Source organism: Aquarana catesbeiana, linkage group LG03, assembly GCF_042186555.1.
Source record: "Aquarana catesbeiana isolate 2022-GZ linkage group LG03, ASM4218655v1, whole genome shotgun sequence".
Classification (NCBI taxonomy): domain Eukaryota; kingdom Metazoa; phylum Chordata; class Amphibia; order Anura; family Ranidae; genus Aquarana; species Aquarana catesbeiana.
The window spans coordinates 555,177,625-555,387,978 of NC_133326.1; the positions used below are offsets into that span (position 1 = coordinate 555,177,625).

Sequence of the window (210,354 nt, forward strand, 5' to 3'; positions counted from 1 at the left end):
TTCAGAAATTATAAAAGACAAGGGATCAGAACGACAGTCAATCGTTTTCAGGAGGGAGAGGTCAGCAATAGCAGCCTAAAATTTTCATCTCTAACAGGTGTTTTTTTTCTGGAGCTCCTAGTGTGCCATATTATACAGCTGGCCCTGCTTTCATTGTGCTGTTCCTTTTGTCTTACTGCAATGATGCAAAACACACAGTGTGCCTGGAGACCAGGTAATTGAGCTTTATTGTAGTAAAAACATTTTTCTTTTTTTTAATAAAATAATATGAGCTATGAATGATCAAAGTTACATAAGAAATGTAGTCAATGTGCTCACCATAGACATTACTTTGTATCCTCAGTCACACATGTGAAATTCCATCAAAGCTGAACTCCATGGAAGGCAAATATTAAACAAAAGAGGCATGTGTATTTTTTCCAGATCATTGCAGTATTCCAGTCTGAAACTGTGCTTATATGCAGAGGCTTCTGTAATAGGGACTGGTCACTGCTGCTCACTCTACTTTTGCAGGGTGACTGGTCTCATCTCCGCCTTCTCCTGTCGTTTTCTACCTACCACAGGCTAAAAACAATAAAAAGAGCGATTATGGGACTTTAAATGAGGTGTATGTCTCTGCAAGTATGGAATGTCAACTTATTGGTAGTAACCAATCCCCAAAGGGTAGTCCCTGTCATGAACAAAATAATATTTCTTGTGTACAATATAGGCACGATATAAACATATTCAATGCACAATAGTCACATATTTAATGTTTATACATAAAAGGACATGATTGGTACAAACAACAATAATGAAGAATTAATGTACAAAATTGATAATAATAAATATTTATAAACAACATAGTAAGATAATTCATAGTATTCAAGCGCTGGGTTGGTGGGATTGCACTGGGCTGGGTATCCCCGCCTCAACCCCGGGGGAGACAAACATACCCAGGCTTTGTTCATCTTAACACAGTAGCAATGGGTATACACCCATTGGATACGCTTCAGGTTAGTACCATCATTACATCTCCTTTCTAACTAGTGAGCCTAACCTAACATATAGATTTCTGACGTAGGCAAATTTATTTAATTTATTTATTTACTTTCCATTTTTACTTATCTTTTAGCATCCTACTCCTGATGATTGGCTTTAAACGCCATGAAACGCGTTGAGTCCATACTCAAGGGTGCCAGGTTTACAGCGTGCTTGAATACTATGAATTATCTTACTATGTTGTTTATAAATATTTATTATTATCAATTTTGTACATTAATTCTTCATTATTGTTGTTTGTACCAATCATGTCCTTTTATGTATAAACATTAAATATGTGACTATTGTGCATTGAATATGTTTATATTGTGCCTATATTGTACACAAGAAATATTATTTTGTTCATGACAGGGACTACCCTTTGGGGATTGGTTACTACCAATAAGTTGACATTCCATACTTGCAGAGACATACACCTCATTTAAAGTCCCATAATCGCTCTTTTTATTGTTTTTATAATGTCCTAGGGATGGAGGTGAGTCTCTACTTCTTTATGTTTGGGCGGATGTGGGTCACATTTCGGTTTCTTTTATTCTTATTTTACCTACCACAGGCTGTTTTCTGCTGACAGCCTGTGGTGGGTGTGGCCTGCTGCTGCAACTTTTATATGTCAAAATCTGGGTTTGCTTCACACAAAGTGGATTTATAGCCTTTGTGGCAAGTGTTCAAACACAGGGTTGGCTGGTGTAAGATTTCAAATAATACAATCTGACTGTAGACTATACAAAAAATATTACCACACAAAGATTCTGATTGTGCAATCCCACACTTTTGTACAACTGCATCAAAAAACAAAGATAGGACCAAATTTGGTCTTTCATGAATTCGGTTCAATTACTACTACATTTAAAGCCCTTTAATGACAAACAGAGGGTGCGTTTTTTTTTTGTTTTTTTTTTCTAAACCCCCCCCCCCCCCCCCCAAAAGAAAAACGACTTTCCTAGACCCTGGCCTCTGATGCTCCAGGGAGACATAAGTGACATCACCAGGCCACCAGGGTTCGAAATCCTGCAAGACTGCATTCCAGCCCATTGCAAAAAGAGCACTCTCTTGGGAATGTACAAGCCTAGACTGAATGTAGAATACAACTAGTAGAATCAATCAATCAGAAAGTGGTAGAATCAGTTCACCCCACTGGGTAATCTCCAACTACCACTTGCGCTTGTACAAACATTCTATGGACTCCTAAACCCTTAAAATGCATTGGCTGTTTTTATTCTAACAAGATTTCATTAAAATCCTTACTGGACCTAATGAACATTAGCGTGGTGCTTTCACTGCTTTTATTAAATTTTTGGAATTCCTCCAAGCCCCCCATACTCCAATTTGGGTTCGCTGTGCCACATGGGAGCATCCTCATCGTAACTAGTCCACTCCACTTATCAGTTCACTTGCAATACTGGATATTAAAAGCAAGAGATCTAATCCTCTTACACAAGTACTCAGAGTTCAGCAATAAAAATCTGACAGGGGTTTCATACGCTACCCAAAAATGGAAAATAAACGTTCGGACTATAAATACAATGTGCCCATAGCATATGGCCAGCATTAGGTATAATTCCTTAAAGCAGTCGTAAACTCATTTAATCAAGGTTATGTTAAATTAATCATTGCAAGCTATTGTACCTGCTTGCTTTTTGTGTAATCCTTTGTTTTGTTTGTAATGACATCACTGGCTCATGCGCTGTTAGTCCTATTTTTCAAGCAAGCTCTTTGTGCCAGAAAAATGGTGTGTACATGCCGGGGCTGCGTCACTTCCTTAGGTAACCGTCAGCCCCAAAATTCTGCGATATTCCTTCACCATTCTGAGGCTAAGCCTTGATTATGGAGTAATGCAGCAGCAGGATCGGCTCCTTATTCGCTATACAAGGTTGCTATGGTAAAAGCAGAATGAAAACGAGGCTTGGCTTCGGGAACGCATGCGCGGGATATTGGCCACAGAGTGAGGGCAAAAAGAAAATGCTGTTTAGACGTGGAAGACAAGAGTTATAATGGCAGCGGCTGCATACAAAGCAGGAGCTTTCAGAAAAAGTTTCTTCTTTCAAGTAAGAACGTTCTATTTGCCTTCGGTATGCGGTGCATAGCTTCTAAACAGCAACAAGCAATTCCATATTTGTTATTTTGGGTAAAATTATCTGAGTTTACTACCACTTAAAAAGGATGATATTGGGCACTTGTGACCATCAGATGTGTTTGCTATACCACAGGGATTTCCCACGCATCAAACGGAAATGTAATGGAAATCAAAATTGCAATCCTAAAAATTGTGCACACACCATAAGAGACATTTCTTATTCTTGATGAATAGAGAAGCTGTATTCTCAGTCATCTGTCTATCGAATGGTTGAATCTACTGTAATAAACTACCAAACAAATTTCTGCATAAATATTGACACATGTAATGTGCAGCCAACAGATTGTATAACTGCTACAAACACACTCTTCTTTATTGAAAGACAATGATGTAAAAGACGGGCGATCAATGTTACACTGGTAGTTAAAAGCAGGGCTTTAAAGCTAAACTTCATTATCAGTCATTCGTGAATCTTCTCCTCAGGGGCGGGGTCCATAGCACACATCAATGCTTTTCTGTAGACTCCAAGTGCATGGTAGCCAGGGAGCACATGAAGGGAATGAGTAAAAGTGCAGAGGTCAACTGGACCAGAGTCCTAGCTCAAACCCCTTAAAAAACAATAATTTACACAGTTCTTCAGTCATTTCATAAGAGGGTCTGCCATCTGCCAAAAAAAAAGAAAAAGGAAGCTGACCAACAAAAGAAAAGCACACTCTTCCAGAAATCGGTGTGAATGCTTGTCGATGGGCTTCGCTGTAGCAGCCTTCAAATAAACTTTTACAAGTCGCTCCCCAGTGTGATGGCATTTACAAAATGTAGTAGTGCAAACGTCCCAGAGTCACTTGCAGCTTCACAGTTCATTGCTGAGAACCGCCAACCATTTGCCCCGACTGCTGTTGCTGCAGCTCGAGCTTTCGAGAGGCTATAGGAAGGAAACACAATTGTGACTAGAATAGGTTGTGTGAAAATATAAACATTCCAGGTCATCCACTTATTGGTATTTGCCTTGTGTGCTGCTAATAATTTTTACAGCCAAAAGAAAGAAGCTGTAGTAATTAAATAAACCCTCTCACTAAGCCATTCAATTCAACAACCTTCGCATAAGATTATATGTGCATTCAAGGTATTTTAGGCATGTTATTTACCTGTAAATGCCTCCCTTTGTGTAGACTGCTGGTGGGTGCCCCATCATTGGTTGCGATGTCAGCAACCACTGGAGTCTCAATTGATACACTATAGCAGTGATGGTGAACCTTGGTACCCCAGATGTTTTGGAACTACATTTCCCATGATGCTCAAATACACTGCAGAGTGCATGAGCATCATGAAAAATGTAGTTTCAAAACATCTGGGGTGCCAAGGTTCGCCAACACTGCTCTATAGTAATACTCTCCGTGTCTATACAGTTATGTAGGAAGGCGAGTGTAGAGGTGGAGGAGCTAGGCCAGCACAGACAATATTAAGACATTCCCCGAAAAGGAGAGGTCTATGACATGCAAGGAAAGAGGGGACTAGGCTAGTAAACTGCCTCTTGCTACAGTAGTCATATTTTCTAGCAAGTTCAGAGGCACATTGAAAGTGAACAAAAATGTATTTTTAGAAAAGGAAAAACAAAGCAAGTAAACATTTAAAAACGCTCAATTTTTTTTTTTGTTTATTTTTTTTGGGTTGGTGAATATGATGTCCTGGGAGGGAAGTGGTTATACCGTACCTGCAGGCATCATCTGAGTATCAAAATTTACAGCTGCACTTAAGACAGAAGGTCTGCCGGCAGTAAAAAGGTGTTTGGGGTTCCCCCCAAATCCCACACCCCCGCAGACTTTCCTGGGCTCTCCTGTCTGATGGGGGAGCCCGAGGCCACAATGGCAGCACTACACAGAGAGAGAGGAACTGATGTTGTTCTTCCCTCTCTGACACCAGAAGCGACAAGGATTTCCTTACAGCCCTTTGTCTACCTTGCCATCAGCGGCCAGAAAAGCAGCCGATCAAATCTGTCCCTGATCAGCTGCACTGGATATCAGAGGAGAGATTTTGGGTCTAATACCCCAGATCTCTCCAGAAAGAGGACCTGTCACAACCCATGCTGTCACAAGGGATGTTGTTCATCCCTTTTGATAGCAATAAAGTTGATTAAAAAAAAATTACGTTTTTAAATAAAATTTTTAAGTGCACTGAACCCCTTATGCAAATGCAAGTGCATACGCAAGTCCCGCATGCATATGTACACCGTTGGGAATGTCAGACCGAGAACAATAATCCTAGCACCAGACCGCCTGTGTAGCTCGAAACCGGTAAACTGTAAATGCGTTTAAAGTGTCGCCTATGGAGATGTATGGTACCACAGTTTAGCACTGTTCCAAGGGCATACGCAATTTTAAAGAGTGACATGTTCAGTATCTATTTACTCGGCAGATCATCTTTTATATTTGGGTAATATATTGTATTTGTGTGCAACAAAAATTCATTAAAGTGCATAAAAAAAATTGCATTTGAAAAACTGCTATACCGTGTGACATAAAAAAAATTGCAAAAGCCACCATTTTATTCTCTAGGTCCTCTGCAAAAAAACATAGAACCCCTAAACATTCTAAGTAATTTTCTAGCAAAAAAAAAAAAAAAATGTAGATTTTTACATGTATGTGAGAAGTGTCAGAATTGGCCCGGTAGGCAAGTTGTTAAAGTGTAATAAATGGGCAAAACTACATAATTCCTAATATTTTCCATGAAGTCCACTCTGTCATGTAATCATTCCCTTACCGGCTGCGCTCTTCCGCTGCTCCGACAGTGTATAAATTTCCTGCAGTTGCTTCTTCTGGTCATTGCTGAGTGGTGCCGTCAGTGAATGATACCAGGCTTGATCTCTACTCTGTATGCCTGAGTCAGGAGAAGAGCAACCAAGGACATGATCAGCAATTTTCTATGTACAAGGAAAGATATCATAACACCCCCCCCCCCTTACTATGGGAGCATAAACTAGTTGTATATCTAATGTATAGCAATATTACTGTGTGTAGGGTACTTGTCTTATGTCAGTAACTTTAAAGTGCATCTAGTATCAGATAAAATGTTTGTCATGCCAAGTAATGTGTCAGTATAACACTTCCAGATATTAATCCCCTCTCACAGAGATCATTCATCATCAGTTATTCCCCTGACAATGCCATGATTAGGGTGAGCCATTTTTCTTTAGGGATCATTCAGGGTGACCATCTACTTTCTGAAATGGCACAATCTTGTAAATCCTGGCAGCTATGTAGTTCTTGACTGTGTTCACAAAATGTCTGACACAGGTCATCCCCTTGCTAAAACCTCTCACCTTTTGACTTGCTGTAAAGTTAGAATCAATGAGTACAAAAGACTGAGGAAATGTTTCCTCCTATCTGCAGAAGGCTGGTGATGACATCATCTCAGCTTAGACAAAGTCACTGGAGCTTAAGGATTATTTCTTTAATCGTACATCACGGGACACAGAACCATAGTAATTACTATGTGGGTTATAGTCCACCTTCTAGACACTGGCACACCCTAAACAGGAAGCTGCCTCCCTATATAACCCCTCCCACTACTGGGAGTATCTCAGTTTTTTCGCCAGTGTCTAAGGTGTTGGTCACAAGTGAAGATGTGCTGTGCTGAGCTCCTCTGCAGCAATCCTTGCTGGGACTAGCTATACAGCCAGATCCACTCCTGTGATCTATTTTCAGCTGACAGGCTGGCTCAGACAGTCCAGGCTGAGGAAAGATTTCAATGCAAGGAATGGCAGCTGGCTCCGCCTCTCAGCTGCACCACTGGGAGCCTAAGCCAGATGCTCCCTTCCCAGCTCAGCACTCCAGTGAAAGCTGGAGGGGCAGAGCAGAGAGCTGGTGACTGACAGTCACCGCTCTCTGCTCATAGCGGAGGGGAGAACTGAGTGATCAGCAGTTTTTGGTCACTCAGTTCTCAGTGCAGAGGTGACAGGGGACAGATGCAGCATCGCATCTATGCTGCATACACCTAGATGAGTATAAGGTTTGTTTTTTTGATACCCCATACTGCTCTTTTAAGCTGCTTAGAGCAATATCAATTGTGGATGTCAGGGATTTTTAGGGGTTCTCCATAATGTGGGAGCCTTGTAAAGAGGCTGTAATGAGTCCTATCTAGCAGTCTTATGTAACAGGTCTCCAGTTTTTGAGTGTCTTCTGTCGTATGCGTACCATTTTCTGCAACATTATATACTCTAAAAATTATGTGCGAGTGTTTTAGTGATTTCAGGGGCTGCACTTTAAAGCTGAAATTAAGCTGCTTATATTTTGCCTTCTCTGGTTCTTCCTTATCAACCTAATGATTAAATAACTATACCCATCAAAGGCTTACCCAACAAGACGTCTGTAAAGAACTGGTATTCGTCCAAGGCATCATGGCAATCAAGCGGAGTACTAAACCCTTCCAAGGCTGTCTCCTCTAGTGCTTCATCATCCCAGTCCTCATCGTCGTCGTCCTCTTCATCCTCCCGGGTGTTCTCCTGCATGGCCTGACCCAGGCTGTTCGTCTCCTCCTCGTCACTTGGAATCTCCTCTTTAAATGAAAACATTTAATTTAGTTCAAAGTATAGATAAAGCAAACACTGTTTATTTTAGTTTTGGAAGGAGGATTTTATTGCTGTCTGTGTCACCATTAGGGAGATACCCCCTCTCTATTTGTCCCTGTGACCACTGTCACCCAGACAGAAAATGGTCTGAATACCAAAATTTGACAGTATTCATCAGAAAAAGGAAGTTTGCGGCAAGAAAGACAATTTCTCCTCACATTGGAGATATTTCCTGTCACTTCCTGCTGTTTTCAGGACAGGCAGTGAAGGGACAAAAAAAAAAAAAAAAAAAAAATTTACAGGGGGTTTTAAAATAATATCCTACTCTAAAAAAAAAGTAAGAGATTTTAAAGCCCAACTCCGGGCAAACAATTTTGTTTGTTTTGTTCAGTTTTCTGTCTGTGATCCCACTGGAGAGATTTTTTATCACTTTCTGAACCTGTGACACTCATACAAGATATGGGTGTATGGCTGACACTGGGACAGAAAGACACAGACAGCAATAAAAACATTGTCACACCTTATAAACTCTCCACACTGTACTAGAAATGTGTTTTTGTCTGAGTAGTTGTTGGAAAGATTTAATATCACTTTCTGTCCTGATAGGAAGTGAAGAGACACAGAAGGTAATAAAAACATGACATGACATGGCATGGCTCTAATACTTCCTTGTGCTATCCAAAAACTTGCAAGTCTTGGTTAGAGTTTAGCTTCAACTGCATAAAGCACAACTGCAGGCACATATAAAAAACACAAATAATACATTAATACAAATGAAGGCATGTTGATAGGAGGAAAGGTCAAATTAGCTCATTAGTGTGCTGCTTCTCTTTTCACTGTCCAGTCACAGACTGAAGCAGCATCAAGACCTGTAAAGTGTTTCTTAACTGCAACAGAGAAAAATCAGGTATCCTTCCCTGCCAGACAGATTTGAGCTGTGTACATTTGGACTGGATGGACAGAAATACAAATCCTTTAGCAGGTAAAACAATATATCTTTATATGTACAGTATCTCACAAAAGTGAGTACACCCCTCACATTTTTGTAAATATTTTATTACATCTTTTCATGTGAAAACACTGAAGAAATGAAACTTTGCTACAATGTAAAGTAATGAGTGTACAGCTTTTATAACATTGTAAATTTGCTGTCACAGCCATTAATGTCTAAACCGCTGGCAACAAAAGGGAGTTTATCCCTCCCCGGTGTAATGTAACTTGTTAGTGTTACAAGGTCTCAGGTGTGTTAAATTTGGTGTTATCGCTCTCACTCTCTCATACTGGTCACTGGAAGTTCAACATGGCACCTCATGGCAAAGAACTCTCTGAGGATCTGAAAAAAAGAATTGTTGCTCTACATAAAGATGGCCTAGACTATAAGAAGATTGCCAAGACCCTGAAACTGAGCTACAGCACGGTGGCCAAGACCATACAGCGGTTTAACAGGACAAGTTCCACTCAGAACAGGCCCCGCCATGGTAGACCAAAGAGGTTGAGTGCACATGCTCAGCATCATATCCAGAGGTTGTCTTTGGAAAATAGATGTACGAGTGCTGCCAGCATTGCTGCAGAGGTTGAAGGGGTGGAGGGTCAGCCTGTCAGTTTTCAGACCATACACGGCACACTGCATCAAATTGGTCTGCATGGCTGTCGTCCAAGAGTGAAGCCTCTTCTAAAGATGATGCACAAGAAAGCCAGCAAACAGTTTGCTGAAGACAAGCAGACTAAGGACATGGATTACTAGAACCATGCCCTGTGGTCTGATGAGACCAAGATAAACTTATTTGGTTCAGTTTGCGTCAAGTGTGTGTGACGGCAACCAGGTGAGGAGTACAAAGACAAGTGTGTCTTGCCTACAGTCAAGCATGGTGGCGGGAGTGTTTTGGTCTGCATGAGTGCTGCTGGCACTGGGGTGCTACAGTTCATTGAGGAAACCATGAATGCCAACATGTACTGTGACATACTGAAGCAGAGCATGATCCCCTTCCCTTCGGGGACTGGGCCGCAGGGCAGTTTTCCAACATGATAACAACCCAACACACACCTAAAAGACAACCTCTGCCTTGCTAAAGAAGCTGAGGGTAAAGGTGATGGACTGGCCAAGCATGTCTCCAGACCTAAACCCTTTTAAGCATCTGTGGGGCATCCTCAAATGGAAGGTGGAGGAGCGCAAGGTCTCTAACATCCACCAGCTCCGTGATGTCATCATGGAGGAGTGGAAGAGGACTCCAGTGGCAACCTGTGAAGCTCTGGTGAACTCCATGCCCAAGAGGGTTAAGGCAGTGCTGGAAAATAATGGTGGCCTCACAAAATAGTGACACTTTGGGCCCAATTTGGACATTTTCACTTAGGGGTGTACTCACTTTTGTTGCCAGCGGTTTAGACATTAATTGCTGTGTGTTGAGTTATTTTGAGGGGACAGCAAATTTACGCTGTTATACAAGCTATACACTCACTACTTTACATTGTAGCAAAGTTTCATTTCTTCAGTGTTGTCACATGAAAAGATGTAATAAAATATTTACAAATATGTGAGGGGTGTATTCACTTTTGTGAGATACTATACATACAAAGGAACGGTTTTATCTGCTAAAGGAGTCTAAAAACCAGAGTCTATTCACTCTATTGCGATGCGTGTTATACGTGCTGGTGCGATGCAGCGCCATTTATTCTGAAGGGCACCCCAATCCATCTTGCAGATGGTTGTGTGCTGTGGATAACACCGCATACATGATTTTTGGTTTGTTGAGGTGCATTGGGCAGTCCATTAAAGTAAATGGGCTGCACTAATGCAATAAATGTTAACATGACACAACAAGCGCTATAGTGCATACGCTTAAAGGAAAAGTACAGCCAAAGTTTGTTTGGTTGTACTTCTGTGGATCACAGGAGTGCAGATAGTTTTGCTGCCCTGTGACCCACTGTAGCCTGCTGTTGGCTGATGTCACAGAGCCGGTCCAGGCTCGGGAAAGATCGCAACCATATGGTCGGGATCTGCCAACAAGGCTGGACCGGCACAGCCTCTCAGCAAGCCGCTAAGAGCCCGAGTCAGCTGCTTCCACCCCCTACACAGCCCAGCGCTCCAGTGAGCGCAGGGGGGGGGGCAAAGAGCCAGTGACTGACAGTCACCAGCTCTCTGCTCAGGGAGCACTTAGAACCGAGAAATCAGCTGTGTTTGATTGCTCGGTTCTCAGTATTGGAGCCGGCGAGGGACAGATGCTGCATTAACCTAGGTAAGTATGATTAAAAAAAAATTATAATAATTCCAATAATTCTCTTTTAACACACTGGAGAGGACCATGAGCATCCCCTTATATCAGCATGATCCAACTAAACTACAGAGATCTTGAGTATATAGCTCGTCTTTACATGTTTACTGGCATATTCCCTCGTGTCATTATTTGCAGCCCCCCTACCATTTTCCTCAGTGTCGGCTTTTAGGTTTCGGGATGCCGTCCTTCGGTCCAGATGGTCACGGGTGGCACACACCTGCCTCAGCCCGAGGAACAGGAGGAGGATGGAAGGCACGATGAGCGAGGCCACAGCACTGACAGCTGCTGGTCGATTTGGGAGCTCCATAAGAATACTAAGGCCGATCACACACATCTTCCTATCATGCAGCCTGGAGGGGAATATGAAGACTGAATAGGAGTTCTTTAATGTTTAGACCTCAATCACGTTGGTACTCCTGTGTTTAGCTTTTATCAAAATTATCATCTGGAAAATATAAATGGTTTTTACGCTTCCCAAATCCATTTTTCCTGTATTTAGAGGTTTCTGCTTTAAAGCAGGTTTAGACGAAACGAACTATGAATGCAATTTTTTTCTTGATTACATAAGCGTATCTAAACAATGAGTTTGTAAACTTCTGTACAAATGTACATAGAAGACCATAAGATGCATGCATTCAGATCCGTTTAAAAATGTTTGCTTCGCAGACCTACAAGGTATGTTTTTTTTTAAGCTAGCGTGTATGAGGCCTTGGCAGTGATATAAAAAAAATGCATAAATGGGACTTGCTCTCTCATCTATTAATGTTCCCCTAGGAGGTAATATTCTTCTTTAAGTCCCTGGTGCCCAAGCAAGCAGCCCCTTGCTACTTTGCTGCTCTCAGACCCCAACAGCCAGCATTCATTGTTTTCCTTCCCTAGGTGCTTACTTTCATTCAGGGAAAAATTTTCAATATTATGGTTTCCTCTAGCTGAAGGATATGGTTTATTTCTTTTACACTTTGTCCTGTCCATGCTTTTTTTCCTCTTTTTGTGCTTTTTCTCTTAAATAATAATCTAACCTGCTAAGAGAAATATCAGATGTGGGGGGCCAGTCATTTTTTGTAGGGGCTGTAGTGGGCTCCGACTTGTAAGAAGACTGTAATAGCCATAGTCTCTTGTAATGTTTCCGGTCTCTGACCTCGCCTGCAGCATATTCGCAGTCCCTGACCATCTTACTATAGTATGTCCAATCCGTGAACATTTTCTGCAGCATTACATACACTGAACATTATGTGTGGCCGTTTGGTGATTTCAGGGGCAGCACTTGAGGCCTCTCATGTCAAGTTGACTTGTTTTAAACAAATAATCTCACTTAGGCTCCTTTCACACTTGCGTAACCTGAAAGTTGTGCAATTTTGCTGTGATTTTGACACGACTTGAAGCAATGCTTGTGTAATCTTGAGGTCTATGCACCTCAAGTCGCATCAAAGTAGGACCAAAGTAGTGCAGGGACTACTTTGAAGTCGCACAGATATGATTGGTACTCATCGAAAATCATGGGGTATGACTTGTCCTGCGACTTGTCGCAGAACAAGTCGCACAAGTGTGAAAGGGGCCTTACACCAATATTTCAGTGTTTGGTAAACACTGGGGAGTCCTCGGGTCTGAATATCTACCACAGCCATTACCAGGGGGTCCCTTTCTGCCTGTTGGAACTTTTATGCACATTGCTAAATGAAGAATGGAACAGGAGGGGCTGGAACACAAAGGTGGGAGCAGACACCCAAAACTTCCAGGCAGGTAGCTAAGACACTATGGCAGGGAGATCCCACTGCTGGAGTCTCCAAGAGATATAAAGCCAGTGGGGTGCTTGGCTTATTAGACTACACCTGTAAGAAAAAATAGGATTTTTATAGCAGCTTACCTGTAAAATCCTTTTCTTGGAGTACATCATGGGACACAGAGGTCCCTGCCCTCTTTCTGGTTACATGTGTATTGCTTTGCTACAAAACTGAGATACTCCCGGTAAGGAGAGGGGTTATATGGGGAATTGAACTTCCTGTCTAGGGTGTGCCAGTGTAGACACTCTAACTAACCAAGCAAATAGTTATTGTGATTTTTTTTTACCAAAAATATGTAGCAGAATACATATTGACCTAAAATTTGATTTTTATATTTATTTTTTAATGGATATGTTTTATAGCATAAAGTAAAAAATAGTTTTTTTTTTCTTTCAAAATTATCAGTCTTTGTTTATAGTGCAAAAACAATATCAAAATCCCAGTGGTGATCAAATACCACCAAAAAATAGCTTTTTTGCGAGAAAAAAAAAAAAGGACATTAATTTAAATTTAATTGAATTTAAATTTATGTACAGCGTTGCAAGGCCGTGCAATTGTCTGTTAAAGTAACAGTGCCGTATAGTAAAAAATAGCCTGGTCATGAAAGGGGGGGGGGGGGGGGGTAAATGTTCCAAAGGTCAAGTGGGTAATTGTGGTTGAAGTTTAGCAGCAATATAAAAACATAATATAGTAAACTTTACAAAGAGTACACAAGTGATACTTGAGCTGCACAGTGGATACAGAAGAATACATTACTTGCCCCAGGAAGCAGTCTGTGTCGTTCACCCATTGGTTGATGAACTGTGCTGTGATTGGCTCTGAACTGTGAGGGAAACGGATCTGTTCCAGGGTGTTGAGGAGCAGAGCAGAATTATAAAACAGAGCTGCAATGACAACCTGCAAGCACATGGTGCGCAGCTCACTGGATTTCACACCTCGCGTCAACCGTTCGAGGACAGCTTCAACAAAAAGCGGGATGCACTGGGGAAACACAGTGACAGTTCTCAGAGAAAAAACAGGAATGTAAATAGGATTTTTGTACTTACAAAAAAATCAGTTTCATGAATCCTATTGAAGAACTATAGACGTTTTTCACCTTTTGGGTTATACTGACATCTACAAGAGGATTGGTCACTGGAAAACAAATAACTGTAGGCCAGCCAGGATAACCCCCCCTACGACCATCATGCCTCAGCTTAGTAGCAATGCAGAACAATCATAAAACACAGACGGGTGAGACTTAGGCCTACCAATGAACTCCAAGAATAGGATTTTTATGGCGAGTACAAAAATCCTGTAATCTTCCAAGTTCATTGGGTGATACAGAAATCTTTCACCCTCGGGACATCCAAAAACCAAGTCAGCATCCGCTGAGGCCTTAATATTCACCTGGTAGAACATACAGAATGTGTGAACAGAAAACCAGGTAGCAGCCTTAAAAAATCCAAGAAACAGTTTCTAGATGCTGAAAAGCCAAAGAAGTATTCCCAGATATAATAGGGTGTGCCTTGAAAGAAAAGGGTGAAACTATTCTGAATGTCACCAAGAAATGGAACGAGAAGCCGAGGAGACCCTTCTGGGATCTATTCAGAAACAGACAGAGAATGCAAAAGCAGACAGTCGAACAACTCCTAGACTGGAGAGCTCAAATCTAAAATATAAGAGAGTTTCTCCTGTGGAAGGAACACTCTGGCCTGTGCCACATCCAAGACTAGTTCCAGATTCTCAGAACACTAAGTCAATTCCAATGACAATTTCTAAAGGTTCAGGATCCATCCTATTGTCTAGGATGAAGAGCAGGGCCTGCCAATGAGAACAAAGCTCTAGAAAGGGCTTCTAATGATTTACTGGTTGGGTCCGTAAAGATAGATATATCCTCCAAGAATATGGGCTTTGTTAGGACGGGACACTGCTGGATCCACAGTGTGGGCAAACCACGTTTTTGATTAGGCCAGCTGTGTAGCATAGCTGCAATCAGAGAGAGACCTGCTCTAGCAGCAATATACAGAAGAGTGTTGGTAAAGAAAGGAGAGTTGAAAAAAAAATAAAATAAAAAAAGGTGTCCATCCTCCTAGGATACATGCAAAAAATGTATTCTGGTAAAAGGAGGTTATCCTGGGCTGATCTATAGCTTTAATGTTTGCCAGCGTCTAATCTTCCTGTAGGCATTAGTATAATCTGAAGGGGAAAGACTTACTGTGTCCCTCAATTGATAAGACAGAAACAATTAAAGTGATTGTAAAGGTTCAACTATTTTATGATAAAATAAACATATTATACTTGCCTGCTTTGTGCAATGGATTTTCACAGAAGTAGCCCCAATCCTCCTCTTCTGGGGTCTCCACCGAAGCTCCTGGCTTCCCTCCCCCACAGACAGCGTGGCTCAACCCCATCCCCGTCACAGGATTTGACTGACAGCAGCAGAAGCCAACATCTCCTGCTGCTATCAATCTGCCCAGTGAAGAGGGAAAGAGCGAACAGAGCCACTGCTTTCATGCAAATGGCTGGAACAGGTAAAGTACGCAAAAGGGGGTGGGGGGGAAATACTGTGCTTTTTTTTTTCCTTAATGCATAGAAATGGCATTTAGGCTTTAGAACCACTTTAAAGGCAAGACATAGACTTGGAAAAAATTAAACATGCATACGCATGTCCATGCTGCAGCTGTCTCTCCCTCCCCGCCTTGAGAACTGAGCGATCACATACCTGCTGATCGCTCAGTTCTTGGCTTGCTTGGAGCAAAGAGCAGTGACTGTCAGCCACTGCTCTCCGCTATGTTCCTTCAGAATTCACTGGAGCACTAGGCTGGAGAGGGAGCAGTTGCTGCTGCCTTCGGCACTCAGTCATGTGCTAAGAGCCAGAGTCAGCTATCCATCAGGCAGCTAGGTAGATCCTGGCAACATAGTTAGGATCTTCAAGAACCTGTGATTCATTTCCATTTTTAGCTTACCTGGTCGATCCCTCGGCCCTTACACTGAAGAATAATGACCTCTAGGAGTTTGGCTGCATGACACTCTGCATCTTCTCCCGCTTCTCCCATCAGCACCTGTCAAACAAAAGAATGGGGTTGTGGTTCAAAAAGCACTGCGTATTTCCAGGGTTCTATGCTATAATCAAACCTATTACGCAGTTTATACTTTTAGTTGGAGGGGGAAAAAAATAAATAAATAATAGACTGAGCCATGGTTTACCACCCACCATAAAATATTACGGTGACAAAACGAAGGTGTGCACGTGCTATGAACATAATGATTTGGGCCAAAATTTTCCACCCCTTCCCATTCAAGTGAACAGAGTCTCACTACAACTGCAAACAAAACACTAGGCGCGCAGATGCCGTGCAGTATCCCCATTCACAAACCCCATTTGGCTGTCAAAAAAAAAACGCTCAACATTTAGGAGGCGGCAGTATCAACTCTCGAGAGTCCTTTCGCAGCTCCTGTACCGATCTCTACAAAGTGACCCATCGCAGATCACTTTTCAGAGACCAGCACAAGTGTGAACAAGCCCTTAACGAGTTCACGGTGACATGAAGGATTTTCCCTTACTCCTGGCAATCGCTGGAGCAGCAAACTCCCACACACCTGCAATCTGTATGCAATAACATGTCTGGATAAGTGATATTTATTATATTTTATAATTATATCTAAAACAGTCCAATACTACATAAAAACGATTGCGCTCGTGTAAAAGTGCTCAAAACGCAAAAAAGCTGCAACATTAAAATTGTGAGATAAAACACAACAAAAGTTGTGGAAAAGGGTAAATATGTTGCACAAAGTAGAGCTAAAGGACTTGGCTCCAAATAATTCCTCTAAAGTCCAAAAGGCACAATGGCTTATGTACAGCCAGGGAAAAGTGAAGCAAACTATAAACACGTAATAAAGTGCATAATAAAGATCCAGTAGACAATCCTCCACCATGTGACACACAAAGGATAGAGTTGTACAAAATTTTCTTGATACACCCTCCAGGGCTTCCTTCTTCCACAGTTTGGTTGGCTACCATAAGTGTAGAAGATGTCAGGTCTGTCAACTCAATAAACTCAGAACTAAGAAAGTGCTTGATTTCTCCTCCAGTATTACTCTAAGGAATTATGTTATTAAACCCTTTATCACATAGTACCACTCATGTTGTATATCTTCTGCAGTGCCCATGTGGGCTACAGTATGTGGGCTGGACTACTCGGGCATTTAATGTTAGGCTCATTGAGAATATTGCCAATATTAGAAAAGGATTTAAAAACCACAGTGTTTCCCTGCATTTTGATCTTGTTCACAACAGAGATCCATCTGGGACCCCGTTTGTGGGCAAGGACCATTTTGTCTCCCACTGGAGAGGTAGCCTTAAAGTGAGGGAGCTACCTAGAATGGAGACCAAGTGGATTTATATCCTTAAAAGCTATACTCCATATGATTTAAATGTAGATTGGGGCATTAATTACTTCATCAATAATTCCTAAAATTTGTTTTTATACAGTGGTTGTTATTTAATGTTATTTCCTTGTACTCTTCTTTTTTTTAGCTATTTGGTCTTGCTCCAGATATTCCAGCCATGTCCAGCTTTCACGTTAATTTAACTTTTTTTTATCCTAGAGGGCCTGAAATTAGCCATGGAATGTAACTATTTCTGGTATGACAAAAAGTACTTTGTACAAACAAAGGGTGTCGCAATGGGAGCCCGCTACGCTCCTAGCGTAGCTAACCTATTCATGGACATGTGGGAAGAGAAGTATATCTACAGTAAGGACATACCTCAGAATAGGATGTGTAGAAGATATATAGACGATCTAATCATACTATTGGATGGCACACCGGATAGCTTTAACAAATTCCTTGAGGATCTAAACAGGAACGAGTATGGTATCACGTTCACTGGGAAATGGAGTCATGATAAGTTTGACTATCTGGACCTGGATCTTCAAAGTTGGGGATACATTATCTACCCGCACATTTTTCAAAGCCACCGACCAAAATGGGTACATTCCCACCTCGAGCTGTCACCACCCACGGTGGAAGTGTAATGTCCCTAAGGGACAATTGTTGCGAATACGCCGCAATTGTGACACACGTGAAGATTTTAGCAACCAGGCCGACATCCTAATCACAAGATTCCAAGAAAAGGGTTATGCATTAGAGAGACTTCTAAAATTAAAAGCAGAAATTATGGAAATGGATAGAAACACCCTATTCCAAAATAAAAATAGAAATAAGAACAAAGAAGCGGATATAGCCTTTATAACCGGGTTCAACAGTCAATTTAAAGACTTTGAACGAATAGTAAAAAAAAAAAAACTGGCCGATCCTCAAGGAAGATCTTATCCTATCAAAAATCCTGCCTGCTAAACTCAAGTTCGTGTACAGGAAGGCACCCGGCTTAAGGAATCACTTAGTACGGAATGTCATAGACCCCCCGAAACCAGTCAAAATCTGCCCTGACCTGAAAGGGTTCTTTAGATGTCAAAGATGTTTGCCATGTAGAGCCACCAAAAAGCAACCGAGAAAGAAGATCTCATTCAAATCATGCACTGATCACAAAGAATATCGCATCAACAAACTAATCACATGTCGGAGTACACATGTGACGTATATTATAGAATGCCCTTGCCACCTCCAGTATGTGGGCAGAACCACTCGCCCCCTCTTTGTTCGTATTAGGGAACATATTAAGAACATTGGAAAGGGGTTCCCCAATCATAGTATGTCTAGACATTTTGATGACGCCCACCAAAGAGATCCTAGTGGGCTCATCTTTTATGGTATTGATTCAGTACAAGAGCATTGGAGGGGGGGGGGGGGGGGCAATGGGGAGACCCTAATTTCTAGGAATGAGACTAGCTGGATATACCAGCTGGGATCCCTTGCCCCCAAAGGCTTAAACTTAGATATTGACCTGAATCGCTACATAGCTAATCCCTGAACACTGGGAACACATTGATATCTTAGACTTATCGGGTTTGGGCTAGGATGTTGTTCAATATTAGGTTATGGGGTCTAGGAACTAATACCCTACTGTCTGACTCACTCTCAATGGGTCATAACATATGGGTGGGGTTAGTATGGGACCACCTGTAGAGTGGTGTGGCATAGCGGTCCAGTCCTGGCCCCATGTGTGTATAGAAGTAATGTACAATTAAGATGTAACTGGAAAGTCTACTCAGGGTGAGAGGGCTGTAATAACCCATTATGAGCAGAGTTTACAGTTTGTAGTCTCCCCTGTTCAAGTAGCCCTTACGCGTGGTGGTTTAGATCTATATATATTAACATACAAAAACCCCATATAATTATGCATGACCCCTCAGTGGATGGTATCCTTCTGCGCCAAGGGGCTATATTATCACCATATCCTTATATATGAATCATATAACTTAGCTTAAGCCCCTCTCGGGTATAACATATTAAATTTTGGTCATCATGCCGTCTAGAAGGGACGGAAGGTAGGCATATAGTGTATCCTGCATGCTGACACCTAATTAGGGTTTACAACCCCCTAAGGATAAAATCCATCTATTACTTTTTTAGTAGGATGGCCCATTTGCACTATGTTGGCACGAAGCACTAACCCAATTCACTGCCTCTTTTGGCGTTACAAGTTTTAATATGCACTTCTTACATTATATAAAAAGGTCTAACAACAAAGCATTTTTTTTATTATAAATAAAAACCTTTTTGGTATTATTATTATGGGACATCCAAGCAACTCTTACCAAAAATCTTTTACCACATTAATTTTATTAATATTGTTTTTATAAGTCTACAGAATGTGGGGCCTAAAATACACACTATTAACATAGCATAATTAGTTTTATGGAAACAGGAGGATCATATGTATTTATTATCATGTCGTGTGTACATAGATTGAAATCTGGGTGCTTGCCTTACAAGGTATTGCCTCTGTCTGTTACTGCATATATACAAGCAGCTCTGTTTTAGCTTAATACCCCTTGACCGGCATATCTGGTACCGCCCCGCAATGCTGATTTGTCAATTACTAGTAGAGGGGAGGCATTATGGAGTCCGCAGGTCTATATAAAGCGTGGAGCGCTGACACCGTATTTGAAAACGTCCTATGACGAAACGCGTAAGGCGGAGTCACACTCACATGTCACACCCGGAAGTGCTGGCCTGGAACGCAACTTGGGACGCACGCCAAAGGACTGGCTTCCTGGTCCTAATTTTGTCTATGGCCGTACTGTGCTGGGTTCGTTGTTTTTATGGATTTAGTTTTTAAATAAATTGAGCCTACTACACTACGGGAGTCCCCTGTTTCTTTTACCCGGGAGGAGAGGACTGACTGGTGCAGTTAAGGACACGGAGGTGCCCGGGGCTGGAGCGTATGTCGGGGGCCCTGCACGGGAGTGCTGGAGCGGGACCACGGAGGTGTGGAGTACGAGCTGAGACATCCAAGGGGATCATCCATCCAAAGCCGCCCACTCTATGTTTATTACCCCTGTAGGGGTGACTACTTTTGGTGAGTGAGGGCACACTGGGGGAGCACCTGAAGTCACCAGATTTCATGAGCACAGAAGTCACTGTTTCTTCCCTTATTTTCCATCTCTGGACTAAACACGCTGGGTAAAGACACCTGTGTAATCCCGGGCTGGATTATGAAAACACAATATAATATTTTATATATATATATATATATATATATATATATATATATATATATATATATATATATATAATTTAAATGGACTTTTCACATATATTTTTACATAGTCACACGGATTTTTTGTTTAAGTTGTAGTATTTGTCCATTACTAACCTTCACCAGGACAAGAGGGAACTGGACATTATATATATATATATATATTTATTTATTTATTTTCTTTGGACACTTATCCATTTACCTAGACTGTGTTTTAATTAGGGTGTATGCACTGTGAAAATAATTTTTTTAGGTGTATTTTTGAAGTAGTTGGTATAGTTTATTGCACGTTTTAATCATTTTCACGCAGTTATTTATATCACATATATAGAAACTTGTATTGAGAAGTGCACCTAAGATTGGGTTTAGATGCACTGGGTTTCACATTGATCATTTATTCCATACCTATAGACTGCGTCATTTCAGGTAGCGCCACATCCCCATTTTTTCTCTCTATATATTCTATTAGGTCCCAGTGGGAACTAATTAGGGGGAGGCTGCAACCTTTTTATCTCCTAAGCACGGACCTTTAATATATCATTTTTCTTGATATCTCTTTTGCCCAATTATTTGCCTACGGGGACTAAGGATGAGCTCTGGAGTGTTCGCACACCCCACTTGCAGAGCCCGCCAGGAAGTCGGCACTGCGCTGCGCTAATCACAGGCAGTGAGACATTGTCCCGATGCTTGGCTGCAGAGATCGGGAAATGTCTCACTGCCTGTGATTAGCGCAACGCTGACTTCCTGGCAGGCTCTGCACGTGGGGTGTGCGAACACGCCGGAGCTCATCCTTAATGGGGACACTCTGGTTACTTGGATGTCATGTCCAGTAAGGGCAGAGTTTGGTATCGCACGCATAGTGTTCCCGAGTTGCGAGTGAGGCATGGGTTGCGGTTTAGTTCACATTGAGGCTTGGATATATATGATGAACCGCAGATGCGTATTAGTGAAAGCGAGGCTTGGCTGGATGTATTGACAATATCTAGCGATGACAGGAAGTGTTTACTCATGCCCCGGAAGAAGTCCAATTGTGACGAAACCGGTCAGGCGTAGATACACAGACCTGTCATCACGCTTTTTTGAACTTATCATCGTTTGCTACTTTTCTATTTATGCCTGCAATACTGTGTAAGGATGCAAGTGCCATATTTAAGCTCAATAAATCTTCTGTAAGAGGTTTTACACTATCGGAGCTCCGTTTTTTTTTTTTATATATACCGAAGGAACATCCAGATGACGTCATGGCTGAAAATATGGGGGGGGGGTTTGGGAGAATGTGCCCCAGCGCCAACTTGGGGGGGTTTGCGCCGATTGCCCTGGCAGGCAAATTGAGAGATCAGATGACTGCCGGCACTTGGCAGCTGCCAGCCAGCTTAGCTTACACTAGCAGGTATATAGTGGCCACGGCTGGTTGTATCGGGATGGAGTGTGACTAACTTGTCTGTCCCAGACTCTCACTGATTGCCGGAGCTGAGCGCTGCTGCCTGCACCTGAAGGGAGCCACCGAACTGGGCAGGCGGCTGCTCGATCTCTGACAACGAGCCCTGGAGCCCGCACCGCACTGCCGCTGATCGCAGGGCAGGGGAAGCCGGGATCTGACCGGACCTGCTGGCTGGGGGAGCAAGAGAGAATCAGCCGCCCTGCTGCTGAACTTGTGATCCAGGCAGGAGGCAGCAGCAGCAGTACCTGGGGCTGCTTACACAGTGTCAGTGACAACGTCTGTCCACAGTCCATCCATGTCATTCATTCTTGAAGGGATCTGGGAGTCTGATAGTAGAAGTGGCAGGGAGGAATCAGCCCGAAATTGTACAGAAACAGCAGCAGGCAGTCAGTCAAACAGCACTAGGATGGAGAAACCGAGGGGGTTAACTTAGGCTACTTCAGCAGATCCCTCTCCTACTGCCTCCTGAGCCAATAGGCACTGCTGTAACCCAACCCCTTCCAAAGCCTGCAATGTTTGATGAGAAAGAGAAGATCAGAGATGGGCTGGTGAAGACACCGAGCTGCCTGGGGGAGGGGAGAGAAGGAGCAGAGCTGGGAGAAGAATCGGAGCCATTGATTTAGCACTAGCAGGTAGCTAATCTCAAGAATGTGAACAGGGAAGATATTTTTGTCAATATAAGGATTTCTCTCTCTCCCCGCCTCTGTCTCTCTTTTGCTCTGTCTCTTTCTCTGCCTTTCATCTCCTCTTCCCCCTCTCTCCCTATCCCCCCCCCCCCCCCCCAGTATCTCTCTACCACCCCTCCCCATTATCTTTATTCACCCTGCCCTCTTCTTTTTCCCCTCTTGCCATACCCACTGTTCCCTGGTCCGAATGTTCCATTCCAGGGTGCCCCAGGTCTTCATACTCCTAGTCATGCTCACATTATTTTATACGGTTTGACGTTTTAAATCTTAAGTTGGGATGATAACTTGTTACGGTATTGTTAATAATTACATGGTATTTATATTGTTTAAATATGGATTGGTTTAGTTTCTAATAGTCTTTGCCCCGGGTGAAAGAATGCCTAGCATCGGCACGGAGATGACCTGGAACAGAGTAAAAGGAGCTGTGTGCGGGCTGCTTGCCATCGCCTGTTGTCTCCCCTGATTAACCTCAATGGTGGATACATCAAGGCTCTTGTGACCTTCCGTAATCAGAGGGTCAACACTCTGGAGTAAGAGTGCTTCTTTACCTCTGTGTCGGTTAGCGTGTCGCTTGGTGGAAGATTATCTACTGGATCTTTATGATGTGTTCATCGTTTTCTTCACTAATTTCTGGCTATTCATAAGCCATTGTGTCTTTGGACTTAGATACTTTATTTGTTTTTTAAGGAATTATTTAGAGCTATGTCCTTTAGCTTTACTTAGCGCAACATATTTGCCCTTTTTTACAATTATATCTGACGTACAGATTTATGATTAGAGGTCGACCGATATATCGGCCGGCCGATATTTGGCTTTTTTTACTTAATCGGCATCGGCCGATTGTGCTGATAAAAAAAGCCGATTATAACTTCAGCGGGACTTGCAAGTGACTTCTGTAATAGAAGTCAGTGCAAGTTGTCTGAAGTTTTCTTCTCTCCTCCTCTGGGCAGCCTGCCAAATCTGATAAGAAGAAACATTGTATCTCTTCAGGTTTTTTTTTTTATCAATAGACTGAACTCCGTGTGTAGAAGTTCTCAGTTTAACCATTTAAAGACTAAATCTTTTCTGACATTTGTTGCTTACAAGTAAAAATCCTGCATTTTCTGCTAGAAAATCACTTAGAACCCCCAAACATTATATATATATTTTTTTTAGCAGAGACCCTAGGGAATAAAATAGCGGTTGTTGCAATATTTTATGTCACACAGTATTTGCGCAGTGGTCTTTCAAACGCAATTTTTAAAAAAAAAATACACTAATGAAATAAAAAAAAAAAAAAAAAAGCAGTAAAGTTAGCCCATTTTTTTTCGTCCGAAAGTTTTGATTACCTGTTTTTGTGTATTTAATATTTGAGATAGTTATTTTTCTTAATCTAAATTATACATACAAGTGAACTGATTGGAGGTTTGTTTTGTTTAATAAATGTAAAAAATTTTCTGTATCACTTATTACTTAAGGCTGCTCTCACACTGGAGTGGGCATGCGTTGACGGTAAAACGCTGTTAGTTTTAGCGGCGCTTTACCGCCATTTTAGCGGCGCTATTCGGCTGCTAGCGGGGCGCTTATAACCCAGCTAGCGGCCGAGGAAGGAGTTAAATGCGCCCCTGAAGCACTGCTGCCAAAACGCTTTGTAGGCGCTTCGGCAGCGGTGCGCATTCATTTCAATGGGCAGGAGTGGTGGAGCAGCGGTATACACCGCTCCAAAGATGCCGCTTGCAGGACTGTTTTTTTAACATCCTGCCAGCGCATCGCCTCAGTGTGAAAGCACTCGAGCGTTCACACATTCTGCAGGGGAGCCGTTTTACAGGCACTTTACAGGCGCTATTTTTAGCCCAAAAGCGCCTGAAAAACACCCCAGTGTGAAAGGGGTCTAACTTAGATTTTATGAGATGAAGGGAAAAAAAAAAAAAAAAAAATCGGCATCATATATCGGCCATCGGCCACCGCAATTTCTAAATATCGGCATTGGCATCGGCCAGAGAAAAACCCATATCGGTCGACCTCTATTTATGATGTGCTATCAGTTAGAGGAAAGGAAAATGGATAGAAAATTACAATCTTCCTTTGTTACAATGTAATCATACTGCTAGCTGATTCATTACTTCTGTGTAAGGTAATGGTTTTGTTAAACTGATTTTATTTTTAGTTGCAAGCAAAAAAAAAAAATTTTATATAATATACACACACATACTAATAAATGTGCTTTTAGTATCTCACCTTTTTACACATGGTGTAAATAATCTCCAGGTGTTTGGGGTTAGACAGCAGTGTGCTTGTATCCACCGTGATATAGTTATGAAGAAGTGGCATCATATCTGTGCATATTGAGGAGGGAGGGAGAGAGAGTGATTAATGGATACATGAATATATATCATATGGTGCTAAAGTCGAAAATCAGAAAACACATCTCTCACTGCTTAGTGTTTACATTCCTATAGAGCAATCTGTAGAAGCATTAAAAGTCCAAATGCTGATTGTTTCAGCTCCTAGGCTTAGGTCAGAAATACTGGATTAGTGACAGCCTATTTTCAAACACTACTGCCAACAGGGTTGAATAGCCACTGTCTGTTTTAAAGGATAAGTTCACCTATACAAAACAATAATAAACGCACTTTTTTTTTGCAGGTAAAAAAACATGCATGTATTATTTATTTTTTTGTTCAGGACCTGTAAAGCATTGCAATCATGACTGTAATGCCACAGTCCAGCAGACTGTGTAGCTGTCTGCCCGTACCTCCAATACAAGCAGGCAGCTGCACTCTGACAGGAAGACTCCATGAACTACTAGGGCACTCAACAGTGCCAAGGTAATTCATGGACAACTACAAGCCAACAGCCGCAAAGGCTGTTGGTACTTGTAGTTTTCACATTCACAAAACACAGTGAACGATGCGGCCAGGCAAGGAGAGAGAGGGAGAGAGGGAGAGAGGGAGAGAGGGAGAGAGGGAGAGAGGGAGAGAGGGAGAGAGGGAGAGAGGGAGAGAGGGAGAGAGGGAGAGAGGGAGAGAGAATATATATATATATATATATATATATATATATATATATATATATATATATATATATATATATATATATATATATATATATATATATATATATATATATACACACACACACACACACACACATATACACACACACACACACACACACATATATATCTCACAAGATACATGTGAAAATTTACCTGCTCACCTCACAATAAATATTCCAGACTTTTCACTATCTTTCTTGCTGTTCTGACTAGGTGGATCTCCTCTTCACCTCCTGGGATAGATTACTCCTCACCACAGACTGTCAGGGCTTTACACGCTTTGTTGCTACCCTCATTAAGACACTCTCCTCCTTCCATTCCTGGGACAGATCGTTCTTTAATCACCGTTATTTCACAACATGATACAAAAGGCATCTCCATAGTGTTCTTCGTTTAAAAGCCCCCCGAGTGGTGAGCTTTCTTACACAGATTGAAATTCAGATTTTTATTGCATGTCTTGTTTTTGTATTTTTTGGGGGGGCATTTTAATAAAGATTTTATATGGAGAACACTATGGAGATGCCTTTTTGTTTCATGTGGTGAAATAACATTTATATGGAACGATCTATCCAAAGAGTGGAAGGAGGAGAGTGTCTTAATGAGAACAGCAACAAAGAGTATAAGGCGCCATGTACACGGGACGCTGCTAAACGTACGTTCAGAGGCATTTGGATACTTTTTTCAACTGCCCCTGAACTCAATGTTATCCTATGTGACCATGTACACAGTCTTGTTTATTGCTGTTTTTAGGCAGTTACGTTTAACAGCGTTTCTTTGAAAGCAAAAAAATGGGTTCAGACGCCAAACACGGCACCGGCATTTAGACGTGTTTTCGTTTATAAGCGTTTTTAAAAGGTGCCCTATTTTTTTTACATTAAAAATCTCAAAAATGATAGCAAATGATAAAAAAAACATTAAAAATATATTTTAAAAAATTGTAATTGCTTTCAATGATTCATAGACCATTTATATACCCTAATGAACCCTTGATCCAATCCAATACACCACTAGCATTGCTGTTATCCGAAGTATAATTGGAATTTGACCCATATGTTAGATTTGAACAAGCAACTTGTGGCAGGTGACCTGGCAAGTGGACAATCCGCAACTTTTGGCAGGCGACGTGGCAAGTGGACAATCCACAACGTGTGGAAAGTGACAATCCGTAACTTGTGGCAAGTGACACGCTAAAATACAAGTACACTACTGCTCTCTCAGCTGCTGCTACTCACTCTGGTCTCACAAAATGGCTGAAATAGTTAAATAATACTGTTTTTTGAGCTTGGGGAGGGTCTTATGATGGGAGGAGGAGATCCACCTAATCAGAACAGCAAGAAAGATGAAAGTGAAAAGTCTTGAATATTCATTGTGAGATGAGCGGGTAATTCACCCGGTGGTGGGATTGCACTTTGATTTATCAATAAGAAGGTTGAAGAGCACAGTGGTTGATCACATAGATTGAAAAGACTATTTGTTTTGTTTTGATTTTTACATATTGTATCTTGGAGATAGATATATAGATAGATAGATATTTTGTAATCATCACTGTTGTAGATATGGTTAGGGTCGGTAGCGCTGCACTGTATTAAGTATTACTTTTGGTATTTTTAGTGTGGTGAATCACTAAGTAGTGTACAGCAGCTACTGAAAAATTTGTTTTCACGGAGGAATCGTTTGATTTATTGTTTATATATACATATAAAAGAGCATTATAGTTAGCGCTGATTGTACACAAAATATTAGATTAAGGAAGCAGTAGCTATTTCTCTTACAGAACACATCAAACAGAGCATTTGATAACAAACCTGTAAAATATTCATAGCAGTCTCTCTGAAAAACTTCAAAAAGGATCTCCAGAAGCTGCCACATCTGTGGGGAGATGGTCTGGTTGGTGAGGCTGTATGCTAGTGCCAGAATCTCCTCATAGAACTCTGTAGGGACAGCAAAAATGAATTCCCATACGTAAAACACTTTGCATTACTCACTAAAACACACTGTAATGTATGTCCATAAATTAAATTGAGGCTTGCCATTACTTGTTATAAACTTCACTTTTTACACAAATTTAAAACCAAACTTATAACATTATTCTGTTTTTTGGAACACATGAGGTTATATACCAGGGGTACGTTATGTGACCACCCTAGATATAAATATTACCCTGTGACCTCCTTTAAATCTTTAACAGGCTCATACCTATAATATGTTTCTGAAGCACAAGACCTACAATCTGCAAACAAATCCCCTCCAGCTGCTGCTTCACCTGGAAGAAAGGTAGATAATTAAAGAAGGTAAGGGAAAGTGGTGGATATCCACTAAGTCACATGTCAGGGTACACACCTCTTTATGATTTTCCACAACAGTCAAGACAATGTCGATGGTGTGAAGGATTCCCATCGCCATGACAGTTTTGTCCTCCACCTCCTCATACTCTTCACTCTGCAGGACCTTTACAAAGATCTCAGCCTGGAGAGAGAACACAGAAGTGACAAATTGAAGCACACCACCAGATCATCATCACCCTAAATATCTGGACATACATAGAACTCCAGACTATCATCATCCTGTATATCTCCTGTACATACATAGAGCAGCGGGCTATCACCATCCTGTATATTTCCCTGTACATACAGATCAGATTACTGGAATATCTTCACCCTGTACACTTCTTGAACATGCACAGAGCAGTGAACCACCACCATCGTTTATATCCCTTGTGCATACAGATAAAGGCAATGGACCCTTGCCAACTTGTTTATCTCCTGTACGTACAGATAAAAATTACCATTCTGGATATCTTCTGTACATACAGATCAAAGCACCAGACTATCACCATTCTATTTATCTCCTGTACATATATAGAGCACCAGACTATCACCATCCCGTTTATGTCCTATATCCTATACATAAATACATAGAGCGCCAAATCATTGGCATCCTGGATATCTCCTGTGCATATACATCACAGCACCAAACTATTGCCATTCATCATATCTTCACACACCACTCACTAGATGTCTTGTCATGTCCACAGCAATGGGGGCCACTTCCTGACTGTATTCGCATATCATCTTCTGGATGACATTGGTCAGATCATCATTCTCTGTCTCCCGGACTATGTGCAGGAGCTCCTGCATGACTGGTCGGATGTAAGGCCTCATGTACTCTTTTGCTGAGGGATACAAATGCTGGAATAATTATAAAATACAAAGAACTACAGTCTGAAGAGTTTACAACAGCAGAGCAGTCTATTGATAATTTTGTCTCAAATTAGAGCTCCTAAACCAGACACTCAGAATTGGTGGTTACATCCTTAATTACAGCTTAATTGTTGTCCTACTACCAGCGCTAATCTTTTCACTAACAGTGCCTTGAAAAAGTATTCACACCCCTTGAAATTTTCCACATTTTGTCATGTACAGCCAAAAACGTAAAAGTATTGTATTGGGATTTTATGTGATAGACCAACACAATAGCACAGAATTGTGAAGCAGTAGGAAAATGATAAATGGTTATCAACATTTTTTACAAATAAAAATGTGAAAAGTGTGGCGTGCCTTTGTATTCCCCTGAGCCAATGCTTTGTAGAATCTTTGCAAATAACTCAAGCTCTGTCAGACTGGATGGAAAGCGTCTGTGAACAGCAATTTTCAAGTCTTGTCACAGATTCTCAGTTGGATTTAGGTCTGGACTTTGACTGGGCCATTCTAACACATGAATATGCTTTGATCTAAACCATTCCATTGTAGCTCAGGCTGTATGTAAAGGGTCGTTGTCCTGCTGGAAGGTGAACCTCCGCCCCAGTCTCAAGTCTTTTGCAGACTAACAGGTTTTCTTCTAAGATTGCCCTGTATTTGACTCCATCCATCTTCCCAACAACTCTGACCAGCTTCCCTGTCCCTGCTGAAGAAAAGCATCCTCACAACATGATGCTGCCACCACGTTTTACGGTGGGGATGATGTGTTCAGGGTGATGTGCAGTGTTAATTTTCTGCCACACATAGCGTTTTTCTTTTAGGCCAAAAAATTAAATTTTGGTCTCATCTGACCAGAGCACCTTCTTCCACGTTTGCTGTGTCCTCCACATGGCTTCTGGCAAACTGCAAATAGGACTCCTTTTGGTTTCTTTCAACAATGGCTTTCTTCTTGCCACTTTTCCATCATAAAGGCCAGATTTGTGGAGTGTACGACTAAGACCCCTTTCAAACTGAGGCAGTTTTCAGGTGTTTTAGCGCTAGAAATAGCGCCTGTAAAGTGCCTGAAAACTGCCGCCCATTCACTTCAATGTGTGTCTTCACACTGGGGCGGTTCGTTTGCGGGATGATTAAAAAAAAAAAAAAAAAAAAGTCCTGCAAGCAGCATCTTTGGGGCAGGTTTGGAGCACTATATACAGAACTCCATAAAACACCTCTGCCCATTGAAATGAATGGGCAGCACTTCCAAAGCGCTGCAAAATGGGTCTATTCCTTTTTTAAGTCACGTGACCTTAAAAAACCCAACCCACTAGCGCCTGAAAAGCGCCACAAAAACGACCGGCGCTTTAGTGTGAAAGGGGTCCAATAGTTGTCCTGTGGACAGATTCTCCCACCTGAGCTGTGGATCTCTGCAGCTCCATCAGATTTGCCATGGGCCTCTTGGCTGCTTCTGTGATTTAATGCTCTCCTTGACCGGCATGTCAGTTTAGCTGGACAGCCATGTCTTGGTAGATTTGCAGTTGTGTCATACTCTTTTCATTTTCAGATGATGGATTGAACAGTGCTCTGTGAGATGTTGATTTTTTTTTTTAATAACCGAACCCTGCTTTAAAATTCTCCACAACTTTATCCCTGACCTGTGTGGTGTGTTCCTTGGCCTTCATTATGCTGTTTGCTCACTAAGGTTCTCTAACAAACCTCAGAGGGCTTCATAGAACAGCTGTATTTATACTGAGATTAAATTACACACGGTGGACTCTATGCACTAATTAGGTGACTTCTGAAGGCAACTGGTTACACTAGATTTTAGTTAGAGGTATCAGAGTAAAAAGGAGGACTGAATACAAATGCACGCCACGCTTTTCACATACAGTGGGGCAAAAAAGTATTTAGTCAGCCACCAATTGTGCAAGTTCTCCCACTTAAAAAGATGAGAGAGGCCTGTATTTGTCATCATAGGTATACCTCAACTATGAGAGACAAAATGAGGAAACAAATCCAGACAATCACATTGTCTGATTTTTGAAAGAATTTATTTGCAAATTATGGTGGAAAATAAGTATTTGGTCACCTACAAACAAGCAAGATTTCTGGCCCTCACAGACCTGTATCTTCTTCTTTAAGAGGCTCCTCTGTCCTTCACTCATTACCTGTATTAATGGCACCTGTTTGAACTTGTTATCAGTATAAAAGACACCTGTCCACAACCTCAAACATTCACACTCCAAACTCCACTATGGTGAAGACCAAAGAGCTGTCGAAGGACACCAGAAACAAAATTGTAGACCTGTACCAGGCTGGGAAGACTGAATCTGCAATAGGCAAGCAGCTTGGTGTGAAGAAATCAACTGTGGGAGCAATAATTAGAAAATGACTTCTCCTTTTAGCCCCGCATCCATTTACTGTCCTAATCTTGTTGTCTTCACCTCTAACATTTCCACAAGAAGCCCCTTCTTACCCAATGACACCGCCTGTATACTTATTCACTTACAGTTAGTAAGGTTGAAAAAAGACACAAGTCCATCCAGTTCAACCACTGCCTTGTCATCTCTCGCCTCAAATGCTAACTTGTTGGCCTATCTCTACACAGAATACGCCCCTTTCAACCTACCATAAGTTTTGTTGCCACCTTCCTAACTACTCAGTGTCTGCCACCCCTCTCAAATGCATTCCCTCCACTGGCTTTCACTCACCCAACAAATAAAATTCTAAACACTAACTTACAAAGTCAACAACAGCTGTCCTGAGCTACAGCACCAACCTCATCTCAAAATACCACCTACACCATTCTCTTTGCTCCTCCCAAGATCACCTGCTCTTTGGCTCCCTTGTTGCCTCCTGGACTTCTCCAGAGCCTCTCCCATCCTCTGGAACCTACCTGAATCTGTTCAGCAATCTCCTATTCTGTCTTTAGGTGATCCCTGAAAACTCATCCCTTTAGGGAAGCCTATACTGGCCTCGTTCTAACAACTGAAACTTTATTTCTCCACCAACTACTGTAATCCCAATACAGTCATCACCTTTTGAACCAACATGCCCTTCCCTTTCGGATTGTAAACTGTTATGAGCAGGACCTTCCTAACCCTTGTCTTGATTTGTATTGTACCTGTACTGTCTCCTTTTATATTGTAAAGCACTTAAACTGTTGGAGCAATATAAATCCTATATTATAATAATAATTTTATTCTTTAGGGTATTCATATACCATTTCACTATTGTGACAGAAAAGGGACAAACTTTTTTTATAGTACAGTACTGCAGCATTTCTGGATGAATAACATATACCAAATATTTTGTAAATTCTCTCACCCGCCCCCTGGTAACTGATTAACATTTGCAGAGCGATGGCAGCCTCCACCTTCACTGGCAGTTCTTTATCTTCCAGTAGACTTTTCTTCGCCAACTCTACAGCATTTCGAAGGTTCAGCTCATTGTGAAACTTTAGTGAGCTGAACGAGTGAAGAACCCAACACGACTAGAAGAGAAAGGAGATAGAGAACGACGTAAAGGACATTTTATGCGTTAAAAACATTAACGTAAAGGACATTTTCTGCGTTAAAAAAGGGTATGTAAATCCTGTCTGAAAGGCACTTGGTTTGATAAAGTACTGTATATAAAATTCCAGCTTAACCAGCAGGAGGATGGATGTAGATGATGCTACATCATCTACATGTAGATGATGCTACTACAGTATAGTACAATGCACACATCAGTTAGTAACTGATATAGCTTGCTTGGCCCAAACAAACTATGCAAAGTTGAAGTAAACCTGGAATTCCACTTTCATTTTTTTCTGTTGTTGCATCCCAGTGATGACATTCAAGAGGATCTGTGTCTTTGGGTCCTGGCGCTGGCATCTTAACTGTGGGCAGCCGACTGACTCCTTGCGGCTTCACAGCTGACTGCCCATTGCGCATGTGCGTACCATGCTGCGTATTTGGTCCTGCAGTCTCCTGTGACGTGTCCGAAGAGGCTGCTGGGGAAGGAGGGGGGGGCAAACTTCCGCTCTGATCACCTAGGCAGTCAGAGCTGAAGAGGGAGCTGGTACCTATCAAAAACAGGGGGGGGAGCAGAACTCTCCCTTTTGGGTGAAGTTCTGCTTTCACCTTCTTTGCAGCCCCTCCCTTTGTATATGCACTCCACTTGCATGGCACGTGGACCATGTCTGCGTAAATGGCCACGTGTAAACTCCTGAGGATCATGTAACTGCATGACAACACAGGAACACAACTGGCAGATGGTGTTGTCACCCTATGCCAGGAAGTGTCTTAACAAGGATATTTGTTTAAGGCAGGATATTTATAAAAGTTACAGATTTAAAAATATTGGAAATTACTTTTGAAGGACCTACCCGTGCTCGGAGGTAGCCCAGCTCAGACATGAAAAGTGGGAAAACATGATTCTGGATGAAGACTTCCATCTGATCTTTGTACACAGATTTCTGGAGGAAAATATAAAGTAATACACTGCAGAAATGTCACATGTACTGTATACTGACTATAGTAGTAGCAAGCAAATAGGTTACCTTTAATAAAATCTCTGCAAGTGAACCCAGCACATGTAGTGCCCCATCTATTTTCCGCGGGTCAACCGAGGAACTGGTGAGGATCTGGTAACAAAAATTCATCATCTTTGGCAACACCTAAAAAACAAAGAGGAACAATAGCAATTTTCAGTAATAACTCAGAGGGTCAGCAAACCCATAAAGCATATTTCTGAATTTGGTAGATGCTGGGGCGTTAAACCATCTAACAGCCTCTTCTTTTCCAATAATTTTTATTGAAAATTTACATATCAAATTCCAAAACAAAATATTGCTTACAAAGGATATGTATTTCAGTATACAAAAATATACATCAAGGTACTAGAATTATGGACATAAGGATGTATTTTAACAAATATATCTCTTAGCTCTATGTGCTATAATGTGATAAACTACAAGAAGAAAAAAAAAAAAAAAAAGTTGGCATATTCAAGGGTCCCAGTCGCTCCTTTAGAATCCACGAGGAGGAAGAGGAGGGAACATAACCACGTGACCATCTAAACAGCCTCTACAATATCTCGGGGACCATATTGGTGAGAGCTCTGTACCGAGTTCCTAGGGCTGTGTACCCACTGTGCCTAATATGAGGGGTTCCCACTATTCCTGTACTGAGCTCCCGTGTCTACACACCTGCCGTGCCCAATATGAGGGGTTCCCACTATTTGTGTATGAATATTCCAGGTCTGCACAGCAGGTGTGCCCATCGAGGGGCTCCCACTATCCCTGTGCCAAAGAGATACATAAACCAAAAGATGGCCTCAGACCACCGGACTCAACTACTTACTGAAATGTAACTTCTGGATGCACTGATTCTAAACTACATAAAGCCCAACTCTAGACAAATTGATTTTTTTTCTCTTTGGATAGAATCATGAAGGGGTAGAACCTCCATCTTCCCTTCACTTAAATCTTAGATACAAGGAGTCAGAAGGAAAGTGATTTGAAATTGCTGCAAAAGGTCAGAAAACACATTAGACTCCCATTCCCCTCATATTTTGCATCAGTGTCAACGGGACAGGAAGTCAAGGGAAACAGCCTGACAAAAAAGTGGAACTAATTAAAACAAGCATCACTGAATACTCATCCCCCCCCCCCCACTCAATAATATTAACTGCTCCAGTCCAGAAAAAGGGGTTCACTGCTCCCTCTAGACTCCAACAACAGCCAACACTAGGTATTTTGGTGGCATCTGCAGAGGGATATGACTGGAAAAGGATCTCTAGGTCAGCAGCCTTTTCATAAATGCCATCACAGCGCCTCGTTAGACCATTCCTGCTCAGTCTGTGAATAAACATGCCCTCAGAATGATGCACTGGGTTGGGGTACATTTATAAATGCCCCATGTGAGTGCCACCAGCCAACACTTTGCATGGCTGGTGGCTCCTAAACTCCCCTTTTACTGATAGTTCAGGTCCCCAATGATGATCAGAGTGACTCCAAGTCATGTCATCTTTATGGAAGCTGATCTAGTGGTCACTAGCAGGGTGGAGGCCTGCAATATTCACTGTCCATCCAGAGATTTTTATTTCTGCCCCAGTCGTCTTCAATCTGAAGACCAGCATCATTCAACCCACTTCCTCAGAGTCCAGGTCTTCCTGCACCTGACCCAGCCCGTCTCCGGGCAATGAAGAGAGATGCTGCACAGTGATAAGCTTGTCTCTGTCATTCTGATCTCTCTTCCTAACAGTGTGCTTCTTCTTAGCACATGAACGGACTGGTCCCTTGTACTGCTTCCTCGTCTCACATGTCAGCCTTGCTGTGCAAGGACCGCAAGAGGCAGATTCAGGTACTTACAAAACTTGTATTAAAAATACATTTAATGATGTATTAATAAATACAGACATACAATAATTTGTTCATATCTGCTTAGCGTTATAATAGAGTTATAATATAATATATACATTTTTTTATACATATTAAAAACTTTTGCTAGAGACTTAAGCTGGCCATACATGGAACGAAATTCTCCCATTGCAGCAGGGACTGGCTGCATTTCAATCTATGCATAGGGACAGTGGACAGAACCAATTGACTTCTGTACAATCACTGTGTCAGATAAATGCAGTTCAATTAGTGCCGCAGGCTATAGCTGGCAGTGCTGATCTGTGTATTCTGACAGCGGGGAAGTCTCCCCATCGTAAGAAAACAATAGCTCAGCGGGAGAGATTTCCCCATCCACCTTGAATGTGTGGATGGAGAAATCAGGTCAGTTTTTTTTGTTCAACCCACTGGCTGAGAAAAAAAAAAAAAAAAAAAAAAAAAGCTGAATCATCTATTGTCTGCGTAGTTTGAACCCTTGAACCCCCAATCGTATATTTTCTGAAAATGGAGACACTGTAGAATAAAGTGGTAGTTGCAATTTATTGTGTTGCATGATGTTTGCTAACCTGATTTATCAAACGCATATTTTTTTAGAAAAATATACACTAAAATTAATTTTAGTAAAAATACAATAAAAACACCATTTTTTTGGAAAAACAAAAAAAACAAAAAAAAAAGATAGGGTTGCATCAAGTAAATAGATACCAAATAAGGATGACCTCCGGCGTGTTCGCACAGCCCACGTGCAGAGCCCGGCAGGAAGTCGGCACTGCACTAACCACAGGCAGTGAGACATTTCCCGATCTCTGCAGCCGCACATCGGGGACAACGTCTCACTGCCTGTGATCAGCGCAGCGCAGTGCCGTCTTCCTAGCGGGCTCTGAACCGGAGCTCATCCTTAATACCAAACATGTCGAGACTCAAAACTGCATGTGTCAAATGGCAAAAAAATTACAGTACATAACATTTTTCAGTGGTGATGCTTTAAAAGTCTTTAGAGGTTATCATTTTAGAGTTAACCATGAATTATGGCCCTCGAACCTCATGTGTGGCACAATTGCTGCGGGCACTAAATGTGTGTTTGCATTCATGTGTATCCATTGGGGGGGGGGGGGGGGCATGTTTTACATTTCTCTTAATTTCTCATTTATTTATCTTATTATCTGCAGCCATAAGCTTGGTTTAACCACTTGAGACGGTCTGAGACGCTCCCAATTCCAGGACGGCAAGTGGTTGAAAACAAAGTTTTGCCAATGTTTCTGCCTCACCTCTTTCCTCTTCTTGGAGGCAGTAAAGAGCAGATTCTGAGCAGCAGTTGAAGGAGATACGTAATCTTCAAACACATCTAGAACCAGAAACAAAACAGGTCATGGACAAGGACAATTAGCGTGGAGCATCACTGTGTGACACGTACCCAGTACACAACAAAACAGCCATGTGTGGGAAGGTGCGACATTGAACGAATTGACAGCCTTGCTTGATGTACAGAACAAAAAGGCAGAGCAATATTGGACATGGCATTGGAAACGCAACAAAACCCATGCATGGGTAGTAGTGCACAAAAAAAATAAATAAATAAATAAATAAATGAAACTACATATACAGCCAGCAGTAGTTAGTCACATGCAACTGGACTTGTTTTGTAATGCTGAAGGGGTTTCATAGTTTGTCTAAGCCATTTCTTCAGTTCTAATGATTGGTAGGAACATACAACATTTAAATCCACACAGGTAGCACTGACCCCTTAATCCAATCACCAAGGCATGTGTCAATGCTGATGATGATTGTCCAAGAACAGGATGGGGAGGTGTGAAAGTTGTGTCAGTTCTACTTACATAGTTCTACTTACTTGGTGGCAAGAAATCTGAACAGCTGGTAATTCTTCAATTTACATGGCTTAAGGTGTGAATTGTTATCAAATCGCTGGGACAGAGATATGAAAACGGCATTATATGTGGAAGACACATGATGGCAAAGGTCCCCACCCCTGTTCCGGGATGATTTACCAGTTTGAAATTTCGCTGTTCGGATTAAAAAAATTCACACCTTCAGCCATGTGAGTTGAAGTTTTCACACCTTTGCAGACTTTGACACCAAGGACAGGTGTGCTGTGTCGAACACAAACCGCAACTACCTGCTCTTTGCGTGGCTACATGGGAACAGCAGCAGGCCGCTGGGGCTGAGCGGCTGCTGCTGATCACATGACCCGCTCGTTCCAAGAATCTGCCAAACCTTGCCACGGGAATCTGGTGGCTGCAGCTATCCAGCTGTGTGAAGGTGACCTTATAGACTAACTACATATACAAGAATATATAAAATCTGTGCTACACATTAATGTTATGTTCACAACAATAAATATTAACAGTTTTTTTAGCTGTGTAAAAAGTTCAAGTAGAAGAAGAGGTTAAGTAATAAACCAACATTTAAATACTCCATTCCCTTGTCTCCCCATGGCCCTGCACACATTTTATAACAAATCACAATGTAAATACCATTTTTTTCTATGCGGTCCAATATCTGCAAAGCTCCAATCCCTGCTGCATATGGTGAGGCTCATGGGAGGGAACTCTATCTTCCTCCAACAGGGCCTAAAGCAGTGGACACCACTACTGCCCTATGGGATTAATTCCTATTGTCTGCCCACCACATTACACACAGAACTCAGAGCTTTGCAGTCACATGACCATATATAAAAGAAAAAACAAAAGAAAAGTGTTAGGTACCTGGTAACTCATTTTCTAGAAGTCTACCAGAGCAGCATTTGATAGATTAGGCTACTCCCACCTGCAACAGTAAGAATCATCAACCAGTATTAAAAAAAAAAAAAAAAAAAAAAAAAATAGCATACCTCTGTGTCTCAGCATTACAAAAGTAAAAAGCACCAAAGGAACACCAGGTATAGTCAGGGACCCCCTAAGGGTGTGCCAAAATTGTGAGGAAGTACTCTGCCGAGAGTGAAGACGGTATATGTGCTGCCCTGGAAGACTTCTAGAAAATGAGTTACCAGGTACCCAACTCCTTTTTTTGCTCAAGACGTCTTCCAGGGCAGCATCTCAGAGGATTGGCAAGGAATACTTACTCCGTGGGAGTACACAGCCTGAAGGACTGGTCTTGGTTGGACAGGAAGTCTATCCTGTACTGTTTTGCGAAGGTTTTAAAGCTCGTCCATGTTGCTGCCCTGCAGATCTAGTCTGGTGTAGCTCCTGTTTTCTTTGCACAGAAAGATGCCATGACTTCTTTGGGTGGTAATTCTAAAATTTGGTAGGTGTAGATAATTGCAAGTCTGATCCATCCATTTTTGGAGGCTTGTTGTCCCTTTTGGCAACTGAGAAGAGGATGAATAGAGCTAATGACTTCCTCCAGCCTTCTGTTCTTTGCCAATCGGGATATGTAAATATGCATCTTTGAGATCTAGACTAGACATGAAAGGCTCCTGGCGAGAGTATGTTCCCGATGGAATAAATCGATTCCATCTGGATACTTTTGTATTTTACCGTCTTAAGGATTTGAGGTTTAGAATTAAACAGGCCATGCATTATGCAATTTTCTTTCCTTCAACAATGGGTAGAAGGAAAGAAAATTGCTCAAATCCTTCCCGCAGCGCTATTGTGTTCTGTGGCTATAGCCACCGTCAGTGATCAGGTGAAAAAAACCTGACAGGTTGGTTGTACTGAAGTCGACTGATGGATAGACTTCAGTACAACCAGCTTTCCCATAGACAGATCGAAAATCCAGGGGCATCCTGCTAAATCAGCCGAATTCCGATCAGTCTATGGCCGGTTAGGGCTGAACTTACCTAAGGGTTTCCTCTCTGCGAATATGTGTGAATAGATCACTATTCCCTCCTCGTTGGGGGGTACAAACGAAATTACTTGTTCTGCTAGGAAATCGTCCAGTGATGATTGTGGTCCTGCTACTTTTTCTTTGCTACTCGTGAGATATGTTAAGTGTCTCCCTGAAATGGGGGTGGTGGATAGAATTCTACTGTGTGTCCTTCTAGTATGGTGTAGAGGACGAACTTGTTCTCCGTGATTGTCTGCCATTGTCTTGAGTATGCAGCCTAGCTTCCCCCACAGGCAGGCAGTTATTGTTTCTTGGGGGTTTAAGGATGAACCCCTCTTTGCCTTTATACATTGGCGCAGGATGACCTTTTCTTGGACTCATTTTGTTATTTACTGTACTGAGCTTGCGAAGAAAATGGGGTTTTTGTTTTGTTTCTTTTTGGGGTGGGGGGGCTCTTTGTTTCTATCTGCTGACCTGTCCAGTATCGATTTCAGTTTGGCTCAGAACAGTAGTTTCCTTGAGAACGGAATGCTGCATAGTTAGGTCTTGGAAGTGGTGCCTCCATTCCAAGCTTTAAGCCATAATGCTCTGTGAGCTGAGTTGATGAGGGCTGTCGACTGTACTGTTCTTTTAACAGCTTCAACTGAAGTGTTTGCAATAAATACTGCGGCTTTGTTTAAAAATGGTAGTGTTTTCAAGAAATCTGCTATAAGCGTGCCAGCTTCCAGGTGGGTCTGAAAGTGGTTGAGCTAGTGCATAAAAATACAGGTGATGCAAGTAGCAGCAATGGGCAGATTGAAATTGGATGCGCCTACAGCACAGGCCTTTACAGGGCCTCTGCCTTTTTGTCCATTAGGTCCCTTAGGGTGTCTGTGTGTTTAAAGGAAAGATCGGTCTTGTTCAATATTTTGGATAAAGATACGTTGACTTTGGTGTATTTGGCACAGGGAACCACATCCTCTTCCTTAAATGGGTATCTTTACAGAAGTAGGGGTAAACAATTTCTTATCTGGGTCTTGTCCACTCTTGCTTGATGTCCTTCAGCGATTGGTGGACTGGGAATGTACAAGGTTTTTTGGGCAGTAACCCCTTGTATATTGTGTTGTGAAGAGACAACTCGGCATATTTTTCTATAATACCCAGTGTCTCCGATATGGCTTTGAATAATTCTTGTGTGTCTTCAGTCGGGAAGAGGAATTTGTCTGAATTGGTTTCCTCTTTGCCAGAATGGAAGCATTCCCAATCTTCTGAACAGGATGGCAACTCCTCTTCTTGTTTGTCAGGGTCATCCCAGCTACATGAAGGCATGGTGGGTTGGCTGGTTGGAGGGTTTGTTGCTGAGCCTGTTGATGTCTGCATTTGAAGGTTTTGCACTAGGGACCGAAAGGAAAGCGGCCAACATATCCTTTTCCACAGAAGAGATTAACCTCTTATGGACTCACTGGGTTTGTTTGGCCACCAGTTTGTTTATGCACTTGTGGCAGAGCTGTTTGGCCAAGCTAGCTGCCATTTTTCACTCGCAGGAAGAGAAATTCCTGGGGAAGGAATGTGAACAGCTAGTCCTACCCTTCTTGTCCTCTGAGGCCTTTTTCTGTGAAGGAAGGACATAGGACTCGTGGGGAAATGACTGGAAAGGTACCACTAGCATTGAACACCTGCATAGTGGAAATGTAAGAAGACAGAGGAAACTGGGCACCCACTGGTATACCTTAGAGCCATCCAGACTGGCAGGATCTGCAGGGCAGGTGGATGGAGTGGTGTCTGACATGGTCAGCTTGAACATGGCCATCCAAATGTGGTCATTTAAGCTGCCTGCCCTTGCTCTGGCCCCGCCATATGCATAGGTGGATTTTAGTTTTTACCGGCTTGTGCTTGGTCCCTGGTGAGCCACATTGTTAGGGAGGAGGCTTTGCATGTTTCAGGTGTCTCATAGTGTTCCAAGTGAGGTCACTCCTGTATCCCAATAGGACCTGCGCCGGAAGTGATGTAACTGGAAACGCACCTGACAGGGCAGTGTTGTTTTGCAGGAAGCACATCACCAGAAGTGACGCAACTAGTGTCACGAAGCACAGCTGGAAATGGGGATACAGTTCCATGTCCGCTCTTATCTCATCTTGCGAACCCCAAATGTCCGCATTGACCATGGAGCAGCAGGTTAAAACTAGGCTGAAGTACTGTGGCTATGAGGACAGCACCAGGAGAGTCTGCCAAGGCAGCCTGTGGTTGGAGGGATAGCTGCATACCTCCTATTGGAGGAAAAACCTCGGGTTTGTAAGGAGATGAGAAGGAACACCACGAGTGATGTGCCTATATAACAAGGTCCTGCCTGGGCAAGCCTGGCCTGCAGCGAGGCCATGGGAAGGCCACCAGACAGGGAGGCCCCTGCAACAAGCATGTCGGTCTGGTTGTGAGAAAATAAGACATCTGATGTCCTGTTGGTCCGATGGAAATACAAAAATTGAGGCAGAGAGGTATGTGATGTGTTTTCTGTTGCAGGGGGAAGAGCCCTATCTCTCAGATGCTGCCCCGGAAGATGCCTTGAGAAAAAAAAAATGCTAAAACAGGCATTACATTGTAATTTGTTATAAAATGTATGCAGAGCTATGTGGAGAAAAAGGGGAGGGAACATTTCATTCTTACTTTACTACCTATCCTTTCCTTCTACGTCAAACAAAAAAATGTACTTACCAAACTTCATGCGAATGTACTCGTATGGGTCGTCCTGCCACAAATCCTCATCTTCATCTTTGTAGCACATCAGGGGGAAAATCACCTCTTCAGAAATACTCTTAGAAGCAAGAGGTGGGGCAGAGAGTCCATGTATCAATTTTTTATAATCATTTGCTTGCACAATGTTTAACAAGTGGAGACACTTTGCCAATATTACACTGCAAACTTGTTTGATAATTTTATCTTTTACCTCTGTGTCCAACAAGGATGGAAAAATATTTAGTAGCCCAAGAGGCAGATCACTTAAATGAAGAACTAGCTGCTAACTCACAGGAGTCTTTTTAGGCCCATTCCCGTGATGGTGCAATAACACAAGGGCTTATTGCATTTATGTCACGCATCAATGTATGTTGCATTAAGGCAACTCATTCATTTAAATGAGCTGTCAACATAACAATGCTTGAAAGAGAAGTATAGGTTTTCTTTTTATTTAATAATCATACTTACCTAGGTGGATGCAGCATCGGTCCAATGCTGCATCTGTCCCCCAGCACCTCTAACACTGAGAACTGAGCAATCTAACACCGCCAAATCGCTCGGTTCTCAGAGCTCCCCGCCGCCCTGTGCTCACTGGAGTGCTTGGCTGTGGAGCGTGCAGGAGCGGCCGGCTCAGCCCCTCAGCGGCTTGCTGCGAGGCTGAGCCGGGTGCTGGTCCAGGCACGTGGGTGGATCCCAACTCCATTGCCACGATCTTGCCCAAACTCTGTCTGCTGAAAACGGGTTCCAGGAGTGCAGATTGAACTGCACTCCTGTGGTTCACAGGAGAAGTACAGCCAAACGAGCTTTGGTGGTACTTCTTTAAAAAGAACATGCAAGCTCCATTTTGCACACAGTATTTTATCCTGTGGTGTGTTGTGGACGTGTGTTGGGTGCCATTCAAAATGAATGGCACTGCAGTAACGTGCATTGCCACAATGCAAAAGTGTGAATGGGCCCTTAAAGTGGATGTAAACCCAATGCCATCCTTTCTAAACTACTGCCATAGGGGGTTATCTACAAGGATATACATGCCTTCTGCATGTATCCTTACCTGTCAAATGTCTCCCCTCTGTCTGTTATTAGACCCGAAAAACTGCAGATTCTGTGGGTGGGTCTGTTGTCTGGAGCTCGGTGGGTGGAGTCCTGATGTCAGTAGACTCCCCGCCCACCTCTACACTCCCCTTGTCAATATGCATTTTCTCCTGTTTATTTCTAACACTGAACTTCTGCTATGATCTCTAACATCCAGTGAAAAGACAGGAAAGTAACCTCATGACTTCAGCATGCCAAATCATGCTGAGGTGTGGAATAGCCAATCCTTGCAGAGCTGCTGAAGAAAGGAGTGGGAGGGAATTAAAAAATACTGCACGTCTCAAAGGCTAGTGCACGAGATGTAAATCACCTGTCACTCACAGCAAGGGGGAGTATTTGACAAAGTTTTTCTCAGTTTGTCAAGAATTGCCTCATTGAACAATAAAAAAGAGGATTGCTCAGGGATTGATTAACTTTGTGTGACAAGACTGAGCTCAAATGATAGCAAATCTTATACTCTACAGTATGATACAAAAATTTGGGTTTACATCCACTTTAATGCCCCGTACACACGGTCGGATTTTCCGACGGAAAATGTGTGATAGGACCTTGTTGTCGGAAATTCCGACCGTGTGTAGGCTCCATCACACATTTTCCATCGGATTTTCCGACACACAAAGTTTGAGAGCAGGATATAAAATTTTCCGACAACAAAATCTGTTGTCGGAAATTCCGATCGTGTGTACACAAATCCGACGGACAAAGTGCCACGCATGCTCAGAATAAATAAAGAGATGAAAGCTATTGGCCACTGCCCTGTTTATAGTCCCGACGTACGTGTTTTACGTCACCGTGTTTAGAACGATCGGATTTTCCGACAACTTTGTGTGACCGTGTGTATGCAAGACAAGTTTGAGCCATCATCCGTCGGAAAAAATCCTAGGATTTTGTTGTCGGAATGTCCGAACAAAGTCCGACCGTGTGTACGGGGCAAAAGGGTTCTTTGGCACCTTAGATGGAACCTGTCACTTCAGAGACTAAAACTGTTAGGGCTAAGACTCGAACACATGTCCCGTTCAACCCAGCTAAGTATGATGGTATTCTCACCTGCATGTTCGGCTTCAGAACCTTCCAGGTGACAGCATGGGACACTCCCAGGTTTAGGTAGTTGAGAGTCTGCTGCAAAACCCGTGGGGCCACATACTGCTTTTGTCTGTGCTGCTCCAGGACTTTCAGCAGAACCTGAAGAAACAATGTAATGATGTAGTGTGACAATTCCTCCCAAGTGCAATAACTACTGAGCAAATGTTCATGATGGTCAAATTCATGATCTACCTGCATTGCATATAGAAGCAGAGACCGTGTAAGAACATCACTAGGACCAAAATAGGGTATATAATGAAAAAAGGAAAGGTTTTATCTTAAAATTTTCATTAAACGTGTTGATCAAGGGGAGGGAGGAAACCGCAAAATATTCAGCTTCAATTGCATTTTTCTAATTAGCAAGAAGTGCATGTCGTTTTGGGGGAGAATTAATAAAAAAACTGGTACACACAGAGTCTGGTGCAGCTGGGCATAGTAACAATTAGTGTCCAGGTTTTATTGTCAAAGCTTAACCACTTCAGCCCCGGAAGATTTTACCCCCTTCCTGACCAGAGCACTTTTTACAATTTGGCACTGCGTCGCTTTAACTGCTAATTGCGCGGTCATGCAATGCTGTACCCAAAAGGAAATTCGCGTCCTTTTCTTCCCACAAATAGAGCTTTCTTTTGACGGTATTTGATCACCTCCGCCATTTTTATTTTTTGCGCTATAAACGGAAAAAGACCGAAAATTTTGAAAAAAAAATTATATTTTCTACTTTTTGTTATTAAAAAAATCCAATAAACTCAATTTTAGTCATACATTTAGGCCAAAATGTATTCGGCCACATGTCTTTGGTTAAAAAAAAAGTCAATAAGTGTATATTTATTGGTTTGCGCAAAAGTTATAGCATCTACAAGCTAGGGTACATTTTCTGGAATTTACACAGCTTTTAGTTTATGACTGCCTATGTCATTTCTTGAGGTGCTAAAATGGCAGGGCAGTACAAAACCCCCCCAAATTACCCCATTTTGGAAAGTAGACACCCCAAGCTATTTGCTGAGAGGCATGTTGAGTCCATGGAATATTTTATATTTTGACACAAGTTGCGGGAAAGTGACAAATTTTTTTTTTTTTTGCACAAAGTTGTCACTAAATGATATATTGCTCACACAGGCCATGGGCATATGTGGAATTGCACCCCAAAATACATTTAGCTGCTTCTCCTGAGTATGGGGATACCACATGTGTGGGACTTTTTGGGAGCCTAGCCGCGTACGGGGCCCCGAAAACCAATCTCTGCCCAAGCTATTTGCTAAGAGGCATGGTGAGTATTTTGCAGCTCTCATTTGTTTTTGAAAATGAAGACAGACAAGAAAAAACATTTTTTTTTCTTTTTTCAATTTTCAAAACTTTGTGACAAAAAGTGAGGTCTGCAAAATACTCACCATACCTCTCAGCAAATAGCTTGGGGTGTCTACTTTCCAACATAGGGTCATTTGCCTCCGAAACTGTGATAGGCAGTGAAGAGTGAAATCAAAAATTTACGCCCTTAGAAAGCCTGAAGGCGGTGCTTGGTTTTCGGGGTCCCGTACGCGGCTAGGCTCCCAAAAAGTCTCACACATGTAGTATCCCCGTACTCAGGAGAAGCAACAGAATGTATTTTGGGGTGTAATTTCACATATTCCCATGGCATGTATGAGCAATATATCATTTAGTGACAACTTTGTGCAAAAAAAAAAAAAAAAAAAAATTTGTCTCTTTCCCGCAACTTGTGTCACAATATAAAATATTCCATGGACTCGACATGCCTCTCAGCAAATAGCTTGGGGTGTCTACTTTCCAAAATGGGGTCATTTGAACTGTCCTGGCATTCTATGCACAACATTTAGAAACTTATGTCACACATCACCCACTCTTCTAACCACTTGAAGACAAAGCCCTTTCTGACACTTTTTGTTTACATGAAAAAATTATTTTTTTTTGCAAGAAAATTACTTTGAACCGCCAAACATTATATATTTTTTTAAAGCAAATGCCCTACAGATTAAAATGGTGGGTGTTTCATTTTTTTTTTTCACACAGTATTTGCGCAGCGATTTTTCAAATGCATTTTTTGGGGAAAAAAAACACACTTTTTAAAATTTTAATGCACTAAAACACACTATATTGCCCAAATGTTTGATGAAATAAAAAAGATGATCTTAGGCCGAGTACATGGATACCAAACATGACATGCTTTCAAATTGCGCACAAACGTGCAGTGGAAACAAAATAAATACATTTTTAAAAGCCTTTACAGGTTACCACTTTAGATTTACAGAGGAGGTCTACTGCTAAAATTACTGCCCTCGATCTGACCTTCGTGGTGATACCTCACATGCATGGTGCAATTGCTGTTTACATTTGACGCCAAACCAACGCTTGCATTCGCCTTAGCGCGAGAGCAGGGGGGGACAGGGGTGCTTTTTTTTTTTTTTTTTTTTTTTTTTTTCTTTATTATTTTTTTGCTTTTTTATCTTATTTTTAAACTGTTCCTTTCATTTTTTTTTTTTTTTTTAATCATTTTTATGGTTATCTCAGGGAATGTAAATATCCCCTATGATAGCAATAGGTAGTGACAGGTACTCTTTTTTGAAAAAATTGGGGTCTATTAGACCCAAGATCTCTCTTCTGCCCTCAAAGCATCTGACCACACCAAGATCGGTGTGATAAAATGCTTTCCCAATTTCCCAATGACGCTGTTTACATCCGGCGAAATCTAAGTCATGAAATGCTCGTAGCTTCCGGTTTCTTAGGCCATAGAGATGATTGGAGCCACTCTGGTCTCTGATCAGCTCTATGGTCAGCTGGCTGAATCACCGGCTGCATTCTCAGGTTCCCTGTTGAGACAGGAGAGCCAGAGAAAAAACAAGGAAGACGGTTGGGGGGGGGGGGGGGGGCATTCCCTCCCACTGCTTGTAAAAGCAGTCTAGAGGCTAATTAGCCACTAGGATTGCTTTTACATGAAAGCCGACCGCTGGCTGAAAAGAATGATACCAAGATGATACCTAAACCTGCAGGCATCATTCTGGTATAACCACTCAAAGTCGTGAATGGCGTACCTGAAGACAAAAAAATGGTTAACAATAAAACACAGTAAACGGTAAACTATAAAAAAATTGCATACCTGAAAAGCAAACATGATAAAACATAACAACAATAAAACATTGCAGAATAGAATACAGTAAAAAAGAGCAGAACAATAGAGAGAGAATAGAGAGAGAGAGAACAATAAAACGACAACTATTTTTTTTTTTTTAATATTTTTTTTTTTTTTTACACTTTTTTTTGTAACTAACTTTTATAACGGTAACCGGTTCCAGGTTCGGGTCTCTCAAAATGTGATGGCATCTTGGGAGACCCTGTGAAAGTGTGCCTAGTCTGTGCAATGCTGTACCCTACGCTAATACTCAACTAGTGAATGGTAGCGTTCAAAACATTCACCAATGCAAAGACCAGGATTGTCAGGACAGGAGGGACAATAATAGCGGGTGTCACGCCTATATCCGCGCTTGCTGCAGACACGACATCTTTTTTGGGGGGTTCATTGGGTAGGGGTACTCGGGAGGACATAAAGAAAATGCCTCTCATGCAGCCGACTGCATTTGGTTGGGGATGTGAATGGGGGAAGTACGGGCGCGGCAGAAGTGGTGGGTTCCCAATTAGGATTGGCGAATGCAGCAGGAAGGGCATTATGGGCACGACGGGCCTGTGTTTGTCTTCTTCTTGGTGGCAGCGGGTCACTACTTGTGCTTGCCACCTCACCAGCTCGAACTGCACTTATGGGACTCGCCACGTCACCAAGTGTTACTGCAGTGCTGGTTTGACTACGACCGGGGTGTACTAGGCCGCTGGTGCTTGCCAGTTCACCAAAACGCTACCAAAAAAACTGTTAGCGATCGCAGGGATCAGGCCTGACTCTGCGAACGCTGCAGTTATGCGTTTAGTGTTTTATAAGTGACAGTGATCGATCGATCGATACTGCTGTTAGGGTCCGATCGCAGGCCCCCCACCCGCAGGCAGGCAAGGACGTACCTGTAAGTCCTTTTGCCTGCCCGTGCCATTCTGCCGACGTACATCGTCGTGCGGCGGTCGGCAACTGGTTAATTGAACAAGCTGAAGTTGGAAGCCGATTGGCTACTAAGCACAGCTGCACCAGATTCTGCGTGCACCAGTGTTAGTAAATTGCCCCCTTTGTACGTATGCAGCTAAATGGTAAAACAAAGAATACAAAAAGTCACCTGCAAAACTCCCACAGCATAAGTTTTCACAAAGAATTCGGAGAACTCTATATATTCCTTGGTGACACTTCCAGGACTTCCATACCTAAAGAATACAAAGCCAAAATCAGTGATCGATACATCTTCCTGCATTTTCAGGCAAGACATGAAGGAAAAAAATATATTGTTCAGACTTGAAGCAGACCTTGTTTCTGATATATTTCTTCATGTAACAAACACACGCAATGTATCATATGTGTGTAACATTTCCAGGTATTAACTCACACACATATATTACAGTACTTCTTCTGACAAGGCTTACATCTGATTTTCTCTCCATCTATGTTCAGGCATTATCCACGGTCACCATCTACTTCCTGGACTGACATGCCAGCTCAGAGATGACACAATCATCTAAAACGTTGATGCCTGTGCAGTTCTTGGCTCTGTTCAAATATCCCTGACACAGATCAGCCCCTGCTACAGCCTGTGACTTGCTACAAACTTACGATCATTGCAGTCTGATCATTGGGGAGGGAAGTCTCTCAGCTTATACACAGTCAATGGCCTGGAACTCAAGTTCAGCTTTTTAAAAATACAATGTTATTTTATGAAAACTATACTGTTGCTGTATGTTGTCAAAAAAAATTTCATGCAGCCCTGTAGAGCTACCAAAAGGTCCATCACTGTAATGTTAAAGTGGTTGTATACCCAAATTTGACATTTTTACCTACAGGTAAGCCTATAATAAGGCTTGCCTGTAGGCAAAATTAATATCTCCTAAACTTATACAGTTTAGGAGATATTCCCTTTGCATGCAGCCGCTGACGTCCACAGCACATGCCCTCTGAATGCGCGGCAGATACTGCCAGGAAGAAAACTCACACACGTATGCCCAGGAGTGACGTCATCGCGGCTCCGGCCACTTACAGCGCCGGAGCCACAAACCCGGAAGACACGATGAGGGCAAGATGTCAGATCCCTCGACGTGGACCGAGCTCCAATACGGGGGCTTCACTCTGAGGTAAGTATTTCATAATGAGCTAGTATGCCTTTGCCTTGCAGTGTTTTTTTTTTTTTTTTTTTTTTTAAATGTGCAGGTATACAAACACTTTAAACTGCAGAACAAAAATGGCCACCTCTACTTCTTACCAAACCAGCCAGCCTTAGTGAGAACCTGCCAAACTAAACATATTGGATCCACTACAGCTCGCTCTCTTTTAAAAAGTGCAAACTCCAGAGCTGTTATGGTCATTTTTATCCAGCCACATGGTAGGTTGCTCCGATATTAAATACACATCAAAAGGAAAGTCCTGATCTGCACAAGGAATAACTATTCCACTCACACTGTATTAGAGCTGCACGATTCTGGCCAAAATGAGAATCACAATTTTTTTGCTTAGACTAAAAAGATCACGATTCTTGCGATGTAAAATCTTTCACATTATACAAAAAAAAATTGGGCTAACTTTATTACTGGTTAGTTTTTTTTTTAATTCATTAAAGTAATTTTTTCCAAAAAAAATGCATTTGAAAGACCGCTGCACAAATACAGTGTGACATCAAATATTGCAACAACCACCATTTTATTCTCTAGGGTCTCTACTAAAAAAAATATATATAAATGTTTGGGGGTTCTACATAATTTTCTAGCAAAAAAAAATGATTTTAACTTGAAACCAACAAATATCAGAAAAAGGTTTAGTGTTTAAATGGTTAAACTTTCTTCATTTACACACAAAGTCTTTTCCATTGACAAATTGTTACAATGTTCACTGCTAAAGAATGTTGTGATTCTTGGCAGACTGCCCTTTTTTTTCTTCCTTTCTTTTGATGGCTGTAGCTTCAGAAGAGCAGAGAGAATTCTTTGCCTAGACAGAATCGTGAAACACTTATCAAGATCGCAAAAGGGGAAAATATCGCGATAACGATTTTTGACGATTAATCGTGCAGCTCTACACTGTATCAATAATATTATAATTTATGATGTGCAGGCCTTGTTTACAGTGTAGCCGGTGTCTACTCTCTGGCAACTCCAGCAAATCAGTAGGATTTGGCAGCAGCAGAAAAGAAGCCCTGTATGTACAAGGTATGCCCTAGGTACTTGTATTTTTGGACATACCATACATGGCCTAAGGTCAGCAACTAGTCAAAAGAGTTAAGCATGAACAGCTTTATAATATATATGCTGACTTTACCGTTCAAAGAGCCGGGTGATGTTGTGAAGGGCCCACTTCTTGCACTTCCACCAGACTAGCTCTGGACGGTCATCTTCATCCACCTGCAGAGTTTCCTATCAATAGGAGCACAAGATCAGCACAGAAACATAAAAAAAAGATATCCCATGTTGGGCTCCGTTCACACCTAGGCGTTTTTGGGTGTTTTTTTTTTTTTTTTTAAATGAAAACTTTTTTTATTGACAAGGAAGAAAAAAAAAAAAAAAAAGTGCTTGTACAATTATAAAGTTGGAAGAAATAGATGTCAACCATCAACACTTGCACTGAACATGGAATATAGGACCAGGTACAGAGCATCACATCATATGTAGAAGCATATCCAAAACTTTTTTTTGGAAAACACAAAAACAGTGAAAAAAAAAAAAAAAAAAAAAAAAAAAAAAAAGAAGAAGAGCAAAACAAAATAAGACAAAACAGCCTGAGTTTATTGTGGGACGTTTAGTCAGAAGTCTCCTTTGTCTACTCTCGGATCCGCAACAGAGAAATTACCAAACTCGGGCTGTAAACATGATTTGGGTGTTTTTCTGCTCTAAGCCTCAGCTCTAAAAATGCCCAGCAAGATAAATCCCATTCATTTCAATGGCCCCTGTTCGCATCTGAGCGTTTTGTCGCCTAAGGCAACACTTGAAAGAATGAAAAACAATGAATGCCTCCCTGTGGAATCAGTGAACAAACACAGTATAAAAGCTGCACCTTTAAGAGAGTGAACAAGTCACCAAAATCTGCAAACAATATATTAACCGGTTCAATACAGGGCATTTTCACCCCCTTCCTTCCCAAACCAATTTTTAGTTTTCAGCGCTGACGCACTTTAAACGACAATTGCGCGGTCGTGCGACGCTGTACTCAAACAAAATTGACGTCCTTTTTTCCCCACAAATAGAGCTTTCTTTTGGTGGTATTTGATCACCTCTGCGGTTTTTATTTTTTGCGCTATAAACAAAAGAAGAGCGACAATTTTGAAAAAAAAAAAAAAAACACAATATTTTATACTTTTTGCTATAATAAATATCCCAATTTAAAAAAAAAAAAACAAATTTTTTTCCTTAGTTTAGGCCGATACGTATTCTTCTACAGATGTTTGGTTAAAAAAAAAAAAAAAAAAAAAAAAAAAAAAATCGCAATAAGCGTATATTGATTGGTTTGCGCAGCAAAAGTTATAGCGTCTACAAAATACGGGATAGATTTATGGCATTTTTTAAAAAAAATTTTTTTTTTTTTTTTTTTTTTTACTAGTAATGGCGGCTATCTGCGATTTTTTTTGTGACTGTGACATTATGGCGGACACATCGGACACATTTTTGGGACCATTCACATTTATACAACAATCAATGCTATAAAATTGCATTGATTACTGTATAAATGTGACAGGCAGGGAAGGGGTTAACCACTAGGGGGACACGAGGGGTTAAATATGTTTCCTAGGGGAGTGATTCTAACTGTAGGGGGTGGGGACTCACAAGGGGAGGAGACCGATCGGTGTTCCTCTGTACTGGGAACACAGATCGGTCTCCTCTCACCTGACAGGACGTGGATCTGTATGTTTACACACACAGATCTATGGTCCTGCTCGGTTAACTGGCAATCGCGGGTGCCTGGCAGACATCGCGGCCGCCAGGCACACGCACCGGGTCCCAAGCAACGCGGTGGACGCGCGTGCGCCCCCTAGACAGCCGGGAAGCCCAGGACGTCATATGACGGCCACCCAGGATGGGAAATACCATCTGTGGCCGTCATTTGACTATGGGGCGGTGTTGAAGTGGTTAAAGGTTGAGGCGCTAGTGATGTTCAACATCAAATGAATTGCAAATATAAATATAGATAGTATAGCAAGCTAGAAAGTCCATATGTGATGAATCCCAACACCAAAATGTGATGCTCAAATAATAAACTTCTAGTTCTTCACCACAAGTGCTCAATAGATGGGTGGCCACTCACCCAAAAATTATGACCCCTTTTTACAGGAAGGTCAAACAGCGCTTCTGGAATACCAATTGATTCTGCTAACAGCACAGTTCCACTCCACTGGTCCCTCGAGATAAAACTAGGATGGGAAAAATGACTCCACAAGAGACAGAGAAAGGTCTCACGTTACCGTGCCGATCCAGGCACCAGGTGTAATCAGCGTGTGCAAGCCGGCTAGTCCATGAAGGATGGCGTGTAGTCCGTGTTTCTCCTAAGGACAAAGCCTGAATGGGATGTAGGATCAGGACCTGGACCTGGAAGGGATCCTACATCCCATTCAATAAAAATTACTACACTACGAGACCTTCCTCTATGTCTCTTGTGGAGTCATTTTTCCCATCCTAGTTTCATCTTGAGTGGCCAGTGGAGTGGAACTGTGCTGTCAATGGAATCAATTGGTAGTCCAGAAGCGCTGTTTGACCACCCTGTAAAAAGGGGTCATAATTTTCTGGTGAGTGGCCACCCATCTATTGAGCACTTGTGGTGAAGAACTAGAAGTTTAATTTTTTGAGCATCACATTTTGGTGTTGGGATTCATCACATATGGACTTTCTAGTTTGCTATACTATGTATATTTATATTTGCAATTAATTTGATATGTTTTACTGAACATCACTAGCCCCTCAACCATTAATATGTTGTTTGCCTAAGACAAAACGCCTGTCGCTCAAAAAAAGTACATGAGCTTCTTTTTTGGCATATTACAGCTGTTTTAATTCTTCTACATTGGTGACCTTTTGAACTTCAAAACAACTGTACAAAAACGCTGAAAAAAAAAAAAAAAAAGCATAAAAAAACACCTGTAAAATAGCAATGCCTAGATGTGAACGGAGCCTTAAAGTGGTTGTAAACCCATACAGACCACTTTTTGCTACAGGTAAGCCTATAATAAGGCTTACCTGTAGCTACCCAGGAGCTCTCCTAAACCTGCACAGTTTAGGAGATATCCCTTGTATGTGCATGTGCCGACGTCATCGGCACATGCGCACTGAAGCAATGGCACATATGTGCCGTTTGTTTCAGTGAGTGTGCCGTTACCCGCGGCTCCCGCGCGCATGCGCGGGAGTGACGCCATCGCGGCTCTGGTCAATCACAGCCGTCGGAGCCACGATACCCGGAAGTAACCCCCGGGAGTGATGTCGCCGGCCGATGATGTGTACGGACACCACAGCGAGGGCTTCGATCTGAGGTGAGTATTACATAATGAGCTAGTATGCTATGCAATACTAGCTCATTATGCCTTTGTCTTGCAGGTGTTAGTTTTTGTTTTTTTTTTTCAAAGTGGGTTTACAACTGTTTACAACCACTTTAAAGTGGAATTAAACCCTCTTATTTTTAGTCAAGGAAGCTGCCATCTTGGCCTCTGTTTAGTCTTCAACTGTCATGATGCTGTACATGTGATCAGTTATGACATCAGCCGTTGGATGGTTTGACAATTTGGTTGAGAGCACAAACAATGTGACAGTTACATATCCAGAAATGTAACTGTTTTTTTGAAACTCTTAAATCGATGGGTTTACTTCCGCTTTAAAGGGATAGTTCACCTTTCCCACAAAACTGCCTATGCAGATAAGGGGCAGCTATAGATGAGAACAAACTATGCAGCTCTAACTAAAGTTGAATAAAGCCCTTGTTATTGGTGTAGGCCATTTACATACCTTATAAAGCCTGACTGGAATACTCCCAGGACGTTGCTAAATGAGGCCTAGTCATCACTGCACACAGGAGTGAGCTCTGAAAATGCTGAGCTCAGAGCTACTACATCAGGGGAGTGAAAGAGTATGTGAGGGGGTTTGAAACAGAGAAAGAGCTCACTTCTGTGATGGTGGAGGTGAGCAGCGATGGCTAGACCTCACTCAGCAATGTCCTGGGAGTATTCCATTTAGGCTTCATAAGGTATATAAATGGCCTACACCTAAAGCAAGGGTATTATTAATTTTTAGTCAGAGCTGCACAGTTCGTTGTAATCTACAAACATCCCGTACCTGCATAGACAGGTTTTTTTGTAAAGGTGAACTATCCTTTTAAAGTCAAACGCAACATATTCCTCTGCTTTATTTATTTTTTAAATAAATTCTAAGTTCACAGTGACAAGAAGTGAGGGAACATGTGTTCAATGGGTCACAGACGCAGAAATAAAAACCTGACAAATTTTATCACTTTTCCATTTTATCCCAAACTAAAAATATATTTTGGCTGGAATAAAACCCTAAAAAGGAACTGAAATGTGGAATCTGTGCCCAGACAAAGGCAAGATATCAGTACTGTCTGCGGCCTACCTGAGTTTTCCCCATTACTGACTTATCATGCCTTGCTCTGTATTATGTCTCTGTGTGGAGACAGCTATCTAAAGGCAGGGCTTTGATTTCTCATGTCAGAGCTGCCTCCTGATGACTGGTGATCCGATGACTGGTGGGGGGGGGGGAATCAAGCAGCAACGTGGGAGGGCTGAAGCAGAAAAATCCTTCTTCTGCAGGTCCTCAGGTACACCCTCCCCTACAGCAAGCAGAACAGTGTGCAGCACAGTAGGGAAATCACCAAATCTCACTCCAAATCTGGGGATATTAGCAGTCAGAGGAAGCAGAGCCTTAGATGATCGCACACTGCAAATACACAGCTATGATGAGAAAGACAAGCAGTTCAAAAAAGGTACAATTTTTTAGGCTACACAATTAACATTTTTGATGTTCCCTATAACACAACAAATTCACCTTTTAAGTTCAGTTCCACTTTAAGCCTTTTAAGTTTTGTAAATTTATTTTTACATTTTATACTCACAGGAGGAACATCCCGATCAGCAATACTGCTAAATATTCCCATCCACTGTGTCATGGTCTGATTGTTAACCAGCTGGAGCGGCAGAGTGTACTGCAAAGAGAAGGAAAGAAAAAAAAAGAAAAAAGAAAAAAAAAAAAAAAAAAAAAAAAAAAAAGGAAAAAAAGAAAAAAGGAAAAAAACAAAAAAAGAAAAAACAAAAAAAAAAGAAGAAGAAAAAAGTAATCTATGTAAAATGTGTACACACTGGCATAGTAGGCAATGTTCCCAAAGAACATTTCCCTGCAATAATAAAAATAAATAAAAAAGGAGGAGTTTTTTCGCATGCTGCCTGCCAAAGCCACTGGTGGTCCACCCCCTTCCCATGTGATGGGACATGCTGATTCTGAGTGGCAATTTGCCAGGAGGGGAAAGGGTAACTGTTCTGAATTGACACACTCGGCAGCTATGCAGAGCAATATTTAAAGCGGAGTTCCACACAAAAATGGAACTTCCGCTTTTCGGAACCCTCCCCCCCTCCGGTGTCACATTTGGCACCTTTCAGGGGGGAGGGGGGTGCAGATACCTGTCTAAGACAGGTATTTGCACCACGTTCCGGCATAGACTCCCATGGGAGTCTACGCCTCTTCCCGTCCCCACCGCGCTGTCTCCTGGGAACACACAGCTCCCAGGAGAGAGCGGGGACCATTTGGGACGCGCAGCGCGACTCGCGCATGTGCAGTAGGGAACCGGGAAGTGAAGCCGCAACGCTTCACTTCCTGATTCCCTCACCTAGGATGGCGGCGGCAGCTGCCGAGAACCGAGCGGGTTCTCAGCTTCCCCTGCCGACATCGCTGGACCCTGGGACAGGTAAGTGGCCATGTATTAAAAGTCAGCAGATGCAGTATTTGTAGCTGCTGGCTTTTAATATTTTTTTTTTTGGCGGTGTGGGTGAACCCCCGCTTTAACATGTGTTTGGGTGATTACATTTATCAATTTAAAAAGTGTATCTAAATCAAAAACCAAAAATATAATATATTGGAGCTAACCCAGGGGCTCTTAACCTGGGGTCCATAGATGGGTTTTAAAGGGGTCCATGAGGGTCAGATTAAAAACAACATTTACAATCACTATACAGCCCTCCCCTTGTCCCAATCAATGGTTTCTCATTGAACGAAATGAAAGAAAATGCACCCTACCACTGCTTATAGCTTCAACCAATAAGCGGGCTCTATCTGACTTGCTGCAGCTTCTAATGCACACCAATGCTAATGCCCACAGTGTGCAAGGAGATTAGAGTAAGCAATTTCAGTACAATTATGCATATCCTTCAATGCTCACCTGGATGAGGGCATAAAATATCTTCAGAATCTGCTTCTGCATCAGCACAGAGTAGTGGGAGGGATCTGGAAGCAGCTGAACAATCTGCTGCTGGAGGCGGGGCAGGAAAATCTGCATGGCGGCGATGAGAGGGGCTCGCTCGTCTGACTTCTTGTACCTGAAAGTAACAGGAAAGGTTTTACAATTAAAAGCGGTCGATTTTCTCAACCCCCCCCCCCCCCAATTATCACAGTTCCTCTCCAGCTAATACAACTATGTTTAAAAAAAAAAAAACATAAAAATAAAGAAGAGAAGAACGGGGTGGGACTTTAATTGTGCCTCAGAGGAGTATAAAAAAGATATTATACAAACAATTTGATTATAGAAAAATATGTACATTAATTTGCCATAAGGCAATACCTTCTAAGGATAAAAAGATTAAGATAAATTACAGTCTTGAAATTTGAAATTCGGGTGTGCAGGTCCCAGACAATTAGAAAAGATGTGGCCTACGCGTTTCGCAGACAGTTCCGCTTCGTCAGGGCCTTGAAAGTAGCACAGAAGAATATCACATTAATTCTATGAACAAAATATTAATAAACAATACATGAATGGCATGATTTACATGGATAAAGTTACAGATTAATAAAAGAAAAAAATATGTTAATGCATTTGTTTTACACGAATGTAATACATAAACACATATACATGTCATATCATTTAAACACTCCCTTTTCCGTGCGAAAACACCGCTGTTCATTAATACCTATGTAATGTAACTGTATGTATATGTTAGATGTTTCATAATATAACATATAGACTGTGTTAACAAATGTTTTATATGATATGACATTTATAAACATTAGTGTAAAACAAATGCATTAACATATTCTTTTCTTTTATTAATCTGTAACTTTATCCATGTAAATAATGCCATTCATGTGTTGTCTATTAATATTTTGTTCATAGAATTCATGTGATATTCCTCTGTGCTACTTTCAAGGCCCTGACGAAGCGGAACTGTCCGCGAAATGCGTAGGCCACATCTTTTCGAATTGTCTGGGACCTGCACACTCCGATTTCAAAACTAATTTATCTTAATCTTTTTATTCTTAGAAGGTATTACCTTATGGCAAATTAATAAAATTCACATATTTTTCTATAATCAAAGTGTTTGTATTCTATCTTTTTCATACTCCTCTGAGGCACATTTAAAGTCCCACCCCATTCTACTTTTTTTTTTTTTTTTTTTTTTTTTTAAACATAGTTGCATATTCTTAGGGGATAGTGCCTCTGTAGGAGTATTTGTGATTCCACGTCCACCCCAACCCCTACACATATCCTCTCCAGCTAATGAACAAAAAAAATGACACTCACTCATAAGTCTTCACCAGCTGGTATAAGCAGAGCAGACTGCCCAGCCAACTGGCTGTGTTCTGTGACTGCAGGTAGAAGCCGATCTTGTCCACCACGCTGGTCCACCGCCCTGGGAAATCGTGTTTAATGATGACGCGTAAACAGAGTGTCAGCTGAGCCCTGCGGCAACATCAGACGCGGTGTTAGTTGATGCATTTTCTATTGTATGTTATGGAGACAGATTGGGACATATAAAAAGTAAAAAAAAAAAAAAAAAATAGATGATAGTATAGTAATGAAGTATAGAGAAATATTACCCCAGAGTACCGTCAGGGAATACAGTTCAAGTGTACGTCCAACAAAAACAATTTTTACTTAGTTTAGAATAGATCATTAAAGGATTAGAACCCTTGTCGGGTCTTTACTGCTATCTGGGGTTCTGTTAGGTAGGCCATACAGGATTCATTTTCTTTCGTTCAACCGGCAGGTTGAACAAAAAAAAAAAAAAAAAAAAAGAGCCGATTGCCCCATGCGGATGGGGTAATCCTTCCTGCTATGCTATTGTATTCTGCCGGCGGTGAGCTTTTCCATTTGGCAGAATACAATGATCAGTGTTAGCAGCTATAGCCGGCAGCACTGATTGTTTGGGAAAAAGCCGACAAAGTGGTTGTAACAAGTCCATCGATAGATGGACTTGTGTACAACTAGCTAGCCTATACTGAACTGGCCTGATTTCGATCCATGCATGGCCGGCTTTAGAGAGATTTTCCCTCACAGGAAGCGAGGTCCAACAGCAATTTTTATTTTTAAAAGCATAAAAAAAAAAAAACACTCACACAAAAAGTGACACCAAACAAAATGCTGAAAGAGTCAAAGTTAACCAAATGATTTGTAATATAATCACACAGAACAGCCAACTTCCCCATTTCATCAGGGCTACAAAATAATATACTATATGTATACGGATACAAATTCTATATTTACATCTATGTGAATACAAGACCAATTATTATTACACATTATTATGTATAGGGGTATATAAACGATATGTATATGGGTAGACCTTTTTTTAATGTATATTTTGTAGCTCTGATGAAGTGGGGATGTTAGTCCCTGGAATGCGTTTGTTGTTCCAAGTGATCATATTACGAGTCATTACTACATACGGGAGTCTTTCACCATTTGGTTTGGCACTTTATGTGTTTTTATGCTTGTAGGGCTGGTTCACACCACAAAAACGCACTCCAGATCCTATCCGGATGGGTTTCTGCATGCGCATTTTAAACACGTTTAGACGTGTACCGGGGCGTTTTTGATCTGTTTCCGGATGCATTCCAGATGCTTTTTTTCCCCTTCGTTTTTCCACTGTACTGAAGTCCGGTGTGTTTTTGATTAATTTCAGTGCATCCCGATGCATTTTACTGCGTTCCTGTCCAGTGCAGGAAAAATGCAGCATGTTCTACTTTTTTTTTCTGGAACGTCCTGGAACTGACCGCACTGGCAAGAACTATGCCACTGGAAACCATATGACCTACTTTCCATGCAATTTTGTTGTAGGAGGGAAAAAAAAAACAAAAAGGCACTGGACTGAATGTGGTGTGAACTGACCCCAAGTCATATTTCAGTTACTCACCAAGGGGAGCCTAGCTATGTGAGCAGCCTTACCAGAGCTTTGTAATTATGCTGTCCCACTGCTTTATGAATATATAATTTTGAAGATTTTTTTTTCTTGTTCCTGTTACAGATTTTCTCTCACTTCCTGTCTGGTAATGCCGTTGTCAGCAAGAAAGAAAGTGAGGGGGAAATCTTTCCAGTGGAGCTCCAGATAGCAGAAAAAGCACAACGAGTTCTAATCCTCCCCTAGTCTATCCTAAAGCAAAAAAAAAAAAAAAAAAAAAAAAGGGAAGAAGAAAAGGGTTTTTGGTTTGACATACAGTACACACAAACAAAACAGTGCAGAACTGTTTTAGAAATTTTATAGATGGGCAACTCCTATCTTAATATTGATCAGTGGTTCCAAAATAATTAAGGATGTGCTCGGGCACGTTCGCAACTCCACGTGCTCGCCAGGAAGCTGACACTCTGCAGCGCTAATCAAAGGTAGTGAGACATTGCCTGATCTGTGCAGATCAGAAGATGTCTCACTGCCTGTGATTAGCTCTGCGCAGTGTCAGCTTCCTGGTGGGCACGTGGAGTTGCGAACACGCCTGAGTTCATCCTTAAAAATAATAACTACTGCAGTAGCGAACATACACAAAAAAGATACATGTATCACCTTTCCAAATAACTCTTCTGTTTATTTGGCGCATTTGACGTTTTTTTTTTTTTTTTTTTTTTTAAACAATGCTTATGTAACAAAATTAGATTATAATTGTAGGCAGTACATATTCAGGTCACTTTCCTATGAGGATCTAAGGAATGTGAATTCGTAATAGAATAGAGTGATTATGTGCAAAACATTATAAGTTCCGTGTGCTGAATATGAGCGCAGCGAGCAAAACATAACCAAAGCATGCAAAATAGGGGACAGTGTTTTACAAGAGTTTAACCACTTCAATACTGGGCCTATTCTGGCAGTTCTCTCCTGCATGTAAAAATCAACATTTTTTTTGCTAGAAAATTACTCAGAATCCCCCAAACATTATATATATGTTTTTTTAGCAGACACCCTAGGGAATAAAATGGCGGTCATTGCAACTTTTTATCTTGCACGGTATATAGCGGCAGAACTGCCGCTATGATCGTTATAATCGTGCAAAGAATCGCCGGCTGGAAAGAATGATATCTGGATGATGCCTGTAGCTGCAGGCATTATTCAGATATCCCCTAACAAAGTAAAGGACATCATATGACGCCCTTGGTATTGAAGTGGTTAAGATCTTTTACAGAACAAATTAATCAAACACAAAAGTCCTGCTTGGCCAAGGATTACAAACATAAAAAGGCAAATAAAAAGGTATAAGTCCCCTTAACCCTTTCTTGATCGGTGGTCACCAATGCAAGATGTGCAGATCTAGTTTAGCAGCAACCGTTATTATGACAATAAGGATTTATACACACGAACATATCTGCAGTATTGCATAACAAACACTTGGAAGCCCCAGCTGTTGCATAATTCTGCCCATAGGAATAAAGTACAAAATACGCTGTATTCGGGAAAGATCTTGTAAACACCGGTACCGTAAGTGCATTTACAGGCACATGCTTATGATCAGAACATCACCTATAAAGCAAGTTCCAGCGTTTTTACATATATACCTGCATACAGCATATTTTGACATTCATTCCTGTGGGAATAATTGCACAGCAGCTAAGGGACCCGGCACCGCAAATACAGGCTTATTTAATGCTGAATGACCATACACCTGCAAATATATCCACATGAATGTGATCTAAATGTATGACAATGCATTATTATTATTATTATCTATGCATTATCAATAATGTATAAGTGTAACACATCCAAGTATTTATTCCCCCTTCCCTTTCACAGACATCACAGTATTGATGATGCTTTTCTCTCCAAGAGGACATATGGGTTGATTTACTACAATAGGAGAGTGCAAAATCTGGTGAAGTTCTGCATAGAAATCAGCTTCCAGGTTTTATTGTTAAAGCTTCATTGAACAAGCTGAAGTTAGAAGCCGATTGGCTACCCATACACAGCTGCACCAGATTCTGAGTACTCTAGTTTTAGTGATTTTCCCCCACTTTCACCTTTGTTCAGGTATCATCCAGGGTTACCAATTACTTCCTAGACTGAGATGCCGGCTCAGACAGGACACAGTCATGTAAATCCTGTGCAGTTCTTGGCTGTATTCACAAAGGTCTGACACAGATCAGCCCCCCTGCTGCAGCCTCTCACCTTGTGACTTTCTACAAATTTATAATGTACAGTCTGATAAATAAGGGGGGGGGGGGGGGCGGAGGAAATGCTTCCTTCTGCCTGCAGCAGACTGATGACATCATCTCAGCCTAGGCAAAGTCACTGCTGGAGCTAACGGATGGCTTTTTAATGAGAAAAGGTGGAGCTTTTCTGAAAAACAACACAGTTGCCAGATATTGTGACACATCAGGAATTTACTTTAAGTGGAGATTTAAAGTTACCAACAAATCCACTTTAAGAGGTGCCTTCACAGTGTTTAAGCCATGCAGTATTACCAAAAGGGTCTAACAGAGCAAGAGAGAGTGTTCCAGTATATAGGCACAGAACAAAAGAAGAAGTTCTTCACTATAGTGATGGTAACAAAGAAAAAACAAAGGAGCAGAGCCCATACCGGGATGATAAAACAGGTTCTTGGTAGGCAGGGGCTACAGGAACAATATGAATATAAGCTTTGACAAATAAGCAATCAAAGTTACTCCATACCTTACAAGGTCGGGCGAACGGATGATCCCCTCCACAATGTTCTCACGGATTTGCTGGCGGTCATTCTCGTGTATGTTGAATGGGAAGATGACTTCTCCCGCCATGGGTTCTCGGTCAGGCCAGTACTGTGTCACCATGTTCTTTAGGTAGATGGCAGCTATGACAGAGGGGGTTATTAAAATGCATCTCAATTACAAGTCAACATCAATTAACCGCTCCCCTCTCAGCCTATAACAGAATGACAGTCAAGTGGGAGCGCTGCCTTCCCAGGTTGACGTCATATGACGCCCTCTCAGGATCATGCAATGCTGGACACTGCAGATGACAAATTAGTGTACTGGACTGCTGCCGGTACCATGTGACTGCTGTGACCAATCACAGTAGATCACATGGCAATTGTACACAATGAATGGCTTCCATTCATAGCCAAGTCCTGATCACCTTCCTATAGTAGTACAGTGTCACTATGGTAACACCGTACTGTTCTTTTCACAGTATGTAAAAAACAAAAATTGGCCATGCCTCTTACTAAATACCTTGGACTGCCTACTTTCTAAAAAAAATGGGGGCATTTGAACTGTCCTGGCATTTTCAGGCCTCAAGAAATGAGATAAGCCGTAAGTACATCAGGACTGAATGATTTTCAAATATCTATACCATAGTTTTTGGACTCTCAAACTTTTCAGTCTTTTTTCGTTTATTTAGCAAAAAAATAAAGGCCGGTAGTGATTAAATACCACCAAAAGAAAGCTCTATTTGTGTAAAGACAAATGATAAAAATCTATGGAGTACAGTGTTGCAGGACTGCAGAATTGTCATTCAACATGTGACAGCGCTGAAAGCTGAAAATTGGCCTGGGCAGGAAAGGGGTAAAAGTGCCCTGTATTAAAGTGGTTAAAGTGATTGTTTGTAGATTGAACTGGCCATTTATTGCATGCAATTTCTGTGCTATAGCTTCTTTCCTGGAAACGATATCAATCAGATTGTTGTGTATGAGCACTGCTGTGAGGACACCTTAAAATGGTATAAAGTCCAAAACCAAAAATGTAATATATTGTAGTTTATCAATTTATTAGATGTGATGGCTGCATTTGTTTTATTTTCTTTGGCTTTTTCCCCTCTGTTTTTACCTGGTGATCTGTCCAGTAACACACCACCTGTATTAGTGAAACAAAACTCTGGATGAATGAGAACAGGAGGCACAGAAGATAGCAGCATTGACCTGTCTGGGGGGGGGGGGGGGGGGGGAGTAGTGTTAAATGTATTAGCAGATTTAGATACACTAAAGAAGCCAAACTCCATCTCACACTTTATAATCAGTTACGGAACACATTGTTTTACCTTAGGTTTTTTGTTTAGGTTTTGAAGGAATACATGAAAGCTGATTATTTTAATATGACTCCCACCAGTGTTAAGTGGTTTGCCTCATCCATGTAACCTGATACATTGTGCTGGAGAGCTTGTGCTTTTGTAAAACAACAGACTTGCTGGCTGGATTACCAGATGAAAATAGAAGAAAGCAAGCCTAAAACAGAAACTAATACAGCCATCACATCTGAAAATAGGTAAGCTGCAATATAATAAATGTTTGCTTATGGGTTTAATACTGCTTTACCACACAGGAACAGAATGACAAATCCTAGGTACACACTTACCTGCCTGTCTCACAGGAAACTCCACCTGATCAGACACAATGATTTGCAGCAAAGTGGGAGCAAAGCTAATGATCTTGTAGGACTGGAGAGAAGAGAAAAACATTAGAACCACATCAGGAAATGTCTGACATTCTATTATATGTGAAGGAGATCCTCTTTGTGTAAATCTTAAAGCGGAACATTACCCATCACAACTTGATAAAAAATAATGTTCTTTAGCAAGGAACATACATTCCACATTAATAATTATGTTACCAAAAAAAGTGTGCGCTGTAAATTGCCTCCAATGCATTGTTTCTGTTTCTGAACAGCAGTAAATCATAAAGCGGAACTAAACCCATTGGTTTAACGGTTTCAAAAAATAGTTATATTCCTGGAATTCCGGGATTGCTAACTGTCAAATTTGCTTGTGTCCTCAACCAAACTGTCAAACCATCAAATGACTGGTGTCAGAACTGATCACATGTGAAGCACCATGGCAGTTGCAGATCAAACAGAAGCAGCTTCCTTGGCCTAAAAATGGAGAGCAACTGAGCATGTGCAGAGGGTGAGGGAGTGTGTTACTGGATTTTACAGTATAGACACTTTTTTTTTTAATGTTTCACATAGCTATATCTGCAAAAGGGGCCAGCATGAAGTCATCTAGCAGGACCTAATTTTCTGACTCAAGTTTCGCTTTAGGCTGGGTTCACACTTATGTGAATTGGATGCAGATTTCTCCACATCCAATTTGCATGACAGGAGACTGTGACCAGCTCTCTATGGAGCTGGTTCATACATCTCCGTGGCGGCCGTGGAGTGAGTTGCACAGGGGTCCTGTGTGTCTTTCGCTCAGTTTCAGGTCTGAATTCAGGCAAAAATTCAGGCCCGATATGTCCCTGAAATGGAGAACAGGCCGTACCAGTGACTCGCATTCCTATTCGGTGTGAACCCCGCCTTAATCACTACATCATTTCTACATATATGAATCCGGGGAACACATATATGCCCTTTAGAGGGCTTTCACACCGAGCCACGTGGGGTGTCGGCGGTAAAGCGGTGCTATTTTTGGCGGCGCTATTCGCCCGCTAGCGGGGCAGTTTTAACCCCCCCGTTATCGCCCAAAAAGGGGTTAAATCTGCCCGCAAAACGCTGCTCCACTGATTTCATTGGGGAGCAGAGGTGGAGGAGCGGTGAGTTCACCGCTCCAAAGAAGCTGCTGGCATGACTTTTTATGACGCCCTGCCAGCGCACTGCTCCAGTTTAAAGCGAATGGAGCCGCTTTTTTCAGACGCTATTTTTAGCGATGTAGTGCCTGAAAAACGCTGGCAGTGTGAAAGGGGTCTTAAAGATATAGGTTCTGCATCCTATAGATAAGTGTATATTTATACATACATACATACATACATACAAAGCCCTGGGGAGATACAAGGGGATTTACACACCCTTCCTTTCCTTATTAGCCCCAGGGGTGCAAAATTATGTACCCCTCCCTTTACACTACCACGCCAGGGCTGTGGGAAAATTATGTGCCCCTTATACTACCTCCCTTATCCTGTCTCCATTGGTGTGGGGGCAGCATGATGTACCTTTTCTTTACCCCTAAGAAAGGAAGAATGAGGTGCCCCTCCTCTACACTATCACTCCTGGGCATGAAGGGGGGGGGGGGCAGAATTGTGCACCCCCCCCATTACCCTATCAGAATTAAGTACTCCTACCATTATTACTCCTAAAGGTGGGTGGGTGGGGGGATAATGTACCTCTCCCTTACGCTATTACCCCTGTGGGGGGAGAAGAACGATGCACCCTTCCCTTTATACTTTTACTCCTGGCAAAGAAGTATGATGTACCCCTCCACAACACTATTACCCCTAGGGTGGTAAAGATGGTGTATCCCTCCCTTATACTATTATCCCTGGGTTAGGGGCAGCACCCCGTGGAGAGAAGACTGATGTACCTCTCCTTTACTCTAATACCCTGGGGGGGCAGAATGATGTACCCCTCCTTCACACTACTACCCCTGGAGGGGGAGGCAAAGAATGATGTACCCCTCCTTCACACTACTACCCCTGGAGGGGGAGGCAAAGAATGATGTACCCCTCCTTCACACTACTACCCCTGGAGGGGGAGGCAAAGAATGATGTACCCCTCCCTCACACTACTACCCCTGGAGGGGGTGAAGAATGATGTACCCCTCCCTCACACTACTACCCCTGGAGGGGGTGAAGAATGATGTACCCCTCCCTCACACTACTACCCCTGGAGGGGGTGAAGAATGATGTACCCCTCCCTCACACTACCACCCCTGGAGGGGGTGAAGAATGATGTACCCCTCCCTCACACTACTACCCCTGGAGGGGGTGAAGAATGATGTACCCCTCCCTCACACTACTACCCCTGGAGGGGGTGAAGAATGATGTACCCCTCCCTCACACTACTACCCCTGGAGGGGGTGAAGAATGATGTACCCCTCCATCACACTACTACCCCTGGAGGGGGTGAAGAATGATGTACCCCTCCCTCACACTACTACCCCTGGAGGGGGAGGCAAAGAATGATGTACCCCTCCCTCACACTACTACCCCTGGAGGGGGTGAAGAATGATGTACCCCTCCCTCACACTACTACCCCTGGAGGGGGTGAAGAATGATGTACCCCTCCCTCACACTACTACCCCTGGAGGGGGTGAAGAATGATGTACCCCTCCCTCACACTACTACCCCTGGAGGGGGTGAAGAATGATGTACCCCTCCCTTACATGACTACCCCTGGAGGGGGAAAAGAATGATGTACCCCTCCCTCACACTACTACCCCTGGAGGGGGTGAAGAATGATGTACCCCTCCCTTACACGACTACCCCTGGAGGGGGAGGCAAAGAATGATGTACCCCTCGATCACACTACTACACCTCAAGGGAGTTGAAGAATGATGTACCCCTCCATCACACTACTACACCTCAAGGGAGTTGAAGAATGATGTACCCCTCCCTTACACTACTACCCCTGGAGGGGGCAAAGAATGATGTACCCCTCCCTCACACTACTACCCCTGGAGGGGGCGAAGAATGATGTACCCCTCCCTCACACTACTACCCCTGGAGGGGAGGATGAAGTACCCCTTCCTTACACTACTACCCCTGGAGGGGGTGAAGAATGATGTACCCCTCCCTCACACTGTTATAACTGGGTTGAGGGCAGCACCCTTAACAATATTGCCCCGGGGGGGGGGGGGGGGGGGGGGCATAATATTGTATACTTTTATCCCTTGGGGGCAGAATGCTGCACCCCTCCCTTCCACTGTCACCCCAGGTAATAACAGTATTACCCCAGGATGGTGTCAGCCCAGTAAGTGCCCCCACCTGGTTGAGCTCATTCTCGGCCGTCAGCCTCATCTTGGGGTCTATGGTCCCCCGCAGGGCCTGGATGATCCGGTTCGGATCCATTGCTGAGAGAATCAGAGCTGATCACTCGGCTCAACAGCAGATGCCGGGCATCAAGATGTCACTTTACGACCGGACTCCTCGCACCGCTGCCGCAAAGTATCGCGCCGTACGGAATCCATTATACGCTCCTGGCGGCCATACTGTACGGAGGAGCATGCGCAGTACGAGCCAGTGAAGCCAGAACGGGGTGCGGGAGGGGTGGTTAGTACAGAATGAGGTCACTGTACGGAGCGAGATGTCACAGAAGAAATTGTGACATTGTCAGTGTGTGTACGGAATACTTTCATTCTAGGATACAAAGTATAAGGGGGAGAAGAATTTTGCTGACAGTGGTTTAATTTCTGTTTGTGACTTAAAGATATGCAGCCACTCGTGCCCATCAAATGCAGCCACTTCTGCCCAGTATATGCAGCCACTTGTGCCAATCAAGTGCAGCCACTTGTGCCAATCAAATGCAGCCATTTGTGCCCATCATATGTAGCCACTTGTGCCAATAAAATTCAGCCATTTGTGCCCATCAAATGCAGCCACTTGTACCCATTAAATGCAGCCACTTGTACCCATCAAATGCAGCCATTTGTACCCATCAAATGCAGCCAGGCGCGTCCCCCTGCTTGGCTGTCACTTCTCTAACCCCCCTGGCCGGTCTGGCGGCACTTACCGCTCGTGTGGCAGGGCTCTGCTCCTCTCCTGTAGTGACGGGGCTCTCCTCGGTGGCTCTCCTCCTCGGTGGGAAGTGGCGGCTGTAGCTCCTGTGTCTGTTTGGCTCCTCAGGCTTCCTCCGCCATGTCTCCTCTTCTGCCAAAGCATTAGGCATCCAATAGGATCACCTAATGCTTTGGCCAATCAGGAGACAGGTCTCACTGACCTGCCTGCTGATCGGCAGGGAGGAATGTTAGTGTGAAAATAGCGAAAATTAATTTGCTATGGCACACAACAGGGTGGGATCGTGACACAGTGCTTTGCACCCCGAGCCCACCTTATTTTGAAGCCTATTAGAGCCTGAAAGGGGCCGGGCACATGAATAGGGAGGGCGGTGGAGGTGTCGGGGGGGGGGGGCGCCGCCCGTGTGCCCACAATGCACAGGCCACCACTGACCCATAGCAACTTGATAAAAAATTATGTTTTTTTAGCAAGGAACATCCAGCCTGGGTTCACACTAGATTTGGTGCGAATTCACAGCAAACCGCATCTAAATGGCAACCCATCTATGCCAACTGATTGCGGCGTTTATGTTAAGTTAATTACGCAACCGGTTTCCAAATGCAGCGCAATTTGCAGAATCAGATCGCATGGGTGTGAAAACTCATGCGATCCGATTCTGGTGTGGACATAAAAAGGGTCCTGCACCAGTTTGGTGTGAATGTGGTGTGCGATTTCAGCCATACAAATCCATAGCTCAATTTGCACCCCAGGGACACCACATCTAATTCGCACAAGAATGTGCTGCGATTTCTGTCACTGAACTCCACATTAATAATTCTGCTATCAAAATTAGCGTGTGCTGTAAATTTCATCCAGCATTGCTCCTGTTTCTTCTTGCTGGAGGTGGCCATTTGGCTGAAGCCCAGAGCCACTGAGCAGCAGTAAATCATAAAGCAGAACTAAACCCATCAGTTTAATGGTTTCAAAAAATAGTTACATACCTGGAATACTGGTGTTCTGTAAGATAGCTGCTACCCATCACAAAGCAAAACCCGGCCTACTGCGCATGTCCAATGCGCAGCCGAAGTGATGTTGCCTCGCGGCCATCTTTGAACATCCGCACTCGTCCGCAGTAAGCCTGGAGTTAGAAGTCTTGCTTTACACAGTTATTTTTAACAGTAAACTCAGCTTATATAGTGAAATGCAGTATTTAGAAGTCTGTAACACTGTTTTGATTTTTTATTTTAAAAGCAGCGGTGTTCGGTAACATCAGCAAACCTGTGAGATCAGCAGGGTTGCTGCTGCTTTTAAAATTCAAATTGATCACATGTGCACCACCATGGCAGTTGCAGATCAAACAAAAGCAGCTTCCTTGGCTGTAAAGGATATAAAGGTTTAAAGTGGAACTTTAGTCAGAAAATGAAGTCATGCTGGATGACTTCATGCTAGCCCCTTTTGCAGGTATAGCTATGTAAAACATTGAAATGAAGTGTCTATACTGTGAAAAATCCAGTAATACACTGTCTCACCCTGCTCTGCATTTGCTCAGTTGCTCTCCATTTTTAGGCACTGCTGAGTTTGTAGAGGCCGATCTGCTGACAACCTTAAAGCGGAAGTAAACCCTCCTATTCTTTACAGCCAAGAAAGCGGCTTCTGTTTGATTTGCAACTGCCATGGAGCTGCACATGCGATCAGTTATGACATCAGCCCTTTGATGGTTTGACAGTTTGGTTGAGGACACAAGCAAATGTGACAGTTAGCAATCCCGGCATTCCAGGAATGTATCTGCTTTTTTTTAAACCGTTAAACTGTTGGGTTTAGTTCCACTTTATGATTTTCTGCTGTTCAGAGGCTCTGAGCTTCAGCAAAATGGCAGCCTCCAACAAGAAGGAACAGGAGCAATGCTGGAGGCCATTTACAGCACACACTAATTTTGGTAGCATAATTATTAATGTGGAATGTATGTTCCTTGCTAAAGTACATTATTTTTTATCAAATTGTTATGGGTAAAGATCCGCTTTAATTCAGCTGTAAAGTGAGCAAGCAGCTTGCTATGGGGGCACTCGAGCCGCTACACTGTGTCCATTCAGACACAAAGAGGGCCCCGCTCTCTCTCTATCCTCAAGAGGGCCCCGCCCCCTCTCTATCCTCAATGCTGCTTCGCTGCTGTCTCAGCCAATAAGGAGGGCGAGTCCCGGACAACCAAGTCTCTTGTGCAACATCGCTGGATCGTGATGGGGCTCAGGTAAGTATTAGGGGGGCTGAGGGGGGCTCCTGCACACAGAAGGCTTTTTTTCTTAATGCATAGAATGCATTAAAGCGGTTGTATACCGCTGGACGTTTTTTTTTTCCCCCCTGCAAGGTAATGTCATAATGTATGCATCGTCCGTTTTTAAAAAAAGAATTCCAACATGCCCAATCACTTAAATTCGATGGCCGCATGAAAATCGGCCATGGCTGCGGTCCACTAATGGTGCAAAATACCGAAAATTCTTAGATAAGATTTTCAAAAGAAAATTCTTCCAGGAATTCGACCCATGTATGGCCAGCCTTAAGTTCCACTTTAATGTCAGGCACACCCCCGCCTATTCTTGTATAGGTGTTACAGGGGCAGGATATGGGGATAGATCTCAAAACAGGTTAACCAACAGAAATAAAACCTCACAGAAATGTTTACTGTTCTTCATTGTAGTAAAAAAAGGTATTATTTAAGCTTGCTACCAAAGTATTTGAAAATGATTCCATTATATGTATATTTAAAGTAGAAACAACTAAGTAGAATAATAAAAGGGTGTCTCTTTCTGTATATGGGAAGCTCTTTGATCCTCCGGCGTTGTTGTCAAACACTCACTTTTTATTTGAACACAAAACACTTCCAGACGTGTGTGTTGCTATGGCCATTTGTATTGTCTTGATACCCTGTTTCCCTGAAAATAAGACCTAGCGTGATTATCGGTGATGGCTGCAATATAAGCCCTACCCCCCAAATAAGCCCTAGTTAAAGTCCTTGTAGGTCTTACTTTCGGGGTTTGGCTTATTTTCAGGGAAACAGGGTAGGGCTTATTTGGGGGGTAGGGCTTATATTGCAGCCATCACCGACAATCATGCTAGGTCTTATTTTCGGGGAAACAGGGTAGCAATAATATTGAGTTAGGTTTGGTAAGAGCATATGTTTACAGAGGCCCTTTCCCCTCCATTGATATTTAAATAAACCAGATGGATAGGTTTGGAGCTGAGCAGAGGAAGTTGGTGTATGCGTGAAATGAGTGGGAGGGGCTTGGGGAGAGTTGGAAAGAAACATGTGTTTGGACAAGAAAGTTGTGTTTGGAAGAGTTGTGTCTGCAAGTGTCTTTGCAAATACTTCTTGGTTAACAGGTCCTGAATTCCTGCTGGATCATTTTGAAGAAAGCACAGCTGAGGTCTTCAGTCTTCTAGAACCTGACAAAGATGCAGAGATTCGTCCTGAAGTCAAAACCCTCGTCACCAGAACTGAACAAAGACTCGTCTTGACAGTCTTGACGCTTTGAACGTTTCTCCAAGCAGAGAAGGCTTGTACGCACCACCGCAATGTTAGTTCATATTGCAGATTGCTTCCACACAAAGCCCACAGATGCTCACTGTCAAGGTTGGCACGTGTGCCAAAAGCTTCTTTCTGCAAAAGACATTGCTGAAGGTGAATTGATCATAATACGCAGTGTACAACAGAGTGTCTTTGGCTCAGAAATTAAATGTATTCGTGACAAGAGGGACATTGCAAAAACAGTCCAATTGTCAACCTGAATCCATTCATTGACAATGATGGTATGTTAAGGGTTGGTGGATGTTTAAACAAGGCTGAGTTGAGTGAGCAAGAACAGAATCCATTCATTATACCTGCTCGCCATCACAACCACTTTGCTCATACAGCACTACCATGAGGGGGTTAAGCACCAAGGTAGACACTTCACAGACGGTGCCATAAGAGCTGCAGGCCTTTGGATTATAGGAGCAAAAAGACAGATCACAGCTACACTGCACAGCTGTGTTAAGTGCCGCAAACTGAGAGGGAAACACCAGCAACAGCACATGTCAGATTTGCCAGCTGACAGGTTAAGTACTGACCCACCTTTCACTAATGTTGGTCTGGATGTCCTTGGGACTAGCAAACAGTGAGCAGTGCTGTTCACTTGCATGAGTGTGCATGCAGTACACATTGAAGTAATAGAATCTATGGATGCCTCAAGTTTCATCAATGCTTTAAGATGATTCCTAGCCATCAGAGGACCAGTCAAGACACTAAGATCTGACTGTGAAACTAATTTCGTTGGAGCCTGTCGAGAGTTACAGCTTAACTCTAGGCCAATCCACTTTAACTCCACAAGACTTACCCACGAGATTCTAACCACCTTTCTGGCAGAGGCATCTGCCATAATCAATTCAAGACCACTTGTTCCAGTGTCCAAAGACCCCAACTATCCTTACCCCAGCTACTCTTCTTACCCAGAAGCTTGGGTCTGTTCCTGTTCCACCTGGAAACTGTAAAACAGGAAATCTGTGCCATGACCAATGGAAACGAGTACACCTCGCCAACTGATTCTGGAATCGTTGGAAGATGGAGTATCTTTCTACTCTGCAAGGACGCAGGAAATGGCAACGGCTGAACCCTAACATACAAGTTGGAGATCTCGTTCTGCTTAAGGACCAGCAAGCTGAAAGAATCGAATGGCCCATGGGACTTATTGTAAAGAGCGTTCCTAGTGATGGCGGTAAGGTGGAGGTGAAGGTTTCAAGACATGGGACTGTAAAGACTTTCATCAGACCTATCACGGAACTTATTCTGCTCTTGCCCTTTGGAGAATGAACTTGTTTGGTTACGCTGCTGGATCCTACCTGTGACTTCAAGAAGAAAGTGTCTTGAACTTTAGCTGACATAACTTGAAACCTTAAATTAAGAGTTATTGTTATTGCATTATGTGCATGTTCCTTTTATGTCTTTCAGGTCTTTAAGACATCTAGCAAATTGAACTGTTTGTTATTTGCAGTTGCATAACTAGCTTTCTGATGCATATAGTGACATTTAGCATGCCAGACGGGGAGTGTGCCGCCCCAACGGGGCATAGAACTTATATAGATTGTTTTCCTAACCATTTTCTATGGACGTTTTATATTTAGTTCACATGCTGCCATCTAGTGACCTTTTGTGGTAATGCACTTGTTTTCTTATGTTCTTTTTCCCTGATGTTATGACACACTTCCTTTATATGTAATGCTCCATCCTTCTTCCTGAGATTGTACTTCCTGTGTCATGGATGCAGCTAATAGGCCACATGTAGCAGGACACATGTATTCTGCATAGTAAGCTACAGACAATATAATCTTTTGACCACATAAATACAACAACCTATTCATCTGTTTGTATCCTGTCATCTGCTGTAACCTTATGTTCAGAATAAAAGCACCTTTGTGGATGAGGATTGTCCTCAGTGATTATATCTTATACAGGCCAGGAATAGAGGTCTCACAAGGGATAAATTGCTTCACAACGATCGGAGTCAGAATAACCTTCACCCACAACAGACGACTGAGGACAATAGGAATCTGTTGAGCTGTGATTGACCAGCAGGAGAGCCAAACCCAGCAACACCAACCCTTAAAGTAGAACTAACCACTTGCCTTTTGTTACTTTCACCCCCTTACCGCCCATGCAAATTTTCAGCTTTCAGCGCTGCTGTCACACTTTGAAAGACAATATAAAAAAGTTTTTCATAGTCTGTTATAAAATTCTAAAAACAAGTAATTTTTCTCCTTCACTGATATGTGCTGATGAGGCTGCACTGATGGGCACTGGTGGGAACTGATGAGGAGGCACTGATAGGCACTAATGGGCACTGATAGGCGGCACCAATGGGCACTAGTATGCAGCACTGATGGACACTGATAGGTAGCACTGATGAACACTGATTGGTAGCACTGATGAGCACAGATTGGCAGCACTGGTGGACACTGTTGGGACTGCACTGATAACCAAGACACTGATTATCACTGTAGATGTCCCTATAACACAAGTTGGTTATCTGCTCTCCTCTCCTTATGTTGTCAGCATGAAGAAAGGAATGCAGATAACCGGCTTGTGTTTACATCATGATCAGCTGTGATTGGACCAGGGGCGGCCCGTCCATTAGGGGCGCCCAGGCGCTGCCCCCCTCTCTCTTCTCCACCCCCTATATGCAATGGATAGATTCATGCTTAGCATGAATCTATCCATGGCTGCTGCGGCCGCCCCCTACTCGTGCGTCCGGCCCCTTTCGGGACACCGGGTGCATATATTACAGTAGCCAGGTTTTTTTGGAAGCACCTGATTAGAGCCATAGGCACTAATAGGATTCAAAATAGGGTGGGCTCTGGAAACTGAGGATGCCCACCCCCGTGTGTTGCAACAGTGAATGAAAATTCGCTGTTGCAACACTGATCCTCCTCCCGGCCAATCGGTCGTCACCCCATTGACTGAAAGGACAACCGATCCTATTGGACGCCCAGGAGGAGGGGAAGACACGTACAGCGGAAGTGAGGAGAAGAGCCGCCTGGTCCCCGCCGATGCTTGGATGCCCGATCCCCGCAGCCGCTCCATGGTTGCCACGGGGGGGAAGGTTCAGTTGTTTTGACACCCCCCCCAAAACGAAAAACCACCAGCCACCACTGGACTGGACACAGCTGATCATGTGGTAAAAGGCCGCTGTGATTGGCCCTTTAGGCCTGGTTCACACCTATGCATATTTTAGTGCATTTTCAGTTTTGCAGAAACACACTACAGTCCATTTAACATGGTTTCCTATGGGTCATGTTCACATCTGTGCATTTTATGGAAAGGGCCAGGGACTTTTTTCTGGTTTTTGGTTCCATAGCCTTCAATGGATCAAAAACGTGTATTGAAAAGATGCAAAATGCACCTGGAATTTGCAAACTGCAACATGCATGAGTGTGAGCCAGACTTTACCCCAATCTGTGATCAGCTGTGTCCTAAGGACACACTGATCACAGAGCGTGCCACCCACAGCCGCTGCCACGGGTAGCGCGATCGTCCATAGACGTCCTCCCGACAATGTGAGCCCACGCTGTAGCTGTCTTTAGGCTGTAGCATGGGCAGGAAGAGTTTAAAGGAAAAAAAATGTTTTTTCATTTTAAGTAGCATAAAGGAGAGTTATAATCCCTATAAGGTTTTTTGCCATCTGTGTCCCTTTGGGGAGATTTCCCCTCATTTCCTGTCCTATAGCCAAAACAGGAAGTGAGAGAAAATAACTCGAAAGTGAGGGAAATTCCTGGTCGTCACCAGAACTAGTATCCCCTTTGGAAGATTTCACCCTTATTCCTGTTCTGGTGACAACCCATCGTTTGGGATTTTCTTAAAATTTCAATGATAGTGGTAAACAGGACAAATAAAGAGGGTGAATCTCATTAATGGGGACACAGACAGCAAAAAAAAAACTGACAGAAGTAATTCCTCTGCACTCTATCCAAATTTTATGAAAAAGTTTTGCCTTCAGTTATACTTTAAAGGCCCTTTCACAGCTATACATTGCAACAATGAACACATTGGTGCGTTGCAGTACTATACACTTTTTAATGGCGCCCCAACAAACTTTGGGTATTCTGGGGAGATTCAGAATTCAGAATCAAATTTTTTTTTTTTGTAAATTTCTTTTTAGTGTAATAGTGGGTACATACAAAAACAAATTCTTCATTTTCTATTTGAACACATGCAGCTTTTGTCACATCATTTAGATTGTAAGCTCCATGAGCAGGGCCCTCCTATTCCTTCAGTATTGAACTGTGTCGTAACTGCAATGCCTCCCTTTATATTGTAAAGTGCTGCGCAAACTGTTGGCGCTATATAAATTCTGTATAAAACAATATTAATCTGACAAAGCAGGCTGTGTATGACTTGCCTTGCCTGCAGCTTAAACGAACCTTTAATTTACATGCTGTGTCCAAAGAAATGCAGTTCAATGCAAAGTCGCTCAAACCCATCCAGTGACCTGCCATGTGTATTGCTGAATTAAAGTCAATGGGAGTTTGCCAACCTGCATTTGAGGTGTGCGTTCCAAATGAGGGTAAAATGCAGGAAAGCAACACCCATCAATGCAAGTCCTAAACCTGGTTTCATAGGTGTGGTAAAGGGGTGGTAAAAATAGACAGTCATAAATAAAGAGAGACGCCGCAAAATATTACATCCAGTGAGAATAAATAAAGTGTCCAGAACCCAAAAAAGGTGTATATGCAGTTATATATATGTGGATAAAAAACAAAAACACGTGTAAATATTAATCAGGTAATGTAGTGGAGGTAGCAGAAATCGTCATGGGTGACTTGAGTGCTTGCAGTAATATCCAGGTGACTTAAGTGCTCCCCCTCAAGGGTCCCCACTCACTGAATCCCATCACCCCTGCAGGGGTACTGCGTATATCTGTAGTGTTCTATAACGCTGGTCCCCCAGGGTGTTTGCTATGTAGATCCCAGGCGTATCCCCTTGGCTCCAGATAGAGTGGACATAACCAGTATTGTATACCTCATAGAAGATAAAGATAAAGTTTATAGCCCAAAAAATAAAAACTGCAGAGGTGATCAAATACCACCAAAAGAAAGCTCTATTTGTGGGAAAAAAAGGACGTCAGTTTTGTTTGGGAGCCACATCGCACGACCGCACAATTGTCAGTTAAAGTGATGCAGTGCCGAATCGCAAAAAAGTGCTCTGGTCTTTGGCCAGCCAAATGGTCCGGGGCTGAAGTGGTTAATTTTTAATACTCAAAGCAAGCTTCCCCATCCATCCATGTCTCTATGCTTTATTTTGTTGAGAAATCACTTTGAAAAACAACAACCCCCTAGCATTTCTGGCCATGGCCATCTTGAGTAAGGGCAATGATTCATGTAGCATTTACTTCCTGAAATCCATCTGCCCTTAGCTCAAGCATGCATGCAGAAGAATGTGCTTAGCTGAGAAAACTCCTCCTCCTCTCCTCTCCTCCTAAAGACTCCTGGGATGTATGACATCATTTGCCTAAGCAAGAAACCAGGAAGTAACAGAAGAAATGTAAGAAAAAAGTTTAAAAACAAGAAAATATTATATACTTTCCTATCTATTTACTAATACTAGCAGCATGAGGATTACAAATAGTCAATGCTGATTGGAAGAGTGAAGTTCCACCAGGAAGCTGTCACTGTACTTCTGCGCCAATTATAAGTGGCAGAGGCATTCCTGCACATCCCTTGTATACATGCATCTGTGGAGCAGGAATGCCCTGGGCGCAGATGGTTTGGCCCAGTATAAGTGATAGCTTTTTGGTGGGCCCACCCAGTTGGGTTTTTGATTTGGATTCAAACACACCCAAGCCCATACCTATCTGCCAGTGTGAACAAGGCCTTAGCCTGGGTTCACACTAGTGTGTGTGGAACACCGCATGTGATTCGTACAGGAATCGCACCGCATTCCTGGGACCATCACATGCAATGTCTGTGCAGTGCGATTTGAGCCATACATTTTGTATGGCCCAAATCGCATCGCAGCCGCATCATAATGGTGCAGGACCCTTTTTTTTCCACACCTGAATTGCATTGCATGGGTGTTCCCACCCATGCAATGAGATTCTGGCAATTGCACTGCGTTTTGCGATCTGTTTTGGGGTGTCACTCATCTAACATTGACACCCGCAGCAGATTGCATGGACGCCGTGCGATTGCCTTGCAGTGCAATGTGGGGAAATGCAGCAAATCTTGTGCACTTCCCACATCGCATCAGTGTTAACCAGAGCTTAAGGTGGATGTTGTTTTGGTGTTTTAATGCAGCTGATGCATGCGTCACATGTTAACATGCATTGCAACAAGGCAGCCCAGTCATTAGAACAGGCAGCCTAATTTACACCAAAAGCGCCATGCAAACTGAACATTTGGCCATCTCTCCTAGACGCCTTTCCTCCTGGCAGCAACGTTTTGCCAGAAAAAACTCTTGACATTTGTAAACGCGTGTAATGCCCTTGGGTGTTAATTCAGTTCATTGGCCAGAACAATTTTTTTTTTTTGCCCATTGAAGTGAATTAACGCTCAAGCGCTATACATGCTTAACGTCAACTATGCAAGCGTTTTTTTCTGCCAAAGCGTTGTTGCTCCTGGACGCGCTGGTATTTTTTTTTTCTGCCTCTAAATGCCCCTGCCATTCAATGCGAATGGACACATAGGCTAACATACAGGGGCGTTCAGAGGCAGAAAAAAAAATGCCAAGTGCCCCTAACAGCAACGCTAAAAATGTCTAGTCTAGTGTGCATGAGGCCCAAAGGTGTGTGGTGCGCTTCAAAAAAGGGGTGTCATTAGGAATTTTTGACGCCGCAGTGAGCGAATGCACCTAATTTGCATTTTCAGAGGCTGCAGTAAGACCCCTTTCACACTGAGGTAGTTTTCAGGCATTTTAGCTCTAAAAATAGAGCCTGTTAACTGCCTCTTATGCCTGTGAACTCGCACGTGAATCAGATGGGTGAGCACACCCATGCGATCCGATTCTAGTGTGGGGAAAAAAAGTCCCTGCACTATTTTCATGCAAATCTAATGCAAGTTCAGCCATACAACTGTATGGCTGAACTCGCACTGCACAGACATCGCATGCGATCCGCACCTGCAGGTGCGAATCGCATGCCATGTCTGAGATTGCACATGTGAACCTAGGCTAAAGGGGTCCTGAAAGCTTTGCTGTGACACTAATTGACAGGAATCACCATTTCTGATTGACAGGTGATTGGTAGAATGTGTGCAGGTGTGGCTAGATTTAAGAGAGCCACACCCCCTACGGTCCCACCTGAAGCCAATTTAAAGGCCTGAGAAGCAATCAGCACACCTTAGTGGTTGTAGGAAGAGTTGGGATCGGTGCCTAGTGGAGGTTTACGGTCAGTAATGAGTCCTAGAAATGGACTATGTAATTCATTCTGTTGTGTAGAGGTGACACTAGGGATGCTGGCATGTGTTGTGAATATACTTAGAGTTTATTTACCACCTAATTGATGGGTTGCTGGATTGAATGGCAAATTGCAAGTCAATTTACTCTTTGTAGTAAATCTGATGCATACCCAGTCCCTTAAAGTATAACTAAAGGTAAAACTTTTATTTTGTTTTGGATAGTAGTGCAGGATTAGGACACCTGTTGGCTTTTATTCCTGTCTATGTCCCCATTAGGGAGATTCATCCTCTTAGTCCTGCTTACCATTATCATTGACAGTCTCACCACATTTTGGTTTGTCCCCCAGAAAAGTAAGAGGAAATCTTCCAATGGGGACACAGATGGCAAAAAAAATGGGTTATAACCCTCCCTTGCTTTAGCCAAAATGGGAGCAGAAAAAACTGCCTATAGTTCTACTTTAAGTATTTTTCTCTAACCTTTAAAGGGACAATTCGCAGAATGTTTGTCTTGGTAAATGCATAAATGAGCTGTCACCTAGCAGTTTTGAGACTTTGCAGCGGTCTTTGGGTGAGGGTTTATAGACCTGCAGTCTGCTAGAAGTGCTGCTTTCCCTGCTTTATATTAGTTCTGTATTAGAGAGAATGTAACAGGAGTGAGCACACACCAAGCTGGCTGGCAAGAGTTAACTATTAGAGGTTGTAGAGTAATGTAACTCAAGTTCTAGAGCAACTTTAAACAGGTGTACTATTGGCTTGTAAGATTAAAGCTTTGGCGTGCCTACTGATTAAAGGATCACTATATATCTATATCCTTTACAACCCCTTTAATTGCGGGGCGGTGTGTGGTGCATTTGATGGAAGTGCTTGTTTCAAAGGGATTGTTTACCAAAAGCTTTATGCTGGACAATTCAACTACTAAGGCTCTATGCACACTAGCGTTTTTCATAAGCTCAAAAAAGCTATAAAAAGCTGATAATAGCATTTTTGTCCCAGCTTCTAGTAGCAGTTTAGGAGCCTTTCTGCTAGAAAAATTCTCAGGAAACTCTACGAAAACGTTTTTTTTTTTCCTGCTCCTAGATGCTGAAGCTCAAAAAATGCTAATAGCCTAAAGTAGTGTGCATGGACCCTTAGCATAACACTAGCTTCTAGGAGCAGAAAAAAAGTTAATATCTTCTTCTGCATTACAATAGAATTACACCCATTAGATTTTAGATTACTAAAATTAGTTTTATATAAATATAGCGCTCGCAAACACAAGTGAAAATATGTTGACCAAAAAGAAACTAAAGCCCAAATAAAGTGACTAAAAGGTGCTCCAATCCAAAGTGAAGGAAATGTAAGGTGCTTCAGAAAAATTCAGGTGTGCAACACCCCCTCATGTATCCCCACTCACCAGATCAGAATGACCCCCAGCTTTTCAGTCTGGTGGGTCATTTAAAGCTTGGTAAGGAAATCCTGGGATGGCGGATATGGTGATAAGTCTTCAGGTCCAGAATTCCTTTATAGAGTTTCTCAGCCAGAAACAGGTACCAGAGAGGGGTTCTCAAGAAGTAAGGCAGGCTACTGTCTCTAATGACATAACGTGTGGCCATTCTGTGTCCAGACCTTGTCCCCATCAACATGGGGACAAGGTGCTTTGGGGGGGCACCCTAAAGTACCCCCCATGTTGAGAGAAAGCTCCCTGGTATGATCCAGGAGGGGGCATGCTTGCTCATCTCCCCCCCCCCCCTCTTTCCTGGCCTGCCAGGCTGCATGCTTGGATAAGGGCCTGGTATGGATTTTGGGGGGGACCCCATGCTTTTCTTCTGTCATAGGGTTCCCCTTAACCACTTCAACGCACTGCATTGTGTTCTCTCTGCGCACACTGTGTGTGTGTGTTCTCTCTGCGCACACTGTGTGTGTGTGTTCTCTCTGCGCACACTGTGTGTGTGTGTTCTCTCTGCGCACACTGTGTGTGTGTGTGTTCTCTCTGCGCACACTGTGTGTGTGTGTGTTCTCTCTGCGCACACTGTGTGTGTGTGTGTTCTCTCTGCGCACACTGTGTGTGTGTGTGTTCTCTCTGCGCACACTGTGTGTGTGTGTGTTCTCTCTGCGCACACTGTGTGTGTGTGTGTTCTCTCTGCGCACACTGTGTGTGTGTGTGTTCTCTCTGCGCACACTGTGTGTGTGTGTGTTCTCTCTGCGCACACTGTGTGTGTGTGTGTTCTCTCTGCGCACACTGTGTGTGTGTGTGTTCTCTCTGCGCACACTGTGTGTGTGTGTGTTCTCTCTGCGCACACTGTGTGTGTGTGTGTTCTCTCTGCGCACACTGTGTGTGTGTGTGTTCTCTCTGCGCACACTGTGTGTGTGTGTGTTCTCTCTGCGCACACTGTGTGTGTGTGTGTTCTCTCTGCGCACACTGTGTGTGTGTGTGTTCTCTCTGCGCACACTGTGTGTGTGTGTGTTCTCTCTGCGCACACTGTGTGTGTGTGTGTTCTCTCTGCGCACACTGTGTGTGTGTGTGTTCTCTCTGCGCACACTGTGTGTGTGTGTGTTCTCTCTGCGCACACTGTGTGTGTGTGTGTTCTCTCTGCGCACACTGTGTGTGTGTGTGTTCTCTCTGCGCACACTGTGTGTGTGTGTGTTCTCTCTGCGCACACTGTGTGTGTGTGTGTGTTCTCTCTGCGCACACTGTGTGTGTGTGTGTGTTCTCTCTGCGCACACTGTGTGTGTGTGTGTGTTCTCTCTGCGCACACTGTGTGTGTGTGTGTGTTCTCTCTGCGCACACTGTGTGTGTGTGTGTGTTCTCTCTGCGCACACTGTGTGTGTGTGTGTGTTCTCTCTGCGCACACTGTGTGTGTGTGTGTGTTCTCTCTGCGCACACTGTGTGTGTGTGTGTGTTCTCTCTGCGCACACTGTGTGTGTGTGTGTGTTCTCTCTGCGCACACTGTGTGTGTGTGTGTGTTCTCTCTGCGCACACTGTGTGTGTGTGTGTGTTCTCTCTGCGCACACTGTGTGTGTGTGTGTGTGTTCTCTCTGCGCACACTGTGTGTGTGTGTGTGTGTGTGTGTGTTCTCTCTGCGCACACTGTGTGTGTGTGTGTGTGCAGGCATGTACTGGCCATTGGGACTACAGGGAGTTTCCCGGTGGGCCGATGGCTCAGTGGGCCAGTCAGGCACAGTCCTGGAGCCGCTCCTCACTGACAGTGAGTGATCTTGATTTCACTCCTGTCACCAAGGAGCAGCTGCCTACACTTGCTGGAGAGATGATTAGGCTTTCTGCTCCCTCCAGCCTGCAGGGGGAGAGACAGCCGGCAGATTTCCCTTCCTCTCTCCCCTTATCACTTGTCACATGACTGGAGAGAGGAACGAGAGGCTGCCTTCAGAACTGTGAGTACACATGGGAGGGGGATGAGAGGCGGGGACACTGATGTAAGTGGGTGCTGATGGGGACACTCTGATGTAAGGGGGTGCTCTTGAGGATACTCTGATGTGAAGGGGGGTGCTGATGGGGACACTTTGATGTAAGGGGTTGCTGATGGGGACACTTTGATGTAAGGGGGTGCTGATGGGGACACTTTGATGTAAGGGGGTGCTGATGGGGACACTTTGATGTAAGGGGGTGCTGATGGGGACACTTTGATGTAAGGGGGTGCTGATGGGGACACTTTGATGTAAGGGGGTGCTGATGGGGACACTCAAAATTAAAGTGGGCCAGTCTGGTTGAATTCCAGGGCCACATGTGTGTCCCAGTCCAGCCCTGTGTGTGTGTGTTCTCTCTGCGCACACTGTGTGTGTGTGTTCTCTCTGCGCACACTGTGTGTGTGTGTGTTCTCTCTGCGCACACTGTGTGTGTGTGTGTGTTCTCTCTGCGCACACTGTGTGTGTGTTCTCTCTGCGCACACTACACTAACTACCCTGCCTAATCTCCATTCATATACACTATATACGGCCGCCGTGTAAGCAGCCTTGTATAGTGTGGGGCGTGGAATTGCCTTTGGCCAATCATGGCTCACAGCACATTGGGCTGTGATTGGCCAAAGCATGCAAGTCAGGTGTATGCTTTGGCCAATCAGCAGCCTTCAGTGCACTGCGACCTTGCAGTGCATTATGTGGTGCCCATCGGCGGGCGAATGTCCTGTGAGCGCCCCATTCTACGAACAAACATCGGATCCCTCACTAATGGGCCGCTTTGAATTCCTACAGCGCTGTGCTTCAGGTGTGATGCACAACCATTCATAAGCAGCTTTGAATTCCTATAGCACTGGGCTTTGAATGTGAGACTCTCAACCAATCTTGGCAGCTTTGAAGTTGAAGTCTATCAATGAATACAAAGCTTCCTCTGGCCGAGCCGGAAATTGTGATGTCATCAGCCTGCCTCTGACTCGGCCAATCAGAGGAAGCTTTGTGGTCATTGATGGAATACAAAGCTGCCTATGAAAGTCTTAAAGGTGCTCAGCCAGGGCGCTATTTTTTTTTTTTCCTGGGTTTGAGAAAGGAAGGTCTCGTCCGGGAAGGTCTCGTCACACCCGGAGCAGTGCTGTGTTCTGTATGTAGCTGAGGCTATGTATGTTTTATACAGCACACACGATGGTAAAGGATATAGAACTATTAAAGTGTTATCCCAACATTTCATATTCTTGATGTGGCTGCGATACCATGTACTGGTAGGAATAAGTATCCTGCTCTTTGTTTCACTTGCTTTATGTGAAATCCCTGATTTCTGCCAGTCCCTCTGCTATACTATTAAACTGACCACAATAAGCTGGAGAACATGCTGTGGTCAGTTCTCTAGCTATGCTGGAAACTCGTCTTTCTCTCCAATGATCAGACTTGTCCTGACACGCCTCTCCATCAGTGCATTGTTGCTGCTCCTCCCCCCCAGCTCTTGTGTGACTCTGAGAACCGAGAGAATGTGATCACTTATAAAAAAAGGTAATTATAATTTTTTTTTTTTATATCTATACACAAATCTTTACTGCCGGTTCACACAGGGGCAACGCGACTTGCAGGCCGACTCAGAGGCGACCTGCACACGACTTCAGCTGCAACTTGCAAAACTTCTGTATAGAAGTCAATGCAAGTCACCTGAAGTCGCCCCAAAAGTAGTACAGGAACCTTTTTCTAAGTCGGAGCGACTTGCGTCGCTCCTATTAGAACGGTTCCGTAGTACAGAACGGGACGCGACTTGTCAGACGGCTAAGTCGCCTGACAAGTCGCCCCTGTGTGAACTGGGGCTTAGTCTTTTATTTCTATTTTTAACAGAATAGATTGTTTTACAATGTGATAGTTTAAAATCACTCTAGGTAAGCCTGGACATCTGATTTAAGTTTCTTTTTTATTTTTTTGAAAAGCCACCAATTATATCTATGCGTTATTCCTCACGGTCTGAATTACTGGAGACATGGTAGAGGTGTGACCTCTGTCTACATTATGCTGTGTCCTTTTTTCTGTCTTGATAAATCCTTGTATGCCATTAACACTTTCCTCTTTCAGTAGGGTAGGCCTTTACAATGGTGCAGCTCTCACAATCCAGTCCCACTGGTGACGGGCAGCTGATACGAGATATCAAGAGTCAGTCTGAGCATGGCCTCAGCTCCCTGCAGTCGTCGCTGTCATCTACCGCAACACCTCTGCAGGTTTATGAGACTTATCTAGAGAATGGATATGTCAGCCTGAAGCACAAAATCCGCAACATTGAGAAAAAGAAGGTACTAGTGTCTTTGTGTTACATTATCTCTGAGGTGGTTTTTATATAAAATAACAGCTGCCTAACTTGGGCTTGGGGGGGGGGGGGGGCAAGAGTAGGCCAGTGCCCAAGGATCTACATTCTAAAGTGCCACCAGATTATCCGTTGACTTTTTATAGGTCCTTTAAAGTTGGGAAGAATGGTCTAGCCCCAAACCTGCACAAATGGTTATTAAACGTGAACAAATACTGGTAATGAGAGCAGCTTGTTGGTAAAAAAAACCCATTTGATATAAAAATTAATTACTTTGACCCGTGCTCTGTGATTTGTCAGAATATTGATTAACAATACACTAAATCATAAATATTACAATAAAGTGCATAGTTAAAGTGCATGTTCCAAAAAACATTGGCCAAGTGCATATAAAATGTCCATAATACTGATGGTTGAAAAAAATCTAATTTATGAGCACATTATTGTCCAAATAAACTTTGTGTATAAGTCTTCTTAATCCTGGTGAACAATTAGGAGTGACTGTATCTTCCGACACCTGCCAAACATCCTACTCGCCAGAACTCCATGACATCCATTACAGGTAGTCAAAAACGCAGAGGGATCAGACCAACAAAGGAATTTCTTCCGATCACGAATTGTGCCATCAAACATCCAAACATCAGTGAGATAATGAAAGAAATGGATTCCGTAATGAAGTTTGTCACGATTTATTTAAAAAGTAAAAAGCCAATGTATCCATCGCAGCATACAATACGAACTTCTGTTGGAAAACGCTGTGTGCGCTCCAGCTGCGTTGCAAGGGGCAGAAGAGGCGTATTGCGCTCAAGGCACCCTATGCGTTTCATTAGCATGCTCTGATGTCATCAGGGGTCTTGGAACATGCACTTTAACTATGCACTTGCACTTTATTGTAATATATATGATTTAGTGCATTGTTAATATTCTGACAACTATTCTGACACATCAGAGTTGCCAAGCAGCTCAGGTCCAAGCGCTCACGGTATAATAAAACAGGGATGGAAATAAATCCACTAAGACTGATTGCAAGCTGCTGTTATAAAAATAAAAACACATGATACAACAAAATATACTCTTATAAGAAGCAAGTATTAACAGCGCTAGTTCGGGTGATCTGAGGTTAAAGTGTAATGTCACTAAACTCCCGAATAAGTGGGAATTGACATGAGATTAGTAATCCTAAAAATATCTATAAAATATGTATATATCAAGAGTCCAGTGCAGTATAAAGGAACCAGCAGTCCCTAAATCAATAGTTCAAAGAATACCAAAACAGTGTGTGAGCACTGATTATATCCGCTGCATAAACTCATTGTGTAAACACCATTGCTTTAGGGGGGGGATCTTCTGTGGGTTTGTTGTAAACAATTTTACACTGGAGAGTCTCCCCTTCTATTTCTCTACATCATAATACATGATCTTGACTGAGGACTGAGGGAATCTGGTGGTGGAGGAGCCGATCTGAAAGAGAAAAGGAGATGACAGGCTTGTCTTTGTCTTACCTCTGGTAAGCTCACATCCATAAGGGTTATTCACGTGGTGATGGTCTAGTTGGATACGTGCACTCCAGAAGAATTATATTCCCTGATTGCGATTATTGTCCTCTTTATGCAATGAACTACTTTAATGTTACCTTTGAGTTTATGCAGCGGATATAATGTCCATTCCCACTTATTCGTGAGTTTAGTGACATACTTTTTTAACCTCAGATCACCTGAACTAGCGCTGTTAATACTACTTATAAGAGTATATATTGTATATTTTGTTGTATTCTGACACATCACAAAGCGCGGTTCAAATTAAATTATTTTTTTTAAAATCAACTTTAAAGCAGTTGTATGGCCTACTTTGCTTTTTGCCTATAATAAGGCTTACCTGAGGGCAGGGGCGGACTGACCATTGAGCGACTCGGGCACTGCCCGAGGGCCCTGGGCCCATAGGGGGCCCCATCAGGGTTGCCAGCCTCAGTAAAACCAGGGACAGTATGTATAAATCTGTTTTTTTTACATCTGTCTGTGTATACTGTGTGATTGTATACTGTGTGTGTGTATACTGTGTGGCCCCATAATCTCTGATTGCCGGGGGGGCCCCATAATCTCCTATTGCCTGGGGGCCCCAAGAGTTATCAGTCCGCCCCTGCCTGAGGGTAAAATGAATATCTCCTAAACGTACAGTTTAGGAGATATTCATCCTGCATGCAGCGGCACATGCGCTCTGAAGGTCTGACTTATCGGGGGCTTCGTTCTAAGTTAAGTATTTCATAATGCAATGCATACTAGCACATTATGCCATTATCTTGTAGGGCTTTTTCTAGGGGGGAGGGGGGGTTTTACCCAGGGTTTACTACTGCTTTAAAGCGGTTGTATACCAGAAGAGGGGAAAAAAACAAGGAAAAGGCATACTAGCTCATTATGAAATACTTGCCTTAGCACAAAGCCCCCACGCCATTTTCCGGTCCCTGCCGGGGAGCTGACATTTTGCCTGTGTGATTCTTCCGGGTTTGCGGCTCCGGCGCTGAGTGACCGGAGCTGCGATGATGCTCCCGCGCATGCGCGCGGGAGTCTTCTTTCCATCAAGGAGCTCTGATTTTCCGGCATCATCTGCCAGATCATCAGATGCAAGCGCCGCTGATGTCAGTGGCTGCATGCAAGGAGAATATCTCCCAAACCGTACTGGTTTAGGAGATATTCATTTTACCTACAGGTAAGCCTTATTATAGGCTTACCTGAAGGTAAAAAATGTGCTAAAGGGGTATACAACCACTTTAAGGATATACAGGTACGTTTCAAATATCCAGTGTCAAATATCAAGTTTTTCAGTAATTCAACAAGTGAAACTCAAGTTTTTATGTAGATGCGTTAGAGTGCTATATTTCAAGCACTTTTTATTTTTGATTATGGCTTTCAGCATCTCAGAAAATATGAATATTACATAAATCCATAAGTGTTTTTAAAACAAATATTGGCTTACTGAAGAGTACAGAAAATGTACAGTATAGTATGCACTCAATACTTGGTCGGGACTCCTTTTGCATGAGTTACTGCATCAATGTGGGGTGGAGGCACTTAGCCTGTGGACCTGCTGAAGTGTTATGCACGCCCAGGTTGCTTGATAGTGGTCTTGAGCTTGTTTGTATTATTGGGTCCGGTTTCTCATCCTCGTCTTGACAATACCCCACAGATTCTCTATGGGGTTTAGGTAAGGCGAGTTTGCTGGCCAATCAAGCACAGTGATATTAGATCATTAAACCAGGTATTGGTATTTTTGGCAGTATGGGCAGGTGCTAAGTTCTACTGGAAAATTAAATCGGCATTTTCATAAAGCTGGTAAGCAGAGGGAAGCGTGACATGGTCTAGAATTTTCTGGTAGAGGGCTATGCTGACTTTGGACTTGAGAAAATAGTGTACCAACACCAGCAGATGTCATGGCTCCTCAAATCATCATGGACACTGGAAAATGTTGGCTTTCGTTTGGAAATCTAGGTCCCTGAGTCTAGAGGAAAAGTGGAGAGGCACAGAATTGAAGTTTCATGACTTCCAGTGTGAGTTTTTCAGTCGGTGATCAGTGGCGGCTGGTGCTCCAAATTTTTGTGGGGGGACACAAACTGAAAAAAAAAAACCCTTCAATTGCGGCCTCACTGTGCCCCATCGCCTGCTGTCTGCCTGGCACTTGCCCTATCTTGGTGGTGGGTCAGGCAGCAGGTGATGGCGGCGAGCTGTGCGACAGCTCCTGTGTCCTCCATGCTTCCCCCTCTCTCCTTCCGTTCTGCTAGGTGTCAAATCGGGGCGCCAGTGCCTTCAGCCAGTCATGTGACAGATATTAGACCCATGCTACCTGATTGGCGGAGAGGCGGTTCAGTGTTAGAAAAGCAAATATTAATTTGCTTTTCGAACCCATCTGGGTGGACTGTGAGCGCAATTCTCTGCGCTCCAAGTCCACCTTTTTGAAGCCTATTAGAGCCTGGCTCTAATCGGGTGCTCCAAAAAACACCCCTGCTGCTGGAATTCAGGCGCACAGCATCTGAAAAGGGGCTGGACGCCTCAATAGGGGGTGGCGGCCATGGATAGATGCATGCATCTATCAGTCCTGAGGGGGTGGCTGGAGAGAGGGTGGCGCCCGTGTGCCCTTAATGGATGGGGCTGCCCCTGGTGATTTAAGTTCCGCTTGATACTAAATCTATAGATTCTGAGCAAATCAATCCGGTACAAGTGCTTCCAGATGGACAAAGTCTTTTCTGTGAAGAAATTGTCTCCAGGTTGTTTCATGCTGTCTCGGGACCTGAGACATGTATTTGCACGCCCCAATCGTTGTCAATCTGGGAAAGACCACTTGGCATCTCCAATTCAGAGCTCTACCCTTTGGACTCATCGTCCCCCTGGGTATTTACCAAAGTGATGACAGAAGCACTGGAACCATTAAGGCTGAGGGAGATATCTATTGTGCCCTGTTTAGATGACCTGCTTCTGTTCAGATTCCAGATGTCAGGTCCTAGTGAACCTTCAAGAGATCCATGTCCACCGCAAGGGCCTGGGGTGACTTCTATATCTGGAGAAATCCAATCTGATTCTGGCACAGGAGGTACATTTTCTGGGGTACACTATATAGATTCGGTACACCAAAAAAAATTTATCCCTCGAGATGATCAAGAAGGTCCAGTCTACGAGAAGTCAAATTCAGACCGACCTCTTGGTGACAGTCAGGGTGGCCATGGTGGCCCTAGGGCTGCTTACCGCATCCATTCCAGCTGTTCAGTGGGCTAAACTGCATTCTCGTCCACTCCAAATAGACATTCTGCAAAAATAGTCGTACCAAGAATCTGGAGAAACCAATCAAGATTGCCACAAGTGTGAAGAGGGCCCTGTGGTGGGGGATTCCGACCAACCTGGCAAAGGGTCTCTCATTGAACATACGATTGACTACAGATGCAAGCACGTGGGGTTGGGGAGCTCACCTAGAAGGCAGGATGGCACAGGGATCCTGGTCAAAGACAGAAGCCAGGAAGTCATCCTTTTGGCGGGAGTTGAAGGTCATTTTACTAGGCCACATATCCTTCCAGCAAGCAAAGGGCAGCATATAAGGGTCCTGACGGACAATGACTGAAATGGCTTGTGTGTCAAAACAAGGGGGAACAAAGCAAGGGGCTGCTGGAGCTGGCCTTGCAGATCCTTACATGGGCAGAATACAATGTGGCTTCTCTGACCGCTATCCACCTAAAGTGGTTGCAAAATCTGCTGAAAGGCCTCTTAAGCAGGAGAGTAGAGTCCGAACCAGGAGGTATTCTTGATGGTCAGGTCTGGGAAGATGAGACGGTGGAGCCTGACGCTGGTCCATCCATGAAGCTACCCTTTGCTAGGTGTCCCCCTTCCAATTTATACCCCTGGTGCTCAAAATTCAAGGAAGAATCCACTTTTTAATCCTAATCTCCTCCTTCTGGCCAAAAATACTGGTTGGGGATGCTATTAAATCTAGCCTCAAAGCCCCCATGGAGGTTGCTGAGCAGGAAGAACTTGTTAGCCCAAGGATCCCTGAACCATCCAGAGATGGATCGTTAAAATTTACCGGCCTGGTTTCTGAGGACCAGGGCCAGAAAAGCTCATCTCTAACTTTTTTTTTTTTCTCAAGCAGGAAAGTGACCATAGCAATTCACATGAAAGGTATGGAAAAAATTCCTGGTGCTCTGCCAAGTATCAAGTTAAAAATGTAATTTCAGTTTTGGAGTTAACCACTTCAGCCCCAAAAGGATTTACCCCCTTCCTGACGAGAGCACTTTTTACAATTTGGCACTACGTTGCTTTAACTGCTAATTGCACGGTCATGCAATGCTGTACCCAAACTAAATTTGCATCCTTTTCTTCCCACAAATGGAGCTTTCTTTTGATGGTATTTGATCGCCTCTGTGGTTTTTATTCTTTGCACTATAAACGGAAAAGACCGAAAATTTTGAAGAAAAATATTTTCTACTTTTTGTTATAAAAAAAATCCAATAAACTCAATTTTAGTCATACATTTAGGCCAAAATGTATTCAGCCACATGTCTTTAGTAAAGTCAATAAGCGTATATTTATTGGCTTGCGCAAAAGTTATAGCGTCTACAAACTAGGGTACATTTCCTGGAATTTACACAGCTTTTAGTTTGACTGCCTATGTAATTTCTTGAGGTGCTAAAATGGTAGGGCAGTACAACCCCCCCCCCATGACCCCATTTTGGAATGTAGACCCCCCCAAGGAAATTGAGGCATGTTGAGCCCATTTGAATATTATTTTTTTTTTTTTATGTCCCAAGTGATTGAATGACAAAAAAAATTTACATAAAGCTGTCACTAAATGATATATTGCTCACCCCAAAATACATTTAGCTGCTTCTCCTGAGTATGGGGATTCCACATGTGTGGGACTTTTTGGGAGCCTAGCAGTGTATGGGGCCCCGAAAACCAAGCACTGCCTTCAGGATTTCTAAGGGCGTAAATTTTTGATTTCACTCCTCACTACCTATCTCAGTTTTGAAGGCCATAAAAAGCCAAGATGGCACAACCCCCCCCAAATGACTATTTGCTATGAGGTATAGTGAGTATTTTGCAGACCTCACTTTTTGTCACAAAGTTTTGAAAATTTTCCCCATAAAAGTATCACCATACTCAGGAGAAGCAACAATGTATTTTGGGGTGTAATTTCATATTCCCATGGCATGTTTGAACAATATATCATTTAGTGACAACTTTGTGCCAAAAAGTGTCTTTTTTCCTGCAACTTATGTCACAATATAAAATATTCTGTGGACTCCACATGCCTCTCGGCAAATAGCTTGGGGTGTCTACTTTCCAAAATGGGGTCATTTGGTGGGGGGGTTTGGACTGTCCTGGCATTTTATGCACAACATTTAGACGCATCACCCACTCTTCGAACCACTTGAAGACAAAGCCCTTTCTGACACTTTTTGTTTTTGTTTTTTTTTTTTGTTTACATGAGAATTATTTTTTTTTTTTTTGCAAGAAAATTACTTTGAACCCCCAAACATTATATATTTAAAGCAAATGCCCTACAGATTAAAATGGTGGGTGTTTCATTTCATTTTTTTTTTTTTCACAGTATTTTCGCTGTGATTTTTTTCAAACGCTTTTTTTTGGGGAAAACGCACTTTTTTAAAAAAATTTTAATGCACTTAAACACATTATATTGCCCAAATGTTTGATGAAATAAAGATGATCTTGGGTTGAGTACATGGATACCAAACACAACATGCTTTAAAATTGCACACAAACATGCAGTGGCGACAAACTGAATACATTTTTAAAAGCCTTTACATGTTACCACTTTAGATTTACAGAGGAGGTCTACTGCTAAAATTACTGCCCTCGATCTGACCTTCGCGGCGGTGATACCTCACATGCATGGTGCAATTTCTGTTTACATTTGACACCAGACTGACGCTTGCTGGGGTGGACGGGGTGCTTTTTGGTTTTTTAAAAATAAGAAGAAAAAAAAAGTTCGTTTTTTTTTATTTTTTTTTAATCATTTTTATTATCTCAGGGAATGTAAATATCCCCTATGATAGCAATAGGTAGTGACAGGTACTCGTTTTTAAAAAAAAAAAAAAAAAAAATTGGGGTCTTGGACCCTAGATCTCTCCTCTGCCCTCAAAGCATCTGACCACACCAAGATTGGTGTAATAAAATGCTTTCCCAATTTCCCAATGGTGCTGTTTACATCCGACGAAATCTAAGTCATGAAATGCTCGTAGCTTCCGATTTCTTAGGCCATAGAGATGTTTGGCGCCATTCTGGTCTCTGATCAGTTCTATGGTCAGCTGGCTGAATCACCAGCTGCATTCTCCGGTTCCCTGTTGGGACAGGAGAGCCAGAGAAAAACATGGAAGACGGTGGGTGGGGGGGGGGATTCCCTCCCACTGCTTGTAAAAGCAGTCTAGAGGCAAATAAGCCGCTAGGATTGCTTTTACATGAAAGCCGACCGCTGGCTGAAAAGAATACCAAGATGATAACTAAACCTCCAGGCATCATTCTGATATAACCACTTAAAAGTCCAGCGACATACCAGTACGTTGCTGGTCCTTGTTGGGCATATTGTAAATTTTTTTTCATGCAGCCTGTGGGGTGAACGAAAAATTGATCGGTGGGTATGCCCACCATTAGAATACCTCCCTTCATCCACCCACTTCTGATGGGCATACATGCACTGTTTATATATGCCGAAGCATGGGGGTGCTCCTCCGACCCTGCTGCCCCCATGCTTTGGCATATATGCGCCTTCTTTTTTTTTTTTTTTTTTTAACTGGTGATGAAATCGCCTCCTACAGCGCTGGATTCACGGCTCTATGTATCGTGGGAGCAAACGCTGTTGCTGTCACAAACAAATCCGCGCTGCAACTGAATGGCGTACCTGCTAAGCAAATGATGGTTAACAATAAAACAAAGTAACATTACAGTATAACAGTAAGACTTGCCATACCTGCAAATACAAAAAAGGTAAAAAAACATTTAGCGCAACCTGTGCCTAAAATATATATATATATATATATATATATATATATATATATATATATATATATATATATATATATATATATATATATATATATATATACGAAGCATGGGGGTGTCCTCCTGCAAAGGGTAGGAGCAAATCGCTCCTCCGCCCCTGCTGCCCCCATGCTTCGGCATATATGCTGAAGTATGTAACTGTGGTGGTGAAATCACCTCCGACAGCGCTGGAGTCGGGGCTTTATGTATCGTGGAAGCAAACGCTGTTGCTGTCAAGATGAATAAATCCGCTCTGCAGCTAAATGGCATACCAGAAAACAAGAAAATGGTTAACAATAAAACACAGTAAACAGTAAAAAAATTGCATACCTATAAAGCAAACATGATAAAACATTGCATAATAGAATACAGTAAAAAAGAGCAGAACAATAGAAAGAATAGAGAGAACAATAAACGACAACTATTTTTGGTTAATTTTTTTTTTTTTTTTTTTTTTTTTGTAACTAACCGTTTCCAGGTTCGGGTCTCTCAAAATGCGATGGCATCTTGGGAGACCCTGTGAAAGTGTCCTAGTCTGTGCAGTGCTGTACCCTACGCTTATACTCAACTAGTGTAAGGTAGCGTTCAAAACATTCACCAATGCAAAGACCTGGATTGTCAGGACAGGAGGGACAATAATAGCGGGTGTCACGTCTATATCCGCGCTTGCTGCAGACATGACATCTTTTTTGGCGGGCTCGTTGGGTAGGGGTACTCAGAGGACATAAAGAAAATGCCTCTCATGCAGCCGGCTTACTGCATTTGGTTGGGGAAGGTGAGGTGGAGCATCGTCTGGAAACAGAAGGGCTCGGATGATCTCTTCCTAGAATTTAAGGAAGGATCCAGTCCGTCCTGAAGATCTGTATAGCACATAAGCGTTCAGCAAAGCCAATTGAAATAAACAGACACTTTTTTTGTACCTGCGTCTGGCCTTACGGGCAACTAGGTACGGCGCCAACAACTGGTCATTGAGGTCCACCCCTCCCATATTTTGGTTATATTTGTGGACACTGGTTTCTCAAACACCAGTCCCCGTAGTAATTTGGACCGTCGTGTCTGCATGAAGGGAGGTAAGAACGAAAACCTTATTATCCCTCCACTTCATAGCGAGCAAATTATTACACTGCAAGCAGGCTCTCTCCCCCAGCCTAAGACGGGAATCTACAAGCCGCTGGGGAAAGCCCCGGTGATTAGGTCGCACGGTGCCACATGCTCCAATCTGATCAAAAAGGTGTCTAAAAAGTGGCACGCTCGTGTAATGTCCATGTACAAGTGGTACCCCTTTCCGAATAAGGGCGACACCAAGTCCCACACAATCTTGCCAGCGCTTCCTATGTAGTCAGGGCAGTTTGTTGGCTCTGTGACTATCTTTTCCCTCGTAAACCATAAAACTAATGTATAGCCTGTGGCCCTGTCACAGAGCTGATGCATCTTGACCCCGTATATCTGGCATGCTTGCTGGGAAGGTACTGTTTGAATGACAAGTGGCCAGAAAACTTAATCAGGGACTCATCAACACAGACCACTTGATGGGGAGTAAACAAGTCTGCAAAACGTTGGTTGAAGTGGTTTACAAGGGGCCGAATTTTGTAGAGCCGTTCATATCCAGGGTCTCCACGAGGACGACAGAGTTCATTGTCATTGAAGTGCATGAACCGCAAGATCTGCTCGTATCGTGCCCTGGTCGTAGAGGCAGAGAACAAGGGCATATGGTGAATTGGGTCAGTGGACCAATATGGCCGCAACTCACTCTTTTTGGTTATGCCCATGTTGAGGGAAAGGCCCAGAAAGAGCTTAAATTCGGAGACCGTAATTAGTCTCCAATCTCTGGCAAGGGAGGACTGGGGAATAGTGGCAATGTGTTGACCAGCGTACAAATTGCTTTGGTCCACAATAGTTCTATAGAGATCTTTGGTGAAAAACAGCGAATAAAAATCAAGTGACATTAAATTCAACTGTTTCCACCTGAATGCCGGGTTGGCCAGTGAATGATGGGGGGGGGGGGGGGGGGGGGGGGGGGGGGCTGTAGAAGTGGTGGGTTCCCAATTAGGATTAGCGAATGCAGCAGGAAGGGCACTATGGGCACGACGGGCCTGTGTTCGTCTTCTTGGTGGCAGCGGGACACTAATTGTGCTTGCCACCTCGCCAGCTTGAACTGCACTCATGGGACTCGCCACGTCACCACGTGATACTGCAGTGCTGGATGTACGACCAGGGTGTACTAGGCCGCTGGTGCTTGTGGCAGGGACCACAACTCCATCTTTGGAGCCATCTGTCATGGAGCTGCTGTCTACAGGATCGTATTCTGAGCCTGAATCTGACAGATAAATTACTTCCTCTTCACTATCTGTCATTCTCAGAAATGTGTAGGCCTCTTCACTAGTGTGCCTTCGATTTGCCATTTTGGGCTCTAAATTTAGTGGTACACTAGAGACTCACGGGTAAAAAAAACTCCTGACTGTTAGTGACAGGGATCAAAACACTACCAAAAAACCTGTTAGCGATTGCAGGGATCAGGCCTGAATGCTGCAGTTGTGTGTTTTATTGTTTTTGTAAGTGACAGTGATCGATTGATACTGCACTTGGGTGGGCTGGGCCGGGACGAGGGGCAAAACACAGGTGCTAGCGGGTATCTGGGCTGATCCCGCTAACACTGCATTTTTTGGAACCCTAAACTGCTGGGGACGCTAGTATAGATTGGATCGGATATTGATCCGTTCAGATACTATACCACTAAGGGAGGTGTATGCTGCGTGCATGGGTGTTAGCGGTACTGGCGCTAACCTGACACTGCTTGGGGCGAAGCAGACCTTATCTGACCCTAAAACTTAACTTGTATCACCGCTGGGTGATTAGGGGGTTAAACCTTTATTAGGTAATAAACGGCGGGTGCCCTGAAACTATAAAAAACTAACCAGTGTCACCCGTAAGTTTTACAGTAATCACTGGTGAAAGGGATTAACTAAGGGGCAATCGGGGATTAAAACCTTAGGTAGTATATGGGGGGTCCCTGATGCTATAAAACAGACGGCGAACCTATATACTTCCCTAACTAGCATCACCTGTGACACTAATCAGCGATCAGAAAAACGATCGCTTAGTGACACTGGTGACAGGGGGTGATCAAGGGGTTAAAACTTTATTGGGGGGTTAGGGGGGTATCCTAGACCTAAAGGGGGCTACCACTAACTGCCCTACTACTTATAACTGTCACAAACTGACACCAATGCAAAAAAAACCTGCTATTGGTGTCATTGTGACGGGGGGGGGGGGGGGGGGTACAGGTGATTGGGGGGTGAAAAGTGTGCCTAGTGTGTTCTACTGTTAGTGTAGTGTTGGTGCAACTCACATCGATGTCTTCTCTCAGCGCTGGAACAAAAAGACTGACTCAAGGAGAGATGACATTACTTCCTCTGCCGCTGTTTACATTACAGCAGCAGAGGAAGATTGTCATTCGTTGGGAGCGATCGCAAGGGGGTGGCCACGAATGAGTGGCCTCCCCCTCAGCCTGGATCGCTCCCCTAACAAAGCTGACTGCCTCGGGCACCAGATCACATACCAGGTATGTGATTTTTGCCTGCCCATGCCATTCTGCCGCAGTATATCTGCGTTAGGCCGTTGGCAAGTGGTTAATCCATTAGGGAATGGAGAAGGGCTTGGCAGCTAGCACCCTAAAAACTTTTTCCCAAATGGGATTTATCCTTGGTACTACAGGGGTTCACAAACTCAATTTGAATCTTTAGAAGCATCTTAGTTTTTAAATAACAATTTTTCTGGTATCAATTCGGCCCAAAGAGTAAGCAAAATTCAGGCCCTGTTTGCAGAACCTTTTTTATTTCCAGATCGGGTAATTCTCAGAACAGATCCCGCTTTTCAGCTAAAAATTTCTTTATCCTTTCATTCAGGAAATGGTGCTACCTACTTTAAGCTCCAGCTAATTCGGGGAAAGAAGCCTTTCATACTCTAGATGTGAGAAGATGCCTCTTACAGTATCTGGTCCTAAACAGGGACTTCAGGAAATCAAATGCGCTGTTTGATTTTCTTGATCTTGCAAAGGAAAAGGGGCCTCCAAGAGTACGCTAGGAAGATGGCTCAAATTGGCCATCAAGGAAGCATGTGTCCCCGGGAAAGGAACCTCCTTCTGGTATAGTGGCTCATTCCACAAGATTGGTGGCGGCTTTTTGGGCTGTGCTTTGCCTGAGCAAATTTGCAAGGCGGGCACATGGTCCAGCTTTTCTACTTTCTGTCAGGACTAGGCTCAGTGCTCGGCTGTCGGTTAATTGCCAGCACTCATCGTTCCACAGTGCCTCAGCTGGTGATCATTTCCTGCTTGTCAGCCCCTTCTGGCTATTTAAGCTGCCTGGTTCATATCTGAAGTTTCTCTGCTGTGTTCCTGTTAAAGACTTGCCTGGCTGACATCCCTTCTGGTTCCTGATTCTGTTTGCTTTGTCTGACTACACTGATCTCTGGCTTCCTGATTTACTGGCTTGCACTGACTACCATCTTTGCTTGCCGAACCCTGGCTATGTGTTGACTATTACTATTTGCACCATTTTTACCACTCTATTAAAAGGTTTTTTTTTTATTTTGTTTTCTGCATTTTCTGTCTACGCCTGATTCATGGTTCCTGACACCTTCATATGACACTACAGGTTGGATCTACTGTAGGCTGCAAACCAGGTCTTTGGCAGAAAGGTGTGGAAAAGAGAACCTGCCGCTCCCAGGTGAGATAAGGAAGCCTAATGATCCAGCAGGTGCTTGCCTCTGCACACAATGAAATTGGAAGAAGTTGCCGCACACCACTGTAGATCAAAATCCTCTATCTGGACATCCCAAAAATTACAGGCATCAGAATGCTGGGTAGACTCTTTTTGCACACTTCATGTGTGCTTCGTTATTACACAGGTATGTCTTCAGAAAAGTTCTTAAAGTCCCACCTAGAACAGGTGTCACCAGGTGCTAATTGCAGACTTCCTGTTGCATAAACCTCACATGTAAAAGAAATCAAAATAAGTAATTCTGCGCTACTCTAAATATTCAGCAGCCATCACACCAAATTAGATAAATGGCAACGAAAAAAATATAAAATAAAGTGTAGCGCTATGTGAAGGTGGGTTCAAGGCCAAAAGCCATCAATAAAAAATGAATAAATAATTGCAGACAGACACGGTGAGTAGATATAAAGAAAAATGTCCATATATAAGTACCAGTGAAGTTATTAGTGATAATATCACATAAGCAATGGAATTAATGCAAACTAACACGGTGAATATATATAAAAAAAATTGTCCATATATAAGTGATACATGTGAAATCACATAGGAAAAATTCAGTTGAATATAATCCAAATCTGTGGAAGTAAAGTAGTGGAATCTAACACCAGAAAGTTCCAATCAAAAAACGTGTGAATCCATTGGAAGAAATTGGTGACTAATCAAATCACTACCATGTGTAGAGGAGGCTTACCAGAATGTTTGAACATGACGGGGCATACGCTCTGCGTGTCAAACAAGCTTGTATTGCAGTGAATAGATAAAGGTAGTGCTGGTTTCTGTAGACTGAATATACCCCGCTCACACTCCAATGAGGACACGTAGGGAATGATCTCTCAGAAATCCATAGGGCAAAGGTGGCAGAGGAGAAAGCAAAAAGGACCACATAGCGTAATTCCGTAATAAACAGTAACATTTATTTCAAACGAAAAAACTCACATGATGCTGGATAAAAGAGCGCTTGTACAGAGTCAATAGGCAGCAGTGGGGACCTTCCCGACGCATTTCATCTCCAAGGACATCGTCTGGGGCGTATAAACCAAAAAAGCGACTATTTTGAAACGCAATATTTTACTTTTTTACTATATCCCCCAAAAATATATAAAACAATTTTTTTTCCCTCAGTTTAGGCTGATATGTATTCACATTTTTGGTATAAAAAAATCGCAATAAGCGTATATTGATTGGTTTGCGCATAATTTATAGCGTCTACAAAATGGGGGGGCTAGTTTTTATGGCTTTTTAAAATTTTTTTTTTTTTTTATCGTGACTGCGACATGGCGGACACATCGAACATTTTTTACACTATTTTGGACCATTGTAATTTATACAGCGATCGATGCTATAAAAATGCATTGATTACTGTGTAAATGACACTGGCAGTGAAGGGGTTAACCACTAGGGGGCAGTAAAGGCGTTGAGTGTCCTAGGGAGTAATTCTAACTGTTAGGGGGCTGGGCTTTACCACACGGGACAGTGATCACTGCTCTGTCCTGTCACTAGGCAAAACGGGGAAATGCTTTGTTTACAAAAGCATATCCCCGTTCTTCCTCTCCATGACACAGGCACGCAGCACACATTGAGTCTGTGGGACCCACTGTCATGGTCACGAAGACCGTGGCGGGCCCGCGACACCGCTTCTTAAAGGAGACGTACCTGTACGCCCTTCTGCCTACCAGCGCCATTCTGCCAACGTACATCGTGTGTGCTGGTCGGCAAGCTGTTAAAGTGTAGCCATGTAGTTGATTTTCATGGGCCTACTAGCAAAGAAACTGCAAGAGTGCGATCTAATGTGGGTGCCCTCTGAGATACTATATTGATACCTTCCTGCAATATATTTGCAGACATCGTCAGCAAACAAAACAGGGAGATGTCTGTCTTTGTCTCCAAATTCAGTACTAAATGGAGTCAATAGGGTCATTTTTATTTTGATGAGGACTACCTTTTGTCCTGTACACTTCTATCTACAAGAGTTTTCCTGTCTTTGCTTCGTGCAATTGCCAAGGCTCTGTTAATCCTCCACCTTGGATACCCTCTCTGTAGAAAGTGACTATATAGGGCAGCTGCCCTCAAGCTCAGTCGAAATCATCCCTACATATTCTTACCCATAGAAACTGTACCACAGGTATGTCTTTTGATGGTATATTTTGGATGTCCCGACTGTGCCAACAGGAGGGAATTACCAGATAATGGTTTTCTGTATAGGGTGGTATTAACCCTCCGTCTTGACATCTGTCAGAACATCCAAAAAGTAGATTTCTCTATCATTTGCCTCACCAGTAAAAGTAAAATTCTTATTACAATTAAGATATTCCAAGAATGGAGTCAAATTGGATATCCCATCCTCCATAACGAATATCAAGTCATCTATAAACCTGAAGAATAGTTTATTGGAGTACCGAAAGGGGTTTTCAACTCCAAAGATGTGGGCTTGCTCCCACCAACCCATGTACAGGTTGGCTAAGGAGGGAGACCACTTAGCCCCCATTGCAGCCCCACACCTCCTGGAGTTAGAACACTCCATCAAAACAAATGGGTGGGACAAGTACTCCAAAACTTCCAGGATATAATCTCGTTGCTCAATGGGTAAATCTGTTGTCTCTAAAGAGACTGATAAAATGGCAAGGTCATGGGGAATTGAAGATTATAAACTTGCAACGTCACATGTGACTCACGAGTAACTGCTCTCCCATTCAAAATCCTCCAACTTTGAGAAGGTGATTGGTATCCTTCAGATACCCAGGGAGTTGCTGGACCAAGGGCTGTAATTGTTTGTCCAGCCATTGTCCCAGCCTCTCATTAAGGGAATTGATACCCGATATGATGGTCCGTCCTTAGAGGGGATATATAATATGTGTTTTAGGCAAGTGATAAAATATAGTGCTGGTGGGACACTCTATTATAATATATTTTTTTTTTTTTTAACAAATCAGTATTACAATACAGTCAGCTTCCGACAATCAAATCTTGCTTGGTTACAGTATCAGTTTAAAATATCCATATTTAGCATCCTACAAAATATAATTTCTACAATTTCCCAACCAGTGACAATTCCCAAGTTTACTCCCATCTAGATCTGGTCCACATTAGGGTACTCTATCTCTCTCCCCTGGGGGAGGCTATCAGTTGCCTAGCTTGTGTATTAAAATAGTTTTTATTTGGTGTGGTCAGGTGCCACCCAGTGGGAAGGGGGGGGCAAAGCCATCATTTGGTCCCCCACCTCTTCTGGTTCCTCACCCAAGCCGTCCACACCTTGTCAAATTTAGCTGGACATTGCCTGTTCTCATAGGTGAGCCTGTACAAGGAGTACTAAATCAACTGCCTTTTGCCAGGATTTCAGTATGGGGGGTTCAGCTGACTTCCAGTGGATCATTATCTCCCTCCTGGCATAGAATAGTGACAGTAACGCAGACTTTAGCATATCTATCCCCCTCAATCTCCCCTAAGTAGCTTAGCAGGAGTACCATTGGTTCCCTTGGCACCAGAGTCCCCAGCAGTTCGCTCAGCTTCCTTGCTATGTGTTCCCAGTAGGCTTGGATTTTAGGGCAGGCCCACACCATATGCCAGAATGTGCCTACTTCTGTGTTGCATCTGGGGCGTGAAGGGTCTAAGTTCAGTTATGTTGGCCATCCTATGTGGGGTGTAGTATGCCCTGTGAATAAACGTCAACTGGATAAATCTATCCTTGGCCGCTATCATAGATGCGATAAAGGTTGATATACAGTCCTCCCCTTCGTCTTCTCACTCTGGTATAATTTTAGTGATTTTCTTTTTGCTTAACACCCACCTTAATCCCTCTCCCCACAAGAACTGCTCTATATTGCTTACTGGGGTCCCCCCTAAGCCTAATATAGGCATGGGTATCAGTTGACAGACAGCCTCCTCTCTGTAGGAGGTTGTATTCATAACTATAAGGCCTCCCTTATCGGAGTTACAAATGACGATGGACTCGTCTTCTAGATCTTTTAAAGATTTCCTTTCTAGTTAGGTTATCACGCCTTTCTGTAGTGCCTCCCATTGCCTGCTGGGCTAGTGCCGTCAGATCCCGCTCCACTGATTTTTGAAATTTAGTCGCATCAGGACTGTGGCAAATAACAGGATAAAAATCAGATTTGATATTAAAGATAACCAGTTTGATGGCACCGGTGCCAGCGGCTGGTGCAGTGTAGGCTATTGAGCGATAATAAATCTTCCATATCGCTAACTGCACATTCCCTGAAACCAAGATCTACACCCTCCAATTCACTGTTAGTAGGCCCAGGCACAGATCACACAGCATTATAAACACCTCCTGCTGCAAAATATTTTTTAATGGTAAGATTTGTAATAAATCTATTAACCTCAATAGTGTCAGTCAGACGTCTTTGTGGACAAAAATGAAGTCCCTTAGATAACAATTTTTCACTATCCACAAGAACTGTCAGATCAATTCAAAACATTGGAAAACGTCCTGTGTGATGGATACCTGTTCTGCTCCTCCATCCTTCCTTCCTCTGCGGCCTCTATGTGTTTTTGTATTTTGATTCCGTCCCCTCTTGTGGGACTTGCGCTTGTGGGGTTTTTTTTTTTTTTTTTTTTTTTTTTGCTGCCGTGGAAGGGGTAGAGCTAGCTTGTGCACCTCTGATAGCCGAACGAGGTGGTGATTGATCGGAGTCTGATCCAGCTAAGGTGCTGTTCCATAGGTTACCCTCCGTGTCTGACTTGCAACAAACTGACACCTTGTAGCAGCTTGAGCTTGTTGTAATTCCCATAGATCCTGTTGCAACACTTCCATTTCCTTCCTCTTTGCTATTATACTATTATATCAATTAAGGTGAAGGAACGGGTAGATGGGTTATCAGTCCATAGTTTAAGGGATTCATCCAACAATTCAAATGTGGGAAACTTTTCGACCCTCAATTCCCACAGTATCCTTAGAGCCCAATATGCCCCTATCTTCTTGGACATTGTCTTCAAGCTTACAGAAGAGAACACTGAGCCCACATCATGCTATTCAAAATTTAGCTCTGTGGATTGTCTCCCAACAGCCTAAAGCAGGGGTCTCAAACTGGTGGCCCTCCAGCTGTTGCAAAACTACAAGTCCCATGAGGCATTGCAAGGTTGACAGTTACAAGCATGACTCCCACAGGCAGAGGCATGATGGGACTTGTAGTTTTGCAACAGCTGGAGGGCCGCCAGTTTGAGACCTCTGGCCTAAAGCTTTGAGTGGTATGTGAGCCATTTTTTAGTATAGTGTACTTCCTCCCGACAGCAATCGGCACACATTAATATGTTGTCCATTTGTGCAGAGGATGGTTAACGATGTACTACACATTTGTCATGTTTACCAATATTATAATTGTACAGAATATTATGTGTAGCATAACCATCTGATATTCTGTGTATGGAAGTTGTCTAGGCATGTATTTCAATACATTCTTCCATTCATTTTTGATGTATTCAGATATTTGCTAGACATTGGGTGTAAATTAAGGTACTGATTGATGGGGGGTAGTAATATTGCGGTTTACTGTTTTACCCAGATCGTGCTGCCCATCTCCATTGCCCCCTCTTGGCTTTGTCCTAACAATTTAATGGTGGTTTATATGCAGTGGTGCCCAATCTGTTCTTTACAGATGTGGGCCACATAGTATATGAATGGGTTTCAGTATACTTGTGTCAATTGTCTTTCTGTCTGTGTCTTGTGCTGTTTGTCTTTTCCCGATCCTGTTAGCAGATTCCCCACATCTATTGATATGTATGTGTTTTTATGTGTATATATTATCAGGGTGGGGAAGGATAACTGTTTATTGGCTAATTGTTTGAGTATAAAAATACGGGGTGACACAAGACTATGTGGTTTGACAATTTTTTTTAATTTCTTTTTTATATTTGGCCTTTGTAGAACAATACGTTGCACATACATTTTTGGTTATTTGTTTTTCTTTTGTCTATATATGATATATACAATTATATATTCATGGGTCTCTTTCACATGTGAGGTTTATGCCACAGGAAGTCTACAATTAGCACCTGGTGACGCCTGGGACTATATAAGAACTGTTTTGCACACATACCTGTGTATGACTAGGCACATGTGAAGTGTGCGAAACGCATCTACCCAGCTTTCTGATGCCTGTAATTTTTGGGATGTCTAAAGGATTTTGATCTACAGTGGTGTGCGGCCATTTCTTATTTTTTTTGGCAGAAGGGTACTGCAGGCAGTGGTCACACCCTAGGGTAAGTTTCTTGGTTATCCTCTCCAGGTGCTGTCCTAAATGGTGATTGGGGAGAACCTTAGTTGGACAGGTGACGATCTTGCTAAGTCTTTCAGGACAGCATCTCTTATTCTTAAATAGGATTTTGTTAACTTGTTGTGGTGCTTTGTTCTGTGCTTGGTTTTCCAGCATGTTGGAGGCTACTCTAACTCTTACATGGTGGAAGAGGAGGGATTTAAAGATCTGCAATGTTTCCTGGGAATTTTGTGATGGAGCTGTACTCTCTCCAGGTGCTGTCCTGAAAGGCTGTTGGAAATACCGTCACTGTTGCATATAAGGTTTTATTGGTCTTATATAATCAAATTTTCTGAGATACTGAATTTTGGGTTTTGACTAGCTGTAAATCATAATTGTCAAAATTAAGTGGAAAAAATTCTTGAAATATCACTAACACATCTATATAAAATAAGTTTTACGTTGTAACTTATTGATATTCTTATTTTGAGGTACACTTGCAGACTTGTTGGGTTTCATCAAAATTATCTTCAACTACCTGGGGAGCTGCTGACCTGGTTTAAGCATGTAGCTGGATATTTACATACCCAGCCTGCATACTTGAATCAAGACCATAAAACAGTGGTGGCTGGTGCTCAACTTTAGGTGGTGGGGTGGCAAGCAAACCTGCCCCGCACTAACACCACCCACACACCTCCTCCTACCCTGCGGGAGACCGTCAGGAAGGTGAAAATCCCCCCCCCCCCATGGGAGACGGAGGAGAAGGTGACAACCGGAGGCCTTGCCTTAGGAGGCAGATGAAGTGGATCGGGGGTAGGGCTGCTGCTCCTTGCTCCAGCTTGCCAAGGGAAGAGCCGGGGCTGTTGCTTCTCTTCCTGGCTGAACAGGAAGTGGGTCCTGAGACCTGATCAGATGGGAGTCCTAAGACTCCTGGCGGATCGGGTATCAGGACTCTCTTCCTAAATGGCTGGGAGAAGAATCAGGGAGACAATAGTGACTATTCGCTTTTGTCACACAACTGGGTGGGCTCAGGGTGCAGTGCTCTGCACTCCGAGCCCACCCTTTTTTGAAGCCAATTGGAACCTCAGGCTCTAATTACGTGCTTAAAAAAACCTTTGAAATTCATGCGTCTGGTGCCCTGCATGTGGATTAGAGGCTGAAAGCATCAAAATCGAAAAAATAGTGAAAAATTAAGGTAGCTTCCCTTCTATAACTTTTGAGAATCCAAAACCTGCAGTAGCTGATATTCTAGTTGTGCATGGTTGGGCAACTGTATTGCATGCTAATTTGTGTAATGCTTTATTTAGCATCTTCCTGATCTCTTGATTATAAAACAGTCGTCTTTAATATGTGACAGTTCAAATTCTTTGAGAAACTGATGGGAAACGTGGTCTTCAAACTGTTCTGCTTGACTGTGTATGACCTAGACCCAATACAGGTTTGGCAGATATACTTGTGGATACTTCAACCTTTGTATTGTTTTTCTTCAGGTTAAACTAGAAGATTACAGAGATCGTTTAAGAAATGGGGAGGAGCTGAATCAGGATCAGCTGGTAGGTTTTTATTTTTCTATTAGAAACATAGAAAAGTGTCAGCAGAAAAGACTAGGTGGTCCAAGTCTGCCTACGTTTTTATTCCAGTTCATAAATTTTAGCCTTTTTTTTTGAATTTTTTTTATTGCCAGTATAGATCTGTTTTGTCCCAAGCATTTTTGAAGCAATTTACTGATGACTCGCTCACTACCTCTCCTGGAAGTTTATTCAAGCATCAACTACCCTTTCAGAAAAATACTTTCTAAGATTCGTTTTAATTTTCCTCCAGTTAGTCTGAGATCATGTGCCGTGTCCTTGGTTTCAGAGTGAAATTATTGCCCTCTTGAACCTTATTCACTCCTTTGATTTATTAAAAGGGTTCAATCATGTCTCCCTTTTACCTTCCTTCCTTTATTCAGACTGTACATCTTTAGTTCCTGAAGTCTCTACTGATGTTTCTCTCAGGCCTTTCACCATTTTTGTTTCTCTGGACTCGTTCAACCCAATATGTTGTAAGTGAGGTCTCCAAAACTGAAAACCGTGTTCTTAAAGCAGAGCTCCACCCAAAACTGCTTCCCTCCCCCTGCCACATTTGCCACCTTCGGAGGGCAAATGTGGCAGGGGGAGGGAAGCTGTTTTGTAGCTGCTGACTTTAATTCTTTCTGAAGGAGCCTGGAGCTCCTCTTTAATTGGGTCTCTCTAAAGATCTATATAGGGGAATTTGGACCTCCTTCATGCTGGTGACCTCTCTAGTGATGCATCCTAGCACTCTATTCACCTTTCCCTCTGCTTGGCCACACATTTTGCTCATTTTGCAATCATCTGAAATGAGTTTCCCCAAATCTTTTTCCTCTCTAGTGCTGGCCAACACTGTACCTCCAATGTTGGACATTAGTTTACAATTAGATACATTGAACTGCATTTTCCACTGCTTTGACCAATCTTCCATGTTGGATACCTCCCAGGGATTTAAACTCTATTGCAAACCTTTGCATCACCAAAAAGGCATACCTTGGCCAACAAACTTTGTTGTATCACTTCTATATAGATTTGAATAGAGAAGTCTCGAGTACAGAGCCTTGTGGTAGCAATGAGGAAGTGAACTTTGGATGAGGCACATGAAAGGAACCAGATTTGCAAAACATTTATTTTATGAATACATACAGCATAACAAATTTGGCTACATGCTTGAATGAAGAGTTTAACTCGTAAAGTGACCATAGGCCAGTCAATGCTAACTATATAGCAGAATAACATGACCTTGCACAAAATGTAATGACGTGAGCCAATGTTGCTCCATAATAATCATAAAGACAATTGCATGACGCAAAATACAACAGGCCTTTAAGACGCATCTTAAATGAGCTCTACACGTTTCGGGGGATTAATACTGCCTCATCAGGAGCAGATGCATACCAAGTTTCTGTAGAGAAATATATGTAAGACCAATATGATCTGATGTTTGGCCCAAAAACGGGGGGTATAGAACAAAAACAGAGCAGGAAAGGCCAGGAGAGAAAATCGACATCCCCCTACTTGCATATGTGCTCATAATGTCCACACAAAGTGCTGGACAGATGAGAACCATCACAGAAGTCTCTCCTGGGAGCTGTGGTGGAAGGGGCTAGGCAAGCCCAAAACTTCCCAGAGGGATGAAGTGGTCCCTGCTGATGGTGCACAACAGTGACTCAAAAATATCTGAGACACATGTTTAGCTGTATTGTAATCAATGGTAGGTACCATGATGTGTAAAACCATCATAAATGGTGACGTAAAGCATTTGTGGTTCCTGGGGCATCATCAAAATGCTTGCAGGGCTGTGGTCAGGAAGGGACAGCTTTCCATATTTGGTGGCAATACCCCAAGGTACGGAAATTCTGGGTCCGGATCTATAACTTCATACACTCCCTTACCCAGATCAACCTGACCAAGTCCCTAAAACATGCGCTACTAGGCTGCAAGATTGTGGAAGCCTCTAAAAATCAAGACTGCTCCTTTTTGTTCATTTTTGTATCGGCCAAAATTACAATAGCTAAAAACTGGAAGTCAGCGGCAATACCGTTTGACCAACTTAAACAAACTTTCATGGATTATGTTAAATGAGAAACTAACAGCATTTGTGCAGGATAAAATGAAACCCTTTTTAAAAAATATGGGATCCATGGATCGGTTACTTGACAAGTGACCCCCGGACACTCTCTGATTAGGAGGTCTCTTGGGGGAAGTAACGCAGAGCGTGGAGTCATACCCTCCCCTCCCTCTTATGCTTCCCCCCCCCTCCCTTTTCCTCCTATTTCTTCTTACTTTCTGTGGTCCTGGTGTTATTGGGCAGGGGTGATGAATAACAGAAGTTCCGCGCTTAGGAAATAAATAAAACGGGACTGCTGCCCCCCTTAAAAGTGGAAATCACCGAGGTGAAATCCAAGCTAGGAAATTGTTCTAAACAGGGGAATTGGCGCTGTCCTAATGTGTATGTAGGAGTGATAAATCTCCTCAGGGGTACAAGACAAGGTATTGGCTTATAAACAAAAGTGTCATAAGTATCAAGAAAAACTGTGCAAAAATTACTAAACTGTGAGTGAATCACCTGTGAGGTGAAATGGAAAAAAGTGCAGAGCGTTCTAAAGTGCATATAAAATCGCATATACAAAAAAGTATATATATCATAGATATCTATATCTTAAAGGTATCTCTATGTATAAAACAAGTGCTTGGGGAACCAAATCCAATGAAATTAGTGTAGGAGAAATATATTAGATGATCCGCATAGACAATGATCAAAACACATATAAAGTGAAACCTGAGAAGGTTAAAAAATATATAAAAGTATGGAAGAACCTCTGTAAATGTGCAAACAAAGTTCAGTGAAGGCAATAAATGCAAAACTCTTCAAAGGTGTATCACCATAAAAAATATAAGTTAAAAAACAGTCAATATTTGAATTCTTTGGAAAAAAATATATTGCAAAAACAGTTCTAGGCGTGTGTCCCACTAGTGAAGGAGAAAAGTAGTCACAGCTTTCACCCGTTGGTGTTCCGACCTTCACTGCACCCCCACTCGTGTGTACACTTACCGGACTGCCTAACCCCTGCAGGGGTAAAAGGCACATGCAGACAGTCCTGCGATGGTAACACCGGAAAGTGATCCTCCGCTCAAGGGTGCTGTATCCTGCTCCGGCGTGAGGTCAATCCCAATGACAGGTATCCGTGTGAAGTGAAAACAGAAAACACTTCATAGTGTGAATCCATAAAAAGGTAGGAATTTTATTGAAAATCCATAAAAATAAGAATACAATCCATAAACTGGAACTAAAAAACAAAGCTAAAAACACTGTGCAGATAGCCGGCTAACAGCCGCGGGGCAGCGTGGTGAGGCGTGCGTTCCACCGCCCGACAGCTGAAAGCGGAACTGACACAAGCTGGAGGAGAGCGGTGCTGACGTGTGCGTATCACGAGGCCACGACTTACGCGTTTCGTCATCAAGACGTCATCTGAGGCGCAGCCATCTTGGTGCTCCACACGTCTAAATAGGGAAACGGAGGTGCCACTCTAGCCAATCGGATGTTTGAAAGCCGCCCCTTTATCTACCCATACAAAACCATCCGAATAGCTGGTCTGGCGCCATCATGTGCTAGAAATGTGTAATGGTTTTTGGGCGCCTCCGTTTAACAAAAACACAAAGTAATAACATGAGTAAGTCTGGAGAGTAAACAATCAACGAGGGGATGCTACCTCATAACAGATGCAATTATTATTACATATCCCAACATTGTGTAACTCCAAATACAAAGGGGAAACAAAAAAAAAAAAGAGGAAGGGAATGGAAGTACAACACGTATTAATAAAAATGTAATATTAAGGACGTGTTAAAATGATATTGTGATAATTTGTTGTAAAAACTATATATTTTGATATAAAAAATATATATAAAATATATATATAATATATATAAAATAGGGGGTCTCAAAAATTCCTGTTAATATATAAACAGATCAAAAGGATGTAATATACCAAAAAAGATTTTTGGTTGGGGGCCGCAATAAAAATACATGTAAAAATCCAAATCCACAAAAATTACATATATAATATATGCCTACATGGAGAACATCTCATATCATCAAAGCCTATAGAATATTAAAAATATTAAATATTTTAAAAAGGTGTTCAAAAAATCTACATACATAACATTGATTGAAGGCCTGTATTCTAATCTATGGTACTAATTGGATTCATAATGACAATGGGAATCCAAGCAAAATCTATGTGAAAAATGGGAGGATATTGCACCATGATCACTAGTGGGAAAAAATATAATAAAGGGCCTAAATACTAATTCGTTTGGAGGAATACAGAAAAGATCATATACAGTACAGGGGCTAACGTACTAGTAAAAATAGTTAAAATGAATCTAAGTGGAATTGCAAAGGAGAATATATAGGCGAATATGTAAGACAAGGATCGATTACAAAGTAGAGAATAGAAAGCTTATACAGAAACTGACCAAGACTGATGAAGGAGAGACCCTTAGAAATTTGTCTAATTGTGTGTCTTACATATTCGCCTATATATTCTCCTTTGCAACTCCTTTGCAATTTGTCTAATTGTGTGTCTTACATATTCGCCTATATATTCTCCTTTGCAATTCCACTTAGATTCATTTTAACTATTTTTACTAGTACGTTAGCCCCTGTACTGTATATGATCTTTTCTGTATCCCTCCAAACGAATTAGTATTTAGGCCCTTTATTATATTTTTTCCCACTAGTGATCATGGTGCAATATCCTCCCATTTTTCACATAGATTTTGCTTGGATTCCCATTGTCATTATGAATCCAATTAGTACCATAGATTAGAATACAGGCCTTCAATCAATGTTATGTATGTAGATTTTTTTGAACACCTTTTTAAAATATTTTTAATATTCTATAGGCTTTGATTATGATATGAGATGTTCTCCATGTAGGCATATATTATATATGTAATTTTTGTGGATTTGGATTTGTATTTTTACATGTATTATTGCTGCCCCCAACCAAAAATCTTTTTTGGTATATTACATCCTTTTGATCTGTTTATATATTAACAGGAATTTTTGAGACCCCCTATTTTATATATTTATATATATATATATATATATATATATATATATATATATATATATATATATATATATATATATATATATATATATATATATATATATATATATATATATATATATATATATATATATATATATATATATATATATATATATATATATATATATATATTTTTTATATCAAAATATATAGTTTTTACAACAAATTATCACAATATCATTTTAACACGTCCTTAATATTACATTTTTATTAATACGTGTTGTACTTCCATTCCCTTCCCCTTTTTTTTTTTTTTTTTTTTTTTGTTTCCCCTTTGTATTTGGAGTTACACAATGTTGGGATATGTAATAATAATTGCATCTGTTATGAGGTAGCATCCCCTCGTTGATTGTTTACTCTCCAGACTTACTCATGTTATTACTTTGTGTTTTTGTTAAACGGAGGCGCCCAAAAACCATTATACATTTCTAGCACATGATGGCGCCAGACCAGCTATTCGGATGGTTTTGTATGGGTAGATAAAGGGGCGGCTTTCAAACATCCGATTGGCTAGAGTGGCACCTCCGTTTCCCTATTTAAATGTGTGGAGCACCAAGATGGCCGCGCCTCAGATGACGTCTTGATGACGAAACGCGTAAGGCGTGGCCTCGTGATACGCACACGTCAGCACCGCTCTCCTCCAGCTTGTGTCAGTTCCGCTTTCAGCTGTCGGGCGGTGGAACGCATGCCTCACCACGCTGCCCCGCGGCTGTTAGCCGGCTCTCTGCACAGTGTTTTTAGCTTTGTTTTTTAGTTCCAGTTTATGGATTGTATTCTTATTCTTATTTTTATGGATTTTCAATAAAATTCCTACCTTTTTATGGATTCACACTATGAAGTGTTTTCTGTTTTCACTTCACACGGATACCTGTCATTGGGATTGACCTCACGCCGGAGCAGGATACAGCACCCTTGAGCGGAGGATCACTTTCCGGTGTTACCATCGCAGGACTGTCTGCATATGCCTTTTACCCCTGCAGGGGTTAGGCAGTCCGGTAAGTGTACACACGAGTGGGGGTGCAGTGAAGGTCAGAACACCAACGGGTGAAAGCTGTGACTACTTTTCTCCTTTACTAGTGGGACACACGCCTAGAACTGTTTTTGCAATATATTTTTTTCCAAAGAATTCAAATATTGACTGTTTTTTAACTTATATTTTTTATGGTGATACACCTTTTGAAGAGTTTTGCATTTATTGCCTTCACTGAACTTTGTTTGCACATTTACAGAGGTTCTTCCATACTTTTATATATTTTTTAACCTTCTCAGGTTTCACTTTATATGTGTTTTGATCATTGTCTATGCGGATCATCTAATATATTTCTCCTACACTAATTTCATTGGATTTGGTTCCCCAAGCACTTGTTTTATACATAGAGATACCTTTAAGATATAGATATCTATGATATATATACTTTTTTGTATATGCGATTTTATATGCACTTTAGAACGCTCTGCACTTTTTTCCATTTCACCTCACAGGTGATTCACTCACAGTTTAGTAATTTTTGCACAGTTTTTCTTGATACTTATGACACTTTTGTGTTTAAGCTAATACCTTGTCTTGTACCCCTGAGGAGATTTATCACTCCTACATACACATTGGGCAGGGGTGGCCCGTCTACAGTGTGCAGGAAAGCCCTGAATATCTGCTGGGGCAGATGGCGTCCTCTGGTGTGGAGAGGGCACCCTGTAGCCCATATTATAAGATTGCTTTATGAGAACAGGTTCTGAGAAGCCCAACACAGATGTCCAACCACATAACAAACTTAGAGAAATCCCAACCAGGATTTATAATGAATGCGGCAGGTAACTAAGTAATATCCGGTCTTGGTTAAAAAGGTGGTGGACTGCATGTGGTTGTATTCTGTTACCTAATATATACATGCTATGCACTGTTGATTCCAATACCACGATCTCCATTTTGTATTGTTTTAAACTTTAATAAAAATTATTGAAAATAAAAAGCTTTTGTGTAGAAAGATATGAATGCACCAAAAGCTGCAGAGTGGGGGAACAGTGTACAGGAAAAGTGAAAAAGTAGAAAATGTATGCATGAGATCTACTGTGTTGAAACCCAGACATTGGGAAAGAACTACAGAGTATAAACCTGCCTTATGGTACACCACTAGTGACTGGTCTCTGTTCAGAATGAACCACACTTTTGTATCTATCATTTAGTGACCTGCATATCCACTGAAGCACCCAAGCGTTGGTGAATGTAAATTCTGATCTATTGCTGTTTTTTTCTATAAAAAAAAAAAAAAAAAAATTTTTTTTTTATACTTGCCTGCTCTGTGCAGTGGTTTTGCACAGAGCAGCCTGGATCCTCCTCTTCTTCTCGGGTTCCTCTTCTGTGCTCCTGGCCCCTCCCTCCTGTTGAGTGCTCTTGCAGCAAGCAGCTTGCTATGGAGGCAAGCCAAGCTGCAGCTCCATGTGTCTGTCCAACACACAAGGACCTTGCTGGACAGAGATGGGGCTCCAGTAAGTATTTGGGGGCTGCTACCCACTGAAGGCTTTTTTTAAATCTTCATGCATAGAAAGCATTAAGATAAACCACCTGCCTTTTACAACCACTTTACAACTGTTGTATTGGAGCATTATGTGGAACTATGAAATGCCTTGCTGAAATCAAAATATGCTATGTCCACAGCCCCACCCTGGCCCAAAACATTAGTAATAGTCAAATTCAATCAAATTAGTCTGCCATGATCAGCTTTGGGTCCAGCAAGTTGTGTTTTTAAGATAATACTTTTTAGGAGTGATTCCATTAACTTGACTAGAACTGATGTTAACCAGTTAGCAGCTGTGCTATAACCGAAGGACTGCTACAGCACGGGCTTTAATTGCTGGGAGGGTGTCCATGTATGTCCTCCCAGGAACATGCTCCCCGCGCACCCCCTCGGGCATGCATCAGGGAAAAACTGTGGCTGTGTCCCTTGGACACAACCAATCACAGGTCATAGTAAATGTCCAATTGCAGTGGCCTTTTACCATGTGGTTTCTCAGGTGATCTCAAATGTAAATGTGAGATCTCTCATTGGCTCTCCTTCCCTCACACGGACTGCAAGTGAGGAAGGAGAGCTGTGAACGGAGAGTTTTCTGCAACGTTGTTGGTTTACTAGTGTCTGTGGCCGTCAGTGTTGCATGTCTGTTAGAATATTATTCATAATTCGGCACTTATAGGTGTTATATTATATTCATGGCAAGCTTGCAAAACATATATGGTTTTATGATTAATCATAATAGAGTATGTGTGAATGACCTTGATCGATTGATTTGACATGATTCTTCATCTAAAGCTCAGCTTTGCTGGATTTTTCTGGTGTAGCCAATTTGAGTGTGACATTTAAGGTATCTTGGTATAGAATGTCATGAGAAGACAAAAATAGACACATGTCCACGTAGCTAAAGGAATTTACATTGTGGATTATATTCTGTTAAGTTAGATTAGTTTGAAGTTCCAGTTATATTAAGTATTAATATATAGTAACTTAATGTAAAGTTGATAATGTGTTTATATTATATAGATGTTTGGTTATATGACATTACATGATCAGCCCATTACTTCAAGTATGAAGTGTTACATGTGGGCTTGTCAATCGTATGCCATATATGACTGAGTTAGAATCTTCTTTTGGATAGCATATTGCTGAAGTTAGCAGAAATGAATGTGCCATACAAGGTTCTAAGTTGGTGTGAGGTTATGACGTTCACATGTAACATATAAAGCCAATGCTTCCATATTGAAGGTCACACAGAGAAACACACACACACACACTCACACTGTCACTAGGATAGATGACACTGACATGCTCACAAGACACTTTGAAAAATTGGGGCAGCTGTCAATTCTGCCAGAAGATTCAGAACGTCATTTCCTGCTTCTTCTTGGACGACACACAAGACAGCATGGAGACACCGCATCCATGAAGCACACATGCTTTCATAAACTTATTACAGCTTTATAACTTTTATTCTATATTTTTACCCACACTGAACTGAACTATTATTTTTTTACATTGTATTTATGATGCCAATTGTGTGACAATAAACTCACTTTGTTTTAAGTCAGTTTGACCACCAATGCTATTCATCCGGAAACGCCTCTGAGATACAACAATATAAGATATTAATAATAATCTTCAATATCCGTGCTGTGTATCAGTGCTGCCAGAGCCGTTGGTGTCGCATATCAGTGCTGCCAGTGCCGTCAGCACCCATCAGTGTAGCTAATTGGTGCAGGCTCACTAGCGCCCATCTGTGCAGGCTCATCGCCACCAGGTCTTCAAAAAATATATAATTTTCTATTTATATATACATTTTCTCTAACTATTTAAGTGCAACCGACGAGAAACAGGGAGCTCTCTATCGGATTCAGACTCTGATTTTGATTACGAGCCAGTGTTAAGCAGTGTGACATTGACAGACTGAGGGTAGTGTGCCTGCCAAACAAAGGCTTTCTGGTTAGGACCCATGCCAGCCTTCCCTATGCCTTTCAGAACCCCATGTGGCTTTCTCCTAACTGGAGCAGCGAACATTCCCTTTCACTGCCCAGCCAGGAGTCGGGGCCGACCTGCCCTAGCGGGAAATTTCCCAGTAGGCCAGCTTCCCTCTGCTCTGGGCCGCTTTGGGCTAGGAGCTTGCCTCAGTTTGAAACAGTGGCAGCAGCTGCTTTCTACAATGTGATCGCAGAGCTGCCCACTGAACTGGTTCCTGCAGAGTGACATGCCTGGGGGCAGCGGGACAACTGCTGTGAGCCGAAAGAATGAAGGTGCCGCCCACTGAACTGATGCCTGAGCACAGTGCGGAGTGAAATGCAGGAGAAGGATTAATGTGCTGGATTTTTTTTCTCTGGGTGCTGGTGAGGCTGCACTGACGGGGTACTGGTGAGAAGAATACTCTTCAAATGTGCTTTCAAATGCATGGTTTTCCCTTTTTATGAACAAGAAAATGTCATGCTGGTATAATGATGCTATGGGGCTGGTATGAAATGATTTCCAGGGCTGGTTTTTATTCCAAGTCTGGCCCTGCCAGGAGTCCAGGTGAACAGAATTTTGCTCAAATAGATTTATTTTTACTGAGGACCTGTTATAAATTGTGGCCCAGTGCAATCTATATGCACAGCAATTCATATAGGGTAACCCAACATCCTATTCCCATCCCTAGAGACCTACCAGTGGAGGAGATTAAGATTATTTATTTATTTTTTTGGGGGGGGGGCATTAGATTCAATATGGGACCCAGCAGTAATGCCCACAACCAAATATTTTGATAATGGGGTTCCTCCATTTATAATGCCAATGACCAGCAGCCTTTATTTGCCCCGGACCAACATATCTGTATGGATGAGTCGCTTGTCCACTTTCCTGGCAGGCTGAGCTTCAAGCAATTCATCCCCAGCAAAAGGGCCTGATATTGGGTGAAAATGTATAAATTGTGTGACCGAGCCACAGGGTACACCTATGCCTTCATGTTGTACGAAGGGAAGGACACCCAGCTGCGTCCCCCTGAATGCCCAGATTACATAGGATGAAGCGGTATAGTCATTTGGGACATCATATACCCACTCTGGAAAAAAGGTTATCACTTGTATGTAGTTAACTTCTACACCAGTTTGCCCCTTTTCTGCAACCTTCACCAGAAGACTTCAGCATGTGGCACCGTAAGAAGGAACAGGAAGGCCTTCTCTCACAGGCTCGTTAATATGAAGCTAAGGGGAGTCAGTGAGTCTGCAGAACGGGGAAATTCTGGCTGTGAAGTAGAGGGACAGAAGGGATGTCTACATGTTATCTTCAATCCACAATAACACCTATGTGGAAATCCCCAAAAAGGAATGGCCCAATCCAAAAATCAGCATGATTCCACGAATTCCACAATTTATTCATGGGGGAGGGGGGGGGGGCGTCGACTTCAATGATCAAACCCTACCTTGCCAATTTATCTTTTTAATTTGGATATATATATGCAATTCCACCGACGCAGACTCAGAACACTCAATTTCCTGCTAAAATCCCTCCCAAACAGGCCAAAAAGTGAAGAAAAAAATGCATTGTTTGCTCCAGAGGAGAAATTGGAGACACCACTTCCTGTCCCCAGTGTCCTTCCCAACCAGGACACTGCATAGGTGACGGTTTCTGCTGTCACCATTCTTCTCTACATTATTGAAGTATGGTAAAAGTAATCCTCGATTCCTTTCATTTACCTTCACACCCCTTATGCCACTGCCTGCTCCGGAACTGACCCTGGCCTGGTATTGAACCATGCTTCTGCCTACCGCTTCATTCCCGGATTAGGGTCTTGAGATCAGAGGCTTTAAAGAGATTTGGGTGGAAGAAGCCCCTGACTGAGACCCTAATTCTGCCTGCTGCCTGTAGGACTTGCTGCCATCATGCCTCTGCCTGCCGCATGAACAGACCACACCTCTGCCTGCTAACTGTACTAGGGACTATGTTCCTGCCTACTACCGGGACCAATATTTTGGCACTGCTGACAAAAAATCTCTGCACTGACCTTGGACTGTATATGGACAGCATCCCTGCCTGTACATACTATGGAAAATATTGCTGCCTGGAAAATTCTATTTGCTGTCCTGATCATGTCCCTGCCTGCTGTCTGGACCAGTGCTCTCCTGTGGACAACTGCACTACTAAAACCACGGGTAATCTTTTTTGTTTACCTTTTTGCTCAGCAGAATGTCTTTTGGGGTGTAATTCTTGGTATATGCATGCTATGTGTTAGAAATATAAAGGGCCTTCAAAAAATGTGATTGGTAGTCAGGAATTTAGACATGTAATTTGTCCCTAGAACACCTGACCATGCTCCTTGCATGTTGGGCCTTTGTATTTGGCCAGCTGTGTAAGTCTCATGCATGTGATATCGCCATCCTCAGGAGTAGCAAAATGTATTTTGGGGTGTCATTTTTGCTATGTGTTGGAAATATCTTTAAGTGGACAACTTTGCGTAAGTCACTTTTTCCACCTGTTTCGAACTTTTGGAAAAAATTACCTGTTCAAAAGACTCATTATGCATCATAGAATATACATTGGGGTGTTTACTTTCCAAAATGGGGTCCTTTTGTGGGAGTTTCCATTGTCCTGGTGCTCCAGGGCCTTCAAAAGTGTAATAGGTAGTCAACAAGTTAAATGTGTAATTTATGCTCCTAGGAACACCTAACGCACATGTGGTATCAGTAGCAGAATGTTTTTTGGGGTGTAGTTGCAAGTATGCATATGTCGTTTGAGAAATAACCTTTTGTGGAGAGAAAATCATTTTGCTAAGAATTGTGGGAAAAGACAAGTTCAAAAATCTTGCCATGCCTCTTACTAAATAGCTTGGAATGTCTACTTCCCAAAAAGGGGTAATTTGGGGGTATTTCCTGCCTTGTCTCCAAAAAATGAGGTGGTCAGTACATCAGGTGTGATCAATTTTCAATGATTGGCACCATAGCTTGTAGACTCTAACTTTCACACAGACCAAATACACTTTTTTTTCTTTCGTTCATTGACGGACACAGCACTCTAATTTTGACCTTGGGGTTATATCGCCATCTTTAGGAGAGGACTAGGCAGAACATAGCAAAACAAGCACAGTACCGTCCAGGGGGCGGTCCTACTGGCAATAACCCCTCACTCTGCTCCCAGCAGCTCAGTTTTTTTTTTTTTTTTTTTCTGCCTAGTCTAGAAGGACCTGGCTCTCTGTGGGGACCAGTGTTTCTCTGGAAACTTTTTGCTTTTCTTACTGTGATCTACAATCAACAGCCAGGCTGGGTTTCAGGCTGGATAATATAGATCTGGGTAGTCTCCCCAGCCTGGCCATCGAGTGTGTGCGGACCGCGCGCTGGGTCGGCCGCGACAGACCCCATTCTGATCTGGGGCGGCGGTGAGCTTTATGCTCCGGGGTACACATGACCAGGCTACTGTTGTCCGAGTCAGTGTTGCCATGGCCGACAGCCACTCCGTACTATGCGGGAGATAGGTCTGTCCATAGAGTGCGTCCAGCAGTCCCTGCAGGAGGGGTAAGTATGGCTCCGCTTGTTTAGGCAGGCTGGAGCAGCTGGGCACTCCCTGAGGGGTCGATTAGGGGGGTCTCTTTCCTCTCTCCCTACCTTTCTCTCCTACCCTTCCGAGGGGCGCTACGTGACTGGGCGTAGGGGGTGAGGAGCACTTACCTGGCCCGGGGGTCCCCCAGGTGGTCTCTGGGTCCTGGCAGGAGGTTGTGCTGCCATTTGTTTTTCCCTTTGTTTGCCGCCATGCTGGGAGAATGGTTGTCGCAGAATCGCGGCCATTTTCCCGGCGGTTTTGGGCACTTTTTCTGAGGTGGCCGGCACCCATTTTTTTTTTTTTTGTAGCCACGGGGGACGTTTTCTGTTCTCTAGTGCTGGGAGGCTGTTTAAGCCAGGAACAGCATGAAACTGACAGAGCACCTCGTGGTTTGGACGCCTGCAGAGGGGAGAACGGCACAGCACAACGCCTTGGTCGGGTTGGTGAGTCCTGCGGGGGGCCCTTCAGTCTGTGGCAGCTGGGAGGGTAGGCATTTTTTGGTCTCTTACCTTAGGTCAGGCAACATCGACAGGCAAGAGTGGATCAGGCATGGCGTCTGATGCTGGCGCTTCTTCCCCAGACGCCCCTGTGTTAGCAACTGGTTCCCCTGCATTGGCGGTGCCCATGGACTCTGTCGGCGGTCCTGGAATTGTTTGTTTCCAGGGTGAAAGCGTGCGGGCGCAAGGCAGGTAAACGCCCCCCCCATGGTCCGGGGAAAGCCCGGATTCAGACTCGGGCCCCGCGGTGGCAGGCGGCCCCTGTTCTGATGCAGAGATTGCGGACCATGACCTTTCAGACAGTGAAGAATCTTTTGCGTCCATTTCAGCCCAGGAAAAAGCGCTAGTGGGGGCACTTATCATGGCGGTGCGGGATACCTTAAAGATAGAGGATACGGCTGGGGCATCTGCAGAGATGTCAGTCCCTTTTGGGTCCCAAAAGCCGGTCCGCACCGCTGAGGTGTTTCCTTATCTGACTTCTTTTGATAAGTTTATTTACAGAGTGGGAATGCCCGCAGCGTGCCTTTTCAGTCCTGAGGCGAATAGAGGTGCATTACCCCTTTTTGAGGGGAGTTTCCTGAAAAAATGGACATCTCCACTGGTTGACTACGATTCCGGTGGAAGGGTCCCCCTCTTTCAAGGACCCTGCCGACAGAAGGGCCGAGGTGGTTGTCCAGTCCATGTTTACGGTGGTGGGTCGGTGCTTCGGCCGGTGTTGACCATGGCTCTGGTGTCAAACACTTACGGAATGGGCTAAGTTGTTGCACAGCGAGTTGGGGAAGGAGCAGGTTTCCCCAGTCTGCGTGGAACTGGCAGACCAGTTGGTGCAAGGCCTTAAGTATATTTGTGATACGACCCCTTTTCTTTCTAGAGCCTCAGTATCAGCAGTAGTGCTGCGTAGGCTGATTTGGCTGAGGTGTTGGTCTGCGGACCAGACATCTAAAGTGTTGGTGGAGTTGCCCTTCCAGGGTGGGAGGCTGTTTGGTGCCTCTCTGGATGACATTATTAAAGATGTTAATGGGGGAAAGTACTTTGCTCCCACAGTCCAGAAAGGGTAAGGAGCCATGTCGTAGGCAGGGGCCCTTTTTTTTTTTCCGCTCAGAAGCAGCTTTTTCGTTCGCCCGTTTTGGTGGGCAAGCATTCCCAGTCCAACAAGGAGCCCGCTGAGGGACAAAAGCATCCCTGGTATCGCAAGCCTGCGAACAAATCGGCTTCCGCATAAAGCTTCACCCCTGCCCGACTCTTGGGTGGGGGGGTCTCCTTTGGGAGTTTGCAGACCGGTGGACTTTTCCGGCCAGTGGGTCTGCGAGCTGGTTTTGTCAGGCTACGAGAGTTTTTCTTGTCCGCCAGACAGGTTTTTTTTTTTTTTCCCTCCAACCTTCATCTCCTGTCTCGCTGGGAGGCCCTGTTTGGGGCAGTTCAGGACTTGCTACTGCATGGGGTGATAGTGCCTGTACCGACGTTGGAAAGGTTTCATGTATTCTACTCCAATCTGTCTTCCCGAAGGAAGGGGTCCGTCCGGTCCTGTATCTCAAGGCCCTCAATTGTTTTGTAAAGGTTCAGGATGGAATCGGTTCATTCTGTGGTTGCTGCACTTCATCATGGGGATTTCTTGGCATCCTTGGACATCAAGGACACATACTTGCATGCAGTAGTGTATTTAGGTTTTGTGCTGTCCTAGGCCTGACTAAACTCGTGCACCCCCTAATTTAAATATGACCCACCCCTTCCTGTCAAGGCCACACACCTTGCTGTTTAAGACCCGCCCTGAAATTTTTGAGTGGGGACACTAGTTTTGATGGCCTGGTAGGGGGGGGCAATGGTTCCCTTAATTTGCTCAGATTTCCTCTCACTTCCTGTATGGCTATGGGGCAGGAAGTGAAGGGAAATATCTGCAATGGGACAGGGATTGTAAAAAATAAACGGACGGGCTATAACCCTCCCCTACTCTATCCAAAATTTAAAAAATAAGTGTTGCCTATAGTTCTACTGTAAACAAATTTCTGATAATTTTATGGAGAGGACTAAGAAGATATAACCATGCCAATGGTGCAGCAGCAGAAAACATATATAGCACAGTGAGGAAGGTTTGTGGTCCAGGATGATGGGACAGTCAAAATTAGAAGCGGGGGGGGCCCCCCCCCCACAGTTGCAGAATGCTGGCTGCCCGCATACCGGAGGAGACTTTTTCCGTGCTGCCCCACTGCAAAGTGCTGCCCTAGGCCTGGGCCTAGGATACAGCTTGCTTGCATGTCCCCATATGTCAGGCACCAGAGGTTCCTGCGATATGTGGTCGGGGACGTGCACTACCAGTTTGTAGTCCTCCCCTTTGGCATCGGCACCAAGGGTCTTCAAGGTACTGGCTCCGATTCTGGCATTGCTGAGACGAGGGATCGCGATCCTGGGTTACCTGGACAATCTCCTCCCGAGAGCAGCTTTTGCCTCAGAACTGAGGGAGGCTGTGGCAATCACCATGCAGACTCTTCAGGAGTTTGGCTGGGTGTTGAATCTCCAGAAGTCGGTGTTGCTGCTGGCCCAGCGCCTGGAGTACTTGGGGTTGATTCTGGACTCCCTCAAAGGCGAGAGTCTTCCTTCAAGCAAGACTCTCCACTCTGCGGTGCAGTTACTGATGTTCCGCAGGTGGTCATCGTTACGTTTTTTGCATGCGAGTTCTGGGCCTCATGGTAGCCACTTTCGAGGTGGTTCCGTATGCTCCATTCCACACTCAGGTCTTGCAGAAAGAGATCCTGTCCACGTGGGACAAATCTCCAAGATCCCTGGATTGTCAAATCCAGGTGAGTCGTCTAGCCAGGGCTTCGTTTCTCTGGTGGCTGAGATCTCCAGCCCTTTGGTCCGGGAAATCGTTGTGATCACCGTCCAACGGAGAGGAAGGAACGGATGCCAGCCTGTCTGGCTGGGGGGGGGGGGCTTCTGGGCATCCAGTCGGCCCAGGGTCGCCGGACACAGGATTCATGCCTGTCTATCAATGTTCTGGAGCTGCGGGCAATCGGGCAGTGCCACTCCACGTCGCAGAGGCTGCAAGGTCATCCGGTCAGGATCCAGTCGGACAACGCCATGGCCGTGGGGTATGTCAATCAGGGAGGGACAAGGAGCTCAGCAGTGGTGCTGGAGGTCTCGCATCCTGCAGTGGGCGGAGCGGTGCGTGCCAGCTCTGTCAGCCGTGTACATTCCAGGCGTAGAAAACTGGCAGGCAGACTACCTCAGTCAGTTGCTGGACCAGGGGGAATGGTCATATTATCCGGAAGTGTTCTGGCTCATTTGCTGGCGGTGGGGCATGCCGAATGTGGATCTCCTGGCCTTTTAGCTCAATTAGAAGGTACAGAGGTTTGTGGCCAGGTCAAGGGATCCCTGGGCGGACGTGTCAGACGCGTTGGTGACCCCATGGGGGCTTTATCTAGTAATTTATCCCCCCCCCCCTCCTCAGGCTGCACCCTTGCAGAGTGGAGGCCAAGGGGATTCTGGTGATTCTGATTGCCCCAGACTAGCCTCTACGTCCTTGGTATGCTGACATAGTACGAATGGTAGTGGATGTTCCTTGGCGGCTGCCGGTGCAGGAGGACCTTCTGTCTCAAGGTCCGATACTCCACCCTGCTTTACCGTTGCTGGCTTTAATGGCATGACTATTAGCCAGGTGCTGAGGGGCCGAGGGCTGTTGGCCTCGGTTATTTCCACAATGCTAAGGGTGTGAAACTTCTTCCCGGAAGATTCATCATTGCACCTGGAAGGCTGACATCTCCCTGTGTGAGGAGGTGGGGTGGCATCTGCGTTCATATTCAGTGTCCAGGATCCTGTTTCTGCAGTGGGGGGTGGATCAGAAGCTTGCATTAAGGGGCAGATATCAGCTCTAGCTATCTAAATTTTTTTTTTTTTTTTTTTTTTTTTTTTTTTTGTGTGGCCTCTGGCGGCTCACTCAATGGTGCGTATGCTTGTTCAGGGGGTTTAGCTTGTGGCCCCTCCGGTACGCCCACCGCTGCCCCTGTGGGATCTGAATCTGGTGCTCCAGAAACCACCGTTCAAGAACATTAGGGAGATCCCTTTACTGACGCTCTGAGTAGTCTTTCTAGTGGCTATTACATCCGCAAGGCGGGTCTCTGAGTTGGCGGCCTTGTTATGCAAGTCTCTCTATTTGATTCTCCACAAGGATAAGGTGGTGCTGCATCCGCAGCCCTCTTCTATCAAAGGTAGTTTCTACCTTTCATCTAAATGAGGACATTGTGCTTCCGTCCTTATGTCCTCGGCTGTCACATCCTAAGGAGCTCGCCTTACATTCTCTGGATGTGGTGTGGGCTCTGCGGGTGTATGTCTGTTACGGCTCTTTTCCAGAGGTCGGACTCTGTCTCAGTGGTTGGTTCGAAGAAGGGCCTGGTGGTCTTGCCGGCCATCATTTCTCGGCGGATCAGATCGTTGTTCAGGCTTCTGCCATAAGGGGGCGGGCGCCTCCCTTTTCCATCAAGGCGCATTCTACCAGGGCAATTGGTGCTTCCTGGGCCTTCTGGCATCAAGCGTCCGTTTCTCCAGGTGTGTAAGGCGGCTACCTGGTCGTCTGTACACACTTTCACCAAATTTTACAAGGTCGATGTGGGCGCATCTTCGGATGCATGCTTCGGCTGCAAGGTTTTGCAGGCGGCAGTCTGATGTTGCGGCTCCTCTGGGGAGGTTTTTTTTGTTTGCAGAGGTTTTTTTGTGTCCCACCCCTTGTTTTTGGCACTGCTTGGGGACGTCCCTAAGGTCAAGATTAGAGTGCTGTGTCCATCAATGAACGAAAGAGAAAATGGGATTTTTTATACTTATCATAAAATCCCTTTTCTCAAGTTCATTGATGGACACAGCACCCACCCCCTCCTATTTGTTCTGCTTTTGACGAACTGAGCTGCTGGGAGCAGAGTGGGGTTATTGCCAGTAGGACCGCCCCCTGGGCGGTACTGTGCTTGTTTTTTACTGTGCTTGTTTTGCTATGTTCTGCCTAGTCCTCTCCTCAAGGTGGCGTTATAACCCTAAGGTCAAGATTAGAGTGCTGTGTCCGTCAATGAATGTCAGAGAAAGCGATTTTACGGCAAGTGTAAAAACTCATTATTTGGGTTTTTAACAAAGCAATGTAGTGGTATCAATTTTGGCAAAAATTTGAGGAAAAATTACTAATTTGCAACATTTTTAACTTTTGCGAAGGAAAAAAAAAAAATCCAGCGGTGATTAAATACCACCAAAAAAGCTATTTGTATGGATAAAACAAATTTCATATGGGTACAGTGTTGCATGACTGAGTAATTTCTTTTCAAAATGTGAGCACTGAAAGCTCAAAATTGGTCTGGGCAGGAAGGGGGTATATGTGCCCAGTAGACAAGAGGTTAACCACTTCCTGCCCGCTGTATGCAGTATGACAGCTGCAGGGTGACTTATTCAGACTGGACATCATATGACATCCAGCAGGATAAGCTGCGCAGCGTTCGGTAGTGCAGTGTCACGCGGACACACAGCATCTCCAATCTTGGTAAAGAGCCTATGACGTAGGCTCTTTACCATGTGATCAGCTGTGTCCAATTACAGCTGGTTACAGCATAACCAGGAAGTGCCGTTCAGTGGCTCTCCTGACGGGGGGGGGGGAAGAGTCTGCGCTCATCAGTGCTTGTCGGTGAAGGGCAACTTTACAAAATTGTGTGACAAATGAAGAAACGTGTGTGGGTTGCGCGTGTATATGTATATAAATTTGTATATTTTTGCAAAAAATCCACTGGTGATCAAATGCCACCAGAAGGCTTTGTGGGGAAAAATGCTAAAAATTAGGTAGTGTTGCATGACCGTGCAATTGTCATTCAAAATACAACAGCTCTGAAAATTGGCCTGGGCAGGAAGGGGTGAAAGTGCCCTGTGTTGAAGTGGTTAAACTCACTGGCCTGTAATTGCCAGCTTCTTCCTTGCTGCCCTTTGTGGAGAGGTACAATATTTGCTTGTAAGCATGTTGAAATTATGCCAGTTAGATGCTGCCCCTAGAACGGGAGGGTAAGGGTTAATGCTTTTCCTGCCTCCTTAGTTTTGGTGTTCTCTGGGTCCAACCCACTGGTCCTGTGATATGAGACAGTGGTCCTGGGCCGAGAGACCAGAGTGCAGAGCCCCGTGAGGGAGAGGATAGGAGAATCGCAGGCATGGGGGGAAAGGAAGAATGTCGCTTGCTACTGCTATGATGTAAAAGGTCGTCCAGGACATGGGGTTGGTCCCCAAAGAAACACTGGAAAATGCTACTTTTGTACCCCTTGATAATACATCAACTCTACCTTTTGCGGGTAGGTATGCTGGGGCAGTGCATAGCCTGATATAGGGGAAATATTGTTACATGTTGAACCCTTGAGAGATCTTTGCACTTTTTTTTTTTCTCTAATAAAGCTTTGGAACCTTTTGTGCCACCTGGTCTGAAGTTATTCAAGGGGTGTAATGGAAGTAACCAGCATCTTGCTACAGTTTGGGTTACTAAGATACTTTGGGGTATGAAGACGTCAGTACTAAAGTTCATGTGAGGTACAAGTGGTTACCTAGAGTAACAGATTTACCAAGCAGCCTGTTGTGACGCATGTGCCTGGGGCAGGTGGGATAGCCTTGTGCAGAAAGGAGTTGTTGGCGCACTCTCCGTGAGCGGTCTTTCTCCCATAGCAACAGGTGTGTGGACTTGATCAGCAGAGGTCCACAGCCAGTAAACGGGTATGGAGGTGTGAAAGTCAAGTGCATGCATAGTCTGCACTAGGTGTATGGCAGGACCCTATACAATTACTAGGAGTGAGGTAGTGGTGATATGCTGGGCAGGTGGACAAGGCTCAGCATAGGGACTTGAGTTAACTGGACAACAGTTAAAGTGGAGTTCCACCCAAAAGAGGAACTTCCACTCGTTGTACTCCTTACCCCCCTCAGGTGCCACGCTTGGCACCTTTCAGGTGGAGGGCAGGATACTTGTCTTTTTTACAGGTATGCTTTCCCCACATCCGGGAGCCTCAGCCGCAGGTGTTGATGTCACGGCTGGGGCTCCCTCTCCTTGTCGCTGGGCCAGTAGGGGAGACTAACAGAGCTGCATGCGCAGTAGGGTTCCTGGCGTGAAGCCGAAAGGCTACATTGCCGGGTTCCTTTACTCAGCGGCATGCACCCAGCAGTTGATGGACACATCAGCTGCGGTTGCTGACATTGCTGGACTCCAGGACAGGTAAGTGTCTGATTTTATTAAGTCATACTGCAGCTGCTGGCTTTTAACTTTTGCAGTGGTGAGTGGACCTCCACTTTAAGGTACAAGTGTACACAATCTACAATCATCTCTAAAGTAGAGGCCCAGCTTAAGATCTGAGTATTCCCCTCAGTGGCCTCAGCCTTGTCCCAGGGCATTAATAGAAACTGCACAAAGCAAAGGTACCCCATGTGTCATGCAGTGACCCTATCCCAACTGCCTGAAAAACCCACCCTTCATACAGAGCCATAGAAATGCGCAGCCTATTGCATTAGGGCAGGGGTGTCAACTTTTTTTTTCTTTTTTTTTTTTTTTTTTTTCAAACAGGGCAGATTTGATGAACGTCTGGATTAGTGAACATGTGACCATTTTGCCTGTTGCCCATTTAAAATAAATGCAATTTAACTAATACACTGCCCAACAAGAATTCTCTTGCCTTAGTGGCTGTGTGAGGTGAAGTCTGAGCATGAGCTCAGGCATGTATGAATATACCATGTTTATCGGTGTATAATGCGCACAGGCATATAACATGCATCTTCACTTTTAAGAGTGAAATTTGCCCTTTTTATGGTTCAATAAATTTTTTTATTGTTTTAACATATATAGGGGAAGGGGAAAGGCTGTGTGGGTACAAGATGATGGGGGGAGGGGGGGGAATGGAGAGACAGCAAGCCTCTACCTACTGTGGGTTTTACAAGCCAGGTGTAGGGCATAATAGGATAATTTGGTCTCTCGTAGTATTTGTATGAGAGTCTATGCTTTAGTTTGTCCAAAGTAGAGTAATGCCTCCAGATACTCCAGATAAAGGAAAACTTTGCATGTTTGTCTAATGCCTTGCATCACCTCCATAGGCATTATAATATTTATCTCACCCATTCTATGAGGGATGGGGGGGTGGTAGTTTTCCAGTGTCTGGGGATTAATTGCTGCCCTGCAATTTTAAGAGGCTATTTTTTTGATTTGACAGTACCAGGTAATATGGAGAGGAGGGCAATAGAAGGTGAGGGCTTGAGTGTTTTATCATAGTTCTGTATAAACCTGGAAGATTTGCCCCATAGAAGTGCGCGAAGATCAATCAAGGGCAAGTCTTGTTCCACCAGGGTGGAGGCTTTGATCAGAGGGTGGGGGAACCACTCCAGGAGACCACCGCTGATGTATGATAAAGCTCAAAATCTGGTAGGCTTGTCCCGCCTTAAATGGTAGGAGAGCATAAGAGTTTTTCAGCCTTGGATGGTTCCCCTCCATACAAATCAAATAGCCATAGATCGGAGGGTGTGGAAGAAAGCTGTAGGGAGAGCAATCAGGAGGGCCTGAAATAAGTACAGTAGCTTGGGGAGGATGTCAATTTTTAGTGCGTTCATGCGACCAACCCAGGACATTGGTAAGTCCATCCGGTCTTTAGTAAGGCGTCTGAGTCTTGTGAGTAGTGGGCTAAAATTCAGGGCATATATTTCTGAAGTTTGTTTTGGTATGGCTGTCCTAGGTACGATATAGTTTGTTTGCCATTGAAATGTGAAGTTGGCTTTGAGGGAGGAGAGGGTAGACTGCGTCAAGGAAAGGTTCAGTGCTTCTGTTTTAGAAATGTTTAGCTTGTAATTACTGAAACAACCGAACCGGTCGATCTCTGCTGGTATAGAAGGTATACTAATGTGGGGCTGAGTTACGTAAAGGAGCAGGTCATCTGCATATAGGGAGAGTTTACATTGGGATGAGGGGGTTTGTATACTGTGTATGCTAGGATTTGCTATAATGGCTTGGGCCAGATGCTCAATTACCATGGCGAATAGAAGTGGAGAGAGGACAGCCCTGCCTGGTGCCATTAGTGATCGTAAATTTTTCTGATTGGGTACCGTTCACCAGAATTGTGGCAGAGGGTTTGGAGTATAGGGACATGATGCGTGCAAGCTTTTTCGGGCCTAGTCCTAACTGGGAGAGGGTGGCATGGAGAAAGTGCTAACTGACCCTGTGAAAGGCCTTTTCTGCATCACAGGAGAGAAGGCAGGTCGGTATATGATTGCATTGGGCATATGCTATAAGGTGTATGGTTTTGGTGGTGTCCCTGGCTTCACTTCCAGGGACAAAGCCCACTTGGTCTTTATGTATTGTCTTGGGCAGTAAAGGGGAGAGGCGATTTTGTGAGGATCTTTTGTATATAATTTTAAATCTATGTTTAGAAGGGATATCGGTGCAAGGGTTTCATCTATGGCATTACGCTTTTGCTAGCAAGGGTGCAAGTTGGAGTGCGAACATTTTTGTAAAAGCGTGAGGAAAACCTGTCAGGGCCAGGGCTCTTACCATTTTTAAGGTTTTTTTTTTTTATGGCAGTTTGAAATTCCGTTTCGGACAAGGCAGATTCTAGGTCTTCTATGTCGGATGCTTGGAAAGGTGGGAGTGCTGTCTCCCAGATATGAGGAAAAGTCCTGTGGGTGAGGCATGGGCGGTGGAGCCTGTGGGGCGAGGTTATATAGAGTGGAGTAATATTGGCGGAATTCTTCAGCTAAGGCCGAGTTCAATATTTTACCTTTGAGGAGTTTATAAACGGAATAGGTTGCTGGGCATGTCGAGGGTTGGCGTGTGTTTGCTAGGTGTCTGCCACATTTGTTGGCTTGAGAATAATGTGTGAATCGCCCCTTGTCACGTGCCAAAATTTGCAGGAGATCCCTCCTGGTGTTGGTGAGATCTAGTAGTACAGTGTTATCAGGGTTTTTTATGTGACTCTTCCAAAGTGGCGAGAAGACTTGTAATATCCACTGTGCGTGCTTAAGTCAGGAGCCATGTTGGATAAATTTACCCCTAAGCACATTTTAAGTGCTTCCCATTTCGTAAGCGGGTTAGTGGCATCCTGGGCATGGTCTGATACAAAGTGTTTGATGGTCTGTATGATGTCCTGTGTGTAAACTAAGTCACACTAGGTTATCATTCAACCTCCAAGAGGTTCTCATCTTGTGTGTGGGGATGTTTCCCAGGCTCATGTGTATAGGGGCATGATCAGACCAAAGGGTGAGACCTATAGAGGCGGGAGAAGAGTAATCTAATAGGGATTGGGAAATGAGGTAGTCCAATCTACTATAGGACAAATGTGCTAGGGAGTAGTATGTGTAGTCTTTAGTGGTGGGGTGTAACATTCTACTCACGTCCACTAGGGATAAGTCAGAAATGCTCGTATTTTGGTCAGGGAGGCCGGGGAGATTGAGAACTTACCAGTCGAGACAAGGTTTGAAGGTGGCATTGAGATCACCTCCCAGGAGCATGTTGTGCTGAATCGTTTCAGACAAGAGATCACCAAGGAAAAATTGCTGCTGATCCTGATTTTGGAGCGTATGTTAATTACAGTATAAATCCTATTCATGTGTGATAATTTGAGACTTATCTGTCTAATGGATCAATACAGGTGTCAAGGACATCTGGGGTAAATGAGGTGTGAAACGCAATAGAGGACCCCTTTAGATTTTGCTGAGGGGTTGGTACTGTGAAACCAGGTGGGGTATTTATGGAGAAATTGTGGAATCTTGTCCGACCTAAAGTGAGTTTCCTGCAGAAGTATTTGGGTACGTAGTTTATGAAAATGGTACAGTATTTGCCTTCTCTTCTCTGGGGTTTTAAGGCCTCTGCAATTTAAAGAGGAGACTTTCAAGGAGGTTTGTACTGCCATGGGGGAGATCATTTGTGGGGTAAACAAGTTAACATTGGTGAGGCTCGCTGTCTCAAAGGAGAGGGTGGAGGGAATGAAGGGAGGAGTAGAGCGGCATCTAGTGGTGAGAAGATAGAAGGAAAGTGGTAAAAGAAAAGCAGGAGACACACACCGGGCAATATCTATAAACTTTTTCTATGCACCTAGCAGCTCAGGGCCCTGCACTGCTGTGTATTAACATTTGTAAGTGATTATCTGGAAGGACGAGTCCTATAAAGATACACTATAAACCTGACAGCGTGCAGAGTCCTTTACTCAGCTTCTAAATATAACGTTGTTCTGGGGGGGAGGGGGGACAGGAGGGGACCCGTGGTGGGGAGAAGACAATCAAACGGGTGTCTCTCTTTCAAGAGGAGATCATGTGTGAGCAAAAAGTCAAAACCTGTATGTGGAGAAATAAAAATGGGTTAGCAGTGTAATGTCCCAACAGAACTGTAAACAGGGATGTCTTCACTGGTCTGGTGCCTGTGAAGAGAAATATATGCTAATCAGGGAGCAGTCAGCCAAGGTTCATCCATCTGTCACCTTGGAGGCTTCTGATTTAGAGCGCTTATTCTTCTTGGATTGCTTTTGCCAGCCTGTAGCGACTTGAAATCCAGGAGTAGCTGCATGAAGTGGCCAATCCAGTATGGGGATCTGTGGTAGCACAAAAGTCCCGAGGAACTTGGGGAGATCACCCAGTGTGTGAAATGTGGCTGATTTCCCTTCATGAGATGCAAAAAGGCTAAATGGTAAACCCCAACGATACTTAATCTGTTTTGCTTGAAGAGCGCCTGTGAGGGATTTCAGAGCACGCCGCATGTCCAGAGTCGGCTTGGAGATGTCAGGAGTAGACACTGGTGTGCCATTGAAGTATATGGCTTCTTGGGCCTGTGCCGCTTACATGATTGTGTCTTTAATTGAATAAAAGTGTACTCTGCAGAGAATGTCTCTGGGATGTTCCAAGTTCGGATTCTTAGAGCCAAGGGCTCTGAACACGATCTAGTTCCAGAGGGGCATCTTTATCTTTTTGGAGCAGTTCATTAAACATGGGGATGACTGCAGGGGCTAGGTCTTTGGTTTCCACACTCTGGGAGGCCACGTATGCGTATATTGTTGTGTCTGGCCCTGTTCTCTTGGTCATCTTGATGGAACATTAATTGCTGGATCTGCAGGGTATGCTCATGTAAAATGACTTCATGTGCTTGCAGTGTGGATGCAGTCTCCTCCACATTATGCTTCACTTCCTCCAGCCTGTTTGTAACATCTCTGCGCAGCTCAGTTATCTCTTGCTTCTATGAGCGCTCGAGTCTCTTTATACAGGCCTCAAAGTCATGGTAGGGAGGGCCTTAATGTATGCTTCCATGTCCCATCTACCAAAGGACCGGTGTGAGTCAGGGGAATGGCAGGCAGAACGGACAGAACCGTTCTGAGTCAGCAGGGGACCTGGCACGCTGTCTAGTCTTCATGTGGGGTGTGGAGCCATGTGAAGCAGCTCCTTGTAAGGCCGCATGTGTGCCTGAGGTCCGGGCCGGCGCCATCTTGGATGGGGGGGGGTCACGCTGTTTCTGTCCCAAACGGGTGAAAACTATTTTCCCCTCAAGGGGTGGATCGGGAGTGTGGTGTCCTCCCCTACCTCACCTCCCTCTGCTGGAGCAGAGAAGCACCATTAGCCTAGTTTAGTCCGGTGTGTGCGGGAGCTTTAGGAGGTCACGTCCTACTGCTCCATGCACTTGGCCACGCCCGTATTGTCATTTTTAACATTAATGACTGCTTGAAGTCTTTTGTGGTATTTGTGGATGAGGCTCTTTATCTTAGATGATAAAGCTGCACATTCCTCTTGGCAAAAAGCCTCCAGTTCCTCCCCAGAGTGGCTCAATGGTATTGAAGTCAGGAGACTGAGATGGTCACTCCAGAACATTCACCTTATTCTGCTGTAGCCAATGACAGGTCGACTTGGCCTTGTGTTTTGGATCATAGTCATGTTGGAATGTCCAAGAACATCCCATGTGCAGCTTCCTGGCCGCTGAATGCAAATGTTCCTCCAGTATTTTTTTGATAACATACTGCATCTTGCCAATTTTGGCCAAATTTCCTGTGCCTCTTGTAGCTCACACATCCCCCAAACATTTACCTCTGTACCTTTCATCAGGCCTTGTTGACTCTTTAAAGCGTTTATGGTTGTGGTCAAAAATCTAAATTTTGGTCTCAAAACGACCAAAGGTTTGAGGCTTGTCTCTGTGCTGTTTGGTGTATTGTAGCAGGATACTTTGTGGCATTTGCATAGTAATGGCTTTCTACTGGCGACTCGACCATGCACAAGTGCCTCCTTTATTTTGCATCTTGAAACTGCCACACCACATGTTTCAGAGTCCTGTATTTCACTTGAAGTTATTTGTGGCTTTTTCTTTGCATCCTGAACAATTTTCCTGGCAGTTGTGGCTGAAATTTTAGTTGGTCAACCTGGCCGGGGCTTGGTTTCAACAACCCCCCTCATTTTCCATTTTCTTGATTAGTTTGAACACTGCTGATTGGCTTTCTCCATTCCTTGGATATCTTTTTATCCCTTTCCTGTTTTATACAGTTCAACTACCTTTTCCTGCAGATCCTTTGACAATAATTTTGCTTTCCCTGTGACTCAGAATCCAGAAACGTCAGTGCAGTACTGAAAAAGTTGCAAGTGTCTGTCAGGAGTCCAGAAACTCATTAACCTTTTATACACACACGAATTACAAGCAAACAGATCACAGGTGAGGATGGTTACCTTTTTTTAATAGCAATTCAAACCCTTTTCTGTCAACTTGTGTGCATGTTATCAGGCCAAAATCACCAGGGTATGTAAACTTTTGATTTGGGTAGTTTCTGTTGAGATTGATTTAAAAAGTAAACAGTTTATAATGGCTTCAGCCAAACACTAACCATGAGTGAAAGTTTGTTAACTTTCATGTTCTTTGAAAAATGGCCAAGAAATCATAACTTCTGCCCCAGGGTATGTAAACTTAGGAGCACAACTGTATGTTTATTTTATTTAAAAATTGGCCCGGTCCTTGAGTGGTTAACCAGATGACTGGGGAGGGTTGGATGCTTCCCCTGTGAAGCAGGCATAGGGAAGGTATCGCAGGTCAAAATTGTACCAGTGATTTGGTCACAGGGGTGTGTGAACTACCGCTGCTACACACAACTAATGCATATCTCCCTTTCCTCAAACTGGGGAGGTGAACGATGAGCTCTTTGCGAGGTGGCATTACTTGCCAGTTAAATTACAACGAATACCTGATTACACCCCTTTGCTGGTGAGGGTGTGGCTTTGAAGCCAATCCATGGCCATATCTGGTGGGACTGCCCACTCATTTGCCCATATTGGTCATCCATTTTGTAATAGCTTTTCAAGGTATGCTGATTTTCTCCCCTCCCAGGATCCCTTGGCGGTTTTGTTTTGAGCATTTATGAAGATCTATAGCAGTGATGGCAAACCTTGGCACCCCAGATGTTTTGGAACTCCATTTCCCATGATGCTCAACTACACTACAGAGCGCATGAGCATCATGAGAAATGTAGTTCCAAACCATCTGGAGTGCCAAGGTTTGCCGTCACTGATCTATAGGTTCGTTAATACACAATCGCATCCCATATGCTAAATCTGCTGGGCTTGCATCCCTTTAGACCTATGGAAACTATGTCTCAGACGACATTTTTGTTGCAAGGGATGCCTGAAATCTGACTTATTTTAAACCGACTTCTGGGAATATTGGTGAGCCAATTGCACAAGCAGGAAATTGTTTATGGGGAGTGGTCAGTACACACTGTGTACAGAAAACTCCAGGTAGCCATATTGCAATGTATTTTCAGAAAATTACATTGGCTGCAGATTGAAAAGGAAAGGCATTTTTTTAATAACATTAAGTTACAAAATTATTAGTGTTGCTATATTTTTTTCTTTACTATTTTTTTTTTCCCCACGAATGTGGAGCTGCCCTTTAATATATCTTGACTAAATCAATTTATGCTAGTTGTGTACTGTATCCAGACCAGTGTCTCACTCACCTCCCCCTCTTTTCTAGTTCTCCCTTTTTCTCTTCTGCTCTTTTCTCTTCTGCAATTTCTTTAAATCATTACCAAGGGGCTAACTGACTACAAATTTGATTACCACACCAAGTTTTATGATAATTTGGCAAATAATGGTTTGCCAGCTGGTTATGATAACTTATGTTATACTTCTAGCTAGGTCTACTGTACCAACAGGGGTCGTTCAGGTGTGGGAGAAGCGTGTGTATAGAATACATGGTTTAGGTAACAATGGGGGAGATTTACTAAAACTGAATCACTCAATCTGGTGCAGCTCTGCATGGTAGCCTATTGGCTTTTAACCTCAGCTTGTTCAGTTTTTTTTTTTTACAATAAAACCTGGATGCCGATTGGTTTCTATGCAAAGCTGCACTAGATTGTGCACTCAAGTTTTAGTAAATCTTCCCCAATGTGTGAACACTGCTGCAAAAGTTGAAATAACAGATCAAGAGGAAAGAGTTAAGTGTGTAGTGGGAAGGGTGGAGGGGGGAGACTTTGCACTCTTATGCGGGATACGGGCCCACATTGGGTGGCGATTATGTGATCCATGGGTACCAAATTTTGCAGATCATCTTTGGTATTAGTGAGAGTGCTGTTCATTCACAAGTGCCACTGAGTTGGGTTTTGACCGCAGAGAAGAGGGTAAATTGTGTGGGGTCGTGGTTTTGTTTTTTTTTTTTTTTTTTTTTTTTTTTGTGTTCCCCCTCTACGCCCTGGCAGTAGTTTTTTTAATTTGGAGGCTAATAAAACAAAGTGAAGGAGCTTGAACTGGTTTTTAGTGCCTCTTGGTTAACGGGGCCATCCAGGGATCTCTGGTAAGACTAACTCCAACTAGTGTGTGTGTGTGTGTGTGTGTGTGTGTGTGTATATGTATGTGTGTATTGCAAAAGTATTTAGTCAGCCACCAATTGTGCAAGTTCTCTCACTTAAAGATGAGGCCTGTAATTGTCGTCATAAGTATACCACAACAAAATGTGGAAACAAATCCAGACAATCACATTGTCTATCTGATTTGGAAAGAATTTATTTGCAAATTATGGTGGAAAATATGTATTTGGTCAATATCAAAAGTTCATCTCAATACTTTGTTATATATCCTTTGTTGGCAATGACAGAGGTCAAACGTTTTGTGTAAGCCTTCACAAGGTTGTCACACACTGTTGCTTTGTTGGCCCATTCCTCCATGCAGATCTCCTCTAGAGCAGTGATGTTTTGGGGCTGCCGCTGGGCCACACGGACTTTCAACTCCCTCCAAAGGTTTTCTATTGGGTTGAGCTCTGGAGACTGGCTAGGCCACTCCAGGACCTTGAAATGCTTCTTACGAAGCCACTCCTTCGTTGCCTGCAGGTGTGTATTTGGGATCATTGTCATGCTGAAAGACCCAGCCACTTCATCTTCAATGCCCTTGCTGATGGGAGGAGGTTTGCACTCAAAATCTCACGATACATAGCCCCATTCATTCATTTCCTGTACATGATTTTGACCCCACGGGGTGAGATCTTGTGTGGAGCCCCAGATCGAGGGAGATTATCAGTGGTTTTGTATGTCTTCCGTTTTCTAATTATTGCTCCTACAGTTGATTTCTTCACACCAAGCTGCTTGCCTATTGCAGATTCAGTCTTCCCAGCCTGGTGCAGGTCTACAATTTTGTTTCTGGTGTCCTTCGACAGCTCTTTGGTCTTCACCATAATGGAGTTTGGAGTGTAACTGTTTGAGGTTGTGGACAGTTGTCTTTTATACTGTTAAGTTCAAACAGGTGCCATTAATACAGGTAATGAGTGGAGGACAGAGGAGCCTCTTGAAGATACAGGTCTGTGATAGCCTTAAATCTTGCATGTTTGTAGGTGACCAAATACTTATTTTTCCACCATAATTTGCAAATTCTTTCCAAAATCAGACTGTCTGGATTTGCTTCCACATTTTGTCTCTCATAGTTGAGAAATACCTATGATTACAGGCCTCATCTTAAGTGGGAGAACTTGCACAATTGGTGGCTGACTACTTTTTTGCCCCACTGTGTATATATATTTAAAAAAATACTTTGCACCAAAAGCAGCCCAACACTGGGCATGTCCACCAGATATGGAGACGTTCTGGTGGGCTGGCATCCTCTAAAACAGGGGTCTCTAAACTGCAGCCCAGGGCCTGAATGAGGCCCTTAGCTTGCCTTTTTACCCTGTCTTTGGGGCACGTTAACTTCCACTGATACAAGACACTATTTCTCCCATTGACATCAACAATGGGGTACTAGGTCTCCCACTGACGCCAGTGATGCACATTCTGTCCCCCCTAAAGTCTGGAGGAGAGTAAACTGGCTTTTTGGAAAGTTTGGAGACCCCTGCTCTAAAACCCAGGCAACATATGAGCAAGCTTGGAGTCTACTAAATACTTCTGAAGAAGTGCACAAAACGTCACGTAGCCATTGCAGGGCCCGACAGCAGGCATTTTTATCTATTGCTGCAGCATGTTTTTATTTTTTTGGTTGAGTATAGCGAGATGAATTGTGCTAATTGGGATACTGTTTTCCTTGGATATACTTTAACTCGTGTGTGTGTGTATTAACCCCCCCCCCTTACTTTTAGATAAAGCCTACCATGTTTTTGTACCTCAAGCCGTGGTTGACCCTTCACTTTTATTTTGCTTTCCGGGGGCACTCTTGTCCCCACCAAAATCCTTTTCAGTTTTTTTTTTTTTTTTTTTTGCAATTGGGCAGGTATCCTGTTTAAGACGAATCGGCTGGTACTCTAACTTGGTTGAGAGTGGATACTAGGACTATTTTTATCTTGTGGTTACTAAATACCACCTACCTAATGAGCACCTTGTAAGGTGATTCAAGAGTGGAAACATTTAATAGTGCAAGTGATGACCATGGACCACACAGCTTGCCAGTCTTCTGCTTTGTGGGGCCTGAAGTCCTCGTCCCCACCATGTCGTCAGGCCTGCCACCAGGGGGGTACAGGCAGTACTCCTGCAAGGGGCCTGAGCGTCCCAAGGGGCCCGCCTGCCCCCCCCCCCGCTACAGAGAGGGAGAAGGGAGCATATACACATTCTGTTGCTGATATAACATCCAGCACAGCCAGGGATGGACGAGCAAGCCAGCTGGATGTCCACTGTGCAACCAGGACAAGAGATTTCACCTGTCAGCTCAGAGCTGCGATGTCTGGTATGGGTGGGACTACTACCCATACCCACCCCCTTTGTCAAGCAACCAGTGTATAGGGGAAGAGGCATTTGTACATTGCTGGCTGGGGAAAAGGTACCAAGGCAGGGTTTTTTCAGCTTTCAGTTTCTGCAGTAGTTGAAAGTGGGGGTAGAGCAGCTCTCCCACGGCTTCAACAGCCTCCCTGCTCTGCACCACTATCCTTATCTCCTATCTGGTCAGGGAGTTCAGAAGCAGAAAAGCAGTGTACAGAAAAGTTCTTTTATAAAGGTATTCACGTGGAGGATGGTGAAGCTTTGGGGGAAGGGAAGATGAAGGGAGAGATGTGTATTGCTGAGGTTGCAACGGAGGTGCAGTATTTGGATGTACATGGATGAATGTACTCGTGTATAAGGTTCAAGAGAACACTAGGTACAAACATACACCAGAACCAACCTTCCTGTACATAATGCATGCCAGAACCCACCTTCCTGTACATACTGCACTCCAGAATCCTGTACTCTAGCTAGCACTCTCCTGAACCCTGCACCCAATGCATAATGCACTCCAGAACCCTTCACTCTGTTCCCAGAACTCGCCTGACCCCTACACTTTGTACCACACTTTCCTGAACTCTGTACGTAAGTGTTAGCAGAATAGACTGATCTGCATATAATGGACAAAATGGTGTCTGTGTATAAGACCAGTCTGTACCCTAATGACACTGTACTGTATCGGAGTTGGGGTTTGCTTTGCGGTTGGTAGGACGGTTGGGGGGGGGGGGGGGGATACCAAAATGCATACTTGCCTTGGTAAACAAAATTTCTTGCACTGGCCCTGCCTATCCACAACCAGCATCATCCATCCAGTCTCCACAATGTATCCACATCCAGCACCATCCATCTATCCATTCCTCCAGTCTCCACAATATGGGCGGATTCAGTGGGATGGCCAGTGGGGAGGCCCTGGGGAATGTTGGTGATCAGGCCCCAGGGGGCCCAGGCCTAAAGCTGTGTAAGGGGCCCCAAAATTTCTGATGGCTGCTCTGCAAGTCATGTAAGCATGCACGGAGGGGGAAATCGGTTAAGTTGAGATTTATCTATAGAGATGAGTTTAGGCGCCGGGGAGGTGTAGCGGCATGTGTCTGTAGATAGTGTAGTAGGCCAGTCTGTCCTGAAGGTGTGACCTGATCCAGTGCCTGACCTGGGTATATTGGAACAGTTCCAAGGGGAAACCTTAAATTAGTCCTGAAGAACCACCCAGGACCAGACGGGCCCCGTTCTATGAAGGAATGGATTGGTGAATTTGTGTGGTCCACCAAAAGGAGGACAGTGATTTTAAACCTAGTAGAAAAAGGCATTGCCTATGACTAAGGGAAGTTGCTAGACTATTTTAAGGAGTACCAGACTCTTAAGGTTGGTTTCATTAAAGCGCGGCAGTTAGGGGGGAGTCTATGGTTTGGATTTTGTTTTTGGAGGGTGATTTTTATTTCCCTCCTGCTTTCAAGTAAATCTTAAACACCATTTTTGTCTTTTGGATATTGAGTTGTGTTGGCTGCTTCAGTTAGTACTTGGGTGTGATGGAACCACAAATCTTGAGTGCAGTAAAAAAACATATTAAACCCTCCTACATAGCAAGGACCATAAATGACTGGTCTCTGCTCTGGGGTTTGTCTTTCAGGAAGCAGTGCAGAAATATGAAGAGGTGCTTCACAACTTGGAATTTGCTAAGGAGCTCCAAAAGACCTTTTCTGCTCTCAACCAAGATGTAAGTAGCTTTTATTTATGAGCATGCACCTTGTTGCTTCTGATCTTCATTTTCTGTCCGTTCACTTGCTCCAGCAGTAACAGTTGTCATTGCTCAGGGTAGACACCTTGATGGTGGCAGTGGTGCAACATGCTTGCACAATAAATCGGCATGGCCCATTGTCTGCACTAGAAGCAAAAGTCTGGATTTCAATGAAGAACAGAAGCACAGTTTGATATATGGATAGTTCATCATATTACCAGAAGTTCCTGAAAAGGGACCTTCATTTTTTAATACTTAAATCTGACTTGAAATTAAGTGTTTGGGTTTACATCCATTTTAAAATGGCTTATCTCTGTAAGAGGTTTTCATGTTCGTGGGTCCAGTGGTTGGAAATTTTCCTCCCCATTTCAAATTTCTCTAAGTGGGTCAGATGGCAACACTTTCACTTCCTGACTCAAACTATTCAAAACTTTAAAACTATCAGTCAAGCTTCATACCAGTAAATACAATACAGTAAATTGATATTTTAAACAGCCCTTACAAGTGTGATTTATTGTCAAATATCCCTGGCTTCAGTGCACTTACAGTAGATGTAAAACGGGCATCAAACTCTTTCATCATGGGTGGCATCAGCACAATAGTTGCACTTAAAGGGCCAGTTGTATCTTTAAGACTAGATATCCAGAGCACGTTCCCATGGTTAGAAGCTGGCCCCCCATCCTCCCTTACATCAGTGACCCCCCCCCCCTTTTTTTTATCTTGAGCTGCTACCTGGAAGAAGTTCTGTTCTTTCTGCTGCCTGCTGAGATGGGGTCAGAGACCAGCTTCTCTGTTGCTGCAGGAGAGGTGCAAGGGCCACATGAAATGGCCTGGAGGGCCGGATTTGGCCTGCGGGCCTTGTGTTTGACACATGATTTAAAGTCATGCCCCTACACAACACACCCCTATAAAAATGCTAGATTTGAGATGTAAAAAAATCTGATTACCAAATGTTTTCCACCTGTAATAGGATCGGTATAATTTAATTAAAAACTGAAAACTTTAAAGGGGGAGAAAACTTACAATAAAGTGGTTGCACAAATATGCACATCCTTAATACTATGACACCTTTTATGATTGACAGCAGCCTTTTTCAGGTAGGCGTTTAGCATGGCACAACTTGCCTTGGAAGCCTTTGTCCGCTTTACTCTGAAAAAGCGCTCCAAATTTTATTCAGGTGCAGGCACCGGCTGGGCCATCCCTAAACTTGTCTATAAGAAAGGATCAAAGGAATCTAATTTTTGGCATCAGTCGGGAGTAAGGTACAAAGTTTCTAACACATTAGTTATACCATGCAACACAGTGAAGATGGTCATTAAGTGCAGAAAATATGGCACAATAGAACTTTTTAGCTATAATTCCAGAAAGTATGTTTGGCGCAAAACTGCACATCGCCAAAAAACATACCCGCAGTGAAGCATGGTGGCAGAATTATGCTTTTGGGGCTGCTTTTGTTGAGCTGTACTTTGGCTTTATTCAAGGTAGAGGGACAAGAACTATTCCACTTGCCAGTCAATAAAAATAAAAACCCCCTCATGCCTCTGCTTAAAAGCGCTGATCAAGAGGAATTTTTCAGCATGACAACCCAAAGCGTACCTCTAAATTGGCTTCAGCAGAATATCTGTTTTGAAATTTTCCCAGACTTGATTCATATTGAAAATCTGGGGTGACTTGAGGAGGGTTGTGCATAAGAGATGCCCTCACAATCTGAGTGCTTTTGCAAGGAAGGATGGGCAAATATATTCCTAAGGCATGATGTGCCATGCTGAAACTCTTACCCCAAGACTGGTCATAAAACCAAAAGGTGCTTCAAAAAAGTATTCAAGGGGGTGCATTTTTTTCTCTACAAGGGGAAATGTTTTTTGAATTCTAGTTCACTCTTTTTACATGTGGGGAAATTATTTTATCTCAATCCTAGCATTTTTACAGGGGTGTGTAATATTGACTGTATTTGTGTCCTGGACTACCCCCTGCATGTCCAAAGTGGCACTAAAATCTGTCTTTACCTATAGCTGTCAAACATGCAGTGTGAATTTCAGCCTGTCTGGGCCTGCCCCAGGTCTTGTAGGACCCAAGCACCACTGCATAAGTCATTTTTGGACTTTTTCAGCTGATTAAAGCCCAGAAAAAATCACTGAGGCGAGAGCAAGTCCAAAGGCTTGAAGCAGAAAAGAAGCGGCTGCATAGAGTCCTGCAGATCCAGTACTTGCTGCAGTCTTTCTCTCAGGATCACGTCCAGGGGGACTTTAAGGATGGACTCAATGGAGCCATGCACCTCTCTTTCAAGGAACAGGATTATCTTACCAAGTTTGCGAAGCTGATCTGCCACAAGCGGTTCAAACACATGAGGTAAAATTTGCAAGCTGATTTTTCCACCTGTAAAAGGGTTAGTGATATTGGGACATCTTAGAAATTGTGGACAGCAGGCTGGGAGAAGGGGCCACCAGACAATGTTTCATGATTTTAATGCATTTTATTTTTTTAAATGCAGGAGAAATTATGACTTTTTTTTTTTTATATCCAGATATATGTGCTTATTTTCTTCGCTGAAACCTAGGTGTTTCTACAGGCTTTACTATGTGAGGAGACAAACTGAACATAAAGGGCACCTAATGGTGCTAGTCATTCAGTTTAGAGGTTTAAGACTAGACTTGTTCTAGCCAAGGGTTTTTATTTCCTATTTAGAGCTGATGGGCTTGCCTAACCTTATGTAGGATCATTTTCAGCTCTCAAGTTAGTGATTGTAAGAACTGTAAGGGTGGCCATAAATGGATCGAAATTGGGCCAATTCAGCAGTGACTGGCTAAATTTCATTCCATGTATGGGCAGGCTGGTTGTACAAAAGTTAATCGACTTCTGTACAATGCTCAGGGTTTTTTCAAATGTATTAGTGCTGCCAGCTATAGCCTGTGGCACTGATTAGTGTAGTACCACGGTGTGTGGATGGGGAAATCCGATTGTGTGGCCAGCTTTACGTTTTTGCTGAAAACCAGGTGAAATTGGCCACCAGTCACTTGCATGTTTAATGTTTTTGTTTTCTCAGTCTAGAAGATGAGATGGATCAGTCAGCTGGCTACTTCTGGAATCTGCTAGAGGGCAATGAGAAAACAGTGGCTGGAACCACCTGTAAGTTTACTGCTAAAGCCTTGTAAGTCTTCATATGAGGAACCATTATGTGAGGGCACTGCCTCTCAAACCATTAACTTGGTGTATTAAAAGTCAAGATGTGTTTGGCTTTGACTAGATGAGTAAGGTTTAACGGCCCATCAGGGTTAAATCCTCATCTGTATCCCTGCTGGAAAGGCTTGCCCACTTTGTCCTAAAAAGATGGAAAAGGACTTGTAATATTGCAGGCATTGACACCTGGAAAAAGGTGTGGGTTTTTATATTTTGTCTTATGTGGCAGAAGGATCTCCAAATTGGCAAGACTTGGAAAAATAATGCGAGTTGCCATGCTACAGGACTCGTCTGTCTTTTCTGCATAGTAAGCCATTGACTCATATTAGAATGCAGTAAAGTCCTGTTGGTACTCCTGACTTGGCAATTTTTGTTGGTTGGTATTGTGGTGCAAGGGACATTTCATTTGACATAATCTACCCAAGAGTGTATATCTAAAGGGGTCACCTTGCCTAGCTGTTAAAATCTGTGGTGACCTTTGCAGTAGATACAAACTTCAGATACAACTCTTCAGTATAGTGTCTTTTTAATACCTAAAATTCACTACCCTCCTGGTAGGCATAACCTGTTTACTCTTAACCTAGATAAACATTTGAAAGACCTCATTGCCAGAATGTTGGATTGTGGCTACTTTGAAAATGTCCCTAATCCTCCTCCAGAGAAGAAGCCAGAGGTTTTGCCTGAGATGCCACTGAAAACTGAGATTCCCAAAGTGACAAAGTTAGTTGAGATAGTGAGAGCGCAAGGTATGCATGTTTAAGGTTTTTGTCAAACATACATTACATGACCGGATAAACAGAATAAAATGTCAATTTGCAAATCCCTGTCACATTGCATAGCTTAACAAGGTGGTCCACACCACTGTTTCTAGTGGGCAAGGCTTCTCAATGGACAAATCTGTCCCGTTTTCTTTGCAATATCAGCACCATGGTGCATTCAACATGCAATGCACCACACCACCAATCATGACTTTTTGGTATTGTCCAGTAAAATGCCTGTTTCAGCAAAATGCAGATGTACAGCCAGCATACTGTATATCTTTCACTGCCAGACTCAAACTTTGAGAAGATATTTTGCTGCCACTGCTGTAATCTGCTCTAATTTCTCTAACTCTTTAAGGCTATACCTGGTTATACTAGTAGAATTTAATTCCAAATTTTATTAAAACTGTAAAAATGTATTGGGACGTTTGATTTTTCTAATCAGTAGTGGGGTCAAATTATGATGTTTGGCCATAATGACAAACTTTTTTTTAAAGGAGATGGCTCCCCCCCACCCCCCCGCTCTGTGGTTTTTGTTTGAAAGTCTATTTGTTCAACAGCCAAATAGTTACACCTGAAAAATCAAAAGTACTTATGAATAACATTGGTCAAGTCAACGTGTGTCCTGAGAATTTTCACATGAATGTTCAAAAATCTAGTGTATGTAACCTAAACTAGGAAATTAATTCAAAGTCTGTCTTTTTAGAGTCATTTGTGGAGTGTGTGAAACCTGACCGTGACTGTCGAGAGGTAAGGTTCCATCACTTTAATGAGAAGTTGTTTGACTTGTTCTTGTATGGTCAAGCTTGGAGGATACTAAAGCAGAATTCTAGGCACAAATTGGTTAATTATATGTTCCAACTGTTCGTTTTTGTCCTAATAGCTGCAAACTGAGTGAAGTCATCCTCCCATGAGCACAACAAACTACTTTCTCGTTCTGAAATCATGGTAGCTGTTTTTAGCTAGTGGAAGCATGGTTACAGCAAAATGTCTGGCCATCTTTGCACTTGGGAGAAAAACACGACTAGTCTTTTGTCACCTAAGTTAAAAAAATAAGTGTAGACTTTCTCTTGTGGAATTTCAGGACCTGATTGTTTTTTTTTTTTTTTTTTTTGGCTCTAAGCAGAGGTTTAACTCTGACCTTCCACTTTCCAGCTTTCTATTAGGCCCACTGTGCTGAGAGCTAATCAGATGAGGCCCACAGAAGTGCAGAAAACAGAGGATGTCAAATGCATAAAACCAGAAGCCATAAAAGCTTGGCCAGCAGCTACAATGGTAAAACTGCCAGAGCCAAAGAGGTGGCAGACCCCTCCTTCGCTGACTACACTCACTAAACCCTGGCAGGGGCCAGTGAGCACCCCTCAACCTGAAGCTCTGCCTTTAAAGATAAGTGAACCAGAACCACCAAAGGAGGTAAATTTAACTTTTCAAATAGCTTTCCTTTCTACCAGTAAAATGTGATGAATATGCTAAACCTACCCAAAGGAGATGGCTTCAAATCTATTTACCAAAGTTTAATCTTGATAAAAACAATTGGCAGCTTTCCTAGGGTAGCAATTTATAATGGACTTTCATAATCTTTGTAGTCAGGAGTATGGTTGCATTATTGGTGACCAGTGGCAGCCGGTGGTATAGCTTTTGGGGAGCGGCAAACCATGCACAGCCACACTATCCCCCTCGGCATCATGGCACTGTGCTCGCCGTACGTCTCCTCCCTCAGCCAATAGGGTAGCCTCTCCTTTTGGCTAGTCGGGAACCTGGTCTCAGGACCTGCTTTCTGATTGGTCAGGAGGCAGTAACAGTGTGACGATGGCGAATTTTCATTTGCTATTGTCCCACAACTGGGTGGGCTTCAGATGCTGTGCTTTGCACCCCGAGCCCACCCTTTTTTTGAAGCCTAAATTGGATAGAAGTCTACACACCCCTGTTAAAATGAAAATGTCAGGTTTCTGTGATGTAAAAAATGGACAAAGCTATATTTCGGAACTTTTTCCACCTTTTTTTTAATGTGACCTATAAACTGTACACCTCCAATTGAAAACCAAACATCTTTTTTTTTGGGGGGGGGGGGGGGGGGAAGCAGTAAAAATGACTTATAATGGTTGCATAAGTGTGCACATCCTCTTAAAACTGGGGATGTAGCTGAATTAAGCAATTGCATTCAAACTCATGGTAAATAGGAGTCAGTACACACCTGCCATCATTTTAAAGTGCCTCGGATTTACCCCAAATAAAGTTCAGCTGTTCTAGTAGGTATTTCCAGACATTTTCTTGCATCCTACAGCAAAACCCATGGTCCGCAGAGAGCTTCCAAAGCATCAGAGGGATCTCATTGTTAAAAAGGTATCAGTCAGGAGAAGGGTACCAAAGAGCTTCCAAGGCATTAGATATACGATAGAACACAGAAGTGGAGAAAATATGGCACAACAGCGACATTACAAAGAACTGGACTTCCCTCCAAAATTGATGAAAAGATGAGGAGAAAACTAGTCAGGGAGGCTGGCAAGAGGCCTACAGCAACATTAAAGGATCTGCAGGAATATCTGGTAAGTACTGGCTATGTGGTACATGTGACAACAAAATCCCACATTCTTCATATGTCTGTGCTTTGGGGTAGAGTGGCAAGACTAAAGCCTTTTCTCATGAAAAGCATCCAAGCCTGGCTACATTTTGCAAAAACACATCTGAAGTCTGCCAAAAACATGTGGGAAGATATGTTATGGTCTGATGAAACCAAGGTTGACCTTTTTGGCCATAATTCAAAGATATGTTTGGCGCAAATATACTGCACATCACTAAAAATACCCACAGTGAAGCATGGTGGTGGCAGAATCATGCTTTGGGGCTCTTTTTCTTCAGCTGGAACAGGGGCCTTAGTCAAAGTAGAGTGAATTATGAACCGTTCCAAATACCAGTCAATATTGGTACAAATCCTTCAGGCTTCTGCTAAACCAAAAGGAATGGCTTCACCAGAAGATTAAAGTTTTGGAATGGCCCAGGCAGAGCCCATACCTGAATCCGATTTGAAAATCTGTGGGGAGATCTGAAGAGGGCTGTGCACAGCAGATTCCCTTCGCAATCTGACAGATTTGAAGTGTTTTTGCAAAGAGTGGGCAAATATCACCAAGTCGACATGTGCCATCCTGATACTCATACCCAAAAAGACTGAGTGCTGTAATACAATCAAAAGGTGCTTCAACAAAGTGTGCAACCTTCATTTTTATTAAAAGTGGAAAATTCTGAAATGACTTGTGTGTTTTTTTTTTTTTACATCACAGAAACCTAACATTTTAACAGGGGCGTGTAGACTTTTTACACTGTATTGGAGCCTCTGGTTATAATCATGTGCTTCAAAAAAAAAAAAAACCCATTGGGATCCATGCATGTAGATTAAAGGGCTGGATGCATGGATAGTGAGGTGGTGCCCGTGCGCCTTTTATGGATGGGCCGCCACAATTGGTGACTATGAAAAGCATGTTCAGTTGTGATGGTGGGTGTTTTTTCTCCTTTTTTTTTTTTTTTTTTTATTTCAGGAAGCAGGTGAAGCTGTTCTAATGAATTGTGGTGAAGAACTCAAGTTAGCAAATTGCTCTTTATGTAGCATCCTGTAGTGTGCTACTATGTTAGTGTAGGCAAACTTAAGTTATAACTCATGCTTTGTAAGCCAGAAATTGGGTCAGGATTACTGCAGGTCAGTCTGGATGGCTCCAGAGGGCAGGTCTCTGGTACCTCCCCCCTGGATTTTAAAATTTGGAAAATCTTCTAGAAGTTGGTCGGTGGAGGCAAGGAGAGACTGATCTGCTTTCTTGAGGGAATGTGGCCAATCCCCTAGCTCAGCCCTTAAAGCTGAGTTCCACACAAAATGGACTTTTTTTTTTTTCCCTCCTAGGCCTGTTGGTCTTGGGGGGGGGTGGGGGGGTTTGTCTCTGCCACAAGGCTAGTCTCTGCTCGGGCTAGCTTTGGATGTTCGTATCAGCGTCTTGGTTTGAGGAGGAAGTAAAGGACGGTGTACATTAGCACACCCAGGGATTCATAAAGGGAGACTGCCACAGGTAGCAAGCTTTCAGGACGGCCTTGGGTTTAACCCTTCCTATCCCTCGCCCTGGAAGATCTTCAGAGCAGCTAGGTGGGATGGTAGTTCCTGCAGGCAGAGCTGGATGGATGTTCCACAAATGGAAACTAAAATCTAGTTAACACTTTAAGAAAATTATAGCAGCTTTAACTTTTGGGTTAAAGCTTTTGCGTAAATGAAAGATGACCATTATAAGCACCCATCAGAGTTAAATTGGTTGTAAAGGTGAGTTTTTTTTTTTTTTCCTTTTTAAAGGGTTATGAAGGGCAGGAGAAAATGCCTTCATATGTCCCCAAATTAAAAATGAGTGGACTTTCTCAGTACCCAATAATTGCAAGTTAAAGTGATTTTGTTATGTTTGTAATTTGAAAAAAATAAAAATCATACTTGCCTCCACAGTTTGTTTTGCAGTGTGGCCCCGAACCTAGTCTTCTGGGGTGCCCCGGCAGCCTTTACGGCTGCTCCTCGCATCGGTAAACCCCCTGGGGGTTACCTTGCGGGCGGGCTCCCGAGTCCAGCATTTGCGTCCATAGACACAGAATGCTGGACTCGGCCCCGGCGACTGCGTCATTGGATTTGATTGACAGCAGCGGGAGCCAATGACTGCGCTGCTATCAATCTGTCCAATCAAGAGCTGAGATCCCCGGGCAGAGAAGGTGAGCGCGTCTCCGCCCAGGGAGCGAACGGCTCAGGTGAGTGGGGTTTTTGCACCATAGGATGCTTTAAGGTGAAAAAACAGGAGGGTTTACAACTATACATCTGCACTGACAAATTTTGTTTGTTTCATTCGCTTTTTTCAGAAATTTGGAATTTCCAAAAAACAAATTCGGAACTAAATGAATTGCACATGTCTATTTACAACCCCTTTTTTAAATATAAAACATACTTTTTTTTGGTACAAAATTATATAAAAGTATCCAAGTATAAATTTAGCATTTAAAACATTGGTCTCATTATGGGGTCAAGTAGTATTGAACAGACAGTTGCATGTTACACTGATGTTTGGTACCCTGCAAGATAGCAGGTAAGGGATAAATAATCCTCACTGAACGATAGGTCCTCTACATCAGTGGTTCTCAACCTCGGTCCTCAAGTACCCTTAAAAGGCCATGTTTTCTGGGTTTCTTAGATAATATAGCTGTCCAAAATTCCAAGCCGTTGACTGATTTAACCGTTTCATGACTAAGTTAAAAGCCGTATTTTTTGCTAGAAAATTACTTAGAACCCCCAAACATGATAGATAGATAGATAGATAGATAGATAGATAGATAGATAGATAGATAGATAGATAGATAGATAGATAGATAGATAGATAGATAGATAGATAGATAGATAGATAGATAGATAGATAGATAGATAGATAGATAGATAGATAGATAGATAGATAGATAGATAGATAGATAGATAGATAGATAGATAGATAGATAGATAGATAGATAGATAGATAGATAGATAGATAGATATTTTTAGTAGAGAATAAAATGGAGATTGTTGCAATATTTTATATCACACAGTATTTGTGCAGCTGTGTTTTAAACGCAAATTTTTGGGAAAAGGGACACTTTCAAGAATTTTTAAAAATATCCAAACAGTAGTTACCCCAATTTTTTTGTATAATGTGAAAGATGTTACGCCAAGTAAATAGGTACCAAACATGTCACGCTTTATAATTGCACGCACTCGTGGAATGGCGACCAACTACGGTACCTAAGAATTTCCATAGGCGACGCTTTAAAAACATTTTCGCGGTTACCAGGTTAGAGGAGGTCTAGTGCTAGAATTATTGCTCTCGCTCTGACGATCACAGCGATACCTCACATGTGTGATTTGAACACCGTTTACATATGCGGGCACAACTTCCGTATGCGTTTTCTTTGCTGCGGGAGCTCGCGGGGACGGGGGCGCTTTAAAAAAAAGTTTTTTCTTATTTATTTTATAAATTGTGTTTAAAAAAAAAATTTTTGATCACTTTTATTGCTGTCACAAGGAATGTAAACATCCCTTGTGACAGTAATAGGTGGTGACAGGTACTCTTATGGAGGGATCGGGGGTCTAAAAGACCCCCGATCCCTCCTTTGCACTTCAAAGTATTCAGATCGAAGACAGCGATTCGAAATACTGTTTATTTTAAAACCGGCACCATTGGCAGCCGAGTAAACGGCAAGTGATGTCATGACGTCACTTCCGTGTTTACAATTGGGGGGGCTGGAACGAAGCCACCCACGGCTTTGTTCCAGCCTGCCCCCAGCCGCCGGAGGCAGCCGATTGGTCACCGGGCCTCCCAATCGAACGGGAGGCCTGTTAAGAGCGGCGGGAGGGGAACGTCCCCTCCCGCTCCTCCGGTATAACAGCCGAGCAGCTTTTAGCCACATTGGTTGTTATACTCAGATGATCGCCCGCTCTAAACAACGGTACCGGGATGATGCTTGCAGCTGTGGGCATCATCCCGGTAAAACCCCAGAAAGCAGAGTACACACATCTGCATACGCTCGGCGGGAAGGGGTTAAAGCACCTGTGCAAAATAAAGGAAAACCTGAAAACATAGCCTGTTGGGGGTACTTAAGCACAGAAGTTAAGAACCACTGATCTACATTTGTTGTGGATAAAACCGCTTCTTCAGGAGGTTATACTGACCTGCTTTGCGCAGTATTGCACAGGGGTCTCTAACAACCATTTCTGAAGTACCCCGCCAGTGCTTGCCCCCTCAGCAAGCCATGTGCTACAGGGTCACCTGTGCAGGCACGCTCATGAATCAGACTGTCCATAGACACAACAGTGCTTCGGCCACAAATTTCCTTCTCACAGGATTTGACTGAAAGCAGAAGCCTATGGTTTCTGCTGCTGTCCCTCCTGTAAGAGGGAGAGCAGGAGCACTGCAGACAGGACAAAACTGGTTTGAGAGGATTTGGTAAGTGTGTTTTTTTTTTTTTTTTTTTATGCAGGGTATGCATCAAGGTAAAAAAAAAATGGGTTGGGTTTAGAAGCACCCCTAACTGCTACTTGTCTGGACCGTTTGGTTTGTTGAAAGGAAGTTTAAATAAACGTTTTGGCTGGATCATTGGGTATAAACACAAACATGCAGCCACCACATCTATGCTGTTTAATACCTTTTTTTTTTTTTTTTTTTTTTTTTTTTTTTTGGGGGGGGTGGGGGGTTAATACTGCTGTTTAACATTTCTCTCTAGATGGTAAAAATGGAAAAACTGACCCTAAACAATCGCCATTTTATATTCATGAAGCATTTCAGAGGTTAATGCACTTAGGAAAATGATGCCATGGCCGCCTGCGTATATCAAATTGGCACACTAGAATAGGGTAGAAAGGTAATTTCTTGCGTAGAATTCCTGCCTAACACTGCTCCCTGCTGAAACCACCCCCCGCCCCCTTTCCCTCATAGGAAGCCACTCCTGATGTCGCCGCCCCTGAAATTCCCAGCTGTTGTGTGTTGTCCTCTCCCTGCAGCAGCCACTGCCTGACAGGTGGTAACGTGACCAGAGTGGGCAAAGGCTTAACTGGAACCCTCAAGGCCTTTGTGCAAGAAACCATGAAGGGCCCTCCTGCCCCCCGCCCCCTCCCCTTTCCATCTGGGCTTCTAGTTCTGGGAAGGGTGTTCATGTAAACAGACTTTCCGGTTATCGGCTGTCTGAGTGGAATGGAGTGCCATTACCCAGCAAGACCGTCGGTACATTGTTTACATTGATCATCAGTGCTGCCTTTTCAGTGCCCATAAATGCCGCCTATCGGTGCTTATAGAAACAAAGTGACGGCAGAAGTCAGTATTCCATAGTCTGCCCATTTTTGTTTTTTAGTTTGTTTTTGTTTTTTTGGGGTTCGTTTTTCATTAACTTTGTTTATAGATCTAGGGGTTTATCACAAGCATGTTTGAAGCCATTTACTGTTGACAGTCTCACACCTCTGCTGGTAGCTTATTCTGAGCATCAACTACACTTTTCTCCAGTTTGAGGTAATGTCCCTGTGTTCTTGATTTCTTAAAAAAAAAAAAAAAAAAACTGCCTTCTTAAACTTTAGCCACCCCCTTGATGTATTGGTTTCAATCATTTCTCCCCTTTCCCTTTTCTCTAGACTGTACATATTTAAGTTCCTCCAGTCACTCAATGTTTTATCCCCCAAACCTTTAACAATTTGTTACCCATGTCTGGACTCAATCTTATCAGTATCCTTTTGCAAGGGAGGTCTCAGAACTGGACATGGCGTTCTAAAGATCTATATAGAGGAATCTGAACCACCTTCCTCCTGCTAGTGATTCCTCTAGTGATTCCTCTAGTGATGCATCCTAGAATTCTATTAGCTTTTCCCACTGCCTGGTCAGTTTTTGCTCATTTTGCAATTTGAAATCTGCAATCTGAAAGCACCCTCAAATCTTTTTGTAGTGCTGGCCAACACTGTACCCCCAATGTTGTACTATCTCAGGGGATTTTTTTTCCCTAGGTGCATTATTTTACATTTAGAAATATTGAACTGTAGTCTCCACTGCTTTGACCAATCTTCCAGCAATACCAAATCATGGTTCATGTTGGACACCTCCCAGGAATATCAAACCCAGTACAGAGCATTGTGGTACACCACGAGTGACTGCTCTCTGTTCAAAGTGATCCCCATTTACAACCCCACTCTGGTATCCTTTAGCCAACTGCGTATCCACTGAACCACCCAAGTGCTCCTAATAACTTCCTCCTCAGCAGGCCTCTAGGATGGGAGCATCTCTGACAGTTAACCCACCCTCCCTCGGATGGTAGAGAAGAGAGGCGATCTGCTCACTACCCAATAATTATGTGAAGCCCAGCAGCTGGGGGGGGGGGGGGGGCGGATTAAGGGGGGGAACTGTCAGTGCAGGCTCTGGGCTGTATGTGAAACACTCTCAGCTCAGACCCCTTTGCCTGGTAACCCTGCTGCACCGCCCCCCGCCCCCCCCCCCCCCCCCCCCCCCCCGAGAGTGGAGGAATGCCAGGGCCTGGTCGCAAGTGCGATCTTTGTGACCCTGGTAGTTCCACCTCCTGGGAGTGGACTTAAAATAAGTATTTACTTTTCATATGTTGGGGTAGCAGAAGGGGGAGGGGACATTTTTGAAACCTTGCAAAGGTTACGGCAGTAATTTCACTTTAATCTATATGGTCTAGTGACCTACCTTTCAATTTTTTGATTACCAAGTCTTCATGTTCTGTTTGGATTCTAGAGGCGTGAAAGGGTACAAAAACAGACGTCTGACCTCAAACCTCCCAATCAGGTTAAGGTAAGTAGGATCGACGTTAAAATTGTCAGGTCTGAGATAACGTAAGATGTTCCAACCTGCCCAATTTCTTCCCATGGTGGTGTCTGGCACACTAAAGTGGATATTCTCTTCATCCCTTTGGGAATGCTATCTGTTTAGTTCCCTTTCGCAAACTCTCTCTCCTTTACACTCCAGAACAGAATCTCGACTATTATCTTGGGTTCTTTGTCAAGTTTTAGCAACTAAAGTTTAGAGTCTAGAGTAAAGAGTGGTTAAAAACCCCTGTCCCATTTTGTTTTCTTGTAATCCAAGTTGGTAAGAACTCTTCCCTTTTTGTCCTATAGACCAAATAAGAAGTGAGAAAACCCAATGTGATGGCGCTACTTACAGCAGAAATGTAAAAAACATGGGACACCGATAACCAGGGGCGTTGCTAGGTGGCAAAAAGACCAGGGGCTTCAGCCCAAAGTCGGAGCACAGCACCGGGGGTCTTCAATATCTGACATGCACTCCTCCTGCAGCTCAGCCATAGTGTGTGGCGCGCCCATCACAGTAGAGTAGACTGCAGCAGGCCAGTGGTGTATTTTGGTTTTATGCTGCCCTAGGCAAGACTAAAATTAGACGCCCCCCCTTCGCCCCCCATGTAAATTTACCCCACCCCTTCCTGTTTAATGCATGTGGTAATGCATGGGTTCATGTTCAGACCTGTAGTCCTTCACTAGTTTTTAGGGGGGTGATATCCTCAGCTCTGAGGGGTTCATGCTGGGACCTGCAGTCCGTCACTTTTGGGGGTCACATTCCTAGATCTTACAGGTTCAGGCTGGAACCTGTAGTCCTTCACTAGTTTGGGGGGCGTATCACATCCTCAGCTCTGAGGGGCACATGCTGGGGGGGGTCACATCAACCAAAAGTGAAGAACAACAATTTCCAGCATGAGCTCCTTAGATCTAAGGATGTGTCTCCCTCCAAAATTGAAGGACTACTAGTCCCGGCATGAACCTCTAATATCTAGGGATGTAACCCTTTAGATCTCACGGGTTCATGCTGGAACCTGTAGTCCTTCATTAGGAGGATGGAATCAGTGGCAGTGCTTGGTGGGGGGGGGGTTTGTTCTGTATCTTTGCTTGGGGGGTGGGTGCAATGTCAGTGCTTGGGGGGGATGGGTTCAGTAACTCTCATTTGCTGTTACCTGTCAGTCAGTGTCCAATTGATTCCCCCTGCCTGCATGCAAGAGAGGGGATGAGAGAGAGAGAGGGTTAAGGAAGGTGAGAGAGAGGGGGAGGGTGTGTGGGGTGGTAGAGAGAGGGGGGTGGGTGGGGGAGAGGGGGTAGGGGGAGAGGGGGTGGGGGGTGGAAGAGAGAGAGGGGGTGGGGGGTGGAAGAGAGAGAGGGGGTGGGGGGTGGAAGAGAGAGGGGGTGGGTTGGGGTGGGGGAGAGAGAGAGGGGGTTGGGGAGAGGGGGTGGGGGTGGGAGAGAGAGAGGGGGTGGGAGAGAGAGAGGGGGTGGGTTGGGGTGGGGGAGAGAGAGAGGGGGTGGGGGAGAGAGAGGGGGTGGGTTGGGGTGGGGGAGAGAGAGAGGGGGTGGGGGTGGGAGAGAGAGGGGGGGTGGGGGGAGAGGGGGTGGGAGAGAGAGAGGGGGGAGAGAGGGGGGTGGGAGAGAGGGGTGTGGGATGTGAGAGAGGGGGGTGGGGGTGGGAGAGAGAGGGGGCGGGTGTGTGGGGGTGGGGGAGAGAGAGGAGGGTGTGAGAGAGAGGGGGGTGGGGGAGAGGGAGAGAGGAGGGGGGTGTGAGTGTGAGAGGGGGTGGAGGGAGAAGGGGTGGGAGAGAGGGGGGTATGGGGGCAGGAGAAAGAGGGGGATGTGAGAGAGAGAGGGGGTGTGGGGTGGGAGAGAGGGGGGCGGGTGTGTGGGGTGTGAGAGAGAGGGGGTGGGTGAGAGAGGGGGCGGGTGTGTGGGGTGTGAGAGAGAGAGGGAGTGGGAGAGAGAGGGGGCGGGTGTGGGGTGTGAGAGAGAGAGGGAGTGGGAGAGAGGGGGGCGGGTGTGTGGGGTGTGAGAGAGAGAGGGGGTGGAAGAGAGGGAGTGGGTTGGGGTGGGAGAGAGAGAGAGGGGGTGGGTTGGGGTGGGGGAGAGAGAGGGGGTGGGGGAGAGGGGGTGGGGGGTGGGAGAGAGAGAAGGGGTGGGGGAGAGAGAGGGGGTGGGGGTGGGAGAGAGGGGTTGGGGTGGGGGAGAGGGGGTGGGGGGTGGGAGAGAGGGGGTGGGAGAGAGAGAGGGGGGGTAGGGGGAGAGGGGGGTGTGGGGTGTGAGAGAGGGGGTGGGGGTGGGAGAGAGAGGGGGCGGGTGTGTGGGGGTGGGGGAGAGAGAGTAGGAGGGTGTGAGAGGGGGTGGGGGGAGAGGGGGTGGGAGAGAGAGGAGGAGGGTATGAGAGGGGGTGGGGGGAGAGGGGGTGGGAGAGAGAGAGAGGGGGTGGGAGAGAGGGGGGTGTGGGGGTGTGAGAGAGGGGGATGGGGGTGGGGCAGAGAGGAGGGGGGTGTGAGAGGGGGTGGGGGGAGAAGGGGTGGGAGAGAGGGGGGGTGTGGGGGCAGGAGAGAGAGGGGGATGTGAGAGAGAGAGGGGGTGTGGGGTGGGAGAGAGAGGGGGGCGGGTGTGTGGGGTGTGAAAGAGAGAGGGGGTGGGTGAGAGAGGGGGCGGGTGTGTGGGATGTGAGAGAGAGAGGGAGTGGGAGAGAGAGGGGGCGGGTGTGTGGGGTGTGAGAGAGAGAGGGGGTGTGAGAGAGAGGGGGCGGGTGTGTGGGGTGTGAGAGAGAGGGGGTGGAAGAGAGAGGGGGGTGGGTGTGTGGGGTGTGAGAGAGAGAGGGTGTGAGAGAGAGAGGGTGTGAGAGAGAGGGGGTGTGGGGTGGGAGAGAGGGGGATGTGAGAGAGAGAGAGGGGGTGGAAGAGAGAGGGGGGTGGGTGTGTGGGGTGTGAGAGAGAGAGGGTGTGAGAGAGAGAGGGTGTGAGAGAGAGAGGGTGTGAGAGAGAGAGGGTGTGAGAGAGAGGGGGGTGTGGGGTGGGAGAGAGAGGGGGATGTGAGAGAGAGAGAGGGGTGTGGGGTGGGAGAGAGAGGGGGGCGGGTGTGTGGGGTGTGGGAGAGAGAGGGGGGCGGGTGTGTGGGGTGTGGGAGAGAGAGGGGGGCGGGTGAGAGAGGGGGCGGGTGTGTGGGGTGTGAGAGAGAGGGAGTGGGAGAGAGAGGGGGGTGGGTGTGTGGGGTGTGAGAGAGGGGGTGGGTGAGAGAGGGGGGCGGGTGTGTGGGGTGTGAGAGAGAGAGAGGGGGTGGGTGAGAGAGGGGGGTGGGTGTGTGGGGTGTGAGAGAGAGAGGGGGTGGGAGAGAGAGAGGGGGGTGTGGGGTGGGAGAGAGAGGGGGGCGGGTGTGTGGGGTGTGAGAGAAGGGGTGGGAGAGAGGGGGGTGTGGGGTGGGAGAGAGGGTGATGTGAGAGAGAGAGGGGGTGTGGGGTTGGAGAGAGAGAGGGGCGGGTGTGTGGGGTGTGAGAGAGAGAGGGGGGTGGGTGAGAGAGGGGGGCGGGTGTGTGGGGTGTGAGAGAGAGGGGGTGGGTGAGAGGGGGGTGGGTGTGTGGGGTGTGAGAGAGAGAGAGGGGGTGGGTGAGAGAGGGGGGTGGGTGTGTGGGGTGTGAGAGAGAGAGGGGGTGGGAGAGAGAGGGGGGTGTGGGGTGGGAGAGAGAGGGGGGCGGGTGTGTGGGGTGTGAGAGAGAGAGAAGGGGTGGGAGAGAGGGGGGGTGTGGGGTGGGAGAGAGGGGGATGTGAGAGAGAGAGAGAGGGGGGTGTGGGGTTGGAGAGAGAGGGGCGGGTGTGTGGGGTGTGGGAGAGAGAGGGGGTGGGTGAGAGAGGGGGCGGGTGTGTGGGGTGTGAGAGAGAGAGGGGGTGGGCGAGAGGGGGGCGGGTGTGTGGGGTGTGAGAGAGAGAGGGGGGGCAGGTGTGTGGGGTGTGAGAGAGAGGGAGTGGGAGAGAGAGGGGGGTGGGTGTGTGGGGTGTGAGAGAGAGGGGGTGGGTGAGAGAGGGGGCGGGTGTGTGGGGTGTGAGAGAGAGGGGGTGGGTGAGAGAGGGGGGCGGGTGTGTGGGGTGTGAGAGAGAGAGGGGGTGGGTGAGAGAGGGGGGCGGGTGTGTGGGGTGTGAGAGAGAGAGAGGGTGGGTGAGAGAGGGGGGCGGGTGTGTGGGGTGTGAGAGAGAGAGAGGGGGTGGGTGAGAGAGGGGGGCGGGTGTGTGGGGTGTGAGAGAGAGAGAGGGGGTGGGTGAGAGAGGGGGGCGGGTGTGTGGGGTGTGAGAGAGAGAGGGGGTGGGTGAGAGAGGGGGCGGGTGTGTGGGGTGTGAGAGAGAGAGAGAGGGGGTGGGTGAGAGAGGGGGGCGGGTGTGTGGGGTGTGAGAGAGGGGGTGGGGGTGTGAGAGGGAGAAGGGTGAGTGTAAGAGAGGGGGAGAAGGTGAGGGTGGTAGGAGAGAGGGACCCCCTAGCCATGCCTGCAGTCCCTACTGCCCCCTCCCTGTGACTGTCCCAGGCAGCCCCTGTCTGTGTTGGTAGTCCTGTGTGATGCACCTACCTCATGGCCATCCTCGGTCAGCCTGTCTTCCTGTTCCAGGACAGTCACAGCTGGGAGAGGAGTTGAAGGAGTCGGGGATGCTGATCAAGTCAGACTGGCGTAGTCTTCTCTCACTCCCTCCCGGGCTCTTGGTTATGGCAAGCTGTCAGTCTCTTCCCAGCTGCCGGGGCCTCCCTCTTGCTTTTTGAAAATGCCGCTGCTCTGCATCCCACCGCCACCGGACCAACAGCGGACTCTCCAGGACCATGACAAAAGGGCGGCGCTCAGCTCAAGGGGCCAGGCAGCTGCTTTGAGCCCCTCTGCGCTGGAGGAGAAAGTTAAGTCCTCCTCTGCTTTCATTGCTGGGCAGGGAGGAAGTCGCTGCCGTGACATAACCAGTGGCCAGCAGTCAGGTGGAGGCGGAGCCGAGCCAGCACTACCGCGGCTCAGTCCGCCCCTGTCCCATTCATTCCGGACTGCTCCCAGTGTCACTTTTATTCTGTGCGGGAGCCGGGACTCGGGAGGACGGGTCAGGGAGGGGACTTTTTTTTTGCAGGGGGGGGGCGGCTTTTTTGCCACCCCCCCGCAGTGTGCCGCCCTAGGCCTGGGCCTTGTTGGCCTAGGCCAAGAGACAGCACTGCAGCAGGCACTCCAGGCAGCCAGAGCCATGACAGGAGAGCTGCCTGCCCGCTGAGAGGGCATCTTCTCAGTCACACTGCGCCTGCATTGTAATTCCCGCCTTCTGGAGCCTGCAGTGCCTATGATGGACGTCCCATGGTCCCAGCATTGGACCGCTGGAGGCTCCATAAGGCGGGGACCTGCTATGTCACTCGGCTGTGCTCAGGTCTAATAGAATTGTTAGTGCCCAGGGCTTTTTGGGTACCCACTCGGGGCTCCAGCCCCCCTCCCAACGCCACTGGACTGTTAACATTTGACCACTCCAAATTTTGGGTTCCCCTCAATTTTAGCCTTGGTGGCAATAATTGGTGAACAAACCCCCTCTTGTCCTGTCTGACCCCCCCCCCCCCCCAAAAAAAAGAGAACAGAGTGGTAGTATGGAAGCAAACCTGTCAGGTTTTGCTTTAAATGGGGGCTTTAGATCTTTAGCAATCGTTGCCTTCTAGCTTTTGGGTAGAGTGGTGGCAGTAGAAATTCTGTGGAGTTATAGTTGCTATTGGTTTCCTAAGAGGTGAGTGATGAGAGAAGGTATTTAATACTTATTGTGGCAAACTGTAAAGAAATGCAATGGCTGTGGAACTGAGTGTTTGTTTTTTTTTTTGTTTTTTTCTCTTTAGGAAGCTAAGCTCCCTGCTGTAGTAAATGGACAGATTTTAGTGAAAAAGAGGGATGTCCCAGCACCCATTTGTGTTGGCCGCCAGTCTCCAACTGTAGGAAATTCACAGGTCAGTGAACTTCAGTTAAGGCTTGCATTTGATGTATGAAAGTGGAAAAAAAATGTAATGCATGATTTCTTCTACGGCTGTTGAAAAACCGGTTTACTGGCCAGGTCAGGTGAAAATGCTAAATAAACCTAAAAAAATTGCAGCCATCAGAAGGCTGTAATAGGTTTACTTCTGTGTTTTATACCACTTTAAAGCTGAACTCTAACTTTCTTTTCACTAGAACTGAATGGAATGATCCCAACATAGATCATACCTCTACCATGTTGCTCAGTTTTCACATCCCCTGAAATTTTGGGTTTGGTTGTAGTTTTGAATCATTTGACTCTGTATGTCCTGCTGATGCTGTTCCTGCAGCAACTAGAGTCTAACTCAACTGTTTTTCAGATTCTGCAAATGATGCAACTTCCTTCAGACATTCCTGTGGGTGGAATTGAATACTTTCTAAGTAACATTCAATCCCACCCAGGCACACCTAGAGGAAGAGTCCAAACCTCAAGTCCTGCCTCACAGATCACATTATTCAAGGAGACGTCTTCATATAATATACACAGCCTGTTCTGAAGGCTAGCTGTGCTGCTGCTAGGCAGGATTGAATGGATCACAATTCAAATTCAATCCTGTCCAGTTAAATATGTTGACCAGTATGAACAGGGAGTCCCACCCCACAGATCTCGCCTTCCCAGAGCCCTGCTCTGTTCCTTAAAGGGGTTGTAAAGAATTCTTTTTTTTTTTTTTTTTTTTTTTTTTTTTTAGCAAACATGTTATACTTGCCTCCACTGTGCAGCTCATTTTGCATAGAGTGGCCCTGAACCTGGTCTTCTGGGGTCCCTCGGCGGCTGTCTCGGCTCCTCCCCGCAAGAAATAACCACCTTCATGCGAGTGCTCTTGCATGGTGCTTCTTGTGGGCGCGCTCCTGTGATAGAGCCGGCGGCTATAGCGGCTCACTGTATCACTCGACCCCACCCCCCAGCGCGCCGCGTAATTGGATGTGATTGACAGCAGCGCAAGCCAATGTCGAAGAGGACATTGTGGGTGAGCGCAGCAGGTGAAGGGGCTCAGGTAAGTAAAATGGGGGGGGGGGGGGGGGGGGCGGTATTGTGGGATGTTTTTTCATCTTGATGCATAGGATGCATTAAGCTGAAAAAACGTGAACCTTTACCACCCCTTTAATTTACATATGAAGGAAACTCCTTCATAATGACCACCTATAGCCCTTCCTCTGTAGTCATGCAGTAAGCCATTATTTGGCATGCTGCAGACATGAGTGACACAGGGGGTATGTCACATTTACACCTTTCCCCACCCACACGAATGCCCAGAAAACCCATGTAATCCTAGGACCTACCAACATCAACTCTCTCAACTGGTACAAGTGACTCCCATCGCCTTCCCTGAAACTACAGAGGCTCAAAGGATCATAGGGGATGTAGTATCAGGGTTGGAAAAATAAGGAAACCGGAAGTCAGAACTTGGCATATCAGCCAGGAGCAGGAATGACACCAGAAACCAAACCCTGCTATATACAGCCAAAGGAGATAAGTTACACACAAACTGATAGCGGGGTTGTGATTTAATTTACATGTACAATGCTTCTGTTTTGGGGAGAAAAAGCTGGAGTTAAGTCAGCCAACACCTTTTACTTTCTTCTGGTGATCCTGCTAGCAACACGTCTGTCTGAGGGTGATCTCACATGCTGTACTGCATTAGGGTTGCCCTTTAAACCCGAACACCTATGAATTACACAGGTTGAGGCTAATTTAATAAAACACCTGAGTGAGTTTAATTACCACCTTAATCACCCACAGAACCTGTGTACTTCATATGTGTTTGGGTTTAAAGGGATGAGGTGGATACAGCATCCATGTAGAAACTGCTTTGAAACTAGGACAAAGTGTAGCCCTACACCTCCCCCTTATCTTCTGGTAACCTTGTGCACAGGACAGCACTGGATCTCTGACTGCATTAAAAGCTTTTTTTTTTTTTTTTTTTTTTTTTTTTTTTTTTTTATAATCTTGTGCACAAAAATTTGAACTGTATATCCACAGTGCCTTGAAAAAGTTACTACTTGAAATTTTCCACATTGCCATGTTACAACCAAAAGTGTATTTGTAGCACTGCCCCCTTGGGGACTGCTTGGATTCACCTGTTGTGCATTGCCGTGAACATTCCAACCCATCTGAAACTCTGGGTTCAGACATCTTCCACAACACCTTTAAATGACACGTATTAATACACAGAAAAAAGGATTTGGTCGACTGTGCTGGATAACAGCCCAGACTTGAAGAATAATTCCCCTAAAAGGCAGCTTAAAACAGTACAACAGTACAACAGCACAAAAGCACAATTTACATATATGTACAATGAAAAACCACTTGGAGCATAACCTGTACAGGCAGTAAATGGTTAGCCATCTAGAACAGGCAGTCTCGCGCTAAAGGGGAAACTCCAACCAGCATATTCAACCTTTATATCCTAATGAGAGATCAGACTAAATAGGGGATAGAGTAGGGCCCTTTGTATGGTAACAGCAGTGTTCAAGATGCAGGCCCGATAGTCTTCACCGGCAGTTGGAGCTCATTAGATTGTATCCAATAAGGCACAATGATGCGGTAATAGCTGAGGGGCTTAAACGAGCTAGTGTTACTCCTTGAAGTGGTTTTAAGTAAAGGTGTCTATGTGCAGTGTTCCAAACAGTAATGCAGTAGTGTTCCCAAGGTAAAGGTGTCTGTACAGTGTTCAGGTATAGTAGCAAGGACCGTTTGCAAAGAACTACCCCCTCACCAATGACCAGACTGGCTTACGCCTTGCAAACTGGGATCCTGGAAGAGACTTCAGCAACAACTGGCGATGACCCACAGCTGATGGATGCAAGCGACTGTAGTGTAGATTGACTGGGTAGGTGCTGTGTGGATGTCCGGTGAACAGCAAGCAGGCTTAAACCCTCTGGAGCCAGGTTGGAATCACTTGTTCACGCACGGTAGGCTGCAGCCTCTCCAATCTCCCACAGGGAGATGTGGGCGCAGCAAGGCCCAGGAAGAAGAGCGTGCCGCGGATCTCCAGACCCTTTTGTAGCTCCTCCCAAAAGTCTCTTTGGGTTGCAGCCAGGATTCCTGGAATGTGTGGTCCAGATGTTGTATTACCCAAAGGGAACACCGGTCTGAAAGACTACTAATCCCACAATCTTTTCTGGTTGGGCTCAGATGTGATGAGTCACTGGTGCCCAGCACTAGAGGGCTATGTCTACAGTAAAGAGTGATAGGGAATTGTACCATGTTATAACTGTAGTCCATATTGCTACATATTTTATTGGGATTTTATGTGATAGACCAACACATAACACATAATTGTGAAGTGAAAGATAAATGAAAAAATGGTTTTAAAATTGTTTTACAAATATCTAAAGTGTGGCGTGCATTTATATTCTGCCCCCTTGGGTCAATACTTTGTAGAACCACCTTTTGGCTGCAATTACAGCTGCAAGTCTTTTTGTGTATGTCACTACAAGCTTTGCGCACCTAGAGTGAAATTTTTGCCCATGGTTTGCAAAATGGCTCAAGCTCTGTCAGATTGGATGGAGAGCATCTGAACAGTGTGTGTGTGTGTGTGTGTGTGTGTGTGTGTGTGTAAAGTAAATTTTTATTTTTTTTATTTTTTTGTCTTACCAGAGATTCTCAATTGGATTTATGCCTGAACTTTGACTGGGCCATGCTAACACATAAATACGCTTTGATCTAAACCATTCTATTGTAGCTCTGGCTATATGTTTAGGGTCGTCCTGCTGGAAGGTGAACCTCCGCCCCAGTCTTTTGCAGACCCCAACAGATTTTCTTCTAAGATTTGAAGAAAAATAGAATCGCGCTAAACCTATAAGCAATCAGTTTGTAATTGCAGAAATTCAAAATCGGTGAAAGTCCACCAGTGCTCAAATAGTCCATCAATATGTGCGATGGTGTCTCCAAATGCTGTCAAATTATGTGCTAAATCCACCAGGTAGAAGAAATCACTTACCAGCTTACCATAATCCCCCGTTAGAGGATCAAGGAGAACATTTGTAATCTAAACACAGCCCGGTTTCAGCTCACAGTAAGCAAGTTCAGTTATCCTCAAGCCGCCTCTTGCAGGCTCAGACCAGTGGATGGATGTGGTACATAAAAGGTAAAGGCTCCAAATAGTGTAAAACCTTTTACATTTATTAAAACTTTAAAATACAAAGTATTGCACTTACAATGTCAGAGTCAATATAAGCCTTAAGTCTGATGTGCCAGCCGGTGCACAAACAGACAAACCCCTCCTTCCAGAAAACGAGATATAAACATGAGGTGACGTCAGAGTGTTGCTCCACCCTACGTGTTTCGTCATATGACGTCCCTGGACTCGGTTTACTAATTAGGTGACTTCTGAAGGCGATTGGTTCCACTAGATTTTAGTTGGTATCAGAGTAAAGGGGGCCGATTTAAAAAATACACAACACTTTTTTTATAATCTTTTTATTAAATGTTTTGCAAGTACATATCAAAAGAAAACGAGAAAAGAATAAAGTATAATCATAGAAAAAGGCGAGAAAATTAGGTCTGGTCGAAGCAATATGTCCAAGACACTCAAACGAGTGTCTCGGGTACATACATGTAAATAGAATACAACATTGTCATCCTCCCATGCCACACTTTTCAGATATTTATTTGTAAAACAATTTGAAAACTATTTTCCTTCCACTTCACAATTATGTGCCACTTTGTGTTGGTCTATCACATAAAATCCCAATGAAATGCATTTACATTTTTGGTTGTAACATGACAAAATGTGGAAAATTTCAAGGGGTATGAATACTTTTTCAAGGCACTGTAACTGACCAAAAGGGCAAACTAATTGTAGGGGTTAACCTACAAACCTATTTAAGCTTGGAAGAGGAAATGTCCCAAAACCTTTTTTGTAGTAGACTTTGGTTTCTTTCACAGGTCCCCCGGGTACTCTCCCAGCCAGCTGCAGAATTCTGCTCTTCACCAACTCTGCCTAAAGATCCAGAGCTCAGAAAACAAAAGATTAATGACCTTATTGATGAAATAAAAGGCACTTATAATTTCATGCAGGTAAGACTCCAGAGGTTTGCCTTTGTTGGGTTACGTCGCCCTTAAATGTGGCTCAAGGGGCCTTTGGGCTTTCTCCATTGACAGATTGTTCCATAATGTGCTTAATGGTTTACCCATCAACACTAAATGTTTCTGTAGATTGACCTATAAACTGTGGATAGTTGATAGAGCTGTAGAACACTAACTTTTAGAAAAGTGTGTTCTTTAATACTATAGCTTGTCCATGTTCTGCTGTATATGTTCATGACTTTGACATTCAGGATAAAACCTGAAGACTGAATTTAATGCATGTACATTTTCTCCTTTTCTTTTGTTAAAGGACTCAATGTTGGATTTTGAGTTTCCGCCAAAGGGTTCTCCTCAACAGCTGCCAAAGGGTTCTCCCCAACAGCTGCCACCAGAGTCTCCTCCTAAAGGTGAGTTAGAAATCCTGTGAAGGGCTGTTATAGGCCAAAATCGACTTCTGTTTCAATATGTTGAGTTTTTTGAGTAAACAATAGAAATATACAAAGCTTGTTGTTCGCCCACGCAGGGGCTAGAGACATGTAAAATCTGCCAAAGATCAATATCGTTCACAATTATCCTGTAACAGTGAAAATAGGGGATGATATAAAAAATGGCCACTGCATAAAGTGCAACTTCATTGACTTTGTAGTGGGCTTTGAGTATTTGCAGTGCTGTGGTGTTCCAAACAATTGACATCTCCTACCTTAAGCTGCCCATACACTAATGAATTTCATTTGAAGCTTTGCTTAAAGTATATCTAAAGGCAAAACTTATTTTGTTTAGCATAGGATGGAGAGGATCAGAATGCTTGTCCGTGTGGTTTTTTTTTTTTTTAAATTTGCTATCTGTTCCCCCGTTTTAAGGAGTTTTACCCTTTGTCCTGTTTATCATTATTGAATGTAAAAAAATTCCAAATTTTGGGTTGTCCCCCGAAAAGTAAAGGGGAAATCTTCCAATGGTGACACTAGTTCAGGTGTTCTGGGGGTCTCCAAGGACTTCACTTTGCATTGATTTCCTCACTCCCTGTTTGGCTATGGAACACACAAAATGAAAAAAAATCACAGGAAACCCTCCCTTGCTCCATCCAAAATGGAGGGGGGGGGGGGCGATTACCTATAGTCCCACTTCAAGAATGTTCACTTTTCTAATCATTAGTGGTTATATTGACGTTCACTTTTGACCATAGTGACCAATTTGCAGGATTTTAATTTTCTCCAACAAATTTTTAAATGTATTTGGTTTTCATTGACCATTTACATTCAGTTCAAATTTATAGTAGGTTTACCTTTTTTAAAGCATACAAAATGTTGACTGACTTTCAGGCATTTTGTAGAGTCACTGAATGCACTGAAATTTTTTTCATACAAATGTTCATGGGAATATCTGTATGAACATGAATTTGAAAATGCACTAGTGTATAACCAGCTTTAGATATATGGCTGCTTTGGACAGAACATACTGTAGGGTCTAGTAGATTTACAATTATGGCTGTTTGTAACACCAGTCATGCACAATGCAGCTTCTACTAGCCACATTTGAGAACGATCCTTTTTTTAGGATGTGATGGTATGAGACAGGAAGACTTTTTAGTTTTTAATGATTTATTGTGCTTCATAATCTAATTCAGAAGTGTAAAATCCATTAAACTGTGTGATATGGGCATATTCCAATTCTCTAAAGCTGGCTGGATGGGAGGGTTCCCAGAAAGTAAAGGTACTTCAATGAAACTTTGGCAAAAAATTCAGCAAATTGTGTAGATAAAACGAGAGTGTATGCAAAATTCTGGTGCCATGTAACAGAATGAACACCAACAGTCTCATTGTGCAGGTGAGATAGTGACACTGAGGTTAATCGTACAGTTGAAAATATTGCGACAGGCCAGTTTATTATATTAGCTTGTAAGTGAAACAATTCTCCATTATTTGATTTGCTTTTTCCAGTGTGTGGTTTTATTTCAGTAATGCTTTAGTCTATCTTTAGAGCTGCAGAGGTCAGGACTATGTTGCGTGGTCCTTGGCTGATCGCTTGTGATCAAAATCCTTTGCCATTTTGTAACACAAACTTGTTCTTCATTTTAGTCTTAATTGAGGCGGCGCCAATTCAAAAGGACCCCATTAAGCAACCTCAGGAGGTAAGCAACACATTGCTTTTTGGAGTTTGTGGGTAGGAGTTAAATTTCTATACAAAATGTGGACTGAGAAACCTGCTAATGGTTTACCCATCAACACTAAATGTTTCTGTAGATTGACCTATACAAAATGTGGACTGAGAAACCTGCTAATGTTTCACTCTTGCACTTTGTATGCTCTTGATGACCTCTTGCCATTTGAGGAATTATATGCAACCATAGCTTTTTTAATTTTTTTTTTTTTTTTTTTCCTTTTTTCACTTTCTACCTGATTTTCTTGAGGCTCAGCTGGTAGTGGCAGCAGTAAATTATGCATGAGACTGGGACAAAAACAGTTTATTCTACATATTCAGCAAGGCCTTAAACTAACCAGTTCAAAGGAGGCTTGCTTATACAAAGTCATATAATACAAAACCAAGCCACTAGCTAAACCTATACTGTATTTTAAGAGGGTGTTTCCCAATCGGTTCCCCTACAACAGGCAGGGACACCTATTCCACACTGTGCATGGTCATAGGTTCAAGACAAACCAGTCAATCTATAGTGCAGTGGTGAAAATTCCATTCACCCCTGTGCAGTCATGTGTTTGAGCCACGCCATAGTTTACTTCAAGTGGTTCTAAAGGCTCAAGGTTTTATTCTTTGCATGAGCATAAAAAAACCCTCTGTGCAGCAGCCCCCCCAATACCTGAGCCCCACCTCGATACAGAGTCTCTGCTCTCTGGGGACTGTGTCCTCATTGGCTGAGACAGCAGTGGGAGCCATTGACACTGCCAATCACGGCCAATAAGGGGGCAGGGCTGTGTAAATGGACATGCAGACCTGTGGCTTGGAAACTAGCCTGCTTGTTCTGTGGACACGGCGGGGCCAAGAGCGCCAGTGAGAGACCTGAGAAGAGTATGTGGACTGCTTTATGCAAAGCTATTGCACAGAGCAGGTGTGTATATGCATGTTTAAAAAAATAAATAAAAGCCTCTAGTATCACTTTCAGTCTGTTGCATAGTGGCTAAGGCCCCATTTCACTCCGCTGTTTGGTAAAAGACTGCATAACACTAAAATCCCATGACCATGCACAGGGAACCAGTAACTCCTAAGCCATAGCACAGAGCCAAAAGTTGGCCCAGATATCAACCTGTGGACAGTTGATGTAATTGGTGAGTTTGGGCTAATATGTGGACCTAGGCTTTCTCACAGAAAGTTCTATAGCTTAGTGGTCCAGGACCAAGCGAAGAAACTAAAGTCGAGCTAAACTAATCAATTTAAGGTTCCCAAAACACATTTAAGCACTTGCCACCTGGGCCAAATTTGAGGTTTCTCACAAAGATGTTAAAATTAGTTGTTGTGTTTTTTTTTTTTTTTTTTTAACTTGGAACCCCCAAACTACGGTATCTATTTTCTGAAAAAAGCCCTGTAGAATAAAATGGTGGTTGAAGTTTGTTTGTCATACCAGATTTGTGCAGCCATTTTATCAAATGCAAATTTTTCAGGAAAATGCTTACATTTTTAGTGCATACAGACAATAGCATACCCTATTTTTGGTAAAATCTAAAAGATGTTGAGCCAGTTAAATGGATGCCAAACCTAAAATGTTTGCATGCCCTGTGAAATGGCAAACTGCAATGCTTTAAAAGCATTTTACAGGTTATCAGTTTAAAGTTAAACGTGAGGTCTGGCACTAGAATGATTGCTCCTGGTTTACAGCAATACCTCACATGTGGTGCAGTCAGGTATACATATGAATGAGGGACTTAAGACCTTGTTCACACCTAATGCGTTTTTTTTTTTTTGGACACTACAGTCCATTTAACATAGTTTCTTATGGGTCATGTTCACATCAGTGCATTTTATGGAAAGGGCCAGGGACTTTTTTTCTTTGGTTCCATAGACTTCAATGGATCAAAAGCGTGTATTGAAAACCTAGAATATGCAAACTGCAACCTGTATAGGTATGAATTGGGCCTTAGTGTGCATTTGTACATGAGCACATAGGGGCACTTTTATTTATTTTTTATACTTTTTAATTTTGATTTGCTCAACTTCATTGCTATCACAAGAGATGAACATCCCTTATGATGGCTTGGGCAGTGACTGTTTTTTTTTTTTTTTTTTTTTTTTTTTTTTTTGATGGGTCTATTAGATCCTCCTCTGCCCTCCAAGGCAGGTGATCGATCAAAGCCCAATAGCTTCCTATTTAAATAAGAGGCTTCATTTGAGGCTATTAAAATTGGTTGAAATCTTACTGTCTGAACTAAGATTTAGGTTAAAGGGGTCCTTTCCAAGGACTGCCGTACTCAAGTCTAAGTTGTTAGCGATGAACTGGACACCAAGGCTTCTGCGTAATTACAAAGGGACTTTTGTTTGCTTTCTTGCAACAGAAATTGAACTTCTGCTTGTCCAATTTACAGCTCTCCCCAGTGCCAGCTTCAGAAGAGTTGGAGTTGGAGAGTGACACAGCCTGTCCTGTTACATCTGAACCTGCTGACCTTCCTTCTGACCATCCATCTACCGTCAGGTCTCCTGTAAATGTACATATGTAGTTTCTGGGTGTAGTGTCCAGTGCTAACCTAAGTGGGGATACACAAAGCTAACTCCAGGCATTGGTATTTAAAGCTCTATCACCAGAAGAAAAGACAACCCTTCCCACAAAAATGGTCCCGTGTACGTACTGTAGCACTTGTCTCAATCTAAGTCTAATCTTTCATTTTAGAGTCCAGAACTGAAGCCTGCTATTCAGGACATGGAATAGTGAGAAATGATTTGAATGAAAGCCTCTGGAGATGCAATCCTTCAAACATCGGCACAGCCTAAGTCTGATTATTGCTGTAGCTATGTGCTGTTTTCTGCTTTTTTGTGAATGAAAGTGCTTTTGAACTGCAATCCATTCACCACACAAGCTGGCGGCTTCCACTCTGTGCTTTGAATACCAAGCTGCTGGGGCTGTACAGAGAGCAGGACCCAACTGTATCAGAGCGTCACAAACCAAATTGGCTTGTGTCTATGCTTTGTTCAGAAATCCCTTTAAGACACCCCCAGCCTTTCTTGCTGCAGTCGTCTTGAGTGAAGGCAGATGATTCTTGCAGAGTTTACTGCTGGAATCCATCTGCCCTTGCTGTGAGACCCTAGAAATCTAGCGTAATTCTGAGCTGCCGGTACACTTTTGCAAGGTCAAGCATGCATGCTTAGTCGAGCTTTTTCCACCTGCAGATGAAAGAAAATACCTAAGACTCCTGGGATGCATGCCATTTTGGCCTAGGTCAGAAACCAGGGAACTACTGGAGACCTAAGGCTAGTAGCTATATGGATTAAAAATCATTAATTTTGAGGTTTACTTGAACAGGAGAGATGACAGTTGCTGCAGAATGGAGTAGGGCACACTGACTGTAAAACCCGCATTGGAATGCTTATTTTTTCAGGCTGGTGGGGTAAGGCACCAGCTAGCAATGACAGAGGCTTATTTGGCTTTTTAATTGGAACAACTGCTATGTGCACAAGGACCTCTGGGAATTTAAAAAGCTTGTCTTCTGGTGATCTTAAAGCGTTTTGTGTCCAAAGCATAAATGGACATGCCTTAGTGCTTACTATTTTTAGAGCAGTGGTTCCTGACCTGGGGTATGCATACCCCTGGGGGTACATGCCACTACATCTGGGGTATGGCAAACATTCAGCAATGGTGTTAGACTAGACTGAACAGTAACATGCATTTTCATGGTGTGGCCGGTTTAGCTGCAGTGTCATTAGCGACCCACACCATGTAAATGCATGATGCTGTGCAGCCTGCCTGCATTCTTATAACAAATTATGCTGGGTGGTGGGTAGAGCTAAGAGTGAAGAGGAAGTGAAACCAAAAAGGAGATGCTCAAATAAGCACAGGGGTGGAAAGGGGAAATGTGTGCCGAGTACAGACTAGAGCAGAAGTCTGTCCTTTTACCCTATTAAATGTGGTTTGTTGCAATAGGCTCCTTTTGACCCAGTCCCCTAATCTGATTTTAGAGGCAGTGTACAAATTATAGAAATAAGCTGCCAGGAATATGCAAGTGAAAATGGGTTGAGAACCACAGGTCTAGACCAATGGTAGGGTACAATCAGGGCTGGGGCAGGAGGGGCAGCTGCCCTGGGCACTGTAGTGTCATGTGATGTGGGTGAGGCACCACAAGGAGATTGGGGAGAGGTGAATTGTTAGGAGGGGATTTGTTAGGACAACATTAGGGGGCAGCAGGGGGTAGGGGGTTCTAGGAGGGGAAATTTGTAATTTGGCATGTTCGCCCTGCACTCTAGATGACCTTGACCTGGCACTGGCTACAATGTAATATCACACACTTGCTAATGCCCATAAATTGGTGGTAAAATCTAGACTTCTTGTATTTGCGTTCTCCTGACATGAGGGATGTCAACTATGTAGTTGACACACTTGGGTCCCCACATATTGCTTTTGTGGTCCTGGGATGACCTAACCACATAATACAGGGTAGAGTTGTAAGTTGCGGGTAGGAGGTGTTTTTTAATCAGCACTAGTGTAATGTCTTATAGCTTCCAGCTTCTCCAGTTCATGAGTTGGAAGCGATCTCTGCAGAACACATTTATGTGACCAGTCCTCGTCTGACAGATCCGCCACTGGAAAGGAACCTGGTGAGTCTGGGCAACTTGCTGGGTTTTATTAAAAACCAAAGTAGTTTGAGTAGTGTTTAACATTTCATTGTGATGGTGATCATGTGGCGAAAGTTCATGTTGAACAGAGATATTCATATATTAACCCAACATTTTTTGCCTTATGGCTTCATTAGGGATTTATGAATCAACCAATGACTACGTGAGACGCCTCAAAATTCCCAGAGGGCCACCGCCAAGAGGGACCACCATGAGGGGGTTGGCACTGTGCGACCACAGAGGAAACACAACGACCAGGTTAAAAGAGAATTAACTCAGCGCATGTGGTGAAGGGCGCCTAAAGACTCAGACGGAGGGCAACCTATGAACTACTTCTCTGTTCACAAGTTATTCATTCCGTCTTTATTGGACATATGAACTATACTTTAGGCACCCTCCACCATATGCTCTGAACGAATTCTTTTAACCTGGTCATTGTGTCCTCTGTGGCCATGCAGTGCCCTCCCCCTCATGGTGGTCCCTCTCTTGGTGGCCCTCTGGGAATTTTGAGGCGTCTCACGTAGTCATTGGTTGATTCGTATATCCTCTGATGAAGCCATAAGGTGAAACATGTCAGGTTAATATATGAATATGAGATCCCTGTTCAACATGAACCACCATCACAATGAAATGTTAAACACTACTCAAACTGCTTTGGTTTTAAACTAACTTTCATATATACGGTTTCTATTTGCAAGCCCCATGATGATCCCCTCCCAACTTCCTCCCTCCGCTTATTTTAATATTAAAAAAAATAATTTATTCATCAGTTTAGGCTGATGTGTATGTATTTTTTTTCTACATATTGTTAAAAATAAATCGCCTTAGTCATTTATAGATTGGTTAGCACAAAACTTATCGCATCTACAGACTATGGGATAGATTTAGAAACTTTAAAAAAATTTTTTTTTTTTTGTTTTTACTGGGAATTGCGGCGATCTGCAATTTTTTTGCAGGACTGTGACATTGCAGCCACAAAATGACACTGGCAGGGAACGGATTAACAGTAGGGGGCAATCAAGGGGTTAAATGTGTTCCCTCAGTGTGTAACTGTAGGGGGGGGATGGCCTGGCAGGGACATGACGGATCACTGTTCCTGATTACTGGGAACAGTAGATCTGTCATGTCTCATGTCAGAATGGGGATCCGACTTATTTATAAAGGCCGATCCCCATTCTGCCTCTGTATACCGCGATCGCCGGTGGACATGGAGTCCACCCGACTTGCGGGCACGCTCCGGCATGTCTGCGCGAGCCGCCATCCAACTATGGCAATTTGCGCAGGAGAGCCGACCTGCCACCGTGTAACGTTGGCGGCTTGTCAGCAAGTGGTTAAGTGACAACGTTGTCAGGAGATTACACATGGTAAAAACTATTTGTGCTTTCCTTTTAATGTTACACTTTTTTTTTTCTACCAATTGTTCTAATAGAGATATATCAGGTTAAACCGCAGTTAGTTCCTTTTCCTTCATTGAAGGCAAGGACACCTTGGATCCTATTCTCACTTTCCTTTTTTATTGTGACTGCTTCTCCTGTCTTAATAAGGAACTCCACCTAATTAGGTGAGCAGGTAACCTGCTGCCTGAATTGACAAACGATAATGGTCATCAGGATCCCGCCAATTGTGTTTTTATATTTGATTTGTATACAAATTCCCACACCTCAAAAGCTTGTGGAGGGGGTGCATCCCCTCCATATGGTCTATGGTTGTGGAATGGGATGCTTGTCACACTGATCCATAGTCGTAAATGCCTTGACTAGTGGCTGGAACTTTACCCTTGCTGTGTTAGTGACCTGGGCTCGTAACGTATTGGTTTGTTTTTCTTTGGGCTTCCTCTAGCACAAATATTTGACTATATAGCATAGAATACTTCCATTCAGGGGTATAGTTGGATAGCTTGTCAGTTGCGTACGCATGCATCATTTGTAGATGGAAATTTATGTTTTAGTTTTTATTGGATGCATGGTGCACAGCTTTTGCTGAACTGCCAAGTACTAAAGACAACTGTACTTGTCTTCATTTCCTTGGTGTAGACTCCAATCAATCTGCCAAGCAGCCGGATCCAATCTCCAAAGACTCCAACCAACGTGTCAATCTTGCAGCTGCAACAGGAGGAAACTGCCTTATCCAGGAGCCCAACAATGTCTCCTCACACCTCCCCATTCCAGAGCATGCCGGCTGTAAGTTCAAGGGTAATGGCAGTTAATATGGCATCCCAAAAGGGACTTTAGTTGTGGAAGATGCAGGAACCCAAACACCTCTAAAGCCAACATATATATTTGATTTTAGATTGAGTAGGGGATGACTAAAAATCCCTGTTAGGGTATTTTAAATCTGTCCCACTGAAATTACCCCTCACTTGTCCTGTATGCACAACAGGATATATCTCCAAAATGAGTTTATCCCCCCTCCTAGGCAATTGCTACTGGAACAGGTCTTGAAAGATGTCCCCTTTGTTCCTATTCTGGTGACAACCAACTAAATGTCTTTGGGTACTGTAAGCATAATGCTATTTTTCTGCTTAGTGTCAAAGGTATGTTGGCAAAAAATGCACAGAGAAACAGGCTGAAGGAAGATGCAAATGATAAAGTATATATGGGGGTGGGGTTAAGGAGGCAAATGGTGACAAATGTATAGATAACCAAGAACAAGCCCAATAGATGAGGTATATTTAAACCCAAGCAATAAACTTTTTTGAATTCTGAAATATATCATTGAAAAGATTTTGTTAAAATACATTTTTGCTCCTGCCAGAAGTCAGATGAGTGCACAATGCCTTAGTAAGCTGACCATGCCTCTGTGAAGCGATCATCCTATGCAGTCTATCTTTCATATATATACAGTGGGGACGGAAAGTATTCAGACCCCCTTAATTTTTTTACTTTGTTTTTATTGCAGCTATTTGCTAAAATCATTTAAGTATATTTTTTCCTCAATGTACACAGCACCCCATATTGACAGAAAAACACAGAATTGTTGACATTTTTGCTGATTTATTAAAGAAACAAATATCACATGGTCCGAAGTATTCAGACCCTTTGCTGTGACACTCATATATTTAACTCAGGTGCTGTCAATTTCTTCTGATCATCCTTGAGATAGTTCTACACCTTTATTTGAGTCCAGCTGTGATTGATTATACTGATTGGACTTGATTAGGAAAGCCACACACCTGTCCATATAAGACCTTACAGCTCACAGTGCATGTCAGAGCAAATGAGAATCATGAGGTCAAAGGAACTGCCTAAAAACTCAGAATTGTGGCAAGGCACAGATCTGGCCAAGGTTACAAAATTTCTGCTGCACTTAAGGTTCCTAAGAGCACAGTGGCCTCCATAATCCTTAAATGGAAGATGTTTGGGATGACCAGAACCCTTCCTAGAGCTGGCCATCCGGCCAAACTGAGCTATCAGGGGAGAAGAGCCTTGGTGAGAGAGGTAAAGAACCCAAAGATCACTGTGGCTGAGATCCAGAGATGCAGTCGGGAGATGGGAGAAAGTTGTAGAAAGTCAACCATCACTGCAGCCCTCCACCAGTTGGGGCTTTATGTCAGAGTGGCCCGATGGAAGCTTCTCCTCAGTGCAAGACGCATGAAAGCCCGCATGGAGTTTGCTAAAAAAAAAAAAAGAGACCAAGATAGAACTTTTTGGCTTTAATTCTAAGCGGTATGTGTGGGGAAAACCAGGCACTGCTCATCACCTGTCCAATACAGTCCCAACAGTAAAGCATGGTGGTGGCAGCATCATGCTGTGGGGGTGTTTTTCAGCTGCAGTGACAGGACGGCTGGTTGCAATCAAGGGAAAGATGAATGCGGCCAAGTACAGGGATATCCTGGACGAAAACCTTCTCCAGAGTGCTCAGGACCTCAGACTGGGCCGAAGGTTTACTTTCCAACAAGACAATGACCCTAAGCACACAGTTAAAATAACAAAGGAGTGGCTTCACAACAACTCCGTGACTGTTCTTGAATGGCCCAGCCAGAGCCCTGACTTAAACCCAATTGAGCATCTCTGGAGAGACCTAAAAATGGCTGTCCACCAACGTTTACCATCCGACCTGACAGAACTGGAGAGGATCCCCAATCCAGGTGTGAAAAACTTGTTGCATCTTTCCCAAAAAGACTCAAGGCTGTATTAGATCAAAAGGGTGCTTCTACTAAATATTGAGCAAAGGATCTGAATACTTAGGACCATGTGATATTTCTGTTTTTCTTTTTTAATCTGCAAAAATGTCAACAATTCTGTTTTCTCTGTCAATATGGGGTGCTGTGTGTACATTTAATGAGGAAAAAAATGAACTTAAATGATTTTAGCAAATGGCTGCAATATAACAGAGTGAAAAATTTAAGGGGTTCTGAATACTTTCCGTCCGCTAGATAGATAAAACGCCCTGGTGTTTAGGCAGGGTTGCTCTTCAATTTACCTGCCAGGTATAGCTACCTTGGCCAATTGTTGAGAATCTATTTCAGTCCTAAGTCTGTAATTGCTGCACTTCTCCCTTTTTGCCGTTAGGTGGCTGGGTACCTAGTGGCATTAGATATGAGAAGGGCACTGCAAGGTCAGATTATGGGTATATGGGGTATCCCAGCCAATGGGCAGAGGTTTTCTTAAATCCCTTGGCCTGCTGGGAGAACCTATATATTCGGGTGGAGTCAAGTGATCAGTGTCCTGTGCCACCTGGATGGCTGTCTAAGTGGACGTGTCGCATTGCCCGGGCTGCTAGGCTGGAGATTGGGCCTATCCCGGGCACATCTGGCTGCTAGGCTGTCTGAGGACCTATCCAGAAGCAAGAACAGCGTAGGGTTGGTATTGCAGTTTGCAGTCCAACCAGAAGTGACGGTTCTGCCGATTGGAGAACCTGTCATGGTTGGAGGTAGAGGGGAAGCTATCGCCATTAAGGGACCAACCGCCTTACTACCAGGGAACTGGGTGAGTAACTGAAGTAAGTACCAGAGCAGTATTCTCACCAACCGGGGAAGGTGAAGAATTGAAACTTCAGTGGGCATCAAGCCAGGGTCCCAGCCAGCAGAGGTGACACTGCAAAGCAGCCTTGTGTCAACCCAAGGACCCAGCAGGGAAGCTGGGGTGACGATTGAGGAAGATACTACACTGAAGATTGGAGGAGCTCAAGGGATTCTGTGGCAGAGAATCGTCTAGTGAGACTGGGAGCTCAGGGAGCTGAAGAACTACAAGAAGTGATTGTAGTGGAAGTGAAGGAACTGTTAGATTTTGTTAGGAACTGGTAAAGACTGTTGCCATAGACAGAATTCCTACACATGCAGATGTGGTGTCTTGCTGGATGCCTTTCCCTGCATGGCTGTCCTCCAGGTTGAAGTCTGAGTCTGCCAATTAATCTTGCAACTACCTTAGGGTGTCCTGGCCCTAACCCTCTCTCCCAAAGTTCTATTAAGAGAAATAAAAATCTCTCTTGCATTCAAGAAGTGTCAGGCGCCCAATGAATTTACCTACTTTGCACCCACTATGCCTCACAACCCACCATATACAGAAGGATGTCGGCTATCTCTGGCCTTGGAGGTCCTCATTAGACCGAAGGAGGCCTGGGACCTTGAGATATAATGTATATATTATACATTTTGAGTATAGAGCATTAACTGTTACATACTTTGTAATTGCATATTGCTTTGATAAACCTTGATTAACCCTGCTAATACCCACTGGCCTTGTATAGGAGTTTGATCTATACTCCACTATTGTCCTTTTTTGTAATGGAACCTGCATATTTTGAGCTGTTATGACTGAATTGTTAGATAATTAGTGACTAGACTAAGGGACACACTTTACTTATCTAAGTATTCTCTCATTCATTTTATTGAAGAGAAAAATTTTGCAATTCAATGATTATACAAAAAAAATTACAGTAGGGGTAGGCAGCCTTTGAGAGGTGGAGATCTACCTGAGCAACACAGATCAAAGATCACTGGGGTGTAGAGCCCATTTTTATTTTTAAATTAACTAGCAAGGTCCCAGTTAAAAATGTGAAGAAAATTGTATAAAAATATAACCAATGTCACTGTACAAAAATGTATATACTTGCCTATTTTCAGCCTGGTCATGTGATCTTACCTGTGCCAGCCAATGGTGCTTGATGGCTGATGAGGCCTGGAATGGTGATGGCACCCATAGGTTCTCATGTCCCAGGGCTGTTGGCACTCCCTCTCCTCCATATGCTGCTTTATCACACAGGTGAGATAATGTGACCAGATTGCAGCAACCTGAAAATAGGTTAGTCGGCATAGCTGATACTTAAGGCCTGGTTCACGCTATCACGGGCCGAGTTTACATGCCAGCTCATTCATTTGCATGGGCTGCTGTGCCTGCATTTGACGCAGGAAAAAGGTTCCTATATTTTGAAAATGCAGTGGCCGGGGGAATGTAGAAGCACCATGTGTTTTCCTGTAGTTTTTTTTTTTTTTTTTTGACACAACGGTTTGCCATTCAGAATGCGTTTTTGCCTGTGTGTGTTTGCAAGTGTAGGAAACACGTGAGAGTCTTGCCACCACAAATAATGTGAACCAGGTGTCCATCTTTCTGCACTGATGGTCAATGGTGGTGTTTAAAACTTGCTCCCTATTGGTGAGCAGTGTTGGTGTTAACCCCTTTATGCTGCATCAGTGGCAGTGTTAACTTCATGCTGCAGCACAACTGGTGCCACTAATGCCACACAAGGGTTGACTGCCACTGGTCACTAATGCATCAGTGACCAGTGTTGGCACATTAAACCCTCCTTGTTGCATATTACTAATGTCAATATTGAACCCCCTCACCCCCAACTGTCAGGTGTCCATCAGTGTGCCCCCCCTTACATCTTGTGCTAACTTGCATCAATTCCCCCCATCAGACTGGCTCATAATTCAGTGGATGTACTCGCAGGCTGGGAGGGGATAAACACCCCCCCTAGATCTGGCCCTGTCTTGGATTGGTCTGGGCTAATCTGGTGGTTAAAAGTATCTATGTACTCTGTTCTCAGGTTTTTAAAGTCAATGCTCCCCTGCGAAAAGAGATTGAAGTTAAGGAGGACCTGCCTTATCCTGAAGAATACCAACAAACATTCAGCACAGCCAGTACCCAGACCCTTCCTCATGGGCTGCTGGACATGAATGGGTCGGATCCACGTTCACTCATACAGGAGCCCTTACCTGGTGAGCAGTAAGCTTTGAAGAATTTTGGGATTGTCACATGGGAGCCTTCTGACTTGTGGTCCTATTATACATGAGGATTTTCGAAAATTACTGTTGGCACGAAGGCTAATACCTTGTAAAATTACTCTTTAAATAGTGAAAACGGCTGAAGATTTCCCCAGTCTTTTATGGATAGATTTATGGTTACTTGGTAGATTGCTACAAGCATTTGCTGGCATAGCTGCAGGCACTGCGAGGGTTTATGTTCCACCTCAGCAGCTTTGCTCCCTCTGCTCTTCCTCCCCACAGCGACTCAGTCTGTAGCCTTTAAAGCTGACACTAATTTTTGCCTGAAGGCGACTTCAATAAAACAGGATGCAAAGCTTGATTCTGCTAAAGTCCAATGAATACAGCTTCCTTTGATAGTGTGGCAACAATTCTGTACTGCTTGTTAACTCAGAGCTGTGTTGCCACTCATGAAGGATGTGTCTATTGTAAGACGATGAAGTTGCAGGTGACACATCTAAAATGTGATCACTGCTGATTCACAAGCCTGTAAATTGACTGTAAGCACCAGGCCATACCTAGCCCTGCCCACTGCTTTCTGGATTGACAGAACTGCCTCTGCAGCTGAAACCCTCCTACTGAGCTGTAGTATCTGGGGGTGTGTGGGACACATGGAGCATTTAGCTCAGTCAGTACCTGTGGTTAGAAGGAAGTCTTCCCAACGGGACAGTGAGGTTGGTGTTTTGGGACCCATTCACACCTGCCCGCACTCTGAAACAGAGCAGTTTAATGTGGGCAACAGTCCCTTTTGGATTGCAGAGGGGTGCAGGGGGTGATGACATGCGTATTTCAAAGCATCACAACTTTTTATTTTTTTGTGAACGTCCTGCCGCCACAGTGGTGCACTGCGCTTGATGTGCTTAGACATGCAGGGCTATGCAGTGCAATATTAAGCAAATATGTTACATAATTTTGCACAGCTCTGGAATTTAGAGAAACTGTTCTGTACATGATACATAGAAAAACTTCTTTTTATGTGTCATTGAAGTTACCTCCATTTATCATGAGGAAAAAAGCATGAAGTGTGAACAGGCCATTAGAAGTAGAACCTGACTGGCCAGAATTTAAGGGCTATAAAGTTAATGCTGAAGGACAGAGCAGAGAGATCGAAGCTGCTGAAAAGTTTCTGTTGTAAACTGATTTACTATATCATTTCTACAGCTACACAGATCAGGAAGGGCTTTTTTACAGGCTCGTTTGCAGTAAGGGCATTGGGCTGCATTGCCCATCACTGCCACAAAGCAAGAACAAGGTATCTTGCCTTCTATTTGAGGAGTTCAGTTCACACCAATATGCTGAGTTGGTGTGCGCTGAAGAAAAATCGTGTAACCTTTTTCATGCTTCATGTCCACCTTGCTGTATTGTAGTGGGCATGTGTGCGACCACATGAAGCATGGTGTGAAGCATAAAACCTCATTTTAATGTAAATTTAAGGTGCACAGCCCGACCCATTTTAGCACAAGTCTTTAATATAAAGCCAAAACTATTTTAGTTTTTAGTTTGTGGCTTTTTGTCCTGTTCCCTCGACTACCTGTGCTTTGAGACACAAGGAAATGAGAATAGATGTCCCTTTCGCAAGATATTCCTTTTTGGTCAGTTGACAATGGTCATCAGGACAGTAGTGTGACGCAAGGAAATCACCACCACACTCTGAAGCAATTTTCTGTTTTGACAGTTTTTGTTGGGTAGGTAGCTGGAGTCTGGACCCAACTGATCTGGGCATTCAGGAAAACTATTTGCAGTTTTCAAACCAGAAATTAAACCATATTTCATGGTTGGGGTAACTGACTTGTTAACCCCCAAGTGTGTAGTTCATCTTTGTAGCATGTTAACTTTGTATAAACCAAAAGTAAGTTTACACAAGGTTTGATCGTTCTTCTTTTTAGGTCCTTATTCATCTGGGGCTTCTCCTGTAAACAGTGGAAATCTGCCCTGTTACACATCTACCCCCAACATCCTACCCAGAATTTCCCAGCCATGCATGACAAGGGGTGGTGCAATCAGAGGGACCAGCCGTGGAGGGCGTATCCTGGCCAATGGCTATCGCTGCCAGACCACCTTCAAAGGTCAGATTTTGGGATTTGTAGAGTGCATAAAGCAGTGTATGTGACTACAACGAAGTTGCGGTCTGTTCCAAATATGTGCAAGTGAGGGGGGAAAGGAAGGGATTCAGGGGCTCAGATTGTTGCAAGGGAGCAGAAAAAAAAGCAGTAAAACATTCTTAAAATCCATAATCGCTGCTTAACCACTTGCCCACTGGGCGCTTAAACCCCCTTCCTAACCGATTTTCAGCTTTCAGTGCTCAGATTTTGAATAATAATTACTCATTAATGCAACACTTTACCCATATGAAATTTTTTATTTTTTTTCACACCATTTTTTTTAACCACTAACTTTATTTATATATTTTTTTTTTTTAAACTAAGACCGAAAGTTTTGTTGCATTTTTCTTCGTTTGTTATAAAATTTTGCCAATTAGTAATTTTTCTTCATAAATTTTGGCCAATATGTATAGTGCTGCATATCTTAAAATAACCAAAATCCGTGTATATTTGGTCTTTGTGAAAGTTGGTGTCCGCAAGCTATGGTGCCAATCACTGAAAACTGACCACACCTGATGGCCTATCATTTCTTGAGGTTCTGAAATGTCAGGACAGTACAAATACCTCCCAAATGACCCCTTTTTGGAAAGTAGACATTCCAAAGTATTTAAGAGACTTTTTTTTTTTTTTTTTGTGTGTAAATTTTCTCCCACAATTCTTTGCAATATTTTTTTTTTCGTTCTACACAAATTTGTCTAGTTATTTCTAACACAGCATATGCATACTTGCAACTACACCCCAAAATACATTCTGCTACTCCTGAGTATGGCGATACCACATGTGACTTTTTTTACACAGCCTGGCCACAACAGAGGCCCAACATGCAAGGAGCAACATCAGGTATATTCACAAGTTTTTGGAAACAAAATGCGTTTGTGTATAAAAAAAAAGTTGTCAATTTATAATATTTCTAACACATAGCATGTATATAGCAAAAATTGCACCCCTCACATTTTTGTAAATTTATATTTTTTTTATGTGACAGCACTGAAGAAATGACACTTTTCCAAAATGTAATAAAGTGAGTGTACAGCTTGTATAACAGTGTAAATTTGCTGTCCCCTCAAAATAACTCCTAACACAGCCATTAATGTCTAAACCGCTGGCAACAAGAGTACACCCCTAAGTGAAAATGTCCAAATTGGGCCCAATTGGCCATTTTCCCTCCCGGTGTCGTGACTAGTTAGTGTTAAGGTCTCCGGTGTGAATGGTGAGCAGGTGTTAAATTTGGTGTTCTTGCACTCTTACTGGTCACTGGAAGTTTAACATGGCAAAGAACCATCTGAAAAAGAATTGTTGCTCTGCATAAAGATGGCCTAGGCTAGAAGATTGCCAAGACCCTGAAACTGAGCTGCAGCACAGCTCAAAGACCATACAGCAGTTTAACAGGACAGGTTCCACTCAGAACAGGCCTCGCCATTGTTGTCTTTGGGAAATAGACGTATGAGGGCTGCCAGCATTGCTGCAGAGGTTGGTGGGGGGGGGGGGGTGTCAGTGCTCAGACCATACATTGCACACTGCATCAAATTGGTCTGCATGGCTGTCATCCCAGAAGGAAGTCTCTTCTAAAGATGTTGCACAAGAAAGCCCACAAACAGTTTGTTACAAGGTCTCAGGTGTGAATGGGGAGCAGGTGTGTTTGGTGTTATCGCTCTTACTCTCATTCTGGTCACTGGAAATTCAACATGGCACCTCATGGCAAAACTCTGAGGATCTGAAAAAAAGAATTGTTGCTCTACATAAAGATGGCTCTAGGCTATAAGAGGATTGCCAAAACTCTGAAACTGAGCTGCAGCACTGTGGCCAAGACCATACAGTGGTTTAACAGGACAGGTCCACTCGGAACAGGCCCCGCCATGGTCGACCAAAGAAGTTGAGTGCACGTGCTTAGTGTCACATCCAGAGGTTGTTTTGGGGAAATGGATGTATGAGTGCTGCCAGCATTGCTGCTGAGGTTGAAGCGGTGGGGAGGTCAGCCTGTCAGTGCTCAGACCATACGCCGCACACTGCATCAAATTGGTCTGTATGGCTGTCGTCCCAGAAGAAAGCCTCTTCTAAAGATGCACAAGTGAGCCCACAAACAGTTTGCTGAAGACAAGCAGACTAAGGACATGGATTACTGGAACCACGTCCTGTAGTCTGATGAGACCAAGATAAACGTATTTGGTTCAGATGGTGTCAAGCGTGTGTAGCGCCAACCAGGTTAGTACAAAGACAAGTGTGTCGTGCCTACAGTCAAGCATGGTGGTGAGAGTGTTATTGTCTCGGGCTTCATGAGTGCTGCTGGCACTGGGGAGCTACAGTTCATTGTGGGAATTGTGAATCCCAACATGTACTGTGACATACTGAAGCAGAGCATGATCCCCCTCCTTTCAGAGACTGGGCCGCTGGGCAGTATTCCAACCTAACGACCCCAAACACACCTCCAAGAGGACCACTACTGCCTTGCTAAAGAAGCTGAGGGTAAAGGTGATGGACTGGCCAAGCATGTCTCCAGTCCGAAACCCCTTTTGAGCATCTGTGGGGCATCCTCAAACGGAAGGTGGAGGAGCACAAGGTCTCGAACTTCCACCAGCTTCGAGATGTCATGGAGTGGAAGAGGACTCCAGTGACAACCTGTGAAGCTCTGGTGAACTCCATGCCCAAGAGGGTTAGGGCAGTGCTGGAAAATGGCCACCCAAAATATTGACATTTTGGGCCCAATTTGGACATTTTTCATTTAGGGGTGTACTCACTTTTGTTGCCAGTGGTTTAGACATTAAAGAGGAACTGCAGTCTGCTCACATAATTTGTAAAAAAAATCTTGGCCATTCTGAAGCTTCCCTCCAACCACTTGGCATATTTTATATATACTGTGATTCTGTACTTGCCAAATATGCTGCAGAAATCTTCCTCCACTGTCTGGCTGCATCAGTTTTAACTGTGGGCAGCTGAAGCTGCTGCCTGTTCACCTCCTAGATTTACAGAGGCACACCCCCCCCCCCCCCCCGGAAAACTCTTACAAGGGTGAGAGCTGTGCATGTCATAAGCCTAGGCTTTTTACCAGACAAACAGGAAATGGGCTGTATAAGGTATTTGCTGGCAGAAAAAAAATGTTTTCTCACCTCGTCTTTAAGGATAGCACCTGGGGAGAGCACAGCTCCACCCACTTTCCCAGGAAACACTGCAGTCAGTTTCCTTAAAGACCAGTCACTTCCACCATGGCCCAGTTGTAGTGTTTCCACCACCATGGTGGAAGTGCTGCAGGGAACCAGGGTTGTGCTGCACCCTCTCCAGGTAGGGAGGGTAAAGGCATATCTGTTCGGTTTATTGGGTGGTTGTCAGGCCAGCCCAGCAACCCCCCCCCCCCCCTCGATGTGTGGGGGGTGCTCCGGTGTTTTTCCTCCATGTCCGGCGAGGATTAAGGCTGCTGGGGGTCCCGCTCTCTACCAGACCAGTGGCGGCAAGCTGGGATGGAGACTGCAGGATAGGGTGTTGCTGGCAGTCTCCCTGTATCTGAGGCCTCCACGTTTTCCGTGTCCCAGATGGCGGTGTGCGTGGTTTCCTGCTGCTGGAACACAGGGGGAGGAGGAGGCGGCGGCCTTCAGATGTCCTTTCTGGTCCTCGCGGTGGCAAAAGGACCGGGGAAGTACAAATCGAAAAGCAGCCGGACGTCCGCTGGTACCTTGCAGGGATGGATTCAGAGGAGCAGGCGGCAGGAGCCACAAACATCAGCCAGGCCCAGGTAAGCAGGGGCAGAGGTCCCTGTCCTTATTGCCATGGGTCATATGTGTATAACTATATCTATCCCTCGCTTACTCCCCTGGGGGGGGGGAGGGAACCTGCATCCCTCTTAGCTTGCAGTGCTGGGGAAATTTTTTATTTTTATTTTTTTTTTTGCATAGCGTCTCTGGGGTATGTGGTGTGTACTGGAGCGGTGGATTGAAGCTGTGGCTAAAGGGTTAGAAGTTTGGCCTAACAGCTCGGTGGGTGTAGACTGTATCCCAAGAAAAGGTTTTTTTATTGGTACATTATGTGATTTTTTTTTTCTTCCATATTTATATGGTGGTTTTGGTGTATTTTCAGACAAAGGTCAAGCAAAAGACCAAGCATTCTTCCCCCTAGAAGAAAATGACCGTCTAGTCTAGTGGCGCTTTACTGTCAGTTTTGCAAGCTTTTACCCCCCGCTTGCGGCCGAGAGGGTTAAAACCACTGCAAAGAGCTGCTGCATATATACACACTGCTCCTTCACCGCTCCAAAGATGCTGCTTGTAGGACTTTTTTTTTTTTTTTTTTTTTTTTTTTTTTTAACTGTCCTGCTAGCGCACCGCTCCAGTGTGAAAGCCCTCTGGGCTTTCACATTGGAGAGACAGCAGCGGCTCTTTAAGGGCACGTTGCAGGCACTATTTTTAGCGTTAGAGCACCTGCAAAGCGCCCCAGTGTGAAAGGGGTCTTAGAGTCTTAAACCTGTGTTATGTAGGACCTGTATAGCGGAATGGTCAAAGAGGAGACTTCCCCAGCGACAACCGCTACCCAGCCTGAAGAGCTGATCAGCTGTTTCCGGAAAGAACTATTGGACACTTTTCAAACGTTCCATTCTTATCTGGACAAATGTCCGGTTGCACAGCCTAGCAGCAGGGGCAGTTCATCATCCTGTCCCCGGCCATCTACTGCAGCACCCAAAGAGGTCAGTGATTCAGAGGATGAAGGGGGAAGTGTTTCCCCAGGTTCAGATGAAGATGAGGGAAAAATAAGCCTCTTCAAGCTACAGGCGGTCTCTAGAAGAGGAGGATGATCTATTGAAGACCATCCATAGGATTTTGAACATTAAAGAGGACAAAGCCCAGTTATCTTTACATGATGAAATGTTTCAGGGCTTGGAGAAAGTTGAAAATCGTGTGTTTCCAGTACACAAGTTCCTGTCGGAAATGTGAAGCGGGAGGGGAAAGACCCTGAAAGGGCACCTTTCTTCAGATCATTCAAGCAGAGATTTCCTTTTGAAGAGGATAGTGCTCAAGTATGGAACATAAAACCTAAACTTGATGCAGCTTTTTCACAGGTGTCATGGAATACAGACCAGGCATTTGAGGATATGGGCGACCTATAGGATGCCATGGATAAAAGGGCAGATTCCCTGTTGAAGAAAGCCTGGGACTCCACCTTAACCAACTTAAAGCCAGCTATGGCTTCAACTGTGGTGGCCAGCAACCTAGAGCAGTGACTTGAACAGTTGAAAAGCCATATTGAAGCGGGAACTTCTTGCAAGGATCTGTTGGACACTCTGCCAGTATTACAGAAAGTGGCAGGGTACATGGCAGACGCCTCTGCAAAATCCATAAAGATATCTGCAAGATCCTCAGCCCTGGTAAACGCAATACGTCAAGCACTATGGGTAAAGACATGGTCAGGAGATATACTGCCTCAAAGGAGAAGCTATGTGGTCTTCCGTTTGAGGGTGATCTAGTGTTTGGCCCAGATCTTGAAGCGGTGTTGTACAGGACAGCAGACAAGGCCTTTCCATTAAAAAAGAAGGTAACCCCTCAGGTTAAGAAATTTTCATCCTTTTCACCAAACCCAGGACATGGGATATAAGATAACCCTGGAGGTCCGAGAAGTTGAGGCAAGTCTGGGGTGCTTTTCCAACCTCCTAACCAGAGCACTAAAAATCGGTGACAGTCCTCCGACTGTGGGAGGAAGGCTGCAGTCCCTTTTTTCCCACAGTGGAAAAATATCAGAGGGCTACAGACACGAGTTCAGTCGCCACAAAGTCATTTTTACATAACTCGGGCTCCCCTAGATCAGGAAAAGACCCTAGAAATGTCCTCTCTCCTGCAAGAACTGGTTCAGCAGAAAGTGATCATCCCAGTTCCCCCTGGGAAGGACTAGGGTACTATTCGCACGTCTTCCTAGTGAAGAAGCCATTGGTAAAATGTCAGTTAAATCTGAACCTAAAGATATTAAACAGATCAATTTTGATACAAGAGGTTCTGAATGGACGCAGTTTTCTCAGTGAAGTCTTTTAACGTCAGACTGCTTCCTAGTGTCCATAGACCTCAGGGATGCTTACCTTCATGTTCCCATAGCACCAGCATCGCAATATCTGCAGTTAGCTATCAAAGCTCCGGGGGGCACCAGGCAAGTCCCCGCAGTAGATGGCCAAAATATGAATCTGGAAGGTAGAATATCCCTCATGGAACTGGAGTAAACACTCACTCCCGTTCAGATGGTATGTGGAAAGAAAAAATATGCCTCCACATAGTGCAGATAAAAGGGGATGTTTTTTATTGCTAAAAAAACTTTACAATAAAGCGTGATCACAACCAAGTAAAAAATAGACAACATGGAGAAGGATAAATGGCCCGATGCGTTTCGACCTAGGGGTCTTCTACTGGGGCTCTTTTTTTTTTTTTTTTTTTTATGCCCCAGTAGAAGACCCCTAGGTCTTGAAATGTTAGGGGTTGCCCTTCTTAGCAGCAAGCAGTGTTTCCCTCACTAGAGATTCTCGCCCTTAATGTCTCCAGGAAACCCATTTCAATTCTGACACTCTGTATTAAAAGGGAGTCGGTTTAATAATCAATATCACTCTATACATCTTATTCCAGATGAGTTTTTTCCCCCTGAAAATAGGGGGCAAATCACTGGTGCGTGTTATACACCAATAGTGTACCTCCGGAGGGGGGCAAGCGCCGCCGGAATTCACCGAGCCGTCATCCCGTTTACGTGGCTCTCGTGTCACACACACAGTCCCGCCTCCGTCTGTCTATCACATTAGTTGGTCCAATGCCGATGGAGGTGGGACTGTGTGTGACTGCCGACTGAGAGCTGAGTAAACAGGAGATGACGGCTCGGTGATTTCCTGCACTGCATTGAGATGGTGAGGCTGCAGATGGGCATTAATCAGGCAACTGCATTGATAAGCGCGGATCGGGCTGCAGATGGGTGCAGACCATTATTTTGCTTCAAAGTGGTTTATTTAAAAATTGTTTTCCTGAAACTTCCCTCTTAAATTGAAGGTGCATGTTATACACCGATAAATGCGGTGTTTGATTCCAAAAAAACTGAAAGCGGCCAATTTTTTTTTTTTACCACTTCTGGACCGCCGCACACTGATATAAGTCCTTACTTTGAAGGGGGATATTGTTATGGCAGCAGCTATCCTCTTGTTCGGCCGGTGGTCCAGTTTCTGATGGTGGTCTTTGCGGCGGATTCAAGATCACTTTTTATCAGCGGCGGGAGAGGGCCCCCCCCCCCCCTCCCACCATGCTCCGGTGCCCTCCGCCTCTTCCCAGAGCCGTTGGCGGAGGCGATTGGATCTTCACCCTTGCTGGGCATGGAGACTAGTGAGGGGAAGATGGCCCCCACCCGTCTCCATAACAATGCAGGGCGGAAGCGACGTCATAACGTAACTTTTTTTTTTTTTTTGTATTTAAGTCTTTGACCTCAGATCTCATATTTAAGAGGTCCTGTCATGCTTTATTTCTATTACAAGGGATGTTTACATTCCTTGTAAAAGGAATAAAATTGACTTTTTTTTTAAACAGTGTAAAAATGGTAAAATTAAGGAGATGAAAACTTTTTTAAACGCGTCCCGTGCTCGAGCTCGCGTGCAGAAACAAACGCATACGTGAGTAGCGCGGCCGCATATGAAAACTGTGTTCAAACCACACGTGAGGTATCGCAGTGATCGGTAGAGCAATGATTTTAGCCCTAGACCTCTAACTTAAAACATGCAACCTGTAGAATTTTTTTAAACATCGGAGATTTTTAAGGGTAAAAGCTTGTCGCCATTCCACGAGTGGGCACAATTTTGAAGCGTGACATGTTGGGTATCAATTTACTCGGCGTAACTATCTTTCACAATATAAAAAAAAAATTGGGCTAACTTTACTGTTTTTTTAATTAAAGTGTATTTTTTTCCAAAAGTGCTGCAAAAATACGGTGTGGCAAAGTATTGCAACGACCACCATTTTATTCTCTAGGGTGTTAGGAAAAAAAAATGTTTGGAGGTTCTAAGTATCTTTCTAGCAAAAAACATGTTTTTAACTTGTAAACAATACATCTCAAAGAGGCTCGGTCCTTAAGTGGTTAAAGAATTATTTCAGAATCTGCTGATTGCTAGATTTTTTTTTTTTTTTAAGGCATTGGCCAGAGCTAGGTCAGTACAATTTGTCCCCCCCCCCCCCCTTTGAACCCCTGGAAGAGGCTACGAGCAAATTTTGGTTGCTGAAGTTAGCATTATTGGTGGCGGTTAGGTCAGCTAGGAGGGTTGGCGAACTGCAAGCCCTGTCTATTGTTGAACCGTCTGATCTCTCTTCAGACCAGGTAGTGCTAAGGACTGACCCAGGTTTTCTACCAAAGGTTTCGTCTGTTTCATAGGTCGCAAGAAATTGTTCTCCCAACACATCCTGTCCTAAGGAAAGGATATTTCATAGTGCAGTAGACATCTTCTAACAACCAGGCTATCTCGAGGTCACAAAATAATTCAGAAGATCGAATTCTCTGTGGTGTTTTTAGGGCCGCGTAAAGGATACGGTGCCCCTAAAAACACCATAGGGAGATGGCTGCGAATAAGCTTCATTAATGGCCATAAGGCTTCGGGGGTGTAGATCCTCTAGTAGGGGTAGTGACCCATTCAACCCGGGTGGTGGCAATGTCCTTGATTGAATGAGCGGGGGCTTCACCCAGACGAATCTGCAAGGCGGCCACGTGGACAAGCTTCTCCACCCGCCGCTACAGGTTGGACTTGTTCTCTGCATCAGAGCAATCGTTCGGCAGGAAAGTCCTGCAGGCGGTGGTCCTACCCTAGAGTAAGTACTCTCATCTCCAGGTGCTGTCCTGAAAGGCGAGGTGAGAAAATCTTAGACTTATCGGTAACGGTGTTTCTACAAGTATTTCAGGACAGCACCAATGACCCTCCCTAATTGTGTTTAAAATGTTGTGTTATTGCTGTGTTCTGCTTATCTAATTTCAGCATGGCTGAAGGTACTCTATGAACAACTGAGGCCATGGTGGAAGTGACCAGTCTATAAAGAAACTGCAGTGTTTCCTGGGAAAGTGGGTGGAGCTGCGCTCTCCAGGTACTGTCCTGAAAGACTCGTAGAAATGCTGTTACCGGTAAGTCTAACGTTTACTATCCAAAGTTAAAAAAAAGGGCAGAATATTTATTAGAAAGTTGAAAAAATTACTGAAGGTCTGCTTTAATGGCTGTTATTTTGAGCGGACAGCAAATTACACTGTTATGCTGTACACTCACTACTTTACATTGTAGGAAAGTGTCATTTCTTCAGTGTTGGCACATGAAAAGATATAAAATATTTACAAAATGTGTACTCTTGTGAGATGCTGTATATTCTGCTACTCCTGAGTATGGCGATACCACATGTGTTTTCTACAGCCTGACCACATAAACATCCAACACGCAGAAAGCACCGACAGGTGTTCTAAGGGCATACATTTCAAATCTTATTGGGCTACCTATTACACTTTTGTGAGGCGCTGATGTGCACTGTAGTGGCATGAATGACAGCTACAGCATGGTCAGATAACTCTGGGAGACTATCATGATGTCCTCCCAATATCGCACGCACCCGGAATGTCCAGTGACAGCGGCCCTTTACCAGGTAATCACTCAGTCCAATGACTGAGCGATCAGTTGTCAAAAAACCTGAGCATGTCCGGTTTAGCTATCCTCCTCTCCTCGCACACCGTACTGATCGGTGCGAGGGGAGAAGTGGCGCAGCAGCGTTGTGGGCTGGAACTGAAGTCTCAACAGTGCTGATCTGTGCCCACCCGTGGCTCATGCATCCATCCCTCCCCCATCTGTGGCTCATGCATCCATCCCTCCCCCATCTGTGGCTCATGCATCCATCCCTCCCCCATCTGTGGCTCATGCATCCATCCCTCCCCCGTCTGTGGCTCATGCATCCATCCCTCCCCCGTCTGTGGCTCATGCATCCATCCCTCCCCCGTCTGTGGCTCATGCATCCATCCCTCCCCCGTCTGTGGCTCATGCATCCATCCCTCCCCCGTCTGTGGCTCATGCATCCATCCCTCCTACGTCTGTGGCTCATGCATCCATCCCTCCTACGTCTGTGGCTCATGCATCCATCCCTCCTACGTCTGTGGCTCATGCATCCATCCCTCCTACGTCTGTGGCTCATGCATCCATCCCTCCTACGTCTGTGGCTCATGCATCCATCCCTTCCCCCCCGTCTGTGGCTCATGCATCCATCCCTTCCCCCCCGTCTGTGGCTCATGCATCCATCCCTTCCCCCCCGTCTGTGGCTCATGCATCCATCCCTTCCCCCCCGTCTGTGGCTCATGCATCCATCCCTTCCCCCCCGTCTGTGGCTCATGCATCCATCCCTTCCCCCCCGTCTGTGGCTCATGCATCCATCCCTTCCCCCCCCCCCCGTCTGTGGCTCATGCATCCATCCCTTCCCCCCCCCCCGTCTGTGGCTCATGCATCCATCCCTTCCCCCCCCCCGTCTGTGGCTCATGCATCCATCCCTTCCCCCCCCCCGTCTGTGGCTCATGCATCCATCCCTTCCCCCCCCCGTCTGTGGCTCATGCATCCATCCCTTCCCCCCCGTCTGTGGCTCATGCATCCATCCCTTCCCCCCCGTCTGTGGCTCATGCATCCATCCCTTCCCCCCCCGTCTGTGGCTCATGCATCCATCCCTTCCCCCCCCGTCTGTGGCTCATGCATCCATCCCTTCCCCCCTCGTCTGTGGCTCATGCATCCATCCCTTCCCCCCTCGTCTGTGGCTCATGCATCCATCCCTTCCCCCCTCGTCTGTGGCGCATGCATCCATCCCTTCCCCCCTTGTCTGTGGCGCATGCATCCATCCCTTCCCCCCTCGTCTGTGGCGCATGCATCCATCCCTTCCCCCCTCGTCTGTGGCGCATGCATCCATCCCTTCCCCCCTCGTCTGTGGCGCATGCATGCATCCCTTCCCCCCTCGTCTGTGGCGCATGCATGCATCCCTTCCCCCCTCGTCTGTGGCGCATGCATCCATCCCTTCCCCCCGTCTGTGGCTCATGCATCCAGCGAGTTTGGGGTGGAGGAACTTGACTGGCCTGCAGAGTCCTGACCTCAACCCGATGGAACACCTTTTGGGATAAATCAGAGTGCAGACTGCGAGCCAGGCCTTCTCGTCCACATAGGTGCCTAACCTCACAAATGTGCTTCTGGAAGAATGGTCAAACATTCCTATAGACACTCCTAAACCTTGTGGACAGCCTTACCAGAAGAGTTGAAGCTATTTTAGCTGCAAGGGGTGGGCAAACTCCATATTAAACTCTACGGACTAAGACCGGGATGCCATTAAAGTTCATGTGGGTGTAAAGGCAGGCGTCCCAATACTTTTGGTAATATAGTGTTGATCTAAAACTGGCAATTGGGGTGGGACGGAAATTGGCAACTTAAAACCACAGTCCCGAACCCAAACCTCACTGGTTATACAGGAGTTTGCCATCTTGTGGTAAAGCAGACTGATCTGCTGTGAAAGGTGATGGTAAACTGAAAAATATTCAGATAGGTTTCCCAATGTCCGGTTCTATATAAATAACAAATGTCCACAATGAATAACTGAAATATTAAAGTACAGTTAAAATGACTCTGGATAAAAGCAGAATACCATAACTGCAGGCTGAGGTGTTTTTCTCAATTAGCCCTGAAGCAAAATAGCACACTAACAGGCTCTGCATGATTTTGGCATCCTGTGGCTTTTTGTTCAGCTTTCACATCTTGAACAAATTTTTCCTGCAGGTCCAGAAACCTTTAGAGGAGCCCAATGTGTCCCTAATGGTATGTACGGACATGGACCATGCCCCGGGAGAGACTTTCCAGTTACTCAGGTCCTATCGCGGGTAGGTAGACTTTTAGTTGAATTGCTGACTTGGTGATTTAATGTTCTGGTCTCCTCTTAAAAATGACAAAGGCACTTTTAGAAATGCTTGGTAATGACCATTTGCAAACAAACTTTTAGAATTTTTGTTCTTGGGCTAGAACTTTTTTTTTTTCCCTCCCCATTCTACTCATGGCAGACTTTTTCAGCGAGGGTCAACTAATTAGTTAATAAATATCACTTCCTAGGTTTTTGGGTCTGCTCCCTTGAACATGTGACAGGGCACATCTGAGGAAGGCACTGGTGAGGAACCTTCCTAGGATGCATTGGAGGTCTTGGTTAACATTACTGAGGCCTTACTCAACCAGGAAGTGGCAAAATGGTAACAAAGTAGAAGCCAAAGCTTAATAAGATTTTGAAGTTTTCATATTGTGTTTTTTTTTTTTTTTTTTTTTTTTGGGGGGGGGGGGGGCTTTAAGCAACACACCACTTAATGCAATGACTTGCCTTCAATATAGTATTGAATGGCTAGGCCAGTGAGTGGCTGGCGGGCAAACTTTGCTTTAATGCTTGTTGACTTTTTTTTTTTTTTTTTGTAGGATACAAATGCCCATCTGTGTCACAAGCGAAGTGTCACTCCTAGTACACGCTCTACTGCAAGAAGTGAGTACCAATATTAGTCTGCATCCTAGGATGAAAGTAAAATTGGTGTGTAGAGTCCAACTAGCCAATTGAGTTAACAGTCTAATTTTAACAATGATACTTGCGACGAACCACAAATGTAAATTAAAATATTTCAATTTAAAATATGTTCAAGTTAATGCTTAAGTGCAAATCCGAAACGTGTTTCCATTAAATCTGTAAAACTGGGCATACATTGGGGTGGGGATTTTTTTCTTGGCAGTGTGATCAGGCCTAATAGCCTGTAATGAATTACTTTGAATAATGTTTGCATGTAGTGGTAATCGTACAATTTGCACAATAACTCAATTGCTTTTCTCAACAATTCAGGGTTTTTTTTTTTTTTTTTTGCAATCATAGCTCTGTGTGCTTGGTAGGTGGCACTGTAAACTGTCTGCAGTAACTGACTAAAATACATTTTTACTTCAGACTGGAACGACTCTCAGCTTGGCAGTCCAGAGCATGAGGAAAGTTTCAACAGTACGGACTCTGGCCAAGGAGATTCCCGCAGCATGACGTCAGTTGACATGTCCATTAACAACCAAGCCACCATCCTTCCTGTTCATGTTTACCCCCTCCCCCAACAAATGAGGGTTGCCTTCTCTGCTGCCAGGACCTCAAACTTTGCTCCAGGTACCTTAGATCAGCCGATTACCTTCGACCTCTTGCTCAACAACCTAGGAGACACCTTTGATTTCCAGATGGGCCGTTTTATGTGTCCTGTTAACGGCACATATGTCTTCATCTTTCATATGCTAAAGCTTGCTGTCAATGTTCCACTGTACGTTAACCTGATGAAGAACGAAGAGGTAATGGTTTCAGCCTATGCCAATGATGGTGCTCCTGACCATGAAACAGCCAGCAACCATGCTGTCCTACAACTTTTCCAAGGTGACCAGATATGGTTAAGGCTACACAGAGGAGCAATTTATGGCAGTAGCTGGAAGTACTCCACTTTTTCTGGGTATCTACTGTACCAGGATTGACCAGCCAGTTTCTTGATGCTGGGGCCAGTACATGAGCAACTTGAGTACTGGTGAAATGGTTTCTTGTTTACCAATGCAGTTGTGTGATTTGGAACTGGATAGGCCATGCAGAGTTTCTATAGTCTAAAGCTGGCCATACATTATACAGTTTTCTTCAATTTTCTTTAGATTTACCTTTTAACAATGTAGTGCAAGGGCTTGCCTGATTGCATACAAATTGAAAGCTTTTAGGTTTGGCGACATATCTTATATGGTTTGGGTAAATCTAAAGGAAAATTGTATAATGTATGGCCAGCTTTGGGTGTTCACCACAACACCATGGAAATGTTATCTGGTCTAAATCTGGATGCACAAATGTAGTCATCCCATAATGCTTTGGTGAAAAGTGTGGGTTTTTGTCACTTAAATAAGGATTCTGGTGTGTAGCAAGGTCTGCTGGTGTTTGTATGGAGTGGAACTGCTTTAAATAAACACTGCTTGCAATCTTCTGTGTCATTTATGGTTTAATTTTTAAATCCTAATGAAGAATGGACAAAAACCTCCCAAACAAGTTCTCCTTACCGCTGCTAGCTTCTTTTAAGAAACCTGTATTTAGTAGACAAGGGCTATTTGATAAGCCCAGACATGGCTTTAGAGTGAAACGTTTTAAAAAGTTATAGGTTCCAACAATGAACTTCTGTTGCTGCTGCTTGGTCTGTTACATACACCCTCCAAATGCACTTAAGCTCAAAATAGTTGGCAGCTCCTACAGGAAGGTAGGAGCACGCTGTATTTCTGGCACTATTTTGTACTTGCAGCATATTTAAGGAGGTTATAACCTGGGCATGTGTGAAGGTTTTGCACAAATGTACCAATCCTATTTTGCCTTCACTATTTGTCAAACGTTGGCATTTACTGGTGCTAAATAGTTAAATTATGGTCCGTGTGTAAACCTAACAATCATTTGCTCCATTTCGGTCTGATAGTTTACCAGATACATATCCTACTAAAACAATTTCTGGTTCAATTTCAAATGCAAATGTCGGAATTGGCAGTAATCTACTAAAACCATTTCAGATGCAAAATTGCTTGTTGATCCTGCCAGAAATCTGTTGAGCTCTTTATACCCTGTGCAATTGGCCTCTGCTGCACATAAACAAGCTATCACTTCTGCTTAAGTTTAAACTACAAACATATTCCCCTGGATAAAATATGGGAGTTCACCGCTCTAAGACGATCACTTCTCCTGGGATCAGCTGTCTCCAGTCAGGTTGGGCGCTGGCTGTGTTAGTAACAGAGACATAGAAACAAAATGTTTTCGCTTATCACACCAGATATGGTGCTTAATCATAGCTATGATTAAGCACAATATCTGGTGTGAAACGTGTTAGCTGTGCAGTTGGTCTGTATTCACTTATGGTTTGAACTGTTTTTACAAAATAAAAGTGAATATTGGAGTGCGGCTATCCAGCATCATTTTTGTTTCTACAAATATATTCCCCTAATGTTATGGAGGTAAGGGGTAGGTGTTCTGTACTAAACACTCTAGAATAGAAGTTTCAAACTTGTGAACATCCTCTTTAGTAAATCAACCCCAGCATGTTTTTGGTAGAATTTGTATGTTGACCAAGAAATTTTTGCATGTGTGTCCCCACAATCTGTATATAATGAAATTTGTAGCCAACCTTCCCTTGCAGCTGACTGTAGGTGATAACTACAGCTTAAGATCTGCTAAACAAAGATCGGGCTTTGTGTATTCCCTTTGATAGAACTCCCAACTTTCAGATGGAAAAGGGTGGAAGATGACCTTTAGCAAAAAGATGTAGTTAAAGGACACACAACTGCCATGCCCCCAGTTGCGTGGCCCATGAAGACATAAGAAGCCAACCAAGAATTGTCTACACCCACAAGGGGTGTGTGTGTGTGTTTTTGTTTTCTTAGTTTTTTTTTTTTAACCATGTTGTAAGGATTGTGTAAAAGGTTTAGTGTAGTGTAACGCTTCTGATGAGCACAGACCATTTATTAAACAGGCCTACACATCCCTCAAAAAAGGGGGAAGTAAAGAGACATGGCAACCAGTCCAAAAGAGTGGCATGTCCTTCTGAATGAGGGACAGTTGGTCATACTCATATCTTTAGGGACGAATGAGCATTGATTGGCCTTGCACGAACTGTACATAACTGTCATGTATGAAAAAGAAAATTCATTCCAGTAAACATCATGGGACACAGGCTAATATTCATTACCTGCTGGGTTATACTCCATCTCCAGGTGAATGGACACTGGTAGACAAAAGGTCTTGAGACAGGAAGTGATCCCCATATATAACCCCTCCCCTCCCATTCAGGAAGTACTTCAGTTTTTTTTTTTTTACCAGTGTCTGCAAGGTGGATGGCACAGTTTGCGCTTGAGGTCTCTAGTCCCACAAACTGTTCTTAAATCAAGGGTTTGACCGATGAGATCCAATAGACAGACTTTATATGCTTGGATAAATGGTACCCGAGCCTCACAAAGAAGACTCAAGATCCTGCGGGGTTTTGCCTGTAATGTGGCCTCCGGGCGCTGGACCCTGCAAAGTGGAATCCTGGACACCACAGCGCTAAGGCATTCCTGCAGGGTGCTGTACAGGTCCAAGGGAGTGGACTCTAAACATGAAAAGGGTACCCAGTCTTTGAAGGTCTTCATGTGACAGGAACCCGCCGTGATGGGTGAAGTTTGGGCTTAGTTTCTAAGCTGCCCTGCGCGTGGACAGGTAAGTGAAACCCCTTTTCTTTCTTATTGTGGGGTGTCCCAGTGATTGTTACAATCTACAAGCTAGAGGCCGGATACCTGTGTGCAGTGACCATATGGGGGAGTTTTGGGCTAGCGGTGCATGTTTTGCAAAGTGTACTTTTTTTTTTTTTTTCTTGTGTCTGGATGTTTTTACCTGTATGATGGTGCACGACGGTGCGTCATTTTGGCCTCGGTTCACCATGGCGCACGTGCATTCGCAAAAGCGCTGCTGGACGTAGCAGTTTGGCGGCCATGGCGCACGCTGCTTTGCTGCACAGGCGCAGTAGCCTTTATCTGGGTGCACGAAGATTTGCGTCATGCGTGAATACAGCCATGCCCGCGCACGTGCGTACGCACAGATGCATTAAGGTGAAAAAACTTCCGACAATACCGCTGCCCCCACCACCCCCCCTCCCCCCCTCCCCCCCCCCGTTTTACTTTCGTGACCCCTCGAAAGTCCCGCGCTCGCTCCCGACATCCTCTTTGCCGCTCAGCCTGGCCGCTGATTGGCTACAGTGGATGGATTGAAGGCAGCACAGCCATTGGCTCGTGCTGCTGTCAATCACATCCAATGATGCGGGCCAAGTGATACAGTGAGCGGCTATAGCTGCTGGCTGTATCACGGGAGCGCGCCCGCATGAACTAACCACCATGCGAGGGAGCTCGCATTAAGGTGGTGAGTCCTTGCGGGGAGGAGCTGAAACAACTGCCAAGGGACCCCAGAAGACCAGGTTCGGGGCAACTCTGTGCAAAACGAGCTGCACAGTGAAGGTAAGTATAAGATGTTTGTTATTTAACCACTAGACATCCGTGCTATGGCCGAATGACGGCCACAGCGCAGACCTGCATTCCCGGGAGGCCGTCATATGACGGCCTCCCCTGTGCGCGCACTGCAGGCGCGCTGTGATTAGAGTCTGAGACTCGGCTGATCACTGATCCGTGTAAGGGGCCGGTCCCGGCCCCTTACCATGTGATCAGCTGTCAGCCAATGACAGCTGATCACATGATGTAAACAAAACATCGGTAATCGTGAGTAGAAAAAAAAGCCGATCACCGGCTCACATGTCGGGGACATCGGTCCCAAAGTGGAAGAGGCACATGTGCCACCTAACAGTGCCCACAGTGCCAATCAGTGCCACCTGCCAGTGCTGCCTATCACTGCCGCCCCATCAGTGCCCATCACTGCCGGAGAAAAATTACCCGTTTTTTTTAAATTTTTTTTTTAATTCAGTTTTTTAAATTTTTTTTAACCAAAAGTAAAAACCGCAGAGGTGATCAAATACCACCAAAAAGCTCAATTTGTGTTGAAAAAATAATTTAATTTGGGTACAGTGTTGTATGACCGCGCAATTGTCATTCAAAGTGCGTCAGCGCTGAAAGCTGAAAATTGGTCTGGATAGGAGGGGGGTTTAAGTGCCCGGTAAGCAAGTGGTTAAAAAAAAAAATATACCTTTACAACCCCTTTAAGTTGCCTCTTGCAGAGGTGACTGCGCCTCCTGGTCCTCTTTGGGATCCCTGAGGCCTCTTCAGGCTGCGTAGGCTTTTCCCCTACACCCCCTGAGGCCTCTTCAGGCTGCGTAGGCTTTTCCCCTACACCCCCTGTTGGAACAGGCGGTGTATGCTGATTGGGAACCTGGCAGGGTTTTTGTTCCTCCTAAGGTTTTCCCTTTAATATCCCATGGCTAAAAAGTTCGTTAAAAATTGGAGCATGCCAGCTATAGATGCAGCAGTCTCTTAATCAAGAACTTGACTTGTGCAGTAGATAAAGCACAGGGTGTGAAATACCCTGTTTACAAAGAAAAGGAAGCCTTTAATAATGACTCCAATTTCTTGCCAAGGATCAGGTCAAACTGCCTGATAGGCCTAACCAGTAGGATGATCTGCCTGAAAATAAGACATTCCTTGAGCGCTGTGTTTTTTACTGTTGACGCCTTAAAGGATTCAATACAGCAGGTTTCTCGTTTGGCTCTTGTCTGTACATATGCGCAGACTTTTGTGGCTTAAGATCTGGTCAGCTGAGCTTCCTTGTAAAGTTGTTGGCAGGTTTCCCTTTTTCATGGGGAATTTTTATTTAGTGATTATTTGGACAAATATATCTAAAAGATTTCTGGAGGGAAGAGTTCACTACTTCCTGTGATGAAAAGCACCAGACATCCCTCGTTTAAAACCTCAGGGACTGCTTCCTCAAATGTGTCAGCATCAAGGCAGTTTCGCTGCCAACAGGTCACTAGGGCCAGGGGCAAGCCGCAGGGCCAAAAGAAGCCCTGGGTCAAAGATTCTAAATCCAGCACCAAGCCCTCCTTTTGAGGGGACTCCCCCACTCCAATGAGTGGGGGGGGGGAAGGCTGCTGCATTTTGCGGACATTTTGGAGAACAATAATTCAGGACGAGTGGGTCACCTCAATTGTATATCGCGGTTACAAGCTGGTGTTATGGGGGGGGGGGTTCCCTCTTAGGTTTTTAAGATCCAGCGTTCCCTTGGATCCGCCAAAAAAACTTATTGCTTCAGGTACTACATCAAGGAGTGGTTCCTGTATCCAAAAGGGGCACAGGGTTTTAATCAAACCTGTTTACGGTTCAGAAACCAAGCTAGGACGCAAGGCCCGTTTTGGACCTAAGATCCCTGAACAAGTATCTACTGATACAGTCCTGTTGGAGTCTGCTCCAGTAGTAGCCTCACTCCTGAGGGGAGACTTTCTAGCCTCCATCGATATGACACGTATTTACACATGCCTATCTTTCAGCCTCATCAGAGGTTCCTACATTTTGCAGTAGAGGAACATAATTTCATTTGTGGCTCTATCCTTCGGGCTTTCTACAGCTCCCCAGGTGTTCACAAAGGTCTTGGCACTAATACTGGGTCTTTTTCAAGGGCCCAAGGGATCCTGGTGCCCAGGTATCTGGATGACCTCCTGCTCAGAGATCACTCATTACAGGCTCTAACGGAGCATAGTATGCACAGTGCGTTATTTGAAAAGCGTAGGCTGGATCATAAATACCGAAAAGTCAGCCTTGACACCAGCTCAGTCTAAAGTATTTAGATCTGATCCTAGATACGGTTCAAGCAAGAGTATTCTTGCCACCTGTAAGGATATGTGCCCTGAAGGTTCAGGTGCTTCGTAAGGGGCACCAACCAGACACCCCTCCATTTGGCTCTGTATGAGTCTTCTAGGGAGGATGGTATCCTCTGAGGCAGTGCCCTATACCCAATTCCATTCCAGGCCTTTACAACAAGACCTCTTGTTGGCTTGGAACAGAAGACAAGCCCTGGATTATCCAGTGCGCTTATCTCCTTGGGCACACTTAAGCCTAAACTGGTGGTTGCAGGATCAGAACCTGTGAAAGGTAAAATCCTTTCTCCTTAACTTGGAGAGTGCTGACTATAGATGCCAGTCTCTCAGGCTGGGCAGCGACCCTAGACGGGCTCACAGCTCAGGGGAAATGGTCAGGGACAGAACAGATCCTGCCCATTAACTTCCTGGAATTACAGGCAGTATGTCTGGCCCTTCGCTCCTGGACGGTGGAGCTTCAGGACTGCCCCATCAGGGTTCATTCCGACAATGCCACTGCAGTGGCCTATATAAACCACCAAGGCGGTACCAGGAGTCGTTCACCTCTGAAGGAGGTGAACCACATACTAGCCTGGGCAGAGGGACATGTGCCGATTCTATCAGCAGTCCATATCCTGGGAGTAGCTAACTCTCAGCCGCCAGCAGATCTGCCTGGGGGAATGGTCCCTACACCCAGGGGTGTTCCAGAAAATTTGCCAGCGTTGGGGATGGCCAGAGGTTGACCTATTGGCATCCAGGTTCAACAACAAGCTACAGCAATTTGTGTCCCAAGCAAGGGATCCTCTGGCAATCTGAGCAGATGCTCTGATGGTTCCATGGAGCCAGTACATTCATTGTTTTACCTCCAATCCCTCTCCTTCCACATTTGTTGCGCAGGATTCGGAGAGAGGGGGTTCCAGTCATTCTGGTGGCACCAGCCTGGCCCAGAAGGCCCTGGTTCCCGGAGATTGTGAGACTGACAATAGATGGGCCATGGACGCTTCCACAACACCCGATCTACTGTTTCAAGGTCCTATATTCCACCCCAATATACCGTCTCTAAATCTGACGGCATGATTTTTGAAGCCAGGGTGCTGAAGGACCGTGGCATCTCGGGACCAGTAGTGTCTACCCTAGTGAATGCTAGAAAAGCTTTTACTAGGAAGATTTTCATAGAGTCTGGAAGACTCTTATAGCTTGGTGTGAAGCCAGAAAAATGGCATCCTCGGAAATACGTGATTGGGAGAATTCTCTTTTCTACAGTCAGCTGTGGAAATCAGACTGGCTTTGAGTACAATCGGAGGTCAGATTTCGGCCTTGTCAGTATTCTTCCAAAGGGCTTTAGCATCCCGTTCGTTAGTCTGAACCTTTATGCAGGGGGCAACTTGTTTGCTTCCCCCCCATTAGGTCACCTATTTGTCCTTGGGACTTGAACTTGGTGCTGTCTGTGTTACAGAAACAGCCATTTGAACCGATTAAGGAAATTACGTTAGACTTGCTGTCACGCAAGCTAGCCTTCCTGATGGCCATCACCTTGGCTAGAAGGGTGTCGGAGTTGGGAGGCCCTTTCGTGCAGGGAACCATACTTGATCCTTCACCATGACAGGGTCGTGTTACGACCTGTTCCATCCTCTTTGCCAAAAGTGGTGTTGGCCTTTCATTTAAATAAGGACATTTTGCCTTTTTTTTCTCTCAGCCTCACTCGGCGGAAGAGAGACGACTGCATTCATTGGACATTGTCCGGGTAGTCAAGGTTTATTTGTCTAGATCTGCGGAGAGCTGAGGATCAGACTCCTTTTTTGTTTTGCCAGAAAGACCCAAGAAGGGGCAGGCAGCTTCCATTGCCAATTGGGTCCGTCAATTGATCATTCAGGCCTATGGTCTGAAACCTAAAGCTCCTCCCTTTTTAGGGTGAGAGCTCATTCTACCAGGGGTGTAGGAACCTCCTCGGCTTTTCACAATCGGGTATCTGTGGCCCAGATTTGTAAGGCTGCTACCTGGTCTTCAGTGCATACGTTATCAAAACTTTATCAAGTGGATGTTCGAGCAGCTGAGGATTTGGCTTTCGGCCGCAGTGTATTGCAGGCTGCTGTATAAGTTGACGGCTATTATTGACAGGGTGTCTCCCTTACCTCAAGACTATTGCTCTGGGACGTCCCAGCAGGTAATGAATATTGGCCTAACTCTGTGTCCCATGATGCATGAAAAAAATAGGATTTTTTTTCGTCATACTTACCTGTAAAATCCTTTGAGTATATCATGGGACACAGAGATCCCTCTCTTTTTTTGAGGATTCAGTGCTTGCTACAAAACTTGAGAACTTCCTGTATGGGATCGCTTCCTGTCTAAAGACCTTTGGTCTACCACTGTCGATTTCACCTGGAGATGGAATATAACCCAGCAGGTAATGAATATTAGCCTGACTGTCCCATGATCTCAAAGAAAAGTATTTTACAGGTAAGTATGACAAAAATCCAATTTTTCACCCCTAGCTTTTAGACCAACATTTCCTTTATATAAAATATGAAACCAAGAAGCCTGATCTATAATAAACAGGTAACTTGCGCTTAACTTGAGGCTTATAGCAGGTTCCTTATAAGCACAGTGTTAAGCTAAAAAAAGCCAAAAAATGCTTCAGTTGTATAGGGTATACGTAAAAGTTTTGAAAGATCCCCAGCACTTCTGAATCATAAGTAGCTGAAGGCTGGGCTGGGTTTTTATTCAATTTTGACTTTTAATCTAGCTTACTAACCCAGGAATATGCTATGACTTTTTGGGCACTACATGGATGTATTCCACATAACCTATGCATCTTTTTAAGTTATAATGTATGGCATTAGGAGTGGGGCAAAGATTATGTTTCCACTAATCTTCTAAATCTAAAAATGGAGCAGATGCTACTCCTAATTAACAAAGGGGTAGGCATGACCATTTTTCTGTTAAGTACCATTTTGTGCTTTTGATTTATAGCACTTTAACACAAACGTCTTCTCCTCTCATGTCTTCTCTGCTCCTTCAGATAACTAATTCTTTTTTTTCTTTTTTTTTTTCCCCTCAGACTCCCATCTACTGTGCATGACACAAAATGACATGTCCTTGCTAAGACTTATTATAAATGCTGTTTGTATTGTCTATATTAGGTTAGTGGTTGTAAAGACTCAAGGTTTTTTATCTTTAAGCGCTCTATGCATTAAGGTAAAAAATCCTGTGTGAAGCAGTACCCCAGCCCCTCTAAAACTTACCTGAGCCCCATCTCGATCCAGCAACGTGCACAAACTCTTCAGGTCTCTCTTCATTGGCTGAGACATCAGCGGTAGGCTATTGGCTCCCACTATAGTCAATCACAGGAGAGGGCAGAGCTAAGCCACGCTCTGTGAATGAACACATGGAGCAGCGGCTCAGTAGCCCCCATCGCAAGCTGCTTGCAATGGGGGCAATAAGCTGGAGGGAGGGGCCTGGAGCGCCAGCAGGGGACCCAAGAAGAGGATTGGAACTGCTCTGTGCAAAGCCATTGCACAGTGACCTTTTTATGGTGCCTTGCCCAAGGTCAAAGATCTTGCCTTGTCCCCATGTTTTGAAATTTGTTTAGGGCAGGTAGCCTCCACTTTCACCAATGTCAAGTTTTTTTTTTTTTCGCTTTTAATTGTCCACCTTCCCCACGCCATCTGAGTATAAATTCTGTACCCATTCCTAAAAGGCAAGTGAGGTGTAGGCATGCCCTTTTTTGTAAAGTGCCATTTTCCAAGGCACGTACAAACACTAGTGCTCCACTTCAAACCTTTTTATGCAAGTGCACTTTCTCATCTCTCCCTCAGGCTACTTTTTTTCCCATTTCTTCACCCTTTTAACATGATCTCACTAACCTTCGTTTTTGCAATAATGCCCTCTCAAACTCATTTTTTACCCCTCTTTTCCACCTCGCAGCCTATACACATCACCCTCACCTCTGCCCTCTCATTACCGCACTTATCTCCTGCTACTTCTGACCTGACATCACATGTTACCACTTGCAAATCACTGGGACATTTACCCTCTCATATCCTGCTACCTCCTCACCTCCCATTACTCTTATTCTGTCAGGATATCAACACAAACTCTGGCCCTTCATCTAATGCTCACCTCCAGAACTGGCGGTTCTCTGGCAGCAGCACAACCCTTTCTCTCTGAAGTACCCACCATCCTCGGTGACTTTAACATTCGAGTCCATGTTAACGACGAAGCCACCTCAACTACTCAACCTAACCACCTCCTTTTACCTAACAAAATGGACACACACCAATGGCAATATCCTCATCCTTGTCCTGCCTTTGCACTCCCTGCAACTTCTCTAAAACACTTTTCCTCTGATAAGAACCATATCGGGGGGAGAAAGGAGGTGGAAGAGCAGAACTTCCCCTTTTGGGTGAAGTTCCACTTTAATGACACCACAAAACAACTTATTTACTCCCCGGTTATCTTCTACATTGCCTGCTGCAGCTCTCCTCACTGGCCTACCTTTACACAGGCTTTTCCCTTCAGTCTACCATGAAGGCTACTGCTAGCCTTAGTAAGGGCTGTGGCTGTTTGGTAATATACACTAGTCCTCAAGACTCTGCTCATGTAGTGTAATTGCTGCCCGAGCAGAGAAATGCAAGATGTCTGACAGCTCGCACCCTCTGTCACAAGGTCACACCTGGTGGGAATATGTGGTAGTTTACTTTATGGCATTCCCTTTGTTAATCATAGATCTGTGCTTGTTTCTCTTGCACTCTGAAATAGAAACTGGCACCGGTGGTGCAGATAAACATGATATACAGTATCTCACACAAGTGAGTACACCCCTCATATTTTTGTAAATATTTTATTATCTTTTCATGTGACAACACTGAAGAAATTACTACAATGTAAAGTAGTGAGTGTACAGCTTGTATAACAGTGTAAGTTTACTGTCCCCCCCCCCCCCCCCAAAAAAAAAAAAAACTCAAAACACAGCCATTAATGTCTAAACCACTGGCAATAAAAGTGAGTACACTCCTAAGTAAAAATGTCCAAATTAGGCCCATTAGCCCTTTTCCCTCCCTGGTGTCATGTGACTCGTTAGTGTTACAAGGTCACAGGTGTGAATGGGGAGCAGGTGTTTGGTGTTATCACTCACTCTCATACTGGTCACTGGAAATTCAACATGGCGCCTCATGGCAAAACTCTGAGGAGCTGAAAAAAATTGTTGCTCTACATAAAGAAGGCCTAGGCTATAAGAGGATTGCCAAAACTCAAACTGAGCTGCAGCACTGTGGCCAAGACCATACAGCGGTTAACCAGAACAGGTTCCACTCGGAACAGGCCCCGCCATGGTCGACCAAAGAAGTTGAGTGCACGTGCTTAGCGTCATATCTAGAGGTTGTTTTTGGGAAATGGATGTATGAGTGCTGCCAGCATTGCTGCCGAGGGTTGAAGCGGTGGGGAGGTCAGCCTGTCAGTGCTCAGACCATACGCCGCACACTGCATCAAATTGGTCTGTATGGCTGTCATCCCAGAAGGAAGCCTCTTCTAAAGATGCACAAGAGCCCGTAAACCGTTTGCTGAAGACAAGCAGACTAAGGACATGGATTACTGGAACCATGTCCTGTGGTCTGATGAGACCAAGATGAAGGTATTTTGGTTCAGATGGTGTCAATCCTGTGTGGCAGCAACCAGGTGAGGAGTACAAAGACAAGTGTGTCGTGCCTACAGTCAAGCATGGTGGGCGTGTCATGGTCTGGGGCTGCATGAGTGCTGCCAGCACTGGGGGGGGGTTACAGTTCATTTAGAAAACCATGAATGCCAACATGTACGGTGACATACTGAAGCAGAGCATGATCCCCTCCTTTCAGAGACAGTATTCCAACATGATGACCACTGCCTTGCTAAAGAATCTGAGGGTAAAGGTGATGGACTGGCCAAGCATGTCTCCAGACCTAAACCCTATTAAGCATCTGTGGGGCATCCTCAAACGGAAGGTGGAGGAGAGCAAGGTTTCTAGCATCCCCCAGCTCCGTGATGTCATGGAGGAGTGGAAGAGGACTCAGTGGCAACCTGTGAAGCTCTGGTGAACGCCCTGCCCAAGAGGGTTAAGGCAGTGCTGGAAAATGGCCACACAATATTGACACTTTGGGCTCAATTTGGAAATTTACACTGTTATACAAGCTGTACACTTGCTACTTTACATTGTAGCAAATTGTCATTTCTTCAGTGTCACATGAAAAGATATAATAAAGTTACAAAAAATGTGAGGGGTGTACTCCCTTTTGTGAGATACTGTAGGTCTATTATGGCACGTGGGGTCTGGGTCATTCCCCAGAAAGTGTATGTGGAATACATCTGTTGTGAATACGAGTCCCAGTATGTTCCTAACCTAGTCAAAACTATGACTTTCTCTTTCAAAACCTGTGCTGCAGGTAGGGTTGCCACCTTTTCATCAAGTCAAACCTGAACACTTTAACAGCGCACTGAATTTTTTGTTGTAGTATACAAAACAAATGAAAACAAAATGTAATACAACTGGATGTAAATCCTGTATAACCTTTTTTAAAAATTGTGCTGCACCAAAATGCATGGTATCTTGTTACCAAACGTTTTGCCACAGCTGAATGAGCGCAAAAGCAAGGGGTGTGGTAGTGCCATTAAGACTTAAAGGCACCACTGCACACCTGCAAAAGGGCTGTATGGTTTTTATGCATTGCAGGAATGCACACAATTTTGTGCACAATCCTGCGGTGCAAAAATGTCCACCTAGAACAGGGGTAATAAACTGAAATTCAAGGCGGCCCAGTTACTAAAAAAAAGTCCAGCTGGGGTCCAAATTGCTCTCTAATATAATGTAAAAGTAGATTAATTGCATCCATATTTCAAGTAAAAGAAAATTAGAACCAGCTTACATAAGGTGTGTCCCCTTCTGGCGTCCCCATCGGGTATCCCCACCAGAGCTCCCCCTTACATCTTGTGTCCATTACATCCGGTGTCCCCCACAGTCCCCCTTGCATCTGGTGTCTCCACCAGAGCTTCCCCTTACATCTGGTGCCCCTCCTTACATCAGATGTTCCCATCACAGCCTCCCTTGCATCAGATGTTCCCATCACAGCCCCCTTTGCATCAGATGTGATACCAGAGCCCCCCTTTCCCCCTGTACTCACTAACTGCAAAAAAGTTCCTCATTTCTCTTTCCAGGCTCCACACACTCCGTGTTCGTTCCTCTGCAGTGCTGCTGAGACTTTTCAGTCAGTGCCGGCTCTTTATTGCCCCCTGCAGGCTGGAGGGAGGAGAACACCTAATCCTCTCTCCAGCCATGAGCCACAATCCCACCTGAATGTGTCCAGTTTTCAGGGGGGCTCAAAACCTGGACTGTACAAGTGAATCCTGTACAGGTGGCAACTAGCTACAGGGTGCAGGGCAGATTTACACCACAGCACGGTTGTTGGAATGTGGACAGGTCAGGAGTCGCGGGCAGAATGGATACAGTCTTCCCTCTGTCCTTTAGACCTATTCATGCTGGGTAGGGGACAGTGATCGATGCTGCAGTGTAGGAATAGAATTGTTCTGCATCCAGTGGAATATTTTAGCTGTTTGCCTGCAAAATTGGATTTGACCACAAGATGGAGTCGGTGGTAAATTTACACTTTTGCAGAAACCTTTAACAAAAGTTCCCATCATTCTTCAGTCTAAGGAAGAGAAACGGGTGCATCCTGGGAACTGACGCCATCTTAGAGACTGACAGCAGGAACCAAATGGAGCACATGTTGGACTGGGACTTTCTATCCCATAAATGCTGCATTGCTGGTGAGTTACTGATCGCCATTTACAGCCTAGCTTATTTATTGTATTTCTTGTGCTGATTATATGTATTTGTATTTTTTCTTAAGTTTCACCCACCCAGTTGTTAAAGCTTCAAAATGAGACTGTCTGGTTTATTCCAGAATAGGAGAGTTTAACTGCATGTCGAGCTACACTTAGGGAAACGTGTAGCGGGGACGGAAAAAATAATTTTCTGCCTGCTCCAACCACCTGTACTGATGCTTGGACTGTGGCAGCCCCAACCCAGCTGCCCAGACTTGGACAGTAGAGAACTGGGAGAGAGTTGTCTTTTCTGAAATCAGGCGTAGCCAGGGCCGGATTAGCCACAAGGCCACAGAGGCCAGGCCTCAGGGCGGCAGTAGTGTAGGGGCGGCGCCGCTCCTGCAGCGACTTCGCGGCTGCCCCCCCTTTCGTGCTGCCGATTAGTCTATTATGGGCACCAGTGCCCATAGAAAAGATGGCCGCGAGCCGACCACGAAACTGCGCATGCGCCCTTCCGAAGCCGGCCGGGCTCGGGAAAGCTCATAAGCGCTCGGCCGGGCGGCGCATGCGCAGTAGCGTGATTGCGCCGCCATTTTTGAAAAAATTGAGAGTAGCAAGTAATGTCAGCGGTGCGGCGGGGGAGAAAGATGACATCTCTCATTGCCCGCACCGCTGTTCCGCCCTCCTCCTGGTGGCAGGCAGCATGGCAAGGGACATCCCCATCTGGTGGCAAGGGACATCCCCATCTGGTGGCAGGCAGCGTGGCAAGGGACATCCCCATCTGGTGGCAGGCAGCGTGGCAAGGGACATCCCCATCTGGTGGCAGGCATAGTGGCAAGTGACAAGAGATGGTGGCAAGTGACACGCTCAGGGCTCCCAATGATTCTGCATTATGGTGAGTTGAACTATTTCAGTTTATATTACAATGTAATGATAGAAATAATGTGTTTCAATCATCCTGACACCATAACAACCATGGTGCCGGGGATGATTGAAGCACTAACACCAGCCATTGCCTTGAAAATTTGCCTGCGAAAAATCCTTACCCCTCGCGCGCTTACCCTGAAGTATTTTTAGTCTGTACAATTAAAGCCAGTTATTTTCAGTGTTCTCGTGTGTGGAGATATGTTTTTAATTGATCTATTGTAGAAGTCATCGATAAAGGACGTGGTGTGTGTGTGTGGGGGGGGGGGGGGGGGTTGGGGCGGCATTGAAGGACCCGGCCTTGGGGCGGCAAAGGGAGTAAATCCGGGCCTGGGCGTAGCTACTGTCACAGAAGAGACTCACAATGAGCTAATCCTCAGCTCAGTTTTTGTGCAGGCTGTGGCATTGGCCAAGGACGGGTCATAGGGTGAGGTGATAGCCAGAGTATTTTGTAGACTGTTTTTTCTGCATGTGCTGAGCAGGGTGCAGCTGGCAACTGAAAGCCCCCTCCTACCTGAAACACTGCACCTGAGGCTGCAAGAGATTGGCAAATTAAGCTTCAGCTTTGAACACTGCAAGTGGTTGTTTTCCAGCTTTCCTATTTGGAATTGACTAAATGGAATATCTGAAGTGGCTCAGGATAGATGAGACATCTCTACACCAAACTGACATGGTGCATGAAAGTGTTTTTCTATTGCTTAAATCCTCATTATTGGCAGCATTCTTCCCATTTTTTTTTTGGTGGGTTTTGTATGCATTTAGCAAGAAAAGGACCAGAGGGACCCAGTGCAGTGGCATATCCTCAATGGGGGAAATGTGTTCCACTGTTCGTTCTGCTTCTACCCCAACGCCACCATCTATGCAGTCATTGGTTGCTAGGACCATCGGCATCCTAGCAACAGATGGCACGCTTTCCCAGCATGCACAGCAGGATAAAGGCTCTCTGTGCAGAGGGAGATTCTGATCGAAGTGGCAACTTTTGGTCTAAAGGAGGATACCGATCTAAAGGGAAATGAAAGACTGATCTAAGGGGGAAACTCTAATTTAAGAGGACTAATTAAGACAGGATGCCTAAATGGAACCCTGATGTAAAAAAGTGGACTCCTAATATGAACAGGGAGAGTAAAGGTTGCTAAATTTTAAAGGGGTTGTAAAGTCTGAAGGTTTATCTTAATGCATTGTATGCATTAAGAAAAACTGTGTGCAGCGCCCCCCCCAATACTTACCTGAGCCCCATCTCTGTCCAGGAGTGTGTTTTGCTTGCGTCAATCTAGCAAGGTTACTCTGTGGTTATAAGCAAGGAAGCTGAGATTTCTGCAGTGTGTAAATTGTGCTTTTTACTATACAAAGATGCTGTACATACAAAAACTATTACAATATTAGGAATACGATACAAGACTGACTGATATCTATAACAAGCAAAATGCCTAGCAACTGAACAGCCTATGGTCTAACAGTACAAATACACTTAAAGGTTACTTATCTTCTGTTACTGTATGTTCGTGATCGCCATTGGAAACGATTTTCCTGGAGCATCAGGCAAGTTTCTTCTATCCTGAGTGGTGTCAGATGTTACAGCATGATTGTGTGTGTAACATCTGACGCTACTCATGATAGAAGAAACTTGCCTGATGCTCCAGGAGAATCGTTGCCAATGGAGATCACGAACATACAGTAACAGAAGATAAGTAACCTTTAAGTGTATTTGTACTGTTAGACCATAGGCTGTTCAGTTGCTAGGCATTTTGCTTGTTATAGATATCTGTCAGTCTTGTATTGTATTCCTAATATTGTAATAGTTTATGTACAGCATCTTTTGTATAGTAAAAGCACAATTTGCACACTGCATAAATCTCAGCTGCCTTGCTTATACCACAGAGTAGCCTTGCTAGATGGACGCAAGCAAAACATTTGGGGGCTCGTGCCGCGGTCTGTGCTATAGTTCAATTGAAGCAGACCTGTTTTTTTTCTGTAGTGTGTTGTGTAGCTTGTGCTAGGTAAAATGCTGCGTAAACTGTTTAGGAAAAGCAAGGCTGCAGAGGGTTCTGGTGGCCAGAAGGAAGTGTGCAGCTTACCTATCTGGGCCAGAGACAATGAGTGGGAGCCTCTTGCCAAAGAATTTGTGAAGTATGCTTCTCCCTTGAACCTGACTTGGGGTGATAAAGTCTCAGATCATTTTGTAGATTTTAGCCTTAAGGGGTTGGATTTAAGTAAAAAAGAGAAGAGGACATTGTCCACGGTGGGCTGGTATTTCCTTAATGCTTTTTACACTGAATCACAGAGGAGGCGGAGGCAGAAGTTAAGGTATTAAAAGACCAGCTAGAAGTTGCTTCAGAGTGTGTGCATTCAACTGCTAGTCGGGCTGATGATTTGCAGGAGCGGTGTGCAGCCCTCATGACCAAATCAATCAATGCCTTAAGGAAAAGGAAGGGCCGTAAACCTGTTAGTAAAGCCAGGGTACGTGCCGTTGTCGCATCCCGAAATTGGGATTGTGAGGATGAGGAGATAGTTTGATATTTTGCATGATGATCTGCTAGTGCGAAAGAAAAGTATGCCAGACCTCTCATTACTAAGCATAGGAAACGGCAACATGATAGAGAGGATATGGCAGATGGGGAGGTGCATTATTGCAACCCCAGAGATGTTGAATTTTCAGAAGTACGGGAGTTTACACAATCTGAACTCCATGAGCTGGCAAAACAATACAAAGGTCTGGGGAGCCCCTATTGACATGGCTCCTACGCTTATGGGATGAAGGGGCGGACAGTGTTGTTTTGTCAGGTAAGGAAGCTGTGACTATGGGAGTGAAAACCCATGATCCACAATTGCATCAGGCAATGCGAAAAGCCCGAGAGTTTAGCGTGAATTTTTCACTGTTTGACCTCGTGAGAGATGGAATAATCCGAGTATATGCTAGTCCTACTGACCTGGAAAATACCTACTCAAGGAGAACAATTGGAGAGGGTATTTCCAGGTTACGTGAGATGGGTTGTGTAACCGGATTAAATAAGTTTCCAGAATGGATGGGTCCAGATATGGAACCCTTTACGT

The 210,354-nt window shown here is 44.1% G+C and overlaps 2 protein-coding genes across 2 annotated transcripts; one reads left to right on the forward strand and one right to left on the reverse strand.

The window, feature by feature from the left end:
- Positions 1 to 1,953: 1,953 nt before the first annotated feature.
- On the reverse strand, positions 1,954 to 67,202 carry IPO8 (importin 8). Its single transcript, XM_073621695.1, has 25 exons — positions 66,966 to 67,202; positions 63,628 to 63,709; positions 61,973 to 62,129; positions 57,625 to 57,783; positions 56,269 to 56,425; positions 54,952 to 55,041; positions 50,170 to 50,264; positions 47,993 to 48,077; positions 43,734 to 43,868; positions 41,574 to 41,673; positions 36,371 to 36,447; positions 33,264 to 33,380; positions 33,090 to 33,179; positions 32,048 to 32,213; positions 28,556 to 28,716; positions 27,885 to 28,010; positions 27,741 to 27,807; positions 27,350 to 27,475; positions 24,725 to 24,822; positions 15,681 to 15,776; positions 13,493 to 13,713; positions 11,096 to 11,301; positions 7,466 to 7,666; positions 5,873 to 5,989; positions 1,954 to 4,037 (listed from the first exon to the last, which is right to left on the reverse strand). The coding sequence occupies exons 1-25, from the start codon at positions 67,047 to 67,049 to the stop codon at positions 3,973 to 3,975; spliced, it is 3,078 nt and encodes a 1,025-aa protein (XP_073477796.1). The 5' UTR covers positions 67,050 to 67,202; the 3' UTR covers positions 1,954 to 3,972.
- A 16,897-nt stretch (positions 67,203 to 84,099) lies between these two features.
- On the forward strand, positions 84,100 to 192,790 carry CAPRIN2 (caprin family member 2). The gene is made up of 21 exons (XM_073623595.1): positions 84,100 to 84,297; positions 105,317 to 105,379; positions 138,815 to 138,901; positions 141,033 to 141,271; positions 141,966 to 142,048; positions 142,684 to 142,845; positions 143,567 to 143,610; positions 144,016 to 144,273; positions 152,127 to 152,183; positions 158,018 to 158,125; positions 163,081 to 163,212; positions 163,532 to 163,628; positions 165,297 to 165,349; positions 167,751 to 167,870; positions 169,873 to 169,971; positions 172,023 to 172,181; positions 176,977 to 177,148; positions 179,080 to 179,259; positions 191,045 to 191,145; positions 191,723 to 191,786; positions 192,234 to 192,790. The coding sequence occupies exons 1-21, from the start codon at positions 84,100 to 84,102 to the stop codon at positions 192,788 to 192,790; spliced, it is 3,033 nt and encodes a 1,010-aa protein (XP_073479696.1).
- Positions 192,791 to 210,354: the final 17,564 nt, after the last annotated feature.

Excerpts from the sequence above, each read along its gene's own strand:
- IPO8 (XM_073621695.1), bottom strand. The coding sequence starts at position 67,049 with ATGGATCCGAACCGGATCATCCAGGCCCTGCGGGGGACCATAGACCCC. Across the intron at positions 41,674-43,733 it reads TTCTGAAGCCGAACATGCAG|AGTATTTCTGAAGAGGTGAT; the intron begins GTGAGAATACCA and ends CTTGCTTCTAAG. Across the intron at positions 33,381-36,370 it reads CCTCCAAGAAGAGGAAAGAG|GTGTTGCCAAAGATGATGAA; the intron begins GTGAGGCAGAAA and ends TTTGTTTTTTAG.
- CAPRIN2 (XM_073623595.1), top strand. The coding sequence starts at position 84,100 with ATGGTGCAGCTCTCACAATCCAGTCCCACTGGTGACGGGCAGCTGATA. Across the intron at positions 144,274-152,126 it reads AACCAGAACCACCAAAGGAG|AGGCGTGAAAGGGTACAAAA; the intron begins GTAAATTTAACT and ends TTTGGATTCTAG. Across the intron at positions 191,146-191,722 it reads TTACTCAGGTCCTATCGCGG|GATACAAATGCCCATCTGTG; the intron begins GTAGGTAGACTT and ends TTTTTTTTGTAG.